The 252,296-nt window shown below is 42.1% G+C and overlaps 2 protein-coding genes across 3 annotated transcripts; one reads left to right on the top strand and one right to left on the bottom strand.

Moving 5' to 3' along the window:
• The first annotated feature begins 9,444 nt into the window (after positions 1-9,444).
• On the top strand, positions 9,445-60,399 carry CDAN1 (codanin 1). Of its 2 annotated transcripts, XM_063439553.1 has the most exons (28): positions 9,445-9,556; positions 13,096-13,799; positions 14,771-14,986; positions 15,254-15,438; positions 16,862-16,978; positions 17,310-17,388; positions 17,835-17,955; positions 21,093-21,202; positions 23,232-23,321; positions 24,312-24,387; positions 24,835-25,049; positions 26,132-26,246; positions 26,740-26,883; positions 27,251-27,417; positions 29,839-29,923; positions 30,700-30,789; positions 31,425-31,479; positions 31,776-31,909; positions 34,778-34,881; positions 35,714-35,863; positions 38,428-38,491; positions 40,753-40,831; positions 40,971-41,125; positions 44,427-44,534; positions 53,415-53,478; positions 53,578-53,780; positions 53,961-54,068; positions 59,716-60,399. In XM_063439553.1, exons 1-28 carry the CDS (start codon positions 9,476-9,478, stop codon positions 59,827-59,829), a joined length of 3,933 nt encoding a protein of 1,310 aa, XP_063295623.1. In that variant the 5' UTR covers positions 9,445-9,475; the 3' UTR covers positions 59,830-60,399. The 2 variants fall into 2 exon arrangements, with proteins under 2 accessions (XP_063295623.1, XP_063295624.1); XM_063439554.1 differs by lacking the exons at positions 44,427-44,534; positions 53,415-53,478; positions 53,578-53,780; positions 53,961-54,068; positions 59,716-60,399 and having other exon boundaries at positions 38,428-38,495; positions 40,971-41,085.
• Positions 60,400-63,183: 2,784 nt separating this feature from the next.
• On the bottom strand, positions 63,184-214,644 carry STARD9 (StAR related lipid transfer domain containing 9). Its single transcript, XM_063439247.1, has 34 exons — positions 214,611-214,644; positions 213,846-214,113; positions 181,928-181,997; positions 170,397-170,513; positions 128,188-128,304; positions 127,192-127,224; positions 126,328-126,389; positions 123,801-123,913; positions 119,693-119,762; positions 118,931-119,003; positions 118,199-118,266; positions 118,011-118,108; positions 116,068-116,268; positions 115,287-115,384; positions 114,629-114,706; positions 113,975-114,049; positions 113,395-113,574; positions 109,472-109,523; positions 106,119-106,256; positions 105,910-105,992; positions 104,762-104,862; positions 97,545-97,732; positions 96,284-96,767; positions 86,804-95,401; positions 82,361-82,558; positions 81,479-81,647; positions 76,860-77,003; positions 75,661-75,763; positions 74,490-74,644; positions 70,569-70,633; positions 69,481-69,686; positions 67,845-67,924; positions 65,296-65,454; positions 63,184-64,147 (listed from the first exon to the last, which is right to left on the bottom strand). The coding sequence occupies exons 1-34, from the start codon at positions 214,642-214,644 to the stop codon at positions 64,049-64,051; spliced, it is 12,777 nt and encodes a 4,258-aa protein (XP_063295317.1). The 3' UTR covers positions 63,184-64,048.
• Between the last annotated feature and the right edge of the window lie 37,652 nt (positions 214,645-252,296).

Here is a 252,296-nt window from a genome sequence, read left to right as displayed (position 1 = left end):
GCCCCTCTTTAGCCCCTGCCCAACCATACTGCCCCCTTTACAGCCCCTCTATAGCCCCCACCCCTCTATGTCCCTCTATAGCCCCTGCCCCACCATACTGCCCCTGCCCCAGCCCCTCTATGCCCCTGCCCCACCATACTGCCCCTGCCCCCGCCCCCTCTACAGCCCCTCTATGCCCCTGCCCCACTATACTGCCCCTGCCCCCTCTATAGCCCCTGCCCCACCATACTACCCCTGCCCCTTAACAGCCCCTCTATAGCCCCTGCCCCACCATACTACCCCTGCCCCTTAACAGCCCCTCTATAGCCTCTGTCCCCACTCTACTGCCCCATGTGGGGGGGGGGGGGGGCGGCAAAATTCATCTTCGCCTGTGTAGCCAAAAATCCTTGCACCGGCCCTGACCAGCGTGCATTGTTTAGTAATGTACTTTTGGACCCCCTGTTCGTGAAATGTCTAAAATGCACTTTCTTTTAATTATGTACATATTTCTTTTCTCCTTATGACAAATACATTGCAAACTGTGATAGAAGACATGATTTCTTTTTTTTTTTTTTTTTTTTTAAATGCTGCTGTATTTTATTTATTATTTTCTATTTGTAATTTTTTTATGTTTTCTAGTTTATTTTCTTTGCTGTTACGCAGCCATCTGATCTTATAATGCAATTGTAATCAACAAGCAGCGTTCTAGCTGTTGCAGACGCCAGCCCCCCCATCATGCTTTGCTAGATTTGGGAGGCAAAGCATCATGGGAATTGTTGCTGCACAACAGTTGGACAGCTTCCTGTTGTTTAATGCTATAATAATGTACTGTCATGTATGTAACTCGCGATGTACATTGTCTTTCAATGCATTACAAGCGCCTCTAATGATGTAAGGAAGCATTTTGGAGGACAGAGGGAAGGTTATTTCAATGTCATTCACCTGATTTGTGTAATAAAATCTGTGCTCCCTCTCTTAATGGGATGATTTCATTAGGCACTTGTAATCGGCACATTGGAGTGCCATGTATTCAGGTACACGCTATCGTTTTTGAACATGTAAAATAAAATTTAAAAAAAGTACAAAATTGTGGACTTTTCAATTTTAATGAAATTACCAATATTTTTTTTTATTGGAATTAGGGATTCAATGATGGTTTGTCTAGGTTTCTGTCAACATCTCAGATGTAACTATTGTGCATTAAATTCAAAGACACAAAGCAAGAAATAAAAAAAATACAGGGAAACAATTTTTACAAATCATGGCAGAGAGCAATGTTAAAATACACAAGGTAATCTACTACAAGTTTTATTCTTAAGCTGGTATTTTGATCTGGTAACATTATAAAATGGATTATGGGTTCAGCAAATGAATAATTCAACGTATACTTTTCCTGATCAGAATGTATGTATAGAGGATAGCGTTAAGTAGCTAGAGTATCAACATGTTCACTGTAAGGGTAGGTTGATTCTGCATAGTTTAAACAATAAAATAAAAAACACAAAGGTATATAACAGCATGCCCTCCCCATAGGAAAGCATTACTGCCGCTACTAGAGGCAGTCAAGCCAGTCTTAGTCCTCGAATGGAATTATTGCAGTTTCTAAAAAAAAACAACAAAAAAACGGGCAATGATTTACATTGCAGGACTAAATGAGACTGGGGCACTGCACCCAGACCACTTAAAGTCCAAAGAATTACACAATTGATTCTTCTATTGCAGAAGGGGAAGTTTTGCTTTAGACAGTAGCAGTCGGAATGATACACGCAGTATTAGGGTTGGGAGTAGAGACAGGAGATAACATGTCTTAGCTTTGTTTAAAGGACCACTATAGGCACCCAGACCTCTTCAGCTTAATGAAGTGGTCTGGGTGCCTGGTCCAGCTAGGGTTAACCCTTTTTTTTTTTTTTAATAAACAATTTTTAATAAACAGTTTCAGAGAAACTATGTTTACAATAAGGGTTAATCCAGCCTCTAGTGGCTGTCTCATTGACAGCCGCTAGAGGCGCTTGCCTGCTTCTCACTGTGAAAATCAGTGAGAAGACGCCAGCGTCCATAGGAAAGCATTGCAAATGCTTTCCCATGAGACTGGCTGAATGCGCGCGCGGCTCCTGCCGCGCATGCGCATTCAGCCGATGACTTCGCTAGGAAGAAGGAGAGGAGGAGGAAAGCTCCCTGCCCGGCGCTGGAGAAAGGTAAGATTTTAACCCCTTCCTCTCTCGAGAGCCCGGCGGAAGGGGGACCCTGAGGGTGGGGGCACCCTCAGGGCACTATAGTGCCAGGAAAAAGAGTATGTTTTCCTGGCACTATAGTGGTCCTTTAACGTGTTTTTCAACGGACTTGTGTCAAAATCTTAAACTAAATGATTAAAGTGCATCCTAACTTGCTTTTATTTTTAACTCATAGGAACTAACTGACTTATCGCTGGAGGTCTCCAGACAGGCATAGTAGGGGTCTAGTTTAGTGGAGGGGGATCCCATCACAAAGAAAGAAGAGAGAGCACTTGGAAAGATTGTTACAAAACATAATTACCCTCGAAGAATGCAAAGTGAAAATGGATCATTCAGCAATTCACTCCATCTATGGAACTTTAATAAAGATAATGTACCAAACTTAACAAGAGTTCAAAAGGAAAAGTGAAAACAAGGAGAGATCTGTGAATGGTAACAATAGTAGCGTTGCGTATGTAACCAAGCCTCAAGCGTAGTAAATAGGACAACGTGGAACGCAAATAGCAACAATGTATTGGGAAAAAAGCCAACATTGGGTCGCAAAAATATTGGCAATTGGTGACTCATTTTACTTGTTTGCATCTCTTATCGGAACATGACACTTTTTATACGTAAACCCGTTTTATTTAGAACATTACTTGGGGTGAGTTACAAAACCTTTTTTGAATTAAAACTTAAAGGGACACTAGAGTCACCCAGACCACTTCAGCTCAATGAATTGGTCTAGGTGCCAGGTCCCCCCAGGTTTTAACCCTTCAGATGTAAAATTTTTACATTGCAGGGTTAATCCAGCCTCTAGTTGCTGTCTCCCTGACAGCCGCTAGAGGCACTTCTGCGACGTTGGATGCGAAATTCGCATCCAACGTGCAGAATGTCCATAGGAAAGCATTCTGCTCCACTCGGGAGCTGACGTCAGCGGGGGAGTAGAGGTCACCGTCGCCGAGGGAGCACGGCGCTGGATTAAGGTAAGCCACGAGAGGGGGGCCCTGAGGGTGGGGGCACCCATACGGCACTATAGTGTCAGGAAAACCGCCTTGTTTTCATGACACTATAGTGATCCTTTAAAAAAATATAAGGTGTCACAAGGAAAAATGCACTGATTGTAATACTAAAAAAAATTTATTTTTTAATTAAATGTAAAAGCAGAAGTGTAGATAAAGTCCAATTACTAATTGTACTCCGGCATGAGTGAATATGGATGATAGATACAAACACACCGACTAAATTTCAGCCAAACTTTAACCAAATAGATATGCCACTAATAAGATTAGTATTTGCCAACAGGATCCACATATTGGTAAAAAAAGAAAACACAATGCAGAAGGATTTTTTTGTTCGGTGCGTGTGGATGCAGACATTCATGAGTGTTAGTGTACATGTACAATACTTCTCAAAAAGCAACAACGAGGCCTGATTCCACCCTCTGGGTAGTATCTCAGAAGTGTTCAGAATTGTTGCATGATGAAGTGTCTGGAAACAGACTTGGTGTATGTGCCATCATTGAAAGCTGTACATTGTAAGCAGCAATGTCCACGAATTTGCACCCCGGTTTGTCAGAATGACCAACATAGACCAAGCTACATGTGCACACTCTCCAGTACACCAGAAAAGGATACTACAGCTCAGAGAGTCCCGAGTTTCTGTTTAGTTTGTTTGTACATTTTTATTGTATTGCGCTGGTTCAGATGACTAACAATATACAGACAGAAAAGAGACATTTAGTAAGTATTGTGAAAGAAGGTATCACAGATAGTGATCGTTAAATAGGATGTACCACCACTCAAGATTAAGGGGCTTTACCCCCTAGATAAGTTTAAATAGACAGAAGATAGTGGTGAGACAGTTAAAAAGTAAATTTATTGCTCAAATTAAAAATAGTTCCTTTTTGTTGGGATACTAAGACAATAGGGCACAATACAAAATAATAATACAAATAATGATGATACTCAAATGAAAAATAAAACAAAACAAATTGGTTACTTCTAAGGTGAATACTACATGTATAGGAGTGAAAATCGTAAAGATACTCAAGCTCTCCCAAAAGTAAGTTGTTTGCAATATATGAATAACAATGTACTCCATGAGCCACTCGATGTCAATAAATGATTGATTGAAAAATAGCTATTTAGTAGCCAACGTTCTGCAAGAGTGATCAAGTTTTTAGTTGTAATTCCTGGAGGTGTATTGAATATCCAGAGAGCCAATAAAGATATGGATATAAATCCGTGAATCTTGGGCAGCAGGGAGGGTGCATGTGCCGGTTGGTCTCTTTTTATAATCTGAAAGTTAACCAAAGAAACTCATCCCTACATGTTTGTCAGCCGGCACGTGTTCCCTCCATGTTGTAAGCCCGAAACTACAGTAGCAAACAATTGAATTAAATGCATAGATAAATAAATCCCCCTATGCCCCACCATATACCGGGGCTATAGGAGAGCCTAATAGGAGATGGCCAAAAGGAAATAGTACCGGTATCCCTTAAACCGGAGGCTGAAGTTGTTAAAAGTTTATAAAAAGTTCAAGTCAAGTCTAAGAGCCTCTTTGTCTAGGAGACAGGTCAATCTGCACCGACACGCGTTTCACCCTGCGGCTGTTGCCAGGATCATCAGGAGTGCTTTACGATTTTCATTCCTATACATCTAGTATTCACCTTAGGAGTAACCAATTTGTTTTATTTGAGTATCATTATTAGTATGATTATTTTTGATTGTTCCCTATTGTCTTAGTATCCCAACAAAAGGGAACTATTTTTAATTTTAGCAATAAGTTACCTTTTAACTAATTCCTCACCTCCATCTTCTGTCTATTTACATTTAGTTAGTAGTTACAGTCAATAAATGCAAAGCAGCTGAAATACAGCATTTTGTGACACACACATATAGCCAACCATGAGGAGCAAGTGTATATTAAAGGAACACTATAGTCACCTAAATTACTTTCGCTAAATAAAGCAGTTTTAGTGTAGAGATTATTTCTGTTTATGCAGCCCTAGCCACACCTCCCCTGGCTATGATTGACAGAGCCTGCATGAAAAAAAACTGGTTTCACTTCCAAACAGATGTAATTTACCTTAAATAATTGTATCTCTATCTCTAAATTGCCCTTTAATCACATACAGGAGGCTCTTGCAGGGTCTAGCAAGCTATTAACATAGCAGGGGATAAGAAAATCTTAATTAAACAGAACTTGCAATAAAGAAAGCCTAAATAGGGCTCTCTTTACAGGAAGTGTTTATGGAAGGCTGTGCAAGTCACATGCAGGGAGGTGTGACTAGGGTACATAAACAAAGGAATTTAACTCCTAAATGGCAGAGGATTGAGCAGTGAGGCTGCAGGGGAATGTTCTATACACCAAAACTGCTTCATTAAGCTAAAGTTGTTCAGGTGACTATAGTGTCCCTTTAAAAGGAAATTTAAAACCCCAGTCAAACCTTGGCCTAAGCCTTCAGGCAAATAAGTCGTACATTAAAGGAAAACTCCAGTGCTAGGAAAACAATCCGTTATCCTGGCACTGCAGGTTCCCTCTCCCTCTCACCCCCCCAATCCCCAGTTGCTGAAGGGGTGAGAACCCCTTCAGTCACTTACCTGAGGCAGCGACGATGTCCCTCGTCGCTGCCTCCTCCTCCGTGCCGCTCCTCCTACTGACTCTGTCGGCCGGTGGGCGAGACTGATCCCGACCACCGGCCGAGGAGACCTAATGTAGGTCTCCCCATAGGAAAGCATTGAAAAACATTTTCAATGCTTTCCTATGAGGAAATGAGCGACGCTGGAGGTCCTCACACAGCGTGAGGACATCCAGCGACGCTCTAGCACAGATAATCTGTGCTATGGGTCAGGAAGTTCCCGCTAGTGACTGTCTAGTAAACAGCCACTAGAGGTGGAGTTAACCCTGCAAGGTAATTATTGCAGTTTATAAAAAAACTGCATAATTACACTTGCAGGGTTAAGAGTAGTGGGAGTTGGCACCCAGACCAATCCAATGAGCAGAAGTGGTCTGGGTGCCTGGAGTGTCCCTTTAAACAGAGTTACGAAATAGTAATAGAAAGTAAAGCCGACTCCATGGCGCATCCAAAACAGCTGCCCCCGCTTCCCTGCTCCCCCACACAGCTCTTGATACTGGTGTCCCAATCCCCCACGAAACGGCTATCTAATTTACCTTCAAAAGAACCTAGTGGAATCAACAAACGGTGAGGATAGTAAATTGCTATTCTTACCTGCTACCTCCTCCCGTTGTCGTCTCTTCCTGATGAGCCATATAGAGCATGCAAAAGATTAAGTAAGATGATAAAGGCTCAAGACAGCCATCTCCATACAGACCCTCCCTCATGCACATAGTTTCCAGGGCATATACCTATGAACTGCAGCAATGCCAGGGATGCCTTGATAGAAGTGTTGGATTTGCAGCTTTCGTTCCAAGTCAGTAGGTTCTTATCGCCTATCAGTTTGTTTAGGCTTGACTGATGGGAATAAAGGATCCCTGATCTAGGAATAGCAGATCCCTAATCAATAGATCTCCAGTAGGCTTTTGTTACTTTGTAAGATCCACAGAAATCTACCCCCAAAACCTGTAATTAGGCAGGGTGGTGGTTAATCATTCACCTTGTAAGGGTTTAATGAATACCTGCTATCACCTTATCCACCCACGACCCTTTGGCATGGAGGGTAATAACAATATGGTAGGTTAGATTGTTGTCTAACCCAGTCCCTTGTTGTGTAATATGTCTTTACACCCCCAAACTAATAGAAAAAATGGATGGGAAAGGTATGAACCATACTTGTGCGATTTTCTCAAAGGTACGCTGCTGGTAATAATCTCAGAGTGATCAACAAAGTTTGGAAAAGAGAAATACATGAACCTCTTAAGGTAAGACCTCCAGTCTCTACAACAACTTAAAGAGGTTTTAGTCCCCCCCCCCCCCCCCCCCACTTCACACAATGAGTATTTCATAACGTTAGAATTTTTATGAAATACTCTTTGATTGAGTTGGAATTTCACTGAGATATTGAGAGATAAAGTAGAGACTACTTTGTCTCTGTGTATTTCATCTGCTTCCATTTTTGGAGCTACCTCTGTCTAGAAGTGTCAATATCCACCGGTGATGGCTGCAAGGAATTGGCTCTGTCTATGGAAGATCTCATGGGATACTCCGCTTGTGCTGCAATTATAAGGGATTTATACAGATAATGTACAGCAGGGCTGGGCACTGAGTGCCACGAGAATCCAGGGTTTATCAAATCGCTCAAATATAGAAACAGTACAAAAAAGGAACAATCCATTGCCCTCCAATTTTTTGTGTGTGTGTTACAGGTCCTTCACTGGAGGCCGAAGGATCTCCTTCATTCGGAAGCATTGCCACCTTGCTCCTTCTTAGACGAACCCTGGTCTTGGTTTGGGCCTAGCTCTGGTGCCCATATGGATTCCGAGGTGTTTACCTGCTGGCTAAGAATAGTTTTGCTGTTGTAAAGCTGTGAATGCTTGAATTATACAAGTGCCCCATATGGGAGCTCTGGGCTACAAGGCAATTCACATAAATCCCCCCTCCATTGCTTGTTAACTTGCTTGTTGACACTGGATGTGCTTATGCAGAGTGTGAGGACGTCCAGCGGAAGTTAGGCGACCATAAGTCTGTTAGCATCCAGGAAGCGCTTCTAGTGGCTGTCTGATTGACAGTCACTAGAGGCTGTCTGTCTGATTGACAGTCACTAGAGGCTGTCTGTCTGATTGACAGTCACTAGAGGCTGTCTGTCTGATTGACAGTCACTAGAGGCTGTCTGTCTGATTGACAGTCACTAGAGGCTGTCTGTCTGATTGACAGTCACTAGAGGCTGTCTGTCTGATTGACAGTCACTAGAGGCTGTCTGTCTGATTGACAGTCACTAGAGGCTGTCTGTCTGATTGATTGCCAGTCACTAGAGGCTGTCTGTCTGATTGACAGTCACTAGAGGCTGTCTGTCTGATTGCCAGTCACTAGAGGCTGTCTGTCTGATTGCCAGTCACTAGAGGCTGTCTGTCTGTTTGACAGTCACTAGAGGCTGTCTGTCTGATTGACAGTCACTAGAGGCTGTCTGTCTGTTTGACAGTCATTAGAGGCTGTCTGTCTGATTGGCAGTCACTAGAGGCTGGCTGTCTGATTGACCGTCACTAGAGGCTGTCTGTCTGTTTGACAGTCACTAGAGGCTGTCTGTCTGTTTGACAGTCACTAGAGGCTGTCTGTCTGATTGACAGTCACTAGAGGCTGGCTGTCTGATTGGCAGTCACTAGAGGCTGTCTGTCTGTTTGACAGTCATTAGAGGCTGTCTGTCTGATTGGCAGTCACTAGAGGCTGGCTGTCTGATTGACCGTCACTAGAGGCTGTCTGTCTGTTTGACAGTCACTAGAGGCTGTCTGTCTGATTGACAGTCACTAGAGGCTGGCTGTCTGATTGACAGTCACTAGAGGCTGGCTGTCTGATTGGCAGTCACTAGAGGCTGTCTGTCTGATTGACAGTCACTAGAGGCTGGCTGTCTGGCAGTCACTAGAGGCTGGCTGTCTGGCAGTCACTAGAGGCAGTCTGATTGGCAGTCACTAGAGGCTGGCTGTCTGATTGGCAGTCACTAGAGGCTGGCTGTCTGATTGGCAGTCACTAGAGGCTGTCTGTCTGATTGACAGTCACTAGAGGCTGGCTGTCTGATTGGCAGTCACTAGAGGCTGTCTGTCTGATTGACAGTCACTAGAGGCTGGCTGTCTGGCAGTCACTAGAGGCTGGCTGTCTGGCAGTCACTAGAGGCAGTCTGATTGGCAGTCACTAGAGGCTGTCTGTCTGATTGGCAGTCACTAGAGGCGGTCTTAGTCCTGCAATGTAATTATTGTAGTTTCTTTAAAACGGTAAAGATTTACATTGCTGGAGTAAGGGGGACAGGGAGTTCAATGAGACTATAGTGTATAGTGTCCTTTTAGTATAAAAATGATTGTTTATAAATAAAATAAAGCCTCCTCATTCTGTCCCCAGCCCAATGCCAGTCTCTTCCCATCTCCTCCTGATTACAGATTATTATCACCCAGCCTGAGGGCTCTCCCTTCTTTATATACTGTACATCAGCCCCGCCCCCTCACAAGGCCCCGCCCCCCAGTGTCTATGCTCCGCTTCACACTTTCGGTTTAGAGACCACGCCCCTTTTCAGTTACTGGCTGCCTTTTACACGTGCGCCTGGCCCCGCCCCTCCCGTGACGCGGCGCTCGCGGTGGTTGGCGCGCTCTGTGAGGAGGTGGGGGGGGCAGGGCGCGGAATGGCGGCGGTGCTGGAGCTGCTGCTCCGGGAGGAGGTGTCGGTAGTCGAGGTGACACGCTGGCTGACCCCCGCCACGCAGGTATAAAGTGACAGGACGGGCTGGGCACAGCCGGCACGGGGAGGGTTAATTCGCAGGCTGTTACTGAGACGCCAACATGGGCAATAGCGCAGTATCTGCTGAGATCTCTGTAACACGTGATGCTCGCCCCCTCCCCCCCCAGCTGTTACAGAACTACAACTCCCATCATGCTCTGCATGCCATACAGCTGTGTCAGTATCATGGGAGTTATAGTCTAGCAGCAGCTGGGGGTCTGACTGGTAGCAGGGGATACAATCTGTAGCAGGGGTCCCACACATTGATATCAAAGATTTACACACAAAAATGTTTTAAATAAATAAAAAAATAAAATAGTCTTTTGTTACAGGACTGGTTTGGCATAACAGGTCCCGTTAGTCCACCCATTGTACAGCGCTACGGAATCTGATGGCGCTGTATAAATAATAAAATAACAGCGACGTGTGCAAACTGAGGACTCGTTCGGACCTCCTGCGTGTGACACATTGTGACGTCCCAGAACTCCTGGGACGTCACAAAGTTACACGCTGCACGTTCTGGGCATGTCTACTGCGGCATGCGGCTGCACCAACTCAGGTATCCACGGCGGGCACCTGCGTGAAGTTCGAACATGCCATCACACTATTTGTGGGTGTCGGGTTACATTGAAATATTGTAAAATTCTTAAATTAGACTGCAGACGTTGGTCAGTCTAACCCAAAATAGGGAGATCACTACTACCCTGAATGTAGGACCCTCTCATCCACACGCAGTGGCCCAGTATACTGTGCTCATTGAGAAGTACCTGGGGATAAAATGTGTTTTATACTTTTACCTATTACATGTACAATAAATGGTTTTGGTTTTATCTGATTGCACATATCTATGCATGTTTTAAAATAATGCTTGGCCTGAAAAAAATCCATGTGTATGTCTTAAAATATGTGTATCTCCGATTGACACATTTTCACGGCATCCTGTTCATTTGATAATTGTTACCTATTGTATAACCCAGAGATACGTGAAAACACAGTGCTGTCAGTCCATAGCTTAACTGATAGTTTGTTGTCATTCGTTTACTTTTTCTGCCCACTTGACACAACCTCCGGTAAATAGGGAACTATGTAAAATAAAAGACATCGGTCACAAAGCATCACTAGTCAAGGACCAACAAGTCTAAATACTGCATTTTGACGGGAATACCTTAGAATAAGTGACATATGTTTGAGACTTAGTGCCTGTGCTGTGCTTCTACAAATATTGAATATCCAAACCAAAAATGAACCGCTTTCAAATGAGCGCCCCCACCCCACTTGGCCGCTGTTTCTGCTCCCCAATGTACTTGCTGCTGATATCGCCATTTGTCGTGGTAGATTACCTAGCTCTATCTAGTCCAGTGTTTGCAGACGTCAACAGGATTGATGTTGGCAACACTGTTGGCAGTCACTCGAAATTGACTGAATCCGCTGTGGTAGTGGTGGCACCGATTCCATAAGTTTGTCATCTCATCACTGCCTTAAATATATATGTTTATAATAAAGTATCTTTTATTTCACATCTTTTGACAAAATTGTCATACATCTGCAGGTAACAGGCTTTATGTTTTGAAGTTATGATGCCAGGAGGCTCCCGGAAACACACTTACCTCAAGGGGTTAAAATGTTCTCAAATCAGTGACTTTCAATTCACAAAACTGGCTTGGAAAAGGTACTTGCAAGCCAGTTTTGTGAATAGGAAGTTGCTGATTGGTCAACTAATGCTCTCAGCCAATCAGTGGCGCTGACATTCAGAAGCTGGATGTTGCCTGGGCGGAGTTGAGATCGGGTGCTAGAGGCAACTGAACAGTTTTACCCCCAGTTTTACCCCTTGAGGTAAAAGAGCGCCCAGGGGCCTCCTGGCACCATAAAAACTTTATTTAGATTGTTGTTATGGTGCCTAAACTGTCTCTTTAAGGACCACATTTCATTTGTTTGTTTTTAACTTAAAGCAACACTATATGGTCAGAAACACAAATGTATTCCTGACCCTATAGTATCAAAAACACTTTTTGGCCCCCTAAATATAGTAAAATCTTTAGAAAAAACCTTTATTCAAGTCTACTGGTGCTGGGTCTGCCCCTAATCTGCCTCCTTGTCTGACATCATCAGAAGTGATGATCTCAGCCAATCACAAAGCTTTCATATAGGAAAGCATTGTATTGGCTGAGATCATCAAATCTAATGATTACAGGCAAAGAGGCTGGTCGGGGCAGATCCAAATGCCGCTCTGGCCAATAGTCATCTTCTCGTAGAGATTCATTGAGTCAATGCATCTCTATGAGGAAAGTTTAGTGTCTTCATGCAGAGGGTGGAGACAGTAAATGTCTGTGCAGCACTGCCCCAGGAAGCGCCTCTAGTAGCCATTTGAGGAGTGGCCACTGGAGGTGTCCCTAGGCTGTAATGTAATCACTGCTTTTTCTTTGAAAAAAACATGTTTACAGCAAAAAACTTGCAGGAACTGACCAGAACAAACACATTAAGCTGTAGTTTTTCTTGGTCACTATAGTGTCCCTTTAAGCTGTAGTTCTGGTGATTATAGTGTCCCTTTAACTCCTAAATGGCAGAGAATTAAGTTATAGGACCATTTTCAGCAGAAGTAGACAAGGGATAGAAAGAACTTTTACGAGACCTTAGAGTGGCTAGGCCTAAATGTGCTGAGAGACACCGTAACATGTAAACGGACTTATCAAAAACCACAAACCGGCTGAGGTCAGGATACCAAAAGGCAGATAAACTAGTCTTGAGCAGGTTCCTCATCAGCCTATTATTCCTGTAATATTTCCACCTCTATAATATTGTAAAGCGCTGCAGTATATGCTGGCGCTGTATGAATGGCGATAATAATAGTCAAGTTCAGGGCAGGCAGCAAACTGGGATAGGCAATAAACATAGCCAAATTAATAAAACCGAGAATGAGGGACAATATGGAAGCCAAATGAGCGATCACTGAATACATCGGGAAAGGACCACAAACTGGCAATGCTTCACAGGAGAACCAAACCCTGAGAGGCAGAGGTCCCATGTGACTAGATGAAGTGGTTTTAGTGTCTCATTAATGCTCATTGTGCTTTATCTGTGGCCAACATTTAACAGGTTCCTCTGTTTTTGTTTTGTTTTTTATGTTATAGATGCCTTACATTGGTAATGATGTACGTTATAGAAATTATAAAGCTTTACCATTTGAAATGCCAGTAGTAAATAATAATGCTAAAACAAATTAACAAGTTTCAGCCCTGCTATACTTTGAATGTACATATTTTCCTTTTTTCTCTTTTGTATACATTATATTTTCTCATTTGTCTATATGCTTTATATATTATGGACCTATTTTTGATGTGGGGGAGAGGGGGTTTGTATGTTTAAAAACCAAAACCAAAACAAAAATCTATTCTTGCATTCCTAATGTAAAATTTCGATTTCTATTTCCATAGAATCATTGACCATTTTCCGCACTGCAGTTTCCAGCTAAAACTTTGTAACATGCCTAATGCTCGTTTTAATAATCTCCTTCTGTTTATCTGATAGGAGCATCCTGTGGATTCCAGCCTTGCCTCACTCCATGTATTACGGAAGGATTTTGTTCCATTCCTTCTTAATTTCTTGCGAGAACAGACCAGCCAGATCCTTGCCAATGGACCTTCTACTCCAGCAAAAACACCGAACTCCAAGGCAGTATCAAAACTCGGTTGCACCGGAAACCAAAGGACTATTCAAGAAAAGAGTGCTTCCAATACAAGTGGCCATCGTGGGAGTCGGGTTCAGCTTTTTGCTCAAACTCCCAATAGTTCACATGTTTCGGATAACAGTTTCCAATCTTTCACATCTAATTCCAGTGACTCTTCTTTTTTGATAAAGTCAAATTTGACGAACTGTTCTGGAAAAAGTGCTCGGCAGAACAGCCCAATTTCCAATTGCAGCCCAACAACACAGCATAATGAAAAACGTTCATCGTTAAAATTAAACCTGGGAAACTTTTTGGTGTTGACCCCAGAAGGGCAGCCAACCCGGCGTGGCCGGAAAAAGAATAACTGCTCTGGTCGCCAAGGGTCGAACGACCAGAGTAGGAGATCTAATGAGGAAGACACCCAGGCAGAGAACATAAAGGGTGGTGCAAGTAGAATGAAGATAGTCTCCATGAATTCTACTAGTTCTCCTTCTAACATTTCTCAGATAAATCTGGACAACTTGGACGAATTTCCTCCCATGGGTGCATCATCTGAATCTGTGAGGTTAGAGCTGTGTTTTTATTGTACACCTGGCACACCACTTAACTATAGTGTGGGTGAAAACTGTGGTTATATGACTATAGATTTATAGCACCAGAACCAGTACATTGAGCTGTAATGGTTATTGTACTTCAAGTGGCCTTTCGAAAATGCTTCTTTTGTTATTTTGTTTTCCAGGTGCTTCAACTTATAGTAGAGAAATGTATGTAGTGCCATTTTTTTTTTTTTTGCTTTTTCTGTGTCTGTGGAGACATGGAATACTCATTGTATTTTATACTCTGAGTCCACTGTCATTCCGTCCGTCTTAGACTGAGGAGATCACACCCACATTAACCCCTTAAGGACACATGACATGTGTGACATGTCATGATTCCCTTTTATTCCAGAAGTTTGGTCCTTAAGGGGTTAATGGCTTGAGAATTGGTGTTTGTAGTGTCTTTGTTTTCAAATGAACTTCATTTCACCTCTACTTTACAGGAATAGTGACCAACACATAGCTTATGGCATCCATGTTGGATTGTAATCCTTAATATTAATGATTCAAGAGTTCTCGCTCCATATGGTCAATATGCTAAAAACTCTTTAAGAAGTTCCTCATGACATCTCCAAATACTAAAATGTTAGCACGTTAACACCATAGCACCACATTTGCGTCGAAGGATATATATTCTGGTAGTTTTGAAGTTTGTAAATGTATGCCACTTATGATTGACCTACCAGATGGTTTCTCAATTGACGTATGGACCTTTGGCTAAAAAATTTCATTCATATTATACAACATTTGAGTGAAATGCACTTTTGTATTAGAATTAAAGCCAAAATACTTTTGTCTTCGCCCATAGTGTCTACATAGATTTTTTTTTGCAAAAGCCACTCAGATGGAATTTAGTGTAATTTATTAGATGTCCCCAACCACACAGGCAGTTATATCAGTATTTTCAATAATTCTCTAATCTCTTCTATAACTTGGGCAGCAAATCCAAGCCATCAAGAAGAATTAATCCAACTCCAATCAATGAGGTCCAGTCATTGTCCAAGTCACGGATATGCTTCACTTCCACTCCGATCAGCGAGTCCAGTGTCAGGCGCCACCAAGTAAGCACAGAGGTCTTCACCAATGTTCAAGAAGGAAGCTGTACTCCTTCTTCAGAAAGTCTGCGCGAAGAAAGGGAAATATTGAGGATGGAAAGGTAATTTCTTTACTTAAACCATTTCTCACAATATTTTGTTCCTTAACCGAATTTAGAGAATTGTCTCCTTTCTCCTCCCCATTTTTGCTCTTTAGAGGGGTAGTTGTAATAAAATATTTGTGATCAGTGAAACAAAGCATATGATTTATTTGTAAGTATAGTTGTTTGTTTTAATGTAAAGCAGTCTTTCTATCAGGTAATCAAAGTTACATAATAACAGTCCTTATTTAACAAGCAGTTCATTCCTTTGTTGTATTACCTTTTCAGAGTTAAACTGCGTCAGCACACCTCATCCCCATTAGCACTGGATCCTGTAACACCAACCAAACAGAGCTACAGTCGAAACGCAGGCGTCTCAGTCGATAATATACTAACCTGTGCCGATGCTACCAAAGTGTCCTTTGGGAAACAGCTCACAATGCTTTCAGAGGTCTATTCAGCCTGCATTACAGGTAGGAAGCATATTCCCATGCATTGTCTTTAATATCTATGCTATTGTTACAGCTTTCTTCATGACAGATTGCAGGAATGGTTCATTAACAAAATACTGTGCGGGTGTGTTTTGAAAAATATCATACATTTTGTTTTAAATACCGGTATGTGTAAATTTGTACGCTTACATTTGCTGTTAAACGTTATGCCTTGGCGTAGTCTGAGTTTTAAGTCCACTACTAAGAGAGAGTCTGTTTTTTCCTGCACAACAAAAGTATGACCAGATCTGTAACTCCTTATAATAAGCATGATTTTATTAAAGTGTACCTGTCATGGTAAAAGTACGCTTTAAATAAGTCCATGCAGGATTTATAGCAAATGTATAGGTCCTATATATGGACCATTCTCTCGCCTGTCAATCTGTGCATCTGACAAGGTGTGCGTGGCCTTTTCAGAGTAATATAGGAATGGGATGACACTGATCTGAAACACAGAAGTAACTAAGCAATATAAAGGTAGAAGCAGGAGATGCTTTGCTGTTTGGAATAGCCAAAGCTTATTCCTAATTTTATCCAGTGGCAGACTTGTTATTGATACCGGAGAAACTGACGGAAGCCAAGCACAGAGAGATGGACACAGGTTTCTTCAGGAAGGAAGAGATTCTTTATTGGATCACCGATCGGGACTCAGAGGGACTAATGTCACCAAAATACAGCAAGTTCTGAGCCCCGGACAATAGTGCAGGCTCCTTATATAGGCACATAACTCCTCCCATATTAAGCTCCACCCGCACATTCTCTTAACCAATCAACACAAATAAGAATTAACTTCCTGTTTGACCGCATGGCTTGTCCAGCACAATGGAGGAGGGGGAATACTATATCCTGTATTCTTGCACATGCTCCGTACACTACTGATCGTATCTTGCCTCGTGCAACCAACTGATCGATACGTCAGCATATGCACGTACACATGCCACGTGGTAATCTCGGCCTACTAAATTTATTTTTACCGAGATTCCACCACATTATTTCACCAGGAGTGGGTATATGTAATTCAGCTCAGGAATGCCTCCAAGTTAACGTTTAGAGTGATCAACAATTATATTATGCCCCGGTGATGGTTGTTAATAAAGTTTCAACTAGTTTTATATTATTTCAAACAAAGAGTATGGTTCCAGTAAAAAGTGGAAGTATAATTTTCATTTTAACGATTATATATATTTTACCTTTTTTGAAAGGCTTCATTTGAAATCTGATTAAGGTTTTATGTTAAAAGGGATACACATGTTCATACACTAAGGTTTTGCAAATATTCACCATTGTATTTGCTTACGCAGGCATATAGTTGCCGTTACTGTTCAAAGATGGCTTCCTTTTGGGTTATGTGGTGTATCTTTGAGGATTTGAAGAGTCTTGTGTTGGCCTTGCATATGTTTTACAGAAAATCTTGTGCCAAATATTTTCCTGGAGTTCTTCTTTGTTCTGCAACTGCTGACATCAAGAGGAGCAGCCAGCACAGATGATAGAGAGTGTGACCTTGACTTAAGAAAAGTTACAGGTAAGGTGGCCGTGATGTAATCTGCACGATTTTACTGAAAATAACATATGTTTCAAGCCTTTTGAATGACCTTTCCTCCCTCCACCATTCTCGTTCCTTATATTTCTTTTGTACTACTTGAGTTTGAATTCACAACAATCTTCGCAAATAACCCTGAATACACCCTGCCCCTTTCACACGTTAATGAGTAATCCTCAATACTTGCTGGTCCTTTCTGTATTATGAGCATTTAGACTGTGTCTGTGTTCCAGGATTCAACTTGGGTTCAGTTAGCTTAACTGCCCCTTTAACTACATTATTATTCTAGGACTAACATGTCTCTTTCTTTCAGATGCAGTGGAGAGGCAGTACTTTCAGAGTGTGCACAACTGCGTTTTCTTTGCTGTGCAGGTTCTTGACTCGCAATTTGAGTAAGCCACTTGCTATCCATCATATTGTGATATTAAAATGATTCCTGACAATTTGATGTGTATACGGTGTGAGCATTGTGTAAAATATTTTCCATACAATATGATCTTAATTTTGTTTTAAGTCCATCACCTTACGCAATCTGGTAGAGTTTAACATTTATGGATCATTGTCAAGTCTAGGGTTCACTCTGCTGTGCACCGTTCTTAATGTGACATCACATACCAATCAGGAAGCGCTTACAACAATTCGTATTCACTGAATCACAGTAATTCACACCATGTAGAACAGTTCTACAAACGGCTTGAAAACTACGATAAGAAAAAAAAACCAGATGGACTATACTCGGAGCCTCCTACCACCATAATAACTTCTAACAATATGTAAATTGGCTTCCGCATCTGATCATTCCATGTTGTGCTAATTCTGCTTTTTGTCCATGTTGCAGGGTAATATCTCAGTTGGATAAAGCCACTTTGAAGCTTCTTGCTGAAAGCGAGCGTGTGGCTGCGTTTTCTCTATCTTTACAGGAGCGACTCCTTAAAGCATACGAAACCAGCACAGGAAAGGTATAGAACAGAATGAGTGTATACATTACATCATCTTACATCAATACATTTATGCATGTTGTAGGTGAATTCTATACTCCCATCTGCCTACTTGCTTCTATTCATGTATAAAGCTAGGGTAGCCTCATATTTATTACGATACACATTTTAGGATTCCTTCCCATTTTTTTATTTTTTTTAATTCTCTCCTTTTTATGTAAGTTTGTTTTGCAGATAAGTCATTATAGAGTCATGTAATGAAGACCTGAGACATACTTCCATATATATATCAATAATAGTTAAAGAATATAGAGAGTTGTCAGGGCAACAACAAGCATCCACCGTTTTAGTTTACTTTCTCTGTAGAGCGTTATTACTTTGCCAGTAAAACATAGTAAAAGCTGATCGAGATTCATCCAGAGAGAATTTCTTCAACCAGAGAGACCACCTCTTTTTAAGTGCTCTGTGGTTTCAAGAATAGCACAATAAACAGCATATGCAAAGCTCAGTAAGTGGATCTTCTCATCTGAGGTCATTAGAGCTTTTATTATTCGTGCAATTAAATTGGGAATTAAAACGAGCCTTTTTATTTCACCATTTTGTTTGAATCAGCATTTTCTCTGTATCATACCAGAGCCACTTACTTTTGTAATTTCTATAAAGATCTACATGTTTGTATTAATTATAGGGGATAATATAGTTCTCACTGCCTTTAAAGGGAAACACTAAGCAGTTTGGGTTTATAGATCATGCCCTGCAGTCTCACTGCTCAATTCGGTCATTAAGGAGTTAAATCACTTGTTGTTTATAAAGCTCAAAACAGGAGATAAGATTTTCTAGAGTTAATACACTGTGCTGTAATTACTGATTTAGAAACATAGAATGTGACGGCAGATAAGAACCATTCGGCCCATCTAGTCTGCCCAGTTTTCTAAATACTATCATTAGTCCCTGGCCTTATCTTATAGTTAGGATAGCCTTATGCCTATCCCACGCATGCTTAAACTCTTTTTCTGTGTTAACCTCTACCACTTCAGCTGGAAGGCTATTCCATGCATCCACTACCCTCTCAGTAAAGAAATTAGAGGGACAAAGGTTTAAAAATAATATCAGGAAGTATTAAAGACTGTCCTCTTGTTGTTGTAGTTGTTCTTCTTTCAAATATAGTCTCCTCCTTTACTGTGTTGATTCCCTTTATGTATTTAAATGTTTCTATCATATCCCCCCCTGTCTCGTCTTTCCTCCAAGCTATACATGTTCAGATCCTTTAACCTTTCCTGGTAAGTTTTATCCTGCAATCCATGAACCAGTTTAGTAGCCCTTCTCTGAACTCTCTCTAAGGTATCAATATCCTTCTGGAGATACGGTCTCCAGTACTGCGTACAGTACTCCAAGTGAGGTCTCACCAGTGTTCTGTACAATGGCATGAGCACTTCCCTCTTTCTACTGCTAATACCTCTCCCTATACAACCAAGCATTCTGCTAGCATTTCCTGCTGTTCTATTACATTGTCTGCCTACCTTTAAGTCATCAGAAATAATCACCCCTAAATCCCTTTCCTCAGATGTTGAGGTTAGGACTCTATCAAATATTCTGTACTCTGCCCTTGGGTTTTTACGTCCAAGATGCATTATCTTGCACTTATCCACATTAAATGTCAGTTGCCACAACTCTGACCATTTTTCTAGTTTACCTAAATCATTTGCCATTTGGCTTATCCCTCCTGGAACATCAACCCTGCTACATATCTTGGTATCATTAGCAAAAAGACATACCTTACCATCAAGACCTTCTGCAATATCGCTAATAAAACCAGTTTTCATGGAGCCTGTGTGAGTCACAGCCAAAGGAAAGGGGGGGTGTGGGGGTGCAACTAGAATAAGGGAATTTCCAAAATGACAAAGAATTGAGCAGTGAGACTACAGGGGCATGATCTGTACACCAAAACTACTTCATTAAGCTAGGAATGTTTAGACGACTAGAGTGTTCCTTTAAATGTTTAAAAATACTGTTCAACCTATTTCCAGGGAAGATAAAGTGTTATGTATTATACATCTGACGTAGTAACATGATTTTTTAAAATGTAAATAAAAGGTGGTTATGGTATATGTAGATCCACGTTCTGGCTGTTTTAGATCTTGTAACATTAGTCATAGGTTTTTTAACAATGTTGTAGGACAAGACCGCACAATGAGTTTAACACGGTCACGTTTGCTGAGCTCAATATATGGCATAAATTTAATATTTATTCAGGGTGGCCAATAAGTAGGTATACAGTATACATTGCATTGTATTGCATTGTTTGTTATATTTATATTTGTTTAACACTAATCTCGTAAGTGCTGAAAATGTCTTCCTCTCATGCTCCCCCCCCCACCCGCCGTCAGTCCCTACATTGGCTTCCCGGGAGATATAAGGCTCAATTTAAGATCCTGGTACTTGTTTACAAATCTCTACACATGCTGCTCTGTCCTACCTATCCTCACTAATACACAAATGTCCCGTCTAGGCCTCTACGCTTTGCTGAAGACCTTCATCTATCCTCTGTTCATACTTCCACCTCTGATGCTCATCTTAGAGACTTATCTAGGGCTGCACCATTCCTATGAAACGCTCATCTCTCTCTGTTAGACTTTCACACAGTCTCCATTCCTTTAAAAAAATCTTTGAAAACATACTTCTTCAGAAAAGCATATCAATTAATGTGAACAGCTTTCCCTTCCCGAACTCTGATTCCACTAAAGCAACTGTCATCAAAACAAAACCTAGCCCCCAGTGAATACTATCCTAGCAATATAATTTTCTACCCTTACCCTTTTTGTCACTATACTCCACTCCCTCATGCAAGCTCATTGAGCAGGGCCCTCAACCCCTGTGTTCCTGTGTGTGTCTGCTAGTCCACCCATTGTACAGCACTACGGTATTTGTTGGCACTTTATAAATAATAAGAATAATCAACACTGCAACATTCCTTTCCAACTGTGTGTAAGTGTATCCATAAAATCTGTTGTGATTAATTTCATTGATTCAACTGTGTACCTACTTTTGGGTCACCCTGTGTAATACTTGACCAGCATTAAACATTCTTGCACTGTTTTCTTTCTGTTTATTAAAGCTATTTTTAAAGTGTGTTGTGGTTTTGTCTATATGTTCTTTAGGTCTCCCTATTGTTTCGGCCCACCATACAGTCAGTGTCTTTTCAACCTGAAACTGACAACCGCTCCAACTTTCCTAGTGATCGGTCATTCCACATCTTTAAAAAACAGAGGTAAGCATGTCCTTTATTTAATATAAATAAAAGTTTAATTTGTAACCATTGGTTATTGAAATATGTATGTGCTGATTCGTATATCTTTCTCTTATACATAAAGTTTCTAAATGTAAAGGGTTACTTTTACATCCATGACCACTTCTGCTTGTTGATGTGATCATGGGGAACAGGGTCTGTGTGTGCAGTTTCTGCTTGAAATACTTCACATACAGAGATATTTGCACTTTTGTGCAGTTAGTTGCACCCCTGGCACATATGACTTTGGCAGCCTAGAATTTGTTCCGGACTGTCTGATGTCGAGTCTGTACATATTTTACGTCTGTCGTCAGAGCTCACTGGCAACATGTTCTATATAATGTCCTATACCCACCATTAAATTTGTGTTAGTACCATCCCTGTCTCCTTCCCCTCGCCTTATCAACATGTGGGTGCACTCTGAGCAGGTTAAGCAGTCCTGTTAGTGACTTCTCTGTGAAAAACCTTTGATGGACCTCACAACAGTTGCCATGGCATCATACGGGGTAGTGCTGAGCAGCTCCAGTAGCTTCACCCAGTGAATTTCAAGTGAATCATGCCTTATTGATTTACATTTTCTAGTGTAGGGGGAAGGGGTGGGACACCTAAAAAAGAATATTTGTTAAAAAGGATTGGAGTGGGGGGCGGAGCTAAGCGGTTGACCGCGCAAGACGCATGTTTCATAGGCTTCGTACTTTGGCCCGCTTCAGTCAAGGAATATACAGATTTCAGAGCCTGGAAACGGTGGAACTCAGACAACAGACAACAATGGGTCGAAAAACAAAGAGCAGACAAGCAAGGATCGGGCATGGCTACCGGAGATCTGTTCCGGCGGGCTCAGGTCATCTATGGGTCCAAGATGGCCGGCGACTTTGAGGACTTCTCTGACTCCCTGGAGGATCTGGCCCTTGACAGTAGGAACCTTGGGTTGCCAACACCCATGCAGCCAGCATTGGTCTCTGAGAGGGGAGACTCTGCCCCGGTGACAGCGGGGATTCTGAAACCCTCCAGATGGATGTTATCTAAAGGATTGTATGGAAGCATTGGAAAAGGCTGTCTAGTCTGGGCAGAGCGTCGCTGGACGTGGAGGCATCACCTGAATATGCCTGTGGAAGTGCCATGACCGCCATCTTCAGGTCAGATGCTCAGCACACTTCTGCCTGGGGTACTGTGACACTGTAATTGTTGGCTGCTGTGGAGGTGGGGACTGGGATAACCCCCACTGGTCCAGAGGAGGGGGGAGACACGCTGAACTCCGCAGTCGGTCAGCCCGTGTAAGTCCGCTGTGAAGTGCGGCAGCCACTCCTAGAGAAGACCGTGCTAGGCTTTGATTTGCAGGATGCGAGCTCTGCTGCAGGTAAGTCGCAGAATCGCACCAGCAAGTGCCCTAGGGGTCCCAGAAACTGTCTGGTAGCTTTAGAAGTCGATTGCACAGCAGGAACGATACTTTAGCATGAATTAGGGTGATTTGGTTGAGGAGCCCATGTTACATGGGACTGCTTATCACTTGATGTTTCACAAAGCAACAATTATGTTTTACAAATGACAAATATTTAAGTACGGTAGATATAGTACAATCTACAGTAACCGCCCCAGATCATTAAAGAAGTATAAGCAGAATAAGCATTCAGGGAGGAATATAATAAATGCAGAAAGGGCAAAACTTACCCAGAGTAATGAAATAATGCAATGCATAATAAAACATTTTATTTGGCTAAAAAAAAAACTGGGTTACATTTTTATTATTGTTATTATTATTATTGGTATTTATATACCGTAGCACAATCTTACTCTGTGGCATCTGGCAAAAGGGGGACTTTTTCAACAAATGAGACAAACTGTTACACATTTTGTCTCATTTGGAACACGAGGTTAACGAGCACCCTGCTTGATTGAGCTTACAGTCTATTCTGTATCACTGATCCTTGTCAGACTGTAAATATTGATGTAATGATTGTTTATCAACACTTCATCTCTCGATGTGCTCTTAAAAGGATTGCTTCTATTTCAGGGATATTTTTTATGAATTGCTGCGTGAGTGGGAAGATCACCATGAAAAAGCAGATTGGGACTTTGAACGCTGTCTTGGCAATAAGATCAGGTATTTTAAACACGAGTGTCTGTTTTGTCAGTCGTTTAACCTGCGTGCACGTTTCAAAACGTAATTTCACTTTGTACGATTTTACGGTTTGAACTTGTCACAGTTATAAGGATTATGAATTATTCAACATATATGACTGATATATGCGAATCGACATATGTTTTTAGTTTTGTGTTTCATGTTAGGAAATGAATGCTGATAGTATGTATTTACCAAAAGTTTTATCTCAAGTATTGTATTGGGGACAGGAGACCCTTTTCTATTCCATGCCACCATAAGTTAAACGTACTGTGCTGTGGCTGTGGCTGTTTGGGTCTTCCAGGCTCTGAGAACGCAAAAACTCAGGTAAGCCGTAACAGCTTGCCCTTCGGTAAGTCCACGCTCAGGTCACATTGTGCCATTACAGAGAGAATCTATACCATTTACATATCAGACTGATCCCACCCACGTACTTGAGTTCTGTCAAAAGTCATTTAATCAACTGGGACGACTCAAGTGTCCTGTGCACAAATAATAAACAGCCATATCTTTCCATTTCTTTACCTTTTAACACAAGAGTGGAGATGTGAGCTTCCTCCTCAATTCCAATTCGCACACTTAATTGTTCCAGACAGAGGGAACCAGGAAACCACCTAATAACATGGCACTGTCTGTCCGATACCCAATGCGGCTAGGAGGGGACTAGTGATTGGTAGTATCTCTTGCTCTCTCTATACTACCAGTCTCACACAAGTTCATGGACTGGGATTGGAGGGTGTGATCTTCAGACACCTGGGACTCTGGGATACATTGGAAAATGTTACACAAGGTGCCCTATTCTTAGCACTAGTGGTTTTGGCATAACCGTATATCTGACTTGTTATAACTGCTGAAAATTGGTAATAGAGGAAAGGACATAGATACAGTGCTCAGTATTTTTGCGCTTCACTCTTTTAGTTTTCTAGCTTACACTTTTCTTTGTTTTTGTTTTTCTTTGTTTTGTTTTTTTAGGACTATGATATTTCACTTGACCTCAGCATGCAATCATAGCCATTTTGCAAGACTGTTTCAGAAGCAGCTAATTCAGGTAATGTATCTCCCACTGGTTATTTAGCTGTCCCTTTATTCATTCTTCTATGTTCCTACAGCTCTCAGTATATTGTGGGTAAACATGAACTTTTATTTGTTGGTTTTTTTTTTTAATTGGACATGGTGCACACGAGGAAGTGTTTATCAGTCTGTTTTTTTCCCCACAGGGGTCCATTATGTTATTCGTGGGCTACAACCCCATCAAAGTATTTTGTATGTTTTATTTCAGTGCTGCACTGTCTAGTAACACACCATAATCTGACCCCTAAAGTCTTAATTCTTATAGTGTGTGCAACTGTGCTTGATTTCTGTGTCTGTGTGTTTCACCGGTGGAAGAATTTAATAGTTTGGAATTGTTTGGAATTGTTTAGCACATGAAGTATGTTGTGTCTTTATCTCTGTTACATAATTAAAATGTATGTGCGTTATGCTGGCTTCTTTACAGATGTGTAAGGGACCAAGTGGCGGTATGGGAGCTTCTGGTCTTGGCGATACTCCTGACCAGGATGTACTGAACATGCTCGGCTCAGACAACCTGAATAGACTTAAGCGTTTACAAGAAAGATTTGTGACTCCTCAAAGTGTTGGTGGCCCCTGCCCGCCCCCATCGTTTCCTGGATACCAAGAATTCTTCCGGGACTTCATACTGAGTGCCGAGAGGTTAGTAGTTTAATCTATTGTCTTTTACCTTGTGGATATTACGGGGCTGAATTGCACCCTTTAGGTAAATATCAGTTGCTGTAAAAAATGTATGCCAAGTTCTGTGTTAATTGTGCTTGAATTGGAAGTCTGGTTTGATTAAAAAAACATAGGTATCTTCTCTGTCCGAAGCAAATAATGAAAGCATGTAAATGTTATCAGGTGTTAAAGGAACACTATAGTGTCAGGAGTGCAAACATGTATTCCTGACACTATAGTGCTGGTGTAGCAGTTTCGGTCACTGGCCCCCTTCTCTGTGGAGTGAAAAGGTGTTTTTATTCACCTTTTCTCCCACGTCATGCAGGTCTCGCCGCGACTGTCTCCTTGGCTGAGATCATCAATCGGGAACGTTCAGTGTCTCCATGCAGAGCGTCTGAATCGCTGCCACTAGAGGTGTTACCAGGAAAACACTGCCTTGTTTCAGGAAAATATGCAGGGACAGGCCATAGACACCAGAACCAACAACATTAAGTTGTCGTTGTTCTAGTGATTAGTGTACTTTATAAGGAAGGCTCAAAGAGAATTAGCACTTGAACTTCACTGTGAGCGAATCATTGGCCATTTTCTACTCCTTGAATTCTGTTTTAAAGGAACTCTCCAAGCACCATAACCACTGTAGGATAATTTAGTTATGGTGCCAGGAGTGCCATTTCGCCTCTCCCTTCCCCCGATGTAAGTAGTCAGACTGTTTTCATTGTAATAGTTATGGTGCTTCGATTGTTCATTTAATCATGTAGAACATATTTTGTGGACTTGACGGCAGATTGGTAACAAGGAAAAAAACAACGTTTTGGTACCTCTCCTGAATGAGAGAAATTGTAAGGGCATGGCTTACAATTTCAAGTCTAACCTGCTAGCCAGACCTTAAAAGTTACTCATTACTACAAGCATTGAGAGTTTATGGGTGATATTCTACTCGTCGGACTTATAGTTCACATTGTCGGGTGGAAATCCGTAGCCCTGCCAAGGGTAATATTTTGGAGTGCTGCATTAGTTGCATTTTATGCCTAGTAAGACGTGACATTACCGTTTTTTCTTTGTAGTTATCAGTTTAACCAGCATCTTATGAACAGTCTTTGCCAAGAGATCCAAGAACTGGATGGTGTTTCTATTATAGGGCATGGGCCAACAGATGGAGAATCTGATGTGGATGAGCAGGTAACTAGTAATTCTAACGGTGTTTTACCCAACAGGTATACTGACCGACCGATATGGGTGACATTTATCAAACGTGGTTCGTTACAAAAGTGAGAATTGACTAAAATTCAAGTCGAATATTATTTAAAGTTAAAATAGCTGAATTTAAAAAAAAATTATCTATGCTATGCTTCCAGCTGGCTATTTTGTTCTAAAATGTGAAATTCCCAATAATTTGACTTACAGTAAATAACCCTGTTCTAAAAATTGAGCTAAAGTACCAAAAGTGGGGAATCGCCATGGAAACCAGTAAAAGCCCTTTTAAATTTTTACACCGCTTATTTAGCATAAACACTTTGGTAAATCTCCCCCCTTGTTTCTTTGTGTGTGGTAGGTGAGCTGTACAGGCTGATGTTTAGTCAGATGTTGCATCTGAATCTATATCCTCAAATGCTTTTCATGTAACCTTTTATGTGAAATGTTCTATTTTTAACCCTTAAACATTTAATTTCAGGATGAAAAGGTTAATTTTTCCTCTGTTCTTATGACTCTTCGACTGCTGGCAAAATTTCTGGGATTTGTAACATTCTTACCGTATCAAACTACAGAAACCCTCACAAATCAATTACAAGAATCGGCGGTTGCCTTAAGGAACCAGGTAAATACGTGATCTCAGTGAAAACATTCTGATTTGTTCTATTCATAGTAAAATGGGTGTAGAAAGCGTTTCTTCTGTGATATGTTGGGAAGTTCGGGGTTGGGGTTCATCAAAAGTTTTTTTTGTTTTTTTTGTGTGTTGGGGGTGTGGGGGTTAATAAAAGCCATTTTATTAAAATGTTCGGTACTGTAGTTTAGTTCCTGTTAACAGTGGAGCCAACCACTCTAACTCCAATTATTGTGGGCTGCTGCTGTTGTGATGAGTGGCCAAGCATTACAGGAACACAAGTGAAGGGATCTGGGAGTATTGATGTGAAAGGTTACCATGCATGGTTTAACAATGACTTTTCCGTGTTCGGTCTGTGCAGACGTTCCCTATATTAGATGTGCTGCAGCTGCTGAAAAGTTCCATTCAAAGCCATCGTACGGTACTGACCGTTCCCTGGGCAGTGGAATACCTTTCTTTGGTGGATCCTGTGGCACCGTTTCTGGATTACTACCGACGTGTGTTTTCCTTATTAATGCAACTCTATAGGTGAGGATGCGGGTTGGCTGGATTTGTACATGGCAATATTCCGTTTTAGCTCCTTTATTTTTTTTTTTTTAAATTCTTTATTTTTGTCGTGCATGTATCTCCATCATTTACTCAAAGCTACACCAGCTTCTGAGTGCAAATTACAATATTCAACAGAACAACAGGTGGACACAGCACATTTTTGGTTTATAACAAAGAAAGGAAGGAACAATAAAGGAATACGACTCAGTCCGTCAATGTTGAGTTGGATAGCATGTAGCTTTCCATGCATGGCCAGGACCAAAGTCCTTTATGTCAGGTATAGGCTTTCTCACCTCCAATGTTAAACTTTTACTTAAGACTTAAGAAGAGGCTTCTAGACCCTGGGAAAGGCTCGGAACCTCGTCAGGGTAGATTTTGATACTATACAGTCAGAGTTTCCGCCTATACAATATACATGTAACTCGTCATCATGCGCCTATCAGTTGCCATTGTCCAAGGTGACCGCTGCTGACAGTGAGGTGGTATATAGTGCGACCGGCGCGGCAGTCATGCCGAGTTACCAGTCTCCATCAATGCCCAACTTACGTATAGATTACATTGCTCGTCCAACCGCGTCTCCGGATCTGATACAGGTGTAACATTAACTCCACCTCCCATGGAGAGTCCAAGGGGAGGGGTGCAAGAAACAAGAAAGATAAGAAACTTAACACAAAGAAAAAGACGAGACTAAGAAAGGTGTAAAGATATAGTGATGTGAGAGAGAGAAATTAGAAGTAGAGCAGCTGTCTAAAAGATAGAGAGCAAGTTAGATGGAGGGAGAGGGAGGGGGAGGGAGACAAAGAAAAGAAAAGGAAGGAAAAAGGAAGAGGGGGCGGAGGGGGGCTTCCTGCGCGAGATCCCGCCTACTGACACTAGAGAAGATGCCGTCAAGCTCAACCCGAGCCCATTGGACTACTGTCCCATGGCTCCCAAATCTTTTGAAACGAACCTACTGTTCCTCGTACTCTTGCAGTCAAGTCGTCCATGATTCTACACTCTCTAATTCTAGACGTCACTCCGTAAAAATCGGGGCCTTCCGGGGAAAGCCACGCGGTCGCTATAGCCCGGCGTGTGCTCAGGGTTATCTTGTGCGCCAATGTTTGTTCCCTCCTGGTCCAGCCCTCCAGAGACCTATTCAGCAGGTACACCCAAGGGTCCATACGCATGGGTCTGTTGAACGTCTGCCTCAGGAGGTCCTCTACCGACCTCCAGAAGTCGGTGAGTTTTGGACATTCCCACCACATATGGATATAGGTGCCCCGGTAACCGCAACCCCGCCAGCAGTCATCATTGACCAACTTGCGCATGCGATACAGTTGAACAGGGGTTTTAGCTCCTTTATGTGTGCAATTCTAACTACTGTCAATCACAAAATAGGTTTCTGTTGACGTACAGCTCTGTTAATGCTGCACGGGGGCAGACTGAGAGCAAAATGCAGACACAATGAGAACATGTTCTCTCAGTGAGTCCGAGGTGGACTCGATTTTACATTCAAATTACATTACCATGCTTGTAACTTTGCAGAACTGTAAAAATGTTCACCCCCAAATTAAATCAATAATAATATTTTATGTTTGTTACATGGGGACTAGATTCACCACCAATTTTTAATGCATTATAGGTAAAATGAAGTTAGAAACCTGGTTTACTGCAATAGAGTAATTTGGAAATTACAATTTTTTTCATGGTAGAACTCATGTACATTTACAGATTTTTCATTTCTCTATAAAAAAATATATATAGATATCAAATCTAATTTACTGTGAGTCCTCAGTCAGTGAAAGAAAACCTGGATAGAATACCTTACTCACCTTACCCACACCCGGGTATGAGTTTTAACATAGTGTCCTGCTCATGTTACTACGGTACAAAGTGTGCATGTCCACCTCCAGAGCCAGGAGCCGAAGGGTTGAATGAATATAAGGGTGTCAAATATGGCACAGAGAACTCATGCGTGGGATTAGCTAGGATTTAATATTGTCATCAGTAATTTGGTATCAGTGAAGAAGTGGACAGAAGGATCATAAGTTCAGCTTTGAAAGGTTAACATTCAGAAAGTGGTAAGACAGCCAAGAAGAGAATGGAGAGTGACCATTGATAACCTAAAATATTGGAGATTACAAAGGGCATGGAAGGAGATGCTGGGGGGAGTATCGCCTATATTTAGGTAGTTTGTAAAACTGGAGAACCACATGGCTCTATCAGAGAGTGGAAGGGAAGATGCCTTGAGCAGAGGGAGATAATCGTGTTATATATACAATAACAAGCATAGATTTGGTATGGCAGACAAGATAAGACTGTCTATAGAAGGTTATTTTAGGGCTATATTGACATTGTTACAATTCTCTTGTAAAAACACTTTTCTGGGTCTGTAGATACATTTATTGTTTCCTCTTTTAGATGCAAGCTGATCATTACAGAAGAAAAGGACATGGTGTTACTAAATAAGCTCCTTCTGCTTGCTGTTTTGGGCTGGCTCTTTCAGGTACAATATTCTCATTTTCTTTCTCTGCTTACCACTTGTCACATTCAAAGCCTGATGGAATTTTCAGATGTCCTTTCAAAACACTGCAGTTTTTACACACCCATAACTTTTTACCCGTTCGTTTTACAGTTCAGCCGGTTTTGTAAAATAGGAGAAACATTTTTTTAAATGGTGGGAGATCAACTAACTTTGTCTTTTATTTGCATATATCTGTTAAAGATTGTGTTGTCAGGCACTTAGAGAGTCAGTGATGTAGATTGATGATCATTTTTTGTAAATGTCTGAATCCATTGAGAGCAAATAGCAAGTATATGGGTAATGTCACGATTTATTACATGAACACTCCAAGTATGTAACCAATACAGTGCTCTGTCCTGCGGCCTCCACAATGTAAGTAGTCAAATAGTTTGCAGACGGTTTGACAACTTGCCGGGGTCCTCTTTGGGCCAGTCTCATACTGCTTTAGTGTCTGAATCTCTCTACATAGAGACCAAACAACTGACACTCTCTTAGCATTAGCTGGCCCTGCAGGAGAGCTCCCAGAAGTCCATGCAGGAACTTCCAGCTCTTCATAAAGGTTGAGATTATTGCCTGGCTGATCCCAGGTTAGGAAGTCAAACCGCAAAGCAAGCAACACTGTAGTGGTTATGGTGCTTGGAGTGTTCATTTTAAAGGGGAAAAAATGCAACCCAATACATAACTGTTCCAGATCAACGTTAAATGTGTCTCTCAGCTGGCTGAATCCCTACTATGTGTAATGCATTTATTTTATTCAGGTACCTTCAGTTCCAGGAGATCTGTTCTTTAGCAGTGAAAGTGTTCAGGATGACATGTCATTGAGCGCTGTAGTGGTTACACAGGGACTGGTAAGTTTACTTACAAAGCAATGTGTATCATTTCTGCTATATTAGAACTGTCCCTTTTCAGTGAAGACTGACACACAGTGATTCCCACATCAAAGTTTATTTCGTAGTAACCGAAACATGGGAGAGATTATTGTTAAAATCTAGTTCAGCATTTCAACATAGTTCCATTTAGGAAAAATCATGGCTAAAACTACTCTGTAAACCGATTTTTAAAAAAACAACCTTTTTCTAGTCAAACATGCATGCAACTGTAGTACAAGCTCTCTCGTAGAAAGTTATGGAAGTCTGTAAATCCGAATGTGTACGGTATGGGCTTGATCTAATGACATCACTATTAAATAGCTACCGTAAACCACTGTATCTGCAGTCAATAAGGTTAGAGGGAGCTGGGGACAAGGGACCTACATGCACTTTAATGTTTTAAAGTATTACTGCTTTATGGCATTGTTTGATACACACTGAGTGTTCAAAGTTTTAACTCTGTGTACTGTGCAGTAAAGTCTATTTACTAAAATAGAAAAGTGTGTATTTTTCATGTCATTTCTGATTGTTTCTAATAATGGATTGATAACGTTTATTTGGTGAATGCATAATCTGTACATTTCTTTATTTCCATATCTCATTCTCTCTGGTAGGACTGTGCTCCTTTAGTGGATCAGCAACTGCTTTACGGCTGCTGTCCATACCTTGGTGAGTTAAATCCAGATTAACATTTACTGCCACGAGCATAAAGCACGTATTCCATAAATATTACAGATTCCATGCTTATAGAAAAAAACTAAAATAAAACACAATTAAAGCATGAACTATTCTGACAACCCTTTCAGCCCAGTTCCCTGGATTTTGAAACTATTCCTTTTTAAAGCTAGCTTTTTGCATTAGCAAGTTTCCCGTCTGATTTTTATAACTTTTTATGGTTTTATATCTTGTGTTTTGTAATGTGTGAAGGAGTTATTTTAATAATATACATGTTGTATGTTTTGCAGGAGAGTTGCGGAAGTTGCTCACCTCATATGTGTCTGGCAGTGGTGCTAAGAATGGAGGCTTTATCAGAAAAATCACCCCCACGACTGCGGAACCACTCGTGCCAAAACCCACCTTATCCCAGAAAAAACTGCAGGTAAATCCACGCTACCCCTGATTGTTTTGTAAATATTTTGTATTTCACTTCAAATTATGGACACTTATAAATATGTTTGATTGTGATTGTGTATCATTGTCATGTGGGATGGAGTGTCCCTTGATATGACACCCAACAGAGGCCTGTCTGACCCTAGTCTGTCACCCTCCACATACATCCTTTTTGTATTTGTGGTGCTCGTATTATTGAGTGTGTGGTGCACCTACTGATCATTTGTCAAATCATGTTAACCCTTTGCATGCAACATTAATGACCAAAAGGGGCAGGGCCTGAGAGCCAAGATGGCCAGACATGTCTTTTGAGAGCTCCAGCTCAGATAAACTTAAAACCCATTTACTGCCTGAAATTGTGCTGAATACAATCAGGAAAAAATGTGGCTAGATACGCATATCACTTAATTCTGACAAAATCTCAATGGTCTGGCTATGAGGCCCAGCATGGAAGGCGGCCTGGCAGCCGGGGGAAGCGGCCAATCCCCTGTCACTAGGTCTGCTATGAACGATTACACTTCTGAATCCCTACACCCCCCCACCCCCCTTTTGGCATTTTTGCTACGTGTTGTAACCGTGGCTGGTTCCCTTATTTACCACTATAATGTCTTAAAGCATAGAACTTAGTAGGGCTAACCATACAGATATCTTTTTTTTATATAGTTAGATCCTCTATTTAACATATATAAATAATTGAGAATACAATATAAAACAGGATGGTCTTTGACGCAATAGTTTTGTCTTTTTAGATATTTATTATATAAAAATATAAATATAGACATATAAAATCCATTATAGCAGAGTTTATAAGATTAAACTAAATGCTTGCAAATATCATTAATAGGTTAACATACCCTTCTGAATATGTCATCATGTCAGCCTCTCTGTCATTTTTAGATGGAGCAGTGTCTGTCTCCAAGTCTCTCCTCTGTCCCTTAACATTTAAAAGTGCACCTATTTATACCTTAGGTGTCTTCATTTTAGGGTTACCGTAGTTCATATATGAAAAAGTAACTTGTTTACTTTATTCATTTTAGGACCTCCCTTAATTTGGCAAATGTACAAGGCCATTACTAAAGGGTGCATACCTCATGGAAATTTTCCTGACTTCAAGATGGCATCTTAAAGTCTGAACATCCTTATCTACTAAGGTTACCACAGTATATTACGTACTGAAAGAGTCGTAGCATAGCCTTGAAGCTTGTTTTTGCATTATTGTTATTGTAATTTGTCTGGGACAAAATGGCGTAAACATATTATGCACTGAGGTTAGTGCTTAAAGAAACATCTATGAAAAACAATATGTTCCATTTCCAACACCTTGTCAGTTTGCAATATCTCTTAAAGACAAAGTACACAGTTTAAGAAATACAAAATTTAATTCTAAAAACTTGTAATATTTGCATTTGCCCATAACAGTGTTTGTTCCACTGTAATTTAGCACTTTCCCTTTAAGTGTACCAATATATATATAGTATATATTGTGTGTGTATGTATGTATGTATGTATGTATGTGTGTGTATATATATATATATATATACATACTGTTAGCATGATACTTGTTATGCACAACAACATACTAAACAATGGCAGGGGGTTTTAACAAAACTTGCATGCTTTTAATAACATTCATATAAATAGTGCAACAAAAGAAAATTAACTGAAAATAGATTTGCTTATTCGTCCCGATGATGAAAAACCCTCCTATGTCTAGGATTACTCAGGCGTTATATTGTACAGTCATAGTATGTACACACTGCAATCCCTGAGATTGTAATCTCCTTGTAATGGAGGTCTGCCGGCGTTCGGATGATTTGGGGTAAGGATAGGTGACAGGTCTCGGGGATCTCTGCCAGATGATGGTTCTTCCTCTGAGATCATGGAAGTATGTTGAGTTTCTGCTTTCAAACTGAAGTGGAATAATTCACCACAAGGACCGCTATGAGCATACAGAAAAAGGCTAGTTACCCCCATTTAAAGATCACCAGACAGACCCCTGATTTTAAGGTGCTTATTTCTCCGTTTGTCTTCAAAGTCATTCAGATGCAAAGACATGTTTGGGTGACTCTTCCATAGCTTGTGTATGGATGGCCCCTTTTAGAGTAACCTGTTTCACCTGCTGTTATTTAAAGGGATACTATAGTCACCAGAACAACTACAGTTTATTGTATTTGTTCTGGTGAGTATAATTAGTCCCTGCAGGCCTTTTGCAGTAAACAGTCTTTTCAGAGAAAAAAAAGCTGTGTTTACATTACAGCCTAGTGATAATTCCATTGGCCACTCCTCAGACGGTAGAGAATTCTGCAGTTAGGCTGCAGGGGCAGATCTATAGACCAAAACTGCATCATTAAGGTAAAGTTGTTTTGGTGTATAGAGTGTCCCTTTAAAGACGGCATTTAGATAACTCCTCAATATGAAGTTCACATGAGAGATCCGGATCCAGCCACATTCCATCACATTTGTATGACCTAGCTATTTTCCAAACACTGAGATGTTATGCTATTTTAAGAACAGTTTGCTTTTTATTTAACTGTCTTTCAATACCCTGGAGTTGTGCTATGTTTTCTTAGTGCAGACTATGGTGTTATCCACACACTTGTGTATAGATAATCTAGGCCGACAACTTTAATTCACCAAGTCCAGCCTTTCGCACATCATTTTATTGAGATATTGCAGGCTGTGGTTACATCATTTATGAGTGTGGCAAACAGGACCCAAAATGGAGCCATGGGGAACTCCACATGTAAGTTTGGGTTTATTTCATAACCCTTATCACACTGCATACGTATGGGGTGTGTCTCAATACGAAGATAGAACGTTCTTCCACCAGCATGTTTCATTGTGATTATATACACAGGCACAGCTGGAACAAGCCTTCTTCCACAACCAACCCCCCTCCCTGAAAAGAACCGTGGAGTTTGTGGCAGAAAGAGTCGGATCAAACTGTGTCAAACATATCAAGTAAGTGTCTGTGTGAGAGAGTATGAACAATATCCATAAATGAACGTATTCTGACAGTATGTACGTTTCCTTTGGGGTTCACTAAACACCATAACCTTTTATTTTTTATTTATTTTTTTACGGTTAACGGGTAATTTCATAAAAATGGGTCTCTACGAGTATCCAATTCCAGCTGCTGCTACTGATATAATGCAGAAGTTGCACTTCCCTACAAATTCATACAAATCGTTTACAGCCAGTAACGCCTTTCATCACTATCGCAGTTTCAACAAACTTCTTAATTATCTCAGCAGCAAAGGATGGGATAGGATTTTGGGTGCAGAGAGCTCTGTGTTTTTTGTTGTTGTTTTTGTTTGTATGTTATGTCATTAAAGGCAAGATTCACAAAATTGTAGTGGTTTAACCCCTTAAGGACACATGAACTGTGTGACATGTCTTGATTTCCTTTTATTCCAGAAGTTTGGTCCTTAAGGGGTTAAATGGATAGTCCTGTTTTTTTATTTATTTTTTGCTCAAAACTTGTAGAAGAAAAATAAATTGATGGCTGGTTTCCAAAGTTGTTGTTTTTTTCCACAATAACCACTACAATTAGTTATATTGGTTATTCTACTTAAAGGAACACGTCATCCGTAAAGTGTGTTTTCAGTGGGGGTTTATACACTAAATGGGGATTTTAAATTATGTATTTTTTTTATTTGGGCAGTGGAGTGTCTTTGGCAGTAGCAGTGGTGATGCCATTTAAACTAGCGTTGTATGCCATGTTCTGCAATACTGTTTGATGTGATGGGTCCATACATCCATTCAATATTAGGTCTGTTTTTAATTTGTTTAGAGCAACTCTAGTCGCAAATCTTGTGAAAAGGGCAGAGGTCATGCTGCAGGACAAAGTAACTGAAAACAGTGCAGACCACGGCAAGCTGCTGGACAGTGTGTGTACAGCGCTGTGTGACGACGGCAAGCAGGCTATGCAGAAAGGCAGAGAGTAAGCTGATCATCTACTTCTTCTTACCATTATTATTATTACTGGTATTTATATAGCACCAGCGTATTCCGTAGCGCTTTACAATATTATCAAAGGGGGAGATTTATGATGGACTGATAATGGTACCACTAACTTGAAGGGAGAGTGAAGTAGGAAGATCTGTTTTAGGAGGAAACTCAAGGAGTTCAGTTTTAGAGAGATTGAGTTTCAAAAAGCGGGAGGACATCCAGTCAGAGATGGAAGAAAGGCAAGCAGTGGGGAGGAGAGATATATCTGGGTGTCATCAGCATACAGGTGGTAATGGAATCCAAACGATGTAATAAGTTTTCCAAGAGAGGCAGTATAAAGAGAAAATAGAAGGGGACCGAATACAGAGACTTGGGGGACTCCAACAGAGGCAGGATGAAGGGAGGAGGTATCATTACAAAAGGAGAACCTGAATGAGCGTTGGGAGAGAGAGGAGGAAAACCAAGAGAGGACGGAGTCACAAAGACAGAGTGATTGAAGAGTTTGGATAATAAAAACCTGGTCAACAGTGTCAGGCAGCTGAGAGGTCAAGAATAATTCGTATGGAGTAGTGCCCTTTGGATTTAGCTGTTATTAGGTCGTTAGTGACTTTAATAAGAGCAGTCTCAGTGGAGAGGGCGGAAGCCAGACTGAAGAGGGTCAAGGAGAGAATTGGAATTGAGAAAACAAGTTAGATGGGTAAAGACCAGTCTTTCCGCGCTTTGAGGAAAAAGTGAGCAGGGATATGGGACGATAGTTAGAAGGGGAGGACGGGTCAAGAGATGGCTTTTTTAAGATGGGTAAACACTATATATATATATATATATATATATATATATATATATATATATATATTCATTCTCAGGGCCCGTTCTCCTTGCAAACTCTCTGAACTCTGTGAGTACAGCTGACTCGGCATCTCTTGTAATATTCCAAAAAAAGTCATTCCTTCTGCTTCACTTGTGTCCCTCATACCAAGGAGTAAAATATGTTGTGGGATGTTTTGTGTTTTTTCTTCTTGTGCCATATTACAGCATCCCATTTTAATTCACCCCATTAACTTAACCCATTAGACAAATGCATGTAAATATACAGAAAGACTGAAGTGCACACAATTGTCAGCAAATGTTAAGCAGTGATAGAAAAGTGTGAGCGGTGGGGCGCACGTGCCTCTTTTTTTTTTTTGTGTCTATATTGGAGTAAGACAAATGGAGTTTCACATATTTATATCTTTTTAATCTCTGTTTGCGCTGACAAAATATATAAATTAAAATAGAAATAGATCAGAGAATTCCTGGTTTGGTATTTCATAAAACTAGGTAAATGAAATGTCTTAAACTGTAAACAATGTGTGCAATATAGCAAAATATACCCATTTAAGCGCCTATTCAATGATACAACAGGCTTTATTATCCATTGCCAAAATAAACATAAAACTGACAGTTGTATCTATATGCTAATTGGATATACTGATCCTAAAAATCAAGACAACAGGCTATATATTGTGTCTCTATATATTCCCTATTAGTATAATAAACATCCCTTCAGAATCATTTCATGATTTACAATGTCCAAGTGATCTGGAGCAATCGTTGAAATAGCAGAGGGCAGTTAATTGAAATAAAAAAGACAGTATTCTAATAAGGAGAAATCACCTAAATTGTCAATTGGCTGTAATGGTAATACACGGGGTTATTAGAGTAGAAATGTAGGGTAATAATTGTAAGATAAGTATACAAAGCGAGATGATATGTGAAGATCTGGAGAGCTAGGAGGGGGAAGGTAAGTAACTTTAGACACAGCTTAGGTAAGTAAGACGGTAATCAGAGGTAGCAATTGTCTGGAGGCTTAAAAGTGCCAATTTCTATAAATATATGCTGCTCCTTATTCTGCAAAATGTCCACTTATCTATAGTCTGGACTATTAAATACAATCGCCAAAATCCCTCAATTACTGCATTTTGAAGAGTGCAAAAAAAAAAGTATATTCTCCTGCACCTACACAGGTTTTAATAGTGCCCGATACTGATATCCTATAGCACCTTCATGGATGCTAATGGTAAAAGTCCCTGTATAAACGGCTGCAGTGGAATCTTCTATCTCCCAGTATACATAGGTAAACCCTAACATAACACCCTGGAACATCCCCACAAGAAAAAAAACAAAAGTGGTGATCAAGCTCAGTGCTGAGTGAGTAAAGTGCTAGTACACACAGTTAAAGACATTTCAATCAATTATCTAGTTTTATGAGCTACCAAATCAGGGATTCTCATATGTGGTTTCCCTAATCTATTTCTTTACTATAATGGTTAATCCCTGGTTGGAATTGGTACCACCGTCCATGATATTCTAGGTATATGGGTGATTTTGTCTATTAATTTTGTTGTATACATTAAAATAGCATTAATTATAAATCCTAATTCCACGTTTTATGGTGTCACAAGGTTTGTGGTATGTTTGTTTTATCAGTACTGTCTGCTGTCATTCTGGTTCCATCAGATAGATCTGTGTACTATCTGCCTGTTTCCACCTGATTTTTACACCATACTTTTTCTTTAGATACTGCAAAGAGAAAGTACCCGAAGCTCTGAGAGTACTGTTACCGGAGGAGATTTCTCCATGTGTAGGTAGATTTTACTTGTCTTGTGAAAAGCATACTTCACGCACTATTAACATTATAGCTTAATTGTAGTACAGGGCTTGACAAATCCCAGGCGCCATGACGCCTAAGAAGTTTGCCTTGGCACCTGGGATATGTAAGCCTGTTACCTCTGAGGCGGGCGGGCAGCTCGGGTATTATAGAGGCGGGCGGGCAGCTCGGGTATTATAGAGGCGGGCGGGCAGCTCGGGTATTATAGAGGCGGGCGGGCAGCTCGGGTATTATAGAGGCGGGCGGGCAGCTCGGGTATTATAGAGGCGGGCGGGCAGCTCGGGTATTATAGAGGCGGGCGGGCAGCTCGGGTATTATAGAGGCGGGCGGGCAGCTCGGGTATTATAGAGGCGGGCGGGCAGCTCGGGTATTATAGAGGCGGGCGGGCAGCTCGGGTATTATAGAGGCGGGCGGGCAGCTCGGGTATTATAGAGGCGGGCGGGCAGCTCGGGTATTATAGAGGCGGGCGGGCAGCTCGGGTATTATAGAGGCGGGCGGGCAGCTCGGGTATTATAGAGGCGGGCGGGCAGCTCGGGTATTAGAGGCGGGCGGGCAGCTCGGGTATTAGAGGCGGGCGGGCAGCTCGGGTATTATAGAGGCGGGCGGGCAGCTCGGGTATTATAGAGGCGGGCGGGCAGCTCGGGTATTATAGAGGCGGGCGGGCAGCTCGGGTATTATAGAGGCGGGCGGGCAGCTCGGGTATTATAGAGGCGGGCGGGCAGCTCGGGTATTATAGAGGCGGGCGGGCAGCTCGGGTATTATAGAGGCGGGCGGGCAGCTCGGGTATTATAGAGGCGGGTGGGCAGCTCGGGTATTATAGAGGCGGGCGGGCAGCTTGGGTATTATAGAGGCGGGCGGGCAGCTCGGGTATTATAGAGGCGGGCGGGCAGCTCGGGTATTATAGAGGCGGGCGGGCAGCTCGGGTATTATAGAGGCGGGCGGGCAGCTCGGGATTTATAGAGGCGGGCGGGCAGCTCGGTTATTATAGAGGCGGGCGGGCAGCTCGGGTATTATAGAGGCGGGCGGGCAGCTCGGGTATTATAGAGGCGGGCGGGCAGCTCGGGTATTATAGAGGCGGGCGGGCAGCTCGGGTATTATAGAGGCGGGCGGGCAGCTCGGGTATTATAGAGGTGGGCTGCAAGCTTGGGGGATTGTCGAGGCGGGCGGCTGGCTGCGCGTATTGTTGCTGGGCAGCAAGTGAGCTGTGATGTCTCTGCTCTGCTCTCTCGTGGGCTGCTTAGTAGGGCCGGAATATGACAGAACAGGAACATCACAGCTCACTTGCTGCCAAGCAACAATACGCTCAGCCAGCCACCCTCCTAAAGACCCCCCAGCTTGCTGGCCACCTCCACAATCCCCCAGTTGGTTGCCCACTGGACCACAGGTTAAGCTGATTTTATAATGTGTGAGTCTGTCTGTCTGTCAGTGTGTGAGTCTTGTCTGTCAGTGTCCACTAAAGGTGTCACTTGGAAGCAATGTAAACACTGCCTTTTCTCTGAAAAGCCTGCAGGGACAAGCTGTAGACACCAGAACCACTACATTAAGCTGTAGTGGTCATGGTTACTATATGTCCCTTTAAGAATTTTATTTTTGTCGCTGAATGTGAAGCTTTGTTAGGTCTAAAAAAAAAAAAAAAAACCTGGCTCCTAGATTTAAAGCAAGCCTTGTAGTGGTTCTGATGCTTGGCTGCTACAGGTGCAGTTCCCATACTGTTATAATGAGGGAGGACTGTAAACCGGGATAAATCTTTACATATCTAGTTAGGGACTCTTCATTGTGTGCATTCATCTTACATGACAAAATCCTGGTATTTGTACAAATCGTATTTTCCTTTTGGGTTTCTATTTCCATTCCTAAACATTTTGTTATTCTATTTAATTGCAATATACATCATGGCATTATTTTACTAAACTTGTACGTCATCATACCAGTAGGATAACTTGCAAACAAATAGGAAAGGAAGGCCAGTCCCTCTGGCACTGAATGGTTAAGCAGCTATAGTTCTTTTCTATTTCTACACATCCTTCCTAGAAATGTACAGCTTGTTAATATTTTCCTAGATGCGGCTTGAGGAATGTATTTTTAATGTAGGATTATATTTTGGTAGATCTTGGCCATAGAGTATTCAATATATTACACAAAGAACTTTTGTGAATTCATTGAGGTTATTGAAATGGTTTTTATTATGTCATTGACACATGTTTAAAAATAAACGCATGTTTCCACCTCCCCAGGTTCTCCTTACCGCAGAAGACATCGCCCTGACTCTGGCGACAGAGAAAGCGTGCACCTGGCTAAATTCCAACATTGCAGGTATGTCACATGTATCGCCTTTTCTATACAGTAAATATGGCTACTTGCCGCAACACATCAATTCTGAGTATAATCTATGATCTGCCGCCATGGAGATATGTTAAAGTTCCAGAATCTATAATGTTGCTTTACATTACAGCGCTTATCAAACGAGAAATTAAGTCTACAATCAGTCTCATTGTGAAGTCCCAGGCTGTGGTTCCCGCTGTCATCTCCAAGGATTTGAATCAGAGATGTGCTGAAGGCTGTGAACACACGGCACTGAAACCCTCCCAGTTCATTATGAACATGAAGGTAAGTCTTCGCTTAGCACAGGCGGCATTTATTAGCAGAAGGAGGGTAAACCAGAGTGACACTGCAGCCACTAAAGGCCTTTTCTAGCGAAGTCTGCACATTTGGCATCATCACACACATGTAGCTGCCGAATGCTTCTCATACATATGCGTGAATTCCCCAATGTGTCTTTATGAGAAGCGTTGGATTTAACCAGCAGGTGCTCATGGTCATGTGATAACCCAGCATATATGTTAACCAAAAGCACGCACCCCATGAGTTTTCTAGTAAAATTAGCTGCGTGCTGCCAAATTCCAATAATCTGTTTTAACATACGTACACAAATATAGCCACCTTTTTCAGTTCTAGGAATTGTATATTTTGCAAACCCTAATTAGCTGGGCAACGTTTAGCAACTCTCTTATGTAGCTTCATTCATGGTTTCATTAGTAAAGCTACTCGAGTTCAGGTCTGCTCTGAAACGGAGGAGCTATTGTACATTTTATTGTAAGGAATAAGAATATAGAATTTATCCCATGGAAGAAATGCGTTTTCAGGTCTTCCTATTTTTTGATTAAAAAAAACAAAAACTGGGGCGGAGCCTAGCAGCGCAACAGAGTGGTCGCACCTGAACACCGCTCCAGCGATCTACCGCACTAAAAGGCGAATAACGGCGGCATCGTATCGACAAAATAGAAACCGGGGGCAGCTCCGTCTGCAGAACGATATACTGCAGCGGCCGATGCCTTTTTTCATCACACCGGGTAAAAAAAACCGCAGCCGCGGCCCGAAGGCCTACCGCGTGAGAGACCAGGCCCTCGCGTACCAAAGGGGGTACCCGACGTGGAATGACTTCGACCTGTTCACGCTCCTACCGACTACACTGACAGAGGGAGACATGGGGAGGAAATCCCAAAAGCAGCCGGTAACAGACAACAAGACACAGAGAGACATCGGCCTCATGCTACAGCCTCCAACGCTGGCCCCAACCCAGCGGGAAATCTCCTGCTCGAGAGACTCCTCACCCTCATGGTCGGGAGGGGGAGCTTCCCCTCGGAACCCAGCACCAGCCTCAGGGTGTGCCTCACAAACACTTGAAGCAACTCCTGCAACCAAACAGGAGATAAAGGACATGCTTACCAGCCTCCAGCATAACCTCCGGAGAATGTGGGAAGCTGATTTGGCGGTGCTCACCACGGAGGTACAGGCCGTCACTGCACGCACCCAAGCCACAGAGGGGGAGGTGATTGACCTTAAGCAGGGGCTGAAGAAGCTGGGCGACCGGGTACAACAAATACAGGCCTCACAGTTTGAAACAAACAGGCAAGTGAATATCTTGGACGATAGGGGGCGGAGGAAGAATATAAAGATCAGGGGGGTCCTGGAAACATAGAAACATAGAAACATAGAATGTGACGGCAGATAAGAACCATTCGGCCCATCTAGTCTGCCCAGTTTTCTAAATACTTTCATTAGTCCCTGGCCTTATCTTATAGCTAGGATAGCCTTATGCCTATCCCACGCATGCTTAAACTCCTTTACTGTGTTAACCTCTACCACTTCAGCTGGAAGGCTATTCCATGCATCCACTACCCTCTCAGTAAAGTAATACTTCCTGATATTATTTTTAAACCTTTGTCCCTCTAATTTAAGACTATGTCCTCTTGTTGTGGTAGTTTTTCTTCTTTTAAATATACAATCCCACTCGACGAGCTGCCACACTTTATCCGGAGGCTGGTGGCCTCCCTACTCCCAGCAAAGCAAGCCAAATACTTTACCTTCGATGGTGTATATAGGATCACCAAATCCCCCCCAGGCACCAGCGACAACACCTCGGGACGTCATCCTGCGATGCCAATCAATCACGGACAAGATGGGACTCCTACAAGCACTGAAGGGACAGTCTCCTTACGAATTTGAACAATGCCAACTCTCCCTCTTCCAGGATTTAAGCAGAGCCACCTTGTTGTGGAGGAAATCCATGCAACCCCTAACGAAAATCCTGCAAGCCGAGAAGCAGCCCTACAGATGGGCGACACCGCGATCAATCTGGGTCACAAAAGCTGACAAATCGTACAAGGCCACAGACCCGACCGAAATCCCGGCCCTGCTGACGGCACTGGGTATCCCACAGCAACGCACAGCTTCCCATGGGCACACACCCGCAAGAGCGGCCACGGCCAAACCCACGCTTGATCCGGGAAGGGATAAGAGACTTACCTGAACTTCTTCAGTTAAGGAGACTTTCAAATTATAATTTGTGTTTGTTTTAATTCTGTTTTAAAGTCCGTATATATCTTACCAATACCACTCTCTCTGATAGGCCTAAGCCACAAGTTGGCAACACCATGTTACGTCTATACAACCCCCCCCCCCCCCCCCCGAGTGCTCCAGGGTAAAGGAGCACAGCACAGCATGGAGCGCCACATATCACCCCAGGAACCTGACATATGGCCAAAACACACGACTACCTTAGACAGGTCCCGAAGACCACAGTCACCATAGCTCCGACCTACGACGCCATCCCGTATAGAAGCTGAACTTTTAGCCAGGCAGTGAGGCACCCCAACAGACCTCATCTAATGGGGGATGTGAGAGACTCTACCGCCACAGAACACTGAGGATACACTAGACCGCTATGGTAGGACAACACGCTCTCACCACTACAATTTACTAAGCAAATTGGGGGGCGACCAAACACAACGACTAGCTAAATAGAGCCCTGCTACACCAACACCAGGTGGGAGGACAATTACCATTTAGGCCCCAAGCACACAAACCAACACACCCCTACAACATTGACAATGCCATCTCTAGCCCGGCACCTTTACAGTCATAGAGGAGACAACTCGTTATAACGCTCTAGCCCACTATAAAAAAAAAATTTGTGCATAGTTACTTTCACTGTATCTAACGATTTGTACCACAATGTGATATTTTACTGCAAAGTATTGTTATGTTTATGACACGATGTGTATATATGCCTGTCTATGCCCGCTGTTGTGGCGAGCTAGGCATCCCTGTTCTCTCTAAGCACAAATAAAATAAAGATTGACAAAAAAAAAAAACTACGCTTTTGACAAACCAAAAAGAAAGGTTTTGGTTTAGTGTTTTTAATTGGGGGGAAGGGGGGGAAGGAGGGGGTTCTATTTTCTAAATATATAAATATCATTATGACTGTTTCTCTTCATTTTTGCTTTTTTGGGGTTTGCGTGATCCATGGATTATTATAAGTGACTGATGATGATTGGTAGAATTTGTTACAGAAAATGGCATGGCAATACATTATAGAACAATGCTATTTTTGACTTCACCTGAACAGGATATCCTGAGTATTACGGCTGGGCCACGGTACAAAGGAGAGGGCGTAGAGTATCGACAACTCACGGATCTTCTCCTTCAACTGCCACAGACCCTCCGCTGCAGGAAGGTATAAATGGCATTTCTTGAATCTTTCAGTTAATATAGTTGTTTTCTGTCTCTTAGCTTTAAAAGGGTTAAGGTAGGCATCATAACTATATGTTGATGTAGTGGTTTTGATGCAATTAGGCTGGGGGCATCATCCACCAGTACTTTTTCAAAACTTTTGAGCTGATTGTCCAAAACCAAGAAAACAGGTACCTGCAACCAGGCCTCCTCCTGCTTGTCTGTTGCTAAGTGGGGAGTTTCACTTCCACATTAATATCTATTTCATGCATATATTGAAGCCATTCATTGGCTGTGTGTCATCCATTGAATACATAGAAACATAGAATGTGATGGCAGATAAGAATTTGGCCCATCTAGTCTGCCCAATATTTCAAAATACTTTGAATTAGTCCCTGGCCTTATCTCAAGTCTAGGATAGCCTTATGCCTATCCCACGCATGCTTAAACTCCTTTACTGTGTTAACCTCTACCACTTCAGCTGGAAGGCTATTCCATGCATCCACTACCCTCGCAGTAAAGTAATACTTCCTGATATTATTTTTAAACCTTTGTCCCTCTAATTTAAGACTATGTCCTCTTGTTGTGGTGGTAGTTCTTCTTTTAAATATAGTCTCCTCCTTTACTGTGTTGATTCTCTTTATGTATTTAAATGTTTCTATCATATCCCCCCTGTCTCGTCTTTCCTCCAAGCTATACATGTTAAGATCCTTTAACCTTTCCTGGTAAGTTTTATCCTGCAATCCATGAACCAGTTTAGTAGCCCTTCTCTGAACTCTCTCTAAAGTATCAATATCCTTCTGGAGATACGGTCTCCAGTACTGCATACAATACTCCAAGTGAGGTCTCACCAGTGTTCTGTACAATGGCATGAGCACTTCCCTCTTTCTACTGCTAATACCTCTCCCTATACAACCAAGCATTCTGCTAGCATTTCCAGCTGCTCTATTAAATTGTCTCACTACCTTTAAGTCATCTGAAATAATTACTCCTAAATCCCTTTCCTCAGATGTTGAGGTTAGTAGGGTATCACATATTCTGTACTCTGCCCTTGGGTTTTTATGTCCAAGGTGCATTATCTTGCACTCATCCACATTAAATGTCAGTTGCCACAGCTCTGACCATTTTTCTAAATCATTTGCCATTTGGCTTATCCCTCCTTGGAACATCAACCCTGTTGCAAATTTTAGTATCATCAGCAAAAAGACACACCTTACCATCAAGACCTTCTGCAATATCACTGATAAAAATATTAAAGATAATAGGTCCAAGTACAGATCCCTGAGGTACCCCACTGGTAACTAGACCTTGCTTCGAATATACTCTGTTGACTACAACCCTCTGTTGCCTGTCATTTAGCCACTGCCTTACCCATTCAACAATATTGGAATCCAAACTTAAAGATTGCAGTTTATTGATGAGCCTTCTATGTGAAACAGTGTCAAAAGCCTTACTGAAATCTAGGTAAGCAATGTCTACTGCACCACCCCGATTATTTTAGTTACCCAATCAAAAAAAATCAATTAGATTAGTTTGGCATGATCTCCCTGAAGTAAACCCATGTTGTCTCTGATCTAGAAATCCATGTGTTTTTAGATGTTCAACAATCCTATCTTTTAACATGGTTTCCATCACTTCCCCAACTACTGAAGTAAGGCTTACTGGCCTATAGTTGCCCGACTCCTCCCTACTACCTGTCTTGTGAATGGGCACAACATTCGCCAACTTCCAATCTTCTGGGACTACTCCTGTTATCAATGATTGGTTAAATAAATCCGTTAATGGTTTTGCTAGTACACCACTAAGTTCTTTTAATAACTTTGGGTGTATTCCATCAGGACCCAATGACTTATTTGTCTTTACTTTTGATAGTTGAAATAGAACCTCTTCCTCTGTAAACTCACATGTAACAAATGACATTTGTCCTTTTTCCTAACCGAGGCCCCTTTCCTTAATTTTCATCTGTAGATAGTGAACAAAAATATTCATTGAGGCAATAAGCTAGTTCTTTATCCTCTTCTACATACATTCCTTCTTTTGTTTTTAATCTAACTAATCCTTGTTTTACTTTCCTTTTCTCATTTATGTATCTAAAAAATGTTTTATCCCCCCTTTTTACTGACTGTGCTATTTTCTCTTCTGTGTGTGCTTTGTAGGCTCTTTCTGCCTAATCTATTTTTTTTTTTTTAAATCTTTATTTTATTGGTGCACAGATATAACAGACATGTTTGCACTGCCACAATAGCTGGTGCAAGCAAAAAATATAGACATAGCTGAACATTTGTATGGCATTTAAAAACTTTGCACATTTTATGTTTTAGGAGTCAGAATAGGAAACAAGCTATAAACAGTGAAGGTGATCAGACTGGTCAGTGTTCCATTAGTACAAGTTAAAGATAGCTTGGAACGGGTGAAAGGTATGACAAGGAGAGTGAGCCACGCTTGTGCGCTAGCAGTCTGCTTAACGTGTAGTGTACTCTTCCATTGGTTAGGTTTATACTTAGATTAATTCTAGGCAAAAATAACTACAGATTGGTATGTTTACAGGCTTAAACGTGCTGCTATGGTTAAACGCAGGCTATGTTATGGCTGATGGTAAGGCTGCCGTAATTGAAAACATGGCAACATGTTATGTGTTGTCACAGGTTGCATACAGAGAGATATCGCTGGTGCCAATATAAAGCGTATGAAGGTTATCACTGGTGTAAATTTAAATTTTAACATTTTGTAAGATATCGCTGGCTACCAATACAACATATATAAAGGTTGTTGTTATAACATAGATAAAAGATATCACTGGATGCCTTTATAAATCATTGTTATACATTAGCTTAGCAAGATCCTCTGCCTGGGTATCAATGGGTGAGTATATAGCAGTATAGCAGTAAGTCCTGAGGGGGGCACGGGTACCTCGCTCGGGGGTATGTGGCACTGTTAGCCGATGCCTCGGCTCGGTAGGTCCGTACCATCCCTGGGGTTCATCAGATGCTGGCCTCTGTGCCTTGCCTTGCAGAGTCCTGCTTGTCTGGTGTGGATGGAGACAGCTAGACAGTCGCTTAGGGCTGTGATGGCGATGAGGGGTTTCATCCCTCGAGCTTGTGCCAGAATGCTGGTCTGGTCGCTGCAGGCCTGGTGACCTCCGGTTACCTGCTGCTTCCCAGGTTTGGGCCTCTCGCTTGAGTTCCGTCTTTTCTGGGTAGTGCCACAGTGTCTCGGATGTGGTAATCCCCTCTTGCCCTGGAGCTGTGGGAGAGCTGGCGCTCGTAGGCCACGAGCCTGGGAACCTTCGTGGTCCATGATCGGCCCTTTCGGGTTGTTGCAGGGAGGTAGATCAGGTCGCTTGTGGTGTCGTCTTGCCCCTCTCCGCTTATGTGGCCAGCGCCTCTGGGGTACTCCCCATCTTGCTCTCAGCCCAGGAGGGCTCAGGATGTGGGGGATAGATGCAGGGATCGTAGAGTTGCCCTGAGGAGGACTCCCATTCTCCCGTCCGCCATCGGCTCTTACCCTTGTGGGTAGCGTTTGGCCGTGTGTCGCAGGCTGTATGTGTGCCTGTAGTTTGGCCCAGAAGCGTTTGAAGATTAGTGTGATGGAGTCTTTTGCGCAGTCCCCAGTGTCCCCTGCATCCGGAGGCCGCTGTCGCTTGTCCGCCATCTTGGGCGCTCCCGTCCCCCCATCTCTTATGGTGGTCAGTGTGCCATTCTGTTGGTGTAGGGTTCGGGGCAGCCCGCCTGGTGGGGACCGGGATATCCCCCGCCGGTCCATAGGGGGGGGGGTGCGTGTTTTGCATTCGCTTGTCAGTGTTGGGATCCGGCGGGAAGGCGGCCGTCCTCCCCCCCCTGATTTTCTGCCTAATTTTATAGAGCATTCTGTCTTCTTCACTCTGGTTTTTATATGCTAACTTTTTGTTTTATACTTTTTTGTCCACATCTGCGGAGTACCATAGTGGTTTCTTAAAGGAACACTATAGTCACCTAAATTACTTTAGCTAAATAAAGCAGTTTTAGTGTATAGATCATTCCCTGCAATTTCACTGCTCAATTCACTGTCATTTAGGAGTTAAATCACTTTGTTTCTGTTTATGCAGCCCTAGCCACACCTCCCCTGGCTATGATTGACAGAGCCTGCATGAAAAAAACGACTGGTTTCACTTTCAAACAGATGTAATTTACCTTAAATAATTGTATCTCAATCTCTAAATTGAACTTTAATCACATACAGGAGACTCTTGCAGGGTCTAGAAAGCTATTAAAGCGGCACTGTCATGCCGAATCCCGTTTTTTTTTTAACCCCCCTCCCGCCTCCACTACATTCAATCGACCCCCTAGTCACCCCCAAAGGCCCCCAAGCCCCCCCACATTACCTATTTTTTATTCTTTATGTTCTGCCCCGATCTATATTCAGGGCGCCGCCATCTTTGTGTGGGTAGGTGAAGTCCCTGTGGGACACGTCATCTACCCACACTACACAGACTGTGAGATTCCCGCACATGCCCAGTGAAACACCTGGACATGCCAATGGGAATTTCATCTATTCATTCATTCATCAGACAGACGAATTAATGAATAGAAAAATCAGATGAACAAACTAACACTGAGTATCAGTGTTCGTTTGTTCGTTCAGTTTATTACAAGGAGGGAGCTACCGGCGTGTAGCTCCCTCCTTGTAATATGTACAGATAGAAGCTGCAGGGAGCTGTGCTCCCCACCACTTCATAAGCCCCCCAAGGTCCCCCCCTCACTCTATGGGGGTCAATATGACCCCCATAATAGCACAAGGGAGATTAAAATCTCCCCAATGCCCCTACTCGCTATACCGCGAGTAGGGGCATGTCCACTAAACAGTGAGCAGCCTGTGGCTGCTCACTGTAAAAAAAAATGGTAATAAGGGGGGAGGGACCTACTGTCCTCCCCCCTGGCCCCCACCCCTGCGCGGTGGGTGGGGGCCCTAATAAAACAATAAGGGGGGGACCTACTGTCCTCCCCTAAGCGGTGGGTGGGGGCCCTGATAAAACAATAAGGGGGGGGACCTACTATCCTCCCCCCGGCCCCCCACCCCTGAGCCGTGGGTGGGGGCCCTGATAAAACAATAAGGGGGGGGAGACCTACTGTCCTCCCCCCGGCCCCCACCCCTGAGCGGTGGGTGGGGGCCCTAATAAAACAATAAGGGGGGGACCTATTGTCCTCCCCCGGCCCCCACCCCTGAGCGGTGGGTGGGGGCCCTAATAAAACAATAAGGGGGGGGACCTATTGTCCTCCCCCCCCCCCCCTGGCCCCCACCCCTGACCGGTGGGTGGGGGCCCTAATAAAACAATAAGGGGGGGACCTGTTGTCCTCCCCCCCGGCCCCCACCCCTGCGCGGTGGGTGGGGGCCCTAATAAAACAATAAGGGGGGGACCTACTGCCCCCCCCCCCTGGCCCCCCGCCCCTGAGCGGTGGGTGGGGGCCCTAATAAAACAATAAGGGGGGGGACCTACTGCCCCCCCCGCCCCTGAGCGGTGGGTGGGGGCCCTAATAAAACAATAAGGGGGGGACCTATTGTCCTCCCCCCCGGGCCCCCACCCCTGAGCGGTGGGTGGGGGCCCTAATAAAACAATAAGGGGGGACCTACTGTCCTCCCCCCCCCCCCCCCGGCCCCCACCCCTGAGCGGTGGGTGGGGGCCCTAATAAAACAATAAGGTGGACCTATTGTCCTCCCCCCGGCCCCCACCCCTGCGCGGTGGGTGGGGCCCTAATAAAACAATAAGGGGGGGGGACCTACTGTCCTCCCCCTGGCCCCCATCCCTGCGCGGTGGGTGGGGCCCTAATAAAACAATAGGGGGGGGGACACCTACTGTCCTCCCCCCGGCCCCCACCCCTGCGCGGTGGGTGGGGCCCTAAATGACCCCCCCCATCAAGGTGACTAGGGGTCCCAAGCCCCTAGTCACCCCCCCCCCCCCACCCAAAACATTCTATCCCCTACCTACCCCCCTCACCCTAAAAATAGTGAGGGGGGAATAAAATAACCTGTAAAAAAAAAAATTCAACTTACCATTTGACGTCTTCTTTTTTTTCTAAATTCTTCTTTCTTGAGCCCCCCTAAAGGCCAAATAAAAATCCATCATACCCGTCGCACTTTAAAAAAAAAAAAACAAGCGCAAACAAAAATTATTCCATGTTCACCCATGGAGGGCACGCTGCATACTGAGCTCCGCTGGGCGGGTCAAGGCTTATAAAGCCTTGCCCCGCCCTGCAATTAGGCTTAGAACACACTGATTGGTTGGTTTAAGCCAATCAGAGTGCTCTGTGTCATTTTACACAGCGTGGGAAAATTCGAAAGAACTTTCCCACGCTGTGTAAAATGACACAGAGCACTGTGATTGGATGGTTTGAAATCCATCCAATCACAGTGCTCTGTGTCATTTTACAAGCGTGGGAAAGTTCGTTGGAATTTTCCCACGCTTGTAAAATGACACAGAGCACTGTGATTGGATGGCTTGAAAACCATCCAATCACAGTGATCTGTCATTTTACACAGCGTGGGAAAGTTCTTTTGAATTTTCCCACGCTGTGTAAAATGACACAGAGCACTCTGATTGGCTTAAACCAACCAATCAGTGTGTTCTAAGCCTAATTGCAGGGCGGGGCAAGGCTTTATAAGCCTTGACCCACCCTGCTGAGCTCAGTACGCAGCGTGCCCTCCATGGGTGAACATGGAATAATTTTTATTTGCGCTTGTTTGTTTTTTTTTGTTTGTTTTTTTTCTTTTTTCAAAGTGCGACGGGTATGATGGATTTTTATTTGGCCTTTTGGGGGGCTGAAGAAAGAAGAATTTAGAAAAAAGAAGACGTCAAATGGTAAGTTTAATTTTTTTTTTTACAGGTTAGTTATTTTATTCCCCCCTCACTATTTTTAGGGTGAGGGGGGTAGGTAGGGGATAGAATGTTTTTTGGGGGCGGGGGGGGGGGGGTGACTAGGGGCTTGGGACCCCTAGTCACCTTGATGGGGGGGGTTCATTTAGGGCCCCCACCCACCACGCAGGGGTGGGGGCCGGGGGGGGGAGGACAATAGGTCCCCCCCCCTTATTGTTTTATTAGGGCCCCCACCCACCGCGCAGGGGTGGGGGCCGGGGGGGAGGACAATAGCCCCCCCCTCCTTATTGTTTTATTAGGGCCCCCACCCACCACGCAGGGGTGGGGGCCAGGGGGGGAGGACAGTAGGTCCCCCCCTTATTGTTTTATTAGGGCCCCCACCCCCATCTTTAACCCCCGCGCAGGGGGCGGGAGGTGTTTATTAGTTTTTTTTTTTTTTTTTTTTTTTTTTTAGTGAGCAGCCACAGGCTGCTCACTGCTTACTAGACATGCCCCTACTCGCGGTATAGCGAGTAGGGGCATATTATTTACTAATACTAAGTAATCTTTACTTAGTATTAGTACATTTGGCTGAAAGACCAATTTAGGTCTTTCAGCCTTTTAGTAGATAGCTCCCTGATACCGTGGGAATTAGGGAGTTATCTACTAAGCGGCTGCAAGATGCAGCTGCGGCAATGAATAGGATCGGAGTTTCATTCATTAGAATGAAATTCCGATACGATCAAAATATCGAATTGCATCCTAACACGAATTGAGAAACTCTTCTCATTCTGTTAGGATGCAATTCGGCAGTTTTGCCGGCGTTCTGTCTAAGTGACAGGACGTTCGGCAATACTGACAGGAAGCATTGTGGGAACAGGGAGGAAAGCTAGGGATCATGGGAAAATTGCTCTGACCAGCGGAAATGAAGCACACTTTGCTCCTCCGCTGGTCAGAGCTGGTCAAGCGGAGGAATCCTCCATAAGACAAAGAGTCCCTACTTTGTCTTATGATTTTAAATCCTTAAGGACCAAACTTCTGGAATAAAAGGGAATCATGACATGTCACACACGTCATGTGTCCTTAAGGGGTTAAAGAAAACTAAAGAAGACTAAAGAAGACAGGAAGAAAAGAATAACCGATCCCGAGAGAGGGGGAGAAGAGGAAGAGATTGAGGAAAGGTAAGTTCGGCATGACAGTGCCGCTTTAACATAGCAGGGGATAAGAAAATCTTAATTAAACAGAACTTGCAATAAAGAAAGCCTAAATAGGGCTCTCTTTACAGGAAGTATTTATGGAAGGCTGTGCAAGTCACATGCAGGGAGGTGTGACTAGGGTTTATAAACAACGGGATTTAACTCCTAAATGTCAGAGGATTGAGCAGTGAGGCTGCAGGGGCATGTTCTATACACCAAAACTGCTTCATTAAGTTAAAGTTGTTCAGGTGACTATAGTGTCCCTTTAAATCTTTTGTTTTTACTGACAAGCCTAATGCAATTTTCTGTTGCCTTCAGCAGTGCAACTTTTAAATAATCCCATTTCTCCCGGACTCCTTTTAAACTGCTCCAGTCTGACAAGGACTCCTTTAAGGCATATTCTAATTTTAGAAAAGTCTGTTTTTCTAAAGTTTAAATACCTTTAAATTATGCACCAGCTTGCCTACAGAAACATGTTAGAAGTCTAAAACAACTATATTTCATGCATTCACCAACAAAGATGAATCTGATGTACAAAGGAAATATGTTTCAAGTTACCAGTCGTAAAGAATGGTCTATTAACCATCATATAATGTGTGTGGGTTTAATAAAACAAAAAAACGTGGATCTGTTAGGAATACTGTTGATGGATTTGTATGTGACAAAATGCAAGTGATCATATATGCTTTTATTCCAAAAATAACAATTAAATATATATTTCCATTATTTATTTCACTTGCCTTCTAAGGTTCAACTTTTTAACCTATAACTGTAGGTTTAGGATAAACTAAAATACATTTTACATCTCCAGGTCAACTCCGTGAGACTGTCTAAGTCATTAATTTCTATTATTTTATTTCAGTACATGTATCCCCCAACAGAGATGCACCTTGCTAAGTGCACCGTTGACTTGGCCTCTCTGCTGGGTAAGTAACGAGCCTGAAAGTATTGCATGTCTGTGCTATAAATCCAGCATTACTCTGTACCTTTGGACATTTTAAAACAGTTTTTGTTGATTTCTGTAGTATCTGATGCCATTCCAGTAGTCGATTTGCCTTTATTGGACGCAGACAGGACATATGGAAAGCAGAGTGCAAAGACAGAGGCATTTTGTGATCTTTTGAATTCCCTGCTTTCAATCTGGGAGAAAGACTTCAATGTGTCAGTCCCTGTACAGAACTTACTTAACCATAAGAATATCCAGTGTCTTACAAAGGCTCAGCCACAGGTGAGTTCTACAGACCAATCTCTCTGTATCAAGGTATTTCTAGTGACTATTGACATGGATTGTGTGAATTATTTCTGACAATCTTCATCTCGTTAAACCATATAAAACCGATCTAATCCTGTTACATGATTCCACATCCAGTGAGCAGCCTGCTCATTTTCACATTTGTCTTTAATGCAGTGGGAGCTGTTTGTCTTTCTCATGCGTGGCGTTGTTCGTAGGAGACTTATGAGCTGTGAAGATATAAAGGAGCAGACGCAGAATATTTGGGAATTTCCGTGGTCAATGGTAAGCATCTCCACGTATCATGATACGGTTATCAGTGAACTTAGCATGTTTTCATGTATTCTTACAAATACCAACACGAAGACGCAAGTACACTTTGTGTAAACTATAAATTAAATCTGGTGATTAACCCCTTAAGGACACAAGCAAATTTTGCTGTTTGCGTTCAACTGCAATTTGTCTTTTACTAATTTATTGCACCCACACCTATTATATACCGTTTTTTAAAGGGCAAAACAGGCTTTAATTTGATGTAACATATATAAATGCTTATTAGAAAAAAATGCAAAAAAAAAGGAAATATATATATATATATTTTTTTTCTTTTTTACAGTTTTTGCAATAATAATGTGTGCATAATTAGTGCAGGTTAAGGAAAATAATTACAAATAAATTAATTGAGTTCTGATTTACAGAATACATAATGTGTCTGGGATTTTAGGTTTTTTTGGTAGTTACAGGTCACAAAGCACAAGGAGTAAAATAAACTTGAAATTTTGAGCAATTTTAGAATTTGGTATGTTTGGCTTGTAAAATTAATAGCCATAAAAGAAAACAAAATTGTCACACAAAAATATATATTTATTATAAAGTACACATCACAGGCTATTTACCTAAGGTTATTTTGACACTTTTTACGTAGCCATTTCACCGCCAACCTCTGCTAAATATTGGAGTAAAATTGTGGGGTCTACAATTTGTAAAAGTAGACACTCCAGGGTATCTTATAAGGTGCATATTGTGCCTTAACATGTTCCCATTTTTTCACCAATATATGTCAACGTTTGTGGTAAAAAAAAAATCATTTTTGCCATTTTTTAACATACGTATTACATTTTTGCTGGGCATTTTGTATATTTGATATGTGCCACTATGATCAAAGACCCAAAATTATGCTCAGCTAAGTCTTCTGAATAAAATGATACCCCAAATGAATGTCTTTTGCACTATTTCGTGAAGAAAAAGTGTCATATAGGACACCTGTCCATTTCAGTATTTACAATAGAATTTTGAGAGATGGATTTGATGGGCCCATGTTTCAATTTGGGGCATTATAGCACTTTGACTGTTTAAAAAACACAAAGGCCTACCATTTCTTAATATAGACAGCCCAGGGTATTTCAAAAGACATATTTTAAACCTTAGCGTAGGATCATTTGTTTTGCTAGTTTGTACCAAGTCTAGTAGCAATTAGCATTTTTTCTGCCTTTTTGACACACACACTTGGAGATGTTACTGTATATTTTGCAATCCTTATGTGTGCTACGGCAGTATAACACCTATTATGTTGCTCAGCTATGTCGTCTTAGTACAACAATACCCCCATGTGTACCTTTTTCAGGGATTTGTGGATGTTGAAGGGGCACATTTGAGACAACCCAATTTCATATTATTCAAAGCAGGATGCTGGGCCTAAGTCTGATTTTCCATATACAAAAAATAGTGGAGAGCTATCGTAGTTTGATATAAAAACATTTGTATGTCCATGTCACAGAAATCGATATAAATTAAATAAAAAAATATATAAAAGGTAATGTGGATCAAAAAATTATACTTTCAATGCTCTCATAAATTACTATCTCACATAATAAACATAGTATTTGATCAGCATTGTCACATTGTGAAGGGGTTCTGTAATATATTATGGGTTGGGCAGAATAAATCTCCCACTATAAATATTAGGTTAATCTTATAACGATCATTTTATGCAGAAAGACAGTCTTACCTTAATCTTATTAGGCAAAATGAATCCTGTACCAGCCATATTATAACATTATATAGTCATATCATAACGTGTTAATGATAATTAGGAGTACCTGAATAGATCCTATATCAAACTAATTGGGCAAAAACGGATAATACATCAACCTTGTTCCGTCTTATTAAAACAGTCTATATCCTTAATACTCCCTCTACTCGTATTAAATCTAAAAATGTATAATCCAATACTCGACTTCTTACTATAAATGCAGAAAAATGCAGCTGTCAAACTGTAAAGAGAGTAGAAAGATAGATTTTTGGTATTAAAAGTGACTACACCTGGGTCAGACAACTTATTACTATGCACAGGTAGTGCACCAGAGATCCTTACTATAGAGTTACTCATTCTAAACCATTCTTTCATTTTAAAAAGTGGCATATTTCAAAGTCACTATAAAAGGGACATTCCAGGCACCCAGACCACTTCTGCCCATTGGGGAGTGGTCTGGGTACCAACTCCCACTACCCTTAACCCTGCAAGTGTAATTATTGCAGTTTTCATAAACTGCAATAATTACCTTGCAGGGTTAACTCCTCCTCTAGTAGCTGTCTACTAGACAGCCACTACAGGGCACTTCCTGGTTTATAGCACAGATTTTCTATGCTATAGCGTCGCTGGACGTCCTCACGCTGTGTGAGGACCTCCAGCATCGCTAAAATCCCCATAGGAAAGCATTGAAAATGTTTTCAATGCTTTACTATGGGGAGGTCTAATGCGCGTGCGCTGTATTGCCGCACAGGCGCATTAGGTCTCCCCAGTCGCCGGCCACGCATGCGCAATAGGTCTCCCCCGCCGGATGATGTCGTTGGTGGAGGAGCGTGGGCGGACCCTGAACCAGCGCCGAGGGACATCGGCGCTGGATACAGGTAAGTCACTGAAGGGGTTTTAACCCCCTCAGCAACATGGGATGGGGGGTGGGAGGGAGAGGGGACCTGCAGTGCCAGATAAACGGTTTGTTTTCCTGGCACTGGAGAGTCCCTTTAAGACCTTGAGGGATCATTGTATTCAATGATGATGAGATTCATAGTAGTAAAAAGAGAAACCTTCCAACATACTCCCACTCCTCCATAAAACTTGTTATATCCCTATCGAATGTGGGTAGTTTAAATTATCTCAAACCTCTTGGTGTTATTTTTTTCTTTTAAATATTTTTCTACGGTTGCGATTTCCCACTTGATTTGTATTTCCTTGCTAATTTTTCCAAACCATAACACACTTTCTGGGTATCCTCTGTCCCACCATACTCAGGTTCTTCTACCCAAAAGGCAAATTCCACTTCCAAATCGTTGTACGTATTATTTATTTTATCATATGCTAGGCTCCACTGATGGTCCCCCTCTGTGGCACTCAAGCAACCCAGAAATGAGCTGAAACTGAGATGATAGAAACGTGCATTTCAGCTCAGCATTTGCCTTTTTAAAAATTATAAAGGCATTGTGGATTGCCGTCTACATTATATATATATATATATATATATATATATATATATATATATATATATATATATATGCCCACTTTTTTGTACCATGCCCTGGTCTTTCGCATGATCAAATACACCTGCATCAGTTGATCGGACGGGTCTACTCCCCCATATGCCGATTGTAATGTGTTATGCAGACTGGCACCTGCTTAATTTCCCCTCTGCCACGAACTGCGACCCTGCGAGTGTGTTCACCATGGATGGTGGTTAGAATGGACACCTCCTTTTTATTGCGGTACTTTAGTGCCAGCAGTTCATTCTGACAGAGCTGCTGTTTCCCCCCTTTTTATTATTTTTTTTTCTGCTAGAGCCTTTGGGAAACCTGTGCGACTCTTCCGAATAGTACCACAGGCCACGGCCTCAAAGCAGTACAGCATTTTTAGAAGTGGGATACTATTGTAAAAATTATCAATGTACAAGTGATATCCCTTGTTTAGTAACGGCATGATTAGGTCCCAGACAATTTTCCCACTTGTCCCTACTATATCTGGGCAACCTGGGGGATCAAGGTGGCTATCCGTTCCTTCGTATACATGGAAGGTATACACATAGCCACTACCACTTTTACACAACTTATAAAATTTGATCCCATATCGGGATCTTTTGGATGGGATGTACTGTTTAAACCCCAGTCTTGCCTTAAACTCCATGAGGGATTCATCAATAGAAATGTTTTTAGGGGGTATAAATAGTGGCAAATCTTTTTAAAGTGGGCAATTAGAGGGCGTATTTTATATAGAAGATCATACTGCGGATGACCTTTTGGGGGACACTTTGTATTATCATTAAAGTGCATAAATCTCTGTATATTTTCATATCTGGGTCTACTCATTGTCTGGGGAAAATTTGGGGTATTGCAAATGGGGTTTTTAGACCAATACATTCTAATTATCCCCATTAGCATTGTCAGTGCCCAGAATTGTATTAATTCTGGCACACTGGTGGGGTACCAGCTCTCTTTCCTGGCGACGAGAGACTCTTGATTGTGTCCCAGATACTGCTCGGCGTACAGATTAGTCTGGGTGACTTATCTCCCCAAAAACCTCATCCCCCCAAGAACAGCTGCATACAATCTAGCGCATTATAGCCAGGCAGGTCAGCCTGTATGCCAGAATTGGCAGTGAACGCTGGAATGTCTGGTGGAAAAGTATTAGGGGTACCTAGTCATCTGCGCCATGTTCAGCATCAGGGGAATCTGCGATTTATCCTGATGGTCCTGCAGTATGTGGCACATAATCCATGTCCTCTGTGTCACTCTCTGAGGCAGTGTCTGTCGTATCTGAGTCGGACGCTAAAAGGGGATAAGCCTCCTCTGCGCTATACTTCCTAAACATTGTGTACTACGATAATAAACTTTAGATTACTAAACTTTCATTTTTAAAAACTTTTTTTACTTTTCACCCCTAACTAGCTTATCACTAAATTCCCCAATTCCCACTAAACTCCACCCACCCCAACGAACTAAATCACAAATTAATAAAAAAAATATTAAATTGAACCCCTTAGGATTACTAAAAATTTACATTTAACCCCTGAGGGTAAAAGTAAAGTACTGTACTGTGATCTGTATTTTGATCACTGCTGGCAGTGATCAATCAGCAGGGAAAGGGTTATTTAAAAAAAAAAAAAAAACAGGGTAAAGGGGATTTGGAACCTCATCAGACAAATTATTCTCTTCATGGACACAATGTAACAACGATCCGTCTCTCTCCACTTCACAAACCCAACAGAGGTGGAGGGAGGCGGATCTGATATCCTAGCAGCATTGTGACCGCTGTGGCTGGCTGTCACAGCGATCACGTGGGCTGGGACATCGAGATTTGGTTTTGCTGGTCTGCCACTGACTAATTTTAGCGTATGACGGACCCAGTCTGTCACGCGCCATTAAGTGCTTCCCCAGCGTGATGGACTGGGTCCGTCATGTGTCCTTAACCAGCATTCCAGTGTACATTAGAGGTCAGTCACAGGGACATCGCACACTTGTAGTTAATGGATTTTGCGAATATTGGGAAGGGAACCACTCTGACCCTAACTATATTGTGGGCTCTTCCATAGAGCAGTTTTCAGTGTGTTTATACTTTGCATGAAAAGACAACAGTGATGCACATCCTGCAGAGATGAACTGCCAGCATTACATCTATTTCATTTTCTCTGGTTTTGTTTTGGGTTTTCATTGTTGTTTTATTTAATTCTAAAAGGGGTGTAACTGTTTTTTTTTTTTACAAAAGATACAAAACTAAAATGTAAGTGGAGAGAGGCCTTTTAATTTCACAAAGCCTACAATAAAACCGTTTACATCTAGGAGTCTTTGGAAACAAGTATTTAAATGGAACGGATATAGTGCTTAATATGTAGAATGTATGGAGAAGCCATTATTTTGAGGGAAATAAAATGACTTCTCTTTACAGGACTTGCTCACCGAGCTGGAATCTACATCTGAGGCCTTCAAATCAGAGCATCAAAACAACAATTTAAAGGACATTGTAGCACAAGCCAATGCTACAGCTACTGCCCAGAGCTAGCTTCCCAGGATGCACTGCTGCTTACAATTCTAATGCTGCTATCTGTGTTCTGCTTTACTCCTGCGTGGGAAAGTATGGCTGATGAATACACCTATCAACGTTGTCATAGGACATTGTCTTACCAGGTGACTGTGTGCCACAAGTTAAGAACTTATAAAGTATGTAAATACCTCCATATCATGGTAAGGATATCTTTCTCAATGCATACCATGTATTGTGTGATTTTAAATCATTCAGCTTCCAGTGTTTATTGTCCTTGCTACCTGTAGGGGGGGGGGGTTTATTAGTCAGATACTTTAAGATTTTCCCAGAATTTGCAGAGGGAACAGAAAATGTCAAATAATCACTAGAGATTCCTCACTTGTATGTTTTTAGAGTTGTTAAACTCATTAACTTTCCAGTATAATAAGTAGAACGTTTGCTGGGAATTCCCATAGTACAACGCACAGCCGCAGTTTTATAACTTACCTGAAATCCACCTTGTCACCAGGATTGCGTATGAAGGTGATGGGTCCAATGTGTGTTTGCAGGACAGCAGCTGGATTCGATTTTTTTTGGCACTCGTTTGAAATGGAGAAAAAAAATCTTTTTTTTTTTTTCTTCCTTCTATAACATATGCACAACTTCTTTACAGGATTTTTTTTTTTTAATTCAAGCGTTACAATTTGTGCTTTAATGCCGTAATGTTAAGACATTTGTGATGGCAAAATCTTTGTCTCAGAGAAAAGTGTGCAGGAAGCAGAAAGTGGAGCATGCTCTCTAATCCAGGTTTTTCTCTTAGAGTGGTTGCCTGGCAGTGAATTTAAATGTCTAGACCAAGGGGGTAGGCAAACCAGATTTTGTGGACCACAACTCCCCAGGTTCTTTGCCATTATTATGGGAGATGTAGTCCACAACATCTGGCATGCCAAAGGTTGCCTACACTTGATTTAGACCGTCCTATGGCTTGTGTTTTCTGGCAGTGGCGTATGTTAGTTTGTAGGATGAATTCTACAGCCTGTGCTGATGTTGGGTTCTCCTGTAAAATCGGGTTCTCGGACTGGGGTGCCCTGCCAGCAAGTTGTCACTGCTCTAGATATTGAAAGGCTATATTAGCCTTTCACTGTAATGCCGATCATTAGTGCCATATATTGAAAGACTTTGTTTCATATGGGACAATTCTTAACATATGTCCTCTGTCTGGCTAAGGATGAGGACTGCTGGTTCTGGTTTTACTCCGATGTGTATCAACTGACATTGCGGATCATGCTTGTAACAGATTTTGTTAAACTGTGTCTAAGCTATATTTTTACACATCTTTATAGTGTTATGGGACCTTTTATAAAGACTTATGGTTTAAAAAAAAAAAAAATATATTTAATGCTTAATTATATGATGTCTGATGGCCATATCATTTACTACAAAGACAATAAAATATTTTGGCTGTCTTTCTATGTGGTGTTTGCATTTTGTAAAACTAAACCAATGATAACTCAGGTATTGGCATATATTCTACATGTGAAGAAATAAAGCAGCATAGGTAATAGTTGAAATTTTGTTTATTAATATATTTGAATACATTTAGAGAGTACAAATTTAAATTCAAGACAAGCATATTTATATATAAATAACTTAAGATTGTAAACATATAAAATAGTATACATTCATAGAAAAATAAATCTTTATTGCACTGTACAGAAAACTTTATCCTTTCAGAAAAGAGTTAACCCCCTTAAACCTTTACATGTGAAACGAGGGGTCTTTCTATCCTAGTCAAAGGGGAGAAACATGTCTTCATAAAATAGCTTTATCATCAACCAGCTCGTGTTCTTTGGAAGCTCATCTTTAGCACTTTGGGTGTAAAAAAGGGGGTGTTCAAAATATTGCACAGTAATCTTGCACCCAAAGGGATAACATTGAGCAGACGTACAGGGTTATTATTCACCAACCTGAATTCATGCAAGCCGAACTGAAAGTAGCTCTGGAGAGTGTTTACACCATTGCAGTCAGAAATTAGACATTCCCAATTTGGTGAATAACTGTGTGTCCTAAAGCTTTCTCCAGCTTCTGTCCTATCTATGTACATATAAACTAGCTGTGTGCTCATGGTTACAGCCTCACTTTGGAAATTAGAAGCAAACCACAACAAAAAGTTCTACCCCCCCCCCCCCCCCCCCCATTTCTATTGGGGAGATTTACAAAGTTTCAGCATAGCAATGTATTTTCCATTTATTTTGCATAACATTGACAGGGTTATTCAATGAACAGGCTAAAGCCAATTCTATTCTTTTGGTTTCCGCAATGCCCCCTTTTACTGAATAACCTGTCTGGTAATGTAGATCCTTCCTATGGATAAAGGCACAGCTCAATAGTAACACAGTGAAGTAGCATTCAAGATAAATAATTTAAGGTCCCTATAAGTGGTTTGTAGCCACCATTGTCTGAGGGGTATTTGCAAAAAAAACTGAATAGTAAGTGATTGAAAGTGAATTTCAAATTTTAGGTCAAAACAGAAAATGTTTTGGAGGACTATTTCAATTCACACTTTAATTTGACGAATAACCCTGTCAATGAGTCCGTAATACTTATACATGAATACATAGGTAAATGCGATACGATTTGCATGTTATTAAGTGGAGAGATAATATAGCTAACCTGATAGACTGTCTGTGTTTCAGTTCAATCTCAGGAATACTGCTTGTTAGAATGTATGGATTACCCCCTTACTAATTATACACTGTTCAATCCTGCTACAGATTTCTTTTCAAAGTGCTTAGTTAGCCACAGCTGTAGGTTTGGGTAAATGGGTATTATGCGTATTGTAACTTTGAACTAGTGAAATGAAGAATGGAATCATTAAATGCACTCCTGCCAGTCAACCGCTGCAATCAATGTGTTACTGAGGGTTTACCTGCTGGCCACCTCTGGGGTGAAGCCAATGAAATTCTAGATGGAAAGTGTTTATATCCACATTCTGAACCCAGCAAGTCCAAATCTGCCGCTTCTGCAGACTTAACACTGAATTTCTCAATGCCATGGTCAGAAGGTGAGTTCCCTAACAAATATCCAGAGTGCTAATTGTTCTAGAATGACAGGAATAGTAATGTTTTTCTTTTCTGTTTGAAATAGTATATAATAGATATCCCTTGTGAACATGTGATAGGTGTTACACTGCAACTTTGCTAGAAATTACCAGCTAGAGTTATTTGATACAAATTCAAAATGATTAGACTTTTTGGCTTTGTACTGTCTGTGTTTTCAGAGGGTATACACCATTAATACTGCAAGCACGTTGTTTAATTATGTCGCCAGCAGTGCCCAGGTGCCAACTGGTCCTGCCCACAGCTTTCCTGCGCTAAATCTGCACCGCCATACTAGTGCAGTCAGAGACCATGGGCTCTTAGTGGAGGAGGTGGCCAGTCCCTGGTTGACACTAGGTAAGTGGTCAAACAGTCAGGAAAAGGTTTGACTACTTACTTGGAAGGGGAGGGAGGTACCAGTGCACTCTGGCACCATAACCACCACAGCTTATGGCCAAAACATACTTTATCAACTAGAATTTAGTAAGTTACTTGGTATAAGGTTAGTTGTTTTTTTCTCCAGGATAAGTCTTTTCCTATTTCAAACTCAATATTTTTCTTTTACTATTTTGCTCATTCTGCTTTGGTTATGCCTTTTACAAGTGAATGACCTTCCTCCTTTTTGCGGTCAGTGAATCGCAGTAGGTCTGGGTCCTAGAGCTGTAGTGGTTATGGTGCCTAGAGAGTCTCTTTAGCTATTTAACTACTCTCTTAAAACCAAAGTAAGCAAAATGTTTGTCAAAGTTATTGTTTTCAGATAAAATATTTACCTGCTTAATAACATGCTTTTAAAGATACTGTGATAACGATTGATTGTCTCTCAACCTAGAAATGAAAAGTAAATAGCTGACAAATAATGTTACTGCTTTAGGAACACAGCATGATCTAAATGTGCAATCAGCAATGGCACTATTCACTCAAGTGACAATCAGATAGTCCAGATAGGTTTATTTAGTTTTGCTATTTGTGCTACTTTGACCTAGCTTTTGCCATTTGATTGTCAATTCAATGTTTAGTGAATAAACTCTATCTTTAAGCAGTTTAACAAGATCATAACATGGTAATGCAGAATATCTTTCCATGTGCCGTACATTCAGACATTTGTTATGGTGGAGCACATAGGATCGTCATCCTTGTAATACGTTGTAGGAACACATTATTTAAGAGAGAAATTTTGCCAAACTTGCTATCACCAGAGGCTGTCTCTTGGACACCACTGGAAGTAACCTTGAAGGAATTGTAGGGGCCCCGAGGTCAACCTGCAACATAAAGGAAGAGTATTACTGTAATTTGCCAAAACAAATATGAATAGCGTAACCATCATAAAGCTGATTATTAAGAGCCTTTGGGGCACTCACACTGGCCTCTTCAGTGATATCAATAGTTAGATAAAATGAACAGCATAGTACAAGTTCAACACTATAATTGGCAGCATTAAATGTCACCACCTGGATTGCAGATAGAAACACTGCAAAAACTGTAAAATCCTAGCAGCAAAATTCCTGCAACTCTCACTGTAAACAGCTACATATTGGCGATTTTGCCAATCTAATATAAACTTGCTTACATTTTGTGTTTAGTGAATAAATTCATGGACCTAAACAAAACTGATCCAGTTAAGCAGACTTAACAGTGACTTTATTTTAGCGTAACCTCTTAAAGGACTTTGCAGGCACCTAGACCTCTACATCTCAATGCAGTGCCCCTGACATTTTAGGCCTGATATGTAAAAAAACATTGCCGTTTTGTAGATACAGCAATGTCTTTAGGAAGGATAAATACCATCTGTAGTGTGTCTTCCTGACAGCCACTAGAGGGCGCTTTCACTGCATCAACCAAGTCAGACTTGGTTCTACAATCAATGTTTCTCGTATTAAAGTGGATGAGAAGAGGAATGTGTGTGACATAGCGGGAGGCGGATCGGATTGGTTGCATCGACCTGGATCTCAGTACTGGAAAAAAGTTGAGTAAAAGTGTTGTTTTTTGTGTTGCATTTATGAAGGAATCAGAAATCTAACAGTAAATATAAAACTGAAGCGTTCAGAATACAGGTTGTTATAGTCTTCCTTTAACTCCGTTTTTGATTTAGAAAAAAACCTTTCCCTGCTGCAGTGTTGTGTATTTTTCCCCAATGCTTTTTATTTTACTCTTAATTAGATCAGAAGGTTTTCAAGTTGCTACAACTCGCTGTTTAGTGAATAAACCCCAGCCCGTTGGCTTCTGAGCACCTTACATACTACATACTTGTTTAGCATCGCAGATCTGTCTACGCATGTTCGGTACTGAAGGAATTCTATACAGACATAACTTGTCAGAATGTAAAATGGTGTTTGAGCAGTTTAAATCACATAGCAATGTGTGCAGGTTAGGGCAACTGCAATTTATTCTAGAAGCTGTGTTTTCCTACCTGCACCATGTAAACAACTCTTGTGACCGTTTCTCCGTTAATGCTATCGGCCTGTAGAATCCAAGCACTGGGAAGGATCTCTCCTCGAATAGTATCTTTACTTGGACGAGGCATGGTCTCATCGTACAGGGACTGAAAGCACAAGCTGTACATCTCCTCCTGAAACAAAACAGGACCAGTCTGTCAATGGTGAGAAGACAATGTAAAGGTATTCTGTCCTGAAAGCCATGTTTGGCACATTTTAGGATTAAATCTCAAATTTTACCCCAGACACTTAAAACTGACACTATAGTCCCCAAAACAACTTTAGCTTAATGGAACAGTTTGGGTGAATAGATCATGCCATGATGAATAGATAATTTGGGTGAATAGATCATTCTCTGCCGATTAGGAGGTAAATCACTTTGTTTGTGCAGCCCTAGCCACACCTCCCTGCATGTGACTTACATAGCCTTCCTAAACACTTCCTGTAAAGAGTCTTCTAATGTTTACACTTCCTTTATTGCAAATTCTGTTTAATTTAGCATTTCTTATCTCTTGCTCTGTTTATAGCTATCTAGACCCTGCTGGAGCCTCCTGCATATAATTAAAGTTCAAATTACAGAGCAGGAGATACAAACTTTTAAAGTAAGTTGCATCTGATTGAAAGTGAAACAATTTTATTTTCATGCAGGCTGTGTGACTAGGGCTGTATAAATAGTAACAACAGTGATTTAACTTCTAAATGGCAGATAATTTAGCAGGGCCATTATCTATACACCAAAACTGCTTCATGAAGAGTTGTTTTAAAGACTATAGTGTCCCTTTAAGGATAACTAAACACCAAGGGCTATATTAGGCTTTGCTACAACTCACCATCAAAGGATGGTACAGTGTGTTTGCTTTTAGAATATCCCTGTGTTACAATGTAAGCACTATGCAACTGAAATTAAATTATAGTAGAATATTAACTTTAAGTGGAATTCTCCTATTATTTCATTTTAACTTCCTCTTTCAAGATCGTTTGATACATTTCTCTTTAACACATATGACAAAAGAGGGAGTACTCTGTATTATTCCTACACTTGGCAATCTTGATAAAGTGGAGCTTAATTTTCTTTGTCAAGATAGCGTTTGCTTTAAGCCTTTACCAAGATTGCCAAGCATAGGAAAAATACATAATACAGAGTAGTCCCTCCTTTGTCATATGTTTTAAAGTGAAATGGATCAGAAAAGAACAGATTCTGAAAGCGGAGGAAGGTAAGTTTGAGGTGACAGACATTTTAAAAGGTGATCCATAGACCCTGCTGTCTGTATGTGCAGCATTCAGTTTGAAGTGTTGCGCATACAACCCCCCCTCCCACCCCCCACATATCTATACATTTGCTAGCACAATGTATATATAAAATCTTAAGCTCAGTCTAAAGAGCATAAGTTGTTTGGGGCATGATAGGGGCCGTTTATGGTAATGTTGGTGACGACACCCATATTATATACTAGTTACAGTGCCTATGACAGTGGAACTGTACGTAATATGGGATTTGTAAGAATGATTAGCCGAGTCCTTAAGATTCAAAGTCCTATGCTACGGCAAGCCAAAGCATATACATCTGGGTTGAAGTTTTACTGTGTGATTTGTAGTGGGGAGTGGATAATTTTATATAGGCCTTAACCTTGCATGTGTTGCCTGCCATTCAATGATATTTTAAAGAGCATAAAATCTCACCAACACATTGGGCTCATGACATTGCTAGCAAATATATGTATGAAGTGTTATTCTCTTATTGTTCAGCCATTCCTGGGTTTTACTGCTGTGCAAGTATCTAAGCATGCAGTGATTTAGACAGTTTCTCTCGGCAGAATGTGGGCACGTTCATTCAAATGAACATACTATTCAAAAAGCTCCATTATCAAAAAATCTAAACCATGTCATTCTACCCAGCTTTCTGGAACAAATAAGTACTTTACACTGGTACGTGCTTTGAACGGACACTACAGTCACCAGAACAACTACAGCTTTTTGCATTTGTTCTGGTGAGTATAATCCGTCCCTTCAAGCTTTTTGCACCAAACAGGGTCACTCCTCAGATGGCTACTAGAGGTGCTTCCAGGGGCAGTACTGCACAGTATGACCGTCTGCATGCAGACACTGAACTTTCCTCAGAGATGCTGATTGGCCAGGGTTGTGTTTGGCTTTTGCTGGTTCTGACCTTGATCTGCCTCCTTGACAATCTCAGCAAATCCAATGCTTTCCTATGAGAAAGCTTTCGGATTGGCTTTGATCAACACTTCTGATTATGTCAGCCAAGCAGGCAGATCAGGGGCAGAGCCAGCAGTAGACTGGAATAAAAGTATGATTTCACTATATTTGGAGGAGTGGGGGTACATAGTGTTGTTCTCACTATAGGGTCAGGAATACATGTGTTCCTGACTCTATAGTGCTCCTTTAAACACAAGTGACGGCCTATGAGAATCACATTGTCATCTTTATATTAGTTTGGACCCAAAAGGCTAGATGCAAAGACTGGCATTCTAACTTATCACTTTGTTTATACAATGTTTGTACTTACCTGTTTAGACTCCACTGAGATGCAGCAGAAATCTCTGCGTTGTTTAAGGTAGCAAAGTGACACATCGCTCACCACATGCACTGGAACAAAATAGAAATCTAGGTTATCCAACTGTATAAGAAATAAGCATTTATGTCAGGAACCATCCAAATATCATTAAGATGCTATACTGTTTGGGGCTCAATGTTGTGTTCTTGGGATCCCTGGAGGTGCTATATAAGAAGTTGTGTAAGATTCTCTACTGCTGCCTTTGAGCTGTAACTTTCCCCTCATCCTGCTATCCTGTCATTATTTAATACCTCTGCTGGGTATATGTCTGCTTTTTAACATTGTTTTTTCTTAAAATGACTCTCCATTTATCATAAACTAATTTTTTTTTTGCTTTGCAGTGATTATGGTGCAAAGAGTCACTGAATGCCATCCTCTCCTAGCACCCGAATTTCTGCTCTCCTGCTGCCACTGTAATAATATGTAAGTGAAGCTAATGCACTATCCGTACAAATCTATCCAAATATGGACAGTAGTGATGGGTTGCAAGAACCGTAACTCAAAACATCGGCTTTATTCACTACACGCTGAATTGTAGATTGAAATCCAAAATGTCAAAATTGAGGGTAAAATACCAACGCTGTGACTGTGGCGGGAGTTGGCTATTTTAGCCCCGTTTCACTATCAAAATTTAAATTGATACAATTTGGAACACTGTGACCAAACCCCTCAGTTTATTCATACTAGAGCAGCACTATCTGAACTGCAAGACACAGCACCGTAACTTCTACAATATGCGCTTTTAAATATAACTTTTTCTAACTGTCAGAAGTTTAAGTGTTTGTTAGCGCTTCCAAAAAAACTAATTTTCTATACACATAAACCGCAATATTGCTGGCAACTCCAGCCATAACTTTGTATTTTTCCTAAATTATAAAACCCCATAGGTGACAGGTGCATCTTTTCCCATTATTAGACCATTCCCTTTTAAGAGAGAATTTGTTTATATCCAAAATACATCAGACTTACACACTAAACAATGAATTGAAAACCAAATGGCAGGATAAAGCTCCAACTACAGACACGTCAGGAATTGTTCCAACTCCGCGCTCTTATGGACACAATCAAACTGAATCTGTATTTATTAAGTTTCATTATATTAAAGCTTCAGAGTTGATAACTGCAAACAGAAATGACAGTGAACCTGTTCCTGTAATGCCTGTTTATTAGTTGTGTATGTACTGCTAGCATTGTGGTCTTGCAGGAATGTTTTCTTTATATCTGTTTAACACAATATACAGAGGCATCCCGGTTATCTGTATAATACATAGAACAATGTAAATATATGAAAGGTGTTCTTCATTCCCAAATCTTTTCACCACGTAAGCTTTGTGGAGATTTATTATTTTTCACTGTATAGTTTAAGTGTTGTATTTTTGTTGGGAGAACATGTTAGTGTATTGTCATTTTGTATGCTTTGTATCATTATTGCCATTTATATAAATATACTGTTATACACATCTATTTTTGCACTGTTTATGATTTTAGTTATTTTGGAGCTGTTATTGCATTTAGTATTGTATAATTGTATTAACACTAATATCCCACAAAGGAAATAGAAAAGATGTGGCCCTTTAAAGTCACTCACATAGCTGGATGCCGCTGCTCACTCTCTGGTGTACGTGAGCGGTGAGGATGGTCTGATCATAAAGGCGCCTTGTACCGATGTCTTTCACCATGCACCAAACATCATGCAGCGGCCTTTTAATGACTCCTGCTCCAAGAAAGCCATGCTTGGTGGAAGATGGGAATGCTTTGTAGTATATACACACATCTCGCTCCACACACTGATATCTGAAATCAAAACCACAACATTATACCCTCACTATCTTACACTGTTACTCTAGGGATGATCTCTGCAGGGTTAATTGTGTCTAAATATTACACACAGTTTTACTAGAAGAATAAAGTTAACTTTTAAAACAACATCAGACTGGGACAATTGTTGGTGCATATTTAATGTTAGTTTTTTTATTTTTTATAAACGGGAATTAAATAGTCTTGTCACGGACAGTCTGATATGTAAATGATTTAGATTATCTCGCTAATGGCACAAATGAGCAAATACATTTTTGAGACCTTATCAGGGACTAACCAAAGGGCAGGTATTGAGGTTTCTCAGACTTCTCATATTCTCTGTTTTCGTTGCAATGCATTGACTTTGGGGTGCACTTTTAACTTGGGGGAGATCCTGACGTTGATCCTGTGCTCAATTTGCCGAGAGGGGTATCGGCTGCACCTTGCTGACAAGGCCCAAAAGAGGGCATAAACAATCATCCTGGGGTTGTGCAGAGGAAACTTGCCAGCATTTCAGATCTGGACTGTCTGTAAATGGTATAGTTTCTTAATCTACAGTAGAAACTCATTGAGGACAGACAATTGGGCTTTTATGGTGGTATTAGCAAGATTTGCTTTATCAGTAATTCGCTGGAAAGTAAGGAACATTTTCACTTTTTTTTTTACAATGGGTGTATAATGCTATAAAAGGTAATATGGACTAGGGTGGAATTAGTCATGGTAAATAAATGTGGAATTATCTATGGAGGGAAGGTGGTGTCCTCCTCTAACTCAATATATAGCCTCTAGAATATAGGACTAATTTGTGATATGAGAATGGGATTTGAATTAAAACAAGAGGAAATATCTTAACGGACACATAGGGAAATGGAGACATACCTCCACCCAGACTCTGAATGATGAAGAAATAGGTTCTTTAAGTTTCCGTCACAGGAAGCCATCACCTGAAACATTGAGGGGACTGGTTAGAACCAAACCAGGAGTCACAGTACATGAAAGGCAGCATTAATATAAAGCGCAAACCTGAATATGTCAACAATACAATATACATCTGTTCATTTATTGAGTTAATAGAATGGAACCTGTTAGGCGTCTGCACTCTCTGAGGGAGGGAATTGTTGATTACAAAGTCTTGCTCTAGACAGATTATCAAAATAGCCCAGCCTTTTCCCTTCAGTGCAAATTGAATTATTGTATGTGCATCACCAAGACAATATGAGCTGATGTGATGTAGTAAAGGAGACCGAAACCATTTAATCTTTTAATAAAACTTTCCCCATGTGCCCAGGAACAAACATCCAGCGATCTTACAGGCATTACTGTGTGAGTTAAAGGGACACTCCAGACACCAAAAGGACTTTAGCTTGCTGAAATAATTTATGTGAAGTGTCTTTTTTGAATTTTACAAAAAGTACAGACTTTAATAGAAATTGACATTGTTACACTCCCCTAGCTGTCAGACAGCTGGTCCTGTTACTTTCTGGTTTGGTTAGCCCAGTGGAGCTAAACTTGAGGCAGCAATTGCTCGTTGAGCTGCATTGGGAAGTCTGTGATTGGACAGCCACAGAAAGGGGGGAGGGGGGGGGCTGCAGGTTTTGCAAGCTGGAGTTAGAAATAACCTCAATGAAAAAATGCACAATTAAATGAATATATTTTCATTGGGGGTTAAATCTATTAACCCCTTAACACCGCAGCCAAATGTACAAGTTGTGAACAGAACAAAACGTAAATAAAACCTGGCATTTACGCTATATGACTGTCCAACCGTAATTCACCTCTTTCATATTAAATGCACCCCCCCTTATTATATATCATTTTATTCAGGGGAAACAGGGCTTCCATTTAACATCAAATATTTAGGTATGGAACATAATTTAATATAACAAATTTATAAAAAAAAATGGGAGAAAAAAATAATTTTTTAATTTTTTTTGTTCTATGTGACATTTTAACTGTGGATGTCAAAATACTGTTTGCTTTTACTGCAATACAATACACATTTGTATTCAGCGATGTCTCACGTGTAAAACAGTACCCCCTATGTACAGGTTTTATGGTGTTTTGGGAAGTTACAGGGTCAAATATAGCACGTTACATTTGAAATTGAAATTCGCCAGATTGGTTACGTTGCCTTTGAGACTGTATAGTAGCCCAGGAATTAAATTTACACCCATAATGGCATACCATTTGCAATAGTAGACAACCCAAGGTATTGCAAATGGGGTATGTCCAGTCTTTTTTAGTAGCCATTTGGTCACAAACACTGGCCAAAGTTAGCGTTAGTATTTGTTTGTGTGTGAAAAATGCAAAAACGCCAATTTTGGCCAGTGTTTGTGACTAAGTGGCTACTAAAAAAGTCTGGACAAACCCCATTTGCAATACCTTGGGTTGTCTACTATTGCAAATGGTATGCCATCATAGGGGTAATTTTCATTCTTGGGCTACCATAGGGTCACAAAGGCAACGTAAGCAATCTGGCGAATTTTAATGTGAAAAAAATGAAACACAAGCCTTATATTTGGCGCTGTAACTTTTGAAAACACCATAAAACCTGTACATGTGGGGTACTGTTGTACTCGGGAGACTTCGCTCAACACAAATATTTGTATTTCAAAACAGTAAAAAGTATTGCAGCAATAATATCGTCCGTGTAAGTGCTGTTTGTGCGTGAAAAATGCAGAAAACGTCACTTTTACTGGCGATATCATCGTTGTAATACATTTTACTGTTTTGAAACACTAATATCTGTGTTCAGCAGTCTCCCGAGTAAAACAGTACCCCCCATGTACAGGTTTTATGGTGTCTTGGAAAGTTATAGGGTTAAATATAGTGCTAGCAAATTAAATTCCCTATACTTTCGGCATGGGTTGTCAGGCAGGTCCCGCTAATTGTAATTAATTAGGATACCTAATTATGTAAAATTATTACATAAATATATGTGTAGAATTAATATATGTATATATATGTATATATATATATATATATATTAAAATATTTTTATTTATATATAGGTATATATATAGTGATATATACGTATATATTTATGTATATAGATATATATATTATGATATATATATTATTTTGTTCTACGTGTATTTTGATATAAATATATATATTAATATCACAATACAGTTAGAACGAAATAACACATCTATATATTTTTTAATTATTTATTTTTAAATATTTTTTAAATGTTATTTTTTTACGTATTTACATATTTTTTTTATATTATATATAAATATATATATATAACAATAATTATCAGTATCAGTCTACGTGTAATTTGATATTAATATATATAAATATATATATATATTAATATTTAAATACACGTCGTGTATGTGTAAATGTGTGTGTGTGTATGTGTGTATATATATATATATATATATATATATATATATATATATACTTAGATCATATATATACTTAGATCATATATATATAATATATATGATCTAAGTATATCTTATTTGTAACTGTAATTTTTTTTAACTAATATTTTATTTTATTTTATTTTAGGACAGGGGGGCAATGACAGTGTCAGCCAGTGATTTCACATCACAGGCTGACACAGGATCAGTGATCACAGTGACTGCCTGTCACTGTGATCACCTCCTGCAGATTGGGTAATTGACCACAGGGGGGAGTGCCTGGGTGGTACAAGCACTCCCCCCTTCCAATCTGCAGGGGGATCACTGTGCCAGTTACATGTGTCAGCCAATAGGCTGACACATGTAACACTGATCGCAGTGACAGGCTGTCACTGCGATCAGAGAGCTCTGAGATCGCAGTGACAGGCTGTCACTGCGATCAGAGAGCTCTGAGATCGCAGTGACAGCCTGTCACTGCGATCTCAGACTTGGCAGATCGCGGTCACTGACCCCAGGGGGACTGCCTGGGGGGCCAGGTAAGTCCCCCGACCGCGATCTGCAGAAGGGGAACGCCGCCGGCCGCATGTGTCAGCCGATTTGAAATCGGCTGCCACATGCTGAATACTGGTCGCAGTGACAGCCTGTCACTGCGATCAGAGACTGCAGATCGCGGTCACCGGCCACAGGGGGGGTTGCCTGGGGGGCCAGGCATCCCCCCCCGACCGCGATCTGCAGCGGGCGATTAGCGCCGGCCACGTGGGCGGCCATTATGGCGAGGACGTAATATTACGCCCGCCGGCGTTTAGAGCCGGTTCCTGCAGGGCGTAATATTACGTCCTCCGGACTTAAACAGTGATTTTTATTTATTTTGTATTTGGGCAGTGGAGTGTCCCTTTAAAAGAATACTCAAAGAACCGTAACCACTTCAGCCATAACTACAGTACAACTATAACTGCAGAGTGCCATGAGTGAACTAGTGCACTCACTGTTTAAAAACAGTTTGACACCTTACATGGGGTCCAACCAGTGCCGGCTGCTACCTCCTCTTCAAATAAAAGCTCCCTTGAGCCAAGCCCTGCAGGGCCAGCTCTTTGACTGACAGGATCGCTGAGGGCTCTAAGCCAATGAACACATCAGTCTGAAATGGGGGCAGCTGTAGGCATCCAGCAGACCCCAGGTAAGTTATAAAATAGTTTGCAAACCGTTTGACTACTTACAGTGGTCGGATACCAGGGCTTTCCTTGCAACTTAATCTCTACCGTGGGATGTAGTGGTTATGGTGCTTGGCATTTATTCTAAGTAATGTTATTGTGGGTCTTTTAAAGTCTACTTAACGTATACAATGCATAGTTAAAATATTACAACACTATAACTATCTCTTTTCACAAATGATAAACATTAACATAGTAATAGAAGAGTTAAAGCCCACCTCTGCTTTAGCATTAGCCTGAACCAGCTGGGAGAATTCATGGTAGGACACGCGGGGTGAGGGTGGTAGTGGAGATGGCAATTGGCCAGCACTTGGTTTTTCAGCCGCAAGAGATGATTCCGCTGTTGAGCATTCCTGTGCCGTGATTCGAGTGACTATAATAAAATGGAACAGCTCTGTTATACAAGATGTGCAATACAGATGTAAAAATCACATCTATTTCGGTCATTATCGAAGACTGAAATGTACTAAGGTTTTTATAAGTTAATGGTATTGATCCAATATGGTATTCCTTTGCAAACGTGACAGTAATTCAACTGTTTGTGAACTTCTTTACTTTAAGATTTTTAAAATTCTGAATAAACACTTTGGTACAATCTACACTGCTGCTCATTCTCTCTCACATATTACCACTCCGTTTGGATACCAGGTAAATACGTGTATTAAAGGGACACTATAGTCACCTGAAAAACTTTAGCTTAATGAAGCAGTTTTGGTGTATAGAACATGCCCCTGCAGCCTCACTGCTCAATCCCTTTGTTTATGAACCCTAGTCACACCTCCCTGCATGTGACTTGCACAGCCTTCCATAAACACTTCCTGTAAAGAGAGCCCTTTTTAGGCTTTCCTTATTGCAAGTTCTGTTTAATTAGGATTGTCTTATCCCCTGCTATGTTAATAGCTTGCTAGACCCTGCAAAAGCCTCCTGTTTGTGATGATAGTTCAATTTAGAGATTGAGATACAATTATTTAAGGCAAATTACATCTGTTTGAAAGTGAAACCAGTTTTTTTCCCATGCAGGCTCTGTCAATCATAGCCAGGGGAGGTGTGGCTAGGGCTGCATAAACAGAAACAAAGTGATTTAACTCCTAAATGACAGTGAATTGAGCAGTGAAATTGCAGGGGGATGTTCTATACACTAAAACTGCTTTATTTAGCTAAAGTAATTTAGGTGACTATGGTGTTCCTTTAAGCTATTTTACAATGAACACACTTTTCATTTGTAAATGTTAATATAATGTATTCTTTGTGTACACTGAGCATTGTATTTTCTTGTGTGAGGGCCAGTTACATTTTTAAGTGCACGTAATGTACTTGTTCAAGCAGTGTTTCCTTATTAGAATGCCATGGTCTGTGAATCGATATTTTACCATACATTGTCTAACACACCTGGTTTGGAACCTTTGTGAAATGTTGGGAGGAGATGACTGTTCCTTCCTGCAGAGCGACCTCTTGTGGACACAGAAGGCAAATCCATGTTTTTTGGAGAAGTCTATGAGAAAAGACATTGAAGGAAAAAGGAAAAAAATATAATAAAAGCAAATGTGAATATACAGTTTTGTATATGTAATAAATGATCACCTCAAAGCAACGTAATCACATTAGTAAAAATACCTGACAACCAGTGAAAAGGTTTAGAGCCATTGTCACAACTTTTTTTTTTTTAAAAGCAATGTCATTAAAGTGGTAGTGTCACTATCTGGGGACTTTACATCATTTGTTCTTTGTTGAGAATATCTATTTAATTAACGATTTCTCCTAAAATAAATAAATTTTGCATGAAAATGGTGTGCTGTGTGTCTCCTATATTAATATGGCCTTCATTGAAGTGCGACAGTCACCCAGGTATATTTTACACTTATAGATCATTTCTCTGAATGTTTAAGCAGGGATACAGATAGGAGAAAGCCATCCCCTAGAGTTGCAGTACTGCCATTTCCCAAAGCGTCTAAAAGGCATTTTTTCTTTTTGCTGGAAGTTGCTTTATCGGGTTACATTGTCACACAGGTGCCAGAATACAAAGTGGGCCTCCAGGAATGACCCAAATGGAATCTACTACAAATTTACTCTTGAACCAAAACTGTTACCAAAGGCACTGATTGTACACGAAGGCACCTATGACATCAGTGCTGGAGGCTTAGCAAGCGTAATCCTGTGCTATCTTTGCATTGCTATATAAAAAGGTAAACATTTTGATAATCACTCAAAAAGAAAACAAAATTAATGTAAACGTTTAACATTTTTTTTTATATAATTCTGCTTACTTCTCAAAAGCCCACAATAAAATACAAAAGTCACTTAGTCTGGGGATAAAAGGAGACACACTTTCTAATTAACACAGGCTGCATAAATTGCTGGAAATTCAAACTTTTACACCAAAACAGGTGAATCCGGAAACATGGCTGCCTTTTTTGCAAATTCACACTTTACTGACTAATCCCATCAGAGTCAATCACTACTTATAGCCGTGAGCACTTAGCTAGGACCTCTATACCAGTTTTTTTTTGTTTTGTTTTTAAACGCGGCTCTGTCACTGAGAAAGTGGCTGTGTTCCATTGTCTAAACACGTTTGTGTTCTCGTTACCCACCTTTGTTTCCTGAGTGTTGTGGCTCTTGCCATATGTAGCTGTGATGCTGCTGTTATACCCAGATGTTGGTCCAGAAGACAGACTGAGGCTGGAATTGGTGAATAAAGTGCTTGTGCTGGTAAGGGTTTTCAGTTTAATCTCATCCTGTAAAGAGAGCATGGCATTACAAACACATTGTCACAGCACTGCGCCTGACAGCTTCTTCCATAACATACAGAGAGTATAATAAACAAGCTACAAACAAAACCAAACACATATGCTCTTAATAAAGTACTAAAAAGACACAAGTTTGTCCTTTGGTTGGCAACTATCCCCCTTTACGTAAGCAGGCACTTTGCTAGGAAGTTATTACAGTAGACATAAATCATATATTACATTTTTTTTTCTTCACATATTGTTGTGTTCCCCTCTAATGGCTCCCATTACTAAATTGTTGTGCAAATGTACAATTACTTACAGCCTGTTTTTTTTCTCTCTTCAGAATCAATCTAAAGTCATGTCAGAATGTTGATTAATTTCCACTTAAAGGGACATTAAATGTCACGCCAAGGGTGCATAATTCATTGTTGCACAATAGAATATTAATGTAATTTGTGTAGTGCATATACCAGTTGACCACTTGGTAAGGATCAGATGACAGAAGGGGTAGTGCAGATGGTTTACCATATGTGTTCATCCTTTGATTAATCAAAAGCTCTGTAAGGTGTGAGAAGTCAAACATAAGTGGCCTGGAAGTCTAGCTCCAATGTTAACTAGCAGACTTCAGCCATATGGCATCTACCTTTTAATTGAAGAGTGGACTTCTTTGATATGTTAATGATTATTAGCTTTCAAGAAAAGAGAAAAACCAAGCCTTGTGTGCAAGTATCATATCCAAAAGAAAGAAACATTAATATTTACACACATAATAACAATTAAGCCTCATTTCTGTTATATTTGGAATGTGACCAGCACAATCTTCTAATCAAGCCCAAACATGATGTGCGTAACCATAGGGGAAGGGATTGTGATGTCCGCTATAAATTTGGGCACAAGTAAGAAGTATGACATATCTATGGATTGGGAAAATGGTAACAAATTCATAGATGCAATTATTATTTCTGTGGCAAGAACAAAAGAGTTCCATTTGGATTGATGTTGGTCTGGAAAACAAGGGGGTGGTCACTTATAGTTACTATATGTACGCCTTATCTCCACCTCTGGGTGGGGCTTGGTAATCCTCAGGGTATATGTCTAATGATTCTGAAATGTGTATTTGTACGTGCTTGGGGCCAAAATCTAATTTTGAGTGAGTCACCATCTTCCTGGCCAGCGACCCCCTAGGCAGAAGCTTTACTTTGAAAACCTAAGTAGTAAGTGATTAGGACTTCTGTTATTTTATCCCTTTTGTTTTTGTTCTGCCTTTGTCTGGTAAAGAATCACATTACCTTAAGAGACTAATTAGTATTTTGCATATTGTGTGAAGTTACATTTGGTGTGTTTTTATTATTCAGTTACGTGGGGAACCGAGGCACCCCATTTATAAATTGTCTTGGTCGTGGCAGCGTTAAAATAGTAATATTTATATTATTATGCTTAAGTGTGGGTGGTGTTAAGGGGGATTTTATCATTATTTCCGGTCTAGTGCAGACATATAGTTAAGTAGGGTGCGTTAGTGACAATAAGCACCCAGACAACTTCATCTCCTTGAAGTGGTCTGGGTGCATTGCCTCTGTCTCCTTAACCCTGCAAATTAAAACATTATAGTTTTAGAGACACTGTAATGTTTACATTGCAGGATTAAGACCTTATAGTGGCTGTCTTCCTCAATTCACGCTGGACGTCTTCACATTTCGCATAAGGACATTCATTCAACATCTTGAAAAAATCCCCATAGGAAAGGATTGATTTAATGCTTTTCTATGGGGAAGCTGTAATCAGCGTTCATCGAGCATGCACATAAGGTTCCCCCAATCACCGGACGTCGCAGGAGGAGGAGACCATGCCAGGGCCGAGTGATCTCGGCGCTGGAAATAAATACAGAAAAGGTGCGTTTCATTTAACCCTTTCATGACCAGGAAGGGGGACACTATAGTGTTAGAAATACAGTTTTGTATTCATAACACTATAGTGATCCTTTAAGTCTAAAATCAACAGTATTATCAATAATTTAAACAGAATGTGAAAATAAAAATGTATCCAGGAAGATAAACCAAAAAGGTAAAGTAATAGCATATTTACAAAACTTACTACTACTAATAACTTAATAGCAATAATAATAAGTGAAAATATATTGATAGAATTAAGAGAACCATGTAATGATGAGCTCAAAAAACAAAAACCAAATAAAGCTATGTAAGAAAGCAGTGCCAAAATGTTGTGTCTACTGGTTAGACCTCACTTGAAGACCAGGACTTACTTCAGAAGTAATTCCAAGAAAAATTATATACATACAAAAAAATATATAGTAAGCACTCAACTCCAGTAAGTACCGTATTTATCGGCGTATAACACGCACCGGCGTATAACACGCACCTAATTTTTAGAAAGAAATTCCAGGAAATTTCCCCCCCTCCCATAGTATTCCCCTCCCCTCATCCCATAGTGTCCCCCCCTTTCCATAGTATTCTCCCCCCTTCCCCTCCCATAGTATTCTCCCCCCTTCCCCTCCCATAGTATTCTCCCCCCTTCCCCTCCCATAGTATTCTCCCCCCTTCCCCTCCCATAGTATTCTCCCCCCTTCCCCTCCCATAGTATTCTCCCCCCTTCCCCTCCCATAGTATTCTCCCCCCCTCCCCTCCCATAGTATTTCCCCCCCTCCCCTCCCATAGTATTTCCCCCTCCCCTCCCATAGTATTTCCCCCCCTCCCCTCGTGTACTTTCCTCCCCCTCCCCTCCCATAGTGTACTTCCCCCCCTTCCCCTCCCATAGTGTACTTCCCCCCCCTCCCATAGTGTACTTTGTACTTTCCTCCCCCTCCCCTCCCATAGTGTACTTTCCTCCCCCTCCCCTCCCATAGTGTACTTTCCTCCCCCTCCCATAGTGTACTTTCCTCCCCCTCCCATAGTGTACTTTCCTCCCCCTCCCATAGTGTACTTTCCTCCCCCTCCCATAGTGTACTTTCCTCCCCCTCCCCTCCCATAGTGTACTTCCCCCCCCTCCCATAGTGTACTTTCCTCCCCCTCCCCTCCCATAGTGTACTTCCCCCCCCCTCCCCTCCCATAGTGTACTTCCCCCCCTCCCATAGTGTACTTCCCCCCTCCCATAGTGTACTTTCCTCCCCCTCCCATAGTGTACTTTCCTCCCCCTCCCCTCCCATAGTGTACTTTCCTCCCCCTCCCATAGTGTACTTTCCTCCCCCTCCCATAGTGTACTTTCCTCCCCCTCCCCTCCCATAGTGTACTTTCCTCCCCTCCCATAATTACTTACCTGTCCTGATGTCCTGAAGCGTGGGCCGGCTTCACAGCGCGCACCGCGGTACAGGAACTTTAATTTAAGGTTCCGGTTTCCGGCGGGACTGAAAGGAAGTGTGCACACTATTTTTCCCCTATTTTCAGGGGGAAAAAGTGCGTGTTATACGCCGATAAATACGGTAACCCCTGTGTTCTAAACCTGCACTATTTAAAGCAGGGTAGTAGAATGGGCTATAAACCTTGTTACCACATCAAGGATATGCATACACATAGAGGAAACCCACAGCACACCATTTTCATGCTAAATATTTATTTATTCAATTACATACAACATATCATGTCACGGGAGACTCCTGTGACAAGGCAGTGGCCGAAACTGGATATTATGGTCTCCAGCCCTAGGTCAGTATACAGTTTAAGGTAATCTTGTTGCACTTTATTTATGTGGATGGAGGTGTAGATACTTTGCACTTCATATTGTACACTTATGACAGGATATGTTGTATGTAATTGAATAAATAAATATATTTTGCATGAAAATGGTGTGCTGTGGGTTTCCTATATTTGTAAATCAAAGAAAAGCCATTAATATGGCCTTACTAACAAAGCAAACCAAGAAAGGCTTCATCCTCCTAACACGCAGACCTCTGAACAGGGAGAGAGCAGACGTGATGTGAACATTCACATATAGGAAGGGAATTAAGTTTGGTTTCTAAAACTAACAGGTTTAGAATAACAGGTTTAGCTTTGTATGTGGAACATAGAAGACTCAGTGGAAACATTCAAAAAACCCTGAATAATTTGCAGAAAGGGTTTTGGATACCCAAAGCAGCCCTTTTATTGAAGCAATACAAACAATTAAGGAATTAAATACATATGCATACACTACAATGAGGACCCGAATTAGCAGATTCACAATATGCTGGTTACCATGTTCAGACCTCACATTTTCAAATGGTTGTCTGGTGAGCTGATCTCAGATATGGAGTACAAGTTTATCCACTCCCTCATATCACAAGTGGAGGAAACAACAAACGTGACTTCTGGTTCCTGAACATTCCAGAATCACAGTCTGTGACAATTATGTGGACACCCACTGCTTATATCTGTGTTTTACCTAGTCATATCAGCGAACTAACAGCTCACACTGTAATAATGTAAACATGTTATGGGGCTTAGACCGACTCTGTAATACAAATCACTAAAGCAAAATCAAATAAGACTTGCCTTTGGTTGACTATTATGTACCCTCCTCTTCTCCTGTTCTGCTCTCTCTCGAAGCTTGTCCCTTGCTCTGGCAATTTCGGTCTTGGCCTCTTCACGAGCCTTCTGATAGTCTTTCAGCATAATTTCAATCTCCGAAGGACACTTAGGAATTATCTTTGGTTGCTGGATCCTGGTGTTAATCAATAGAAATCGCATTGTTCAGTACTACATCGATGTTAATCTATTCTGTATTTCTATCAAAGAGCACCAGTCAAATTTTTTTTTTACTGAATAAGCAATTGAGGTTGAATTTTCAAGTTTTAAAAGAGATGCCTTCAGGGCAAACAAAAAAACATACCAAATAAAACCAGAACAAATAGTATTCTAGCTTTTATCACATAAAATACTCATTTATGTGGTCCTACGACTTCTATGCAGGTATGTATGTAGCCTGCCCTTTAATCTTTCAGCTAACCGGGTTTTTTTTGTACAGGGACCCACATGATGTACATCTTAGTGACCCATTCCTCAGGCACCGATCTGTACTAACATAGTAAGTAATGTATTGTGGAAGGCTGCTTGGGGCCTGACAGATAGAAAACACTTATTCCTGACAACAGGAACCCAGTTTTTAGTTCTGATTCATGGATTAAGGAATATATATGGAACGATGTATGTATATTACAGTATAAAACACCGTCAACTCCAGATTTGTGAAATCTTTCAAACCATTAATTTGAAGCAATGTCAAGTTTAACAAAAAATTCAAACTTCAAATATTTGTTATTAGAAATACTTTAAATAAACTGACAATACTTCAGTTTAACAGAGTTAGTGCCTGCAGTGCTATTTCAACAATATCTTTATGTGAAGCTAAATAGCACAAAACAAACTTTCTCTCACCTGGTAGTATCCACAACATCTTTTCTGAGCTGTTGCAAATACTCTCGACGCCGGCTTGGCAAGTCTGACTCTCGCAGGGATGCAAGTGATCCTTGAGAAGCACTTAGATGTTTCTGAGGACTAAGACTGCGACTCCGCCTGTAACTCAGCAACTTTTCCTCTCTCTCTTTGCGCAGACTTTCAATCACTTTCATGTGCCTGAAAAAGGAAATCCAAAGGTTTTGTTTTGTTTCATATTCACCGCAAGGGAGATGCTTAAAATGTAACAATGCAAAAATGCATAAACAATGATTACATAAGGAATAAAACACAAATATTCCCAATTAGTCACAATCATTACATGGCGAGTCGTGAATTAGAACATAAATGAACTAACTCTGTCCCTGATTAAATATTATAGGAAAGCTTTTCAAATGGTTTATAATACTTGGAGAAACTTTTTAAATTATTTTTCAAAGTGCTAAAAATTATACCATATATATATTTTTTAAATATATATATAATATTAAAACATTTAAAAAGTTTATGCAAAAAATTGTATATTTAAAAAGCTTACCAAAAATATTACAAACATACACATTACTGCTGCAGCGCTGAGTCTTGAGTTAGCGCTGGATTAAAGGTGCTTACAGTTAAAAAAATATATTTTTGCATATAAAAGTAGAAACCCAGTAATAGAAATATGCCCTGGAATATTCGAAAGTTAGAAGATATATGTATTTATGTATATATATATGTATTTTATAGGGATATAATAAACACAAAAACAACTTTAGCTTAAGGAAGTTGTTCTGGTTTACGGATCATGCCCCTGTGGTCTCCCTGTTCAATTCCCCTTAGCAGTTTATGTAGCATAAGATACACAAAACAGAGTGTGCCCTTCCCTAAACGGTATCCAATACATGTGTTAACTGTACTCACTCATTCGCTGCATTTCTTAGAGTCCAGATTTCCACAACAAATTGAATATTGTGTGTCAATGCAGCCCTAGCCACACCTTCCCTGGCTGTGACTTACACAGCCTATAAGGAAAAAAATGCTTATTTTCAATCAAATCTTACAACTGTGTGTGTTTACTTTACCACTTAACTCCTGTTCTATTAGTTGTGAGAGTTACAGGTAGGGGATTTGTTGCAAGCTCTGCATAAACAAAGAGATTTAACTTCTAAATGACAGAAAACGGAGCAGTGAGACATGAAGGGGCATGATCTACACACCAAAACCACTATATTAAACTACATTTATTCTGGCCACTATATTAAACTACATTTATTCCGGCCACTATATTAAACTACATTTATTCTGGCCACTATATTAAACTACATTTATTCTGGCCACTATATTGAACTACATTTATTCTGGCCACTATATTAAACTACATTTATTCTGGCCACTATATTAAACTACATTTATTCCGGCCACTATATTGAACTACATTTATTCTGGCCACTATATTGAACTACATTTATTCTGGCCACTATATTGAACTACATTTATTCCGGCCACTATATTAAACTACATTTATTCTGGCCACTATATTGAACTACATTTATTCTGGCCACTATATTAAACTACATTTATTCTGGCCACTATATTAAACTACATTTATTCTGGCACTTAAAGAGTGTTAATTTCACACATCAGAATGTCCCATATAACCTTATGGCATGGAATGCTTAAGGCCCGGACTGGCCATCGGGCATACCGGGCAAATGCCCGGTGGGCTGAGATGGCCGTGGGGCCGAGGCCGGCAGGGGAGATCACAGGATCTCCCCGGCCGGCCCCTGCAGGGCCAGCGCGCTACCCGAGCACCGGCCCTGCTCTGTGCCTCCATGGGCCGGTGGGGAGATCAAAGATCTCCCTCACCGGCCCAGAGGCAGTTACAGGCGGCCGCCGGCAGGAGAGGGTGTGAGGGAGGGAGGCAGGAGAGAGGACCGGCGGAGCTCTATCCAGCAGCTCCGCCGGGTCCTCTCGCGAGGTCTGAGCGTTACCGCGGCAACGCTCAGATCTCGCGAGAGTGAACTCTAGCCTACAGGCTAAAGTTCACTCTCACCACTGGACCACCAGGGAAGGATGGCAGCTCGGAACCCCCCCACCCCCCAGGCAGAACAGATCCCCCCCCCCCCCCCCCCGTCCTTCCAGGCAGAACAGATCCCCCCCCCCTCCTTCCAGGCTAAAAGGTAAGAAGGGAGGATATAACTTTTTATTTTATTTTTTATTAATAAAAAAATATATTTCAATTTAAATAAAATATACATTCACACACACACACATCACCCCCAGACACACACAGCACCCTCAGACACACACAGCACCCACAGACACACACAGCACCGCCAGACACACACAGCACCCCCAGACACACACAGCACCCCCAGACACACACAGCACCCCCAGACACACACAGCACCCCCAGACACACACAGCACACACACACACACACACACATATATATATATATATATATATATATATATAATAACCCTCAGTGAGTTAACAGGCAAAGAAAATGAATGTGACGGCACATAAAAACACCTCACACACAGCACCCCTCTTACATACACACACACTACGCCCCTCACACATACAATATGTCCAAATATATATATATTATATATACACACACACACACTACAGCACCACTACACACATTACGCTCCAGATACACGCTAGATCCCTTACCCTATATGCACTCGTAATCTTCTACACACACACACACAATCTCCTATACACACTCTGGGTCCTATACACAGTAGATCTCCTACACACACACACTGCACCACCTACACACACACACTACATTCCTTGTCAGCAAACACATACAACATTCTCTAAACACACCCTCTCTACAACCCCTGCACACACTACGTCACCTATACACACACACTACAGCCCGTATGCACACACTCGCTACATCCCCTATAACACTATGCCCTCTATACACACACTCTCTACAGCCCCTAGTCACACATATTATACCACAAACACAAATTAAATTGACCTATTTACACAATACCACACCACACTCTACACACACACAATCCCACAAGCAGGCTCCATACACATGCACCATACACTTTTCTGGCCCTTTTGTCCTCTGGTATCCCACTTGTGGAGACACCAGAGACAATTTAAAAGCAAACACAGCGCAAGCATGTTATTAAATTTGCTTGCGCTGCGCAGAACAAATTCAGGGCCTTTTTCTAATGCCAGAGCTCTTCAGCGGGGCTCTACGCATTGAACCAACATGCTCACTTTGACAGGGGGCGTGCTTGTCATTAGTGATGACAAAACACACCCTATCTGGCCCCGCCCCCTTCTTAGGGGCCGCTCTGATTGAAAAATGCCCGGGCCTAATTTTTTTCCCAGTCCGGCCCTGGTATACACTGATCAGCCACATCATTAAAATCAGTTGCCAAAACAGCTCTGATGCGTTGAGTTAATGTCAAGACATTAGCAGCAGATCATCTAAATTCTGCAAGTTGCGAGGTGGAACCTCCATGGATCGGATTTGTTGTTCCAGCACAGTCAGAGTGGGATCTGGGGAATTTGGAGGCCAAGGCAGCACCTTGAACTCTTTGTTATGTTCCTCAAACCATTCCTGAACAATTTTTGCAGTGTGGCAGGGTGTATTATCCTGCTGAAAGAGGCCACTGCCATCAGGGAACACCATTCCCATGAAGGGATGTACATGTTCTGCAGTAATCTCTAGGTAGGTGGTACGTGTCAAAGTAACTTCCCCATGAATGTCAGGACCCAAGGTTTCCCAACAGAACATTGGTCAGAGCATGACACTGCCTCTGCCGGCCAGAATAAATCCACTAGCCACTAGTGAGGGAAAGTTTAGCTCTTGTGAGTAGAAATTCAAGGTGTGTGAAGGTGCCATGGACCCTCTAGGCTTGCAGTGGTAACTTTTAGAGTCTGGCTAGGGGTACAGGCCTTGAAATTATAAGTACGGATAACAGCACACAAGAGATAGTCATAGTAAAACAATGTTAGAGTAATACACTATTAAGATTAATATTGATAGGGATATTAGTAGTAATATTTACAGCAGTAGTTGCAGGTACAGCCATACAATTATTTATATTGAGAGGGAGATAAATTATATATATATATATATATGGTATAATATAATTCCCACCACTGACACAAGCACATATGTTTCTTCATTGTATTAGAAAGCGGGGCTATGTTGAACGAGGAAAGAACCAAATGGGTAGCTAGGCTTTGACATTAACTAGATAGGACAATAGGACATACCATGTCCGTGTATCTACCAACAGGCACTAAGGTAGAATATAATACATTTTTTTCACCTGGTGGACATTAGTGCGGAACCTGCTAAGTAACCTGTGTGATGCACGGATTATGAATTAAAATTGGATGGTTGTCCATGCATGTCAAGAAGTAATATTGTCAATAATAAATTCAGTTTATTACCTGTCGTAGAGCTGCTGCTTTATGGAAACTGGATTTTGGCTGTCCATTTTTCCTGTCTGGATGACCCTCAGCAAGGCGTCTGTTTCTCCAATGCCATAGTTCAGCTTTGCTTCTGCAAGTTGCACGGTGAGAGGCTGTGGGTTCAGTTCTAGGTGTATCCCAGACATTATCTCTGCGCGCTCCCTCTGTAGCTGCTCTATTTCCTTACTTCTGCTTTCACATGCCGTAGAGCCCTCAGTCTTTGTTGGACTCTCTCTCATACGGAGATCAACAGAGCTTCTTATCAAGCTTCCTCTTCTAGCAGGGCTGCACTGGACCCCAGACCAGTTACTGAATTTATTGTGAAGAGGTAAGTCCTGCAAAGTGTAATTGGGAGTTTTGTGGCTTGCTTTAGTGGAACAATCAGGATTTAAAAGTATGTCTGTATCACATTCACTTTCAACAACAGACTCGCCATCATCTTGTAAATGTAAGTCAAATCCACTCATTTCTGAAAACGGATAGTTATTTTTTCTTAAAAAGGAGTTCTTTGAGGTTGCAGTGAAATTGTTAAGATTAGTCTCCTCGTTGCAATGATCTTTGCTTGGAGTAGTAGATACAATTTCCTTAGCTCCATTTTTTACAGGATGAGACATTTGAGAGAGGTTTTCCATAGACTGTGGTCTTTCCCATGAAGGCACACTTTTAAGATGTGAATTTAGAGCTGTTGCAGACGTCCCATCAGCTTTATCACGTCTCCTCAAAGGGAAAGAGTTTATGTCATTTGAAAGTTTTCCAACCCCAGAAACCTCAGATATGCTTCTGGAACGGTTAAAAACCAAAGGTTGTACACCTGTAGTAATGCAATCTTCACTTCCACATCTGGGTGATAGCTTCTTACTTTCTGAAAGTCTTCTCTCTGTGGATCCTCCAAGTGACATACTACATTCATGTTTACTAAATACTCTGGAAGTACCTTGAATACTGCTGCATTCACTGTCTGTTTCTGTTTGAGAAGAAGTGTCCACCTGAGGTTCATGTTTACCCCGGTTTCTCTCTCTTCTATGCCGTAGAAGTTTTACGATAGTCTGACTAGTGAAGTCCTTCACTGGGATTATTTTATCTAGAGACTTTTTACTTGCTTTTACTGTTAGAATTGGTGATGTGGCTCTGTCAACCATTATGGTGTTTGCTTGGCTGGTCATCTTTTGATTTGACATCTTTAGGTTTGACTTTTGCCCACTATGGTAGCTCACCTTTTGTTTAGTGCTTGATGCAGAGCTACTTGTTTCCGAGCAAGAGAAATGCTCTGTGGCTTTATCTTTAACGGTTAAAGCAAGAGAACCTCTTGAGAAAGGTTGAGAGCTTCTTTCAGAAATCCCTTCTTGTAACTCCCCTAAGAAAGGGGTAGATGCTCTTCCATGTGCTGAGTGACACAAACGTCTCTGTGAGTGTCCACAAGCAGGTAAATCCTGTAGGTCTGGTAGGCTCTGAGTTTTTGGAACACCACTGCTAGTTGGTTTTACTGCTAAGCGTGAGTCTCCTGGAGACAGATTAACTGAATCTGTACCTATTACTTTAACAATAACATTAATTTCAGGAGCACTTGATAATCTATTATGCACTTTGCCTTGGTTATCAGAAATATTGTCCTTCGTATAAATATGTGCTTCTAGCTCAGTCTGTATAGCTGCATCAACTGTAGTCTGAGTGGAGGAGTCTCTTTTAATACATAATCTTGCAGCTGCTCCTTGTAGTCTAGTAGCCTCATTGAAGAAGTTCTCAGTTCGATGCTGAGACAGAGTTCCCAGCAGTTCAGTAGTTTCATGCAACAGTTGAGATAAATGTAGTGACATGTCCTGCACACTTGACCATGAAGCTGGCCTTGGATACCGAGTTTTAATCTTTGATGGTTTCTCATGGGACACGTCTGTGTGACTTCTTTGGTGCCGGTTTAATCTTCTGTGCCTGTCCTTCATCTGGCTTCCCTGCTCCCATCCTATTCTCAAATCACTTTCATTGCACGTCTCAGACTCCGATGTATATAAGAACACAATTTCATCAAACTGAGCAGATTCATTTTCAAGTTTTGGGTTTAGCAAGCATCTGCTACCAAAGGTGGGTTCAACATAATTTTTACTTAATTCTGTATTATCACCAGGCAAAGGATAATAATATTGAGAACCATCCAATGAATGCACAGAATCATCTGCTGAATCATCTGCCTCTTGCTGACCCTCAATGCTACTTAACGTGCTAGATATCAGCCTAGCATTTGCGTATGAACTTAGGTGGGAATGGAAAGGTGAATTATGAGCATTTAGTCCTTCATCAGCACTCGAACATCTAATGATTTTATCTGTCACTAACTTGGCTGGACATTTACTGCAAGACACATCACTTACACTGTTGAATGCATACTGCTTCCACCCAGCTTTGCCGTCTTCCTCAGAATGCCAAGTACGAACAAATGGATTGATATCACTTGATGAAAAGTGCAAGCATTCTTTTTTATCTACTGATGTGCTCTCTGGTGTCTCTACTTGGTGTAAAAATGTTTGAATTGAATCATTGCCTATACTTGTCATTTTTGATGTATCAGACAAATATTCCTTAGAGTCTACCTCCTGGTCCCACGCAATGTCTTCTGGGGTGATGTTAGACATTGACCCAACACATGAATTGGTACGTTCACAAGTATATTTATTTGCAGGGTCACTGAATGTTTTAATACCTGACATAATCTGATGTCCAGAGAGATTATCCGATTCTGTATTTACACCTTCATTTTTAATTGAAAATGTACCAGTATTAAATACACTACCTGAATAATCAGGTAGAGATTCATTGATTTGTGTTTGTATGGATTTAGCAGAAACAAATGAGGGTAAGTGAGCAGTCTCACAATTTGTAGCATTGGTTGGGGACATTAAAGTGTGACTCAGAGAACATTCTGTATATTCCTCTGTAATTCTACCTTCTACTTTTAAATATGCAGGCTGGTCCCTTGTTACTTCTCCACTTTGATTAATTGGCATGTTTACATCCAATCCTCCAGCATCCAAGTGATTAACACCCATGCCTATTCCAACATCATCCTCAACATATCCCATTTTCAATGACTTGTCTTGAAGAGACTCATCTTGAAGAGACACACTGTTATGTGAAATTAAACACCTGGATGGTTTTGTGGGTTCTATTGCTACAACGGAATCATCTGAACAACATTCTCCCCAGCTGACATTAGGCATCACAGCACTATCTCCTGCTACATCATTCTGTTTGGTTTTCTCAGAAGAAAGGTAAATTGGTTGTGGACTAAAAACCTCATACTTGTGAGCTATGTTGGAATCATCAAGCAGATGTAGACCCAGATGTGTATCTTTTTCCTGCAATTCAGACAAGTGGTTGTCTTGTTTCTGTTCCTCTGTGTTTAAGACCATTGGAAGGTTTGCATTTCCAGAGCAATTTAACTGTTGATTTAACTCTTCAACATCGCCACAACCAAGTAGTTGGGATAATCTCGGAGATTGTACAGGAAAACGGATAGAGGACAGGCCCCCAATTTCATTGTCAGGACCAATTGTTGCTGGTTTACTGGAGCATGTAGTCACACAAGAACATTCCGGAACATTATTAACCTCTGAAAGAGGTTGGTGAAGTTGAATGACTACGTCTAGAACATTATCATCAATGACAGCAAGGGGTGATGTGGAGCAAATTATTTCAGTTTTGTATTGAGATGCACACCCCTGGACTGGACATGAAGATTTCTGTTTGTAGTCAATTTCTTCCACCTTGTTTTGCTCGTTTTCTGCCAAATAACTTTTTGGTATTTCCCAAAATACATTATCTCTCCCATTGGATGATTCCTTCACTTTTAGTGATTCACATATTTTCTCTAAATGTTTATTATATCTGCCTTCAGATTGAGAAAGACCACCAGGCCTATCACCTAACTCATAATCAGTATCTAAAGATACCCCCATTTCTTCAGACTTGCTTCGAAAATATCTCCGTTTACTACCAATATTTACATTCTGAGGCATTTTAGAAGTCTTTGTTGTGAAAAAGCCTTTTTCTTGGTTTAATGATATTGGGTTTAAATTTATATTTTCAGGCGTGATGTCGGATATTTCTGGATCACAGCTAAACCTGCTTTTTATTTCATGTGTACCGATAAGTTCGAATTCTATACTAGATAATTCTAAAGGCAAGCTTGTGTCTTTAGATAGAAACTCATGCATTGAATGTGTTGTGAGATTTCCACCATCACGGCCATCCTTTGTACAGTATGCTTGGGAACTAGAAAGAGGCATCTCCGTTTCAGAATTACTTTTATTTTCCTCTTTGTTATTACCCTCAATCTTTGAAATATCACTTTTTTTGTTATCAGGACCAGATGTAATTTTTTTAACTTTACTATTCTTACTTTCACAACTTAATTCATGTTGCATTATTGCTTCATAGTATGGAAGAATCAGACTAGCACCACTCGTGTATTCTAGTCTTTGGACATCTGCACATTCATGGTTTGCTTGCAATGAACTGGAAGGAAAATTAATTCCTAAGTATACATATTCAGAGTGTTCAGAAGGTCCCACACAACCTCTAGTAGAGAAACCATCATTGTCAATGTGTTTGTATCTGGATAGAGTGCTGTTTCTACTGATTCTCCCTTCACTTGTAGCTCCTGGAACGCCTCGATTGGAGCCGCTATTCTCAATTTTGCAATTATTTCTGGGGTTATGGGTTTGCTCATACAGCATGTAGTTATCTCCATGGATTGGCAGTTGGCTGTCGGTGTTGTGGCCAATGTCTGAATTTACTAACTTTGGATTCTTAAAATCTTCCAAATTATTATACTGGGATTCATTACTTTGTGTGCTATGATTATCCATGGCGTGGCTTTCATTGGTTTCCAACTGGTATGTCATCGATGCTTCAATGTCTGTTATATCGTGTTGTAAATTGGAAATACCACCTTGATAACCCAATACTGTGTTACTCGTGTCAATAATATCATTTCTATCTGTTGTGTTGCACTCAAGTGAATTCATTGTGATGCCTGAATGTAATGGTTTTGTTAGATCCAAAGATAAGATTTCACTTGATCCTGTTTCTAGCTCAAAATGTGAGTTTTTATTTTGGTTACAAAAGGAATCAGAGGTTTTATCTGGAGCATAAGTGCATTTTGGGCTTAGCCGGTCACTTTCTGCATTTAGGTCCTTGACTTCTACACTCTTCAAAACAGTCTCCATTTCTCGTGCAAAATCCTCAAAGTAGGGTTTAATAACAGAATTGTCTGCTGCCTGCTGATTAATCCCAAGTAACGCTATTTTACGGATATTTTCAGGTGACATAGTCACATTTTCAAGAGTAGCCATAGCTTTTCTCTCACCAGTGGAGAATATAAAATGTTTAACTTCTTCATGAGTTTTCAAGTTGACTCTGTCGCAACATTTGTTAGAAGTATCTAGCAAAGCAGTTTTCTCATCTGTTTCTTCCTGAACTTCTTTAAGATTCCGCCTCTGCCCAGTTGGATGTGGTTCACATGTTCCATCTCCCTCTGACACATTTATAGATTGTTCAGGTACAAGCACCTTCCTTTCACAAGGAGCACACTTTGTGAAGCTATCACGATCGCCTACATGCAAAGAACATTCACCCTGATCACTTTCTTCAGATAAATGGCTGTCCTCGATATCTAAAGAGTCACTTTCACACAGCATTAGTGTGGTTCTGTCCTGCACTGAAGATGATTGACTGTTGTGCACATGTACTCCAGAATCAGAATTCAAATGATGATTGGTTTTGGGCACATTCACAGTTTTAGAATGTTCATCCAAGTCCTGTCTTTGAATTTTGCTTTTGTTGTTATCATCCTGAAATGTATAAGATGTGCCAGAATCTGCCTCTTTTCCAGGTTTGCATTTTGCATCGTATTCATTCTTACTGTGCTGTTTTAAGCCTAGCATTACACTGGACATTGAAGGCTGGCTTTGAAGAATACCATTTTCCTGGTCATAAGGAACAGCATAATGATAGTCTTTATTGGTTCCATCAATCTCCGTTTCATTTCGGAGCTGAGACACAGTCTCATGCAAGTTCTCCTCAATAACTTGAGAACTTTTAGTCTGTGATTTAACTGCACTGTATTGTTGTGATTCTCCTGAACTGCTCACGCTTTCAACACAAAAGCATGCAGACTTTACTTTTGCAACATTTTCATTATGATCAAAGCTTTCTACACTAGTAGAACAACAGTGGCACATGTTAAAATTTCCCTGAGTTAAAATAATCTCACATTTTTCTTGGTCCGTTGCAGTGACATCAGAAGCCATCTCATTACAGACAAGAACCTGGCAAGCAGTCCGTTTACGATCCTTTTCAGTTGTTAGCGATACTGTACTTGCAGACTGTGCTATTTTCATTGTGTTAACTAGTAACGGTCTGCAAATGGGTTCTTCACACATTTCTGGTTCTAATTTTTCTGCTCCTGTTTTTTTATCACACATTTCATTACAGGAACCGATATCACCCACACTCACTGCTTGGAGCTCTGGATACATTTTTTCTATTTCTTTTGATGTGACTTTGCTGGCTGTGCATTTGCCTTTGCTTTTTTTAAACGGCTGTTGCCCAAAATCTTTAACTTCACTCTTTTTGCTGCTACCTTTAGATTCTTCTTGGTTGCTCTTTGAATGTTTATTTAAGAATTCACAAGTCTCCTCTTCTGCACAAATACATTTTTCATCTAAATCATTTTGATTCTGCAAAACATTAACATCACAGTCTGATGAAATGCTGGAAATGTCACAAAAATTGCCTAATTTTTCAGAAGCTGACATTTTTGTTATCTTGGATTCCAAGTTCCCCTTTTGACATTTTAAGTTAATTTTTAGTTTTTCCAGTGTTCCAGCACGCCCCTGATCATTTTCCATTTGAGAAGGTTTTATATCTTGAAGAGTCTGTACATTTTGAGTCATTGGAGAATGTGGACTTGATTGTTGCAGATCACGTTCTATAAATGTATCCTCAGGGGATGATTGTTTTAAATCTTCATCTGTGAACAGAGTGTTTTTTGGAACACAAAATAAAGAGGGCATTACAGGCTTATCCTCCTCTATTTGTTTAGCAGTTTCACGTCTACAATCTTCATTTCCTGACCCAAGTGAAAAGTGAGGTGGTGTAATATGATTGGTGCCTTCTACTGGCCCATCTTCTACATCACAAATCTTCATAGGTAACTTTAGACATGTGTCCATGTGCCCAATCAAAGAAGAATCACTATAGTCTAAAGAGGATCCATGATTCACATTTAAGAAAAAGGAGCTGTTCAGCTCCATAGTAGAATTGTTGCTTTCTTCTGTAGCTTCAACTTCACTTTGATCCTGAGCATGCAACATTGAAAATCTAGGACTTTGAAGCTTCCAGTAGATTTCAGCAGGCAGTTCTTCAGCCGAATCAGCCTCAGATACTTCATCTGCATCAGCCAAACTATCTAAAGAAAAACTTTTAGAAACTCCACTGGCAATGGAGCCAGCCAGAACTACAGGAGCTGAATTTTGTCCTGAGGTTGAAGCTTCAGAAGATGTTATTATGGCCTTGTATTTACGAAACCTTCTCTTATTAGGTTTTTCCTTTTGTTTCTCCCGCTCTGCTAGGGAGTCTTGTGACATTTGGCTGTCCTCACTGTCTGAGTTTTTCTGGTTGGCCACTGATTTAGCCTCCTCCAATTTTAGCTGTTCATTCAAGACACTTGCATACGCAGATGATAGTGAATCCATGGAATAGAAGCTTTCACTATCCGAAGAACCACTTTCATCACCTTCTTCCCAATGCTCTAATAAATCTGGGGTTGGCTTTTGAAGTCCACTATCAAGCATTTCCACACTCTTCCACTTTGTATCAATAGTGCCACGAAGGACAAGTTTATTGAGGTTGCCAACAGAGGATGATATCTTGGTAGCACCATCAGTAGACAATTTCTGGTTATAAGGCAAAGTTGTCTTTGCTAAATGTTTCACAGCTTTATTAGTGGATGTTGAAGGTCGAACTGGATGTCTTGGTTGAACAGATATTTGTTTTGTGCTCTTAAAAGGTTTTTCTAAACGGCACTTGGTTCCTTCGCTCTTTTGGACTATCTTGCATTTCTCCTGTGTAGAGTTGGTTCTTAAGGTGCCTGCAGCAGGCTGAGAGGGGGTTTTAAATGATTTTGGTTTGGTTTCCCTTGATTCTTGATTAGCAGGTACCCGTGCATTTCTTTTCTTTTTTGGATCTGTGAGACGGCTGTTAGGAAACTTTTTTGAGCTGTTACTAGCTTTATCCATATTTGGGTGCTTTTTGCTCATTTGTGGATTACTTACTAATATGGTAGTACAGTAGCATGGACTGACTGTACGATTTAAGTTTCCAACAGACCCAAAGGTGTGCTTATCAGCAAATCGTGCAGCTGTCCGAACTCCATTGGTGCTGATCACACTCTTAGTACAATTACAAGCAGTCTTTGGAAGGCAATCTGCAGACACAGATCGCCTCGGCCTACTGCCTTCATAGGTTCTTCTACTATTCCTTGGAACAATTAAATCAGATTTGACTTTTCTTTTGAGGAAAGTACTGCAAAGAGAAACAAAAATATATATATATATAGTAACCAAATCAGCACATCCCATTATTGTATTTTTAGGCAGCAAAACGGTAAAATATCATTAAAACCAAATACCACTGAAAGTAATAATTACAGTTTGCTTTCTGTGCTATGGGTGAGAGAGACATTTACCACCAGCAGCTAACAGGGCACACATAGCTCAAGCTCGCATTCAGCTATAATTACTCCAAGGCCATATTTCAACATTTAAGAATGAAAATCGACTTATCATGGTGAAGCGATTTAAAAGGACTGTATTTAAACCCAAAGTTGCAGTATATAGGCCTTAGATATTTAAAGGGACACCCCAAGCACCATAACAACCTATACTCCTTATATAGTTAAGAATGTAAGGAGATCCCTGTAGGCTGTCTGCCTGTGCATACCTGGTTATAACGGCAGGAATTCACAATAAATAAATAGAAATCGCTACAGGTATAAGCCCACCCCTTCAGAGATTATATGAGGAAGCTTATATTTTCTTCTACCCATCCAAGTATTCGTATGACTTGCGAAAATTCTACATGCCAGCAGCTGTTTAATTCATCTTATTTGTGAAAAATCTGGTAGTGGTACAACTTTGCCTAAAATCCCTGTCCACCTTCCATTGAAAAATGAATGGAGTTATCAGGGTGTGCCGTTTCACTTGCTGGTTTGGTGAGAGCTTACTGCACACCTTAGGAATTTGCAGCAAATGCAGGAACTACATGATTTTCTGTATTTAACTTTTTTTCCACAATGCTTGTCTTTGCATAGACTATAACTATGGAGCAAACAGAAAAATATATGGTAGCAGTGGAAGAAGGCATGTAGGGGCATATAAAGTAGTCAGTTTAAATGTAACCGCTCACCTATAAGAAGGAAGTGGAGATGAAGACCACGGCAATGACCCTCTCCTATGGTATGTAAAGCCAGCAGGTGAAGATCTGCTTCTCGGAAGTGTGCAGCTCCCCGTGGATCCCTGTGCACTTGGTATGTGAGGAAAGGTCTGCTTCACAATGTCCTCGCTAACCCAACATGCAGCCTGCAGTTGTTGGAGGTTTTTCTTGGCTTCTAGAAGCTTCTGCTTCTTTGAAATCCACTCAAGTTGGAATTTGACCCTTTTCCTCTTGATGTTCCTCTCTGCTCTTCTTAAAGAATATTTCCGGAGCAGTTCAGACTGGACCAGTCTCTTCCGATCTTGTTCAGCAGGAGACGGTTGGATGTCCTCCGTCTGCACACAGTTCTGGACCTCTGCCTCAGAGTAAATCTTGGGATCTGTCTGAGAAGCAGACTCTTGTCTCTGTTGGTGGACAGTTGTCCAATGCTGCTCTTCTTTTAAAATCCACTGCTGATCTACATTGAAGTGCAGGAGGGAACAACATTATAAAAATACTTCTTAACTATTACAGTATGATCTATAGGATAAAATTACATGACAGACAGAAGTTAATACTATGGGCATTCCTTAACTTTTCACAAACTGATTAGGTTAATTAAATAGAAGGGAATTCCTAAACTTTACTGCCACCCCTGGTTATCTCCAGCTATCGAAGGACCATGTTTTACCATGAACCTAATTAAAAGAACACTCCAAACTTCAGAAGCAAGTGGTTATAGTGGCATGAATGCCATGGCACTGTCCCAGTATAATTGTCAAACTATTTTAGCGCAATTTGACATTTATATGGATACCACTCTGCGACCTCTCTGCTTCTGGGCTTTTCAAGCAGAAACATCAGTTGAGCACTCTCAGCCCATGTTTAGATCCATTACTGTACAGAACTAAACGGGTATTGCCTTGTCCAGCTCTGAGAAGGTTGGAAGCAATGCAGACACCCAGTAGGACCTACGTTAGTGTCAAACCATGCTGAGTGAGGAATTATTGAGCAAACAAACAAATTAAAAGAAGTATAATGAAAAAGGTCAGTATGGTTTCCATATTGCTGGAAAATAGCATTTTTGAAGGGATTGTGTTTTCTCAATGTAGAGACACAAGAATAAACTAACTAGCAGAGAGGATCTTTGCTGAAACATTCAAACAAACCGAATGTCTGTGAAAATGAAACAAAAACAAACGTACTTGAAATATCCACACGTAATCTGCTATATACGATCATACCAGGCACTTACTTTCATTAATTAACTTATTGATTAATGACTGCTCCTGTTCCAATTCCTTTTCTCCCTTGATTTGGGCTGCCGCGATCTGAGTCTTTAAATCTTGCACATAACACTGCTGTTCCTCCACTTGCTGCTGATAAAACGCTTCCAGATCCCTTAATTTCTGCTGATGTTCTGGGTTTAATGGATCGGTATTTCTGATAACGAAGAGATCAGCAGTGACAATGTGATAAAAAAAAAAAAATAATACCGTAAATAATAAGTGCAAAAGCTAGCATTCATTTAAATGTCATTCTTCCTTTAGCAGATAACAGGCCAAGTTGCTTATTTAAAGAGACATTCCAGGTATCAACACTGTGTTTCTGCATTTTACAGGTTTTGGTCTAAGGAACTGGCTATATTTTTGGACATAACATGCTCAAAAGCTGGGACTCCATAGGCCAGAATAAGAGGCTCCTGATTAGTCCAGATACTTCCTGAAGCAGGCAAAGTTTGAGGCTGGTGATATAATGTGAGGGGATTTGCACAGAAATAAACAACCTTAAAATAGGTACTTTCATTATTATTTTTGCATTATTTTAAATTGGTTGTTATTGCACAATCTAATACAGTACATATAAAAAAAAGAAGAAGGGGTGACTCGCATCCTGGAGCCCCCCTTTACCCAGCACATACCCTTACTGTTGACGTTTAGTTTCACAAGTTAAAAATTATTTTCCATTGCAGTGATTCCACCTCTGTGTGAATCCTACGTGGTATCTGCTGTAAACAAACTGTAACTGCAATAGAACTGCTATTAGAATGCTGATGTCTCAGTGGATTTAATTAAAGTGCAGGAACAAAAGCTTTTAACACGAGAAACTAAAATATTCTAAATATTACTACATACCCTAATGTAACAAATGAATAATTCAGTGAAATTAGGACTAACATTTAGAATTGGTCTGAAGGATACAGCTTACTTTAAGTGTGTAGAATTTCAATAGAAAGTGCAACGTTTATAAATGAACCTTGTTACACAAGATTTGAGCAGGGCTTTATTTTTGTCTGTTGATTACTTGCTGTTGGCACTACAAAAATGCCAGTAATAATAATACGGATCATAATAAGGTTTCATATCTGCATTTAATGTTTAATTTCCATTAAGCTATCCTTCTGTGCAAACACAATACAATTCATATAAAAAGAAATTGCCCATAAGGGGGGAATTGCATGTGGAGAAACACAGACGAAAAACAAGTCTTTGAACATTTCACAGCCAATTAAATGTCAATGTAGACACAAGAAAGCACCCAGTGATCGCTTTTCCCATCCCTGCTCCCCCCACGTCACCAAGTATTTTGCACGTAATAAACAGCACTTTAAATGGAAAATCCACAAGAGTTGGAGTTTTGGCTACAAGGTGGCTTGATTGGTAAAATTCTCTAAAACAAATGTTTCAACGTGGCTATTTTGATCTACATTTTGCAGTTTGATGATCAATTCCCCACTTAGTGAATAGATCTCGCAGTATCCCTTATTCTGCAGTGTTCAGCATATCCACACTTTGTAAGCTACATCCAGTATAACAAAATGCCCCCAGGGCCATACCTGCATTAAGGGGATGACATTAGCACTGTGTCTGAAAGGCACATATCATCTTCTGAATGTGAGATTTAATAAATTTACTGCAAATTGCAGGAGAGAGATTCAGTAATATTCCATTTCCAATACCTTGCTTTAGGAGTGGTTCCAGAGTGCTCTTAACATAGTCTCCAATCCCATTAACTGCCTATTTGGCAAGGTATTTCTGAATAAGCTCTGATTAGCACGGTGAATGTGGTCACACTATTCCCCCAGAATTAATGCATACACAAATCTAAAAAAAATAGATCTACACAACACACACACACACACACACACACACTACAATAGCTAAAGGTTCTAAATACAGCTCTAGAATTTTGTTTTCTTCTCTGACAAGCTACAGTTATCTTATCCTCACTGTGAAGCTACAGTTATAGCAGCATTGTAAACAAATGCATAGTCTAGGCTTGTATAATAGAAATACATGTACTGAAGTATAATGACTCAGTTCAATCTATCCTCATCCCAGGCTATCATGATATTCCCAGACAGAATGATGAGAGGATAAGACAGACTTGCAATTTTACTAAACGCTGAGTAATAGAAGCAGATGGAGAGATGTATAAATGATGGATGACTTTTTAATTTACACCCGTATGGCATTTATAAAGATGTCTTAATGGGTTTAATACACAACTCTCGTATTTAGACCCTCTAGACCAGGGATAGGCAACCTTCGGCTCTCCAGATGTTATGGACTACATCCCCCATAATGCTCTTACACACATAATGCTGGCAAAGCATCATGGGAGGTGTAGTCCAAAACATCTGGAGAGCCGAAGGGTTCCCACCCCTGCTCTAGACAGACAATTACAGACATTGAATGGTAAGGACTATAGCACAATAAAGCAACATGAGAAATGGTGCACTTTGAAACCATTATTACATATTGTCTGCAAAAGAAACACTCACCTATTTTGTCATCAGGGAAGAGCTGTGCAATGAATGTGTTTTACTGGCAGTTGTCCTTTACACACACAGACAGACTGCCATAAACACTTTTACACATCTCCATCACTGTTTACAAAGATGGTTTCATCGCAAATATAAAAAGATTTTGACAAAATCAGAGCAGCACTCACCTTGGCACAGTTTAGACTTCCTCCATGTGAGCAGGGAGAGAAGAATAAGGGTTTAATAATCAATCAGTTTTTAGCCACATGAAAAAACACCGCTGATTTGTAAGACGTCTCCATCCAAAAAACACGCTTGCAGCTACTATACGGACTGCTGAACTCCCCTCCCACAGTGCCAGGCCCTGCCCAGAGCAGTGCAGGGGTTCGGCTGGCTACAGACTACAGCATAATGCAGCTGCTACTGTAACGGCTGCGGAATGAAGAGGCAATCACAGAGATGGCTTTGAAGGATGTAAGAAAATATCGCTGTCGCCGTCCCTTGCTACAGCCGCATCACAAACACAGCAGACAACATCACAGAACGAGATTCCAGTGAATGATGCAGGGACTGGAGGGCATGACACTAACAGCATTAACACTCGATAGGATATTAGATGGATTTTCTGAGTCTGTAACTCGCAACGATCAGCTGTTTTCCTCCTTTGTGAGTAGATTGCTGACATGGATACAATACAAATAGGCTGCCTTTCATATAGCATCAGTCATGTCTATACAACGGGTTATAATGGGGATATAGACTCCATACTGGGCTCCTAGAGGACATCAACACATACTAATGGCAGGCAGGTTCATCCTTTATTGGCCAACAAACCATGTATTCTATGACAACAGAGATACTGTTTGGATAGTGAATAGTTTAAAAAAAAAAAAAAAAAAAAAAAGCAACTGATGTGACCCATGTATACATTGAACTCAAGGAGAAAATGACCATGTCCATACAGACGCACTGAGCAGGGGCATATGCTTTTGAAAAACCCCTATCATGACCATAATTCTGCGATATCTCTCCTGCGTTCCGTTATCCACTAGTGCCATCAAAGCATAAACCATATAAGATTCCATAAACATCTCTCCTTACAACTGTCCTAAAGGCTGCCTGAGCATTATGGACAATGTAGTTCAAGCAGAGTTGCCGAAGTTACCTATTACTGCTCTATACCGACAGTCAACAAAATGATGTGTATGAAAAGGATGCTCAGAGCATTCATTAACACAGTGGCTGACACTGTCAACATCTATATTGAAACGTGAAAAGATTTCTTCTGGAGACAAAGACCAGTTTGTCTGCAGCAATGTACAAGCTCACCAACAGCTCGAGATTTGCAGGTTGATTGCCCTGCTTTCTCCTGTCCTTATTCTTTACATTGCCAGCCCGAGTCTAAGTATCCAACTGCATAAACTCTGCACCTCTGCATGGCCTTCATGCAGTCTAAGTACAGAGGTTCAGGAAAAAATGTTAAAAAGGTACCTGATCTAGGTGCAATCTTGATAGCCAAGTGCACAATACTATGACAGTTATAGCCCGCTTGTGGCAGACCTGGGTGCAGTGTCTGTTATAGAAACAGTTGCACTGGTATTTTTTTTTCTTTTTATAAGTCTTTATTTGTAAATTTTCAGTGTTTACAAAAATGGGGTGTCAAGTAAGGTATAACAATTCAGAAACATAGCTTTAACATACATTCAAAAGTAGGGATTAATTGGCGTGTTACAGAAGTTATCATCACAGTTTCGTCTTACACGGATTACAGACTCTTGGGTGCATGTTACATCAGGCTCTGTGTCAGCCTGCACCATGTTCAACTAGTCGGTCTGCGACTAGTGAGTGAGAGAAACATGGACAGCTACAGGAGGCGAGACACATGGACAGGTACAGGAAGGGAGGGGGGAAAGACGCATAGGCAGTTACAGGTGGGGAGAAAGACGCATAGGCAGTTACAGGTGGGGAGAAGGGAGAGTCACATGGGCAGGTAAAGGTGGGGAGAAGGGACAGTCACATGGGCAGGTAAAGGTGGGGAGAAGGGACAGTCACATGGGCAGGTACAGGCGGGGCGAAGGGACAGTCACATGGGCAGGTTCAGGTGGGGAGAAGGGAGAGTCACATGGGCAGGTACAGGTGGGGAGAAGGGAGATTCACATAGGCAGGTACAGGCGGGGAGAAGGGAGAGTCACATGGGCAGGTACAGGCGGGGAGAAGGGAGAGTCACATGGGCAGGTACAGGCGGGGAGAAGGGAGAGTCACATGGGCAGGTACAGGCAGGGAGAAGGGACAGTCACATGGGCAGGTACAGGTGGGGAGAAGGGAGAGTCACATGGGCAGGTACAGGTGGGGAGAAGGGAGAATCACACGGGCAGGTACAGGAGGGGAGAAGGGAAAGACACACGGGCAGGTACAGGAGGGGAGAAGGGAGAGACACATGGGCAGGTACATGAGGGGAGAAGGGAGAGACACATGGGCAGGTACAGTAGGGGAGAAGGGAGAGACAGATGGGCAGATACAGGAGGAGAGAAGGGAGAGACAGATGGGCAGATACAGGAGGAGAGAAGGGAGAGACAGATGGGCAGATACAGGAGGAGAGAAGGGAGAGACACATGGGCAGGTACAGTAGGGGAGAAACACATGGGCAGGTACAGGAGGGGGGATAGACACATGGACATTGAGAAGAGGGGGGGATGGGACACATGGATGGGGCTGGGAGGGGGGAATAAGACACATGGAGGAGCTTGGGGGGGATGAGACACATGGAGGGCTGGGAGGAGGAGGTGAGACACATGGAGGGGCTTGGAGGAGGGGGTGAGACACATGGAGGGGCTGGGAGAAGGGACTGGGGGGGGGGGATGAGACACATGGAGGGGCTGGGAGGAGGGGGTGAGACACATGGAGGGACTGGCAGGGGGGACTTGGAGGAGGAATGAATGAGACACATGGAGGGGCTGGGAGGAGGGGGTGAGACACATGGAGGGACTGGGAGGAGGGGGTGAGACACATGGAGGGACTGGCAGGGGGGACTTGGAGGGGGGAATGAGACACATGGACGGGGCTGGGAGGGGAAAATGGAACACATGGATGGGGCTCGGGTCGGGGAGGGAGGAGAATGAGACACATGGAGCATCTCAAACGAACCAGAAACAAGTGCAACGTGTCACTGAGGAGAAAGATGACTGATGATGATTTGATAAAGATTTCAACATGGTATGTCTTCCTTTATTGTTCCTACAACATATATATATTTGCTATGCTTTCATTTTGTATCATATTTATTACATTGTGTCTATCGGAAATTAGTTCTCACTTTATGAACTAGGCTTCCAAAACAATTTTTTTTTTTAAATTCCATTTGAAAAGCCTACATTGGTGAAACGCGTTATGGATGTTACTTTGTATTTTGTCTAATAAAGGATTTTCGGTTATCACAATAATATATTGTGCCATCACCTTTATATGTAATACCTTATTTTTCATACCTCCTGGCATTTTTATCATCATCTCTAATCTCAAGAAATCCTAGGTGGGGGATCATACCACCAACGTTATCATCATAGAGCAGTGAGCCTGCTCTATTCTTGGGAGTATAATTTTGTATTAATTTTATACAATGTTATTGTCTTCTTGAGAGCATTATTTGTTGCTATTTAATTCTCTTTTGAATATTTGGATAACTACTGCTGTGAACGTCCCTCATCATATCCTATAAGTGGGGATTGTACCACTGTATGCGATAGACGCTGGAGCTGGCCATAGCTTTTTTACATCTGAGTGTGACATCGCTAACTTGAATATATCCTTATATTCTGACAGTTTGCCTTGTCTTCTTCTATTTTATATACGGATACCAAAGAGATCTGTATCTACCACATCCCCCAAGCACAAAGAACTCAGCACCTACAGCTGCACTTTCCTCCTTACACGAGGCCCCTTTGAATGTGAGAAACTTTTCACTGTTGGAACGAGACTTTTTAGCACATCCTGTTCAATTACATATTATTTCCTGATATCGTAATTCTGATGTGGCGCAGCCCTTGTCTCTCTTTTTACTCGTTTGGAACCAACTAGTTTGGGAACTACCTGTATTGTCGAGGATAATCTACACTGGATAAAGACCATTTACTCATACTCCAAGGCTTGTAGAAAGGAATTCTGGGCAAGGTTATTCCTGAGCCCCTTGACCAGTAACTGGGGATGTAGCAGGGGATGGTTCAGATACCCATAGGGTGCCAGTAACTCTGGCCCAGTTTACAAAATAGCTCCTAAACAGCCAAGCCAAGATAGCACCACAGTGGCTAGGGAGTCATCAAGTCTCTACACATCCCTTTACAAAAGCCAAGTTTTGACACTTCTGTATTAAACCACCTGTTTCAGACATTTTGATTTGATGATTTATTTTTCGCAGGATAGATCATAGGGTTTATTTTGGGACAGGATATGTCAACCTATTAAAACTTTGCAATTCGGCTATGTCTAATTACGAACTTGCAGGGTTATTCAATAAAGTGAGAATTTGGGGGATTTTAAAACCAAAATTTAAATTCACTTTGAATTCCCATCAGTTCTCACTTTAGTAAATAACCCTGTTTGTGGGTTACTTTTAATTCTTCTCACAATTTTACATCAAAACGTGCTGAATCTTACATGCGGCATAACATTGTATACTTTGTAAATTACAAACCTAGCCTTCAGTAACATACCTTGCATTTAAAGTGATAGAGGGTCCATTAGACGACGGGAAATTTCCAGAAAGATCCAGCCAGTCTAAAGAGTCACTGCTTACGAAGGAAGCCTGACTGTTCTATGAATACAACATTTATTTGTATTTTATTTATTTTATTCAACGGATGAGAAAATGTTATGCTTTGAAACAAAATAACATGTTTAATCAGTTCGGTTCTATGTCCTTCAAGTCTTTCTCAAACTGGGTCTTGTTTCACAGCTACTGGGAAGAAGTGACAGTTTTATCTTATGACCTATCCTACTGAAAGATAGGGCTCACTGTGATTGCAGAGGAGGACCCCACTGTGACCCTATTCTTCCGTGGTGGTGTTGTGAAGCATGACCCTTTGTTCCCCATTCCTTGCTGCATTCTGCATTAAGCACAGGAATATGGTTTTATAAAACATGCTACAGAAGAGCAAAGATGAGAGAACAATGCTGCACGAGGATAAACAGATAGAGAGGATATATTAGAGGGGAAAAGGTTTAAACATAATATCAGGAAGTATTACTTTACTGAGAGGGTAGTGGATGCATGGAATAGCCTTCCAGCTGAAGTGGTAGAGGTTAACACAGTAAAGGAGTTTAAGCATGTGTGGGATAGGCATAAGGCTATCCTAACTATAAGATAAGGCCAGGGACTAATGAAAGTATTTAGAAAACTGGGCAGACTAGATGGGCCGAATGGTTCTTATCTGCCGTCACATTCTATATAACAGTGCAGAATGATAAATTAAAGCCATCTAGGGGTTTCTGGAGACAATTATTTTTCTACACGCTTTACCATTATGCATTTTTATACTAACATGCTGAAGGCCAGCAATCTAAACATATTTAGAACATTTAGAAGCACATCCTGTTAATGGAGATTGTCAGAAAGCTTAAAAGCTGAAATGATTCCTTAAAATTCCCTGTGCCGGTGTGTAATATGCATTACTATCACATAGAGATTTGCCAACATATTACCTACCCTGTGTTACAGAATGGCAGTACGCGTAATGCTGGCAGACTATTTGAAAAAAAGTTAATGTGAAAAATAATTTGCTTAATGTCTGATACACCTGCAGTAGCACACAAATGCTATAAATGCAACCACAAAATCAACGTGTGCAATTAGTAAACTTACAGATCTCTGTTGACGCAAGATGGCGGCCTCTGCTGGATGGTTAAATCGAAACCGATGAATCCTTCCCAATACAACTGCAGCACCTGAACAAAGCGTATATAATTGTTAAATACATACAGAATGGTGATCCAAGGCACAGAGCTGCTACTTGTCCTCATACAGTCCCACCGTCCTTTGAACATGATGGGGAAGAAGGATTTATATCATACCCTGCGATAAACGACAGACATCGGTCACTTCTTTTCCATTGACTGTACAGAGCGCTCCCGGAAGAGACCGCAGTTCTACCACCCCGCTGTTATTATCAATCACGCAGTGCTCTTTCGCCATCCACTCTCCATTTAATACTGTCAAAGAATCAGTGTGACATCAAAGAATCAGTGTGACGATGAGAAAAGAATTGGTCACAAAGCAGTTTCTTTTTGTTTAAAAAGAGCCTACATATAATCGGGGCTGGGGGAGTTTTTTTTTTTTTGTTTTTTTTGGTGTGTTGTTGATTTTGTATTTTTTTTTAATCATTTCTATAAGGAATGTTCAGTGCCTCCATGCAGAGTGTTGAGATGCTGAACGTAGGTACTGCACACTGTACAGCACTGCACTAGGAAGCACTTGTAGTGGCTGTCAGTGACGGCAACTAGAGTTGTTCCTAGCCAGCAATGTAAATTCTGCCTTTTCCCGCTTCACCTCAATGGTTGAGATGATCGATCTTAATGATCTCAGCCAATCCAATGCTTCCCCATAGGAAAGCTTTGAGAGGCTAATGCGCATGCACAGCAAAATGCAGTGCTGCGGCAATCTTAACCCCTTAAGGACCAAACTTCTGAAATAAAAGGAAATCATGACATGTCACACATGTCATGTGTCCTTAAGGGGTTAAACTCCTCACATAGATGCATTCAATCAATGCATTTCTATGGAAAATGTTCAGCACCTCCATGCAGAGCATGGAGACTTGAATGTAGGTGCTGCACCATGTGCAGCACTGGACAAAGAAGCACCTCAAGTGGCTGTAAGAGTGATGGCCACCAGGGGTGTTCCTAGCCAGCAATGTAAATATTTCCTTTTCTATGAAAAGGCAGCATTACAGTGCTCAGCCTGCAGGGACACTATATTAAAGGAGCACTATAGTGCCAGGAAAACAAACTCGTTTTTCTGGCACTATAGGGTCATTAGGTCCCCCCCACCCTCAGGGCTGAAGGGGTTAGAACCCCTTCAGCCACTTACTTTTCTCCGGCGCCGGGCTCCCTCAGCGCTGGTAACCTGTCCTCCCCCTCTGACGTCAGCTCCGAATGCGCATACATTATTCAATGCTTTCCTATGGACGTCCAGTGACTTCTCACTGTAATTTTCACAGTGAGAATCACGGATGCGGCCTCTAGTGGCTGTCAGTGAGACAGCCACTAGAGGCTGGATTAACCCTCAGTGAAACATAGCAGTTTCTCTGAAACTGCTATGTTTACAGCCGCAGGGTTAAAACTAGAGGGACTTGGCACACAGACCACTTCATTGAGCTGAAGTGGTGTGGGTGCCTAGAGTGGTCCTTTAACCCCATAAGGACACATGACATGTGTGACATGTCATGATTCCCTTTTATTCCAGAAGTTTGGTCCTTAAGGGGTTAAGCTGTAGTTGTTCTGGTGACTATAGTGTCTCTTTAAAATGTGATTTTATTTCTTTCAGTGCAAGACATAACATACCGTATATACTCGAGTATAAGCCGACCCGAATATAAGCCGAGGCCCCTAATTTTATCCCAAAAAACTGGGAAAACTTATTTACTCGAGTATAAGACTAGGGTGGGAAATGCAGCAGCTACTGGTAAATTTCTAAATAAAATTAGATCCTAAAAAAAATATATTAATTGAATATTTATTTACAGTGTGTGTATAATGAATGCAGTGTGTGCGTATGTGTGTGTGTATGAGTGCAGCGTGTGTGTATGAGTGCAGCGTGTGTGTATGAGTGCAGCGTGTGTGTATGAGTGCAGCGTGTGTGTGCATGAGTGCAGTGTGTGTGTGCATGAATGCAGTGTGTGTGTGCATGAATGCAGTGTGTGTGTGCATGAATGCAGTGTGTGTGTGTATGAATGCAGTGTGTGAATGCAGTGTGTGCAGGGCCGGTGCAAGGATATTTGCCGCCGTAGGCAAAAAAAATTTTGCCGCCCCCTCCCCCCCCATATGTCCTGACTTCCCCTCCTCCTCCCTCAGTGGTCCTTACCTCCCCACCCCCGTGTTCCTTCACCCCCCCCCCCCCCAGTGGTCCTGACTCACCCCTCCCCTAGTGGTCCTTACTTCCCCCTCCCCTCCCATAGTGGTCCTTATCCCACCCCCTCCCTCTCATAGTGGTCCTTATCCCCCCCCCATCCCTCCCATAGTGGTCCATATACCCCCCCTCCCTCCCATAGTGGTCCTTATCCCACCCCCTCCCTCCCATAGTGGTCCTTATACCCCCCTCCCTCCCATAGTGGTCCTTATACCCCCCTCCCTCCCATAGTGGTCCTTAACCCACCCCCACCCTCCCATAGTGGTCCTTATACCCCCCTCCCTCCCATAGTGGTCCTTATACCCCCCCCCCCCTCCCATAGTGGTCCTTATACCCCCCCCCCTCCCATAGTGGTCCTTATACCCCTTTTTTTTTGTTATTATTAATTTTTTTTTTATTATTTTTTTATTATTTCTTCTTATTTTATTTATATTTTTGTTTTCGTCCCCCCTCCCTGCTTGATATATGGCAGGGAGGGGGCTCTCCTTCCCTGGTGGTCCAGTGGCAGTTCAGTGGGGGGGAGAGGGGGCTGGCAGAGCTGTAACTTACCTTTCCTGCAGCTCCTGTCAGCTCTCTCCTCCTCTGCGCCGTCCGTTCTGCTCTTCTGTCAGCTCCCACTGTAAGTCTCGCGAGAGCCGCGGCTCTCGCGAGACTTACACTGGGAGCTGACCGAGGTGCTGAACGGACGGCGCGGAGGAGGAGAGAGCTGACAGGAGCTGCAGGAAAGGTAAGTTACAGCTCTGCCAGCCCCATTCTCCCCCCAGTCTGTATTATGGCAATGCAAATTGCCATAATACAGACCTTGACTCGAGTATAAGCCGAGTTGGGGTTTTTCAGCCCAAAAAATGGGCTGAAAAACTCGGCTTATACTCGAGTATATACGGTAAGCAGATTTTGTGACAAGTGTAAGGTTAAAACTTTTCAGAAGCATTTGGCACTTTGGGCAAACTAGAGAAATAGGAGTTTGGTTCAAGAAAGCTGCGAACAGTAGATAACCTGAATCTCTCTGCTTTTATTCTATAAGAACGGATAACCAAAACATGACTATTTGTTATCTACAATCATTAGCCCTATAAAGAACATTCCCCCTTAGTATCACTGCACCGTTATTGTAGAAATATCTGCTATACATATTTCATTTTTATACATTTCAAAAAGCGGAAAATGGGAAGACAGGGCAGTTTTAAGATACACTATATTAGAACACAGTGTTTCATGGTACTGAAAGAGTTAAATGTTAAAAAAAAAAAATTCCCACTAGATTTAGAACATTTATGAATTACAGATTAATAAATCTTACCAATGTCATGATCTTGATCTGAATCGCTCCTGCCGATGTTAGTGGTTCCTTCCTAGACAGCGACACGCACAAAATACAACATATGTTAGCCTTGGTACATCCCAAAGCAATCCAGGTCTGCAGATATCAGAACCTTTTATTACGATAAATACTGTCTGCAGAACAAGACAGTCTGTTTTACCTTCTCCAAAACAGCAAGAGAACAGAGTGGAATGAATGCAAAGCACAGACGGCATTAAAAGAGCATTATATCCAAGCTAGCAGCAGGCGATGTGGAAGAGAGAAAAGGGGGAGGAGTATAAATTCATCTATTTTATTTTAATTTTTTTAACAAAGGCTACAAACGTCACTAACAAGATTTGCTATTCTCTGGTCGTGAAAAATAAAGTAATGAGGTCTAAGGAGGTGTGTATTATCATTTATTTTATGTTAATATAGCAATGGGAGAGATTACAGGAATATAGCAATGAATGATGACTTTGGACAAAAAGGCATTAGATGACGATTGGGGGAAATATTAGAGAAAAATGAAAACTGGGGACAAATGGCAATGGTGGACGTACAGGAGGAACATGAGAATGAGGAGATGGATTAGGGTGAATAAAATTATGGGAGAATCTGACAGTAAGAAGATGATTAGGAACAATATATCAATAGGGATAAATGACAATGGAGATATACTGTCAAAAAGAATTAATTAGAGAAATCAAATGTCAATGGGGAAGAAGAGGTATTATATGACAATGGGATGAATTGAAGAATAACAGAACTGGGAATACGACAAATTAATTGAGAGGATAAGACAATAGATGCAGAAGGGGCGGGGCCTGACCTTCGAGCCATTCAGACGTGTGCAGCACGAGCTCCCGCCTCACTACTTCAATATTGAACATCCTCACCCAGGTGCACTACCCATGTCGAGGGTGCACTGCCTGGTCGACCGATACTTCACTTGGCCGCTGTAGGCCTGGAGCACAGACTGTGGCCGCTGTAGGCATGGAGCACAGCATTGCGGCCTACTTGAGTCGGAATTGGGTAGAAGTGGCCGATCTTCCTACTCCTATACTCATCTGAATGCCCAGCTGCGCTCCAACACCCCCTAACTCCACTGGGCCGGTGGGGGTTATCCTGGTCCCCACTGGATCACCATTTCATGTTTTAGCAGCACTCACTCCTTGTCGTTACAAGGACGACACTCTGCAACACAAGATGGCAGATGCACTCCCTCCGAGCGCACGGGAGCTGAGCCTCTCCCAAAAAGCTCTCCACAGTGCCTGCTACGAATAGTAGAAATATTTCAGTGATTCTGAATACAGCTACACAGACGTGAGCGGGAGGCTTGGAACGTGTCTCAGGAGGGAGCCGAGAGACGCGAGACCGGGAGGGCGGGAAAGTCCCATCCAAGCACTAAGCAGCCATCTACTCAACCATTCTCCCGCAAGTATAACCCGAGACTCGGCAGAGGTCTTACAATGCGATTTTTGGTGCGGAAGATCCACCGTTGTCAGCAGCAAACTATCACTACAGCCGTCAACTACCCCCAGGAGGGAAGGTTATGGCAAGCGAATACCGCAGAGTCAGAGGAATGGTGAAGCTGGCCCTTATGTGGGTTTGGGAATGGACTGGGAGAATACACCTTCGGCACCAATCCCAAGCAGGACTTCCTTGATAGTGCCATACTTTTGTCGCCTATGGGGGTTGCTAGTGGTGGGCACTTAGCCCACCACTAGCAAAATAGGCCCCTCTTAAAATGGCGAACTGCACCTTCTCTGCACTCTTTTTTTTTTTTCTTTGACATGTTTACTTAATCTTTCACTTTGTCTGGTGCAGCATTATAATGCATAGCCTAGTCCCAGTGGTTCACTCACTTGCATTTTACATGCTAAAACAGTTTTTAATTTGCCTAGTCCCAGCAATATGTCCATAGGTCATATCTAATACATATTTGCCTTTCTGATTAGCAGGTTATCACCTTTTTAAAAATTGTGCTATTATTTCAATGCCATGCTTCTGTATTACTCTGTTTGACACTACTGAGCCTGCTTTTGCTGCTGTGGCATCACAAGTTCCATTGTTATCTTATGCACAGCACAAATAAAGAAATTAAAAAGAAAGACAATAGATGCAATAAATATGGAGAACATGAAAATATAGAGGGACTAAATGGAGAAAATAAAATAATAGAGTGAATGAACAGGTGAAACATGATGGTGGGGCTTATGGAACCAGGAGGAGGAGAAAAATCACAATGGAGAAATTAATGGAGACGGTATGGCAATGGGGGAATGGATGGAGAAAGTATGGCAAGGGGGGAATGGATGGAGACAGTATGGCAATGGGGGAATGCATGGAGACAGTATGGCAATGGGGGAATGGATGGAGACATTATGGCAATGGGGGAATGGATGGAGACAGTAAGGCGATAGGGAATGGATGGAGACAGTAAGGCGATAGGGAATGGATGGAGACAGTATGGCAATGGGGGAATGGATGGAGACAGTATGGCAATGGGGGGATGGATGGAGACAGTATGGCAATGGGGGGATGGATGGAGACAGTATGGCAATGGGGGGATGGATGGAGACAGTGTGGCAATGGGGGAATGGATGGAGACAGTGTGGCAATGGATGGAGACAGTAAGGCGATGGGGAAATGAATGGAGACAGTATGGCAATGGGAGAATGAATGGAGACAGTATGGCAATGGGGGAATGGATGGAGACAGTATGGCAATGGGGGAATGGATGGAGACAGTATGGCAATTGGGGGATGGATGGAGACAGTATGGCAATTGGGGGATGGATGGAGTCAGTGCGGCAATGGGGGAATGGATGGAGACAGTATAGCAAGGGGGAATGGATGGAGACAATATGACAATGGGGGAATGAATGGAGACAGTATGGCAATAGGGGAATGAAAAGAGACAGTATGGCAATGGGGGAATGGATGGAGACAGTACGGCAATGGAGGAATGGATGGAGATATTATGACAATAGGGGAATGAATGGAGACAGTACGGCAATGGAGGAATGAAACGAGACAGTATGGCAATGGGGTAATGAATGGAGACAGTGTGGCAATGGGGGAATGGATGGATGGAAAAGGGAACATGACAAAGTGAGTATAAAATGGGAAACGTGGGGTTAGTTATGGGATATAGCAATTGTTTAGGATGGGTTGAGGGATATAGGACATGTGAGGATGGGCAGGGAATATGGCTGTGGCACAGGTAGAGATATCAGACTGACTGGCATTAAAATAATCCCAAAGTATTTTTTTGTTTGTTTTGTTTAGCACAAATCTACAATTCTGTCCGGTTTTCCTACATCAGCACATGTTCTCTGTATGCATTCTCAGTTCATTGTGATGAAGTCCCAGCCTACAAAGGGCATTCACAATAAACCCTGCCCAGCATAATGACAGGAAGCTGGTATTTGTGAATACAAACCTATTTCTCTTTTCCTCTGTAGCAGTACAGTAAGTGACACATTTCATGTCTGTTGACACTTCATCATTAGTTTGGGGAGTTTGATTCCTATTGTTATGGACATCCCTCTAAAGTCCAGGAAATCCTCAACATGTTCAAGTTAATTTTCCTTTTCTGGATATTATCTAGTGCAGCATATGGTTTGTCTATTTATTTTTGCTTTCGGGATGTGATGACCTTATCCTGAATTCTAGAACACTGATGTTTTTCCCTGTTCTATCAGCTGTTATTGGGAAGAGCTAAACTTAGGTAACTTATTTTTAATATAGAAAAGGCTCCCAGCATTACAGTTTTCAGCAATTTAAATCAGAAAATAAACCTGATGGGTCTCCATTTAGAGGTAAATACAATCAATATTTCAAACAGTTTATACATTTTGAGCAATATGTCCACGGTCCTCCTATAGAATAGGTATAGAGGTTTTTGTTTTCACGTACCCGGAGATGATATATCACAACTCCAGTGCTGAGAATGTCATCGTCCATGGCAATTAAATGGGGCAAATTGGGATCAATTGTAACCCCAGCTTTGCCTTTGCTAATATCCACTTTATACTGATCCATGATATCTGCTTTATCCATCCACTTGTCTGTCCAATCTTTTGTAAGCTGCTCTATCTGCAAATAAACACATAAAACAATTAATGAATTACAGTTACATGATAACAAACATTTTTTACTTCCCATCAGGCATTGTGGAAAAACTAAACTTGGCATCCCTATCAGATTATAATATACACTCGGATCCAAAGGTTTTCTTTGTTTCTTCCAATGTACAAAGCAGCACAGGTTTATAGAAGGCTGGCTTTATTACAAATGTATTCCACAAATATTTGCAAATGCTGATATTGGTTGTTGAAAATACAAGTGACAGAATCACACGTTAGGCCCAAACAGACAAACTTGAATAATTTTTCAATTTGACTATTGTTGCAGCTCAGAAACATTAGACTAAAATTCTCCCCTATTGGCGTACAATCACACAGATCCAACCAGAGAGCTGGAATTTCACACTCACCTTTAATTCGTTTTCAAGGACAAGTTCTGTCAAGTTTCCTTCTCGTTCCTCGCTGAAAAAAGGGCTGCTAGTTCTCTATACACATTATATTTAGTGTGAAAAAAAAAACACAAACATTATATTGTAACAGAGAGATACTTTTAGAATTAGTTTAAAAAAAATCTTTTAAAATCCACTTTATACATCAGTTCCACATATTCCTGCTAGCGACAGTATGATAGCCTAAAACAATCAAACCAAGGCCCATTACACTTCATTCATGTAATGGCCTATGCAAGATCTCAGGATGAAATCTGCTTTATTTGTATAAATAAAAATAAATAACTGAGCAGTGAAACTTCAGATGCATGAACTATACACAAAAACCGTTTCACTTCGCTAAAATTGTTTTGGTGACCATAGTGTCTCTTTAATACAGACAACATGACCAGCATTATAATGCACAACACGTATGGCATCTGAATCTATAGCAGCTCTTCCATATAAAATGTCCGGATTATAGCAGGAAAGTCACTGTATTCAGTCAGGAGAGGATTATTTGTGGTCACAGATCAACATATGTTTGTGTATTGGCAGCGTCACAAGCTTATTTGTGGGTGACAATGTAAAATGATTCTACAATCGTACACAATATTTACGTTGATCTAAACATACCGTTTCAAAGCTCCTCAACATCAGTTTTAGCCTATTAATCTCTTCTCTCAGGTCTCGGATAAGTTTAACATTTGCATCCTGGGGAAACAAAATAAAAACCCATCCTAAATACAACAACTATCTGCAATAACATTGAGTCCATAGCTTGACAAATATAAAAACGCTGCAGTATTTCACATGAATAATAAAAAAAAATCTTTATATACAGTACTTGCAAATTCCAAACAATAAGGATTATATTCTCACAACAGTTTTTATTTGTAATTTGCTTTTTGCCGACGTGTAATTAGCACAGAACCTTTAGGTGACACAGACATTATATGCAGTAATACCAACTCTATTTGCTTCTAGTGAACTCACACCGTCCTGAACATTTACATCATTAGGCCAGTGTTTATCACATACAGCTTCAAACTCTCCGTTTATCAAATCGAAAGTATTTTTCGTGTTCAATATTAATGACTGGTAAGAAAATTACAATACATGGGTGAAATTTTACAGTCATAATCTGCCCTACCAAATACCTGCTAACATGTTGATGATAGATGGCTAGAAGTCTGAGTTCTATCTGCCCACATTAGTCTTATGTAAATCTATGCAAACATTTCTTTACAACTCGGCTGTCCCATTCTCACAAACAGAAGTATGAGCCCTTTACCTCATTGACTCTGGGTTTATTGATTATGTTTTTTGCACTTGAAGCATATCGCAAGGTGCTTAAGGTCTCGTTGTAGCTGGTACTAGCTGGAGACACCGCTGTAACAAAATAGGAGGTGTTATTACTACCACAAAGACTGACTAAAATCACATCTTTACTTTAGAGCCCATGTTAATAAATCAACAATATAATAATCTTACATCTTCACTCCATGGACCAATTATGATACAGCTTACAATGATGCTCTCTTCTTTGACACATGGTAACTCTTGCAAGTACACAGTAACGGCGACAGGATTACAATATATCACAGCTTTCTATTGCTCTTTTACTACCAATGAAAAACATGCACTGATGTGTACAGAGCCAGGTCTAGACTGAGCAGAGCCTTCGGGGCAGTAAAAGATTCTCATAACACAGCTTCCTTCCATAGTCTATAGATGGTCTGGCTTTGACGAACACCAAATTAGTTTCTGATCATGTGCATAAAATGACTTATACTAAAAGGAAAAATGATGTGACAACATAGAAGCCATTTAAATGTTGGTTTGCTATGGACATACATACCACCTGCAATTTCTTTTGGAAAAAATCCACAAACCTAGAATGCTATACATTGTGAGATTCTGCACAGTAGATGCAAAGATTTTCATGCAATCTATGTGGCATAATGTAAAGCTGAACTATGCAATGCTGCACTACAAGGAACCATTTCATTACTTAATCGTATACAAAAATGTAACCAGTTAATAAAGCAACAAAATGTATGTTTGATCCTTACTAGCGATCATGACAGTTTTAGAGTTTCCGCCTAAACTGTCCTTTAAAAGCCACGTCAGGATGGAATCCCTATAAGGAACATAGGGTTGGCGCTTTGAATAATTCAAGCTGCTCCCATTCGGACTAGCAGGACCGCCGCTGTCCCAGTCAGTGGCTACATTATTGATACTTTGGCTACTGCTGGTCATTTGGGAATTCTGGGCTAAAAGAAAAAGAAGACAAGAAGGATACAATTAAATAGAAAAGTGGCAAAAAAACCAAAGAATACTTTTATCAGCTATCAAATGGGCTAAAAGGTGCTTTATTTATTAATTGATAACTCATTTTGCCAGTCTTTGAAAAGCAATAAAACCCAACGCAAACCTGATATGGTAACATTCTAAACATAGCCACAGTTCTATTACAAAGAAAGTGGAAGTCCAACCTATTTCCCAGTGCCAATATAAAAAAGTGGTAGTCAAAATATTCCAGAGGACTTTAATGCAGGAAGGATACAGTCAAGAGGGCTGACAATTTACAGTCACCACTAGCCACTGTAGCTCTGGAGAGTATGCCATGGGCCCTCTAAACTTGCAGTGGCAGGTAACATAAGCATTGGTTCCTAGTTAAGGACTTGGAATGTTAAGCTCTGTTAAATCATCAGCCAACAGCACTACTGTACAGAAAGGGTAGGATGAACATAATCTGCAGAGTTACTGTACAGAAAGGGTAATATGAACATAATCTGCACAGATACTGTACAGGAAGGGTAATATGAACATAATCTGCACAGATACTGTACAGGAAGGGTAATATGAACATAATCTGCACAGATACTGTACAGGAAGGGTAATATGAACATAATCTGCACAGATACTGTACAGGAAGGGTAATATGAACATAATCTGCACAGATACTGTACAGAAAGGGTAATATGAACATAATCTGCACAGATACTGTACAGGAAGGGTAATATGAACATAATCTGCACAGATACTGTACAGAAAGGGTAATATGAACATAATCTGCACAGATACTGTACAGGAAGGGTAATATGAACATAATCTGCACAGATACTGTACAGAAAGGGTAATATGAACATAATCTGCACAGATACTGTACAGAAAGGGTAATATGAACATAATCTGCACAGATACTGTACAGGAAGGGTAATATGAACATAATCTGCACAGATACTGTACAGGAAGGGGATTGTTAACATATTGCACAGAGTTACTGTACAGAAAGGGTAGGATGAACATAATCTGCACAGATACTGTACAGAAAGGGTAGGATGAACATAATCTGCAGATATACTGTACAGGAAGGGGATTGTTAACATATTGCACAGAGTTACTGTACAGAAAGGGTAGGATGAACATAATCTGCACAGATACTGTACAGAAAGGCGAGGATGAACATAATCTGCAGATATACTGTACAGGAAGGGGATTGTTAACATATTGCACAGAGTTACTGTACAGAAAGGGTAGGATGAACATAATCTGCACAGATACTGTACAGGAAGGGGATTGTTAACATATTGCACAGAGTTACTGTACAGAAAGGGTAGGATGAACATAATCTGCACAGATACTGTACAGGAAGGGGATTGTTAACATATTGCACAGAGTTACTGTACAGAAAGGGTAGGATGAACATAATCTGCAGAGGTACTGTACAAGAAGGGGATTGTTAACATATTGCACTGTATACTGGAGTTAATATATCAGAAAGGGAAGGTGTCCATAACTACGGTATAGCATTAGGCAGGTCAACATAATCCACAGAGCTACTCTAAAGGAAAGGAAAGGAGAACACCTAACCCAGAACTATTGTAAAGGAAGGTGAACCTCAACATAGTCCAGAACTAGCAAGAACAGCAAACTGCTACAAGATGTGTTTGATTGTTAAGGCACTCTCTAGTTTAAAGCCAACGTACAAGGAAATCAATCAGCCACGTACCTAATGCCGAGATAACAATGCTGAGAGTAACTAGTGACCTGTTGATGTTAGAACCTTCAGTTAAACGATCTTTACAGTAATTGGGAGAAGCTCTTTCACTGAAAAAGATTTAAAATATTAAGTATTTCACAGAATTCCACAGTATAAAGGCAGTTCACAATGGCCATAAGCATAGTAAATCAGCATACCTGCCTGCCAGGTCTACCAAGTTAATTTTGCTGGCAATTTCTGATGGTAAGTTGTCTTCCAGCATAGCCTGTAAACCAAATTAGATTACAGTCAGGCAGAAAATGTGTTGTGGTTTAATATTCAAGTTGTTATCAGAATGGAAAAAAAAAAAATCATCCACGTCCACGTCCCAGATTGCCATAATGGTCCTATGTCTTGTTTAACCATATTCTACAATAACGCCTTTGTCTCCATTGTAAACAAATTAACCTCATTCAGCTTTGTTCATAGCTAAAAATCTTCCACTCCATTATTAGATTTGGAGAATGCATCCTCTTTTATAATGTTCTACTTAAAAAACGGTACTGAAGATTACCAGTGATTTATGGTGAGACCGAGGAAGGAGAAATAATACAGGCGGGGAAGAGGGAGGATGCTCAGAGTTCATTCAGGAAAGCCAAGAGGTAGGAGTAAAGATAAAGGTTACGTTAATTAGGGACATCCTTACTTACAATAAGTGCTAATTATGGGAATCTCATAAAAAGGGTCCACTGAATATTACTAGATATTACATCATAGTAGACCATTGAATATATGAGGGAAAAGTACATAAAATAAAATGAAATAAAAAATGAGGGTGAAGAAGAGCTCAAGAATACATGAACACAGCATATATATATTTGGATTTAAAAGGCACATATTAGTATATTAGTTACAAATGGTGATGGAAAACAGTAGATCACAGAACTAACCTGAGTGTATTGGATGGTGAAGATGGCATGTGACCGGCTGCTGGCATCATGGACATGTGTGGCTGCTGTAATCCTTTGGGGGGGAGAGGAAATTAGGATTATTATTATTAATTATAATAAATTGCAGAACATAACATTTCAACCTGCATCGTGTCTTCCTTTACATCTTGTTTCCACGTGAAATTAATAAATAATATGCATCTAGTTTTTCAATAGATTTAAAAAAAAAAAAATGCTGCAAACTGTTTAATCCCCAGCTGTAACCCCCAGCAAATGCAACGACGTCGGCACCATACACATCAAGCTGATTATTTAACCCAATCACGGTAGGCAAGTGGTCTCTTTTATTGGCTTATGAGTAAATGGTCCATTTATCAAAATGTTGAGGTCCATCAAGGACTGGAACACGGTCTCTTAGAATAAATGAAAGTAAAATCTTGAATTCATAGAATCTAATTCCAGTACTGATCTTATGCATATTAAAGCAGTAGCGCTCTGCGGAGCCAACACTGTCAAGAGATTTCAACTTTACTTGTGGCATAAATGTCCTCGTTTGTAATAATATGGAACAACAATGGTCCTCAAAGTAGCTATAATGCACGCTATGATCGATCTGGTTACTTTTTTCTATTTTTCTAGGTCAGCACAGGAGGGCTCTCACACATGTGCCAGGAATCATGACCTGATTCATGAATGGGATTTAAATATTGTATGTGTTCGGGGAAAATGTAGATGTACATGAGTTAGAAATATTAACACTACCTATTCTCCATTCCTCCCTCAAGTAGGGATACCACTTGTTCATAGTCTGTGACGACATGCTGCGATAATCCTGGAAGAAAAACGAGTATCATTAAATAGATCTATTCTTGCAAACATGTTACAAAATGTATCATATAATGTACAGAAATCCTGAATGGTTTGTTAGACTTTGGTTGATATATTATGAAGTATAATGAATGACTGCTCAGTGATGGTTCCATAGGCATGCTAGGAGTTGCTACAGAATCTTCAATTGCACCGCTATTTCTTTTAAATTGCAGGTTGGGACTGTATATTCACTAAATGCAATGCATTCCAGTCTTAGGAATAAATAACCATCTGGCAGCTCCCCCTATACTCTTGTGAAGCAGTGCTGCAAAGTCTTAGCATTTTGTCCTGGTGTTCTAAGGATGCCGCCACACGGGAGAGAAAGGAGCCTTCCATCTGTTACAGCCCACTCATCCTAGACATGACAGAATATTATATTATATTATATATCTTTCTCCGCCTCCCCACCTCCAGCAGAAGGCTTGTGTGCAGAAGCAGGTATTTCTGTGTGGATTTGGGACGGTGTATATGTGTGAGTATGCATCTAGGAGTGAGATTGTCTGTGTCTGTGTGAGATGTGTATCTGTGTGAGTATGCATCTAGGAGTGAGATTGTCTGTGTCTGTGTCTGTGTGAGATGTGTATCTGTGTGAGTATGCATCTAGGAGTGAGATTGTCTGTGTCTGTGTGAGATGTGTATCTGTGTGAGTATGCATCTAGGAGTGAGATTGTCTGTGTCTGTGTGAGATGTGTATCTGTGAGAGTATGCATCTAGGAGTGAGATTGTCTGTGTCTGTGTGAGATGTGTATCTGTGTGAGTATGCATCTAGGAGTGAGATTGTCTGTGTCTGTGTGAGATGTGTATCTGTGTGAGTATGCATCTAGGAGTGAGATTGTCTGTGTGAGATGTGTATCTGTGTGAGTATGCATCTAGGAGTGAGATTGTCTGTGTCTGTGTATCTGTGTACAACGCTGGCTGAATGTATTTGAGAGAGAGAGTGAGACTTGGATTATGTATCGGAGTGTGAATCAACCTAGGATTACATATCTGTGTGTGTGCACATGTCTTGAAGTACGTACCTTAAAGGACAACTATAGGCACCCAGACCACTTTAGCTCAATGAAGTGGTCTGGGTGCCAGGTCCCTCTAGTTTTAACCCTGCAGCTGTAAACATAGCAGTTTTAGAGAAACTGCTATGTTTCACTGAGGGTTAATCCAGCCTCTAGTGGCTGTCTCACTGACAGCCGCTAGAGGCGCTTCCGTGATTCTCACTGCGAAAATCACAGTGAGAAGATGCTGGACGTCCATAGGAAAGCATTGAGTAATGCTTTCCTATGGGGGGGTTTGCATGCGCATTCGGATCTGACGGCGGCAGGGGAAGGAGAGGTCAACAGCACTGAGGGAGCCGGCGCTGGAGAAAGGTAAGTGTCTTAAAGAGTTTTAACCCCTTCAGCCCAGTGGTAGGGGGGGCTCTGAGGGTGGCGGGGGGGGGACCTATAGTGGTCCTTTAACTGATCACTTTAGTCACCTTCCACATTTTAAGGGGAACCACATATGGGGCTGATATAATTAAAATTAAACCAACACAATTCTGTAAACCGAGTCGGGATTTTCTAGTATGGGTAATAATCAGACACGCTTCGTCTGTAACTTGGATTTCTGCCACTAGAGATCAGCAGAGTTCCACACATGTCTGCAGCAAACACACAATACTTCAATAAACATGGCGGCAATCTTTCAGTTGGTGTCCAGGTCATTTATTATTTGTCAACGCAGTCACCAAAACTAAGGTGGTTAGACATTTTATAGATTGTCAGATAATGCAACTTGTAACATTCTAGACGATTGACAGTAAAGATGTTTTGATTAAGCATCATAAGGAATGTTGATCACTACAAAAAAAAAAAAAAAAAAACAATTTGTACTATATTCTCTCATAAACAGAGCATATAGAAGGTGGGATAAACCGTATTTGAAACAGTGAGGTGGTTGCACTACCTGAACTAACGGCTTTCTCTTTTTAGTGTGAGATTAATTAAAAAAAAAAACTATGTGGGCTGTACAAAAATACTCAATTTTAAAAAGACTAAATTCAATAAGTCAGGGCATCAATACAACTAACTGACTGGCAGAAAATATTTACTGGCAAAAGCACAAAGTAAAGGGGGTGGAAAACATTAGGAATGGCTAGAAAAACGGGACTTGTTTTCTTAAAAAAAAAAAAAAGGCGATTCAGGAGAAATCTGGTTGTCATTATGGAGTCAAGACTGCTTTTTTTTCCTTTTTGTGGCATAATTGGAAATGGCCACAATTGGGGGGGGGGGGGGAGGGGGTGCATTTTTTTGAATCAACATCATAAAAGAATGGGCTTCATGGTTGAACTTGATTGATTTTAGTCTTTTTTCAACCTAGACAATTATGTACTGTGCAGATAACCGCAGAATAGAACCCTCATCTCATGTCACTTTGATCTATGTAAAACCTTCTCACATGTTTCTATCTTTGCTTCATGTGATTTAACGGACTTGAGGCTTCTTGCAGATAACACCAAAATGACATCAGCGTTTCACGGTGTCACATGCTAAGTGCATAACAAACCAACGGCTGCATTCATTTCCAGAGGAAAGCATATCACTGGTAAGATGTTAGAAAGGGCAAAGTTTCGTCCATTGTCTTTGCAAGAAGCATGACGAGGGCAGCGTGGAATACGACACCTTAAGGGAAGTGTGTATTGTTTAAGACCTTCCCCAGCCATTGTATAGCAATGGCAAACACGATTAGGTGTAACTAAAAGCAGTGTATCACTGGCTAATAAGCACAGAACTTAAACTGTGTCAACTACTTTGGTTGAGGATATTCTTTTTCAATAACCACTGATCAATGAAGTTACACAAAGCCCATTCTAGTACAGCAACTGTAACGACATTGCAAACAGGTACTGACATTTACCAAACACTTTTAAACGGGCGCTGCAGAAAGCGTGGCTGAATGACTTTAACCCCGTTTTTTACATTTTCAATGTATGTCAACTCAAATCAATACAAATCAAGGTCACGTCTTTCTAACCCCTTAAAAGAAGTTTAGTAACATATGGCTCTTGACACAACTCAACAGTTAACTAAACATTTGCTCTGGTTTGGAATTACAGAAAATACTTTATAAATGACATAGTATGCCTGTTTGTTTTGGCACAGCCTGTTAATTAATTTAACCCAATTATGTCCAACACACAAGTGCAGTTAGGGAGCATGTGTGCATTCAACACTTTTGATTGTCTGTAAGAAATCTGCTGGTATTTTTGAGCTTGGGGATTCTCAAAATGCCAGCAGAATAAATAAACCTTACATTATCATATTAGCACATACATGAAATACCATTAAAACCCAAGTATTTCAAAGAATAATTGTAGGCTTCTGTACAGTGCAAGTAGAGGGGATGGTGTCATAAATTAGGCTGTAGAATTGGTTTGGTCACTAGCAAAGGCATTCATTTCCATTTCCATTTCCCAGCCTGGAAAGATGATCTAACATCAAACTCAGAAACTAGATAATGGAGACTTTGAAGTAAACCATTCAAAAACCAAAAACCAAACCATTCAATTGGCTTTAGTTTTTGTTTTGAATATAACATGCTTTCACTTGGTTTCTGAAGAATTACAGGAAGATTTAATATTCTGTGGACATCTATATATATATATATATATGCACGGTCACAAAATGAAACTTTTAATATAAATACATTTTTTAAAAAGAAGTGAAATATAATGAGTAAAGAAAGCAATACAATCCTAAAACACAGCACAACCATGTACCAGCCTGCAGTCCTATGTCTAACGGGACCGTTCCAATTTTGGGGTCTTGTCCTGCATTTTTGTTTTGAGTTTTCTTTAGAACTTGTCCATAAAAAGCAGCACAAGGGCCTTTCCTACCCAAAAGAGAGCAGTTCAGCAGAACCTTGCAACTGAGCAGCCTTGATGGCCAGTACATATGGGGCACACACTCTTACGTTATAGAAATACCACGAATAGTACAATGTGCTAGCCTCTCAGTACATCTAGTACCTTGGACGTACGGGCCTTTCTCAGGATGTTCCCGGACTCGCAGGGTGTAAGGTTTCTTCTGGACTGACTGGTTAAGCAGATCTCGAACGCGTTCATTATAGATTTCCAGGAAACTGAAATAAATAATAATTTTGAAAGGTTTGGTCAGCTGATCTCATACAGAATTGCTGTGAGAGAATTACAAATTGTTATGGAATTTCTAGCAGAGATTTAAATGCTGCCTATTGCGCAGTATGAAGCTAATGTGATGCAGCAGTGGTTCTCAAACACTGCAGATCCTGGACTGCTTGTATAGGTATTGATTCAGTGGGGATAATATGGCTATCCGTGTTGTTTGGACAGTAAATATGGACATAACCAGATGATCTCGGATTCAACATAAAACAAAAAAAGTTTCTAGTAACGGAGATAAGTGTAGAGCTGCTTTTTTTTAATTTTTTTTGTTTGTTTTGAGCTTGGAATAATTTCACAGAAAGTTTGAATTATGTGGCCGTGGCTTCTTTCAGAATGGTTCTTTATTGAGGTTTGGATTTTCCCTTTCTGTTTACTGTACATTATATTTTAAACGTAATAACTTATTCCTTCCATTCACAAAGAGTAGAATAAAAATACAAGCTGCCGTGACAAAGCAAGGTAGACATATAGGAAGAACTGATGATAGCCCTGCTAAAAAAAACACTGTCTAAAGGAAGCAGGGTATACGTACCGTAATTATACAAAGGGTGATAGTGCAGGGAGATGGACTAACAATACGCACTAAATGTATACATTGTGCGACATGTAATAGCTCGAGAAGAAAAGGTGAATCAGGTTTAGATCAGACAGACAACAGGGAGGCGAGATCAGGGTGTAGTGCTTCAAACTGAAGAATTAAGAGATTTCTTATTCCTTAGACAAGTTGTTTTTCTTAAAATAGGGGAAATAGGGTAAAAAATGTTGAAGCAAATAAGTGCATTCCATAGGAAAGACACAGCCTTTGAGAAGTCCTGTAGTACTAGGAGTTCTGGGTGTAAATGCAGGTTGTGGGCAGAGAGAATGGCCCAAGGTGGCATGATAGGAAGTCTATAACTATGCATCATTCTAGAGTCTTTCTGCTCCTTTGGAATAAGCTATTGCAATGTATTTCAATAAAATATGCTCACATTTTGTTACTCTCCCTCCCTTCCTTCCATATTCACTTTATAGGTTTGTTTTTAAAATCTGATCAAAAAAATAAATACATTTCCTATATTTCATTGTTATGCATCAGTCAATGAGCTAAACCGTGCACTGCCAGACAGAGTGCTTCCAACTTTCATTGAACTGTAGTTGGGCAGTGCCTGGTGGACCCAGGTAAGAAGATGAACCATTCTAAAATGGCTTAGCTCTTCACAATAGGGGGCACCAGGGCACAACAAAACCCCTACAAAAGTACTGCAGTGGTTACGGTGCTTGGAGTGTTCCTTTAACTTGATACCTAAAGGACACAGAAGCTTGGTAGCAAGCAGAGTAAATAAGGTAACTCTGGTAGGGTTATTCCTTATTCTAAAGGACACATCCTGCATATACAAGATTGATAAACATGGGATGAAGTAATCAACATTTGAACTAATTGGACTGCGAACAAGAAAGTGTTAGAAAGGAGCAAATACAAGCTATAGTTTTAAGATGAAAGTGGCAGAAATTGGAAAATAAACCAGATGTGATTGGCAAGAGAGATGATGATCAAAAAGTACATAAAAGCAAACAAGTCATTTGTGTGTGGAGAAAGAAAAATGAATTTCAGGAAATGGAGGTCATTCTGTCCGATCGGCAGCAAAGGCAATGATCAAAGATGAAGAAGAGTGAGGTCAAAGAAGAAAAGGAAATGTGGGTGTCATAAGGATATTGGGGAATCCAAAGGAAGTTATTACATCACTAAGTAAATTAGTGTAAAGTGAAAGAGGACAAAACCTGGGAAATACCCTGAATGAAAGAAGTAGGGGGGGAAGGAGAAGCCAGTAGACCAGCTACTGAAAGAGCAATTGAAGAAGCTCGAGTAGAACCAGGAAGTTGAAGTCTACTAGTCTCCAACTTTTCAAACTGTTTTCTTTTCTTTTAATTCTATTGTAACTGCTCTTACCAAACTACCCGAAATACTCAGCCATGTTCTTATTGCAGCTGATGCCAGGAGAGTTGGATCCAGTGTTAATTTTGTTGACTAACAATTTTAGTCAGATTTAAGTTGCCTAACATTTTGGAGATATAGTCAACTAAAACTAGACTAAAATTAAATCAATTCAGATGACTAACATATGACTAAAACTAAAAATGATTTTTAGTCAAAACACTATGACGGAAACTTAATTGAAATTTGCTGCCTGGTTGGATCAAAGATTGTTGAAAACCTACATAAGCAACATATGACTAGATGTGTGTTTTTTTTGTTTTTTTTAAATACATTAAAATATTTGGTAGTTAACTTGATATGTCATTAAGATCAACGGTATCTACCCCTTAATAATGTACTATTACTCCATTCAGTATCCCATGGTCAAAAAGTAGGTACCTGACTTCAATCCGGCACGAAGTTGGGCTTCCAGGTGTGCCATCAACACAGGAGAACAAACCCTGCAATATGCAGATACAAAATTTTCAGGCATGAAAAGTATTTTAAAATATAACAAACCTATTCAAAATAACTCATGACATTTTTTACATCATTCAATAGACCTATGAAACTGGTCTGTGAGTTCTGTTAAAATGGATTATACACATTTTTTTAGGTAAAGTAATTTTGGTATTTTTCGCATTTAGAGATTCTGTTTTTCAATTAACGGTCCTTTTTCCACTGTAAATAAAGTGGAGAGTGTAAATAAATCATGTGCTTATTTTAATAGAATCATTTGGAATTGCACAGTGAACCTGACATCCGTGGAGGTGTGGAGGACAATGTTCCCTTAATATAAGCCACACAATTTAAATTACTACAATGCTCCCGAAAAAAATAAAGAAATCACCAAATAAAACCATGTTTTATCTAATCTCAGCTCATTGGGCATCCCATAAAACACGTAAAGGACTCCCAAACAAGTAAACACTGTATATAAAAGGATTTCTTTCCAAAGAGTGCAGAGCCTTGTAATGTTTCCTCTAACAAGCTTTCTGCAGAATCCAAAGCCAACAATAATAGTGCACTATGTGAGCATCTATTAAGTGCTCAATGATCGTTTAATTGTGAGCTATCAGGGACATCACTTTTTCATTACATTTAAAAACATCTTGGAGATCATTCACCAATATTTTACAAAAATAAACACTTTTTCACAATTTAAAGAAAATATGCCACATACATAGGGATGAAATACTGAACAACAGGTAAAAATAAATATTAATATTCCAAAAGACCTGAACCAGGAACATCCATGCATACCTCGCATATACGAGGAGTTAATCCAACCGACGTCTGCGAAGAAAGAAAAAAGGATGAAGAATTAGTTGGAAGGTGGGATATGCTTCAGCTCATTGCAGTGATCTGGGTGCTGTGACTCTTTTGCACTTTGTGCTGCAATGTAAAACTTTGCAGTTACAGAGAACTGCAATGTTTACATTATAGCTCTAAGTCTGACCTCTGTGGCTGTCTAACAGACAGTCAGTGGGGGCGCTTCCGGAATCCAAACTGACTTTTGGTCTGTTATCTGACGCTGGACGTCCTCACGGACCTCCAGCATCAGATTTTCCCCATAGGAAAGCATTGAAGAATGCTTTCCTAAGGGGAGGTCTAATGCGCACGCCCATTGCCGCACATGTGCATTAGGGTTTCCCCACCACCTGACGTCGGAGGAGCGTGGGCAGAGCTTGACCCAGTGCCGATTGACATCGGCGCTGGATTCAGGTAAGTGACTGAAGGGGTTTTAACCCCTTTAGCGCCGCAGGAGTGTTTTTTTTTTTTTCTTCCTAGCACTATAGGATCTCTTTAACACACACACACAATATAAACATATATTATTACTTTTCTCTTCCTTCACTCTGAATGAATGTTAACAATGCAGGGAACTCGTATTGAGCTACTTGTCCACCCATGGCGACATGGGGAGCTAGCACCTGTTTTTTTAGTGACGTAACACTAGTTAGGCAAGCTAATATTTACCGCTGACTTTAAATTCTCACTACATTCTGAGCTCAGATTGGCTTTAAATTATTGTGTCAATTCTGTGTCTCTACCAATTCACATGTCCATGAACCAATACTTGTGAGAGGCCTATTGGAGATTACCGCCAGAACTATGTGTCGTATCATCTGGAATTGGCAAAGGTTCCACTGCCTCTCACTCAACTATGTATAATCTATTGATTAGAGCTGGACGGCAGGTGGAAGGAATCTGTAATACCATGGATAAACCCATTTAAACATAGTTAGGAATACTTACTGGAGTCCCCATCATAGTATATGTCTTCCCTGAACCAGTCTGTCCATAAGCAAAGAGGCATACATTATATCCTTTAATAGCTTCTGAAAGAACAGAGGTACCAAGATCTTGGAAAACCTGGGGGGGAAAAAAAAGAAAGAAAGAAAAAAAAAGTGTCAGCAAGCTATAGACAAAATAAATATAGGCTTACTTAACTTCTGATTGGTCCACATCATTAAAAAGTACAGGAACATGGTTGCTTAGGTGACATGGACACTTCAGAAATGTATGTGATGTTTCGCAAATGCTTTTTATATAAGAAAATGGCACTAAGTGGGCAGTGTCCAAATTTCTATGAGAAGAAGTTACGTCTGTTAACATTAGCCTCAACATGTCTATGAGAAAACAGGCTACGTGGCTGAATGGTGCATTTGGCTCACGCAACCTGTGAAGAGGATAAGTTTGACGGCGTCGAACAGGTAAATAACGTGACACTTACCCAGAGTGCTTTACAAAGATTCCCAAAATATATAATATGCATGTTTATAGTCCATATGATATTTCATTGCCACAGTGTTTGCTTCATTAGATATCAGATACAACATTCTCCTATAGGAATATAAAATGCTCCTAAAATGATGCATCCATTATCACTTAATCCTTAAACTCAGCGCTGCATACTTTTTCAAATCTTTCATCTCCGGATGGATCTCCCAGCTAACCACATATCTGCCTGTTCTTTTATGGTCTGATTCCTGCTGGTCCACTCACATCCTCAACGTTAATTAATCTCTCTGCCTGTACTTTTATCGGCCACATCCCGCTCTCATCCCAATCCAATGTGAAGATAGATTACATCCAACGCAGACTTCCAGAGGACTCGTGAAGCCTTTGAGCCATTTTGGATGTGTGCTGAATTTGCACTAATTTGTATGAGGATAATTAGGTTTTTAATTTAAGAAATAATGGATGTTGGGTGGCGAAATAGGCAAGACGTTGGCGACATGTACTTCTCCTTCTGTCAAACATCCTGCTGCTGCAGAACTGCTTACATCCTCATAGTTTTATTCAAGTATCATTCAGCTCTGTCTGTTTCGTTGTGGGTTCAGAGTTTGCCTTCCCATAACCGCTCCATCGTTTTTTGTTACCATATTCCTTGATGTCATGGAATATGTTACTAGAGAGCAGCAAATTAGGGAAGCCATTTATTTTCATGTATGGTGACTTAGCGGCTCTTTGTATGTATATCGTCTATTTACATACACAGTCATTTTGAAATCAATGACATGTAATTAGAAAAAAAAAATAACTTAATACCATTCTGAGTTGTATATAACAGTGCATCAAGAGAAACAAATACAAGAGTCTATGGTCTACACCATGGGTCGTCAACCTGGTCCCACAGGGTCCCCTGTGATTACATCACAGAGCTGGGAGGAATTGACTGCACGTCACTCCTCCCAGCTAACACACGGACCGCGCGGGAGGAAGCAGAGGGAGTCAGAGTGGTAACTCTGACTCCCATCAACCTGAGCCACCACTGGACCCCAAGGAAAGTCACCCTCCTGCACCTAAAAGGTAGGAAACAGGAGGGTGACTAAAATATTTTGTGTGTGTTTGTTTGTGTATGTGTCTTTGTATGTATGTGTCTGTATGTGTGTATGTATGTGTGTCTTATGTATGTGTGTCTGTCTGTATATATGTGTGTGTATGTATGTATGTGTGGCTTGTCTTTGTATGTGTTGTGTGTGTCTTGTGTCTGTCTGTATGTGTGTATGTGTCTTTGTATGTATGTCTTATGTGTCTGTATGCATGTATGTGTGCCTGTCTGTTTGAATGTATGTGTCGTGTGTGTGTGTGTGTGTGTGTGCCTGTTTGTGTGTGCCTGTCTGTTATAGTGGGCTATAGTAAGTAATAGTAAGTGGGATACCTAGCTCAGCCTTCCTACTGGGCATTGCTATAAGGAAGGTTACATTTTTTTTAGAGGGGCGGGGCCTGACCGCAGGACTGAGAGGAAGCAAATCTCTGCAGCTCCTGCTGAATAGCGCAAAAAAGCGAGGAAAAAAACCCCACAAAATCGGCACTACTAAGCTAATCAAAGGCCACCAGGTGACAGACGACACCGGGACACATACAGCGATATCAAACGAGTGACAAACGCCCCGGTACCGACTGGCCACACGGATGAGGCCTACCAGCATGGTGGGAGCGGGAGGAACGGCCGCCCTCCCTCCGCCAAGACCGGACAGAAAAGTGCCCCAGTACACCCGTTCTCTCCCCCCCCCCTATGGACCGGTGGGGGTCATCCCGATCCGCCCCTTTGCAAATCCCCAGCAGAGCGGGAAGAGAGGGACAGAGACAAGGAGGCACGGACCTGACACCTCTGCAACCCGCAAGATGGCTGATGTCCCTCACACTGAAGGCCCAGGAGATGCGGAGCTCGACACGGAACTCAGACTGAATGCAATTTTCGCTGCGTTTTGGAAGTAGTTAGAGGCGCGCATGAGACCCCAGGCTCCTGAAGACACCCCACAACAGGGCTTCCAAAGAGCTGACAAGCGGGGAGCAATGACACCCGACCCCAGATACAGATAGATTCAACCAGAAAGATGCATTAGTGGGCGGTAGGTAGGAAAAGGTTGACTACCACTGGTCTACACCAACTTCTTAGATTAAATAAAAAACAATATTTGCACAGACAATATTTAAATGCACAAACAAAATGTATTTTTTTGTTTTATAGTTTGTGTCTTACAAGTGTAAATGAATTGCTTCTATAGGTAAGTAGATGTATAGAGGTAAATGGATATATGTTACACCTTTGAAGTCTACATAGTTCTCTTAATCCAGAGATTCCACAATCTCAATATGTTGCAACCAGAATTAAACGTTAAGCGACTTGGATGTATATTTAAACAAAGTAACACACATACTTCTTCATAATCTAGCTGTCTGATAAAGTAGAAAGCGGCCCCTACGTATTTAACGTAACGGGATAAAGGATACTTGTTTCCATGCCATCAGCAACAGCGTGCCTCCCCCAGACTTGAAGTTAGATGTTAAGGACCCGACCTCTAATGTTACAGTAAGGTACTGGATACACAACATACCACAGGTTCTCTACATACCACATTACCAGCAACCGATACAGTTTACTTAAAAGTATTCTCTGTTGCCTTAAAGGGAAAGTAACACTTAAACAGGAAAGACAGGAGTAACCTGGATTTTGGTAACCTGGACACGGCACAAAGCTCTTGATAAAAACATTTATGACCTTCGTATTCTTATCCTTATTTTATACTTAAATGGATTATCTTTATCATTAAACACACGTTACATGGTGCTTTTTTAATGCTGTAATCAGCAGACAATAATGACTGATGTTGACTTGCACATGCTCAAACCATATTAAAGTTTACATTTTAACAAAGAGCAGTTAGAAGGGACCAAAAACATAAATCATTAAAAGTGCATTTTAAGGCAGACAAGATCTGAAATTAATGTATTCTTGTCTGTGATTCTTTTTGTCACATGTCCCGTTTTAAATTTCCATCAGTATTCTGATTGGCTACAGGTATCAAGACAGGAGCAAGAAAAACACATGTATTCTCAGCACTCACTATACCATAAGGGATTCATCAAGCAGTAAAATACATGACAGACAAAATCATCCCATCAAACAAAACTGAACAGTTTCATCACTAAGTTTCATATAAAATGCTGACTATTTACAGAACCCGAGGATAAAATAATATGAAAACATGTCTTGCAGAGCAGCCAAGCCCTGTAACCTCATCTCTGTGTATAAACAGGGAGGCTGAGTGGACTTTGGTAAATATTAGTATAGCAGGTAAGCCGTGACAATGAAGATGTATTGAAAGTTTCAGCGTCTCCAAGTAACGAGAAGGATAACTAAAAGCCGAGTTCTTCAAACCAACAATAACAGTTCAACAAGAATTCCAACAAAACAAACAGATAAGAATGTCATACATCAGTGAAGATTCTATGTGACAAAACTAGAAGGACACTAAAGGTCAAAAACGTGATCTGGAATGTCTCATTCAAGTGAATAAGAAACACTTACATGTGTAACATAAAGCCATAGGCAACCTCTAAATTACAGAACTAAAAAGAATGAAACCTGTTTACACAAGTGAAGAGAAATTGTCTCTTACTTCCATGAGAAGCAAGGTGTCCGATTTTTGAAGTGTGTGAGTTACCGCCTGGAGACCGACCGAGCGTTCCTTACTGAGAAATGGTTTGGGAATCCTTGCCTCTCTCCGGGAGTTAGACTCGGACACCGTCACATTTTTACTTCTCGTTCTTGAATTGTTTATAACATTTCATTAAACTTTATCTATATTTTTTAATTATGTATATAGGCTTTGTTTTTGATGTTCCCTTTTTATCTGGCTGAGCAGCCAATTTGGTTGGCAATATACTGCTATCTAACCAACTGATGCTGCAGTTTGACACACAGCAATCACAGAGGCAGGCACGTTAGGTTGAACAGCAGCTGGTCAGGTTAACTGTAGAGTCTGACAGGACATGGCTGCTCAGCCAGATGATAAAAGTGAAATTCTCTCTCAGAAAAAAAACACAAAAAAGCAAACTAAGGTCAATTATAAAATTGGCCAGTGGAGATTTACAAATAAAGTACTTGTAGAAAACACAATATTTCTCCAATTGATTTTTGACAACAGGACTTTAATGTTTCTCCTTCTAAAAATAATACATTATTTAGTCTTCATAATAATATTCACAGTTATGCACTTGTTTTGGTAACACACCCACTTACACAATAGTACTCCCAAGTATACTTTTGGCTGTATCCCCCCGGCTTCATCCAAACACACTACATTATTAACTTCGGGCAAGCCACAGTTTCAGATAAGCAAACAATGAGTACGAACAGCTGATCACCAGAATTAACCTCTACACTGGTGTCCCACAGGGGTTTATTTATCAGCAGTGTGTAACAAAACAATGTTTCACATTGTGACTTAAAAGAGCACTATAGCATTAGGAATACAAACCTGTATACCTAATGCTATGGATTCCTGTAGCAGGTTAGGTGTCTAGCCCTTCCTCTTTCAGACCTGCCTTCTTGGCTCAGAAAAATCAAAAGTCCAATGCTTCAACACACGGAAGTATTTGGAGGCTAATGCGCATGTGTGGCTTTAGGAGCAGCATTTCATTGAGAACCGTGTTTGACTTGGTTCCAACGCAGAAGTGCATCTAGTGGCTGCTTGGATAACAGCCTATAGAGGTGTATTTAACTCTGCAATAGAAACATTGCAGTTTCTAGAAAATTTAAAACTACAGGGGCGTTCCACCAGGACCACTTCATTGGGTGCGCCTTTAGTGTTCCATTAAATACAGCAGTGTGGATATCTACATTGAAGTTTTACTTTTAACTCTATGTTGGAACTGGATACCACCATCTTGGCATCTTGTCTGTGTGTATAGTGTGCTGTTGATGGGGAACTTCCAATAAATAGAGCAACTGCTCAGTGAGTTTTCGGATCAGCTAGTTTACCCCCTAGCATACTGCTGTTGTGATAGAGGCTGCATGTCTGAAAGTCACTAGGGTCATGGAGATTGGAAAATGTAAACCGTGCCATTACTGAGAAACTGCATTGTTTTTACCTGCCAGGCTGAATGGGAAGCATCTATTCCCAACACCCTTTGCCAACAATAGTGTCTGTACAGGGCCAGGAGCACAGCCAACATTGAGGCATGACTTACTAGAAAATACTAACACTATCTCATATCAGGTCTGAAAAGTAACGTCTAGCCGAGAGAGAGGAAGTTCAAAACAATGGAATATAAAAAAACAACTCTGCGAGTATTTCCCCTTGTGTTTGTTATTTGATTTTAAATAGAAAATGTATATATATATATCTCACGTTTATTTTAGACCGGAGATTTTGGTGGCAGTCCGTCAGATGACCTCATGTTGTTTACCTTTACAAACACAGACTTCTGGTCTAATTGTGACCTGGCTGATCAGTCACGAAGTGCTACCAAAGCTGCGTGATCATTTAATTGGCAATAGCAAACAAGCTAAGAGAATAAAAATCCTGGCCTTATAGGTTTACTCCAACTCAAAACCTCTGTGACGTAGCCAGCCCGTCCTACCCAACTTAAAAAATAAACAAACAAACAATGCAACTTACCTACATTCTAGCACAGAGGCCAAGTTCACTCTGAGATTCGACCCTCCTCAGCTGATGTTACTCCTCTCTCTCTACCTTTTGGGAGGTAGATCAGGGAGGATGGACAGCAGGGGGGGGGGGTGGGGGTGCCACCATTGGCCACCATAAGGGGCTAAGCTCTGTTTTCACAGCGTTCAAAAGCGAAACACAGTATATACAAACTACAGGCACTATAACCACTTTAAAGCAATGATGTGGTCAACCCTTAAAGAATACAGTTTAACGGGGGGGCAAGCATGGCTTAATATTGGTATGCAATCATTGCACTGTCTCTTTAGGCTTCAGTTATTTTGATGAGGTGCATTCCCTAACTATAAAAAAAACTATAAAAGAATACCAAATTTTAGACTAAACGATGCAAAAAAATTGCATAAACAGCCAAAGCTATGCAATTTAGCTCTTTCAGTAAAACATTTCTAAAATCTAATCAGCAGACAGAATGATGGGATGGGACAACAAAAAGACACAGTAACACAAAGGAAAATAATTTTTTCAAGCAGAACTAAAATCGTTCTGGGACACGGGTAAATAAGCTATAATTACTGCCGAATTGAAATGTTTGCCTAGGATTTACTGTGATACGCACAATCATACTCAGAAATGCTTGTGCAATGTATTGGGTCACAAACAAGCAGATTTTCTATGAAAGATAAAAAGGCAAGGAGGCAGTTTTGAAGATAAGATTGCTAGTGTTAGCTTTTAATTTGGTCAGCAGAGCAAGACTCTTTCAGGAAAGAAATGCCACAGGAACAAAAAATGACCTAAACTAGGGGCAGCAAAAGAATGACACATAGCTATGGTCAGCAGGGCTTTGTCGGCCTTTGGGCATAAGTTAACGAAAGTTTGTGTGTTACAGTAACAGACTCACCAAGAAACATGATGTAACGATAATATATTTTAACCATTCAAACACAATGAAAAATGTTCACAAAATGCTTTCAGCAAAACCTTTCATTAACATCTGCTAGCTAGACGTAAGGAATACACACAACCTATTTTTCAATCATTTGCTACTGATCTAAGTTGGTTCATATGTTTTACAGCTATTCATCCATTCATTATAATTCGACATGATCATGAAAATTCATTCTTAGTCTTATATCATCAAATCAGACCTAAATGTCACAAGGCTAAGTAGTAAATGGTGTTCCATCAAAACGATGGGTGGTCAAAAGGTGAAAAAAACTAAACAAAAAAACATATATCCCAAGATGTATCACAAACCTTAAATGACCACTCTAAGCACCCAGACCACTTCAGCTTAATGAAATGGTCTGGGTGCCTGGTCCAGCTAGGTTTTACCCTTTTTTTTTTATAAACATAGCAGTTTCAGAGAAACTGCTATGTTTATACTGAGGGTTAATCCAGCCTCCAGAGCCTCTAGTGGCTGTCTCATTGACAGCCACTAGAGGCGCTTGCGTGCTTCTCACTGTGAAAATCACAGTGAGAAGACGCCAGCGTCCATAGGAAAGCATTGTAAATGATTTCCTATGCGACCGGCTGAATGCACGCGCGCATTCAGCCGATGCCGTCGCGAGGAAGGAGGAGAGGAGGAGAAAAGCTCCCCGCCTGGCGCTGGAGAAAGGTAAGATTTTAACCCCTTCCTCTCTCCAGAGCCCAGTGGGAGGGGGTTCCTGAGGGTGGGGGCACCCTCAGGGCACTATAGTGCCAGGAAAACGAGTATGTTTTCCTGGCACTATAGTGGTCCTTTAACCCCTTAAGGACACATGACATGTGTGACATGTCATGATTCCCTTTTATTCCAGAAGTTTGGTCCTTAAGGGGTTAAACGAACATGCCCAATCTATAATTCAGAAAAAGAAAGAAAAAAAAAATACACCCACAGTGCTGGGCTGAGAGAATCTGGGGTAACAGCATCACAGTGTGAAAATTCAATATTCATAAGGAAACAAGAAAATGTCTCTATTGAAGTTCGTCTGCAGAGCAATAATTTCATTCTTTTGGCATCTGATTTGACAAATACAGGGCCTCATTGTGTGGCGCATATTAACACTGTAATAATGACAGGAAGTAGGCGTTTAGTGGACAATCACAGCATTATTTGGGGCAAGAACGATTAGGATGAAGCTCTGGTTCAGATATGCAGACATTAAATAATGTAAATGGGATATTTATTATTTATTTATTACTGGTATTTATAAAGCGCTAAACATATTCCGCAGCGCTGTACACTTGGGAAAAAGACAATCCAATAAGAACAGACCGATACAACAGGTAGAGGGCCCTGCCCGTGAGCTTACAATCTAAAGGTAAACTGTGGAGGCGAGACAAAAGGTAGCATAGGAATTTGCATGAGACGGCAGAGAGAGTTAATGGTATAACTGCAGCAGCTGATAGAATGTTAAAGGACCACTCTAGGCACCCAGACCACTTCAGCTTAATGAAGTGGTCTGGGTGCCAGGTCCTTCTAGGGTTAACTAATTTTTTTATAAACATAGCAGTTTCAGAGAAACTGCTATGTTTATCAATTAGTTAAGCCTTCCCCTATTTCCTCTAGTGGCTGTCTCACTGACAGCCGCTAGAGGCGCTTGCGTGATTCTCACTGTGAAAATCACAGTGAGAGCACGCAAGCGTCCATAGGAAAGCATTATGAATGCTTTCCTATGTGACCGGCTGAATGCGCGCGCAGCTCTTGCCGCGCGTGCGCATTCAGCCGACGGGGAGGAACGGAGGCGGAGAGGAGGAGGAGAGCTCCCCGCCCAGCGCTGGAAAAAGGTAAGTTTTTACCCCTTTCCCCTTTCCAGAGCCGGGCGGGAGGGGGTCCCTGAGGGTGGGGGCACCCTCAGGGCACTCTAGTGCCAGGAAAACGAGTATGTTTTCCTGGCACTAGAGTGGTCCTTTAAGGTAATAAGGAGGTGATTGGTTCTTGATAATGTAAATTTCATGTGCAAAAGACTTATGATCTTGGTGCCTTTTGCACCCTCCTAACAGAAGCACCAGCTAACAGAAGTTATTTGTGCGCTACAAAAATACTTAAAGGGACACTATAGACACCAAAACAGCGTTACCTTAATTAAGCAGTTTGTTTGTATAGGTCATGCTTCTACAGTCTCACTTCTCAATTCTCTGCCAATAAGGAATTTGGTCACTTTTGTTTCTGTTTCTGCAGCCCTAGCAACACCTTCCCTGGCTGTAATCAGATGTTAACTTGCTTTAGAAGTTTGTATCTCATGCTCTGTAAATTTAACTTTACACACAGGAAGTTCCTATAGGCGGTAGCAGGCTATTAATAGAACAGGAGATAATAAATTCTAAATTAAACAGACTGTGCTATACAGGAAGTGTACACATTAGATCTCTCTTTACAGGAAGTGTTTAGGAAGGCTGTGGAAGTCACATGCAGGGAGGTGTGACTAGGGCTGTGTAAGCAAAGTAATTTAACTCTAAAATGGCAGAGAATTGAGTAGTTAGACTGCAGGGGAATGATCTATACACCAAAACTGCTTAATTAAGCTAATGTTGTTTTGGTGCCAATAGTGTCTCTTTAAATTTAAAAACCAAATTCAAATTAGTTAGTTTACAACTAACTTACTGCTAGGAACTACTGTCTAAGAAAAGCAGAGAGGATAAACAGAATGTCTTCAAACAAATTCTACAAAAGCACATTTCTCAAAATATACCATCTTATAACTTTTACATTAATAAACAACAGAATAATCAATGTCAGTCAGCCATTGTAAAGGCCAGTTAGCTGCAGTCAGAAAATGTGCATTACTTCATGCAAAGAAACTGGAAAAAGGCAGAGGAGACCTACAAAATTAATAGGGGTCATTGAAGATTTTTGTTTTGAAGAAAGGCTAGAAAAAAAAACACACACCCTTTTTGAAAATGTGTTTTTAGTTTTAAGAATAGAGATAAGATAGCATTTTTACATATATATTCAGAACCAGTGTAAACAGTTAGCCGTTAGCCTGTTCACTAGCAGAAATATACAACAGGCAAGAGGTCATCCAATGCGTGGATAAAAGAGATTTCGCCTTAAGCAGAATACAAGGTTCTTTACAGTAAGAAAATAAAGATGTGAAATTCTCTGCCCGGTCAGGTTGTTGTATTAGATTCTAAAGATATAGTTTTTGTTTTTAAAGATCTGGATGTTTAGTTTTCTTTTTGTTTCAAAAAGAGAATATTCAAGGACATAATTAATATATATACACGTGAAGCGTTTGTTGATCGAAAAATAAATCTGCTTTATAAAGCCAGTATAGATTCAGGAAGAAATATCTTCCCTTATTGTGGCACAAATGGCAAGAGCTTCAAAAATATTTTCATGCAATGAATTTAATTACTAGTGTGACGGTCCCTTATCCGCTATGATATATACAAAGAAAGGGGAGATGGAAATTTTACAAAGGAGACAAAGCAGTAAATTCAACATTCATGGAATAAACCCAATACTTGTTCCTTGTTTTCATCCAGCCCATATCTTTGGAAGATGGGTTGATGGGAGATGGGCTGGATCGACTAAGCAACTTTTAGAATGAATGCGTTTTATTATTCATTGTGGATAAAGACATGACCAGGGTCATTTCAGTCTCCTCTGTCTGTTTAGTATGTGGCTTGGCAGCACATAGCATTAGAGACCAGAAGAATGGTTCTCCTTTCTCCGACGACGTGCAATGTAACAAATTTGAGTATTCGACTAAATGTTTAAATGCTTTTTATGCTACTGGTGCTCTTTGCAGCCATTCTCTGTTAGAAAGATTTATTTATTTATTTTTTTATTTAAAATGTAAATTAAAGAAACTGTAACACAGATTCCACCTCTGAGAGGATCTAGAGAAAGCCAAATATGAATTATAACACATACTAATTTCTCCTTTTATTGCACCATGGAGCCAACATCTCACAGGAAACAGGGGGAGACCATTAAAAAAAAAAATGTCATCGTGGTATTTCCCGGTCAATAACCATGGCCTGCAATCCAGCTGAATTGCTAGTAAAGTTTTGAAAATACTAGTGGAGTCATTTTGTATAGTATTCACTTCTGTAAATATAAACACCGGTAAAAATGGGAACATTTGCTTCCTACAACTTAATGAAAAGTCATCGTATGTATTAACAGATGAAATGAGAAAGATTAAACCAAACGGTATAGAATTTGAGCTAAAGCAATTAAGACCCGAATCTAACTGATTCATAGCTCCCAAGTGTTCATATTTAAGAGAGACAGTCCCTATTTTGGCCCAAATCCCTGTGTTCCTCTTTACTAGGAGCTCCATAGTGTGTGTGTGTGAGTGTGAAACAGAGCTCCACGGCAATAACACTCACAGTAATGTGTCTTTAAAATACAATAAATGTGTTTAGAAATCAGATAAATTTCTCAGACCAGCTTTACCCCTGGCCACACCCTTACGCACAACTCAATATTTAAGTGTCCCTTTTTGTCCAGTTGAACGGTTGGCAGGTGTGCTGATTTATAAACAATAAACTCCCAAACAATTCCTATGCTACCTTGACATGAATAGATAGGTCCATAGGACTTTTCTAATTGGCACGAGTGCTAAATTTAAAATGCTATATTACAATGAAAAATGAAAAATGTAAGACAGAGTAGGAAAAAGGAAGCAAAGAGCAAGCAATCGGGAAAAAGGTAAGTACCGGGTAACAGTGCCGCTTTAATACAAATAAGGCTTTTCTACATCACTAAATCATTACCTCTGATTGGTCAGGTAAGCAGTTTAGCAGCAACAAATGACCATAGGTGTCCCTTTATTAAGACATTAGAGTGGGGAGGTCCATCATATTTGAGGTGCTTTGGTTGGGAAATGTTCACCTTTCATGTACAGACTGAACCAGAGATGTATGGAAGAAGCAACAGATCCACTTAATCAACTGAACAAGACATCTAATCCAGATCCAATTTGCACAGAATTGATCAGTTTACACGCAAACTGTTAACTGGTGGAGGATTGGCCATTTGGCATTGGAAATTGAGCAGCAGTTGGGAAACGGCTGGACAGCTTTGGACTTTAAATGAATAAAGTAACCATTATTTATGAACCTTTCACAGTACAGTGTAATGATTAAAATAGGTTTCTCTGTGTTGGGAGTGCGGGTCTATTTGTCACTCTCTCCCCATTGAAAGAGTTCACTTTTTCCCCCAATGGAAATGTTTTACTAAGTATAGTACAGTGTGCACTGTTCTAATAACTATATACGTGGACTAAAAGGTAGGCAACCTTCAACTACATCTCCCATAAAGCTGAAAATACTTCAGGAGAGATGTAATCCACAGCATCTGGAATGCTGAAGGCTACCTACCTCAGATGTAGCCTATTCCTCTACAAAACAGTTGGGGGGGAAGGAATAGGAGAAATTCTGGCCACAAAAGATTAGAGCAATCAAGTTTAACGTGCAAAAATTGGGGTTTAGTATCCCACACCACAGATCTTCAGGAAATATATAAAGAATGTCCAACGTGACTGCGGAGGTAAACATACATGTTTTCAATGGGGGTATAAACAGTTATGTTTGTGTTTTGGTAGTGGGGGTACCCTTTAAACATTTTGGTAATGGTAAGGTGCAATGGTAACCAGAAGTAATATGCTCCAATGCCAAGATCCTCCGTAACTTTTCAGAAATCTTTTAAACCTGCGAGGGATGAGTGAAATAGTTATTTAGCATTTGCTTTCTAGATAGATTAGCAATGCGTTTATATCTAAATGAGTATTCCCCTGGTTCTCAATGGAAGAGAGGTCATGTTTATGAAATATGGGATAAACTCAAATCAAGCTATAACAGCTAGGGTGAAAATACCGCGTTGGGAGGATTTTCTAAAATATTTATCTATTTATTTTGCCGACTATTGCCAAGTGGAACATTTGCTTAGTCCAAAAAATGTTCATGAGAGCATCCAAACAAGGAAAGCCAATAACAGTGAGGTTAAAAGGCATTGCACGCAGCAGCAGCTGTGGAATTGCCATTAATTGTCTGCACAGAGGAATTTGGTATTACTTGATTTAACCAATACACAATCTATTCAGGAAAAGCATTGCATCTCCATCAGGGTCTAGTCTCTCTCTGTCCATTAAAGGGACACTCCAGGCACCCAGACCACTTCTGCTCATTTGAGTTTTCTGGGTGCCAACTCCCACTACTCTTAACCCTGCAAGTATAATTTTTGCAGTTTTTTATAAACTGCAATAATTACCTTGCAGGGTTAACTCCACCTCTAGTGGCTGTTTACTAGACAGCCACTAGAGGTCACTTCCTCCATCATAGCACAGATTATCTGTGCTAGGGCATCGCTGGACGTCCTCACGCTGTGTGAGGACCTCCAGCGTCGCTCATTTCCTCATAGGAAAGCATTAAAAATCTTTTTCAATGCTTTCCTATGGGGAGCGCTAATGCGCATGCGTGGCATTGCCGCGCATGCGCATTAGGTCTCCTCGGCCGGTGGGCGGGAGGAGCGGCAGGGAGGAGGAGACAGCGACGAGGGACATCGTCGCTGCCTCTGGTAAGTGACTGAAGGGGTTTGCACCCCTTCAGTAACTGGGGATTGGGGGTGGGAGGGAGAGGGTACCTCCAGTGCCAGGAAAACAGATTGTTTTCCTGGCACTGGAGTTTTCCTTAAAAGAGAGACATGCATACTTCATCCAAGGGCCATTTTAAATAAAAATAGAGCATACAAGAAATATTAAGATTGTCTTTTTGAGTCGTTTCATTTAATTTTATCTCTATTTCACTGTAAGGGGGCTTCCACTGTGTTTAGCTTGATGCCCACCCCCAAATAATAAGTGAACAAGAAAACCGTATTTCATTGTAAATATATATATATTTGTGTACGGGGTAATCAAGGACGTACAATTAAAATTACATAGTTCGATATGGACCAAAGTCGGTTGAGGTGTGCCGAAACCGACGAGAGGTCAGGCCTGCAAAAGAGGGCCCACCTGATATATTGATGAAAATAATAAAGGGTGAGGTGGGAGGGGAACATCAAAACGGCGACGATAGGTAGGCTGGGATTACTGGGGACTTAAATAGTAAAATAACCCCTCCCACAAATTCAGGCATTTTGCCTTCCACTTGTGTACGGGGTAATCAAGGACGTACAATTAAAATTACATAGTTCGATATGGACCAAAGTCGGTTGAGGTGTGCCGAAACCGACGAGAGGTCAGGCCTGCAAAAGAGGGCAAAATATAAGACAAGATTAATTCCACGATTAGTAACCATGTAGTCACATTATCGAAAGACCTTTTGACATTATCCTGGGTTAGGAATGTTCCTATTGTATACTAACTTCCCACATTTACATATGTGTGTCGTAACCCGCTCATTAGGGCTGCTGTTGTATTGCCCTGGAATGAGTGGCCCGAGTAGGAGGATTAAGGCCTGGGTGGAGTATTTAAAGTAATAAATATCATAGTTATTAAAGATAGTAAGGGATAGTTAGGTACCTGGCTAACCTGGACTTTGATTGCTAGTATAAATTTTGAACCGGGCACAATTTAAATTGCCCGACTGATGAGTTTTGGTATGAGAAGTAGATATGTAACGATTGCTGATTTCTGAATTCTTGATGCATGGATAAAGGTCAAATGTTCCCGACAGCAAAACTCTACTTTTGGACTCAAGAAATCGTAGAACGCCAAGTAAGCTGCTGAGTAAAAGTGGCAAAATTGTGCAACCAACCATTTGTAACTGAAACGCATTTATTATCTTGAATCACATATCATATATCATACTTACACATATCGAAAGCTGTAGAGTACGTTTGAATAGTACTCGTAGACAAAAACTTACCTGCGTACAAACTCTAATTTAAGGCATGTTTAGACCTTTTAGACCTGCAGAGGATCTCTTGGACTGTATGTTTTCTTAGCTCAACCTTTACGTTGAAGCAAGGTCCGACTTCAGGACTATAGGAGCGGCTAGGGCGGGGGGACTTGAGGAAAGATAGTACGTTATGTGGAGCCATTTCTCGTAGCATGCTGTTAGGAGGGAAGAAAATATATAATTTTTTTTTTTTTCTATGCAAACTTTGATACTGATTGAATATCCCGTATTTTGCGAATGAAAACGGATAGGTGAAAACAAGGAGTATTCCGTGAGAGGTGAGACCCTACCATTGCCCCGTGTCTGGGAAAGGCCCTACCATTGCCCCGTGTCTGGGAGAGGCCCTACCTTTGATTATGCCCATGTGGACTTGTATCTACTACACGCAGCGGGTTGTTAAACTGTTGGTGGCGGTAAAAAAGAGACTATACTTGTGGCCTTGATATGTGAGGCCTACCCAAGACCTTGAGGAACTAACTCAGAAATGGATCTCCGGGTGGAACCTCTGTGTTGAGGTGAGTAGACGGCCTCGGACTTCTAACCCTTGGCTGGCTTGTTTCTGGTGGACGAGCGTTAACCTTCCACGTGTGGGTAACTGGATAGCACCACTGCGAAAAGGACTGTAAAAGGCGCCTGACAAAACTATTTGTTGTGACGCGAACCGAAGAATAGAATGAAATGCCGTGATTCACAGTAGGGAAATGTGCACTTAAGATAGGAACCTGAAAAGGAGCTTTGATTGTGGTATAAGCTTAACCCCTTAAGGGCCAAACTTCTGGAATAAAAGGGAATCATGACATGTCACGCATGTCATGTGTCCTTAAGGGGTTTAAAGATACGTGTTCGTATATCCTATAATCTTTTACTTGACAGGCTTGGGACCATAAACGTCTGTATTATACAATGCCTATGGTGTAACTTCTTAGACAGAACCGATAGCATGACCGAAGTTAATCCCGATGGACCTCTTGAACTTAAATAACATAGTGAAATGTATGCGACATTAAATAACGTGAAATAATGAACTGAATGCGTCTGGAGAACCTTGCGAATATCAGGCGTGCGGAGACAAGTCTCTATCTGGTAAGGATTTGAATGGTATTCGTTTGTTCATAATGACGGCCAAATGATGCCTCGATACTTGATATGAAACGAGTGGAATTCTTGTTTACCCTGTATCGATTAGAATGCTAATGTATTAACCTGCATAGCTTGTAAAATTGACGTAGACGTGATAATTAAGCGATGGAATGAGTCAACGTATGTAATTTAGAACTCAATGTACAGAAAAGCCCCTAATGGGTTGCAAGTAATAAATAGTATATCTGTAATGCCTTAAACCGTAAGCAGTCACTATATGTACGTAAGAGTCTTGAGGACCTGACGATGGTCCAATGCAAGGCCTAAACCTGTACAACGTGTAACGTAAGGGCAGCGCAGGCCTAATATACGTATTTAACTGAAAAATATATGTAAGAAGAATGCCTGAAAGCAAATTGTTAGAGGAAACCGCTGAACTTGGTTTCTACTAGAATGATATGTCACCTAATGTATGTGGCATAATGGGATCACAAGTGAGTGATAAGTTGGGGAAATATATATATATATTTATATCTTTGGGTATCCTTGTACTGTGATAACTAATTATCTAGTAGACCCTTAGCCCGTAAGTGTATGCCGTATTGAAAGCGTGGCTTAGCCTTGCCTGACAGTTCTGACTTACTGTTTGTATTAGTGTAAGGGTGTACGAACTCACAATCGAAACTACAGCTGTAACGAGGCGGGAAGTAATCCACTAGGACCGGATCTGAAACATAGTGGTTATGCGTGACTGGGTCTGTAGGATGCTGTCCCCCAACTTACTGTGTGTGCGCTGGCTGACTAGCTAGTGCCGCAATGCGGCGAAACGATTACTCTAGATTGGTGACAGGTGAGGCCCTGCTATTTGCCAAGCGGCTTGAGAGGCTCTATCTATGCGTTGGCGCGAGGGGATGATGTGGCCACTGAACGTTGTGGCGGGGTGTCGGCCTCTCGGTGACCGTTAAACATAAGATAGAATGGGAGTGACAGGTGAGGCCCTCTCTATGCCACAATGCAAGGCGACTAACTATGATTTGGGCCGAGGGACGTAGTACCTCCGAGTATGAGGATGGGTGTTGGCCTTGCGGGACCACTAACCTAAGGCGAAGAAGCCAGGGGGAATAACAACTAGTGGACACCTAGGAACCTGACAGCCAGCCACTGCTAACTAAGAGGGAAGGTTAGTTAGTGAGAGAGAGGACATATCATGGAACGAAACGTAGGTGATAATAAGTTAGGATCGTAAGGCAGACCGAAACTGGAGTGCCCTGTGAGCACGTGGGGTCCAGATGGTCGGTGCGTACGAAATAGAATGCGTGTATGTAGGTATGAGCGTATGGCCCTCGGGGCTCGTGGTGCCAGACCGTGGCTCAATTTTTTTTTTTTATTATTTATTTATTTATTTAATTATTTTTTTTTTTTTTTTATGGATGCGGAACTTGTTCATTGTTCTGTTAAGACGCGTACTCGCCTTTACCAAGGCTTGTTTATCAGAACTGCAGATAACGTGAGTGTGAGCTTAATGCGCTTGTTTAGAAACATATGTGCTAGTCTGCGCAGCGTACAGGTCAAGTTGATCAGGCTAGGTTTAGAAAATTAATGTGCAGGCGTAATTGTCAAGTAAATACAACTGTGTTTATTCAAAGCATCTGCTGATGAAAGTAAGATGTGCCTAACAGTCAGAGCCTCTGCGTTTCCTGAGGAGTAATATATAATGCTGCAGCCAGGCTATCACGGGAGCACTAATAGTTTTCCTATACAACACGTTTGCTTTGCATTAGATTAGACAAAAATGTAGATAATCCTCCCATTGACTGCGATCTCCTATTCTCATGCTAGTTATGGCTAGTTATGGTTGCCTGCGCAGGGGTGTATACGTCCGGGTTATCAATCCATTAAGTGTGCATGGATTTAGCCAGGTAAAATATTCATGAGGGTAAATACGCTTGGAAATGCAGTGTGTAGGCATTATGGATAACAGAAGAGTGTATGCGACTAAGTAAGGCATAGTAATATATAGTGCGACAATCAGGCAACTAAGTAAGCAGTATTAAACAACCGTAACAGCGTATATATATTTAATTAAGAAATAATTCTTCTTCACTGGATATACAACGAATACCCTGGTTGCCCAGTCTGTGTTACCTGCACCAGGAGGTTGCCCACTGTGTCAGTGCCTAGAGATACCTGGGCCATGCTGCGGGCCGACGCTGGGCAGCTCCTGGCTTTGCTGCCATGTCAACTGGACCCGGGGATTGTACCACTGTGCCAGGCGAGGGCGGAAGATACCACCCATCCGTACGCTGGGAAAGGTGCGCGGGAGTGTAGCCGTTGCCACGCGGATGTTTGTTGGTTGCTATGCGGAAGTAACACACGTTAGTTACGGACTGGCGTTCATAGCTCATCAAGTTGGAATGCATAAGAGTTTTTTTTTTTGTTTTTTTTAAGCATATTGGAAGAGAAGTCAACAGTGATTTCAGATTTAGAGAAGGATTATGGTTTGTATGTGTTTCTATAATTTCTGGGTCTCTATTTATGTCCAGAGATTTGGACTGCATCAGCATACTGTATAGTAGCCATTGGAATGAGCAGAGCCTAGAGGTGTTTAATAGATTGCAGATGTTCACTGGGCATTTTTTGGCAATATTGTATGTTTACTAACCTCCTACAATAAACGAAATTACAGCAACCCTTTCAGTATTAGAGAATACATCATACGCATAATATATACCTGCTGAAAATGCAATTAATGCAAAAGTACATTTTTGGCGCGAACAGTATTGAAAAGCCTTAGGAAACGGCACGAATTAATACCCGGAGTGCCGTCTGAATGTCGATGAATGAATGAGCCTGAACAAGTATTTAATTTAACCAAATAAAACTGAAATTAATTCGAATTGTCCGGTGATAGTGCCTGGACCTGTAACGGAACGGGGAAACCCACGAAATGATTTGCATGAAAACCACATACGACATCCAAGGTGTCCGTGAAGACGAACTACTTACAGTTAGTAGAATTTGTCAGTAAGCCTGCTCGTGCGACGGCTGCGTTTGTTTTTGTTAATACTCACGATTTGTATGAAAAGACATTTGGAGGGCTGTGTTCTTACGGACAGCCGGCGGGCGGAAATGACGTCAGGGTTTTGTGAACCGGAAGCAGAACAGAGGAACATCAAAACGAACATCAAAACGGCGACGATAGGTAGGCTGGGATTACTGGGGACTTAAATAGTAAAATAACCCCTCCCACAAATTCAGGCATTTTGCCTTCCACATATATATATATATATATATATATATATATCTCGATATATTTACAGGATAATTTTTATAAATAATGGATGAGTCATGCTTAAAAACACTGACCACATTCATTCAAATAAATTGTTTTCAAACATTTTTACATATCTAGTAAACCTGACTAACCCTGTACCTCCCAACAGTCGCTATTTAAGCGGGACAGTCCCTATTTTAGACCCAAATCTATCTGTCCTTCATTTCTATACTAATGTCCCTCTTTTCCCAGAGTGTTCCATATTGTTGGTGTGTCTGAGTGTATAACAGAGCTCCACAGCAATATTACTCCCAGTAATGTGTCTGAGTGTATAACAGAGCTCCACAGCAATAATACTCCCAGTAATGTGTTTGCATGTATAACAGAGCTCCACAGCAATAATACTCCCAGTAATGTGTCTGAGTGTATAACAGAGCCTCACAGCAATAATACTCCCAGTAACGTGTCTGCGTGTATAACCAAGCTCCACAGCAATAATACTCTCAGTAATGTGTCTGAGTGTATAACAGAGCTCCACAGCAATAATACTCCCAGTAATGTGTTTTCAATCTACAATGGATGCATTTAGAAGTCAGTCTGTGAAAATATGATACACTTTTCTTGTGCTAAATGACATTTTATTTGCAAAAATAGTTATTTTGTAATTGTAATTGTTGTAACAAGCAGGACAAATTCAAATTAAAAAGATTTATTCTGCGTGATAATTCACGCAATGCTGTTTAACCCTTCAAATCCTATGAAGACTAACTGGGGAAGATGTTTAAAGTCGTAGAGGTAAATCAATCATCACTAAAAGGAACGGATTCAGCACAGACATACCATTGGCTACTATTTAGAACTTTCTCCTCGCCTTTTCTGTTAACAACACTGATTTAAACTAACTTTCAATGCAGGTATTTTAGTCACAGAGTGGAAGAACATGCAATAACTATAGTACACAGTTCTATTATGGGATTTTACATGTGCCATTACGCAGGCTGCACTTAATCTCAAAGTTGATTGTTCGTCCTAGGTCTTTGTGAAGTCATATATCTAACCCTGCTTTGTCATGTAGCAAATAAAACAATATTCTGCCTTCAATGGGACAATTGGGTTGAGCCATCATTGAGCTGACGGGAGGTCAAAAAACAAGCCTCAACTTGCTCGGATCTTGTATATTTTGATATATAACAAACGTTATCAGTAATCCACAATGACATTACACAAACGCAGATAATGGAGGGGGGTTGATTATCCATAAGTAAATAATAGAACGTTACTTAACAACAAAGAGATTTGGTGGAGTACAAAAAGTACAAATACAGCTTCCATCTGCAATTCAGGGTATTTAAAAAGACTGTGTAAAAAGAACTCCAAAATTAAAACGCATCATCATGACTTTTAATCAACATCAAATATAATGTTATATAGCGTGTGATTTAGAAAATTACTGACATTTGTGAATATTATAAATTTCAATTCCATTGTATATTAAATGCATTATCCACATAAAGCATTAAAAGAAACATAGAGGGTCAATTTTTGCTTAGTTTTCCCCCTCTAAATTCTGACTTCTAGAACAGTCTTTAGGAAGGAAAACGATATATTTGGAAAGCCTAAAATCCCATATCAGCAACAGTAAAGCAGGGGGAAACACAAAACAGCATGTATATTATTAATTTCAGCTGCTAGACACATTTCCGACAGGTTTTTTTTTTTTAAGAAAAAAGGAACAGAGTCTTCCAGCATTATACGAATGTTTTAGCAGTTCACCGCATGGCAATGGGGCAATTTATGAAAAGAGGACACTATAGCCATTAGAACCACTACAGCTTAATGTCTGTAGCCTGCCCATGCAGGCTTTTTAATGTAAACATAGAAAATGCAGTATTTACATTGCTGTCTAGTAACACCTCCAGTGGCAGTCACTCAGGCGGCCACTAGAGGTGCTTCCTAGTGCAGTGCTGCACACTGTGCAGCACTAGCATACAGTTTCTCTAAGCTCTGCATGGTGGCGCTGAATATTCCCCATAGAGATGCATTTATTCATTCATGCCACGCAAGAGCAAAAGCCTCCAAATGCTTTCCTAGGGGAAAGCAATGGATTGGCTGAGATCATGAAGTTTGATGATCAGGAGGAGCCAGCTGCAGAGAGACCAGCGCTGTGTGAAAAAAAGTCACCTTTCCCATGCAATGTAAGGGTGGCCCTGACCATATAGTTTAACACTATACGGCCAGGAATACGTTTGTGTTCCTGACATTATAGTGTTCCTTTAAACTGCACAAATGGTAGACAGGTATGGGCCTGTAGCTATTCAGAAGCCTTTTGTAAAAAAAAAAAAAAAAAAAAAAAAAAAAAAAACAGTTTATAAAATCAATACTTCAGAATATACTGGTGCTTTATAAACATTAAAAAATATTAATGCATTTCGTTACTAGTGTCCAAATTGTTTTGATGTATGGGGCATTATTTGTTTAAAAAAAAAAAAAGGTGAATTCTAGTCAGGGGCGTACCTAGAGCATTTGGCACCCGGGGCGGGTCCTATTTTTGGCACCCTCCTGCCCCCCCTCAAATTTAAATATAAAAACAACCAATTTTTTTTTAATGTATTTAGCACTAAGCAGTGTTTGTGTGTTTGAATGTATGCATGTTTTTGTATGGAGTATATGTGAGTGAATGTAGCGGTGTGTTTGTATGTAGTGTTGGCGTTTGAATGCAAGCATGCATTTGTGTGTTGTGTGGTATTTGAATGCAGTGGTATGGTTATATATAATGGTGGGGTGTGTATGTAGTGTTGGCGAGATTTTTAGATGTCTGCACATATACACATACACGGACATACACACATGCAGATACATATACACACAAACACAGTCACACACAGATACACATTGACACACATGCAGACATCGTGGCGACTCTAGGAACAATATATATGGGGGGGGGGGGGGGGGGCACATAAGATACCACAGTCAAAACAGGAGGGGGAGCAGTAAAACTTCTCACTAGGGGATGGGGTAATATGCTGCCATTGGCTGTCTGATGCCAGCATGCTGTGTTCTGCATGCTGGCATTTGACTACACATTTGCATATTATTCACATTAGCCACCCAGATTTCTTGTTGTGGGCTGGCTGACACCTCTTAATTTCAATCTTTGTTTAGCAGATAACTCCTATTTGCTATCCTTTGTGGGATTGCCATATTTAAGGACACCAAATAAGGTGCTATCTGCTAAACAGCACCCTCATTTAGTATCTTTAAATATGGAAATCTCACATACGGGCACCAATTCAGGGAATGATCTACTAAACAGCTAAAGGATAAAAAAATGCCCTTTTCTTATTTTCAGTTGTTTAGCAGATAAATCCCTTATTTGTTATCCTTATGTGGGATTGCAATATTTAAGGACAGGAAATAAGGGAGCTATCTACTAAACACATATGCAGAGATAAAAAAGAGACACAGGTAGAGAGACAGTGTCAGGTTGCTAACGATAAATGGGGGGTAACCCCTATAAAGTGTTAAATTAGAAAAGTAGAACCAAATACTCGTACCACCAAGTGTAAGGAGGAGAGGTGTCCAGTTGAATAGAACACTCTCTCTTCTCTATATGGAGAGAGTATATATGAAGCAACCCATATTAACAATATACGTAAATAATTTCTTAAAATATAACCTTTAATAAATCATTAAAACTCAGTATCAAAAATGTAGGTTAAGTGGAAAAAATATACATAATAATCTAAAAAAGGCTGTAATCAACAGGCCATTGATATGTTACTGAAAAGGCTAAATAGCCTCAGTCTAGTTGCAGCCACGGTGGTTATAGGTTGAGGAAAAAATAATTATTATTGTTATAAATTGATCAAAACATAAACACAATCCTCATAACCCAAATTCGCCACCCTGGAGGTAAAAAACCAAAACCAAATACAAGTTTAAACCTCCTAGTGTGTGCTGCAAAAAATGTCACAGCAGCTAGGACACCTAAGCAATAGTCTGTAAATTGCGTTAACACATAGGGCTAGATAGTGACTAGGAGAAATCCTGATCGAAACTTCAAAGTCCCTAGATAGTTTAACGATAAGTTTAGTTAGCTAAGTGTCCCTGCCGCCGGTGATAAAGAGACTGCAATCTGGTTCAATTCAATTATTCAAGAGTACACTGGAGAGTTAATTCAAAGAAACATCCTGTCGGTCCCTAGTTTCAAACTCCATAAATAGACTACGATAATTTATGGACAGGCGTCCCTTTGCTAGAAAGTATACTGGAGAGTACTATCAAAAAAACTTCTGTCGGTCCCTAGTTTCAAGCTCCATTTCTAGCTACGATAAAACATTAATAAATAAACAGGCGTCCCGACGCGCGTTTCGCCAATACTTGGCTCGTCCAGGGGAACCGGGTTACTGACTGGTGGTAGTTTAAATATCCCTCCCTTCGTTTCCATTGGTCAATTGTTAGCCAATACTGGAAGGGGAGGGGCTGAGAGTAAGTGAGTTGTTTGTTTAACCCTTTGTGACCGGGTACAAAATCGGCACTTCAACCGACATCAGTAAAAATTACTGTAACACTGTAAAGGTAAATAGTGCCAATATTGTCCATTAGGACAAAAGGCGTCCAACTTATGTGCAGTTTCTCAAAAACGATATTTAATAGCAGTAGTTATGTATATAATATATTTGTATATATACATAGACAGACACTAAGAATGTAGCATCCTTATGCATCATAATGTCTAATGTTGATAGAGTGGCATGCAATAGGATTTGAATTGGAACTGTGTTTTCTAAGTACATCAAAGGATTAATTAATTCATAAGTCGACCAAACATAGATACGAATACATTCTCATGGGGACCCAGTGGAACACTCTGGATCCCAGTATTTTCATTGATAATAGAAGGGTACATTGGTTTGTAGGATATAGGGCTTATGTGAGCATAAATGGTGGATATAATTTGGAAAGGAAAAACAAAATCAAGTTCGTAATGCTGCAGAAAAATGCAGAAGTCACATTTCCAACATCCACTACTTTGATTCATGCATAAACTCCAGTGGAGATTAACCCCTCTCTGTAAGGACAAAAAAGTGAAGGTAGAAAAACTAAATTAGTAATGCTGCAGGAAAATGTAAAAGTCACATTTTCAACATCTACTAGTTTAATTCATAAACATATTCAAAAGGAAATAGACCCCTCTCTCTGTCTACCTACAGTTTCTTAGGAATGAATAAAAGGGGTGAAATTAAATTCTTCATTAAGTCCTCTAGGGTATAGGGTCTGAAATAAATAGATCCAGCGAGACTCAGCCTTTAGCAGAGATATATTAATATCACCTTTTCGATGGTTAAGAGCCAGTTGTTGTATCACCTGGAATTTCAAGACTTCAGGTTTAGACGCATGGTTAGTTCTAACGTGTTTCGAAATCGGAGTTTCAATGTGTAAATTGGTAATGGAATTAATGTGCTGTAAGATGCGTCTGCGTAGTTGCGGATAGGTTTTTCCTATATACTGTAGCCCACAATCACATGTTATTATATAAATAACATTGGTGGAGCTGCAGTTAATAAACGCATTGATGGTTATCTCTGTTGAAGTTCTTTTGTTCCAGACGGACCTAGTAGGTGAAATAAAATTACAGGCTTTACAATGGCCGCATTTGTAAAGACCTTTGGTTGTTAGCCAGGTGGAAGTAGGAGGTGTTTTCAAACCGGGTTTCAAGTGACTATGCGTTAGTATGTCACCAAGATTGTTTGCTCGTCTAAAAGTCATAGAGGGTTGTTTCGTGATGGTCTTGCTCAAACTGGTGTCATATTGTAGTAACGGCCAGTTTCTGCTTAAGACTTGTTGTGCTGTGTTCCAATGTTTGTCAAAAGTACCTATAAACCTTGTCAGACTAGGGGTGGTACTGGGTTCCCTAGGTGGTCTATGTAGGCTTTCCGATCTATCTACACTTTTGGTCCTTTGGTAGGCTCTTTTTTTTTTTTTTTTTTTAAATTCTTTATTTATTCCAGTGCAAAACATCACAAGCAATACATGCACAGTAATACAGAAATTCCAAACATAAAGCAAGTATATTGATACCGTTACATGAAATACCAACAAGAGGAGTGAACTAGCATGAATTTCCAGGTCACCCTGTCTCGTATCCCCATAAGCATGCCCAACTCCCGTTCACCACAGAAATCAAAAACCCCACAGGAGCTTGGATGTTCCGCCTGGCTTTTTTGTTATTATATAAAACAGTAATCGGTTAACCGATGAATAAGGTCGGCCGCACCTCCATCGCAAATTTGAGGAAAGAAGCATCTCGATAGAGTTTAGCACCCCAGCGTACTACCTTTCCTGTAGCATTAGCGTCACTCAAAAATAGTTCCGCTACGTGCGGCTCAGCCGTAAGAAGATTAAGAGACAGGAGAAAAGAGAAAGATGAAAGGTAGAGCCCGAGAGGTCGGGGCCTTAGAGAATGGGAGAGAGAGAGAAGGAGGAGGGGGGGGGGGGGGAGGGGGGGGTATCCGAGGAGTGAAGCCCCTCACGAAGCCTCGTGAGGGGTATGATGCCCGCTCACCACTATCTCATACAGGATTAATTAGTTCTTCTCCCTGTAGGTCGTATCTAGTCCGCCTAAAAAACCGCCTAACACAGGGGTCCCCTAGTAACATCTAGACGCCCCAATCAGTCCCTACCGTCTTAATCGCTGACAGTGCAATCTATCCAGGGGCCCCAAAGTTTGTCAAATTTCTTCGTTGTCCCCCTCACCCGAGCTGTCAACTTGTCCATCAGAAAGGTGTCTTTTATTTTTTGTATCACCGTCGCTATCGTAGGGGTCTCCCCCTGTAGCCATACCTGCGCCAGAGCTCTCCTAGCCGACAGATTTATCTTTTGGACAAGGGCCTGTTCCATTTTCGTCCAACCATCCATGGATCTAGACAGTAGGAACACCCACGGGTCTAGCCTCACTTCCCTGCCTAAAATTTCCCTCAGTAAAGCAGCTACTCGTTTCCAATAGGCTTGCGCCTCCAGGCACTCCCACCACATGTGGATATACGTGCCCTTGTGACCGCAACCTCTCCAACAGAGGTCCGTCGGGTTTTTGCCCATCCGGTGCAGCGTTACTGGGGTTGTGTACCACCTGAATAACGTCTTATAGGATTGTTCCTGCAGCGAGACGCACACCGACGATTTTGCCGCGGCCTCCCATATCTCTTGCCATTCTATTCCTTCCAATACCTCGTTAAGATCTGCCTCCCACCTATGTATGTATGTGATGTCACCCCATTCTAGCGTACTTGTGCTCAAGTGGGAATACAAGCACGAGATCAGGCCCGTAGGGAACTGTTCCCTCTTACACATTTTTTCAAAGAATGTTAATTGCATCGTTGCAGCCGCCTTGATCCTGAAACCCCGGGCAAAATCTCTGAGCTGCAAGTACCGGAAGTAATCAAAGGGACGCAGAGGAGCTCTGCTCTGTAGTGCATCGAATGTGATGAAGGTGCCGTTTTCAAAGAGGTCGCACAACCGCTGTAATCCTGAGTTTTCTATACCCTTGAAATCTCGAGGGCACATGCCCGGTATAAACTTTTTATTTCGCAAAAATGGGGTCATGGGTGATGGTACAGAAGCCAGTCTGTATTTAAGTACTGCAGCGTCCCAGACCCTAAGGGAAGTGTGAATCGCTGCGCAATCCACTCGATCTGCTGGTCTATGTTCCTTAGGAATCCACATAAGAAATTGTGGTCTATCTGGGCCCATCATGGTGGATTCCAGATCCACCCACCTCCGCTCCCCTGGGGGGGAGTGCCACAGTGCAATCTGAGTCAATTGAGCCGCCACATAATAAAAATATAAGTTCGGGAGACCAAGGCCTCCCCTGTCTTTTGCCCTATACAGGACGTTGCGGGAAACCCTTTGCCTTTTATTCTGCCAGATAAACCTTCCTATGGCCTGTTGAAGCGGTCCCAAGGCGGATTTACTCAAGTGGACTGGCAGAGCCTGGAACAAAAAAAGTATCCTAGGCAGCACATTCATTTTTACTGAATGCAATCTTCCGATCCACGAGATCGGCTTGTCTACCCATGTCTCCATGTCAGCTATCAACTGTCTAATCAGTGGGATATAATTTTGCCTATGGAGTTGAGAGGGGTCCGCTGTCAACCAAATGCCCAGGTATTTAATCTGGTCCTTCTCTATCCGTAGGTGATAGGTCCTCCCTATAGACGCTGCGTCTTCGTCCGTCATACCTAAGGGGATCGCGCTCGATTTATGCAGGTTGACCTTATATCCCGACACCTCCCCGTATGCTTCCAGCATCCTAGTCAGTGCCTCCATGGAGGCCTCCGGTTCTGTTAACGTCAACAAGACGTCATCTGCGAAACCCGAAACAACGTATTGTGTGTCTCCCACCAAGATACCCTTAACATCAGGAGCTTCTCGTATGGCCTGCATGAGGGGCTCCAGCGAGAGCACGAATAGCAGCGGTGAAAGAGGGCAACCCTGCCTCGTACCATTGCTCAGGTGGAACGGTTCGACTCGCGCTCCCGAAATTTGAATCTGTGCCCTAACGTTGGAGTACATAGCTTGAATAGTTGTAATAAACGGGGCCGGCACGCCATAGTGTCGCAACACCTCAAATAAGTAAGGCCATTTCACTCTATCGAATGCCTTTTCGGCATCTAGGGACAACAGTAGTGTCGGGGTGCCCTTCGTGACCTGCCTCCCTATGAGATCTATATTGCGTCTCGTGTTCTCGAAAAGTTGTCTCCCAGGTATAAAGCCCACCTGATCCGGGTGAATCATACCCGTAAGGAGTGGGCCTAATCTGCCCGCAAGCACCTTTGCCAAGATCTTTGAGTCGTGGTTGATCAAGGAAATAGGGCGAAAGTTCTCCGGGACCGAGTCGTCCCTTCCAGGTTTGGGCAATAGAACGATATTCGCCAAGGACATATCTCTATCAGGCGTCCCCCCATCCATCAACTCATTAAACCAGGGTTCCAAGTGAGGGAGGAGTTCTTCCCGGAAGGTTTTATAGTAGCTCCCCGAAAAGCCATCAGGTCCAGGTGCTTTGTTGCTTTTCAAGGCGGATATTGCCGCGTCTATCTCCTCTCCCGTGATACGGCTTCCCAGTACATTCGAAACCGCTGCTTCTAGTTTAGGGAGTCGTATTCCAGATAGGAAATTCTGAATCCCTTCTAGTTCCCGGCCCGTGTCCGTGGCGCCTTCCGAAGAGTGGTTATAAAGTTTAGCGTAAAAATCTGAGAACACCGTGGCTATGTCTGTGGGGTTTGTCTGGTAGATACCCGCTTCATTCTTGATCCTCGTAATGTGTGTGCTCCTTTGCCGTGGTCGAAGGGATCTAGCTAGCAAGGTATCCATCTTGTTCGCCTTCTCATAGAAGGTGCGCTTGGCCCATATCATAGCCCTTGCGGTATCATCCAGGAGCGTTTCTCTAATCGAGATCCTTATGTTCTGCAATGATGTCAAATTGGCAGGCGTAGGGTCCGATTTGTGTCTGTTTTCCGCCGTTCTCAATGCTTCCAGTAATGTGGCCAATCGTTGAAATTTACGTCGCTTCCTCAACGTCGCTTCTCTGATCAGTACACCCCTAATGACCGTCTTATGGGCTGCCCACACCGTAGCCTTCGTAACTCCTGACTCCGCTTCCCTTTCAAAGTAGTCCCTGAGTTCCGAACGAATAATCTCTACAATAGCTGGATCTTGGAGTAGAGACGTATTCAACCGCCACGACCAAGGGGTCGCCGCGCTTAGCCTGTCTAGGGTTAGGGAGATATCTGCGTGATCCGACCAGGTTATGGACCCCACCCTGGACTCTGATACCCTGGGAACAGTTAGTGAGTTTACAAGAAACAGGTCTATCCTTGAATACGTGTCGTGAGGTGGCGAGTAGAACGTATAGTCAGTATCGTCTGGATGTTGAGCCCTCCATATATCCAGCAAATCAGTGTGTTGTATAAAAGTGTGTAACAATTTATCTTGCCCTCCCCGTTTATGCGATCTCGGAGCTCCCCTACAGGGCCCCCTGTCCATTGCTGGGGATGGAGCCGCGTTAAAATCCCCCCCTACGATGACCATACCATGTGGCAGCGAGTTGACCACGCGGGTCATCTCTGTCCAGAATTCCCTGGACTGCTCGTTAGGGGCGTAGAGATTGAGAACATGGATAGTGTGAGAGTGTAAGGACCCTGATACTAAAACATAGCGTCCGCTCGGATCCGTACTGACCTTGCTAACCCTGAGCGGGCATCTATGATGTATAAGAATAGCTACCCCGTTCCTCTTATTGAGTGCTCTGGCCTCAAACGAGGTTCGAAATGTATGATCTTTAAGGGCAAACTTAGCTGATTTCGGCAGGTGCGTCTCCTGCAGGAAGGCTATATCCGGGTTCATGCGCTTCAGTTCCCGAAACATGAGACGTCGCTTTTTAGGGGCATTTAGACCCTTAACATTAAGGGACATTAGTTTCACAGGCATAACTCATCTTGTGGAATATCGCTATTGTGGAGCCTACCGACACTACCATCTGTGGCCAAGATACTGAGGGCGTTCCTCGATTCCCCCCCCAGAGGAGAGATATGATGGGAAAGGGCAGAGTGGAGAGGGAATAGAAAAAGTAAAGAGAAGAAGAAGGAAGAACAACATAACATATTGTACAAAAGTCGCCTGGTCTTACCTAAAGCCAGGCTTATCCGGGGTATATGTCCCGTCATCCCCATAACTAAGAAAAGGTTCTGGGATGCTCGGGACATGGACCAGCCAATAATGGCACTACTTGAGTGCCAACTGAAGTTAAATATAGGAAAAAACACTGCAGACCCTGCATAACCCTTAACGGCAGGGAGGGCAAACAAAACCGAGTAAATGAGCCAGAGTATCTAATATCTTATGCTCCAATATGCATAACCAGAGGAGACATAGTTGAGAAGGTATTAATCGTAATTGAACAAATGTATTTCTTTTTGTTGTTTTATTTTGTATTTTTTTTTTTTTTTTTCCCCCTTTTTTTTTTTTAACTATTATTCTTGTTTTTTTTTTTTTTTCTAATATAAGATATATAGTTTTTTTTTTTTTTTTTTTTTTTTTTTGTTTTTTTTTTTGCTAAGTAGAAGTCGTACACACCAATAAAGCAAGCCTAATATAAGGCAATGAATAAACGAATAACCCGGTGCTGAGAGAGTGCTGCAAAAGAAATAAACGAATGAGTACATAGGTATAGTGCAAGAATAAACTCGGGCGGATGGCCGCCGGTGCGGAGGGGCGTCCCCCAAGGTGAGACTACGTTCCCAAGCCAGGGATAGGAGGGGCCAGGAGCAGGGAGGGGAAGGTCACTCTACCCCATACTACCTAGGGGGATCCCGGCGCCATCTCGTGGCTCCGGCCCAGACACCACCCTCCCCCACCCATACGGGGACGAGAGAGCGAGCCCACGCTTCCATGCCCCCTGTAGGGCCTAACCATCTAAGCCAACCATAGCAATTACACCTCAAAAAACTAGGGCCCTATTGCCTACCCGGCTCCCCACGGTTCCGTCCCCCACCCGTGCAAACATAATACAACGCAATACAATTGCGCAAAAAAGTACATAGCGACATACATAACAGTAGCCAGACATCATCCCCCCACCTCCCTCCTTGCGGCCGTGGGTTATATAAAAACAGTAGCCCGGGAGAGAGAAAAAAAAAGAAAAAGGGAGGGGGGGGGGGGACAATATCGTCCAAAGGCATGATAGTTCCGTAGTCTACTTTGAGATGCTGGCTAGGAGGCAAATGACCCCCAGTCCCGATCCTCTCCGATCCCCGCACCCCAACATGAGAAAACAGAAATATAAAAATAAACGGTGAATCTGACCACCCCGGCGTGCAGCCCATAAAGAAAAAACATAGGGGGCACGCATAATCAATGAAGGGGCGTCATGTCTCAGCAACCCTAACCCACCCAATAAGGGGAATAGGTGCTCCACGAACCCACCCGGGCCCGAGGGCCTTCTCAGGGACCCTCACGGGAGCTCCCCAACCATGCCCCCACTGGGTGAGCCCCAATGGAAATTAGGCTCCAAAAACCCGCCATACCATCCGCATCTTAAGAGCCCCCCCTCCGGAGTGGAGAGACAAAAAACCCGATCTCCTCTCCGCCAACCACCGCCGGATCCGGGTCGGCCTACCACACCGGGACTCACTCACCCGCCGTGTCCCACTCACCGGGGAGGGGACGCAGCTCCTCTACGGCAGGAGGAAGCTCCGACAGCTCGATCTGGTCTCGGATATCCAGGCTCCTCAGAAACGCCGCCGGGTCTCCGTCCGCGTACAAGGTTTTGGTGCGACCATCCCGGAACGCCAACAAACGGAATGGAAAGCCCCAAGCATATTTCACTCCATGCCTCTGTAGGAGCCCTGTCACAGGGCGCCACAGCCTTCTTTTTTGGAGTGTGGCCGGTGTCAGGTCTTGAAACAGGGTGAGTTCTACCCCGCCATACCTGATTGGGCCCTCTCTACTCCTCTTCAGCAGGGCTTCTTTCGTCTGGTAGAAGAGAAACTTAATAATCACGTCCCTCGGGCGGTTGTCAGTCGCTCTTCTTGCCCTGAGAGCTCTGTGCGCTCTCTCGATATGCCACTGATTATCCGGCATGTCCGGCAGCAAAGGCTTCAGGATCTTAGTGACCACTTCCAGCAGCGGGCCCTCACCTTCCTGTTCGGGTAGACCCCGAAGCCTGATGTTGTTCCGCCTGGACCTGTTCCCCAGGTCGTCCAGGGCAGATTCCGCCGCGGTCAATCTGGAAGACAGCTGGTTAATCTGAGCCGTAGCGGCATTGTGGGCCACGACCGTGGACTCCACACGCTGCTCCAGCACCGCCGTCCTCGCTCCCAAGGCCTGAATTTCGGCCTTGACCTCGTGTGTGTTTCTGGTGATTTCCGCAGCTAAGTAACCGCGAACCTCCGCCAGTTTTGCTAGGATTTGCGCAGTATTAGCTTCCGACACTTCCGAGGCCGCCGCCGCTCCCGGGCTAGAGGGTGATCTCGGAGCCATCGGGCTTTCCCTTCCGCCATCTTGGGCTTGCGATCGCATGGCGCGGGAGGCCGCAAACAGATCAGTCACCGTGGCTCCGTGTTCCGATGGCTTTTTGGACTGTTTCTTCGGTGCCCGCCTGTCCATAATGGCTCCCCCGGTTATTTTCTCGTCCAGGTCAGTGTTTTTAGCGCTATTGTAAGCTTATGGCATCGTGGTCCTAACGGAGCTTCAGGAGGACACGTCCATCTTGCTCCGGCTTCAGACCACGCCCCCTGGTAGGCTCTTTTTAAGATTCTGTTAGGGTAACCCAATGACTTAAATCTAATTCTTAACTCTTTCGCTTCTTTCTCAAAGTCCTCCTGGTTTGAGCAGTTTCTCTTAGCTCTTAAATATTGGCCGTATGGTATGTTGGCCTTTAGATGAAAAGGGTGGTAACTTTGCCAATGCAGCAAGCTATTTGTTGCTGTTGGTTTCCTAAATAGCGATGTGCTTACATCCCCATTTTCATGTATGTTAATGTTCAAATCCAGGAAGACCAGGTGTTTTTCGTCTATAACATGAGTGAGTTGAAGGTTAATATCGTTGTGATTAAGTTCATCAACCAGCAGTTTAAATTGTGAGAAAGAACCTGACCAAAAGATCAGGATGTCATCTATATAACGAAACCATTTGTGTATAGATGGAATGTAATTAGAGTTTGACACATTAAACACTATTGTCTCTTCCCACCATCCCAAAAAGAGATTCGCATAGCTGGGTGCACAAGATGAACCCATGGCTGTGCCCCTTGTTTGTAAATAATATTTCCCATTAAAGGTGAAATAGTTGTGTGTTAGCACGAACCGGAGCAGAGTCAGAATAAAGGTTTGCTCTTGTTCTAGAAAGGTTCCAGATTTTTCCAAAAAGTAGGCTACTCCAGCTAGACCATTCTCGTGTGGGATGTTATTATATAGTGCCACTACATCAAGGCTAGCTATAGAGGTATAAGGGGGCACCGTCAGATTCTCTAGAACAAGAAGAGTCTGTTTTGTATCACGTATGTAGGATTTTAGTTTCTGCACCAGTGGTTTTAGTATCTTATCTAGGAATTTGCTAGCTCGTTCGGTCAGACTATGATTACCAGAGATAATCGGTCTCCCCGGAGGTTTGTGCATGTCTTTGTGCACCTTAGGGAAACAGTAAAAGGTTGCTATGGTTATATTAGATTGTGCAACAATGTATTTGAATTCATTTTGGGTGATTATTTTGTCTGTTAGAGCTATCTGTGCAAGCTGTTGTAATTCCTTAAAGAAAACCTTCGTTGGGTCATCCTTGAGTACCTGGTATGCAGATGTATCGGATATTATATACATAACTACTGCTATTAAATATTGTTTTTGAGAAACTGCACATAAGTTGGACGCCTTTTGTCCTAATGGACAATATTGGCACTATTTACCTTTACAGTGTTACAGTAATTTTTACTGATGTCGGTTGAAGTGCCGATTTTGTACCCGGTCACAAAGGGTTAAACAAACAACTCACTTACTCTCAGCCCCTCCCCTTCCAGTATTGGCTAACAATTGACCAATGGAAACGAAGGGAGGGATATTTAAACTACCACCAGTCAGTAACCCGGTTCCCCTGGACGAGCCAAGTATTGGCGAAACGCGCGTCGGGACGCCTGTTTATTTATTAATGTTTTATCGTAGCTAGAAATGGAGCTTGAAACTAGGGACCGACAGAAGTTTTTTTGATAATACTCTCCAGTATACTTTCTAGCAAAGGGACGCCTGTCCATAAATTATCGTAGTCTATTTATGGAGTTTGAAACTAGGGACCGACAGGATGTTTCTTTGAATTAACTCTCCAGTGTACTCTCGAATAATTGAATTGAACCAGATTGCAGTCTCTTTATCACCGGCGGCAGGGACACTTAGCTAACTAAACTTATCGTTAAACTATCTAGGGACTTTGAAGTTTCGATCAGGATTTCTCCTAGTCACTATCTAGCCCTATGTGTTAACGCAATTTACAGACTATTGCTTAGGTGTCCTAGCTGCTGTGACATTTTTTGCAGCACACACTAGGAGGTTTAAACTTGTATTTGGTTTTGGTTTTTTACCTCCAGGGTGGCGAATTTGGGTTATGAGGATTGTGTTTATGTTTTGATCAATTTATAACAATAATAATTATTTTTTCCTCAACCTATAACCACCGTGGCTGCAACTAGACTGAGGCTATTTAGCCTTTTCAGTAACATATCAATGGCCTGTTGATTACAGCCTTTTTTAGATTATTATTTATATTTTTTCCACTTAACCTACATTTTTGATACTGAGTTTTAATGATTTATTAAAGGTTATATTTTAAGAAATTATTTACGTATATTGTTAATATGGGTTGCTTCATATATACTCGCTCCATATAGAGAAGAGAGAGTGTTCTATTCAACTGGACACCTCTCCTCCTTACACTTGGGGTACGAGTATTTGGTTCTACTTTTCTAATTCATACGCAGAGATACACACAATCACACATAATCACAGATTTACACAAACACAATCACTGACCCACAATCACATACACACACACAAATATTACATACATACACACATTTAATCATTAAGAGGTCCACCCAGCCTCCCTACCTTGCTCTAGAAGGGCTGGAGTGGATCCTCAGTCCCTGGTGGTCAGTGGTTGCTGCTGGGATCTCTGTGCTCTTTCTGCACAGTTCCATCGCACGCCCTGTAATGATGCCGAGGCCGCGATGACATCATATCCTGGCTGCCGGCTCACTGCAGGGCGAAGACCGTCAGACACAGTCACTCACACACAGTTACAGGCAGACAGTCAAACACGCAGGCAATCACACAGGCAGACAGTCACACATACACACACAGATTCACAGACAGTCACACCCACAATCACAGGCAGACAGTCACACATACACACAACACAGTCACAGGCAGTCACTCACACACATACACTCACAGTCACAGACAGTCACTCACACACACACGCACACACAGTCACAGACAGTCACTCACACACACGCACGCACGCACACACACACAATCACAGGCAGACAGTCACAGTCACACAGACAATCACAGTCAGACAGTCACACACACAGTGGCACACACACACACACAGTCACAGACAGTCGCAGACAATCACACAGGCAGACAGTCACACATACACACAACATAATCACAGACAGTCACACACACACAATCAAAGACGGTCACAATTAGGGATTGATTTTTTAGAGCCGATACCGATACCGATAAGCTGTGAACTTTCATGCCAATAGCCGATAACTTGCCGATATTCTGTACATTTACCATTTTGAAAAAATAAACTCTTTCTAACGGTAAATGCACAAAATATACATGCCACATGTAGTGGATGAAGTGTATTTAGACAGGGGAGCTGTGTGTGTAGTGGATGCAGTGTGTATTTGTGTAGTGTGTATATATAGTGTATGCAGAGTGTATAGTGAATGCAGTGAGTGTTTGTGTAGTGTGTGTGTGTGTATATATATATATATATATATAGTGAATGCAGAGTGTGTATAGTGAATGCAGAGTGTGTGTTTGTGTAGTGTGTGTATAGTGAATGCAGAGTGTGTGTTTGTGTAGTGTGTGTATAGTGAATGCAGAGTGTGTGTTTGTGTAGTGTGTGTATAGTGAATGCAGAGTGTGTGTTTGTGTAGTGTGTGTATAGTGAATGCAGAGTGTGTGTTTGTGTAGTGTGTGTATAGTGAATGCAGAGTGTGTGTTTGTGTAGTGTGTGTATAGTGAATGCAGAGTGTGTGTTTGTGTAGTGTGTGTGTATAGTGAATGCAGAGTGTGTGTTTGTGTAGTGTGTGTGTATAGTGAATGCAGAGTGTGTGTTTGTGTAGTGTGTGTATAGTGAATGCAGAGTGTGTGTTTGTGTAGTGTGTGTATAGTGAATGCAGAGTGTGTGTTTGTGTAGTGTGTGTATAGTGAATGCAGTGTGTGTGTTTGTGTAGTGTGTGTATAGTGAATGCAGTGTGTGTAGTGTGGGTAAAGTGAATGCAGTGTGTGTATGTAATGCAGTGTGTGTATGTAATACAGTGTGTGTTTGTATAGAGTGTGTTTGTGTAGTGTGTGTGTATGTAATGCAGTGTGTTTGTGTAGTGTGTATATATAATGCAGTGTGTGTGTTTGTGTAGTGTATGTATGTAATGCAGTGTATGTTTTTTGTACTGTGTATGTATGTAATGTAGTGTGTGTGTGTGTGTTTGTGTAGTGTGTATGTATGTAATGCAGTGTGTGTGTATGTATGTAATGCAGTGTGTGTGTTTGTGTAGTGTGTATGTATGTAATGCAGTGTGTGTGTTTGTGTAGTGTGTATGTATGTAATGCAGTGTGTGTGTGCGTTTGTGTAGTGTGTATGTATGTCATGCAGTGAGTGTGTGTGTGTGTTTGTGTAGTGATGTAATTTGTGTAAAATGGAGGGGGGGATTTTTTATGTTTATTATAATTTTTTTTAATATTTAAATTGTATTGTTTTTGTTTCTTTTAGTCCCCCCCCACCTGCTTCTTACCAGGGAGGGGGGGGATATAGTATTCCCTGGTGGTCCGGTGGCTTGTTAAGTACTGTGGGGCGGCTGGCAGCAAGCGCTGACTTACCCTCCCAGCAGCTCCTCCAGCTCCCCAGTGTAAATCTCGCGTCCCTTAGTGCCGCGCGGAGCGTTGCCATGGTAACCCGTGGCAACGCTCTGCAGCCGCGGGTCTGGCGAGATTTAGACATGGAGCTGCAGGAGCTGCTGGGAGGGTAAGTCAGCGCTTGCTGCCGGCCCCCCCAGGATCGCCGGGCTTGTAATGAGCCTGGCGGTCCTAGGAGGTATTATCGGCAATATCGGTAGCTATATTGGCCGATACCGATATTGCCGAAAATAACGAATATCGGCCGATTATATCGGTAAAACCGATAATCGGTCGATCCCTAGTCACAATCACAGTTACACACTCACACACAGTCAGACAGTCACAATCACAGTTACACACTCACACACAGTCAAAGACAGTCACAATCACAGTTACACACTCACACACAGTCAGACAGTCACAATCACAGTTACACACTCACACACAGTCAAAGACAGTCACAATCACAGTTACACACTCACACACAGTCAGACAGTCACAATCACAGTTACACACTCACACACAGTCAAAGACAGTCACAATCACAGTTACACACTCACACACAGTCAGACAGTCACAATCACAGTTACACACAGCACACACAGTCAGACAGTCACAATCACAGTTACACACAGCACACACAGTCAAAGACAGTCACAATCACAGTTACACACAGCACACACTCTCTCACTTACAGCAAGCTTGGGCTGGAGAAGGAGTGGATCCAGTCCCTCCTGTGCTGTAGTTGGGGAAGCAGAGACTCCTTCCTGCTTCCCCTCTCTCTGTGTGCAGCAGTATGAGGCTGCATTTAGCTCCGCCCCCGCATCCAGCTTGGCTCCGCCCCCACGGCCGTTTTAGCTCCGCCCCCAAATCTCCGTGCAGGTTTCCTGCTTCCAGCCCCTGCGTGTGAGCTGTGTCGGCTGCTCGGCGCCCTGCTGCTACGGCACCCGGTGCAGCCACACAGCTCACAGAATAGCAAGCCTGGTCAGCCCTGGTGGCACCCTCCCTGCCTGATGGTACCCGGGGCGGACCGCCCCCCCCGCCCCCCCCTTAGTACGCCACTGATTCTAGTTGAGTGAAAATCCCAAATCCCACTATAGTCACCTAAATTACTTTAGCTAAATAAAGCAGATTTAGTGTATAGATCATTCCCCTGCACTTTCACTGCTCAATTCACTGTCATTTAGGAGTTAAATCACTTTGTTTCTGTTTATGCAGCCATAGCCACACCTCCCCTGGCTATGATTGACAGAGCCTGCATGAAAAAAAAACTGGTTTCACTTTCAAACAGATGTAATTTATGATTGCAGTGAAAAGGTAGCTTTATTTATGTTTTCTCCATCACACAGCTGGTCTTGCTGCAGCTGGCTCCGCCTCAATGGCTGAGATCATCAATCTTGATGATCCCAGCCAATCCAATACTTTTTCATAGAAAAGCATTGGGAGACTATTGCCAATGCTCTGCAAACCACTGTGCTGCACTAATCAGCATCTCCTCATGTAGATGCATTAAATCAGTACATATCTATGGGCAGGGCCGGACTGGGAAAAAAATTCAGCCCGGGCATTTTTTGTTCACAGCGGCCCACTGAAAAGGGGGCGGGGCCAGATAGGGTGTGTTTTGTCATCCCCAATGACAAGCACGCCCCATCTCAAAGTGAGCATGTTGGTTCAATGCTGTTCCAGGGCATGAGAAAAAGGCCCTGTATTTGTTCTGCACAGTGCAAGCAAATTTAATAACATGCTTGCATTGTTTGCTTGAAACTTGTCTCAGGGGTTTCCATAATTGGGATACTCACTGTATCCCATTTATGGAGACGCTATGTGTTTGCTTACATGGAATCTAGTGTGTGCATAGGGGATCCAGAGTGTGTATGTCAGAAATGTAGTGTGTGTGTGTAGGTGGTGCAGCGTCTGTGTGTAGGGGATCTAGTGTGTGTTTGAAGGACTCAGGAGTGTGTATAGGAGATCTAGTGAGTGTGTGTGTGCGTGTATAGAGGATTCAGAGTGTATATAGAGATTTAGTGTGTGTATATCTGTAGATATCCAGAGTTGGGTAGGAATCTATTGTTTGGCTGGAATTTAATGTGTTTAGGGGTGCAGTATGTGTGTGAGGGGTTCTGTAGTATACGGTATATACATATATGTTTGGTGTGTAGTATTGTGTGTGTGTGTGTGAGTGGTGCAGCGTGTTTGGGGGCTGCTGTGTGTGTGAGGTGTGCAGTGTGTGTGTGTGTGCTAGGATGCTGTGTGAGGGTGATGTGTGTGTGTGTGTTAGGGTGCTGTGCGAGGGTGATGTGTGTGTGTCTGTTTTAGGGTGCTGTGTGAAGGTTCTGTGTGTGTGAGTGAGGGTGCTGTGTGTTGGAGCGCTGTGTTAGGGTGGTGTGTGTGTGTTAGGGTGGTGTGTGTGTGTTAGGGCGCTGAGTGTGTTAGGGCGCTGAGTGTGTTAGGGCGCTGAGTGTGTTAGGGCGCTGAGTGTGTTAGGGCGCTGAGTGTGTTAGGGCGCTGAGTGTGTTAGGGCGCTGAGTGTGTTAGGGCGCTGAGTGTGTTAGGGCGCTGAGTGTGTTAGGGCGCTGAGTGTGTTAGGGCGCTGAGTGTGTTAGGGCGCTGAGTGTGTTAGGGCGCTGAGTGTGTTAGGGCGCTGAGTGTGTTAGGGCGCTGAGTGTGTTAGGGCGCTGAGTGTGTTAGGGCGCTGAGTGTGTTAGGGCGCTGAGTGTGTTAGGGCGCTGAGTGTGTTAGGGCGCTGAGTGTGTTAGGGCGCTGAGTGTGTTAGGGCGCTGAGTGTGTTAGGGCGCTGAGTGTGTTAGGGCGCTGAGTGTGTTAGGGCGCTGAGTGTGTTAGGGCGCTGAGTGTGTTAGGGCGCTGAGTGTGTTAGGGCGCTGAGTGTGTTAGGGCGCTGAGTGTGTTAGGGCGCTGAGTGTGTTAGGGCGCTGAGTGTGTTAGGGCGCTGAGTGTGTTAGGGCGCTGAGTGTGTTAGGGCGCTGAGTGTGTTAGCGTGCTGTGTGTGTTAGGGCGCTGTGTGTGTTAGCGTGATTTGTGAGGGCGCTGTGTGTGTGTTAGGGTGCTGTATGAGGGTGAAGTGTGTTAGGGTGATGTATGAGGGTGATGTGTGTTAGGATGCTGTATGAGCGTGATGTGTGTTAGGGTGATGTATGAGAGTGATGTGTGTTAGGATGCTGTATGAGGGTGATGTGTGCTAGGATGCTGTATGAGGGTGGTGTGTGTTAGGGTGATGCATGAGGGTGATGTTTGTTAGGATGCTGTATGAGGGTGGTGTGTGTTAGGATGCTGTATGAGGGTGGTGTGTGTTAGGGTGATGTATGATGGTGATGTGTGTTAGGGTGATGTATGAGGGTGATGTATGAGGGTGATGTGTGTTAGGATGCTGTATGAGGGTGGTGTACCCTAAATAATACCCTAACACACATCACCCTCATACAATGATAATAATAAACATATATTTGAACCCCTCCAGTAGTAAGGGGAGGCAGGTAAATGCCAATATTGATGTGTTTTTTTTTAATAACACATTTTTTTTTTTTTTTTAAATAGACATTATACCCCCCCCCCCCCCTCCCCCTCTTAATTTCTTACCTATAGCCTGGAGGGGAGGGGGGGCTGCTGACATCCATCCCTGGTGGTCCTCGTGGTAAGTGAACTCTAGCCCTTTGGGGCTAGAGTTCACTCTCGCGAGACCGGGCCAGTTGCCATGGCAACGGACCGGATCTCGCGAGAGAAACCCGGCGGAGCTGCAAGTTAGAGCTCCGCCGGGTCCTCCTCCAGGCAGGCTGGCTCCCTCCCTCTCTCCCCCGCCGGCGGCCGCGTTTGATTGCATGTGGGCCGGTGAGGGAGATCTTTGATCTCCCCACCGGCCCTTAATGCAACACAGCGGGGCCGGCGCTCGGATAGCGCCGGCCCTGCATAGACCGGCTGGATCTCCCCGGCCCGTGGCCATCGCGGCCCACCGGGCATTTGCCCGGTTTGCCCGATGGCCAGTCCGGGCCTGTCTATGGGGAATGATCAGCACCTCCATGCAGAGTGTGGAGACACTGAACACAGTGCAGTACTGACCTAGGAAGCACCTCTAGTGGCAGTCTGAGTGACTGCCCCTAGAGGTGTTACTATATATATAATACAATGTTAAACAAAAATCTGTACACCAGTCAAGCCATAAGACTTGCTTTTCCCACATCTTTTCCTAAATTGTGTTTGAAGCAGTTGTATACTGCAAACACAGATTAAAAGGAATCCATGTTAATATGGAATGAGGCAAAAATGTGATTCCTTGTTAAACTAATTTGCATATGCCCACCCAGAATCCTTTGCGGTTGTAACATCACTGCAGATTTGGGATTTCTGTGGGAAAAGCCTTATGGCTTGACTGGTGTGCAGATTTTTAACATTGTATTAACTATCCACAGACTTCAGGCGGAAGGGGTTTTCAATCACAATTATTCCCCACCATAACCTATTTGGATACTGACACACACACACACACACACAATTATTCCCCACCATAACCTATTTGGATACTGACACACACGCACACACACACAATTATTCCCCACCATAACCTATTTGGATACTGACACACACAATTATTCCCCACCATAACCTATTTGGATACTGACACACACAATTATTCCCCACCATAACCTATTTGGATACTGACACACACACACACACACACAATTATTCCCCACCATAACCTATTTGGATACTGACACACACACACAATTATTCCCCACCATAACCTATTTGGATACTGACACACACGCACACACACACAATTATTCCCCACCATAACCTATTTGGATACTGACACACACACACACACACACACACACACACAATTATTCCCCACCATAACCTATTTGGATACTGACACACACACACACACACACAATTATTCCCCACCATAACCTATTTGGATACTGACACACACACACACACACACACACACACAATTATTCCCCACCATAACCTATTTGGATACTGACACACACACACACACACACACAATTTTATATATATATATACACACACAACCCCCCACCTAGTAATGATTGTGTATTTTAGGATGTTCTCTATTTAAATTGGGCTCACGTGTACTATAGTACATAATGACCACAATCAACAAAATTGCTAAATAGACAAATAATTAACATAATAACATACCACTTCCTGAGATGCATACTTGGGGTCATCCGTATCGACAGACCAATAGCAGTAGTCAAAGCCAAACTCCATCAGCCGTTCTCTGGAATCTCCACAGCCATCGTGTCTTTGATCCAACTGATAAACACAAAACAATTAGACTTTAAAACAATGATCATATCTAGAAATAGTTTACACTCTGTTAAAAAAAAAAAAAACAGGTTAGTTTAGGCTCCTTTATAAGAGCATCTATAAAAGATTTTTGATTCTCGGATAAGTGAACAATTCTTTTTTTGGAATGAAAAGTTCTGTTATAGTTACGGGAAGCGGGGCATAAATTGGTGCACCTGTGTAATACCTGTTAGTCTTAAGGTTTTTAGATGTAGATCATGAGTGTACAATTTTAACTCATTCAATGGACGCAATCCTGGGCCCCTTAAGATGACTATGGATGTACAAGTGGCAGCAAATTTTTGCATTGCAGTGGAAGTCCACTACCCACTATTTCCGGGGTACGGACAACCCATAACACAACTAAATTGTATAACTAATAATTGATGAAAGTCCCCTCTTTTCTGAGATCCCCAGTCTGTAAACAAGCTGAATAGAAACCAACCCAGAATTTAGGTAGTGTGATGCTGCCATGTAACATGGCCACGTCAAGTTTGCCCCATGAGCATTCTTGTGGAGACTAAGCATTGGGACAGAAGGAAGGCAACATTATTTTTTGTTAGAGACTACCTTGGGAAGGAAGATTGGCCTGGAATTCAAAACTATTTGATCCTGATGGAATACTGTATAAGATTCCGTAACCACAGACAAAAATTCAGAAACTCTTCCAGCAGAGGTAATGGCAATATAAATAGGGTTCTTAGAGAAAGCAAGAAGAATTTGCTTCAAAAGGTGAATTCAATAACGTTTTCAAGACCAACGGAAGGTCCAAAAGAGGTGCAAGGTGTTTAAAGGGAATCTCCAGTGCCAGGAAAACGATCCGTTTTCCTGGCACTGTAGGGTCCCTCTCCCTCCCACCCACCAATCCCCAGGTACTGAAGGGGTGAAAACCCCTTCAGTCACTTACCTGAGGCAGCGGCGATGTCCCTCGCCGCTGTCTCCTCCTCTCCATTGCGTCGGCCGGTGGGTGAGACTGATCCCGCCCAACGGCCGAGGAGGCCTAATGCGCATTAGCGCTCCCCATAGGAAAGCATTGAAAACTAATTTCAATGCTTTCCTATGGGGATTTGAGCGACGCTGGAGGTCCTCACACAGCGTGAGGACGCCCAGCAACGCTCTAGCATAGGTTTCCTGTGCTATAGAGCAGGAAGTGACCTCTAGTGGCTGTCTAGTGGACAGCCACTAGAGGTGGAGTTAACCCTGCAAGGTAATTATTGCAGTTTATAAAAAACTGCAATAATTACACTTGCAGGGTTAAGAGTAGTGGGAGTTGGCACCCAGACCACTCCAATGGGCAGAAGTGGTCTGGGTGCCTGGAGTGTCCCTTTAACTGGAGGTTTCATCCTGATAATTGCCATAAAGATTCTCATGACAAGACGATTGGTTGCCCATCTAGTGTAAGTAAGGGCCAATAAGACAGACACCTGAAAGTGCTGAGACTTAGGCCTTTATCCAGTACCACGAGAAATATGTGGGAACCTGAGCATTTGTAAAAGTCGCCATGAGGTCTATCTGAAGAATTTCCTACTTCGTTGTTCTCTGGAAGAACATTTAATTCTGAAGACTTCATTCCCCTGGATCTAGGAGTAATCTGCTTACAATGTTTGCAAGAGGATTTTCTTAAGTCCCTGGAGATGGATCACCTTAAGTCCCTGGAGATGGATCATGACCCATGACATAATTAGTTTCTTGCCCTGATGATTCACATAAGTGGCTACTGACCTGATGTCTGTTTTGACAAGTACCCACTTTCCTCTCAGGTCATCTACAAAGTACATACTGGTTTTGAATACCACTCTCAGTTCTAAACTTGTCACTGCTTGCCTTTCTTCCATCTCTGATTTGATGTCCTCCCGCTTTCTGAAACTCAATCTCTCTAAAACTGAACGTCTTGTCTTTCCTCCTACTAATTTTGATCCTACTCTCTCACTCTCCCTTCAAGTTGGTGGTACCCACATCAGCCCATCCCTACAAGTGCGTTGTCTAGGTGTTAATTTGATTCTGGCCTCACATCCAGTCGGTTGTCATATCCTGACGATTCCACCTTAAAAACGTTGCCTGCATCCACCCCTTTCTTACGCAAAACGCTACGAAGGATCTTGTCCATGCTCTAGTAATCGCTCACATGGATTATTGTAACACTCTCCTAATTGGTCTTCCCAGTAGCCGTACAGCCCCGCTACAGTCTGTAATGAATGCTGCTGCCAGACTGATTTTCCTCTCCTTCACTCCTCTCACACCTCTCCCCTCTGTCAGTCCTTACATTGGCTTCCTGTATCCTATAGGAGTCAATTCAAAGTACTAAGTCACACCTATAAAGCACTGACCAATTCTAGCCCCTCCTGTTGTAAGGAATCCTATACTTACATTGGCGGTCCGCCGATCAGCTGTTCCTCCGATCGAGCAGACAGTCTCCTTCAGATTCCTACCCGATCGGATAGTCTCCTAGACGCCGACCGCTGTGCACACCCTTTTTTATGGCGCGGCGCATTTGTGGCGACGTCAGACGAGAGGCCGTACTATGGGCAGGATTTACAGACGCCCTCTTACGTTTTGGGGGTGTAACTACATCAATCACGTCCCCAGACATATAAAAACTCACTTGACCAATGTTTCAGTGCCCTGTTGTGGTTCGTAGCTTGCTAGTATCCCAAGAGTGCATACTTTTCTGGTTTTGTATTTATTCTGGTTTTGACTCGACTTCTTCTTTGACTATTCTGATCTCTGGTTCCCTTGACTTGGCTCTGGTTTTCTGTTTTTGCTGTTTTCTGGTTCCCTTTGACCTTGACCTGTTTTTTTTTTTTTTTTTTAATTCTTTATTTTGTTGGTGCGTTGCATAGACATATTAACGCTTCAAAACATCAGCAATACAGTTAAGATGATAGTACAAGATCATATCACTTGTTAGGGTATCGGCACCGTTTTATATGGAAGTTAAACAAGGTAACACGAGTCAAGATTACATTTACAAATGACAGGTTGAGGGGGTGATGTAGGACTCAATCTAGAGATTGCATGAGGGTTGTGTTTTGCATGTTGAACTGGGAGAGTAAAGTAAGAGTGAGGGGTGAAGTAAGGAGTGTGACCGGTGGTGCCCGTTGTGTTATGAGGGGGGCAGTAGCCCTTCTCCATGCTAGTAGTGTAGGTCTGAGCACCTCTGGTGTTGAGGTTCTCCTCTGCGTGGGGTGCCCCTAACCATGGGGGTGGCGGGGGGTATATAAAATTTGTTTGCCAGCGGGGATCGTCAGTCTGTGACCGCGTGTAGGTGCGGTATATTAGACGCCTTTTAAGGCCTTGTCAGGCTATATCGCTCGTGCTGCGTTACAGCATGTACGTCATGGTAGTCAAGAGTGTGAGAGAGCTGTAGAACATTTGTAGATAACAAAGAAAAAGCAAACAAGCAAACATAAAGGAAACGCAGGCACACCATGGGTAACAGCCTTGGTGCGATTTTCTGTAGCATGTTATATAGTCAGGTTGGTGGGGGCACGGCTGCACCAGTTCTTGGTTCAAATATTGCAATGTTAGCTGAATCCCAGCCTCCAGGGTTCGGCGGACCAGATGGGATAGCGGTGGGCATGGATAGACCCAGTGCAGTCAGGAGCATTGGTCCTTCGGAGACAGTTCCCAGCTTGTGTGTGGCTCCTTCGTGTGATACCAGTAGGGATCGTGGGGTTCCCCATCTGTATCCGATCCCTGCCGTGCGTAGTTGAGATGTGTTAGGTTGTAGATATCTGCGCCATTGTAGGGTGGCCCTTGTGAGGTCCTGGTAGACCGTGAGCTGGGAGCCTTCAAATGTATATGGGGTTTTGTCCCTCAGGGCTGTCAGCAAGTGTCCTTTGTCCTGATATGATATGCAGCGGAGGATACTATCCCTGGGGGCAGCTGGTTGTGCCTTGGTGGGTCGAGGTAAGCGGTACGCCCCGTCAATAGTAAATTTTCTTGCCGCTGGGGCCGGTAGAACAGAGGCCACTAGGCGTTGCATGTAGTGGGGCAGTTCCTCTGCTGTTACTGTGTCAGGGACCCCGCAAATCTTGACGTTATTACGCCTGTGGCGGTCTTCTAGCGCTGAAATTTGTGAGGTAAGTACCTGGTTAGCGGACTGAAGTTTGCTTAGGGTGTTTTAGTTGCATAGTGTTTTAGGGTGTTTTAGGTGCATAGTTGATATCTCTGTGCGGACATCTTGTATGTCATTCTCTGTGGCACTGACGCGGTCTGTGACCTGCTGGACGTCCACCTTGACCTGTTTTTGACTATTCTTTTTTTTTTATTACCTTCAGTCCGGCCATTCTAAGGTCCGGTTTAGGTAATATTCCTTTTTGTATCGAGCGTTAATATTCTATGCATTGTGTTCGTGACACCTATATCTCTTCACTAATCTGGAGGTATGTCCCTTCTCGGTCTCTACACTCTGCCCATGACCTTCTCCTGTCTGCTCATCGCACCCATACCGCCAACTCGCGCTTGCAGGTTTTCGTCATTTTTTTTTTTTTTTAATCTTTTGTATTTTATCCGTTTTATTTGCTTGTGATATGTGCTACTTTTTTGTTCAATTCTAAGGTTTGTCTTTATTTCTAAATATCTTTTTACATATCTAGAATAGTGAATATTTATAGGCAATATTGTTTTTTTTTTCTTTAACCAATTGGTGGCACTTGTAAAAGGAATACTTCTGGAGAAGACCGAACAATATTCACCAATAATATCGCTCTCTCAATTTACGCACATAAATAGATGGATATATTTACTACACAGCCTTTGGATATGAAACTCAGTTGATTTTCTGGTGCCTGCTGAGGTTATTTAGAGAAAGCTAATTAAACATTACATATGAATGTAAAAATGTTAAGATGAAACCATGGTAAACTAGAAAATTTTATGTGACCGGAAATAGTTTTGCAATATGATATTTACCATGTCAACATTCATACAGAGAGGTGCGAGGTAATATTGAACATTAAATGCGGATATCTAGACATGAGATCAAAGAATATTTGAAAACAGATCTACTCAATTTATTTAGGAAGTTCAGGAACAATAACTCTTAAGGACCCAAATATAATAGGGGTAATGTCCCCAAACATACTCCTAAACATATTACACATTTGTGGATGTTTTTGTGAACGCTAGGATGAAGTCTAACTTCTTATATGACCTCCCCAATCACCAGATCTAAACATTATTCAACGTTGTATGGGAAGTTCTGAAACTGAGATTACTAAATAGATTTCTAGATAGCCCATCTCATTCACCCTTCAGACTTGAGCTTTTACATGAACAATTTTGCCGAATTCCACTACACATGCAAGATGTGTATGACCACATTCCATATAAAAAAAAACTAAAAAATCAAAAGCCATTTATAAGACAAAGGAGGGGGCAGCTACAATTATATCTCCTCAACTAGTTTCCCTTTCTATTTGCTAAATTATAAATATAAAGAGAACATTCCAATGTTACAGGAAGACAACAATAAATAAATTTGAGTGCAATGGCAAGAAGTTCACAATCTTTCGCTGGAGCCAGATCACAAATTACACCCTAGAGCGGCAGCCAGGCACCTAAAGAGTTACATCTCCCAAAGTATTTCCAGATGTTAAATTCTATCCAGATGTTTCCATTACACTCTGGTTTTGTTCACTTAGTATGATATGGATAAAGCAGAGATGCTTGGACGAAGTTAACAGTCCTGTAGTAAAAACCCCTAGCCGTGGTAAAATTTTAAAGTTAGTGTTTAATGTGTTTATTTTTTACGGTTATATTTCAATAAACTACTTGATAATTTCTAGCAAAACATTGGTAATCTGTGTATTGCATGACGCACAACAACGTTTAAAGGGTTTACAATTTCACATGAAGCATATACGCAGACAGCTATATGGATTAAAATGATGAAAAACAGTGGAGAACTGGAAACATTTTTTTCCAGTCTGCAAAAGCAATTCTCCTGATCAGGTTTCAGAGCAAGATTTAAATATCTCAAAAGTCTCATTTGGCCAGTCTGTTAGAGTCTACTGACCTGGTTTGTGAATGGACAATGCAAGATCAGGTATACAGGTTCACATTCCAATCATTGACACAGAACCAATCTCACAAAGTTCTCATTTAACCTTTAATGTGCCAAACTGGACACCCATCAATTGAAAACAATGAATGCTGAGCCCCCGTTCATTTTATGTACAGGCATTGAAAAACACTTACAGCAAGTTAAAAATGTATTACTAAAGAGTATCTGCTATAAAGAAATTACTATTATTACTTAAAGGACCACTATAGGCACCCACACCACTTCAGCTTAATGAAGTGGTCTGGGTGCCAGTTCCAGCTAGGTTTAACCCTTTTTGCTGTAAACATAGCAGTTTCAGAGAAACTGCTATGTTTACCTATGGGTTAATCCAGCCTCTAGTGGCTGTCTCATTGACAGCCGCTAGAGGCGCTTCCGTGTTTCTCACTGTGAGAAGACGCCAGCGTCCATAGGAAACCATTGAGAATGCTTTCCTATGGACTGGATGAATGCACGCGCGGCTCTTGCTGCGCATGCGCATTCAGCCAGGGACTTTAGAAGAGGGAGGAGAGTCCCAGTGCTGAGGGAGTCCGGCGCTGGAAAAAAGGTAAGGGATTAACCCCTTCCTGCCCCTTCAGCGCCACGGGAATGGGACCCTGAGGGTGGGGGCACCCTCAGAGCACTATACAGGGAGTGCAGAATTATTAGGCAAATTAGTATTTTGATCACATCATCCTCTTTATGCATGTTGTCTTACTCCAAGCTGTATAGGCTCGAAAGCCTACTACCAATTAAGCATATTAGGTGATGTGCATCTCTGTAATGAGAAGGGGTGTGGTCTAATGACATAAACACCCTATATCAGGTGTGCATAATTATTAGGCAACTTCCTTTCCTTTGGCAAAATGGGTCAAAAGAAGGACTTGACAGGCTCAGAAAAGTCAAAAATAGTGAGATATCTTGCAGAGGGATGCAGCACTCTTAAAATTGCAAAGCTTCTGAAGCGTGATCATCGAACAATCAAGCGTTTCATTCAAAATAGTCAACAGGGTCGCAAGAAGCATGTGGAAAAACCAAGGCGCAAAATAACTGCCCATGAACTGAGAAAAGTCAAGCGTGCAGCTGCCAAGATGCCACTTGCCACCAGTTTGGCCATATTTCAGAGCTGCAACATCACTGGAGTGCCCAAAAGCACAAGGTGTGCAATACTCAGAGACATGGCCAAGGTAAGAAAGGCTGAAAGACGACCACCACTGAACAAGACACACAAGCTGAAACGTCAAGACTAGGCCAAGAAATATCTCAAGACTGATTTTTCTAAGGTTTTATGGACTGATGAAATGAGAGTGAGTCTTGATGGGCCAGATGGATGGGCCCGTGGCTGGATTGGTAAAGGGCAGAGAGCTCCAGTCTGACTCAGATGCCAGCAAGGTGGAGGTGGAGTACTGGTTTGGGCTGGTATCATCAAAGATGGGCTTGTGGGGCCTTTTCGGGTTGAGGATGGAGTCAAGCTCAACTCCCAGTCCTACTGCCAGTTTCTGGAAGATACCTTCTTCAAGCAGTGGTACAGGAAGAAGTCTGCATCCTTCAAGAAAAACATGATTTTCATGCAGGACAATGCTCCATCACACGCGTCCAAGTACTCCACAGCGTGGCTGGCAAGAAAGGGTATAAAAGAAGAAAATCTAATGACATGGCCTCCTTGTTCACCTGATCTGAACCCCATTGAGAACCTGTGGTCCATCATCAAATGTGAGATTTACAAGGAGGGAAAACAGTACACCTCTCTGAACAGTGTCTGGGAGGCTGTGGTTGCTTCTGCACGCAATGTTGATGGTGAACAGATCAAAACACTGACAGAATCCATGGATGGCAGGCTTTTGAGTGTCCTTGCAAAGAAAGGTGGCTATATTGGTCACTGATTTGTTTTTGTTTTTGAATGTCAGAAATGTATATTTGTGAATGTTGAGATGTTATATTGGTTTCACTGGTAAAAATAAATAATTGAAATGGGTATATATTTGTTTTTTGTTAAGTTGCCTAATAATTATGCACAGTAATAGTCACCTGCACACACAGATATCCCCCTAAAATAGCTAAAACTAAAAACAAACTAAAAACTACTTCCAAAAATATTCAGCTTTGATATTAATTAGTTTTTTGGGTTCATTGAGAACATGGTTGTTGTTCAATAATAAAATTAATCCTCAAAAATACAACTTGCCTAATAATTCTGCACACCCTGTAGTGCCAGGAAAACAAGTATAGTGCCAGGAAAACAGAAGCTCCCAGCCCTCAGTCTAAAGTAGTGTGTGCGTGGATAGAGGCAACAAGCACACCACAGGTAAGAAGTGAAACCATTCTAAAAACACTTCAACTACTTGGTGCACCAGGACACCATAACCACTTAAACACTATGGTAACTGGAATATTCCTTTAAAAGGTAAAGTGGTACTTAGTGTAATCTATACATTGCATAGGCAAATGTATTAATTCAAGTGTAGATTTAGTTATTTAAGCTTAGGATTGGCACAGAGATATATATTCCACAATACAGTGACTGACGGGGATAGATGTACTTCATCAATGTTGCCAACAGATATAACGGTGAGGTGGCTTCATCAAAGTGCCATTGTACAGCTCTACGGAATCTGATGGCGCTATATAAATAATAAAATAATAATAGTAATATGAAAAATGGTCCACATTTGTAAAAGTGAAGTAGTCACCATGGAAACCAGAAAACCATCAGGCAAATTCAATTGGTGATTACAGCACTCTAACAAATGCTCAGCGCTTTTCAAATCATGACACTTCGCCTACCATAAGGTATTCACAAAAAAGATGATACATTTAAAAAAAAAAACAAAAAAAAAAACAGGTTATCATTACGATATACATATGCTAAATTTGGATTATTTATAAAACGCCCAAAAATCCCACAGCACTATACAATAGGTGGATTAACAAACAAGTATCTGTAACAAGACAAGTTGGGTGCACAGAAACAATAGGAGCTGGGGGCCTTGCTCTAAGAAGCTTACAATCTAATTAGCTGTGTATATGTGTAATAGTGCCTAGTTATAAATGTTTGTGTGGAAAATCAGGTTTATAGACAGCAAGGTATGTGTATGATGTGATACTAATTAGAGAGATCAGGTAGAGAGCCCGGCTAGTTAGAGATATATTCAGTATCATTGTGTGCATGACTTTGTATGTTTGAGATGATGTAGATTTTTTTTTAGAGAATAATAAGGTCTGTGAAACCATTGCTAATTAACCCCTTAAGGACCAAACTTCTGGAATAAAAGGGAATCATGATATGTCACACATGTCATGTGTCCTTAAGGGGTTAAAGGGGTTATTCAGCAGCTGAGCATTCAATAGGAATTTCAAATTTAAGGTGAGATTAACAAAACGTGAACAAGTCTGTGCTTTGAGTTTGGCAAATCTGGCCTTAAATTTGAAATTCACTTTAGTAAATAATCCTGTAATTGTTTCCACTTTTTTAATTAAAATTCTGTCTGACTTTGAGATTCTAGGGAAATTTGTCAATCCTGCCAACCATAAATGCAGTGAAAGTTTGGCAGAGGCTAACTGGAATCGTAACTCACGGCGATACGTCTGCCAAGCAGGGTCATTCCAAGGATTACTAGAGGCCTAGAAAGCATTTACTGTCACTGTAAAGCACCAAATCAACTATTTGAAGTCATTCAAATAACCTAAAATGTCATCGGTTAGCTGTACAGTAGCATGGCCAAGCATGAGAATACAAAGTGCAAATTAATCTTTTTCTTCTACGGTTAGAAACAGAGGTTAAAGTGTATATTTATTGTTAGATTGGTTCATTACTTATACCAGATTTGCACTGTTTCAGATTTTTGGGTTGTTAAACAATTTAATTAATTAGATGTTTTTTCTGTGCTGTGCCCCTGTGTGTGTAACATAGATATGATAAGAACATAGAATGATATAGGCTCCATAAATAAATAAATTTAACGACACAGGTCAGTCCTTATCCATATAACAGATTACGGTATTGTTTCTATGTCAGTTCCCAGTTTGGGTCTCTTCAATCTGTCCCAGTATTCTGATTTTGGGGGGGGGATATAACCCAGAATTGTAACTGCACTTTCTCAAAACATACATGGGACCTTTCTAATCTGGTTAACACAGACTGTCTTCAGTGCTTTAACCCATTACTAACTCACTACAAACTTAGTGAGTTTGTAGTACCCAAATGGATTAATACTTTTTACTTATAGAAAACTAACTTGTTAGTACTTCTAGAGATTGCATATTGAGAAAGAGGTTTCATGAGATAATCTGCATCTTTAAAATTCTGTAGATCAACAGCAGTTATAAAGATCATGTTTCATGTAATCAGCTGTGGGGGCTTCAAATAAAGCCATCAAGCCCCTAAAATTTGAGTACGATCCCAAAAAACTCCAAGTCAAACACTAAGTGTTCAGGTATGATTATGTAGTGGGAGATTTAGCCTGTACATAATACATGAAAATATTAATGTATCACTGTATCATCAGAACACTTGGAATGATCTTGAACTCTGAAGCAGGCCCCGAGGCTCATCTGACATCAATCCCTTGGGACATGAAAAGGGTGGATTGTACAAATAAAAATGAAACAGATGTTTGAGATTTTTTATTTTTTTTTGTGGGAAAGAAGGGCTTACAGATTCTGCATGAGAACATGCTTCTAAAAGTGATACTCAAAAATCCATGCACCGAGTTAATTAAAATGACACTAAGTACCACAACCACTTTAACATGCTGGTTCAGTCTCCTGACACACAGCCAATTAATTACACCGCCTTAACAGTGTCAGAATGGATATCACTAATGAGAAAATAGGAACATCCGCTTTAGAGGTATATGTGAAGAGGGGCTAAGCAGTTGGCACGCATGGGACCCAAGTGAGTGTCAATCTGTTAAACATGGTTTGACCCAAAGTGAGCAACCGAATGCAGAGTGGGTACCCACTGTTCTTAAAACATTATTCTGGAAAGCCACCAAAGTATTCCTGGCATATAACCAACACCGTAGGCTGTAGTAGGAATGGTGCTTGGAGTGTTCGTTTAATTGAATATTTTATTGGGAAAGACATGTGGAGATTTTCTCTTGTCTTCATGTGCTGAAATAATGAGCTTATAGTGACCCAATTCTGTGGATCTAAACAAGGGCAGTAACAGGACTTAAAAAGAAACAAACCCAAAAATAAAAAAACTGTCATGTCATCAGAAACAAGAGTGATTTAGACTAATGTATGTATCTTTTATTTTAAGTATTATCTGACACTATCACCCATAGATTGGATTGGAGATTATGTAAATTAAATGAAAACCCAACTGTCATCTCACCTTTACATTTCTAATTTTGGTCACATTTTCATCGACATTCAAGATAATCTTTGCACCTTCTGCATTCTCCCTGGAAAACAAAAAAAAGAGAAAGAAAACCAAAATGTAAAAGTGCCAAATAAAATCAAACAGTGCATTTAAAGTACTAGTATTTCTTATTCATCAGTTGTTCAACAATGTGAGTTTTGTCGGTGCATTATAAAGAATAGTTTTAGGTCTCTATACACCTCTGGGATTCCCTGGCTTCTAGAATCACATGCAATATAGGCCTTACTTGCCGCAGTTGCATAAAAAGTCTGTTTTTGTAAGTCCAACCTTAGATTTGTACACATGGCCTGTAAGATAAGATAAGATGCATATGGTTGGGCACGGCAGCAGGAAGGATCGTCTCCAACAACAAAATATTTCTAAAGATTAAGGGACACTATGCATATGACACTCCCACCACCATGCCTGACTATAGGCAAGACACACTTGTCTTTGTACTCCTCACCTGGTTGCCGCAACACATGCTTGACACCATCTGAACCAAATAAGTTCATCTTGGTCTCATCGGACCACAGGACATGGTTTTCAGTAATCTTTAGAAGAGGCTTCCTCCTGGGACGACAGGCACTGACAGGCCGTCCCCCCCACCCCTTCAACCTCTGCAGCAATGCTGGCAGCACTCATACGTCTATTTCCCAAAGACAACCTCTAGATATGATGCTGAGCATGTGCACTCTACTTCTTTGGTCGACCATGGCGAGGCCTATTCCAAGTGAAACCTGTCCTGTGAAACCGCTGTATGGTCTTGCCCACCGTGCTGCAGCTCAGTTTCAGGGTCTTGGCAATCTTCTTATAGCCTAGGCCATCTTTATGTAGAGCAACAATTTGTTTTTTTCAGATCCTCAGAGAGTTCTTTGCCATGAGGTGCCATGTTGAATTTCCAGTGACCAGTATGAGAGAGAGTGAGAGCGATAACACCAAATTTAACACACCTGCTACCCATTCACACCTGAGACCTTGTAACACTAACGAGTCACATGACCCTGGGGAGGGAAAATGGCTAATTTCCACTTAGGGGTGTAATGTGGGTGTACTCTCTTTTGTTGCCAACGGTTTAGACATTAAAGGGACAAGATAGTCACCAGAACAACTACAGCTTAATGTAGTTGTTCTGGTGAGTATAATCATTATATGCAAGTATTTTCATGCAAACATTGCCTTTTCAGAGAAAAGGCAGTGTTAACATTGCCCCTAGGGATAGCCTGTTTACATTGCCCCAAGGGACACCTCCAGTGGTCATTCCTTAGATGGCCAATGGAGGTGCTTCCTGGCTCAGTGCTACACAGTAGGCAGCAGTGCCGTTCAGCATCTCCACACTCTGCAAGGGGATGCTGAATTTTGTTCTCATAGAGATGCATCAATTCAATGCATCTCTATTAGGAGGTGCTGATTGGCCAAAACGACATTTCGCCCCGCCCCCTTGTCGATTTCAGCCAATCCAATGCTTTACCCATGGACAATTCTGATGATGTCACAAAGGAGACGGGATGAGTTTTATTAACTTTTAAGGGGGCACATTTGTGTTCCTGACCATATAGTGTTCCTTTAAGTAATAAAGTGCTACACACATTGAAAATTCCCAGCAGCAAACGTAATGAGTTTCGTGCTATGGCACCTAATCATGGATTTAAGATGAGATGCCCGAATGTATGGTGATTTCATTTAAAAAAAAAAAAAAAAAAGAATAGAAAGTGTTGCAAAAAGTTTCATAGAATTATAAATCACAGAAACGCACAATACCACATTACAGCAGTGGGTCCAAAATGAGATACATTTCAGTTACAAACATAAAACTTGCAAATAGGATATTCATGAAAAACCAAACATACATAGACAGAGTCAGTACTAGGCTAAGGTGAGATTGGATCCCTCAACACTTACTAAGCAAGGTCAATAGAAAATTTAGCAACAATGCAGAACAAAGTACCTTCAACGGCATTTGCGAGGAGGTTACAATTCCCACCTTAAATTCTCAATCTAGCTAATATTACTGGTTATGATGCAAGTCTTTAAAACTTTAATTTTTAGGGAAAACAGGATTGGTCCACGATGGATTTTCATAACCCGATTTTCTTTAACCCGCTCCAAACAAGTTGTACTCTTGCTTAACCATACAAATATTTTAGACATATCATAAGCAAAAACACCCCACTGTCACCACTTGAAATCAATTTGTCAAAAATCTGGGTACTGCACCCATTGATTCCTTGGAAAAAAAACCCACTAAAATAAGGGGAAACAAGAATTAAAGTGAGAAGTTTGCTCAAAATCTGAGCATGGAGAGAAAGTCTCTACACTCTGGGAAATGTACCCTCCACGCAAGTGGCACTATAGGGTTGCACCAAAAAAAATAATAAATATACATTATTGTAGTGGTTATAGTGGAAAGCTAGGGTTAAGTCTATCCACTATGAAGTGGTATGACGAAAACAAGAGGAGTCCCGGCATCCAAGGCACATCCTTTAGTGTTGGCCAATATATGAAGAAGCTTTCACAAATACATTATGATGCTCAACATGCAGATCGCTCATATATAGAGGTTACTGAAATGACTAGAACGAGTCGAAAACCACCAGCAAACAGGATTACAAAGTAAGAGTAAGCCAAAGTCAAATAACCAGAGAATTAATAAACCTACAGGAATACACACTCCGGCTTCCGGCTGTTAAAGGAAACAGGGCAAGGTACTGACTAACCAGTGTTGTTTTATAGGCACAAATGAAAGCCTATTGTCCTGCGTCAATATTGGCAGGATGTGCGATCTCAGGGGTGTTTAAGAAAGAGTAAAGGGAAGTTTCTAAGGTCAGTATTATGTTGCCAAAATGACACATGGCATCATCGTGTATCAAGTGAAGACACAAACTGGACTCATGTAATGAGACAGAGGTTTAGCTTTCTCCATTGTGCATCCAAAAGAGCTTGCATAAAACTGGCAAAGCCAGCGATTGGGGGAAAATAAAAAATGATAATATTTTAGAGACATAAAGGAAGATGAAACTTCCTTATATGGCATACCAAGCTGATGAGATGGTCTTTGGATGCCAAAAAAAACTTCTGTTTGTTTGTCAACCCACAAGGGGAAAACAAGTTTGACCCACTCCAGAGTGACCTCAACCAAATAGTCCCTGCACGGTTACAGTGAAATTGTGGTTTAAGTGAAGGGAAAGTCAGATCAGCTCAAGAAGAAGTAACACTGCATTGCTCACTGCTTTGCACTGTGAGAGAGCTCCCCTGAGATTAAACCTGCTCTCACCAAGTTTTAGAGATCTGCGATCAGGAAACAAAAACCCCTGAAATTTTTTTATTTTTTTTTTATTTTTTAAATGCACAAAGCTAAATAAATGGTTATAGATGTCTTCGGCAGAGTTGGCACGTGCACACAGCTAAATTCTGAGTTCCTGTGGTCACATTAAATGTGCCCACTGAATCCTTTAAATACCCTACAAACGGGCTAAATATAAACGCATATGGAGCAAAGCTGATCTTTGAAAATAACAAAAAAACTTTATTTCAGTAGAATGTAATGCCAATAAAACCCACCATAATAATCCCTTAATGCATTGCAACCTCTTCTGTACTGTGCCTACACCCCGTATTACAACAGCTTGGAGACAGGGGGAATAAATGGTGATTTTTGCGTAAGAAAATCGTTTTAAAAAACGAAAACTCCTTAGAATGAATGAAAAAATGGAGGAGTGAATGAGATATGGTTAATGTTAACAGTCAGGGACAAGTCTGATCCAGCATGCGACACTGAACAGCAACGTATACTACAAGTATAGGCTCAGGCACTATTAGCAAACCTTTGAATGGTCGGGTGTAGAGCAAGAAAGTAATACTAATAAAACCATAGTTGAGGAATAGGTATAAGGTACTTAATATTAGCAACCCTAGCCGGGTTCAGGAGAACAGAATTCAGCCGCGATGGCCACCTGCAGTACAAATTGAAATGTCCAGTTAACTCTAATTTGAGTAAACTGAGACAGACATTTATCATTTCCAAAAGGAAATTATCTTCCACTCAATCAATAAATGTATATTTCTATGATCATTGCCATAATAATAATAATAATAACAACATTTAAAAATCCAATATGGGGGGGCGGGGCCTGACCAGCAAGATGGCCGGACGTGTTTACTCACAGCTCCGACCTTACACTGCAGAATCTCAGGCAAAAATGCCTACAAATGGTAAAGTGACCCACCTGGAGTACCGGTGGAGAGTCACTGCTTCTACCGGCACCCACCGTACGACGGCATCGTTCCAGCCAGAGCTACCTCTGCAGCCCACTGTGCCCGGTGATTGGGGGAGGCGGCCGATCTCCCGACCCGGCGAGCACACGGCTCGGAAACCACCCAACAGCCTCGAACCCCCCCCCTTTGGACCGGTGGGGGTTATCCCGGTCCCCGCTGGCGCACCTACTGGCTCACGTCCACAAGCCCTGACAGGGCACACGGAGCGGCTGTACTGCCACGTGAGCTCCAAGATGGCCGCCGGAGGAAAGCCTGAAGCAAAGCACCCACAGGGTGAAGACCGCATAGCTCAAGCCTTTGAAAGATTCTGGGCGCAGCTCTGGAGTGCGGTCTACCCTCAAGCGAAGACACCAGCGATGAAACATGTGGCCCCAACCCGACTTCCCGGACATCGCATCGTACAGCAACCCATTAAAAGAGGCCTGATCAAAGTACCTGCAGAGCAGAGGAAGAGAAGGCAACAGGCCTATTCCCGCCAAAAGCCCCGACCTGCGGAGTCCCTTCACAGCCGCGGACAGCAGTCTCTAAAGAGACATTCCTCTGGAAGCTCATCCTCTGCCCAGAAAGCCAGATCCCAGAGCGAAAGGAAGCAGTGTGGAGGAAGATCTCGAGCCCTGATCCCAGCTGCAGCTACAGAAGGGATCCCTAAGACTGTAACGCTGGACTGTGCAGAGGTCTGGGGGAGATGGGTGGCTGATCGGGGAGGCCCATACAACCTACCATTCAGCGGTGGGAGACTCTATGCAAAGGGTATAGGTTAAACCTTACCAGTTTTTTGGGGATCACCACCCTGTCTCGCTAGGTTACTACCCACGGGTATTAACTCCTTCATGTTATTCTACTGTGAGTGTGCCCTGCACACTACTAACTTATGTTACTAAGCCCAAATAGCCCTCACATACTTCTAGTTATGGATTCACTCTTGTATTGATCGTCAAAATACACAAAATGTGCAATATATGAGAAGCCATACCACTGTTAATGTTTGTTTGTTATCCTGCTAGCACTAGCTGTTGTGGTGGTACAAATTCTACCTGTTATCTAATGCACGACTTAAATAACGCCTTTACCTATATACCTACCCTGTCCACTCTGTCGTAACAAATCCATAGGACATGCATGAACAGCGTGTGAATCAGCAACTTACCTTTAAGCAATGTTGTACGCATGTTAACAAAGTATGATCAAACTAAATATACACACTAAGCAGCCCATAACTATTAAGCTGTATTACCACTATGCTAAACTATTACTTAATGCGTTAAAACAACGTCTCTCTTGAACCACTAACACAAAAATGTGCGCTGATATGCTACTATGCCTTTTTTGTTTAATTCATTGTTCACTCTTATCTTGCTATAGCTGGCAAGGCATAATGAGAATGTTTGTAACCCTCATGCGCTTCAAAAATAAAGAATTTAAAAAAAAAAAAAAAAAAAAAAAAATCCAATATAAAAACCACCCAGAGCCTATCACTGCCATGGAATTCCTATTGATAATGTAAGACGGTAAATTCTCCATACATTAGTAATTACTCAACAAACCATTACAGTGCACTCGTAAGTTGGTAATGCTGTCAGAATTCTAGACAATGACTTATAGAATGCATATATAATACACAGATTTCAATCCCTTCAAATTTGGAAGGGGAAAAAACTGAAATCCAAAGTTGCATTGTTCAAATCTTAGAATCCCCACTGAAGTCAATGAATGACTGGCGGGATGCCCAGCAGAAGAGGGACTGAAAAACAGGATGTATAAATGATATCCCACGTGGCTTCAAGTTTATTACAGTCAAACCATTACTAACTTAAAGGGACACTATAGTCACCCAGACCACTTCAGCTCAATGAAGTGGTGTGGGTGCCAGGTCCCTCAGGTTTTAACCCTTCACATGTAAACATAGCAGTAACTACTATGTTTACATTGCAGAGTTAATCCAACCTCTAGTGGCTGTCTTCCTGACAGCCGCTAGAGGCGCATCTGCGATGCTGGATGCAAAATTTGCATCCAGCATGCAGAAAGGCCATAGGAAAGCATTGAGAAATGCTTTCCTACAGAGAGTTTGAATGCGTGCGCGGCACTTGCCGCACATGCACATTCCGCTCCACTCTACTCGGGAGCTGACATCGGCGGATGAGGTCACCAGCGCCGAGGGAGCCTGGCGCTGGATAAAGGTAAGCTGCTGAAGGGGTTTCAACCCTTTCAGTGCCACAGGAGGGGGACCCGGAGGGTGGGGGCACTATAGTGTCAGGAAAACCGCTTTATTTTCCTGACACTATAGTGGTCCTTTAAAGCAGTGTACAATAAATAAACAGACAGGCCTGTTAGACCTGTGATATGAACACACAGCAGACAACCAAAAACCGGAATACTGTACTATTTATTTAAACTACAGTAGGAATAAACTTCCATAGTATCTTTCTGAACCCTCTCACTGGCTGTCTCAGTTGGTGTTCCCCACTGCTCTATTCTTGGTTCTCTTTTTCTCCATCTACCCTTTCTCTCACTTTATCTTTATTAACTGTTTGGATTTCAGTAACATCTAAATGCTAATGATACACAAATTTACCTCTCCATCCCCGACCTCTCTTCTGCTCTCCTGTAACACGTCACAAACTCTCTCTCTTCTATCTCTAACTGGATGTTGTCCTTTTTCTAAAACTTAATCTTTCTAAAACTGAACCCCTAATCTTTCCATCCTCAAATAATCCTCCTCCGTCAATCTCCCTTCAAGTCAATGGGACACCCACCTCCTATTACACCCACCTCGCAAGCTCTCTACTTAGGTGTTACTTTTGAATCGGGTCTAACCTTTTCTCCTTCCATCCAGTCTGTCTCCAAATCCTATAACTTCCATTTAAAAATGTTGCCGCATTCTCCCCTTTCTTTACCATTATATTTCATATGTAAATAACGTCTTGTCAAATATCCCCACTTTAGAATTGTAAAGCGCTGCAAAATATGTTGGCAATATAAATTATAATGATAATATTAATACCGTACCTAGGATATTTATTACACTGCATCTGGTTAAATATGATTTACACCATTGTGATTTATGCCAGTAAAACTACAGAGAATATTAATGATATTGGGAAACATTTATATCCAGAGAGAAATCCGGATTATTTTACCTCTAACTCCTTAAAGAGTTAGTCCAGGAAGCATGATCAGTTCAGTGAATTGAAGTAGTCATGGTGCCTGGAATTTGAATGTGCAATGTTTCGCTGTGATACACTGAGCATACCGAGTTTAACCCCTATGCTACCAGTGGTATAATTCCATCTCCGCCAGCACATGGAACAACAGTTCCAGGCTGGTTAATGACAATTCTGAGCAAATTAAGATGCAAAGACACTCATTCATCAGCTGAGAGCGGTCAGCTGATGCTTTCAGCCAAAAAATGATCATTCGGATCGACACCCGGGTGCTGCTCTAAAGAAGCCAGGTATCTTAAACTCTGCTTCACAGGAGACCAGGTAAGAGAGCAAACCATTGTAAAACAGTTTGCCCCATTACCGAGGAACAGCGCATGGGTACTCCTACAATTATTACCACTATGGCGGACTACTGTGATTATGATGGTTGGAGTAACCATTTAAGAACCATAGCAGAGATTGTGGGTTGTTAGTTCATGGATTTCAAGTCAAATCTTAATGCATAACTGAACACATGAGGATAATTAATTTACAGACTGAGAGACAAAGGCTTTAAAGTATATATTGATAGCCATGTCCCCATAGCGCTTTTAGTTCAGGGACAAGAATAAGCAGCTTATGGACAGTCTCCAAGCAGCAACAAACAGAAGACTATGAGTGGAAAATAACAGACGATTTCAGATTCTATTTAAAAGTAAAAAAATAAATAAAATAATAATTAGAGGTTCCACTGAAGATTTAGATAGTTTTATAGCAGTTATGGCAAACAAGGACTTGACTACATTCAACAAGATGCTCAGCGATCTGACTCAGATACGACTGCTTTCAAAACTTAACCCTGACAAACAACATTAATTTATTAAAAAGTGTGGCGTTTGTTTTTTTGCTTGAGCTCAACAATGGAAAGGGAGTCTGGCTTGTGAATTGCACAGCAGTACCACAGTAATTCTTCACTATAGGATGAGTCTATATCAGTTATATGGATAAACGCTGTGAGGCATGCCTATTTTATCCTGTTATGCCCCAGAAGTCTTTGTGCATTTTAGGGGTCAATGACTATATTCCGAATTTTAGAAGGAATCGACTAGCTTAGAACGCTGAGAAGCCAATCAGAATAGAGCTTTTAATTGTAAAGAAATCAGTAGATATAAATATATATAGAGGAAGTTTTTTGGCATATAGACTGCTTTCTGCATGTCTACTTTTCTTTTATTTTCTTCTCCTCATTATTGCCATTTTTGCCTACCCTCTCCATGTGTGGATTATCCGTGGTTAGATTGGGGTATTCTTTTTGGTTTTTTAGGGTTTAGTGTGGAGTTACACTTTATATGTGTTTTTTTCCAGATTCATTATCTCCTCTTACACTTCCATTGTATATATACCCTACCTCTACCCCTTTCTCCTCCGCCCCCTTCTATTCCTAGTTCCTAACTACTGTCCAAATTCCCATTTCTAGATACTATCTAGATAGGGATTTATCTCTGTATTATCAGAGCTTCACCTCAGGACCCCCTTGTTTCGTGTGTGTGTGTGTGTGTTATATATATATTTATATTTATATATCTCCCTGAAGCTCAAAATTACCGGCTTAATCTAAACTGAAGAGGTTCTTGCAGTATAATGGTAACAGTTTTAAATCTTTTATATACATGATTTGTAATGTATTAAAGCATAACTATTGCTTCTCTTTAAAGCACAGGTTTCTGATGGTAAAATAAAACGTGGAGTGGCTCTTATTCTTTAATTTAATAATTGTGTTATGGTTCCTTTAAAAAAAGCTTATGGTTCCTTTAAAAAAAAAAAAAAACGAAAATAATCCAACAATTCAGTTATCTATGACACTGCGAAGGGTATACAAGGACTGTAACAATCTGCTTTTTCAGCTGGAAGACATACAGAGAAACATCTGGCTCCACAGCTCCCAAACACTGGTATTTCCGGCCGAGTAACAGACATATGGGTTTAGAGTAAACTGTACTAATTCTTCTACAAGGAATCCACTAGCCCAACCCTTTACAATATTACTGTAAAGGATGTTGCCATAAAGCCCAGGTAATAGACTCTGCCAGTTACACAGTTAACAGTACACATCTGGAAGTTTAAAGGAACATTCCACTGGCCAAAAGGGCAAATAATTAGAAATCACCGTTTAGTAGATTTTCCCCCAAATGAAAACATGCATACATTTTCATGCATGTATTCAGTGGGGGTATTCTTGAATGAGCTTGCAAGACTTCCTCTTTTTCCTCCAAAAGAGACTTTGTTTCTTCACTTGGAAATAGCCTATCAGAGGCCTCTGAAGGTTCTCCTGTGTGCGTGTGTCGGATCACATGCGCACACAGCATTCTGATCTGAGGTCTGTGGACACTGGTCTAAGGTCTGACCTGCGGTATGCAGAAGGGAGGCAGGTGCGTTCAAGTAGAGCATGACAGCCACTTCAGTTAGCTCAGGAGATCTAACAGAAGAATTAAAGGAATACTATAGTCACCTAAATTACTTTAGCTAAATAAAGCAGTTTTAGTGTATAGATCATTCTCCTGCAATTTCACTGTCATTTAGGAGTTAAATCACTTTGTTTCTGTTTATGCAGCCCTAGCCACACCTCCCCTGGCTATGATTGACAGAGCCTGCATGGAAAAAAAAAAAACTGGTTTCACTTTCAAACAGATGTAATTTACCTTAAATAATTGTATCTCACTCTCTAAATTGAACTTTAATCACATACAGGAGCCTCTTGCAGGGTCTAGCAAGCTATTAACATAGCAGGGGATAAGAAAATCTTAATTAAACAGAACTTGCAACAAAGAAAGCCTAAATAGGGCTCTCTTTACAGGAAGTGTTTATGGAAGGCTGTGCAAGTCACATGCAGGGAGGTGTGACTAGGGTTCATAAACAAAGGGATTTAACTCCTAAATGGCAGACGATTGAGCAGTGAGGCTACAGGGGCATGTTCTATACACCAAAACTGCTTCATTAAGCTAAATTTGTTCAGGTGACTATAGTGTCCCTATACTGATACTATAGCAAAGGGGATGTTTAATTATTTTAAACAGTGCCAAATTCTTGTAGAAATCGTCACTTTTATAAACTGTCATTATTATGGATGTGGCGTGGTCCTTTTAAATGCTTTTTATATATTTAAATAGCCATTATGAGAAAAGTCATTCCAGTCTGTTCAAGTGTCTAAGCAGTGCGGTGGGATACTGCAAGAACTGGTCTTTTGGGAACACTACGGCACAGAGCCACAGGGACTATCCTTGCTTAATATCAAACAAGTTTAACTCCAGCACATCGAAAAGAGTCACAGTGAGACGTCCAGTTTTCTGCAGAAAAGGTTTATATAAAATTCTCACACATGCCAGTAAGAGAGCTCAGTGGGCTAATGCATCAACAGAAGAATGTGTTCAACCCTTGGGTCGGCAGGGTTGACTCAGCCCTACATCATTCCGAGGAAGATAAAATGAGTACCATTAAATTGGGTAATAGTAACATCCCCGTACTTGAAAACCAGAGTAATCTGCATGTATCTTTCCTGGTTATAATACTTTGTTATTATTATTATTTCAAGGTAAGCAAGACTCTATGTAAGTCAAATAAGGAAAGTGCAACCCAACATCACAGAGAGTAAACATATATCAAAAACTCACAAATAATTTAAAAAAAAGCGAAAAAACAAACAAACACCTAAATACAAAAAAAAAAAATCTATATTTCATTTAACCCCTTAAGGACCAAACTTTTGCAATAAAAGGGAATCATGACATGTCACACATGTCATGTGTCCTTAAGGGGTTAAAAAGCCAACAGGTAAAAATGTGGATAAAGTTGACACCTTAACCACAGATGTATTATTTATGTGTTTACATAAATTATTCCATGATAAAAACTGGTTGTATAGCTGTAAGATGCTTAAAGTGACAATACGGGGGGGGGGGGGGGGGGGGTTGACCAGCATGGCAGAGAGACATGTTTTACATGGGCTCCCACATAATCTTGAGTTTGACAGACTCCTAGTGCCTTATAACACTCGAACTGGACCAGCATCGACAACCTACCTAACCCTCACTGCAAAGGGTGAACCTCAGGGTGATCAAATACCAGATCAAAGCCTGTTTACCCCCCTCTCGGATTTTGCAGCCTGGTGCGCATTGGGCGGGAGAAGCGGCCGCTCTCCTGTCCCAGAGGTACCTGGAAGCAGTGAAGGACGCACACATGCCCCGTAACCCCCCACACGTGCACATCCCGCGGGGGTGATCCCGGTCCCCCCATTTGGCAGGCTGCTCCAATGTGGTTGGGGCTCAGGGTGAGGCTACTTGGTTGAAGAAACGGCGGGGTGACTTACGCAAAACGGCAAATACCGCACACACCACTGGTTCAAGCGACGTCCACCTTGATAACCTGGACAAATTGGACAAAACATTCAACGACTTCTGGCTCAAACTGGAGCGTGAACTGCACCAACCAGCTCCACTACCGAAGAGACTCCAGCGGCGCCCTCTTTCGAAGCCCAGGACTCCAGCAGCTCAGAGGGCCCAAACATGGCGCCGAAGAGCACAGAGTACATCACTGCTGATCAAGGTGACACGAAGACAGTCCTTGTGGCGATCCACTGCTGAGGTCGGGGGAGCTGAACCAATGGGAGCCCTGACCATGCCATATGCCTATACCTGCCTGCTCCTGGATATGGATGACTGCAGCGTTCCTTACCTGGAGCTGGACTATGTTCTGCCCACGGAGGGCATAGGATGAATTGGGACAGACACATTCATAGCTCCGGGTTACTTATCTGCTCCTGTTCACTTGGAGCTTAAAAGGGGACTTATAGGTCCTACTGTCTTTATTGGTTCTGAACTAATATTGTCCAGTTGCCTAGGTTCCTCATACCACTATCTCTCTATCCACTGTACCACTATGGGAGCCTCCTGTAGGAATTATCTTGATAAGTCAGTTGTTATCTCTAATGTCTCGCTGTTCACTCTATAATGACCAAACTCGGATGCATGTAGGTAGTACCTTCACTGATATTTTACGTGACTTAAGATATACTCAGTTCTTTTTCCTTCATTTAAAAATGTGCCGATACATATATACACTCATTTGCCTTCACAAATCATCTCCTTGTAACTGTATAATTTACATTTTCTGTTATGCTCAAGCACGACAAAAATAAAGAATTAAAAATAAATAAATAATAAAGTGACAATACGTCCCACCCCAAACAAACAACTAACTACATCTTAGTGTAGCAGTTAAGCTGCTATTATTATACAACAATGCCTTTGGGTCTACAGTCAAACAATTTGAAAGTAATTCAACAAAAAGCAAGGCATTACCCATCACCCATACACTGCCCCTTTTTAGCCACACTGATAATGCAAAAAGAACATTCTCTCTTTAACAAGCTTGGATGACGAGGGTAGGCTGAGAACATAGCACGGTAACAACTACAATAAACTGGAATGGTGCTTAAACTGCCCCTTTAAGATATTCCTAATAGTTATTATGCAGCAAGTACAGTATTCATACAAAATAAAAAGTGTATTGTATGAGTAGAGCATGTTGCACACAGGGTTAGGGGTAGGCATCCTTCAACACTCCAGATCTTGTAGACTACATCTTCTCTGATGCTTTTACAACATTATGGGAAATTAAGACCACAACAGCTGGAGTGCCAAAGGTTTTTTTTTTTTTATATATTATTAGCGCTAACCTACTCCCCACTTTTTTTCTGCCAAAGGTTGCCTGTCCATTAGAGCAGGGGTTCCCAACCCAGTCCTCAAGTACCCCCTACCAGTCCAAGATTTAGGGATTACCCTGTTGTGTCTAAAATGTTTTTTTTTCCTTTCTAAAAACACCTTAGACACAACTGGGTAATCCCAGGGGGTACTTGAGGACTGGGTTGGGAAGCACTGTATTAACAGCAAAAGAAAGCCCTGTCAGCCACCGGAGCACTCCTCCCCCTCCATCCCCCCTCCGAACCCCCAACCTGCAATGTCCACCCCCCCTCTTTCCCCCACAATTTTTTTTTACTAGATAAGAGATGCAAAGGCTACAGGGCAGTAGCAAATCCATAGAAGAAACTTATCGTCAGACAGGACACAAAAACATGCTTAGCAGCATTCATCATAAAATGTTGCTTTTCTTTTGCAACCACCCTTAAAGAACGCATCTTCAGATTTTCGCGGTTCTTGCATTCAGAGAGTGGTTACTTTTTCTTTTTTTTTTCCGTATTCTGGACGTTATAAGTACACATGCCAGATGCATGAAAAAGTAAAACAAAATAAATGTAGCTTAAGATTGGTGATACAAAAACAAAAAAATAAAGTGTATAACACACAGAACGGTTACTTGTATGTCAAATTGATTCATTTTTTTTTTTTTTTTTTACATGTTCTTAAAACGGCAGGTCAGCTTTAAAAATATAAAATATATTGCAACGGTAATTCTGGAAAACATGCCAAGACACTGGAGTAGGCGTGGCTTGGCAAGAAATGGAAATTCCAGCCGTTACTTTAATTTAATATGTTTTTTGGTTTTTTTTAGATTTTGTTTTGGACGTTACGTTCCTTTTAAGGGAATCCTAGCACAATCAGCATTCATGTTCTTTAGTTGTAAAACCAGAACAGTATCAGGTCCAGTGTTTCAAAAACAAGACCAGGTTTATTTAAGAATGTAGAGAAAAAAAATATATATATATATTTAATAGTTTTATATTATTTAGGAAAATCTTGTGTATATTAAGTAATATGTATAAATAAAACATGTTTAATGCAATAAGTCATGGGAATCTGCTTAAAACAAAACAATATTTATTTTATATATTTAATTAAAATATATATATATATATCTCGTTTCTATTTATAGTGTATCACATATGCAATACATTAAACAATTGGAGGTCATCTGCAGCCTTGATTGTTTATTTGAAGGAACTTTTTGGGCACCATAATCACAATAGAAACATAGAATGTGACGGCAGATAAGAACCATTCGGCCCATCTAGTCTGCCCAATAGTCCATTGGAGTGGCTATTAAATTAGAAATCTGTTAGCGCTGTCCCCCAGTTCTGTGTCCATACGGTTTTCAGTGTTTAAACCAAATTAAATACAAAGAGTAGTATCTAACTGAAGTTAAAATACAGTACAGGGCGCCACAAGTATCTAACCGAAGTTAAAATACAGTACAGGGTGCCAACGGTTTAGACATTAATGGCTGTGTGTTGAGTTATTTTGAGGGGACAGCAAATTTACACGGTTATACAGGCTGTACACTTACTACTTTACATTGTAACATAGTGTCATTATTTCATTGTTGTCACATGAAAAGATATAATAAAATATTTACAAAAATGTGAGGTGTACTCACGTTTGTGAGATACTGTATATATATCTATAGAATGTAAGCTTGATTGAGCAGGGTTCTCTTCAACCTATTGTTCCCGTAAGTTTATTTGTAATTGTCCTATCTATAGTTAAATCCCCTCTCATAATATTGTAAAGCGCTACGGAATCTGTTGGCGCTATATAAATGGCAATAATAATAATAATAATATATCTCATAGAAAACAAAAATTGTTACGGCTTACTATTTAAAATGCCACCCTATGCACCGCAACCTTTTATTTTCATTTATTCAGCTTCTTTCCAGTGGTGCAAAAACTTTTAAAGCAGTTCTATTTAAATGGTAATTGTTAACGTTTGAGAGCTGGACTCAAATCTACTGTATCCGTTTGTAGCTGTCAGCCATAATAGATTGTACACATTGCAACGAGCAGAATATGTCAGGGCTATATCACGGTTATAAACATATAATACTTTATATGAATTTTCATTGGAGGATTCGAAGCTAAGCGAAGCTAAGCGAAGCTAATCTCTTTGGAAGCACTGGCTATGGGAGTGTGTATGTGTGTAACTACACAGTCCCAGTGCTGCCTTAGAAACACACAACAATAACCTGTTTGCAGTCATCAAGCACAAAGAGTTAACAGAACATCAACTATCTAAGCCAGGAGAAAACAACAAGAAGTGCTTGCAAACAGAGGGCTTCCTTGGTTTCCTGCACAGGCGTGGAGGGGAATAGGAAATTGTTAACGGGCCTGTTGATACAGGAAGGTTTGGAAATGCTTACCTGCACAGAGATACAGGTAGATATCACCTGGTCTAGAGTGAGATGATTGAACACTTTAGAACCACTCACAGTAAACATAGCATGTGTTAAAAACCGGGCCTTTTATCTAGCATACCGTGAATCGTGAATCGTGTCAAGAATTGACAAATTGGGATTGCAACAGTTTTGATGTACAACACACGACTTTAAGGTTACAATAGCTTCTTCTTTCTTTACTCCAAGCAATACCCGGTAAAGTTACGCACTCTTACCTAAAAAATCCTTTCTGATAAATAAATTATTTACTTATTGCTTTGTTTCTCATTCTTGTAGCAGAGAGCTACCATTTTTCAATCACCTGGCCCTGTATTTGGTTTGCCATTAGTATTGTTAAAGTGAAACCACCCACATATTAGCAAATGGAATCAGATCACTGGTGTCTGGAGCGAACCTTTGAAAAAACACCCTAAGCACCATAACCACTAGCGTGTTGTAGTAGTTGTAGTGCCAGGAGTGGCTTAGCACCCCCAACTGTACGTAATCAGTTTCAGAATTGTTTGAATACTCAGGCACCACTCCCAATCTACCCTGCTTCCTAGAGAGCCTTGGAGCTTTTTTTAGTGGTCCTGAGCTAAGCCCTGCAGAGCTGGATCATGCGCGTAATCTTAGCCAATGAGGCAAGTCCTGTACCGCTGAGTTTAGCTCCAAATGAGTGCTTCCAGCTCTCTGTCAGAAGTAGTGGAAGCAGAGAGTGGTGCCCAGCAGGCCCCAGGTAAGGAATCAAACCATTCCAAACCGGTTTAACTACTTAAAATGGAGAATGCCACGGCACTCCTGGCTGGCATCATAACCACTACGGTCGACCAATATAATGTTAGAGCCAATGCCGATACAGATTATCGGACACCTTTCAGGCTGATTGCCAAAATTCTGTACATGTAAAGGTTTCAAAAAGCAACACAATTTCTACACAAATTTGTATTAACTGAATATGCGGAGAGCAATCACACTCCGACCACTCTCAGGTAACCAGTACATGCAGGGATCAGTGAGATCCCAGCATGTGCATTGCTGGTACCGATATTAGTGTGATTGCTCACAGCACACTCCTGTAACTCTGATGCAGGCAGCCCAGTATATTACAGTAGGTTATTCATGCTCTCACACTCCCTGCCTTAAGGTGAGCTCCACATGCAGGGACTCACAGGCATTGAAGTGGTGCCTCATTGGCTGGCGGCTGGAGTTTGGAAGATGGCGTGTGGTGACTGGGAGAGGTGAGTAAGTTATCAGTAATATCAGTAAATTATAAGACTAATACGGATGATCAGAAATATGCCAAAAATCTGCCTTTTTAATCTGCAGGATCGGTCTATCGCAAAGAACACCTACAGCGCTCTGTACCAAGGTTAAGGTAGTACGTGAGTAACCATAGCCAGCGCGGCAAACTATGATAATTATGGTACCAGCATGTCACAGGCGCTACCCCTAAGTGCTTTTTAAAATAGTTTTCAAGCGGTATGACACTAACTGATAGTTATATATAAACTCTAACAAACTCTTTGTAGGCACATACGTGTAAAAGGGTTAATATGAAGAATTCTCCTACAAGCAACTGGGCTCCAGAAACAGATGCACTCACTGTGCTGAATGCTCACTCATACATCCGCTGTCACACATAACATTATACAGAGTCATGCCTTAACATTTTTCAGCCATTTACTTTTGTTTAACAGATTTATGAAATCCTGCTACACGTGTTTAAATGGACATTCCAGATTACAGAGCAAGAAGCTGATACGGCATTATAAAAAATAAATAAAAATTTTAAAAAAGCAGCCTGGCAGAAAAGACATGTAATAGAAATAACCACACTTACTGCTACACAGAAAAAGCATAAAAAAAATACACATTTTGTGAAACCTTGAAATGGATGCACTGCAGCAGCTGCAGACTACACTTACAAATCTTAAAGTGGCAGCCTAAGCACCATAACTACTACTCAGAAATGGTTATGGTTCCAGGAATCCCTTAAAGCGAACAAAACTCAGTCTCAATGAAAGATTCTTGGCTAGTGCTGTTTGAGTTACTTCATATTTAAATCATATTTAAAGGAAAAATTGAACATTGTCAGTCAAGGTTTAAATAATCTGAACTCCTCCCAGAGACTATAAAACACAACAAGAATACAATACTAGGTTGTAAAGATTTCCTTTCAAACAGGGTTTATTTACTAAATGGTATAGTGGCACACTGTAACCAAACTGGCAAATTTACCCAAAGGACAGCGCCAGAGGACTAGATGCCTGATGCAGTGTTTACGGTATCTAGACTGGACCTTCGAAGTCTGGAGTAAATTGATCTTGCCAATATGTAAATTTCTCATTATCAATGACGATACAGGGGGCCAGGTCATGGGTGCTTCAGGGACTTGTTTTGGTCAAACAATAGCATGGCACTGTAAGCCGAGAGCCACTATAGCGACTACACAGCATGTAGTCGGTATTGTGCCAAGAATATTCCCCTTTAAAGTGGAAACTGGGTATTTCAAACCAACATAATCAGAGCCTCACTTTTAGGAGTAATAATTTACCACAACAGTTTTTAAAAATAGATAAAAAAAAATTTCAGAACACAAAGTTTTTGCATCTGTTTAAATTATTACTTGGAAATCACAGAACACAACAGCCACACGAGAGGGAAGTGATCAATAGGACAGGAAGTGAATGGCTTTTTAGGAAGTGTCTTTTTCTAACAATATATAATATAAGAATGTGTGTGTGTGTTTGGGGATTGAGATGATATATTGCAACATGTAATCATAGCCGGATTACCCGTTAGATGGTCCAGGCAGTTGCCTAAAGCATGGGCTCAGACAGAAGCCCAGTGGGCATTATCTGGGCATGGAACTTTGGCTCTGAGCAGGCCCTCCTCAAGCTGTCATTCTGGTCTTTGGGTTCCATTCTTATCCCCTAAATACATGTCCAGTAAGGATTTATAGGATAATCCTCAAATGAGTGAACGTGCTCTATCTATAAGCTGATGACAGCCATACCTTGGCAATCAGTTTACATGTAGCTTGGTTCACAGGTAAGAGAACGAGGCTATGTTCACGTATCCAGGGAGAAAGTTCTGCCAGCGGACAAATAAGTCATGTTTTTTTGTTTGTTTTTAAAGCAAGCCCCGGATTTTAAGCATTCGGGTCTGGATTTCAGATGCCCAGTAGTGTTCAGTCTGGCTGAAATCCAGACAAAATTCAAGCCCATTTGGGGCCTAAATTGCAAACTGCGGACATGTTTGAATAGCGTGAACAACGTTGTGATTTTGTAGTCCAAATGGCCCTATATGGAACCGGTTGGTTTTTCTCCATTCGCTATGGGGCCGTTCGATCAGTGAATAAGCTTGTATGTGAATAAATCTGTATGATTCCAATTTTAATTCAATGTCAGATACATACAGAGTTTATTGATTAAAGCACACATTGTATTGAAGATCAAAATGTTGATTTTGAAAAAGTCTCCGTCTTTAAACTAGTAACAGCTTAGTTAGTTTAGTGTAAATTATTTAATTCTCTTTTTAAATCTCTACGATTCTGAGTTATTGTAAATATTATTGGTGGGTTTCTTTTCATGCTAGGAATTGTGAAAAACAATTTTCTCCAACTTATCTATATTTACAGCTCAGTTATGGTGGTCTACAATTTGCAATTCCCTTATCAATTCTCATCAATTTAAAATTTAGGTAAGAGTCAGACTGGGCACCATAAATATTGCAGAGTGCTGTAGTGATTATGGTTCCATTAGTCAAAACGTTTGACAATGATCTGGGACACCAAGCACAAATAGTCCAGCCCCCTTTTCTAAAAGATCTAAAGTAGAATTTCCCTTTCTACAATAGATGTATCAATTTTGTCCATATTTGGATTTAACTCATTGACTGAGAGCGTAGACTGAAGTTCTCAGCCACTGTATTCCATACAAACATAGGCAGAATTCATGTCACTAATAAACGTCCACATTAGAGATACCAAAAGAGAGGCTCCCAAGCGATCCAGGCTAATGTCCAACCATTTGAAAACAGCTTGACTTACCCAGGTTATGGGTAGGGAGCTTGAGCAGCAACTGCCATGTTCCACCAATCTAAAGAGAACACGAAACCCCAGGGCTTCCAACAGTCCCATGTTTATTATTATTATTATGTTATTATTTATATAGCGCCATCAAATTCTGCAGCGCTTTACAATGGGTGGACGAACAGACATGTAGTTGTAACCAGACAAGTTGGACACACAGGAACAGAGGGGTTGAGGGCCCTGCTCAATGAGCTTACATGCTTGAGGGAGTGGGGTAAAATGACACAAAAAGGTAAGGATAGTTTAGCAGGACAGTCCTGAAATTGGTGCCACAGTCCCAATTTAGTTCCCTGGTGTCCAACATCCAGGGACAATAGGGAACGGTCATCAGGCAGCACACCGCAAGCACATCATTAGACGTACTTGCGCAGTGCTGCGGGCAGTAGGACCATGCAGAAAAGCTTTTCGGCAGTGCTCTCTGCATATTCCTGCAAGTAGGGAGACGGCCAAATCCCCTTCTGTGGGCAGGTCAGCTAGAAGGCAAGCCCATCCATCCTGACTACATACCTCCAGAAGTTGGGAGGCATGAACTTCTTCAAAAAACTCAATGGTCTTAAGGAGGAGATCAGACAGTCACTAGAAGAGTACTTTCTGGAAAATGCAAGTATTATCATTTCTCAGAAACAAGGTATTACATTGTCAGGCAAGAGACAGAATATACGCAACAAAATCATACATGAAGATAAATTAAAGTGTCCCTTTAAAACATTTTAGGTTTATTCACTAAACTCCTAAAATGTCAAAATTTAAACAAATATAACTGATCTGGAGAAATTCCCCAACCCAGTTACGGCTGTTTTAGACTAAATGTTCCCATTCAGATTTTGCTACATTTCGGCTTTAGTAAATAACGTTGTAAGATATTTTCTCATATATATAGGTTTATTCTGTAAACGTTTAACTGTGGTGAATTAAAACTTGGATTCCAAAAAATGAAGCAAAAGTAACCAAACTGTAACTATACCTAGGTTTGAGAATTTACCAAATCACTACATTTTGATGTTTGTCGAATAAAGCCTGGAGGATCAGAATAACTGTTGGCAGTCTTACACCTGATCTACCTAGTCTGATCAGTTCTCAAACCTGCTTGTGTTCAGAAACACCTGACATCCCATTAACACAGGGACATCTATCAAAGTGACAGCTGTAGTTTACTTTAAAGTTTACTGCTTTGCAAGGTGTTATTTTGCAAAGTCAGGTTGCTTATTATTAATATGATTAATGAACTCAGCAGGACTGTACCTCTAGAGAAGTTTGTAGCCTTGAAAAGGTCCACACATGCACTACTGGGCCAAATACTGATACAGATTTTAGAGTAACACATTGAGATTCCTCTTAGATTGTGTATTGCTGGCCAAACATCCAACAAAGAAACTTGTTAGATGCCAAAGCTTTCACTGTGACCCATTGGTGGAATAAAAAAAAAAAAAAAAATACCACAGTAAGTCTTTTGTCTTCAACTGCCCCCTACTCTTTGGGTGTTTTTCAGTCGCTCCAAGCCCCCCAGCTGCTCTAAGCAAAATGGATATTTATTTTAACTCTTTCGAGTTACTGCAATATGAATTCACCAGTCATGCTTCTTCAGTATAATAATAGTTTCACAGAATCTTGAGCTTACAAATGACATTCTCAGAATGATGTCTATATCATTATTTAACAAGATATTACATAGCGTACATTAGTTACATAATACACTCTATTATACCGGCATGGAATCTCTGTATACAAGATAACACTCTATGGATTTGATATATTTCAAAACTCCATGCAGAGCAGTGCTAAATCTGTTACACATCATGCATACATGATCACACTGCATATACACTGGCTGGATCAAACTGGCATGTACACTGACACTGGGTGGATCACACTGCATGTACACTGACACTGGGTGGATCAAACGGCCATGGAGAACGATACTGGGTAGATCACACTGCATGCACACTGTCACTGGTTGGGTTACAATGGCAGTGAGTGGTGCACCCTGGCACTGAATGAGTAAATCGCACTGGATGGGTGGATCACACAGCATGCACATTGGCACTGAGTGGATCACACTGCATGCACACAGGCACTGGTTGGGTACACTGACACTGACTGAAAGGATCACACTGCATGCACACTGGCACTGGATGGGTACACTGGCACTGACAGAGGATTAGACTGCATGCACACTGGCACTGGTTGGGTACACTGGCACTGACAGAGGATCACACTGCATGCACACTCGCACTGGCTGGGTACACTGGCACTGGTTGGGTACACTGACTGAGAGGATCACACTGCATGCACACTGGTTGGGTACACTGACACTGACTGAAAGGATCACACTGCATGCACACTGGCACTGGCTGGGTACACTGGCACTGACTGAGAGGATCAGACTGCATGCGCACTGGCTGGGTACACTGGCACTGACTGAGAGGATCAGACTATATGCACACTGGCACTGACTGGGTACACTGGCACTGACTGAGAGGATCAGACTGCATGCACACTGGCACTGACTGAGAGGATCAGACTGCATGCACACTGGCACTGGCTGGGTACACTGGCACTGGTTGGGTACACTGACTGAGAGGATCACACTGCATGCACACTGGCACTGGCACTGACTGAGAGGACACTGGCACTGACTGAGAGAGACACTGGCACTGACTGAGAGGATCAGACTGCATGCACACTGGCACTGGCTGGGTACACTGACTGAGAGGATCAGACTGCATGCACACTGGCACTGGCTGGGTACACTGACTGAGAGGATGACACTGCATGCACACTGGCTGGGCACACTGGCACTATTTCACTCTGTGAGTACACTGGCACTGGTTGGGTACACTGGCACTATTTCACTCTGTGTGTGCACTGTCAGTGGGTGTCTGTCTATGGTACCTACCTCTTGCTGAGTGGCCGGACCCGCAGAGCTACCTTGACATTTGCCATATTCCCAGAGTGGGAGCCTCATGTCCTGTCCCTCAGTGCAGTTACCGGTAAGTCCCCCAGAACATAAAATGAACCCCGGGCTCGGTCCCCACACCGCGCAGCAGCCAGGACTGACCGGACACCGACTGGGAGACTCCGCACCGCACAGCACCAAGGGCGGGGCCAGCAGCCGTCAATCAAATGCCTGGGGGCGGGGCTGACTACTGTTGGTAAACGGCAACAGTCGGAGGGCGGTGGCAACTTGGCATTCTAAAACGCCCACCCTCGCTGGAGTGTTTTGGTTCCGTCCGGAGCGGTGACGCCCATTAAGGAAAGGCCATTGTACAATGGAAGAGGGGGGGCGTGTCTACTTTGAGGAAACCGAGTAAAGCGTGGAGCAGAGCTGGCTACTATCACTATGATATTAGAGCTATTGATGGAGGCTGATTACAGGCTGATCCTGCTGGTATGGGGACAGAGTACCAGTACCACTAAGATTCACTTACCCAATGTATTATGGTGAACTGCACTCCAGTAATAGCTGGGTTACAATGCTACTAATGTAACCATACTGAATGATACATTAATTGAAGGGTTCTGGACACTATAGTGCATGATGGGTGTGCCATCGTTTGGAGGAATTGTCTTGGATCACACAATACATATATAATATAATAAAACTTTAAAAGCCCTTTTAAGTTTAAAGGTCCACTATAGTGCCAGGAAAACAAACCTGCCGGGCTGAAGGGGGTTAAACACTCACCTTTTTCCAGCGCCGGGCTCCCTCGGCGCTGGGGACTCTCCTCCTCCTTCCGACGTCATCGGCTGAATGCGCATGCGCGGCAAGAGCCTTTAATATTTCAATTGTTTAGTAGATAACTCCGTTATTTGTTTCCCCTATGTGGGATTGCTATATTTAAAGGGATCCTATAGTGCCATTTTCCTGGCACCAGGGCCGGACTGGGAGAAAAATTCGGCCCGGGCATTTTTTTATCACAGCGGCCCACTAAGAAGGGCAGAGAGGGTGTGTTTCGTCATCACTAATGACAAACACGCCCCCTCTCAAAGTGAGCATGTTGGTTCAATGCTCTTCCAGGGCAGACCATGCGCAGAACTCTGCTAAAGAGCTCTAGCATGAGAAAAAAAGCCCTGTATTTGTTCTGCACAGTGCAAGCAAATTTAATAACATGCAACTTGTCTCTGGTGTCTCTATAAATGGATACCAGGAGACAAAAGGAAAGAGTATTGTGCATGTGTTTGGAACCTGCTTGTGGGATTGCGTGTGTGTAGAGTGAGCTGATTGTGGTGTGGTATTGTGTAATAAGGTCGGTTTTAGTCGTGTTGTGTTTTTGGTGTAATGTAGTGCATATGTGGCTAGAGGCTGTAGAGAATGTGTGTATAGGGGATGTAGTAAGTGTGTGCATACAGGCTATAGTGTGTGTGTGTATAGGTGATGTAGTGTTTGTAGGGATTGTATAGATTGTGTGTTTAGGGGTGTATTCAGGGATGTATTTACCACAAGGCAAACAAGGCATTTGCCTAGGGTGGCATTTTCAGGGGGGGCGCCAAAAAATGCCACACCAAGCTCCCAGACAAATGCCTTGTTTGCCTCGTGTTCTGGGGCTGTCCACCTTACTGTGAATGAGTGAGTGAGTGAGTGTAGCTGTCAGTGTGTGTCTGTGAATGAAAATGGGTGTGCCTGTGAGTGTGTGTCAGTGTATGTATGTCATTTTGTGTGTATCTGAGAGTGTGTGCCTGTCAGCGAGTGGGTGTGTCAGTGTGTGTCTGTCAGTGAAAGTGTGTGTTGGTTAAACAGTGTGTGCGGCAATGACTGTCAGTGAGTGTATACCAGCATATGTATGAATGAGGGCATCTGTCTGTCAGTCAAAAAAATAGCCTTGACACAAATTGGGGGGGCAAATTTAGATTTTGGGGGTGCCCGAATTTAGTCGTGCCTAGGGCAGCACAAATCCAAAATACACCACTGGGTGTATTATGTGTTTGTTTACAATGAATCTAGTGTGTTTATAAGGGATCCAGAGTGTGTATTTTAAGAATGTAGTGTGTGTGTGTAGGTGGTGCAGTGTGTGTGTATACAGGAGTCTAGTGTGTGTTTGAAGGACCCAAAATGTGTAGGAGATCTAGTGAGTGTGTGTGTATATAACAGATTCAGAGTGTATAAAGGGATCTAGTGTGTGTGTGTATATGATCCAGAGTTGGGTAAGGGATCTAGTGTGTGTCTGGAACGTAATGTGTTTAGGAGTGCAGTATGTGCGTGAGGGGTGCTGTTGTGTATATGTATATATATATATATATAAATATATTCGGAAGTATTGTGTGTGTGTGTTTGGTGCAGTGTGTATGTGTGAGGGGTGCAGTGGGTGTCTGTGAGGGATGTAGTGTGTATGTGAAGGGTGCAGTATGTGTGTGTGATGGATGCTGTGTTTGAGGGGTGCTGTGTGTGATGTGTGTGTGGCTGCTGTGTGTGAGGGTGCTGTTTATTATGTGTGTAAGGGTGCTGTGTGTGATGGGTGTGAGAGTGCTGTGTGTGATGTGTGTGTGAGAGTGCTATGTGTGAGAGTGCTATGTGTGAGAGTGTTATGTGTGAGAGGGCTGTGTGTGAGAGTGCTGTGTTGTGTGTGATGGGGGTGAGAGTGCTGTGTGTGAAAGTGCTGTGTGTGATGGGTGTGAGAGTGCTGTGTTGTGTGAAAGTGATGTGTGTGAGAGTGTTGTGTTGTGTGAAAGTGCTGTGTTGTGTGACAGTGCTGTGTGAGAGTGCTGTGTGTTAAAGGGCTGTGTGTGATAGGTGTGAGAGTGCTGTGTGTTAAAGGGCTGTGTGTGATGGGTGTGAGAGTGCTGTGTGTTAAAGGGCTGTGTGTGATGGGTGTGAGATTGCTGTGTGTTAAAGGGCTGTGTGTGATGGGTGTGAGAGTGCTGTGTGTTAAAGGGCTGTGTGTGCTGTGTGTGATAGGTGTGAGAGTGCTGTGTGTTAAAGGGCTGTGTGTGCTGTGTGTGATAGGTGTGAGAGTGCTGTGTGTTAAAGGGCTGTGTGTGATGGGTGTGAGAGTGCTGTGTGTTAAAGGGCTGTGTGTGATAGGTGTGAGAGGGTCTTTGTTTCTCTGATTATCGTCCCGATTACCTTCCAGTTTGAGAATTCAGTGAAATTGAAAAAATGGGCATTATACAAGAATGAGAAAAAATACATAATAAATAGCATTCTGACAAGAAGGAAAGGATTGATTGAAAATGTTTCCTGATACACTGGAAACATGCTGTATGCAGTGAATCTGGAGGGGTATGTGGGATAGGCATTATGTCCCCCCCCCCCTCCCTTCTTACCTTTAGCCTGGGAGGGGGGACTGGTACCTGGGACTGGGAGGCAGAGTGGCAGTGTTCCCTGGTGGTCCTCGTGGTGAGTGAACTCTAGCCTGCGGGCTAGAGTTCACTCTCGCGAGATCCGGTCGTTGCCATGGAAACGATCCGGATCTCGCGAGAGGAACCCGGCGGAGCTGCAAGTTAGAGCTCCGCCGGGTCCTCTCTCCAGGCAGGCTGGCTCCCTCCTTCTCTCTCCCCGCCGGCGGCCGCATTGGACAGCATGTGGGCCGGTGAGGGAGATCTTTGATCTCCCCACCGGCCCGCCATGGAATACAGCGGGGCCGGCGCTCGCAAAGTGCCGGCCCTGCATAGACCGGCAGGGGAGATCCTGGGACTTCCCCTGCCGGCCTCGGCCCACGGCCACCGCGGCCCACCGGGCATTTGCCCGGTGTGCCCGATGGCCAGTCCGGGCCTGCCTGGCACTATGGAAGCCACAGTGCCTCCCCCCCCCCCGGCACAGAAGGGGGTAAAACTGTGTGTTCGCTTTGGGCTGGCTGTGTCTGATGAGAATGTGTGTGATTATTTTGAACTGTCAATATGTGATGGGGACTGCTTGTGTTTGTGATGGTTTTGAGCCGGCTGTGTATGGTGGGGACTGTGTTTGTCTTTGTGTAACAGTGATAACTGTGATGAGTAGAGAGCATCATGTAACGTGTTCATCTGTGCTCAACAAAGTAACGATATCACTATTGCTTAGTAGATAACTCCCTTATCTGTTTTCCCTATGTGGGATTGCCAAATTATAAAGGGATTCTATAGTGCCAGGATAACAAGCCGTTTTCCTGGCACTTAACCCCTTCAGGACGGAGTCAATAGTACACGTTCTGATCAAAACAAAATGTAAACAAAACCTGGAATTTGCGCTATATGTCTGTTCACCCGTAATTCACCTCATTCATATTAAGTGCACCCACACTTATTTTTTTTATTTTTTTTTTTTTTAATTCTTTATTTTTGTTATGCATTGATTACACATCTGCTCTTGCTATGCCCCAACAGCGTAACAAGGATTCTGGCATACAGGCATGCAGAGTATAGGGCATATGATAATCGTGCACATTTTTTAACTTTATCAATAAGGTAACAGGCTGGTCGTCCATGTCCTGATATAACGTTACGTGTGGCAGGTTGTGTTGCCTAAGTGGGTCGGTTGGACATGTGAGTGGTTCTATACAAGTACTGTTTCAAGCTGGCATTTCAATTATAAGATCAAAACAGTAAAATTAAACATTAAACAAGAAAAGTCACGAGTAAACAGTTAGCTATACACATAGGCACATAGTTTGTTGGGTTAGTTGGCAGTGCGGTGTGATGTAGGTGGGCTATAAGGCATCTGGATGCATGTCATGTGCACCCACACTTATTATATATAATTTTGTTCAGGAGAAACAGGGCTTTACCTTCTCATGAACTATTCATATTTAAAACATAACTTATTATGAATAAAAAAAAAATAAACTGTGAGAAATTAAGATTTATTTTAAAAAAATTGTAGTTCTGCCTGACATTTTAGCTGTAAATGTCATGATACTGTTTCCTTTTACTGCAATAATTAAATGCACATATTTGTATTCAGCAATGTCTCACATGTAAAACAGTAACCCCCCCCCCCCCCCCCATTAACAAATTTCATGGTGTTTTGGAAAGCTACAGGGTCAAATATAGCACATTCCATTTTTCATTTTTCACATTGAAAATTGCCAGATTAGTAATGTTACTTTTGAGACCATGTGGTAGCCCAGGAATGAGAATTACCCCCATGATGGCATACCATTTGCAAAATTACACAACCCAAGGTATTGCAAGTGAGGAATGTCTAGTCTTTTTTAGTAGCCACTTAGTCACAAACACTGTCCAAAGTTAGCGTTCATATTTGTTTTTGTGTGAAAAAAGCAAAAAACTAATATTTAACCAGTGTTTGTGACTAAGTGGCTACTAAAAATGCCTGGACATACCTCATTTGCAATACCTTGGGTTGTCTACTTTTACAAATGGTATGCAATCATGGGGGTAATTCTCATTCCTGGGCTACCATACGGTCTCAAAGGCAATGTAACCAATCTGGCGAATTTCAATGTGACAAAAAATGAAATGCAAGCCTTACATTTGACTCTCTCCCTTTCCAAAACACCTGTACATAGGGGTAACTGTTATACTTGGGAGACTTCACTGAACAATAGGTCCTCCCCCCCCCCAATTGTCATTTATGACCCCCATCCAGGGCTCGAGTCCTGCAGGAACGCGTGGGAACAGCTTTTCTGCACTTTTTTTTACAGCAGGAACGTCGTTCCCGCAGGCACTGTCATGGGGGTGCACAACCCCTGTCATGGGGGTGCACAAGAGGTGGCCTGATGGCCACCTGATGGACCCCCCCCCCCCCCCAGTGGGCACCTGTCTCCATATCAGACGCGGCGAGGGAGCTGTGTTCTCTCTGCTCCCTCTCGCCGCGCACCGTTTGCTGATGCTGGGAGCCGGAATATGGAACCCAAGCGCAAAAAAAAAAAAGCCGAAAAAGAAAAACCCAGATGCTAAATAATGTATCCATCTTCAACCATGGAGGGCCAACGTGCAGACTGAACTCCACAGGGCGGGGAAAGGCTTATAGCCTTTCCCCGCCCTACAATTAGGCTCAGAGCACTCTGATTGGTTGGTTTAAGCCATCCAATCAGAGTGCTGACAGGTAAATTAAGAGACTGACAGGTAAGTGAAATTCAACCAATCAGAGTGCTCTGTGTCATTTTACACAGCGTGGTAAAATTCCAAAGAACTTTCCCACGCTGTGTAAAATGACTAGCACTCTGATTGGTTGAATTCCAAGTCAACCAATCAGAGTGTTCTGAGCCTAATTGCAGGGCGGGGCAAGGCTTTATAAGCCTTTCCCCACCCTGCGCAGCTCAGTCTGCGCCGTGCCCTCGCCGGGTGAAGATGGATTAATTTTTTTGCGTCAGGTTTTTTTTTTTTTTCAGATTTTTTTTGCGCTCTGGGTTTTTTTTTTTTTTTTTACAAGTCCAACAGGTATGATGGTTTTTATTTGGCCTTTTTTGGGGCTGAAAAATTAAGATTTTAGAAAAAAGAAGACATCTAGAAGACTTCTTTTATTACCCCCTCACAATTTTTATTGTGAGGGGGTTAGGTAGGGGATTATTTTTTATATGGGTGCTAGGGGCTTGGGGACCCCTAGTCACCTTTGAGGGGGCGTTTTCATTGAGGGCCCCCACCTGCCACTCAGGGGTGGGGGCCGAGGGGGATTTTTATATATTTTTTAGACTAACTACTTATTTTATTCCCCTCTCTAATTTTAGGGTGAGTGGGGTAGGTAGGGGATTTTTTTTATTTAGGTGGGGGGTGACTAGGGGCTTTATGGCCCCCAACCGCCGGTTAGGGGTGGGGGCCGGGGGAGGACAATAGGTCCCCCCATTGTCATTTATGGCCCCCACCCAGGGCAAAAAATGTCGCCCCCAAATGTCCCCCTTGTTCCGCCTGCCATGGGGGGCCCAAGAGTTGGATGGACACCCCCGGCTGGTGCCTGTCTCCATATCAGACGCGGTGAGGGAGCTGTGTTCTTTCTGCTCCCTCTCGCCGTGCGTGCTGTCTACTGATGCTGGGAGACGGAATATGACGTCATATTCCGGCTCCCAGCATCAGTCGACAGCCCTCGCGGCGAGAGGGAGCAGAGAGAACACAGCTCCCTCGCCGCGTCTGATATGGAGACAGGCGCCCGCCCCACTGGACCCCAGGGACAGGTCCACTCCAGGTAGGGAGGCTGGGTGGAATTTTTTTTAATTAAAAAAAATAATTTGTGTGTGTGAGTGGATGTGTGTGTGGGTGTGTCTGTGAATGTATGTGTGTGTGTCTGTGAGTGTGTGTGTCTGTGTGTGTGTGCACGTGTGTGTGTGTGTATATATATATATATATATATATATATATATATATATATATATATATATATATATATTTTAGTGTATATTATTTTTTGGGGGGGAACTTGAGTTCCCACTCTCTATTCCCCAGGACTTGACCCGTGCCCCCACCCACTGCTCAGGGATGGGGGTGTACTAGGTTTTTTTTTGGTTTTTTTTCAGTGAGCAGCCCCAGGCTGCGGCACAAATAGGATTGGAGTTTCATTAATCAGCATGAAATTCCGATATGAACAAAGTCCCAAATTGTGTCCTAACACGAATGGAGAAGCTGTTCTCATTCTGTTAGGACGCAATTCGTCAGTTTCACCGGCGCCCTGTCTAAGTGACAGGACATTCGGGAATACTGACAGGAAGCATCACAAGATCACGGAGGAAAGGTGAGAATTGTGGGGAAATTGCTCTGACCACAGGAAACGGAGCACACTTTGCTCCTCCGCTGGTCATAGATGGTCAGGCGTAGGAAACCTCCATAAGACAAAATAGTCCCTACTTGTCTTATGTTTTAAAGAAAACTAGAACAGACAGGAAGAAATGAAGAACATATCCTGACAGAGGGAGAGAAGAGGAATCAATTAAAGAAAGGTACGTTCGGCATGACAGTGCCGCTTTAAGGTGAACACAGGACTCATAACTGGAAAATATTGTAAAGCGCTGCGGCATTAGTTGGCGATATATAAATACCAATAATAATAATAAACAATACAGCACACAATAAAATGGTGGAGTGAGGGGTTTAGAAAATTCACAAGATAAGAAGGAATTCAGGCTTTTCTCCCTTCCACAGAATCAGATAAAAAGCCAAGGTCAATACCAGAATAAATATAATAGATCAAGGAACGCACTAAAGGGTACTGAAACAGAAATCACGATAGGGCAAAGTGGATTGGGCTAGGGAAGTTTAAATATGCTTAACAAACATTTGATTGGCCCACGTCATGCCTATGCCCCCAAAACGTGCGTGGATGCCGTAATGACGTGCGCCAATGGGAGCCTGAATCTACTTTTGGCTCCCACTGCCCCTTTAAGAGCGCTCTTGTGACGCAAGCCACGCTCATAGTGCCAGGTGGGAAGCGTGACCGGTCCCCTGATAAGGTAAGTACCGCCACACTACGAGATGCCATGTTTATTCTAATACTGTCTTTCTAAGGCACCACAAAAAAAGAGAGCAGGTGGTACAACAGCATATCTCCACAACATAGTGGTGTCCAAGACAGTCCGCTATCCACATAGATGTTCCAAATAGCGCAAATTGCTAATTAGTTAAAAGTAAATAAAAACATAAAAATACATAAAAACAAAGCGAATCTCTGTATGTTACGAGTTTTGCCCCATCGGACTTCTTCAAGGCTTTGTCACATATCTCTGAATGTCCTATGGGACAAAATGCATCGGATACAGAGAATTGCTTTGGTTTTATGTACAATTTATTTTGCTTTGCGATTTGCACAACTTTTAATGTCTTTTGTGGATAGTGGACTTTGCTTCTGCCTTGGACACCACTATGTTGTGAAGTTTTGCTGTTGTACCATCTGCTTTCTTGTAAGTGCAAAATGTAATTAATATAAATGGGAAAAGAACATCTACTTTAAGGATCACAGCTATATCATTACCCTCTGTGGAAGGGAGACAAGCCTGAAATCCTTCGGCCACCCAGTCCACCCCTCACTTCACCATTCTACTGTGTACTTTATTGCACTATTTGCAATTTTATACTGCAGATCCTATAGAGTCCTATGTTTACTTTATGAATATTATATTGCATATTAAATATTGTATTGCTATTTATACATATTTCACTTTTGGTGTAATTTTCGGCATATCTACCTTTTCTTTTGTTTGTTTTTTTTGGTATAATTCCTCTGCGCTGCCTGTGATCTGTATAAAGGTTAATGAATCCTTGACCAACACAAACTAAAATTACTTGTTTCATTCTCATGCAAACAATATGTAATCCTGGGTACATACATATAATTTATTCAAAAGCTTCACTTCAAGTTACTTACTGTCTCAGTAGTAATGCTACTGTCTGAAGTGTCCGCTCCACTTGCTCCCTCAGTCCCTCTACAAACTGCCGTCTCAGCCAGGTAGGTAGCCGCACTGTCCTTTCCACTTGTTCCCTCAGGCTCAGTCCCTCTGCAAACTGCAGTATCAGCCAGGTAGGTAGCCGCACTGTCCGTTCCACTTGTTCCCTCAGTCCCTCTGCAAATTGCAGTCTTAGCCAGGTAGGTAGCCGCACTGTCCGCTCCGCTCGCTCCCTAGTTCTTCTGCACTCTCCAGGCAAAGTAAGGTGTGGCTGCACTCTCTGCTCACTTCTTCCCCCTTCCCTCCATGTCTGTTCTACCCCCTTTCATGTTTCTGTTCCCCTCCCTTCTATGTGTCTCCCTCCTTCAATCCACAATCTCCCCCCCTCCATCCATGTCTCTGTTTCCCTCCCTTCCATGTTTCTCCTGCATTTCCATTCATGTCTCTCTCTTCCCTTCCATCTATGTTTATTCCCCCCTTTCATCCATGTATTTCCCCCTTCCAGTCTCTCCCACCATGTCTCCTTCCCCTCTTCCATACATGTCTCTCCCTCCTTCCATCCATGACTCCCTCCATGTCCCCCTACCCCTTCCATCTATGCCTTCCTCTAACCCCCCCCCAATGTCCCGCACCCCTTCTTTCCATTTCCCTCTGCCCTCATGCCCCCTAAATCTTCCATCTATGTCTGTCCCCTCCATATCCACCTACCCCTTTCATCCATGTCCCCTCCCCTCATGTCCCCTTACCCCTTCCATCCATGTCTCTCCCACTCATCTCCATGACCCCCTACCCTATTCCATCCATGTTCCACTACGCCTTCCACCCTTGTCCCCCCCATTTATGTCCCTCTACTCCTTCTACCCATGTCTTTTCCCTCTCCCCTCCATGTCCCCCTGCCCTTTCCATCCATGTCCACCTCTGCTCCATGTCCCCCTAGAACTTCCATCCACACACACACACAAACACAATCACAGATATACACACAGTCACAGACCTGTACACACAATTGCATACTACAGACACATATATACACACTATCACAGACCTAGACACACAATCACATACACACACATAATCACAGATATGCACACACACAGACACACAATCACATAATACAAACACACAATCATAGATATACCCACAATCACAGACACTCACACACACACACACACATACAATCACAGACCTATAGACACAATCACATACACAAACATAATCACAAATAAACACACACACACAGACATACACAACCACAGACATACACACACACATACATACAATCACAGTCCCACACACAAAATCCCATACACGTATGCCTCCTGATATAGGACACACACAAATCACATTCATACACACACATTTAGTAATTAAGACGTCCACCCAGCATCCCTACCTTGATCTGGGAGGGCTGGAGTGGATCCTCTCCCTGGTGCTCAGTGGTTGGATCTGGGATCTCTGTGCTCTTCCTGCACAGCTCCCTGGCACGCCCTATATTGATTTTGATGCCTGGAAGATGTAATATCCCGCCTGCTGGCTCAATGAAGGGCACGCAAGGTTGCTTTGCAGGATGTGTACGGTAAGTAATTGGCTCCCTGCCTTCCTCGCCACCCGGCAGCCTGGACGGCAACTGAGCAGCAATACATGCAGTTCAGTGCCATGGGTTGGCCACGCCTGGTATAGTGAATAAACAACATTATTAAATTGCAAAGTATCAATTTGTTACTGCTAATACAATTAACATTGTATTCACCGGTGTTATTAGGTAGGGACTTTAGGGGCTGGAGCCTCTAGGTCCATCTCCTACATAGTTACCACTTCCCAGCTCTGCTTACTGGCCAGATGGAAGATTAGAAATCTTTCTAGGTGGGCTAAGGGTTGGTCTGGTTCATTAGAGGATCCTACACACAAAATACAAAGACTGCCACATCATGGTTTATATTTTTTTCCTTTGGTCAAACTGTTTGGGAGCAAGTTTGACAAAAACTGTAGATCCCACTGCCAGCTATAGACCACTCTCCACCTTGCCATGATAACATGGAATGTACACTAATGCATTTTCACGATTAATTACACCGAATTGTGTGCTGTGCTAGTTTGGGGATTTAAAAAAAAATTCCAATAAACACAATCTGTCTTTACTTCTGCTCCAGACCAGGTGACAGGACCAAATGCAGTTTTGGCCAATCAGGACCTCCTCATAGAGATGCATTGAATCAATGCATCTCTATGAATAAAATTCAGCGTCTGCATGCGGAGAGTGGGTACGCTGAACCGCAGTGCTGCTTTTTCGGCAGCACTGACCCAGGAAGTACCTCCAGTGGCCATCTGAGGAGTGGCCACTTGGAGGTGTCCCCAGAGGCAATGTAAACACTACCTTTTCTCTGAAAATGCAGTGTTTACATAAAAAAAGCATGAAAGGAACTATTATACTCACCAGAACAACTACATTAAGCTGTAGTTGTTTTGGTGATTATAGTGTCCCTTTAAAAAGTCTACAGGGACGGGGGCGTGGCCTGGCTGCTCAAGAGAGTGGATGTGTGAGTAACCAGCTCCGTGGAGGGTGAAAGAAAATCAGCGACTAGCAAAGCGACAGTGACTACAAACTAACTCAGTTGAATACCTACCACCTACCCACCGCAGCCATGTCCCATAGATCCGCTAAAAAAGCGAAAATCCGCCCGCCAGCGCTACAAATCGCGGCCTTAACATCGCCGCAACGGATCTCCCAAGATGGCGCCGACGGCCCTTCATCCCCTGCAGCGTGCTCGGACAGGAGTGATAATACCTCTGTCTCTATGGACAACTCTGCCCCTGCATCAGAGAATGCCCTTCATAAAATGTTAAAAGATCTGCAACACACTCTTCAAGCAGATTTTACCAAGCTAGCCAGGGATGTAAGGGCTGACATTAAAGCAATCAGTGAGCGCACGTCGAAATTAGAAGACAAAGCTGATGAAATAATTGAGGCCCATAATAATTTGGCGGACACTTTTGAATCTCTTGAAGAGAAGGTTAACTTTCTAACTGCCAGGATTGCAGACCAGGAGGACCGCGATAGGCGCAACAATATCCGCCTACGTGGCATACCTGCTTAAGGCCTATACACAAGCATTATTTAAAACGCTCTGTCCTGAACTCAGAGACCAAGATCTTCACATTGATTGCATACACCGACTGCCAAAACCACGTTTTCTGGCGGCCACTATACCACGAGATGTTCTAGCCAGAATTCACTATTTCACCACGAAAGACACTATAATGCGCACAGCCAGAGAGACCTCTGATATGCCGGCGGAATACGCAGGAATCAAACTCTTTGTTGACTTATCTGCAGCCACTCTGGCGAAAAGGAAATCGTTTTCATCCATCACTAAAGCATTACGACAAGTGAATGTCCTCTACAAGTGGGGATATCCCACACGTTTAATCGTAAAGAAGAATGGCATTGAATACCAAATGAAGAACGAAGCAGAAGGCATCCAACTTTTGAAGGAGTGGAATATAAAGTTTGAACAGCGTTCCGAAGAAGATAGACCTAATACAAACCGCAAATCACCAGCGAAAGTCTCTAAAGAATGGATACAAGTCTCGAGACCTAAGTGAAGGACTACCAATTTGTCTGAGAAACCCATGGCTCTCCTGCGCTTCTGCAGTGAAATGGACTGGTATCACGTGAGATTACTAACTCATATATATAATTAAGGTTACGTTATCTTTAAATAATGCTGTAGCCCGTTTGGCTAATATAATGTCACACATGGGTGATTTTCTAACATCAGTATAGCTAAATGTTAAATTATCTGTATAAACTCAGGGTATAATGGGATACTGACGCATGAGGAGTGATAGTCACTGCTCATACTTGATTTCACCCTCCCCAATTTGGCTGTAAGCGGCCAATACTTTTTCTATAGACACTGGACGGAATGTCCTGGAGTGTCAGTTTGTATATAGTTGCCATCTGGTATATTGTGTTTCTTTTTCCCTCTTATCTTTTTTTTATTACTCCCCCTCCGCACTAGGGAACCGGAATGTGTACATAGGACAAAGTAATATACAGTCACCACACAAAGAGATTAGGATTGATGATGATATACCGCCAATAAGGCGACGGGTACTTCCTCGAACAAACCTGCTCAAGTGCAGTTTAGACCCCCAAAGTTCACTGCGCTACGTGAAGGGAAAGGCTAAGTTATTGACCCACTCTTGCTACACCCACAGTAGAGTTTATGTCTTGTTTACTTTTCAACCACAGCAATCTTACCCACCACTAAGATGCATCTAAACATAATGTCTCTTAATACTAAGGGCCTGAACTCTCCGCACAAGAGGAGATTAGCTTTAGCAGAAGCCACAAAGTTACAGATTAATGTAGCATTCTTTCAAGAAACTCATTTTCTGAAATCTAAGATGCCACAATTCTCGTCTAAACATTTTCCAATAGGTTTTCATGTGGGGTATGTTAAGAAAAAGAGAGGAGTGTCGATACTGATAAATAAAGATGTTGCGTTCTCATTTCACCACAAAATTTGCGATAGGGAGGGTAGGTTCCTATTGTTACAATGCTTATTGAATAATGAGCCCTACACACTGTTGAATATCTATGGCCCGCATGACAATCAGCTGCAATTCATTAATAAAATACTCTCGCTCACACAAACAAACCTGTTTGGAACACTGGTCATAGGGGGCGACACAAACTTGATAATAGATGACGTGATGGACACGACCTCAGCAAACAGTGTAACAAAGGCCACAACCCAAAGAAGGTCCGTTCTTACATCCCATCTAAGGAAGGCAATACACACGGCGGGACTCAGACGCCTGGAGGGTATTTCACCCTTCGGATAGAGATTACACATTTCACTCCCCAGTACACAACTCATATTCACGTATAGACAGATTTTTAATACACTCCTCCACAACCCCCAAAGTACGAACCGTAAATATAGGGACAATCACGTGGTCTGACCATGCACCCATTACTATTTCACTACAGGAACGCTTCCCCTCCAAAGGACATGGGGCATGGCGACTTAATGAAACCTTACTGAAGGACCCCCGAGTTAAGCAACAAATCACGGAGGATCTTAAAGAATATTTTGACTTCAATACCACCCCAGAATCCTCTATAGAGATGGTATGGCAAGCCCATAAAGCGGTAATTAGAGGGTCCTTCATCAAACACGCTAGCCAAGCCAAAAAGCAGAGGGAGAAAGAATACTCCTCACTTATCAAGGAAATCACAGATCTCACACATGCTAACAAAGTAAGCCCATCAGCAACACATAGCGAAACACTTCGCCTTCTCCAAACCAAATTGAACGAGTTAGAATTTGAAAAGACAAATTATATCTTACAACGCTATAAACATAAATTTTTTGCAAACGGGAACAAATCTGGTTCGGTCTTAGCGACCAAACTAAAAGCCAGAATAGCTAACACTAGGGTGGCATGGATCTACTCCTCGACACACAAAAAACTGATGAACCCACAAGAAATTGTGGAGGAGTTTGCAAATTATTACAGTACACTCTATAACCTTAAGGATGATAGGACCACACACACTCCCTCTCTGTCCCAAATACAAACGTTTTTAAACACAACTGACCTTCCCACATTGAGACAAGCTGAAATTGACTCTCACTCAACCGATCTCTGAACAAGAATTGTGGCAAATCGTTCGCAAATTACCACTTCACAAATCACCGGGACCAGACGGACTCACTAATATTTACTATCAGACACTATTCCTAATCCTGCCCCCCCCCCCCCCCCCCGACTGCACTTCTCAATCACTACTTCTCCAATGGAGATATGCTGCCTGAAATGCTACAAGCCCATGTATCTACTTTACCAAAACCTGGCAAACAACCCACCACATGCCAAAATTTCAGACCCATATCATTGTTAAACAGCGACACTAAACTCTACGCTAAAATCCTGGCTGAAAGATTAAAACATATCTTAACTCGGATTATACATAATGATCAATCAGGGTTCGTAATATCTAGGCAAGGGTCGGACAATACAAGGAAAATTCTTAATGTACTGGCACATATGGAATCATCACATATGGAGGGCCTTCTCTTAGCGCTGGACGCGGAGAAGGCCTTCGATAGGTTAAATTGGCAATATATGGAACAAGTGCTACTGAAATTCGGGTTCCCTGAACCATTTATAAAAGGTGTCCTCGCCCTATACAGCAAACCATTAGCCAAAGTAGCTAATGCAGGTTTTATTTCACAACCCTTTCCAATTACAAATGGTACACGCCAAGGCTGTCCATTATCGCCTCTTTTATTTGTACTATCATTGGAACCGTTAGCAGACAAGATAAGAAAGAATGTTGACATAACCGGAATAAACATATCGAATACTGAATGCAAACTATCAATGTTTGCGGATGATGTTCTGATCACCTTGTCCAATCCGACTCAATCTCTTCCCCATCTCATGCAAACATTACAGGATTATAGCAGGATTTCTTATTATAAGTTAAATCAAACTAAGACACAAGCCCTGCCACTGAGGCTGTCACACGCCACTGTTCAAACGTTGATAGACAAATTCTCCTTTGATTGGAGACGTGCCCATATTACGTACCTAGGTATAAAAGATTTCGTCCACTGTTAGAGACATAATTAAATATAACCTCTGGTCATTACCGCAAATGTGCACCCAAACACTGTACAAGTGGAGAGACGTAAGGCTCTCATGGCTAGGGAGAGTGAATACTGTTAAAATGGTGTTACTCCCCAAGCTACTATACACATTTCGGATGTTACCGATTCCAATATCCCCAACACTGGGCAAACAAGTCCAAAAGATTTTATCCACATATATTTGGGGAGGAAATAGGCCTCGGTTATCATGTCATCTTCTGCAAACCCCGACCTTACGAGGTGGAGTGGGGGTCCCTAACATAATGAAATACCAGAAAGCGACGATGCTGGAAACGGCAGTCAAACTACATGCCCATTCTTCCACATTACAGTGGGTAGACATAGAAAACAATTATAGTCCAATAGGATCGACAGTGGAGTTCATGTGGACGCCTAAACAATTTAGGAAACCTATTCATACTTTGCTGCCTCTCTCTAGATTCTCAATCCTAGCGTGGGACTCTCTACACCATAAAAGCACACCTGACCGTAAGTTTTTACCATGGGCACCGTTAAAAGTGCTCGCAGCAATATCACCACTTTGTGGTGATCAAAACTTTGTCTTTAGGCTATGCAGTGTTGATGGGTCAGACTCCAGATCTGAAGGTTGCATATAAAGACCAATGGAATAGAGAAATTCCACAGGATTTCACGGCAGAACAATGGCTTCACTCGCTTATGGCGTTAAAAGGGGTCTCCTCATGTTACTCCCATATAGAATCGCATAAGAAACTTATTTACCGATGGTATCTCACACCAGATAGGTTACACCAAATATACCCTAACTTCCCGGATAGTTGCTGGAGATGTTTCAAAGCCAAAGGTACAATGACCCATATATGGTGGGACTGCCCTCTTGTTGCCCCATTATGGAAAGAAACCCAACACTTGTGGGATGAAGTAGGCTCCCGGCCATTGACCTTGACATCACAAATTAGTATTTTTTTATTGACACCTGATGACTTGATACACTCGGACAAACAATTACTAAGTATACTGATCCTAGCCACACGTAATCTTATAGCCTCCCATTGGAAGCAAACCTCATGTCCTCAACCAATCCTTCTACACCACAAAACTCGACAATTTCTGAAATATGAAATGCTATCAGCTAACACAGCTAAACAATTAGCGTCATCCCAACACAACTGGCAACAGTGGAATTCCAATGCCTATGTAATCCAGAAGGGAAAAGGGTAATGTCACGCTTACTTCCTATGAGGAACATGACTGAATGTTATTAGGTAATAGTTTCTGATTTCTAACATGTACAGTATAGTAACAAGGGTAATTTATTGAGTTATCAGCGCTATAGACAACAGATTCAGAGGCCGCATACCATGGCACTGGACTTAGTCTTAAGTCTTAAGTCTTATGTTTATACGTGTGTTAAACTGGAATGACATGAAGTATGGAATTGTATCTTAGTATAATATATTTTAAAACTGCTGCACTACATGTGAGGGTATCATCTTGTGACAATTGCTTACCTCTTGATAAGAGCTTGTGTTTGCTTATGCGCAATTTCACTTATTACTATGTACATATAAATTGGCTGACCTGTGCACACTGTGCACACTTCGAATAGCTATAACTCGACGGAATGCCTTACAGCTTAGTGAATAACAATGCACCATGTTAATCAGGGCTTGTATTGGTATTGGTATTGGTATTGATATTGATTTTGACATTATATTGTTCCCCCCGTTCCCTTCTTCTTTTATGTATCCCATAATTTGTGAAAATCTTTCAATAAAACCTAAATTTGAAAAGAAAAAAAAAAAAAGTCTACAGGGACAGGCTATAGACACCAAAACCACTACATTAGGCTGTAGTGGTTCTTGTTACTATAGTGGCCCTTTAATGTGAGCTAAATTAGGGATTAGTGCTACTAATAATATACTGGGTTGCATACCACCAGATCAGGACAAGAGGATGATGATGGGCTCAGGCTGCAGTCTGGCTCCACTGGTCTGGTGTTAGAACAGGCTATCTGGAGGCAGTGCTCACAAAAATCAACAAACAGGAAGCAGCTCCATTTTTTGGGACCCCTTATACAGCTCAAGGTCTGGGCCCCCAGGGCCTGACCGTGAGTATGCCTAAAAGACCCCCCCATAAGCCTTATGCCTACAAGGCCCAACCACAAGTTCACTCACAGGGGGTGGAATGTATGTGTGTAGGGGATGTGTTGTGTATTATTGTACAGGATGTAATGTGTGCAGGGCCGGATTAACATAGGGGCTGATGGAGCTGCAGCTCCAGGCCCATGGAATCGGCCCATGGTGCACACCCTAATATAATGTACAGTGCTCCTGACGGTTGAATATTGTTCCATAATATTATCATAATTGAAGGACAACTGCATACTGACCAATGCTATCTTTGCTTCAGTGATACCACTATTATAGTTGTCTTCTAGGTTAATTCACTAATTACTGGCTGTTAATTGAAAAACATATTATAAAAGTTAGGCACCTGTAGCTGATTTGGAAACATTCTCCAACTATGTAAGTATTTTAGCCTGAAGTCACTTTAGTGTTTCACCAAATGTATTTAGTTCTGTCAGAGGTGAATCTAGGGTATATTGTACCCAAGGTGAAATTGGCGGTGCCCAGTCCGAGGCTTCCTCATTGAAGCCCCAGACAATCTCTGGAAACGTTAGGGCCGAATAGATGGGTGCCGTCTTTTCAACTTTGGCATTAAACGGTTTGTAAACAAATTAACCCATTAAGGTAACATAGCGCCTGGTCCTCCTGAGAGCATACAACGCAATCAGCTAAGTTGTGATGGTGCATGCATTGTTCCTTTAAGCCCTGTTGTTGGATCACACTGACTTACTTTATGTCCCTTCCCTGCTTTTATTGTGGGATTCTATCCTAACCTGCTAGGTACTGTATACAACTTAACCATTTCTGTCATAGCCTTAAATGTAAAAGTTGATAAAAGAAATGAATGTGCATGCCACATATACTGTACTAACTCAGTGAATTAGATACATACATTTCTGGTTAATGTTGGTTTTTATATCTAGTTTTCTAGTGCCCTCTGCTGGCGGGTGTCAAAGTTATGAGTTGGATTACTTTTTACAAATCACAGAAAATAAATAGGGCTGCCATATTAAAAAACAAAAACAAAAAAAAAACGTTGAGTCTGTCATTTGATAGATGTGTTTCTAGCTACATTTTATACTCAAGGATAAATTATATATAAAAAATAAAATTAGCAAAAATACTGCAGTACATCTCTGCTAAGCTTTAATAAGTTACTTTTGTGATGTGCCTGCAAATTAAAATACAAAGAAAAGACAGATAATCAGTGATAGCCTTTCAAATGTTGCGGTTTAATTAAGAGGGAGTCTATTATTTTTTCTCCCCCCACCCCTCCCCTCCCCCTCCCCCTCCCCCACCCCCTCCCCCTCCATCCCCAACCCATGGAACTGCACACCTACCATATTGTGCTGTTAATGGGCTTCCCTGGTGGTGGACTAAATACCGGTAGGCACTTCTCCCTTCTCTGGATTTGCAGCCTAGTAACGGGGCTTAATTTGGCCCAGCACGCTCGGCAGGAGACCAAGTCGAGATCTGATTGCAGCATAGCAAGCTGCCGCGTGTATGGCAAGGGGGCAGCGAAACGGATTTGTATCCCCTTCTCCTCTATGATTGGCACAGCACACTCAGCAGGAGACCGAGTCGAGATCTTTTTGCAGCATAGCAAACTGCTGCATGTATGGCAAGTGGGCCAGGATATGGATTCATATCCCCAAATCCATCCATGATTGGCTGAGCATGCTAAGCAGGAGTCGGAATCTGTCTCCTACATGTTAATGGTGCTTTCTTTCTGTGCGAGTTCAGCTGCCGCTGGGCCCAGGATCAGTCTTAGGCCTTTACGCGCCCTTTGTAAAAAATCTTCACAGCACCATCCTTGGCCACAACCCATCATGCAATTCCTCCTACCCTGTAAAAGGTAATTTAAACTGAATTTTAAAGGTAAAGACAAAATTGTCAAAATTGTCCATTCCCATGTTCCTGCCATCTTGCAAAAGTAAATAGTTGAACCATTTAGAATTAGATGGTGGGGTGCTAGACACCACTCCTGGAATATGACTCCACTCCTTTCTCAGTAAACTCCACTTCCTGAAGAGTAGCATGCAGATGAGCTGGGAAGAGGAGAGGGGAATTGCCCGGGGTGACAGGCAGGCACCTTCGTTCCTCACTGTCATTCGTTGTCGAGTGGCTTTGCAGGACCACGGAAGGGGTTCCTAATAACACCACCCAGTCTAAGAGCAGGTGCTTGCCTTGTGCTGTGACTGGAAGAGGGTGAGGAATGAGGCTCATAGCATGCTTTGAGCAAGTCCTATCAAACCAGGTAAAAGATCTACCGTTGTCTATTAAGGCTACTTTACCACAGCAGCCTAGAAAGGTAAGATACACAAATGGAGTGGGGAATGGTAGGCACAAGGTGTGTGGGGGATACAAGAAGGGGAGGTAAGAGGCACAAAAGGGTATTAAGAGGCAAGAGTGAGTGCACACAGCACTACCCTTCCTTCCACTCACTCTATGTATTGCAGAGAGAAGAGTTAGATCTTGCCCTCTCTCTGATTATATGGTACCTTGCCCACCTGCGGCTGCTATATAATGACAGCAGAAAGATTGGGCAGAGGAACATGAACGTGTTCTACTGCAGTCCTGTTCTCCACGCTAGAATATGGATAAGTGGGCTGACACAAGGAGGTAAGAAGGGGAATAATACAAGTGTGCAAGGGGGTAAGTGGAGACAAAAATGGGGCAAGTGTCAAGAACAGACACCAAAGTAGCTGATAGGGCAATATTAAACCAATTCTGACTTCTGTGAGGAAGTGCAAGAGTAAGCACGAAACGTCTCACAATTATAATAATAATAATAATAATAATAATAACTAGTATTTCCCAGTGGGACTCAAAGCGCTTGTCAGCGCACACTCTCGGAATTAACCAAATTGGCAGCTGAATAGTAATAGATGTTATTACCCAATTGATGGTACTCAGTTGGTTCAATACATCAATAAAGTTTTTTTTTTCTTTATTTTGTGGATTGAGGCATTTGTATTTTTTTTCCCCTTGAGAAGGAATCTGGCAGTTACACTTAACCCTAAGCTTCATGAAGTTACAGGACGTGCATCTTCCTCTCCCAGGATTAAGGTACTTTTTAATTTTTGTGCCCCATATTTAGCATTAGTTACCCTAGGTATGTCTGTGCTTCTGCTCCTGAGCTACCACACTCTGCTCACATAAAGGGACACTCCACTTTCCAAATACAAAATAAATTGTAAAAGAAATCACTGTTTAGTAGATATACACCAAACAAAAACTTGCATGCATCTCATTATGTATGTTTTCATTGGAGATAAATCTAAAAACAGCTTGCAAAATCTGCAGTTCATTTGTATGCTGCCATTACAAGCTCTCCCCAGAGATTCTGTGGCTGTCCAATCACAGATTTCCCAGTGCAGCTCCATGAGAAGTCTTTGCAAGGCAGGTGCTCTGGGCTATTGTTGCCTGTTGAGTTTAGCTCCACTCAGCTAACCAAACCAGGAAGTAACAGAACCTGTTGTCTGATTGACAGCCAAGGGGGTGTAACCAGGTTAATTTATAAAAGTGTAAATTTTTATTGAAATCTCTTGACAAATACAGCTTTTCAGTTCTTCGTGGGTCTGGGGTGTCCCTGTCCTGGTTATGTGGACATCACTTCTTGTAACACCATACATACACCTCAAGAAAGGTAACTACCTTTTTTTATATCAGTTACTCTGTCTCTAAGACAGGCTTCTGATTCTTCATGTGCCTTGCTTTCTATTTGACTAACAGAGAGCTAGAGGTTTTCAGGCAGGCTATGTACTAACTAGGCAAAGACAAATGGATCTCAGTTACAAGTACAGATTGCTCTGAACACAATCTATTTAACCATCTATGATCAATAAAATACCAAAATGTTGATAACATAAACTGCCATTAAGGAGAAAGTGAAGGGTGTCTGCTTTGTGATGGGAGTTCCCGCCACTACTGTCAAAAATCTTTGCAGTCTCTGTTACTTGACATGTAGCATCCTACCTAGTGTCTGTATTCATGAATAGAGATATAACACAAATTATCTATATCGCCTTCAAAATATTTGTAGAATCCAAATAATACAGCCATAAAGACTTATAGTGCTATTCATCATCAATGGATATTGAGCCTAAAGTCTTAATATAGTGCTTAGCCAGTAGATGTCACCAAAGGATAACACTTCAATTTCATTATCCTATTATACTCATACATATTATTGTGTAGACGGAGGGAGCAGCTTTGAGAAAGTCCTCGAATTCAGGTCAGTGTAAGAGTTTGTAACGAGAAGAGGACACAGTGCAGAACATAATGTAGCATGTTAGTGTCATGGACATGAAGGGGTGCTGCCCAGAGACAGCACTATCCCTTTAAATGTAGGAACCAATTTAGCAAAGAATAAATGCAAAAGACACAATGAATAGTGCAAATAAAGAAATATATATTATAGTGAATCAAAGTACAAAAAGATAACAAAACAACAAATATATACAAAGTCACAGAACAAAATGTATATAACAATATAGGATAATCATGAATAGTGCTGGCAGTGAATACTTAAATAGTCCTTTGGTATGATGGCAGGATTGTGCAGGCACCACTTGTAATAGGTAGGACACAGATCCAAAGATCACAAGGCAGATATACCAGGAAGCAAGACCAGAGGCAAAATAAATGAACCAGGCTGCAGGGTCAGGATCACTGGAAATAAAGCAGAGATCACGGAACCAGAACACAGGATCGGAGTGCACAGCAATGAAGGACCAGGAGAACACAGGAACAAAGAACAGTATGCAGGAACAAGGAGCCAGAATCACGGGAAACCAGGAACCAGGGAAACAGGAGACAAGAAACAATGATCTGGCCAGGAGCGAGGGGAGAACCCAAACTAAATAGGTGCTAAACAAGGACCAGGTGAAGTGCTAAATGAAAAGAAATGATGAACAGTGCCAAGTATGAGTACTGCACGAGGGCAAATCAGCTAAGGAGTGGCGTGACAGTACCCCCCCCCCCCCCCCCTTAAGGAGCGACTCCTGGCGCTCCAAAACCCCAAGACCCCCACGGGTGACAGAAGAAAAAACAGGGTCACCCAACCAGTAGAGGAAAACAAGGAGGAGGTTCAGGAGGAATGAGAGGTGGAGAATCCCACGGGAGAAACCAACGAGGCAGAATATAAACATACGAAAGCAAGGACTGTAGAGTACCATTTAGCATTAGAAGGGCAGACACATAAACAGAAGGTAAAGGCACATACGAGAAGAAATACTCTTTACCAGTGACCGACAAATGTGCTAACCCACTAGATCTGGGACTATTGCTGGGAACAGGTGCATCACTCAGAAGTCCTGGGTCTGACTTGGTTTCTGGCCTGTAAGATCCTCGGAACAAAGACTGCGATGCAACTTCAGTAGAAGGGAGAACAGTCTCTGCGTAATCTTGGGTAGGTACCACTGGAATCAAACGAGGAGAATCCCCTGAATTAACGAGTACAGGATCAGGAGCACTCTGTGAGCCCTCCTCCTCAGACCGCAGATATGCATCAAGGAATGGTTCCCCCAATATCTCCGAGCATGGGGCCAGCCGAAGCAGGGACGACTCTCTCTCGAATTGAAATAATTCTGTAACGGCTAGTGATACCTGGTTACAGAAATCATTTGCTTCTTCACTTGTGAGCTCAACTTGAGGTAGTTGTTTACTTGTCGCAGAAGTACTTTCAACAGAAGGCAAGTCTTCTTTTAATACTTGCTGGAGTTTAGGTGGTGTGACAGACATCATGGATACTGATATGTCATAGAAGGAGCTTCCTTCATCATGGGAATAGGTACCCCCTTGTTCGATTTCACTCACTTCTTTTGGCGTTTGGTTAAGCGGCTGATTTGAATAATCTTCGGCGCTTGGTTCAGGTACAAGTGTGGTAGTTGGGGTTTCCTCTTGCAGTAGAGAAATTGTTCTACCAGAGCAGGCAACTTGAAGAACGGTATTATACTTGCATAGAACTGTAGAGTCTTCTTCAGACTGTGGGTTCAGAACAAGCCTGGTCTCATTTAGATCCTTTACTTTGGCTTGATCCATCACGGGTTTGTCACGTTGCACCAAGTCTAACTCTTTGTCTTCTTTACTTGGCGACAACTCATTTTTCACAGTTGCGGTTGTGAGAGAGGTGCCAATCTTCGAACCCCCAGAGGTAGAAGGGTTAAAATTGGAATCAAGCCTCTCCACATCAAAGTCATGAACTGCCTTCGGCACAATAACCTCTTCTTCCACGGGTTGCTCTGAAGCTTTCACCTTAGGTTTTTCAGCATTCTCAGACAATGTTTTGAAAGAAGTAGGTCGCTTACCACGCCTCCTACGTGGTGGCTTTTTGGCAGGAGGATCACCTTCCACAAGGTTGGTTTCCAATTTCAATGGTCCAGCCTTGTCGTCACTTGCATCACCCGGAGCAAATTTTATAGGTGACTCTTTCAGATCAGATCCAGTCAGCTGGTCAAGGTCACTGGTGATCTCCTCAATAGGCACTGTGAGGGAGTAATTAGTATCTCTGGTTGCAGACTCAGGGGAGTCTGTTTCTGCTTCGTGGCTGGGCAGACTTTGCTTGAGACACTTTCTAACCTGACTTGTACCCTCCTGAACAGTGTCAGAGTCGCTCCTCTTGGTGGGCTGTATCCTCACCCTGGGAATAGGCGAGTGGATCTTAAAGAACAGAGACGGTGGGACAAGAGCATAGTGGGTCTCTTGTACTGAGATACTATTAGGAAACTGCGTATTTGTACTCCCTCCAATTTCAGACTGCTCATCCTCCAAAGCCGCTGTGCAAAGAGCACCCAGTTCATCAAAGACCTGGTCCATGAGGGGATCGCCTGTGCTATATAACCCCTCAATATCATCTTCTGGAAAGCATTCAGCTTTAATTTCGTGAGGAACCTTGGTGGGAGGATCAACAAGCCATTTGCCCAAGTCAGAGTCAGGAGGATTAGGGATGCTGTGCAAATTAGGAAAGGAAACATAATTGTCATTAGCAGACTTAAAGACACTCATCCTTTCCTGTACTAGATCAATTAGGAATTGAATTTCAGGTAACAAGGTAGTGAAATTATTGTACATTACTCTTAACTGCTTCTGTAAATTTGATAAGGATTTTTTACGTGAGGTTTCTTTAAGATACACACTGAAAAGTACATACATCCTATTTATGACAGGAGGCTTTCTTAACCATCTTTCACAAATAGGTAACTGAGAAAGCAAAGAGTCACATATTTGTTTGTGGTAAGTTTGTAGTTCAGTCATAAGTCCAAATAATACAGATTTCTGGACTTGGCAAGAAACATCTATAGTGGATAAGCATAATGCAGAGGCCTTTTCTATCTGCTGCTGAATTCTGTTTAACAGCTTATAACAGTGCTTAATAAGACCATACTCTTGCTGTGAAACAGCATAATTATCAATAGCGCTATTCATAGTGATCTTAGACACTTTTTCTGCTGGTTCCAAAAATGGCCAGATCATTCTGTCATGGACATGAAGGGGTGCTGCCCAGAGACAGCACTATCCCTTTAAATGTAGGAACCAATTTAGCAAAGAATAAATGCAAAAGACACAATATATAGTGTAAATAAAGAAATATATATTATAGTGAATCTGTGATGTAATTCCAGTAAAATACAAGTTTAGCAGGCTAAGATTGCCACAAGGCATATGTATGTATATGTGTTTGTAGTATCAGTTAGTTAATTACACGTAGCTAAGATACTGTTATCACTGTACTGACCAGGTGCAGGAATGTAAGAACTGGAATTACGCGTCCCTCTCCTTTGTATCAGATGAGCCACGTGGTTAGACCGGATGGATGAGTTTAGACTCTATTTATTAAATAGGTTAAGGGTATGTGTGGGTGTAGTTAATTGTGGGAGGAGCTACAGTGCTATATAAGGAATGTACTCTATGTATTCAGTACTCAGACTTTGCTGTATTTTGGTGACGCTAGTCCCTCTGAGTCCCGATCGGTGATCCAATAAAGAATCTCTTCCTTCCTGAAGAAACCTGTGTCCATCTCTCTGTGCTTGGCTTCCGTCAGTTTCTCCGGTATCATTTGGTGCATTGGCCGGGAAGCTCATCGTTCAACGGTAGCTGAGAGGCAGAGGCGTGAGACGGTCTATCTTTGCCCACGTTCTCTACGGCTGCACCCCTGAACTTCTGCGTGGACCTCCCTTCGTCTCGGCGCCACTGGTCTGTTGTCCAGGAGATCATCGGCCTCTACGTGAGAAGTGCTGGGGTGTCCCCGTCGATGAGTGTGAACTCAGGTTCAGGAACGAGGAGGTAAGACAACTGCTGTTTTAGACGGCAGGACCCACTAGGGGTATACCGATTGTGCGGTAGGCCCAAAGGGGTTTTGAATCTGTGTATCTGCCCCCTCTGTCGGAGGGAAGGAGCGAAGGCGCACCGCTCGATCGAACGCTCTTTAGTCAGACCGTTTGATTTGGTTAGTCAGGCGGGGTCCTGGTGTAAATAGCCCTAGCCGGACACCGGTGTCTTGTCTAGACTAGCGTTCTAGGGTGTATATTACGTTCGCTAGGTCGGAGGGACCGGGAGACTAAGCGGCGCCTGTGTAAATTCGGTTCGCTAGTTCTCATCCTATCTGGGCTAAGTGGGAAGGCGTGTAAATTTGGAACCCACTAGACTTTTGATAGTGCGACTAAGAGGCGCCTGTGTAAATTCGGTTCTCTAGCTCGCTATATATGTGGTGATTGGGCAGTGTGGCTAACCAAAACGGGTGTATATAGTTTTAGGTAGTCCATTCAAGGTACTGGCCAATAGTTTAGTTGGGAATTGTAAATGTGTTAACGATTGTTTTAGTAAAGTGTATATCTTGTTAGATAGCGCGAGCTCAGCCGTCTAGCGAGAGTGTTAATAGTGTGTTGCTGTATTATAGTGCACGGTACCATAACCCTGTATATTTACTGACATTATATAATAAGTACTAATCATTGTCGTCCATTGCATGTTTAACACCATAACCACTAATAATTGTATTGTGACCTTAACTTGTGCTTTGACCTATGCTAACCGTACTGTAACCGCTATTTGTAAAAGACGATGTTACTGGGGTGTGTTATAGACGGGTAATTCGTATATAGAGAATTATAGCGTGGGTGACTGTATAGTTACGCCAAAGGGCATAATATTGATTATATAGTGACTGGTGTAACAGCTGTGTGTGTACGGGAATTCCCTGAGTGTTTATTGTTATTGTGTACGTTTCACTTGGTAACCGTACCACGTGGTGCTGTTGCCAGAGGAAACGGGTGTGACTGTTGAATAGTACGCGTGTATAGTATTCGTTGTCGACGACGTTCCATTGTTAAGTATGGGTGCGTCGCAGTCAACGATTCCGGATCCCTTAGGATGTATGGTTAAGAATTTTAAAAAGGGATTCAAAGTTTGTGATTTTGGGGTAAAGATGTCTCCTGTACGTTTGGTCACTTTGTGTACTAGGGAGTGGCCTACTTTGGTTGCGGCATGGCCGCCACGTGGCAGTTTGGATCCAACTCTGGTACAGCGCTTACACGTGGCTGTATCGGGTAGGCCTGAACTTTACGGCCAGTTTCCTTATATTGACTGTTGGAGACAGGCCGTAAATGACTCGCCAAAATGGCTCCAGACATGCCACGAGGAGCAGTGTCGCCTCATGGTAGCTAGGACTTGCTCGTCCACTAGGACTGGTGTTAGGCCCATTTTGGACATGCCCCCTGAGTCCGAGATCCCTTTGCCGCCCCCTTACTTTCCGTTAAGAAGAAGTGACGCAAACGCAGGAAGTCCTGCACCCCTCCCCTCATTACCCTCATCCACTTCCGCTTCCTCCTCCAGTACAGGATCCACCCCCCCTCGTACTAAATCTCCCCTTCCGGAACCAGAATCCACCCCCATTAGAAACGAATATCCTGATTTGGCGCCACTTCAGACTTCCGGTCAAGCTTCATCTAGCTCGGCTCGAAGTGTTTTATTTACGACCTTTTCCCAAAACCGACCTCCCACATCCCCATACCCTATCTCTCCCCGACCGGAACCCATGACTGACGCCTCTCTACGTAGCCCCATCCAAACCCGACAGTTGACTGGTGCCCAACAATTAAAGCACTATCAGATGCCTCTTCGTCTGAATCCCGGGTCAGCTTATATCGATGCCGCAGGTCAAATGGCACACGCTGACCCAGTCTTCGTATATGTCCCATTTACCACAACCGATCTTTTAAACTGGAAGACCCATAATTCCTCGTATACTGAGAAACCACAAGCTATGACTGATCTGTTCACCTCAATAGTACAGACGCATAATCCGACATGGGCTGATTGCCAGCAGTTACTAATGACTTTATTTAACAATGAGGAAAGGACAAGAATAAATCAAGCAGCCATTAAAGCATTAGAGGATAGAGCCCGTGCTTTGAACCAAGCCAATCCAGCAGCATGGGCCGCGACACACTATCCCAACACCGATCCCGATTGGAACGTAAATGGTGCTGATATGGTTCAACTCAGAGCCTATAGAGACGCTATAATTGCTGGCATGAAAGCCGGAGGAAAGAAAGCCATTAACATGTCGAAGACAGTTGAGGTGATCCAGAAAAGCGATGAAGCGCCCAGTGTCTTTTATGACCGATTATTGGAGGCATACCGCTTGTATACCCCCTTTAATCCGGAAGACGCAGACAATTCCCGAATGGTTAACTCCGCCTTTGTCAGCCAAGCATACGGAGATATTAAGCGCAAGCTACAAAAGTTAGAAGGGTTTGCAGGTATGTCCATCACCCAACTAATGGAGGTAGCAAATAAGGTCTATATGAACAGGGATACAGAAAGTAAGAAAGAGGAAGAGCGCAAGATGCGTAAAAAGGCTGATATGCTAGCGGTAGCGATCGCAGGCGTAGATAAACGGGGCCCAGATAGAGGCAATAATAGATGGAGTAGGGAGCCTTTGAGTAGGGATCAATGCGCGTATTGCAAGGAAGAAGGGCATTGGAGGAACGAATGTCCGCAAAGAGAGCAGTACGAGAGAGACCAACCCAGGGCAGGCTACGGAAACTTTAGAGGTAGAGCGAGAGGTAGAGGAGGCCCCGGAGGGAGTAATGGTTATAGAGGGAGTAATGGGAACAGAGGAAGTGTTAGGGAAGACAGGTATATTCCAGCAGCGCAAAGGTCCCGCGATAGAGAAGGTAGGGACTTTGTAGGATTGGCTGACACTGTCATGGAGGACTATTGATACCGACCGGGCTCCATCCCCCTTGGTCGAGCGGAGCCTATGGTCGATGTATCAATAGGGGGGAAAAGGAGTGCGTTCATGATCGACACTGGTGCTGAACATTCAGTGGTGACTAATCTAGTTGCTCCTCCATCTGGAAGGACTATTACTGTGATAGGAGCAACTGGAAGAAGTGCTGAAAAACCGGTTCTTAAAAGTCGACTCTGTACATTGGGAGGCCACGTAGTAAAACACCAATTCCTTTATATGCCTGAATGTCCAGTCCAATTGCTGGGACGTGATATGCTATCAAAATTACAAGCGCAGATTACGTTCCTACCAAATGGAACAACATCCTTAAAGTTTAATGGACCTTCAGGTATTATGACTTTATCCGTACCAAAGGAAGAAGAGTGGCGACTTTATACAGTGTTGACTAGCCAAAACCCTAGGAGTGATGAGACATTGTTTAACATACCAGGAGTTTGGGCAGAGAACAACCCACCAGGACTGGCCCGCAATATTCCACCAATAAAAATTGAACTGAAACATGGGGTTTATCCAGTGAGCCTAAGACAATATCACATTCCGCAGAAGGCTAAGAAGAACATCCAATCCTATCTGGATAAGTTCATACGGTATGGTATCCTAAAATTCTGTACTTCCCCCTGGAACACCCCATTGCTGCCTGTTCAAAAGCCCGGTACAGATGAGTATCGACCTGTACAGGACTTAAGAGCAGTCAATGATGCGGTTGTTAGCATACATCCAGTTGTACCCAATCCATATAACCTGCTTGCTTTAATTCCGGGCGGGGCTACTTACTTCACAGTCTTAGATCTCAAAGATGCCTTCTTTTGCCTCCGAATTGCCGCAGAAAGCCAATGTATTTTCGCTTTCCAATGGGAGAACGCTGTAACGGGCTCAAAACGCCAAATGACTTGGACAAGACTGCCCCAAGGGTTTAAAAATTCACCTACCCTATTTGGTTCAGCTCTAAGTCAAGATCTACTGGATTTCGAGTCTATCCCAGGAGAATGTGTATTGTTACAATATGTAGATGACTTGTTGATAGCAGCAGTTACAAAAGAAAAATGTCAGCAAGCAACGCACGATCTACTACATATTCTCTGGAAGGCAGGATACAAGGTGTCCAGGAAGAAGGCTCAGTTGTGTTTGCCAACTGTCAAGTATCTGGGATTCCATATCTCTGAAGGTCAAAGGATTATGGGGCCAGAGAGAAAAGAAGCTGTCTGCCAAATACCAATACCCAAGAATAGAAGACAAGTGCGAGAATTCTTGGGGGCAGCAGGCTTCTGTAGGATATGGATTCCCAGCTATGCGATACTGGCAAAACCTCTGTACGCAGCCATCAAAGGTACAGAGCACGACCCCTTCTTATGGACCCAAGAACAGCAAACGGCATTTGAAGATGTGAAGAAGGCTTTGATGAGTGCCCCAGCATTAGGTCTACCTGATCACACACGACCATTCTACTTATATGTACACGAGCAAAGAAGAATGGCTGTGGGAGTATTGACACAGTACTTGGGATCATGGCAAAGACCTGTTGCCTACATGTCTAAGCAACTGGATGCAGTGGCCAGCGGACTTCCACCTTGTCTAAGAGCCGTAGCTGCAGCCGCCCTGCTAGTAGCTGAAGCCGATAAACTCACTCTGGGTCAAGAACTTTATGTACGAGTCCCACATGCAGTACAGACGTTGTTGGATTACAAAGGAAATCATTGGTTTAGTAACAGCCGTATGACCAAGTATCAAGCAATGTTGTGTGAAAACCCAAGAGTGCATTTAGAGACTGTAAACACCTTAAATCCAGCTACCCTTTTGCCGCAACCTACTGAAAGTCAACATGATTGTTTGGAAGTAATGGATGAAGTATTTTCAAGTAGACCAGATCTTCGTGATTTTCCCATCCAGAACCCCGATGTTCAATATTACACCGACGGCAGTAGTTATGTGAAAGAAGGGATCCGCTATGCAGGATATGCAGTGACAACAATAGACAAGGTGATAGAAGCTCGGCCACTGGCGAAAGGAACATCAGCACAAAAGGCAGAATTAATAGCACTAACACGAGCGTTACAATTGGCTGAAGGTTTAAGAGTAAATATCTATACGGACTCTAAGTATGCGTTTTTAACCACTCATGCCCACGGAGCTTTGTATAAAGAAAGAGGACTACTGAATTCAGAAGGCAAAGAAATCAAGTACGCAGCTGAAATCCTACAACTATTGGAAGCAGTGTGGGAGCCGAAAGAAGTCGGTATCATACATTGTCGAGCGCATCTGAGAGGAGATGGTGATGTAACCAAGGGAAATCGGATGGCAGATAGTGCAGCTAAGCGTGCTGCTGAATCAGGAAGACAGGAGTATGTGGGGCATATAGCTGCTCTTATACCAACTCCAGTGTCCCAATGGACTCCAGTTTATACAGCTCAAGAAGAGGAGTGGTTAAAGACTGAACCGGGAAAGTATTTGGAGAACAAGTGGTATCAGCTAGAAGATGGAAGAATAGTCATACCAGCATCACTAGCGGTAGAAATTGTCCAAAATTATCACAACGGGACACATTCTGGGAGAGACAGTACTGAAGAATCTCTCAGGAAACATTTCTACATACCAAGATTGTCCAACTTGACTCAGGCCATTGTACGCAGATGTGTAACGTGTGCTAAGAATAATGCAAGACAAGGACCAGTAAAGCCACCAGGAGTCCAGTTTATGGGGGGACTCCCCATGTCCGATCTACAAATAGACTTTACAGTAATGCCTAAATCGGGTGGACATCGTTACCTGTTGGTAATTGTGTGCACCTATTCAGGCTGGGTAGAAGCATGTCCTACTCGTACAGAGAAAGCAGGAGAAGTTGTAAGATTCCTGCTACGAGAAATAATACCCCGATATGGACTACCCTGTTCTATAGGATCGGACAATGGTCCAGCTTTTGTTCATCAGTGCCTACAACAACTGACTCATATGCTTGGTATAAAGTGGAGGCTTCATACTGCATATAGACCCCAGAGTTCTGGTAAGGTAGAGAGAATGAATAGAACTATAAAGAACCAGTTGGCTAAAATGTGTCAGGAAACCCAACTTAAGTGGAACGTTCTCTTACCCATAGCTTTATTGCGAATCCGCAGTACCCCTACCAGAAGGATGGGCCTCTCTCCTTTTGAAATCATGTATGGGCGACCACCTCCCGTACTTGGTAACTTAAGGGGGGACTTGAGTCAGTTGGGAGAAGGAATTACCCGGCAGCAGGTTGTAGAGTTGGGTAAGACTATGGAGGAGGTACAGAAATGGGTACAAGATAGATTACCTGTGAATATTTATCCCCCTGTTCATAGTTATCATCCAGGAGACCAAGTGTGGATTAAAGAGTGGAATAATGTACCGTTAGGGCCCAAGTGGAGAGGTCCTTATGTTGTTCTTTTGTCTACCCCTACAGCGATAAAAGTAGCCGAAGTAACTCCGTGGATACATCACTCCAGGGTTAAACCAGCAGCAGTCGATTCTTGGCAAATTACAGCAGATCCAGAGAATCCCTGCAAGATCCGGTTGAAACGCACTACTCAGTCGGAGTAACGAGGAATTATTGTGGATTACAAATTTTATTGTTACAGGTGTGAGTGAGAAGGCCATAATAAAGCCTGTCCGCTTACCAACACATAGTGTATAAGCCAGGAAAGTCTCGAAGGGACACCTGTGAAGACGAGCAGAACTCCATTCCCTGCAGCCCTCACATCCTGGAAGCTGAGGTTCCATCGCACGGACGAAGACTGAGGATGACGGCGAAAGATGTGCTTTTGATTGTGTTTATTTATATGTGTTTTTATATTCAGGAAGGTAGAGGTACCGACACTCCTAGCTGTGAGGTATGCATTAAGACTACGAGAACAGGTAACCATATTTCCCAAACCCTAATTTGGCATTCACAATACGAATGTAAAGGAGAGGTATCAAGATGTAGATACCTAAATATAGACTATAGTGTGTGCCATTTAGGAGTAGGAGAACCTAAGTGCTTCAGTCCAGAGTATCAACCTCGTACAATTTGGTTGACTCTCAGGAATGGAGATCCTCAGGGGACCCTAATTAATAAGACGGTGTTAGAATCCGTACATTCTTCGGGTGTTCTGCTATTTGATGCATGTAAGGCGATATCAAGTGGTAGAAAACCGTGGAATGTATGTGGGGATCTTAGATGGGAGAGGACGTATGGGTCTAATGATAAATATATTTGTCCCAGTAGTAAAAATAAATATGTGAGTCCTAGATGCCCAAATAAAGACTATAACTTTTGTCCATATTGGTCTTGTGTGGGGTGGGCGACTTGGGGACAGACAGTAGATAAAGACATGATAGTGACTAAGTTGCCGACTAGCCCTTATTGTAAGTCTATGGAATGCAACCCAGTCCATATACTTATTAATAACCCCGACAAGTTCCTAGATAAGTATGGAAATTTATTTGGGTTTCAGATATACGGGACGGGTTTAGATCCTGGGACATTATTGTTTATAGGAATAGAGACTGATACGGTATCCTCCCAGACTCATCAAGTATACCATTCCTTTTATGAAGAGATGAGTATAGATAATAAGATCCCCCATAACGCTAAAAACCTGTTCATTGACCTAGCTGAAAGTATTGCCGGTAGTCTTAATGTTACCAACTGCTATGTGTGTGGAGGTACTAACATGGGAGACCAATGGCCTTGGGAAGCAAAGGAGGTAATGTCCGGTTCTGAGGCAGTTGACCAACTAATATCTACACAAGCCGATTATCATTTGAGTGTTAGAGGTAAATCTGAGTGGAGATTAAAGACCTCCATCATAGGTTATGTTTGCATAGCAAGGAAAGGAATAATGTATAATACTTCTGTAGGAGAATTAACTTGTCTAGGGCAAAAAGCTTATGATGATGATACTAAAAATACAACTTGGTGGTCGGCTTCAAATGTCTCAGAACCATCTAACCCGTTTGCTAGATATGCCAGTTTAAAGGATGTGTGGTTTGATTTATCCATCACATCTACCTGGAGAGCCCCAGCAAATTTGTACTGGATCTGTGGTAAGAAAGCCTATTCGGAGTTGCCACAGGACTGGGAAGGGGCATGTGTGTTGGGTATGCTCAAACCATCCTTCTTCTTGTTACCGATTGAAACAGGTGAGACTTTAGGTGTTAAAGTGTATGATGTGAATCATAGGAAGAAAAGGGGACCCTTAGAGATAGGCACCTGGGAAGATAATGAATGGCCTCCCCAGCGTATCATAGATTATTATGGGCCAGCCACGTGGGCAGAAGATGGTACCTTTGGTTATAGAACCCCAATTTATATGCTCAACCGTATTATAAGATTACAGGCGGTGGTTGAGATTATTACTAATGAGACCTCACAAGCACTCAATCTTCTAGCGAAGCATAATACCAGGATGAGGACAGCAGTGTACCAAAATAGATTAGCCTTGGATTACCTTTTGGCAGTAGAGGGAGGTGTATGTGGGAAGTTTAACCTGAGCAATTGCTGTCTTCAAATAGATGACGAAGGGCAAGCAATAGCTGAGCTTACTAGCCATATGGTTAAACTAGTGCATGTGCCTACTCAGGTATGGAAAGGGTACAATCCAAGTAGTTGGTTTGGTAGCTGGTATGAGTGGTTTGGAGGGCTTAAGGCAGTGGTAGGTGGAGTCCTACTGATTTTACTGTTGTGTCTACTCCTACCGTGTCTTATACCCTTAGTAGTTAGGTCTGTGCAAAGCCTGATAGGAAGTATAGCAGAGAGGAAGGCTGCTGCACAGATAATGGCGATATATAAGTATAAGGCTCTAGATCAAGGAGAACCAATGCAGGAAGATGAGTGTTAAAAGATTCACATCATAAGATAAGTCTGGTCTGGTTCATGGTAACCTGAGGTATATGCAAACCAAGGTTAAGTGATGCCTCAAGTAATTGTGAAATATCAGAGGCATCAAAGGGGGGAATGTGATGTAATTCCAGTAAAATACAAGTTTAGCAGGCTAAGATTGCCACAAGGCATATGTATGTATATGTGTTTGTAGTATCAGTTAGTTAATTACACGTAGCTAAGATACTGTTATCACTGTACTGACCAGGTGCAGGAATGTAAGAACTGGAATTACGCGTCCCTCTCCTTTGTATCAGATGAGCCACGTGGTTAGACCGGATGGATGAGTTTAGACTCTATTTATTAAATAGGTTAAGGGTATGTGTGGGTGTAGTTAATTGTGGGAGGAGCTACAGTGCTATATAAGGAATGTACTCTATGTATTCAGTACTCAGACTTTGCTGTATTTTGGTGACGCTAGTCCCTCTGAGTCCCGATCGGTGATCCAATAAAGAATCTCTTCCTTCCTGAAGAAACCTGTGTCCATCTCTCTGTGCTTGGCTTCCGTCAGTTTCTCCGGTATCAAATCAAAGTACAAAAAGATAACAAAACAACATAAATATATACAAAGTCACAGAACAAAATGTATATAACAATATAGGATAAGCAATGAAGGCAGGATTGTGCAGGCACCACTTGTAATAGGTAGGACACAGATCCAAAGATCACAAGGCAGATAGACCAGGAAGCAAGACCAGAGGCAAAATAAATGAACCAGGCTGCAGGGTCAGGATCACTGGAAATAAAGCAGAGATCACGGAACCAGAACACAGGATCGGAGGGCACAGCCATGAAGGACCAGGAGGACACAGGATGAAGCCCAGGAGAACACAGGAACAAAGAACAGTATGCAGGATCAAGGAGCCAGGAGGCAGGAGCCAGAATCACGGGAAACCAGGGAAATAGGAGACAAGAAACAATGATCTGGCCAGGAGCGAGGGGAGAACCCAAACTAAATAGGTGCTAAACAAGGACCAGGTGAAGTGCTAAATGAAAAGAAATGATGAACAGTGCCAAACAGAAACAGTGGTGAGTAAGAGTACTGCACGAGGGCAAATCAGCTAAGGAGTGGCGTGACAGTTAGTAGTTGAGTACAAAAAAGAGAAATGGAATTGCACTTACAGTGTGTCGAGCTGATAATAGCTCCAACTTATTGTGCCTAGGGGGTATAATCCCCACCAGTAGAAATGTAGGCATTATCTTGGTCCAATGGAGAATGGTCCAGAAGTAATTTTTGGAGACTAGTGGTGCCTCCCAGTAAGTAGCGTGTAGTGAGATACTCTTGGATGCACACTGGTTTTCACTCTTGGGTGATAGGGAAGGAGTTCTCACTGCGATATACATGGATAAAACAAAATAAAAAATATAGTAAAAAAGTTATAAAAATAAAAGAGATCTACTCACTGTCGTAGAGCAAATATGGTTTTGCTCATTCCATATGGCATCGATGGTATATTCCCCCATCAAGGAAATGGGTGAGCAAACGTCAGGATAAAAAAGTAAGAAGGTCCACCGACCTCGGGTTGGAATGACGGAGATCGAAAGCAACTTCTCATCGAGCCCACGTACGTATTTAATGGAGGAGTGAATGAAGCAACACCTTGGCTTGACTGGAGGCCCAGGAGTTATGCGGCTGGGCCATGATGCCGGATTATTTTACCCAACTACAACTCCATCAGAGCAGGCCCATGACCTAACCAGGAGGAGCATGGGCTGAGTAGGCACTGAGACTTTTGCTAGTATACTCACCTCCGTCCAGTTTTCTCACTAGTGCCAGCTGTCACTTTAGTTTATATCTATATATGTGTTTCGCTTTTATTTTGACCAATTTTGACACTGTTACTGTTTTGTGTACCCAATTGCCTGTCATTCGCTGTTTTGGCACAACATTCCTGTATGTTAATATTAGCACTGCAAAAAAAAAGAATAAAAAAAAAAGTCCAAAGAGAAAATAAATCACTAGTTTTATTTAAAACTATATATATATATATATATGCAAGTAAAAGTAAGACACAACGCGTTTCACCTATATTCCAGGCTGTCTCAAAGTGTTCTCCTGGGGGGATTTGGGATAGTGCCCAAGTAACTTTTTTCCTTTGGTTTTTATCACAATTTATGTTACAGTCACTCCCTGCCTATCGCTGGATTGCTAAATCCATTTACCAATCTCAATGAAATATAGCATGTAAATACTAGGGAAAATTGTAGATTATCCTAGCTTTAGTGTACCTATAATCTTAATTTTATTAATAACAGGAGGCGAGTATTTGCATAAGTCTCTCTTTACTAGAACTCCGAAGCAGCACAGAAAAACAACCAATAAGAAAAAAGTTCTCAGATCAAGGTGACCAACTGCAGGGGTATTCCATTTACTAATATCCGCAGAAGACTGAGATCCCGAGGTGGGTCTCTCTCTGACCATGAGATCTCTCTCTGAATCGCTCACCTGTGATGGAATCGACTGTTAATTATCCAGATCGATGGAAAAATGGCATAGTATACACCCTCGGGCCGCGTCCATCCTTAATAACAGACAAGGATGGTGAGAGAATACAACCTACGGAAACAATGATGGAAACTACCAACTGACCGCCCGGATCCCGTGCACGCGCGGGTTCCAGGAAGACCGTCGGTAGCCTGAGGAAAGCTGGAGACGTTCTCCGAGCACCCGGGAGGTCGGGGGGGGTCAAGTTAGGCCTCTCGACGACCCGAGCGATAGGACAATTGGAAGGTTAAAAAAAAAACAAGAAACAGTAAATACGTACCTCGGAGAGAAGGTAAATAGCAGATCGAAACAGCAAGCCAAGTAAATGTGTGAGATACAAGCTCCCATTTCGGGTCTCGATCCCATAACCCATCACCTATAGATGTGCTGTCTGCTCTGCCATCTGAGCAGACAGAATCTCAGCCAGAGAAAAGACCTCAATGTCCGATCACTGTGGGTTGGGGAAAGCCCGCGAGCAGGTGCACCCCATCCCAGGCGGTCGGATGCACGTGGGCCTGAGGGAAACTGGCCGCGGCGAGGCAGCCACGTGTGTGAGCGGATCCGGCGGCCGGGTACTCGCGTATGCATGCGGGAAATCCCGGGAGCCGGCAGGCTCACACTAGAGCTCGGGGAATCAGAGGAGGCAGCCAAACGGCTAGTCTCCTGAAACCCGAGCAGAGCGCCCGTAGTCCGGCGGCGCTTGGAAGTGGGGTGGGGGGGAGGGTAAAGTAATGCAAGGCAACAAAGGGAGAGCAGACTGAAGGTCTCCCTGGAAAAAAAGCCCCCCCCTAAAAACCCCACTCTGTAAGGCAAAACATCCCCCCAAGCAGCAGGGGGAGCAAAAAGAAGTAGGGTGTAGAAACCCCAGACTAAATCTGATAATATACAATAAAATAATATATATAAAATATAACTAAATAATATATATATAATATAAATAATAAATATATAATAAACATAATACGATAACAAAATATAATACATAAAATCACAAATAAATCATAATAAAACCCAAAGCCACCCACTATAAGCAGGAGGCAGTGGTACTCTGACCTGTACTGTCTGCGGAGCAGCAAAGAAAGAGGAAATGATGCATGGGGAGGGGAGTTTTATAGTACCTAACTTTTTTCTGATTGGTTGTTTTTATGTGCTGCTGTGGCGTTCTAGTAAAGAGAGACTTGAGCAAATACGAAGCCTCCTGTCATGTTATAAAATTTATTCATACTTACCGTAATTTTCTTTTCCTGGCTATTATTCATGGCAGCATTTAACATATGGGTTTAGCTCCTCCATCTAACCCTCAGGACAGGAAACACAAACAATTAAACAATTATGCCTACCTTCCCCTGGTATAATAGGAACCCCAACAGCCAACACACCTCAGTCAAGTAACAAGAAGAAAATCCAAGAGAGGGTGGGAAACCAAATGCTGCCAGGAATAATAGCCAGGAAAAGAAAAAGAAGGCCCGTAAATACAAGACACATAAGATGTTATAGTGTGCATATCTAAAGGGGTGATACATATGTAGAATTAAAAAAACGGAATAAAATTTTTTTTAATTTTTTTTTAAAGTTGTATATTAAAAAAAGATAAGATTATCTTATATACAACAAAAAAATATTCAGTTTTTTAATTCTACATATGTATCACCCCTTTAGATATGCACTATAACATCTTATGTGTCTTGTATTTAAGGACATTCTTTTCCCTCTTATGCCCATTTCCAAAATGGAGTTTTAAATATAACTAGGAGGAGTTTACTTTGACTACCCTCCCTTGTATTTATACACATTCCCTTTATAATATCCCCCTATTTGGAGTACTTTTTTGTTTCTATTCCTGTTAGTGGGTCCTTGATGGTTACTTTTATTTTGTTAATTTAGGCCAACTTTATTCCGGCGGCGGTCCTGGCGAATGGGTCAGCCCGTTACGTCATTTCCACCGACCTCCGACCGGATGGTGAGTTTTGTCGCGGGGGTACTTGCGGTATTTCCCCCCTGCATAGATCTTCACTTAATAGAGGTTCCGTCCAAGCCGGCTTGCCTATGGGGATCTGCAATTTGGCGCATGACGTCTCGTCTGTGACGTCATTGGAGTCCACTCCCTTTGGCCGGCCCCCGGTTCTTTATATGGGAACCACCTCAACAAGTTGTCCCAATAAGCCTGTGACGCTCGGTTAAGCCCAGCATGTCTTCTATGCACATTTCCCCTCAGGGAGTGACATCCCAGATTGTACATGTTAACGATAGGGGTTTTTCTGGGCGGCGATGGAGGGCAGAAGTGGCGGACGGTATTTTCCAAGACGTCACTTCCGCCAACCACTGCCCTGATTGGACACCTTCTTTTTTTTTTTTTTTTCAATTCTTTATTTTTGTCGTGCAGGCAATTACAATCAGCTTGCTGAGCCACAGCAGCAGCAGCAAACAATGCAAAATCAGACAGTGTGAGACATTGGTATGGCAAGCAAGACATATGCACATTTTTATGAATATAGTAACGTAAATAACAATAAAAATAATAAAAGAATGCAATTACGTTGTCTGTTGTAGCAGGAAGGGTGGATGAGTATGTTGCAACAAAGTTGTGTAAGAGTTGGGACAATATTACTCGGGCTTCCAAGGGGTATATGTCGAGCATGGGAGCACCGTTTAGTTTACCTCTTTAATACCAGACAACTTAGTGAGCAATAAAATAACGCAGACTGGTGCATGACAAGGGCCAGTACAGGTAAGGGGAGTTTTTGGGTTGCGCCTGTGAGTTAAATAAGACACAGCAGTGCCAGGTTACAGGTGGGTGTATGTAAGGGCAGTTTGACTGGGTACCAGACCAGCAGTGTGCGCTTTGCAGTGCCATGTGGTATGGACATGAGGGCCATTAAGCTTGAGCTGGTGAACATGCCAGCAAAGATATATGAATGAGCCCATGTTGCGCTCTGTTGTCTGTGAAGTGGTGTTGGTGAGGACACTGAGTAGGGGAAAAGTAAATATGTATACTCTGTCTGCCGTGGTGAATCTTATAGTTAGCGTAAAGGAAGACCTATATGGTTGTAAAGCATGGCGAATTTTAAGTAATGTGAGATAAAACTAAGCAGAAGCCCGTAAAGTAAGGCTGCATGTGTGACCGTCCTCAGGTAGTAGTTGCTGCATACGAGTCTCTCAGGGGGGTTCCGTGGGGTGAACGGGGTGACTGCTGCCGGGTTCCATGTATGTGGAGCTCTGAGAGCGGTGGTTTGGCCCATACTGCTCAGACTGTCCTGCGGCAGCCCCAGGTCACATAGTAATCCTGTTGCGTCTTGGAGGTCTTGAATCGGGTACGTGGAGTCACCGTGCATGACAAGGAGTGTGCAAGATAGGCGCCAGCGGTAGCGTATATTTATTTGCTGGAGGAGTGAGGTAAGTGGCTTGAGGGACCTCCGCCAAGCCAGGGTGCTGTTTGAGAGATCCTGGTAGAACGCTAGTGACATGTTCTCGAATTGGTATAGGGATATCCCCTTAAGGGCCGCGAGGACTGCTGCTTTGTCGGCCCCAGATCTGAAGTGGACCACCAGGTCTCTCGCGACAGCTGCCGGTGCCTTAGCCGGTTTGGGGAGTCGGAATAGGTCATCCAGGACTATAGCTTTAGCCTGTCGCGATGGCATAAGGGCGGCCATAAGTCTCCTCAAGAAGTGCGGTAGCTTGGCGTCTGGGACTTCCTCCGAAATCCCTCTAACTTTTAGATTGTTCCATCGTTGGATATCTTCCTGTGCTGCGAGGCGGCGTTCGTACGTTTGGTTCTGCTTTTGCAGTTCTCGGATCTCCGATTGGACACCTTCTATAACAGCCCCATTTAACCACCAATGAAATTTTCTCCAATTAAGTTCTTCTTTTGATTGAAAGGCAATTTAGCCAATGGGAGCCCCTTCACCACAGGTGGTTTGACCATATGAGCAATATGAATAGTTTTGATTTTATGATTGGACAATTATACATCCAGTGACCCCAAAGGGAGGACCCAAATTAATTTTTGAACATTTATAAAACAGAAGATTCCTGAGGCTACTCTACAGCTACTGAGGAAGCTCATACAAGAGTGAAACGCATTTAGCTGGATTTTGGACTTTTACACTTGGACTTTTTTCATTTTACCTATATGCTTTTGAAAAGTCTAGCATTGTTTTTATTTTTCATTTTTATAATAAATAATCATTTTTTATATTGATTCATATTAGTCCATGAAGTCCTTTCTAGCCTCCAGGAACCTTATGAGGGGAATGCTATCCCGACTTAATTAGCATACTGCCAACCAACCTCAGAGCCGGGAATTTAAGGCTCTGTTTAAGGTGAGCTCAACCATTATCACCTGTATTATATTTATTCTCCATACAATACCACCTATCTGATTTATTTATTTCTGTTTACTCTATATCCCCGGAAGAACACCGTTTGGGACAAAGGGGTGTGTTGCTGCCTCAAAAGCAAAAAGGAGCTACTTATAAAGGGAATGTATGACTCGTGTTTGTCATGTTGGCTTGCTTAATGTACCCACAGCCAAACCACTTTCTGTTTATGTTCCTCCTGTGTATGCAGACCTAGCTAAGGTGTTTGAAAAAAGGGAGGCAGATAAACTACCCCCGCACCATGAATATGATTGTGCCATAAACCTCTTACCTGGTACTATGCCGCCTAGGGGTAAGGTATACCCTCTTTCTGAAAAAGAGAACCAGGTAATGGAGGAGTACATACAGGAAGCCTTAAGTAAAGGTTTTATCAGAAGGTCCTCCTCTCCTGCTGGGGCTGGTTTCTTTTTCGTTGCCAAAAAGGAGGGTGACCTACGGCCTTGTATAGACTACAGGGGCCTGAACAATATAACGATTAAAAACGCCTACCCTATTCCCCTCATCACGGAGTTGTTTGACCGGGTCAAAGGTTCTAAATACTTCACTAAATTAGACCTCAGGGGGGCTTATAACCTTGTTCGTATAAAGGAGAATGATGAGTGGAAAACAGCATTCAATACACGTAGCGGACATTATGAGTATCTAGTCATGCCTTTTGGACTGTGTAATGCTCCCGCTGTGTTTCAGGACCTCATAAACGATGTCCTCAGGGATCTATTGCATGTCTGTGCCGTGGTGTACCTTGACGACATCCTTGTATATTCCCCTGATTTACAGTCACATCATAATCATGTTAGGATGGTGCTTAAAAGGTTATTACAGAACGGACTTTATTGTAAATTAGAAAAATGTTTGTTCGATCAGACCTCGGTGCAATTTCTAGGATATATAATATCCGAACAGGGTTTCAGTATGGATCCTGCTAAATTAGAAGCCATACTATCCTGGCCGCTTCCCCAAGGTCTTAAGGCTATCCAGCGTTTTATAGGATTTGCCAACTATTACAGGAAATGTATAAGAAACTTTTCACCACTTATAACGAAGCTGACTAAGAAAGGTCTACACCCTAGGGTTTGGACTTCTGAAGCCCTTAAGGCCTTCGACACTTTCAAGAAGGCATTTGCCTCTGCTCCAGTACTACGCCACCCTGACCCTTCTCTTCCCTTTGTTATGGAAGTGGACGCTTCTGAATCAGGTGTGGGAGCAGTACTGTCACAGAGGTCATCGTATGACGAACCCCTCCATCCCTGTTGCTACTTTACAAAAAGGTTATCTGATCCGGAAAAGAATTACGATGTTGGGAACAGGGAACTATTAGCTATTGTGTTAGCTTTTAAGGAATGGAGGTACTTATTAGAGGGTTCTAGACACAAAATTATGGTTATAACAGATCATAAGAACCTCTCCTATATAGCTGATGCTAGAAGGTTGTCCGCCCGGCAGGCTAGATGGTCTCTATTTCTTTCACGCTTCCAATACGTTATTACCTATAGACCTGGTTGCCGTAATGCCAAAGCTGACGCTATCTCTCGACAGTATGAACCTCTAGAATCTGTTAACCCGACCCCTGAACCTATTGTACCTGCGTCTCAGATAATAGCTGCTACCCGTTTGGTTGTTTCGTCTCTTGTTCTTGAGAATATCAAGACATACCAAACTCAAGCACCCCCTGAGACGCCTGTTGGCAGACTATACGTTAAAGTGAATGACAGAAAGAAGTTGTTAACTTTATTTCACACCGCCAAAACTGCTGGTCATCCGGGGGTTACCAAGACTTATAAGGGCCTCCTTCAACAGTTCTGGTGGCCTTCACTCAAGCGAGACGTAGTGGATTTTGTGCAGGCTTGTCGGGTCTGTACGCAGTGTAAGTCCCCTAATGTGAGACCCCAGGGTCTCCTGATGCCTCTATCGGTACCCAAGAAACCATGGACCCACTTATCCATGGATTTTATTGTAGACCTTCCTCCTTCCGATGGTCAGACAGTGATATTAACTGTGACGGATAGGTTATCTAAAATGGCGCACTTTGTTCCGCTTAGGAAACTGCCTTCTGCGATTCAACTTGCTCAGGTGTTTGCCAAGGAAGTGTTCCGCTTGCATGGGGTACCTCAAGATATAGTATCTGACAGGGGTCCTCAATTTGTCTCTCTGTTTTGGAGGGGTTTTTGTGCTGAGATGGGGGTCTCCTTGTCGTTTACTTCCTCCTATCACCCGCAATCTAATGGTGCAGCCGAACGTGCTAATCAGTCTGTGGAATTGTATTTGCGCTGCTTCACTAATGCGCACCAGGATGACTGGTCTCGCCTCCTTCCGTGGGCTGAATTTGCCAGGAATACGGTGTCTCATTCGTCTACTGGCTTAAGTCCTTTTGAGGTTGCTTATGGGTTTCGGCCTACCGTCCTTCCCGGTGCGTTCTCCGACAAGGGAATGCCCGCTTTGGACCAGCACCTCGCCTCTTTGCGGAAGATGTGGGATCAGGTCCATGTTGCGCTGTCCCGTTCAGCGGCAGCTCAGAAGAAGTTTGCTGATCGCCATAGGGGTGCGGCCCCTTCCTATGTTCCGGGTGATAGGGTATGGTTGTCCTCCAGGAACCTCCGCCTCAGGGTTCCCTCGATGAAGTTCGCTCCCAGGTTCCTTGGTCCCTACAAGGTGTTACGTAGGGTTAACCCCGTTTCCTACTCCCTGGACTTGCCCTCTTCCATGCGCATTCCGAACACGTTTCACGTTTCGCTTTTGAAGCCCTTGCTTTGCAACCGGTTCTCTCGTCCCCTCGGGCGACCTGTTTCCCCTCGCGCTGTCCCCAGTGATGTGTACGAAGTGGCTGCTCTTCTCGACTCTCGTGTTTCTAGGGGTCGGCTGCAATATCTGGTGGATTGGAAGGGGTACGGCCCTGAGGAGCGATCTTGGGTTTCGTGCTCTGATCTGCATGCTCCCTCTTTGTTCCGCTCCTTTCATGCCAGGTTTCCTTTGAAGCCTTCTGCTTCCCGCCCTCTGGGCGGTCTTCGAGGGGGGGGTAATGTCAGGATCCCGCGGGCGGCTGCAAGGGGAGGCTGCAGTCCGCTCGCGGCACTCACCCTCCAGCCGTCCGCGGTCCCCTTCTCCACGTGGGCTCGGCGAGCGGCATCCCTCCAGCCTCGGATGCCGCCCGCGTCTTCCTCCACGCCCCCCCAGCAGCAGCATGCATGACGCTGCACGCTGGAAGACTGCCCAAGATATGTCACGCCGGGGTCAGTCACCTGACCCGGCATTAAAGGCACAGTGCCTCAATCACAGTGGGAGGTTTAGATATCTCCCACGTGTGATTGTTAATTCTGATTGGAAATTATCCAATCAGAATTAACCTGATGGTTTAAATACTTACCTTTCCTGTTCCTCCCTGCCCTGTTGTGGTCTTTGCTTTATAGTATTGTCAGGGTACCTGAAGTCTCTACCTCCGAGAGAGGTAGAGACTTAGACGTTCATCCGTCCGGACGGGCTGTTTCCTCTGTTCCTCGCGGTCCATCCGGTCACGTAAACGCCGGCCGCGAGGGATTCACTTCCTTTTCTAGCATGACGTCCGGAAACCGACGTCATGACGCCAACCCGGAACGACCTGTCACTCAATCCTTCAGAGACTAATCAGGACTCGTCGGAGGCGTGTCTACCCTTCCGAGCCAGGGTATTTAAACTTGCTTCTCCCATTTGCTCATTGCCCTGTCGTGGTTCTAGTCTGCCTAGTCACACAGTGCTCTTGTATTTCTGTTATCCCTTTGGTTCTGACCCGGCTTGTTTGACTTACTCTGTTTATCTCTGTTACCCTTGACCCGGCTTGTTCCTCGCTTACCTGTCTTCTCGTTCCCTCGACCTTGGCTTGTCTTTGACTATTCTCTATATTCTCCGTACGTTAGTCCGGCCATTCTAAGGTCCGGTATACGTATCCTGTACCTGTTTGTACTCTGCGTGTTGGATCCCTGTCCCGATCCTGACATTACGACAGGGCCAATGGATCCTGCAAGTACAAACAGTCAGCTTGGTCCTTCTGATCCTAGGTTCGAAGCCATGGAGCACAGAATGGATCAGATGGCGCTAGCACTACAGGCGTTATTGTCTCGTGCTAATAACCCGCCAGAGGAGACGCGTACTACTTCTATTTCTCCTGTGAGCTCAGGCCTAGAGGTAGCCACTGTAGGTGCCTCTTCTCGTATTACACCACCAGTACGTTATGGCGGCTCACCTGAGAAGTGTCGTGGTTTCCTTAACCAGATCAGTATCCACTTTGAATTACAACCTCGCTCCTATCCTACAGAGAGGGCGAAGGTTGGATTTATTATCACCTTACTCATTGAGAAAGCTCTGAGATGGGCCAACCCATTATGGGAGAATGATAACCCTTTGGTATATAATTATAATGCCTTTGTAGCTGCCTTTAGAAGAACTTTTGACCCCCCTGGTAGAAAGGTCAATGCAGCTAGATTACTGTTGCGCCTGAGACAAGAGAACCGAACTCTTGTGGATTATGCACTAGAGTTCAGGTCTTTGGCGGCAGAAGTTAAGTGGAACGAGCAGGCATATATAGATGTATTTTTGAATGGGCTATCAGATGTAATCCTCGACGAGGTTGCTACTAGAGAGCTTCCTGAAAATTTGGAGGATTTAATTTCATTCATTTCTCGTATTGATGAGTGTTTAAGAGAGAGACAGAACACTCGAGAGAGGAACCTTAGACCTTCATTTAAATTAGCTCCCGCATTTCAAAGTCCTGATTCCACTACCTCACTATGTCCTGAACCTATGCAGATAGGCAATACTCGCCTCTCAGAGGAGGAGAGGCAGTACAGGAGAAGGGAGGGATTATGCATGTATTGTGGAGTCAGAGGTCACCTACGCCTGAATTGTCCTAATCGTTCGGGAAACGCTCGCACCTAAGTTTCTCTAGAGGACAGGCCTTGGGTGTTTCTATTTTGTCCTCTACGCATAATTATAAAGATCACAGGCTTCTGCTACCAGTTTCTCTAACTTGGGAAAGGGGAGTACTAAAGACCATGGCTTTGATAGATTCCGGTGCTGCTGAGAATTTTATCGATCAAGCCTTTGCTACTAAACACACTATCCCATCCCAGTTAAGGGATACACCCTTGGCCGTTGAGGCCATAGATGGTAGACCTTTACTTGAGCCTGTTATCTCTCGTGAGACCATCCCAGTTAGCTTAACTGTTGGTATCTTACACGAGGAAAACTTATCGCTTATGCTTATTTCATCCCCTTCTGTTCCCATAGTCCTGGGTTACCCATGGTTAAAAAGACATAACCCTATTATTGATTGGGAGTTAGGGGAGATACTCTCATGGGGCCAGGGTTGCCAGGAGAATTGTTTACGGAGGGTTTCCCCATTGGGTGTAATTAACACACCAGGTAGTTCTACCCAGTCTACAGAGATACAGATACCGTCCCTGTACCTAGACTTAAAAGCAGTATTCGACAAAAAGAATGCTGATACTCTACCTCCACACAGGACCTTTGATTGTAAAATTAACTTACTACCTGGTACCATGCCTCCGAGGGGCAATGTATACCCCCTATCCACTAAGGAGAATTCAGTTCTAGAGGAGTATATTCGGAAGAATCTAGACAAGGGATTCATTAGGATATCTTCTTCTCCTGCCGGGGCTGGTTTTTTTTTTGTT

Source organism: Pelobates fuscus, chromosome 13 (genome assembly GCF_036172605.1).
Source record: "Pelobates fuscus isolate aPelFus1 chromosome 13, aPelFus1.pri, whole genome shotgun sequence".
Classification (NCBI taxonomy): Eukaryota; Metazoa; Chordata; class Amphibia; order Anura; family Pelobatidae; genus Pelobates; species Pelobates fuscus.
This window is presented reverse-complemented; position numbering and strand designations above follow the sequence as displayed.

Excerpts from the sequence above, each read along its gene's own strand:
- STARD9 (XM_063439247.1), bottom strand. The coding sequence starts at position 214,644 with ATGGAGATGAGTGGGAGAGACATGGATGGAAGGG. Across the intron at positions 118,267-118,930 it reads TCACCATCCAATACACTCAG|GCTATGCTGGAAGACAACTT; the intron begins GTTAGTTCTGTG and ends TTTGGTTTACAG. Across the intron at positions 74,645-75,660 it reads TCACAAAGGTTCCAAACCAG|TCACTCGAATCACGGCACAG; the intron begins GTGTGTTAGACA and ends ATTTTATTATAG.
- CDAN1 (XM_063439553.1), top strand. The coding sequence starts at position 9,476 with ATGGCGGCGGTGCTGGAGCTGCTGCTCCGGGAGGAGGTGTCGGTAGTC. Across the intron at positions 17,389-17,834 it reads GTTCTTGACTCGCAATTTGA|GGTAATATCTCAGTTGGATA; the intron begins GTAAGCCACTTG and ends TCCATGTTGCAG. Across the intron at positions 31,910-34,777 it reads TATCCCAGAAAAAACTGCAG|GCACAGCTGGAACAAGCCTT; the intron begins GTAAATCCACGC and ends TTATATACACAG.